General features: G+C 35.8%; 5 protein-coding genes and 1 long non-coding RNA gene across 7 annotated transcripts; 3 read left to right on the top strand and 3 right to left on the bottom strand.

Moving 5' to 3' along the window:
• The first annotated feature begins 7,123 nt into the window (after positions 1-7,123).
• On the top strand, positions 7,124-38,586 carry cdh27 (cadherin 27). The gene is made up of 20 exons (XM_051122685.1): positions 7,124-7,408; positions 23,176-23,325; positions 24,860-25,003; positions 25,670-30,127; positions 30,935-31,051; positions 31,848-31,997; positions 32,081-32,225; positions 33,306-33,469; positions 33,789-33,917; positions 34,183-34,365; positions 34,828-35,123; positions 35,524-35,666; positions 35,874-36,101; positions 36,270-36,491; positions 36,636-36,757; positions 36,868-36,963; positions 37,046-37,132; positions 37,220-37,267; positions 37,375-37,461; positions 37,569-38,586. The coding sequence occupies exons 4-20, from the start codon at positions 30,089-30,091 to the stop codon at positions 37,800-37,802; spliced, it is 2,490 nt and encodes an 829-aa protein (XP_050978642.1). The 5' UTR covers positions 7,124-7,408; positions 23,176-23,325; positions 24,860-25,003; positions 25,670-30,088; the 3' UTR covers positions 37,803-38,586.
• Positions 38,587-39,655: 1,069 nt separating this feature from the next.
• zgc:173548 (uncharacterized protein LOC100126026 homolog) lies at positions 39,656-43,465 on the bottom strand. Its single transcript, XM_051122697.1, has 2 exons — positions 43,216-43,465; positions 39,656-40,928 (listed from the first exon to the last, which is right to left on the bottom strand). Exons 1-2 carry the CDS (start codon positions 43,388-43,390, stop codon positions 40,246-40,248), a joined length of 858 nt encoding a protein of 285 aa, XP_050978654.1. The 5' UTR covers positions 43,391-43,465; the 3' UTR covers positions 39,656-40,245.
• A 1,447-nt stretch (positions 43,466-44,912) lies between these two features.
• si:ch211-253b8.2 (uncharacterized protein LOC562114 homolog) lies at positions 44,913-50,366 on the top strand. The gene is made up of 3 exons (XM_051122694.1): positions 44,913-45,162; positions 48,361-48,924; positions 49,753-50,366. Exons 1-3 carry the CDS (start codon positions 44,997-44,999, stop codon positions 50,178-50,180), a joined length of 1,158 nt encoding a protein of 385 aa, XP_050978651.1. The 5' UTR covers positions 44,913-44,996; the 3' UTR covers positions 50,181-50,366.
• Positions 50,367-53,401: 3,035 nt separating this feature from the next.
• LOC127173067 (psychosine receptor-like) lies at positions 53,402-67,856 on the bottom strand. Of its 2 annotated transcripts, none has more exons than XM_051122696.1 (3): positions 67,840-67,856; positions 55,220-55,321; positions 53,402-54,668 (listed from the first exon to the last, which is right to left on the bottom strand). In XM_051122696.1, the coding sequence occupies exon 3, from the start codon at positions 54,640-54,642 to the stop codon at positions 53,731-53,733; it is 912 nt and encodes a 303-aa protein (XP_050978653.1). In that variant the 5' UTR covers positions 54,643-54,668; positions 55,220-55,321; positions 67,840-67,856; the 3' UTR covers positions 53,402-53,730. The 2 variants fall into 2 exon arrangements, with proteins under 2 accessions (XP_050978653.1, XP_050978652.1); XM_051122695.1 differs by lacking the exon at positions 67,840-67,856 and adding an exon at positions 55,462-55,529.
• A 2,929-nt stretch (positions 67,857-70,785) lies between these two features.
• LOC127173070 (uncharacterized) lies at positions 70,786-71,757 on the top strand. Its single transcript, XR_007828704.1, has 3 exons — positions 70,786-70,880; positions 71,383-71,511; positions 71,665-71,757. It is a non-coding gene; the product is annotated as an uncharacterized LOC127173070 (long non-coding RNA).
• A 10,834-nt stretch (positions 71,758-82,591) lies between these two features.
• On the bottom strand, positions 82,592-202,336 carry cpne5b (copine Vb). Its single transcript, XM_051122691.1, has 20 exons — positions 201,935-202,336; positions 172,132-172,172; positions 170,417-170,463; positions 161,296-161,399; positions 159,819-159,858; positions 159,116-159,192; positions 133,230-133,293; positions 120,934-121,037; positions 120,118-120,222; positions 112,927-112,968; positions 112,757-112,832; positions 109,464-109,517; positions 108,616-108,677; positions 101,178-101,224; positions 98,260-98,441; positions 97,797-97,924; positions 96,208-96,310; positions 86,868-86,925; positions 85,743-85,816; positions 82,592-83,081 (listed from the first exon to the last, which is right to left on the bottom strand). The coding sequence occupies exons 1-20, from the start codon at positions 202,042-202,044 to the stop codon at positions 82,893-82,895; spliced, it is 1,707 nt and encodes a 568-aa protein (XP_050978648.1). The 5' UTR covers positions 202,045-202,336; the 3' UTR covers positions 82,592-82,892.
• Positions 202,337-204,435: the final 2,099 nt, after the last annotated feature.

Genomic DNA, 204,435 nt, shown 5'->3' with positions numbered 1-204,435 from the left:
ATACATAGTACATGTATAATTCATACATTTCTAAACAATTGCCAGGATTTCTGGGTGGTATCTGTGTTGTGTGTGGTTGCCGGGGTATTCATATGCAGTTGCTAGGGTGTTCTGGGTTGTTTCTGTGGTGTTGCTATGCAGTTAATAAGGGGTTCTGGCTGTTTTTAGCATGTTGCAAACTTGCAATGCAAAGGTAGATGCAGAGGATGCTTTTAAATGGTTGGTTGCTAAGGTGTTCTGAGTTTGTATACGGTTGCTAGGGCATTCTGGGTCTTGAAAGGATGTTCCTGTATCACTGGGTATTTACACATGTTGCTAAACAGTTGTTAGGACATTCTAGGTGGCTGCCAATTGCTTTGCAGTTGCTAGGGTGGAAGCCAAGATGTTGTTATAAGGTCACTGTGTTGTTCTGAGTTAATGTAAATGACGTTCTAAACAGTTGCTAGGGTGTCTGAGTGGTAACTAGGGTATTTTGAGTGGTTGGTAGAATGTTGGTTTGTTAACACAATGCTATATGGCTGCTGGAGTGTTGTGGGCGGTTGCCAGGGCAACTGCTACGGTGTTCTGACTGTTTTTACCATGTTTTACCATGTACTAGGGTAGATGCCCAAGGGAGTTTTTAAATGGTTGCTAAGGTGTTCTGGACTTGTATAACAGTTGCTAGGATTTCTAGGTGGTTGACAGGATGTTCCAGTACAGGTGGTGTTCAGTAAGGTGTTCTTTGTGGTTGTTCACATATCACTAAGCAGTTGCTAGGATTTCTGGGTGGTATATGTGTTGTGTGTGGTTGCCTGGCTATTCCCATGCCAGTGCTAGAGTGTCGTTGCTGTGGTGTTGATATGCAGTTAATAAGTATATTAGCATGATGCAAACTTGCAATGCAAGGGTAGACGGAGAGGTGTTATAAAATGGTTGGTTGCTAAAGTATTTTGAGTTTGCATATGGTTGCTAGGGTGTTTTGAGTTGTTGGAAGGATGTTCGCGTTTAGTTAAGTGTTTGTGTGGTTGTTTGCACATTGCTAAGCAGTTGTTAGGGCATTCTAGGTGGCTGAAAGGGCATTGTAATCTGATGTAAAGGTGTTGTATATACAGGTAATAGTTACTGTGTTGCTTTGCAGTTGTTAGGGTAGAAGCAACACCTTGTCATATGGTTGCTATAGTGCTCTGAGTCAATGTTAATGACTTTCTAAACAGTTGGTAGGGTTTCTGGGTGGTATCTAGGTTGTTCTGAGTGGGTGGCAGAATGTTACTTTGTTAACACAGTGCTGTATAGCTGCTAGAGTGTTTTGGGTGGTTGCCAGGGCATCGCTATGCAGCTGCTAAGGTGTTCTGACTCTTTTTAGGTTCTGACTGTTTTCAAGTTGATACAGGGTAGAGGCCCCAGGGTGTTTTGAATGGTTGCTAAAATGTTGACAGGATGTTTCTGTGCAGTTGATAAAGTGTTTGATGTGGTTGTTCACACATTGCTAAGCAGTTGCTAGGATTTTTGTACTTGCTAAGCTGTTATGAATATATAGTATTGTAGTATTGTAGGTTGTTGCCAGGCTATGAAGTTGCTAAGGAGTTCTGAGTGGTATTTGAGGCTTTGCTATGTGGTTGCTAGGGTTTTGTGTCTCTTGCAAGGGTGTTGCTGTAAATTTAATAAGGTGTTGTAAATGCTTGTTTGCAGTTGCTGGGGTGTTCTAGGTTGTTGCTATGTAGTCTTCTGACTGTCTTTATCTTATTGCAGTGCAGTTCACGTTGTTTTATGGTTTCTAAGGTAGTCTGAATTAATTCTAATGCATTTGTACAGTTGCTAGGATTTCTGAGTGTTCTATGGTCTTCTAGACTGTTGGAAGGATGTTACTATGTGGTTGCTGAAGTGTTGTTATATGGTTTTTAAGCTGTTATTAGCACTTTTCTTTGTGGTTACTAGGGTTTTGTGTCTTTTGTGTTGCTATATTTAGTTGCTATGCAGTTGATAAAGTGTTCTGACTTTTTTTACATTTTTTTTGCATGTTACAATGCAGACCCAAGGAAAGATGACGAGGTGTTGCTATATGGTTGCTAAAGTGTTCCAAATGGTTAATACCACTTTGCTATGTGGTTGCAGGTACAATGATAAAGTGTTGTGAGTGCTTGTTATTACATTCATATGCAGTTTATGGGGTTTTCCAGGATGTTGAAGTATGGTTGTGAATGTGTTCTCTGGAGTTGTTGGATATGTTGCTATGCTGTTATTAAAGTGTTCTGAACAATTTCTAGCATGCTGGTATGTAAAGAGTGTTCTGGGTGGTTGTTAGGGTGTTCTTGTTGGTTACTAGTATGTTGATATTGGGTAATAGGGTGTTTTGAGTGGTTGTTGGGGGTTCTGGGTGATTGTTAGGGTGTTGTTATTGGTTACTAGTGTGTTTGGGTGGTAGTTAGGGTGGTCTTGTTGGTTACTAGTATGTTGATATTGGGTAATAGGGTGTTTTGAGTGATTGTTGGGGTTCTGGGTGGTTGTTAGAGTGTTGTTATTGGTTACTAGTGTGTTTGGGTGGTTGTTAGGGTGGTCTTGTTGGTTACTAGTATGTTGATATTGGGTAATAGGGTGTTTTGAGTGATTGTTAGGGTTCTGGGTGGTTGTTATGGTGTTGTTATTGGCTACTAGTGTGTTTGGGTGGTTGTTAGGGTGGTCTTGTTGGTTACTAGTATGTTGATATTGGGTAATAGGGTGTTTTGAGTGATTGTTAGGGTTCTGGGTGGTTGTTATGGTGTTGTTATTGGCTACTAGTGTGTTTGGGTGGTTGTTAGGGTGGTCTTGTTGGTTACTAGTATGTTGATATTGGGTAATAGGGTGTTTTGAGTGGTTGTTGGGGGTTCTGGGTGATTGTTAGGGTGTTGTTATTGGTTACTAGTGTGTTTGGGTGGTAGTTAGGGTGGACTTGTTGGTTACTAGTATGTTGATATTGGGTAATAGGGTGTTTTGAGTGATTGTTGGGGTTCTGGGTGGTTGTTAGAGTGTTGTTATTGGTTACTAGTGTGTTTGGGTGGTTGTTAGGGTGGTCTTGTTGGTTACTAGTATGTTGATATTGGGTAATAGGGTGTTTTGAGTGATTGTTAGGGTTCTGGGTGGTTGTTATGGTGTTGTTATTGGCTACTAGTGTGTTTGGGTGGTTGTTAGGGTGGTCTTGTTGGTTACTAGTATGTTGATATTGGGTAATAGGGTGTTTTGAGTGGTTGTTGGGGGTTCTGGGTGATTGTTAGGGTGTTGTTATTGGTTACTAGTGTGTTTGGGTGGTAGTTAGGGTGGTCTTGTTGGTTACTAGTATGTTGGTATTGGGTAATAGGGTGTTTTGAGTGATTGTTAGGGTTCTGGGTGGTTGTTAGAGTGTTGTTATTGGTTACTAGTGTGTTTGGGTGGTTGTTAGGGTGGTCTTGTTGGTTACTAGTATGTTGATATTGGGTAATAGGGTGTTTTGAGTGATTGTTAGGGTTCTGGGTGGTTGTTATTGTGTTGTTACTGGCTACTAGTGTGTTTGGGTGGTTGTTAGGGTGGTCTTGTTGGTTACTAGTGTGTTGATATTGGGCAATAAGGTGTATTGAGTGGTTGTTGGGTGTTTTGGGTGGTAGTTAGGGTGTTGTTATTAGTTACTAGTGTGTCTGGGTGGTTGTTAGAGTGTTCTTGTTTGTCACTAGTGTGTTGATATTGAGTAATAAGGTGTTCTGAGTGGTTGTTATGGGGTTCTGAGTGGTAGTAGGGTGTTCTTATTAGTTACTAGTGTGTCTGGGTGATTGTTAGGGTGTTTTAAGTCATTGTTAGGTGGTAGTTAGGGTGTTTTTATTGGTTACTAGCATGTTGATATGGGATAATAAGGTGTATTGAGTGGTTGTTAGGTGTTCTGAGTGGTTGTAAAGGTGTTCTGAGTGGTTGTTAGGGTGTTCTGGTTGGTTGTTAGGGTGCTATTATTGGTTACTAGTGTGCTAATATGGGATAACAAGGTGTACTGAGTGGTTGTTAGGTGTTCTGGATGGTTGTCAGGGTGTTCTGGGTGGTTGTTAGGGTGCTATTATTGGTTACTAGTGTGTTGATATGGGGTAACACAGTGTTCTGAGTGATTGTCAGGGTGTTCTGGGTGGTTGTTAGGGTGTTCTGAGTGGTTGTCAGGGTGTTCTAGGTGGTTGTTAGGGTGCTATTATTGGTTACTAGTGTGTTGATATGGGGTAACACGGTGTTCTGAGTGATTGTCAGGGTGTTCTGGGTGGTTGTTAGGGTGCTATTATTGTTATTATCGCGTTGATATGGGGTAACAAGGTGTACTGAATGGTTATTAGGGGTTCTGGGTGGTTGTTAGGGTGTTCTGAGTGGTTGTCAGGGAGCTTTTATTGGTTACTAGTGTGTTGATATGGGATAACAAGGTGTTCTGAGTGGTTGCTAGGTGTTCTGGATGGTTGTTAAAGTGTGCTGGATGTTGTTAAGTTGTTCCTATTGGTTACTAGTGTATGTGGTTGCTAAGAAGGTGATTACTGGACCAGTCAACAATTCTCAGGAAACACATGTACTAATGAAAAATACATACATAAAAAAGAGAGCAAAAAAAAAAAAAAAAAAAAAAAAAAAGACAGAAATCGCACATTTCACATTTGATACCATTAATGGGCACCAAGTACATTGCAGATTTGGTCTATCTAATTTTACTGTTAAAATATGATTGTATTTTGTACATAGCAGGCCTTATGAAAGTAGCCTTTCTTTGACTGGTGGGACTTCACATTATTCCATTGTGTGTTTTTTTCCTAACTGGGTTACATTTTACATTGTTTTTCCCCCGTCCAAATCTGAACCAAATAACAGTCAGATGTCTCAATATTATCAGGGTAACCCGTCTGCACTTTTGCTTTATTCTGTTTGCACTTGAAACGTTAGTGACATGCTGCGGCCACAAACACTGAAGTGAAGCCCACACACAGTCGCAAGGATTCTCTGTCTGAGTCATATAAGAGCTCTATAACACCACACAGCCCTCCAAACACACACATTGCATGCATGTCAGTCTGGATTGTAAAGATATATGTGTGTGTGACATTTAGAGAGAACTAATGCTGATACAATCATGTTTTCCACACATCCCACACGCTCTTACAGCTGTGGTAAACTAATCTTTAGACGCAACAGAAGTTCAGCTGCACTTTTGAAGCTGTGTGTCTTCTGAGGACAGTTAAAGTGCAGTTTCAGTACTAAACCGGAGAGAAACACTAACCTCAATTCTGATCCTCTCAGCCTCACATGCACAATATTGTCACTGGTGGTGAGTGAATGCACAGATGAAACAACCGTTATTCAGTCAATAATAAAACAGAGGTGTTTTTGTGTTTTGCTTTGCATTTCGCTACCTAAATGTGTATCTTGTAGATGCTGAAGTGGTTACTTGAGTGATGTCACTGAAAGCGTCAGACATATTCTGAATCTAGTTTGTATGTGAGTCTTCAGTCTAACACACACAAGTGGCACAATTTCTAACTGTAAATGTACCACACTTAATAAGTGTCACAGTATTAAGTGTTGCATTTTACATCTAAAGTGTATATATTTAGGTAGGTCAGTATAAAAGATAACCTTTAAAAAAATATATAAAACTGATCTGATTGATTTCGTTTAATTGCCACTAGATGGCGCTTTGCATATAATCTTAAATCAAGGCTAAGTGCACAAAAAAATTCCCCGAATCTTAAAAAAAAAACTTCTCTGTTGTACTTATAATGATCACTGTGGCTGAAAGATGTACAAAAAATCATTTTCTGCTCATATAATTATTATTATTATTATTATTATTATTATTATTATTATGAGTTTTATATTTTATTACTTAAAAACCCTTTATCTAGTTTACAACAGTTAACAGCATTGAAACTGACATGCATATTACTGACATATGTACTGACTACTATTTCCTGCTACCTAGAGTCTAGAGTTACTGTTAGAAAACACAATTAACACTTTCTTTCTTCTTTCTTTTGTTCTTTGTGCACAATGATTATTTCCGAGTTTATGATGTAAAAACCTTTCATTAAAAGTAAACTCGGAAATAATCATTGTGCACAAAGAACAAAAGAAAGAAGAAAGAAAGTGTTAATTGTGTTTTCTAACAGTAACTCTAGACTCTAGGTAGCAGGAAATAGTAGTCAGTACATATGTCAGTAATATGCATGTCAATAAATTATTAGCATAATAAATTGATATTTAATGATATATTGCTTTGTAATTTTGTAAATTTTTAAAATAGAAACATGATTTGGCTGTGATGTAAAGGCCTTCTAACCATCATTGCCTTTTTGGTCACTTTTAAATGAAAATTTGTACATTTCAAAATCAAAAATCATGGACATAATTTGGATTTTGGAAAAAAAAAGTAACACTTGGTACCTTTGCAGTCAAAAAAACAACTGACATAGGGAATTAATGGATTTTTATCTTTTATTTTTGCTTAACTGGAATGGGATGAAACTTGGTCACATTTGTTGCATTAGTTATGTAAACCTAAAAAAACAAACAAAAAAAACAAACAAACAAAAAAAACACATGGACGTGATTCGGATATGTTAAAGGGTCAAACTATAAAAAAATACCACTGGTAATGACCAACAAATACGACAAATACGACCAACATAGGAAATCAATAAATAAATAAATAAATAAAATGATATAAACATGCCTTATCATAAAATCTCCCCAAAATTCTAAATAATAATCAAAAATATTACTGACAAAACTATATTAGATTGATTTTACATTTCAATTACATTTCAAGGTGTTTGTCATTTTTGACTATGAGGGTACCAAGTGTGACCCCCAACTTAAGAGGCTCAGACTAGTGAGGTCAGCAAGTACACAGAATACACAGAATAAGTTGATTTCATTTAAGATTATTAATTGTTTAGCATTCTTCATCAAATGTTACATATATACATACAGAAAGTTTTAGTTTTCCAGATAGTACAGATAGTTTTCCTTTCAAGGAATGACCTGTAGGACACAGGGAGTGCAAGAAACAGAGCTGGTTTTAGTTTTCTTAGCACCTCCTCTCTTGTTACATAACTCCTCCCTCCTTCCTCTGTCTGATTCCATCTGTAAATTCTACTCCCCTCCTCCCATGAGGGTGGATTTGGTATGATCCACTTGCCCTAGACCTGAGGTCTGGGTCTGAGCAGAGAGACACGGCCACTGGCGCTGCTGCAGAGGAAGTGTACAACTGAATCTACAGCCTAAAGACTCAGGGAGAGAGAGAGGAAGAGAGAGTGTGGGGGAGATGAACTGTGTCCAGTCTTCCTCTGGGACGTTAGACTGACTGAAGCTGCTGGTACAGCACTGAGTTTTACAGCTGTGCATCTCTGTCACTCTGGAGTCATGAGCTCAAAGGGGACGAACCTCCACAACAAACGTCTGCCGTGTGAGTATTTCACCTTTAGTCAGATTATTTTTGGTCTTAAAGATATGATTCCTTTTTAAACTCATCCTCACCAGTTAATAATCAACAGAAGAATCACTGTGTTGTTAAAGAATATGTACAAAAAAAGGCCAGGGCTAACTGTCACATTTTTAGCACAGTGAATATTTTTCATTGCATGTTAATCATTTAAAAATTAAAAAAATATCGTTAAAAGATGCAAACCTTAAAGTCTTGCCTATAATAAAGCTATTAAATATTTTTATCTTCATTGCCCAGTAAGTTTAACTTGTTAATCATGCCCACCTATTATAGTAAAAATATGAAAAATACTGTACAATAGCACATTTTGTACTTACAGTACAAAATTTCAAACCACTATAAATAAATATTTATAAAAAAACATTCAAAAAACACTTGTGACAATGACATTGGAATAATAGAAAAATTCTATTATTTTTTAAATCAGCACACAAAATTACTACCAGATTGTTACTATGGAAAACAAGCATTTGTGAAATTTAACTCTGACTAAAATAAAACGTCAAAATATATTAATTGTTATTTTCACTAGAGTATCACCAGTAACAATGTTAAATATGCCTACCTTATATGGACCCGTCACTTTCTTGGCTGAATAAGGGAAGATTATCTAAAACAGTCTGAGCTGTGGCTCTGTTTTATTTTAGTCTATCATAGTTTCCTGTGTAGACTGCGGGAATTTAATTTATAACCTCTTTGTTTGCTTGGTATTTTCTAATGCTATGTAGAATTGCTATTTTTGAAGGGCTTTGATCACTGTTTTGACCAAACATTTAAAGAGTCAGATTGACTTGATGAACCTGCCAAAGCTTAGAGAGCAAAGGCTTACTCGAGTCTAGATTTGCTGTGTGTGTCCTGACTGAAATCCCTCTAAATGGGATTGTTTTCCTGCCATTTTTAGCAGATGGACTGTGGGTACAATCCAAGTTCCCACACTTACTGCTTACACACACTCACACACACACACATGCTTGGAGGTTAAGACTGGAAATTAGACTGGCCACAGGAGAATTTGCAACACTATCTTTCAATTGTGCTCACATTATGAGTAAATTGTCCATGTCTGTCAAAGAGATTTGGAGATTTGCACCCCAGATGTTTAAGATAATTTGTAATAAGATAATTGTTTTGGCTTGTGTGACTAATGATTATGATAATGTTTCTGATTTGTCATAAGGCCACATGTTAAAATGGAATAACCCACATTTTTTAGCGTGCAACAATAGCATGCTTTACCTGATCCATTTTCCTTGAAATCACACAAAGAATTTAGAGAATGAGAACTATACTTAAAACTTAATCCAGATCCTGGTAAAAAAATATATTTTTGAAGCCTGTTAAATACTAGTCTTTATAAATACAGTTGAGGTCAAAAGTTTACACCCCCCTTTCAGAATATGCAAAATGTTAATTATTTTACCAAAATAAGAGTGACCATACATACAATGCATGTTATTGTTTATTTAGTTCCGACCTGAATAAGATGTTTCACATAAAAGATGTTTACATTTAGTCATATGCAATTATTACAGAAGGTTCAAACACTCACTGATGCTTCAGAAGGAAAAACCACGCACTGAGAGCCGGGGGGTGAAAACTTTTTGAATTTGAAGATCAGGGTAAATTTAACTTATTTTGTCTGCCATACTAACTGAAAAAAAAAAAAAAATATTTAGGCAAAATAAGAAAAATGTACACATCTCCTTTCTGTTCAAAAGTTTTCACCCCCTGGCTCTTAATGCATGGTTTTTCCTTCTGGAGCATCAGTGAGTGTTTGAACCTTCTGCAGTAGTTGCATATGAATTATACAGTCATTGTGAAAAGGGTTCAAATACACAAAAATGCTGGAAAACCAAAAAAATAGTGGGACCTGAAGGATTTTTCTGAAGAACAGGAGGCAGTTTAACTGTTCAGGACACATAAAGGACTCCTGAAGAACTATCACTAATCACTAAAAAAAAAAAAAAAAAAAAAAAAACAGCTTCGGATCATTCAGGTAACAACACAGGATTGAGAATCAAGGAGATTTTAACTTTTTGAACGGGGTAATTTTTATAAATTCAACTATTATTTTCTCTTGTGGACTATATGTAAACATCTTTTATGTGAAATGTCTTATTCAGGTCAGTACTAAATAAACAATAACATGCATTTTGTATGATCCCTCTTATTTTGGTAAAATAATTAACATTTTGCAGATTCTGAAAGGGGGATGTAAACTTTTGACCTCAACTGTACTTCTTCTGTTAATGTTTTCTTAAACCTTTGTATACCGATGAGCCTTTAGAAAGGTGTTGGTGATGTATCACAAACCTGCTTTTAGATTGGGTTCAGGTCAGGTGAATTTGGAGTCTAAGGCATTAACAGAAATTCATCATGTTCCTCGAACCGCTCCTTGACGATTTTGGCAGTGTGGCATGTAATGGCCATCAGCGGATGAATGGGTGCAAATGGTCTTCAACAATGTTCAGATACCTGACAGCTGTCAGGGATTGTGCTATTGGAATGAGAAGGCCTGAAGTGTCCCAAGAACACTGCTGTCTGCCTAACATTGCATCCAGGTGCCATAGCCTCTGTTGGCAATCGGTGTGTCCAAACTCAGCTGTCGGTGTGATGGACCAGGAATTTTAAATCATTAAACCAGGCCACTGTCTTCCAATCATGGGGACCCTGCTGGGTGTTTGGCTAAGCAGACCCATACGCAGAAGACTGTGATGAACTGTGTACTGTGTTTGCTGAAATTGTTGAATGTGGTACAGTTCTACCGAGAAATTCTTCCAAAAGCCGCCACAAAGGCTAACTTTTATCAGTTCATAGATTTTGGAAAAAATCACAATCTTAAGTCTTTAGATGATAGCATTAAAAGTGGGAAGGAATTTCACTGAAGCTACAAGACATCTAAGACATTAATGATATCTAAGAAAAAGATAACATTCTATTCAGTGGACTTGCTATCTAGTTCTCTACTCCCTGTTTCATACTTTCCTCATGACTCATTATCATGTTATTCATCTTGTGGACTCTACTAGAAATCCCTCTGTTTGTTCCACTGACATTGTTCCCCCGTGGTACTTTCCTGTGAATCTTAGTTTTAGTTTCTCTGGAAACAGAACAGCTGAATTAGGGGTGGCCTCTTTAAAGATTCTAAATTAAATGTGTCTAGGAGGTTAGAGTGTGTGAATGACTTCATTGTCAGATAGTAGGAGAGCTTCTGAGTGTCTGCTTCTGTGATTTGTTTCCATTTCTAAAACTTGCATACCCACTCATTCTACGCACACAAAAGCAGCTCCCACTATTAATAATTCAGTTTGTTTAGGAAACCACAGCTATGGGTGTCAATTTGACACATGGCAGGGGATTTCTGGTTTATACAGTAACTATTTATGCTTCTGTTATATTATCAGACTTTCAGAAATACAGCAATACTTAGATGCGTAAATTGAGTTAACTTTATTATTTACACAAGGGTACGGAAATTAGTAGGATGGCAAACAGAATTAAAACAAAGAGCCAAAGTTAACTAATGGTTTCAGCTGAAGTTATTTTTTATTTAAATTGTGACAATATCAACATATTTCTTCTTCTATTTTATTTTACCAATATAATACAATGTTTTAAAGTGAAACAAACTAACAAATACTACAACACATCATAGAATTCCTTAAATCCATTAATGATTCTTATTGATGTTTGTGCTGTTTTTTTGTAACAATGTAACAAAATGTAACAAAAATATGTCACTTGGAGGATGAAGTGGCTTTTTTTTAGTTAAATCTTATGAAAAACAACAACAACAACAACAACAACAAAAAAGCATAAAATGATTACCAAATAAAATAATATTTATATAATTATATATTATAATATTATAAAAAAATTATATATATATAATGTATATGTATATATATATATATATATTTTTTTTTTTTCTTTCATGTTTGAAATTAGTTTAATAGCAAATTTTTATTTATAATGTATAATAAAATATTTATAATTCATCTGTAAGTTCATTTGAATGTAGTCTATTACTGTGAGTAAAGAAAATTAATTAGAATTATTTACAAATTGTGACTTACCAGTGGATATTTTATTTATTATATTAAGTCTGAATGGGAATATGGAAATGTTATGAATTGTAGGATTCACAAGTTTTTATTTAGACATATTCAATCTAAAAACATTAAAGTTTTCTTCTGATAGGTTGTATCTTTTACGTCTCCCATGCTATAATTAAATCAAATGTAATGAGTTATAAGATACTTACGAAAGATACTAAAGCATGACCTCACCTCATATGTAGTTGCTTAAGTCAGAGATGCTTTTTAAAAACTTTTTGCAACGGATATATAAGTAGAGCAGACAAAAAATGTTGATGTTAAGGGCAGGGTGGCAGGATCAGGAAAAAAGTTTAATGTGTAGCTTATTATATGTTAAGAAACATCTTTTGGTACCTTTAACATCACCCTTGACATAATGAGAACTAACTGCACAATGACGACTGTTAATCTGAGCACAGTGTAGCACGCTTCTGTCTGCAGTTTGGTGGATGGCATTGTGAAAGCGCAGCAGATCAGAGATCAGTAAAGCACTAACCAACACTAACCAACAGTGGCAGATGCAAATGACCTGACAGTTCATGACATTGGTAGACATGACATCTTTTATAACAGCGCTGTGACATCATCACATTGTGCTTGAGACTGAGCGTTACATAACTGTGATGACCCAAGGAGTACACGGATGTGATAACAGCCTTAGATCAGCTTGTTTTACTTGTAGGACACATAGGTATAGACAATTAGCCATACTAGTTTTATTATAGTAAAACTGTTGTAACCAATGGATTAATTGTATAACCACAGTTTTACTACAAATTCCATGGTTAAACTGTAGCCCAACGATAGTTAATTTGTGGTTGCCATGGTTTATTTACAATGGTTTTATTTGCCCATGTACAATAACCATGTCTTTTACATATACATCCCAGATATGTACCTTGTGGGGTTTTGTGGCTGTGTTTTTAGCACTGAAGCTAACATACTTATGGTTGTATATTCCTTACAGTCGATAAATAGCTGAAGGGAAATCTGAGGGTGTGTTATAGTGAGTTCACCATGACCAATATGTTCTTAAAACCCATTGAAGAACACATTGAACCAGTTTTAAAAAATGTTAAAATCCACGCCAACAGCTATGACACAAAACACTTGTTCACCATCATCGTGAAGCACCATAGCAGATCTTCATTTTTGTTGCATTGCAATGTTCTGTTATGTCAAGGACGCTAGCAGAGAGATGCCAATCCATTTACACAATTAAATGTTTTAATGAAAATTTGCTTCCTTCATATGTTTAATGTATATTAGAACCATTTCATAAAAGCACAAAGGCAGTCAAGGCCATGCTAAATTATAAATATGGCCATAGAATAAATTGTCAAGACGCACTTTGAGATTCCATTCAGGACATGTGCTTATGTATGTGTTGATCAATGTTTATGTGAAGATTTTTGTGCCTTTTGTGTCTTGGTGGACTGTATTTTCAATAGAGGGACGTCTCTGAGGTTTCATTAAAAAATAAATACAAATATTTTCATTTGTGTTTTGAAGGTGAATAAAGTCTTGGTTAACACTTTACAATAACCTTTCTTAGTTTAGTTTAGATAATACATTAACTAGCATTAACTAACAATTAGCAATACATTTGTTACAGTATTTATTTATTTATTATTATTTTTAATGATAGTTAATAAAAATACATCTCTTCATTGTTAGTTCACGTTAGCTCAGGTTCAGTAGATAATATTAACAGATACAAATTTGTGAGCTGTCTTAAGTAGCACGGCTATATTTGTAGCAAAAGCCAAAAATACATTGTATGGGTCAAAATTATTGAGAAAGTTTTTTTCTATATTTATTTTTTTTTTACACCCTCAGATTCCAGATTATCAAATAGTTGTATCTCTGCTAAATATTGCCCTAACAAACCATACATCAATGAAAAGCTGATTTATTTAGCTTTCAGATGAAAAAAAAAGACCCTTATGACTGGTTTTGTAGTCCAGGGTCACATTTTTCATTCAACATTCAACATTTTTTACTTGTTAGTTCATGGTGACTAATGCAGGATGTTAATGGATTTAAGGAATTCTATGACTGTAATGTGTTACAGAATTTTAATTTTTTTGGGTGAAGTAATCCATTGAAAGTTTGTAATTACAGCCGAACACCATCCTTCATCCAAGATTCCTTTTGGTTTGTGGGTTTGAAATCTCCATTTCTTTCAAAACCCCAAGAATCTGGAGCCATTTTTGCTCCAAAGTTACCATATTTTTGCCAAAAGCAGGTACAATCATTCCTTAATGGCAGAGGCTAGTATCTGCATTTTTAGTCATATTTTTAAGGTATGGTTTCTTAGTTAGTAAATCAGGCTTTTGCACTCTAGTCCCTGAGGTTTAACACATGAACTTATAAATCATTCATCTGGAAAGTTCATTTCCCATGTCCTGTTTTTAAACTGTCCTCAGAGGGATGTGGCGGACCGGTTTTACGTTGCAATAGTCTACAATGCTTCTGAAAGTCCCCTCCTAGAAGAAAAATGTTGGTGTTTTGGGTGAGATGTCTGGAAGAGGTTGATATAAGGCATTCCTGTGGTAAGCAACTGAAAGTGTTGGGAAAGTGTTGGCATGACTCTGAGAGGGCCTGTATGGATGCTGTGCCTTGTCCGGTACCCTGCTGGATCATGTTCCCAGAATGCTTTAGTGCGAGACCCACAGTGACAAAGAAAGCTGGGGGTTGGGTGGGGTGGAAACAGAGCTTTGCCTTGTACGGAGGGAATGACAAATCAGTCCTTACAGACAATCCGCCTTTCTTCTGCTTTGATCCAGCAAGTCTTGCTCACCCCTCCCGGCCTAATGCTGTGTGAATGGACAACATAGTCTGAAAAAGAGGCATGGATGTGAGAAAGAGACGAGGCTGAGAGAGGAAGAGAAAAATAGAGTGATCTCATCCTCATGTGGTTGTTTACTCGCCTTATGAATGATCTTATTGGATGATTTGGGGCAGGGGCAGAAAGCCTCATGATGGAATCATTCACATTGAATCAATCGCTGATTCAGTCCTGTTAGAAAACAGTGGTTGATCAATTGACCTTTCGCAAACAGCTTGATTGACAGGCGATCTGACCAATCATAACGCCAAATCCGCCGTTCTGTCCGACAAACAAATCAGACAGGAGTGTAGACTAACTTCGGTGGATTTAAAGGAGTACTTCACTTCCAGAACAAAAATTTAGAGACGTTCATGTCTTTCTTTCTTTCGTTTTTTTGAGGAAAACATTTCAGGAATGTTTCTGAGAATTTGAGGTTAAAAAGTATATCAATTGTAATTTCTTTTTTTTTTTTTTTTTAGAAAATAACCGGTCGTTTTGCTAGATAAGACCCTTATTCTTCAGCTGGGATCGTTTAGAGCCCTTTGAAGCTGCATTTAACTGCATTTTGGACATTGCATATGAAGAACATTCCTGAAATGTTTTCCTCTAAAAATTTAATTTCTTAATGACTGAAGAAAGAAAGATATGAACATCTTGGATGACAAGGGGGTGAGAAAACTATCTGCAAATTTTTGTTCTGGAAGTGAACTTCTTCTTTAACTTTAATGACTTGTTTCATGCTTTAAAGAAGTACAGTTATTTTACATCCAATCTGTGCAAAGTACTTGATTATATTTTAACTGTAGTGCATTATTTGATACTACATTAAATTTCTTTTAAATGCACTAAGTGCAACTTTTAAGTGCAACTTCATCATTATAAATGAGTAATTACGTGCATGTTTCAGTGGAAATGAGATTGAAGTGTATTTTACTTTACCATAAATGATTGCCAGTACATTGCAGTGCACATTTTTAAATTACGTACTTGAGTCTTACTTATGTGGGTGAAAACTGCACTCTTAAGTTCAGCTATTTGCATTTAATATAAATTTAAACTATGGTAGATTTTTATTTCATAATTTCATAATTCAACATTACATTCATTTGGTACTGAAGTATATTCGTTTAAAGTATAATGTTTCCATAATAAGTACTCTTTGTGTACTTCTTTTTCACTAGAGTTGTCATGACAGAGTATTGAACTTGGACCCAAATTGTAAGTCAGATTGCTTAATAAAGCGACTATATAAAGCATGATTTGAGGTCTTAGAACAGGACAATTTGTGTCTATAGAACTGTGTTTGCCTTAGCACACACCAAAAATAAAATACAGAGAATATGAAATGAACAGAATGTACTTACTGCTGCCTACAAATTGATATGTGACCCACAGGTCAGAAACACTCATGAGCTCAGCCAGTCCTGCCAGCTGACCTGAATAAACACCATGCCCACTGCACTGGCATTTCGCTAAGTGCAACAGTGGGCAGCAAAATTTTGTTTTCTAAGGACAATAGCTCAGTCAAATCGCATTTTCCCCGACTTGCTTCTTTCTCGATCACGTCAGAGAAAATGCAATTTGACTGGAAGGGAATGCCAGAGAATAAAACACACACTGAGCAAAGCACTTAACCCAGCGTTATTTCAGAAGCACCAAGTCATCATTTTATCTTCACACACATGCACACAAGCAAATATGCGCATGGCAGATGTCAAGGACCGAGTCGTAGCACCGTGGTTATGCAATATCCATTCATTGCAAGTCTGTCGAGTTTTAAGTGCCTCAACCTTCTCAACCTTTTATATAAACACGGGTGTATGTTTTTAAATATTAAACTTGGACAAGGTCATGGAAAAATGGAAGAGGAGATGCCTGCAAGGTTCAAAGAGGCAAGTTTACGTGTTGAATGCTTTGACATTTGGAATGCTACTCAAGATAAAGCTTTTATTTGAATCCTGCTGCGTTGCTACAATCTCAGTTTGTCACCCATCCCCTCAGAGGGATGTCTAAGTTTACTTCACTATATTACATTTACATCCTATTCTAATCATGAAAAACTATATATCGTTGGAAAGGTCTAAAACCTCAGAAATCTACATCATAATGGGAGTTCTGACCTTTGTCCCCAAAAGTCTTTTTTCACACATTTTCATAAATTATATATCAATTAAAAGTTATTTTAAAATTGGACATTGCATTACAATGGAAATTGTACTTTAAAATCATATTAGAAAATGTATTTGTTTATGAATTATAACAATTTAGGTTTGGACAGTGCACTTTCACATCTATGTTCAAATATGGGGGTGACAGTTAAAGAATGTTCTTCCTATTCAACACAAAATAGACATGAAATGAAAATTCACAATTTTTATGTTATGCATTTTTTTTTTTTTTTTTTTTTTTTTTCTAGAAATGCATGTTATTGATATTATTGTGGATGTTTCATCCACATGCGTAAAGTGTTTAATTTTTTTTATAACACTTACACACACACACACACACACACACACACAAAACACATTTAAGTTCTGTGAAGCATGGGGAAAACAAATGGAACAGTACTCCAAAATTTCCACTGATTTCACTGAATGTTCACCTTTTTTAACATATGATTCAATAGAGTTAGTTTGGCATTAAATATAATGTGATTTTTAATATTCGATGAATATATATGATGTAAGCTTTATGTTACACCTCAAGTGACAAAGGAATGTCATATTGCTAAAATTTACAGTGTTTTTCAACTGCTTACACACAAAATCTATTCTTGTCACACAATTTCTGAAACCTGAAACTCAAACACCAGAACCACACACCAAATCTGCAAAACCATACGCAAATTTTCGGCGTTTGAATCAATTTTCAATTTCATAAAACTCTTTTTGCAAAACAAAACACATAATTCTCTGTGTAACACACCAAAATCTAACAAAGTATCTTGATTTCCTTTTTCAAACACAACCAATCAAAATGCCACACTAATTCATCAGTGCCTCACACAAACTCTTTAGTTGTGTAACACTCATTGCTTTACTTAACACCAGCCAATCATGGTTTTAGATTAGGCCTTGGAATATGCTTTGGAATAATTAACCTTTTCAAAATTATGTTTGGTTTTGATATACACTACAAGTAAAAAGTATTTTTTTTCTCACCAAACCTGCATGTATGTGATCCAAAATACAGCAAAAGTAATATTGTAAAATATTTTTCTATTTAAAATTACTGCTTTATAGTTGAATATATTTTAACATTTAATATATTGTAATATGTACAAAAAGCTAAATTTTCAGCATCATTACTCCAGCCTTCAGTGTCACATGATCCTTCAGAAATCATTCTAGTATGCTGTTCAAGAAACATTTATTATTATTATAAATATTTATAATTTTTCAGGATTCTTTGATAAATCAAAAGAAAAGATCAGCATTGGTCTGAAATAAAAAGACCAATGGAAATTAATAATTTTATTTAAAGATGCTTTAAATTGATCAAAAGTAAGGATAAAGATATTTCATATGTTACAAAAGATTTCTATTTCAGATAAATGCTGTTCTTCTGAATGTTCTATTCATCAAAGAAACCTGAAAACATTTTTTACTGAGCTGTTTTCAACATAATAATAATAATAATAATAATAATAATAATAATAACAATAATAATAAATGTTTTTTGAGCAGCAAATCAGAATATTAGAATGATTTCTGAAGGATCATGTGGCTGGAGTAGTGATGCTAAAAATTTAGCTTTGAAATCACAGGAATAAATTACATTTTAAAATATAAAACAATTATTTAAAATAGTAAAAATGATACATTTTTACTGTGTTTGCTGTACTTCGGATCAAATAAATGCAGGCCTGGTGAGCAGAAGAGACTTATTTAAAACATATCTTACTGTTCAAAAACTTTTGACTGTATTTCTTTTCTTTCATATTGTGTAATACTTTATTCACAACCACAAATGCTTACAGTAAAAAAAAAAAAACAAATCTTGGTTTCAATCTCTCTGCCAATTACTTTCAATCTTGTACAGAAATGTACACAGGAGCTCATGAAAGAAGATGTTTAGGTTTTGAATAACTGTGTGTATATGATATATCCAAAAATATAATATTATGGCACAGGTGTTAGCAACCTAAGACAAATGTTTGCTTTTGAGATGTGTTTGTGATATTTTGAATGCAGTGCTTCATTTTGCAAGAGATGTAAGGCATTTCTCATTTTGTGTTTGCAATTCTTGAATTTGTGTGTAAAGTTCTGAAAAACAGAGGCAAAGTTTTGAAAATGTGTGTAAGCAGTTGAAAAAAAACTGTAACCAGTCCCCAAACTTTGATATGTATGCATGACTTTGACATTTATTCTTGTTGAATCGATTCACTGAAATTGACAGTTTGCCAATTTTTTAAAGGGTTAGTTCAACCAAAAATGAAAATTAGCCCAAAATTTACTCACCCTCCTGGCATCCTAGGTGTATATGACTTCCTTCATTCAGACAAATCCAATCATATATTAAAAATCATCCTGGCATTTCCAAGCTTTATCATTGCATGGGTGGGTGTTGCTCTGTGGGGTGAATAAAGGCCTGCTGTAGCAAATTGATGTGTTTTTGTAAGAAAAAAATATACATATTTAAAACGTAAGAGTCACTTTAATCTAGCTTGGGCCGGCTGCAGGGTTGCCAGGTTTTCCCAATCGCATTTTGATTGGGGTCCCTTGTTAAAAATCACATTCCAGGGGATAAAATAAATGTTTTTTGGCTGGGAAAACCGGTGGTTCAACATTAGAAGTTCAAAACAAGGTTTTGAAAAGGAAAATGTCAGAGGATTTCGATATAAACCAAAAGGAGACTGGTTTTTCTTTGCTAAAGTAAGGAAATTTTGTTTTTTTGCTTTTATAAACAAACGTCGGTTTTCACGAGACTCACCAGTGCATGCGCAATGCCGACGTCCTATCTAATTTTCAGTTTTGGGTGAACTAACCCTTTAAATTATACATGAGGGTTCCAGGTTCATACGTGTCCAGCTATTTTTCAGCTTTACAAAACAGCTTGTTTTCATATTATTTTAATGTATTATCTTAGTTATGAAGACAATGATTAGCATTTACTGCGTATTGCTATTCTTCTCGTTATTTCACAATAGCGGATAATAAACCGTAAGTCTCACCCAAAGTCTTACTTCTGTGTTGAAGGAAAAGGTAGATAGCAGATAAACCATCTCATATATCAAATATTCAAGATGTTGCCCAATACTAAGACAAACCTGCTTACACACTGTGCTGAGCCACACATGCTGTCAGACAGAAACATAAATGGGGCATCCAGCTTCTCCTTTGCCCTTTCTGGCTGCGTTGGTCAGCTAGAGCAGATCTGATTAGTTATTCAGAGTGGCAGCGCTGTGGCCCCTGGATGCCTCCCATCGTCCTCGCTGCCGCCACCAGGCGAGAAAGAACGACCCCGTCTAAACCTTACACAACTGCATACTGTGGCGGTTTGCCTGTCAAATGTGATGACTCATGAATTATTTAAAAGGAAATAAAAAGGAAACGCAGTCATCACATTCTTGGCCAGGTTCTCCAGAAATGTTTTGCTACCCTATGAGACAAACTTAGATAGTAATCAGATTTTATTTGTGATCTTTCTCAGACATCTGCTCAAACATGGATGGTGGATGATATACACACTGCCTCTAATATAAACAAGATCTGGCAGTTCGTTTTGGAAAGTTAGTTATATATACTGTATGAATGTATATTTTCCATCACCCTATAGATATGGCTCATAAACACTGTACTAAATACCTGGTCTGTTTTAAAGTTAACCTTATAAAGCACATTTTTTATTTTGATTATAAAGACGATCAAAACTTCATATAATTCTAAAAAAAATTCTAAAAATGTCCACCTTTAGGTTGTACATGTGTGTGTGAAATAGTTACTTATTTTTATGAAGTACACATAAAGCAGTCTGATATACTCTATCAGAATTTCTTATTACTTTAAATACCAAACTGGGTATTTTTGCTCTGGGTATTTTTGCTGGATCTGGGTCTCTGATCAAAACTTTATTCCACCTCTAATATGACCACTGTATTCGCTCTTGACCTCTATATTCTATATTCATACAAGCCTGATGTAGGATATTAAATATAATATAAAGCTGTATCATAGAAAACCTACACTGCAAGGTTTTCTAACAATATACACTACTGTTCAAAAGTGTTGGGTCAGTAAATTTTTCTTTTTTCTTTTTTGAAAGAAATTTATACTTATTATTTACCAAGGATGTTACATTAATAAAAAGTGAAATTGTAGATTCACATTGCTAGAAAAGATTTATATTTTGAATAAATGCTGTCCTTTTTAACTTGTTATTCATCAAAGAATCCTGAAAAAAAGAATCACAGATTCCAAAACAGTATTTTGCAGCACAACTGTTTCCAACACTGATCATTCTAATAATAAATCAGCATATTAGAATGATTTCTGAAGGATCATGTGACACTTAAGACTGGAGTAACAGCTAATAAAAATTCAGCTTTGCAGGAATAAATTATATTTTAAAGTACATTAAAACAAAAACTATTATTTTACATTGTAATGACATTTTGCAATATTACTGTTTTTTTCTGTATTTTTGATCAAATAAATGCAGCCTTGATGAGCAAAAGAGACTTCTTTATAAAAAATACAAGTCTTATTGATCCCAAACTTTTAAGCGGCAGTGTATGTGGGCCCCCTTCATCACATGGCCTGAGACAATGTTCACATTTATCCCTCTCGGACAACGTCCCTGTTCTACAGCACGTCTGAAAGCAGCTGAAAATGCAGTCAGCTCTCCAGACACACACCAGATAATCTTTACATTATTCCTATTTTAGACCAGGTTTAAAAGGCAGATCCAATTATTTCAGGCTCAGCCTGTGCCTTCTAATTATGGTCGATTGTGGTACACTGTCTCTGTGAGGCTGGATGTATTAATGACTTGTGAAAGGAAAAGAATGCCATTCTCTAACAGTTTACAGCCGTGGTGCAAGCTTTAGGGCTGTTATTTCAGCTGAGCTGGTGTGTCACTTTTCAAGGACAGTGAAACACAAATGTCAGGCTGAACATGTCATACTGGCAACCCATAATTAGCTTGATTATTGCCTGTGTGTAATGTAAAGAGTTTCTGCTTAATGAAAAAATACACAGTGAATGCGGCCTGCTTATGTACTTACCTCTATTAAGTGATTATGTTACTGCATCTGATGAAATCTAAAATGAAGTCAGCCAACATGGAACTGGTTGTTCATGTTTTTATTGGGCAAGTTCCTGGGGTCAGGGTGACGGATGACTCATATCGTCTATTTGGAGATCCTTGTGCATGAGCTACCACACATTGCGTGTTCTCTGTATATAGACCAGTGACGAACTCCTCTGATTCCAGGCCAAATAAATGACAAACACACAGTCATACACACGTTTGCCTGTTTTCAATTTTTGGCATGTTTTCTAATAAGCATTGGTATTTAAAAAAAAAAAAAAAAACTTGTACTACACATTCAATAAGGTTACCAAGTTACTTCAAAGAATGCTGTCATATTACACATAAAACCATTTTGAAGTTAGTTTATTTACTGTCTTCATCAACCATTGTTGGACCACAAAACCAGTCATAAGGGTCAATTTCTTTAAATTGAGATTTTTACACTATCTGAAAGCTGAATAAATAAGCTTTCCACTGATGTATGGTTTGTCAGGACAATATTTGGCTGAGATACAACTATTTGAAAAAAAAAATGTATATATATATATATATATATATATATATATATAGAAATTTTAAGTTGTTAAGTTCTTAGCAAAGCATATTACTAATCAAAAAGTTTTGATATATATTTACGGTAGGAAATTTACAAAATATCTTCATGGAACATGATCTTTACTTAATTTCCTAATGATTTTTGGCATAAAAGAAAATAATTTTGACTCATACAATGTATTTTTGGCTATTGCTACAAATATGCCTGTGCTACTTAAGACTGGTTTTGTGGTCCTGGATCACATATGTACCAAAAAAGTTCTTTGGGGATAAAATGACAATTTTTACAATTTCTGTCCCTATAGTATTGTAGCTCAGTCAGAAACACACACACAAACACACATGTTTGTATACCGTCCTGCATTTGATCAACTATTTTAAAAGTTTAATACACACATTGCCTATATACAATGATTCTAGATTGTCAAACAAGGCTGAAGAAGGTTTATCAGCTCTCTAACTAATAAGCCATAGAATACTGAACAAACAGATAGAAGAAGTTTTTATCTCTAACACATTCTCCTATATTCCACAAATGTTTATTTTGTCTTAGTCCAGCATAGTACATTTAGTATCGTCACATACACTTTTGGATGAAGTAAACAATGTTCAAAATGTTTAGTTTATTTAGAGAACCAACAAAAACTGTGAAAAACAGGTCTGAATTTGATTTGCATTGATAAGATATGAGGTAATGGACATATGAATAGTGTGAGGGCAAGGGATAGATATTATTTTAAGTGTCACAAACTGTAAACATTCACTGAGTGTGTACAGATTTCAAGTGGTAACTTATGCCCCCTGCTGGTGAAATTTTATTTTATTTTATTTTATTTTATTTTAGGGCTTGTAGTGTGCCTCTTGTCTGTTATTTGACTAGAATTATCTAAGTAACTCTTGTATAAAAGTGTACAAATGTAGTGTGAGCAAATATTCCGGGTGTTGATATAAAATGTGACTGAAGTGACTGTCTTTGTTGTTGCTGGTAGCGGAGACAGAACATGCTCAGAGAGTCCCGGACACAGATTCAGCCCAGCAAATGAGGCTGAGAGAAAGACAACGATTCTTTGAGGAAGTCTTTCAACACGATGTGGATGTCTACCTTTCCTCGGCACACCTGCAGATAGATTATAAGAGACGTGAGTTTGAACACGCACACAAATGGGTGGATCTTTTCATTTTTTTTGACATACATCTATTTTTATATGTGGCCCTGGACCACAAAACCAGTCTTAAATAGCATGGGTATATGTGTAGCAATAGGCAAAAATACATTGGATGGGTCAAAATTATTGATTTTTCGATTTGTAAATTTCCTACTGTAGATATATAAAAACTTAATATTTAAATAGTAACATGCATTGCTAAGAGCTTCATTTGGACAACTTTAAAGGTGATTTTCTCAATATTTAGATTTTTTTTTAAAACTATGACAAATTATTGATACATTTATTACAAAAAACTTTAGGAATATTTATTTTTAGGAGCTTTTTTTGGGAAAATCATTGCTACACATTTCATTTAAAGGAGAAGTCCACTTCCAAAACAAAGATTTACATATAATGTACTCAAACTATGGTCATCCAAGATGTTTATGTCTTTCTTTCTTCAGTTGAAAAAGATAAAGATTATGTTTTTTTTTTTGAGGAAAACATTTCAGCATTTTTCTCCATATAATGGACTGATATGTTGCCCCGATGTTGAACTTCCAAAATGCAGTTTAAATGCTGCTTCAAACGATCACAAATGCGGTTGTAAACGATCCCAGCCGAGGAAGCAGGGTCTTATTAAATGATATACTTTTTAATGTACTTTTTAATAATATACTTTGTATGTCAAACGCTCATCTTGTCTTACTCTGCCTGGATTGTTTTTGTTCCGGTTCATGACAGTTAGTGTATGTCGAAAAACTCCCATCTCATGTTCTCCCTCAACTTCAAAACCGTCCTACATCACTGTTTTACCATTTTTTGTTAAGGGTGTTTGATCTTCTTTGCACATTCACTTTGCAAAGACAGTGTCGGTACTTCTGCAGTGATGATTTTGAAATGATTTTTGAAGTTGAGGGAAAAAATATGATGTTTTTCGACATTACCTAACTGCCTTGAACCAGAATACACAGAGTTCAACGAGAGCAAGACAAGACGAGCGCTTGAGAATAAAAAGTATTTAAATTGTATTTTTTTTGTGAAAATAACCGATCGTTTCGCTAGATAAGACCCTTCTTCCTCAGCTGGGATCGTTTACAACCACATTGGGATCATTTGAAGCCGCATTTAAACTGCATTTTGGAAGTTCAAAATCGGGGCACCATATCAGTCCATTATATGGAGAAAAATGCTAAAATGTTTTCCTCGAAAAACATAATTTCTTTACGACTGAAGAAAGAAAGACACAAACATCTTGGATGACAATGGGGTGAGTACATTATATGTGAACCTTTGTTTTGGAAACTAACTTGCTGTATTAGCTCCGGAATTCCAATCGCACATCATTACCATCAATATTAATAAATCAGTATTACACATAATTATAGCAAAATATTCTAAGTCTTATAATGAGACAGATGAAACAAATAAACAAATGGACGATTATAAGCAGCCAAATACACCATATACAACTCTATTGGTTGTCTTTTTATCTCAAATGCTGTGTCTGACCTTCCTACTGCAGCTCCCTTAGGAAGCATTTCATCAATGGAGGTAAACGTTGATATGCTAGAACAGATGGACCTGATGGACATCTCTGATCAGGAGGCCTTGGATGTCTTCTTCAGTGCCAGCGGAGAGGAAGGATCACTGACATCCCCTCTTCCAGGTACATATTCCACACCAGTCTAAATAGCTGTCAACAAGTTTCTACAGGTTGCTAGTTGGTGCTTCTGCTTGACTGCAGTATAGGCTGCAATATGGGCTCCACTGTCTGCATTCCCACATGGGATTTGCATAAAGCAGTACTCTACTGAACATCATTACATTGCTAACATTCTTTGTTGCTCATGTCATTTTAATGTTGAAACTCACAGAAAGTGTAAAAATGCACATTGTTAACTAACCATGCACATTGTTTCCTGTATACAAAGCAGTTGAATTTATATCCGGAGTTAAAGAATGTGACACAACAAATATAGCAAGCCTTGGATTACAAGACGACTTGTAATTGTGATTGACACAGGTTTCTTTAGAACTGGCTGTGAGGTGGGGTTTTGCATTTAACAGGTTTAGAGAAAAAAAAAACACACACCAGCAATTTAAACACTGTCAGTGTGAAAAGGGCTTAAGGCGTTCACAAAGATAGGTGTGATTTTTCAGTGACATCTGTCAGGTAGTACATTTTCTATGCGCTGTTAATCAAAAAATGGCTTAGAGTACTTTAACTCTGTAGTTAAAGAGAAAAAATAACATTTTATGTTGAAATTTTATGTTGTAGATATAATGTCCTGTAGTCCTGTCCAATTAAATTAAACAGCCATTTGTTCTCCAGCTCTCGGCCACGCTGACACAGAAGAGGATGGATTGCGGAGAAACGACTTGTCCTTGAGAATTTCTGACCCTTGTGAGATCAAATCCCGTATTTTGTCCACTTCCTCCAACTCAACCTGTGACAGTCAGGCCTCCAATGAGGACGGATCAAACACTCCCGTCGTCCAATCAGATGATGAGGACGTCCATGAAGACAGCCTGGTACGAACCGGGTCGCCCACAGCCAGCGAAGCCACAAAAGAGCAGTCTGGACTCTCATTATAACCTGCCTTCTCATTACTGACAGTTTGGGAAGTGTATCCTGTTTAGGTTGAGACTGGTTTTAGTCATAAATCAATCTACCAAAGACCTTTTTGAATGCTTGTGAAATTCAACTCATTCAAGGCCCTCATTACATCACACTAGGAGCGTCACATTTTGACTGCATATTTGGATTGCCACTTGTGACATTTTACTACTATGTTTCACTGTTCTTTGCAAATATGTTTGGAAATACACACCATTATGTTGCGATGCTCTTTACAAAGACTGATGCTTCTCTATAGAAAGACTTAATGCATCACTGTTTTGAATTAAGGTAGTGAGTCTCACAAAAACATTTAAAAAAATAATAATAATAAAATATGAAATTATATTTTGCTTAAAGAAAATGGAGCTTTTTCTGTACATCGGTTCACCCAGACAATGAAAACTGTTATCATTTGTTCCAAACAAGACTTTTATTCATGTTACGAACACAAATGTAGATATTTTAAATGAAATCTAAGATGTTTCTGTCCCTCCCTTGAAGATCCAAAGAGATCATAAAGGTCTTGTAAAACTAAATCATATGAACTGAGTGGTTTATTTAAAGTCACAATTACTTTATATGATAAACTGATTTAATTTAGGTGTCTATGTCATAGAGCACATCAAATATGTTAAACAAAGCTGAAATGTGAAAAAAGAACCTAATTGGAGCTTGCCTGTCAAACGCATGTTTGTTATATTTGATTCGCTTTATGTACACTCTTAAAAATAAAGGTGCTTTAAAAGGTTCTGCACAGCGATGCCATAGAAGAACCATTTTTGGTTCCACAAAGAACCATTCAGTCAAAGGTTCTTTAAAGAACCATCTCTTTCTTACCTTTTTATGATCTGAAGAACCTTCTTTCGCCACTAAGAACCTTTTGGTGAAACAGAAAGGTTCTTTAGATGTTAAAGGTTCTTTATGGAACCATTTAAACAAAAAAGGTTCTTCTATGGCATCATGAAGCACCTTTATTTTTAAAAGTGTATGTGTGTAAGCCACTGTTTACGTAAAAAAGTTTTCATATAAAGTGGTTGCATCCCTTAAAAAAAAAAAAAAAACAACTTGAGGATTTATTGACGAGTAGATGAAGAAAAAACTAACAATTTACGTTTTTTTTTTTTTTTTTTGTATATTATTTTACATACATTTTTGCCAACATAGAAGGCAATACACCAAATACTAGCATGGTGTATAAATAAAGTGTTAAATAAGTTTGTACATTTTTAATAACAGTAATAAGAATGTGATTTTGTTCTTGAGCTTCTGAGAGGAAAAAATGTTTAATTTTGTGAAAATTGTCACAATAAATAAAATAAAATAAAATAAATAAATAAATATTTGCTTTTACTTCTTTGCATTTATTTACAGTACAATAGACAAGGAAGTAGGACTGAGATGATGGGGAATGGGCTTATGACAGCCCAGAATTAAACCTGGTTGCCCCTGAATCTACAGACACGTCTTGACTTGTGGGTTTGCATAACCCACTTTCACAGCAGTAACAGACTTCATTTGCTTTAAGCCAAAAAAAGAAAAAGAAAAAAAAAGAAAAAAGAATTTGACAGTTTTTGTGAGGCTGACCCTAAAACTGGGTGTGTCGGGTTTGTATTTTAAGAATGTCAGAATTGTAATTGTGGTAATTGTGTGTGTATGTGTGTGTGTTTTTTTTTAATCATGCAGTATGTCTCTCCTTCTGATGTCGACAATACCTTATGCTTTGCTATCAAAATAAAGAAACATGCCAGCTAAAAAGCAATGTAAAATGTTCTTTCATCTATCACGAGCAGCGTTGGGGGTAATGCATTACAAGTAACACAAGTTACGTAATAATATTACTTTTTTCAAGTAACTAGTAAAGTAACACATTACTTTTTGAATTTCTAAGAAAATATCTGAGTTACTTTTTCAAATAAGTAACGCCTGTTACTTTTTCCCTATTTATTGATTGACAAGTCTCCTGTCGGGAAATTGGGAGTAAACATGATGTTACTGTATTCTAGACTAAATGTGAACATGCATTAATTCATCTCACTCGCAAAAAACAGATTCAGTATTCCTAAAAATAAATAAAAAAAGTGCAATGCAAATTCAGAATATGACGCAACCCTGCAATAATTAAATATGTTAAATAAAATAAATATCCTTTATATATTTAATCCCTTTTTATTAACCAGTGTCTTTGCTGCTGACCTTCGATGATGCAGCCTGAGGTGAATTCTTTTCACTTTTGGCTTAAAAGGGCTTTTACATTAGAACTGATTTATATTAAAAACAAAGAAGCAAGCCCTGCCCAGATTTAAAAAGTAACGCAAAAGTAACGCAACACATTACTTTCCATAAAAAGTAACTAAGTAACGTAATTGGTTACTTTTTCAGGGAGTAACGCAAAATTGTAATGCATTACTTTTAAAAGTAACTTTCCCCAACACTAATCACGAGTAACAAATTCACTCAGTGGTGTCCAAACATTTAGGATGGCATAGAATGAAATCTTATTGTGACTCTCATGTATGAATTTCTTGAAATGCATTATATTTTTGTAACATGTAGTGTAATGTGTGACGTAGACATTTGCCTGAATCTGTGTAATTTAAATGGCAAACATTACCACATAAACCACAATACTCACCTCAGACTGCACATTTAGACACATAAAAATGACAGGCAAGCAGGTGTACTTGTGAAGAGTGACAAAATGTTCCTGATCAGTCTGTTACTGTGATTGCTCTTTGCTGTCGCGACCAAACCCCTCATAAAAGGAATGTAATGCGGTGTCATTCAAGCAAATGTTATTCAAAGACAAACAAAAGAGAAAAGGCTAAAAATATGACTGAGCTGCCAAAATGGTATTTTGACATGTTATGGTTGATTATAAAAAGGGTTGGGAATATGTATGCGATGATAAGAGGATTTTAATGTCAGTCACACATCTGTTGTTTAAACAGTGACACGCATGGCGGGCTAGGAGTGCCACTCTTTTTTAAAAGATCCAATCAACAATTTATACACTTTATACAACATTACAAATGTGGAATATTAGAAGAGTATATGTTAAAACCTAAATGTGTCAGATTAGGGCAATACCACCTTTTTGTCCAAGCTATGAAATGTCATTTGCATCCATTTTTGGTTTCACAGATTGGGTACTGAACAGGTTTGACATCAATAAACACAACATGCACGTTTGCATGACTTCAGAATATTGGTGCAAAAGCTGTATAGGCTTTTCACGATGCCTTTTTATTTTTATTATTATTATTATTATTATTATTTTATTTTTATTTTTTTGAGATTGCAGGTATGGTCACTTTGCTGCTGTATTTAATTTTTGTGTGAGCTAACTCTTATTGAAGTGAAATAAGGGTGGTCACTTCATGGTTATAGGCACTGGCAAGTAATGCAGATGTTGCAGGTGTGAACGCAGGCATGTGTGACCTACGAACTAGTGATTGACTGACACCTGGTTGGACCTGAATGACAGCTTCTGCAGTTCATGCACTATAATTTGGATTTGGATGTAATCTGAAGCCATGTTAATGGCTAACAATAGATAAATGTGCTACAAAAATCCTTAAACAAAATAACTTTATAACTTTCTAACTTTTTTTTTCACAATAATTTATTCTTATCAATCTACTGCCATGTTAACGAAATGTAGCAATATTTTTTTTTAGGTTTATACTTAAAACGACACTTTTCCAGTGGGATAAGAAATAAAAGCTTTTTGAATTTTTAAAGGAATATTTTCACACAGTGTTACTTAAGCCTTATTTGAGTCTCAAATAATTTCTCAAATTGTAATTTGTTGTAAGAATGTTTAGATGGAATGGAAAACAACTGATTAAAAATAGTGTGTGTTTTTTTTATTTATTTTTTTTTTGTGGTAAAACTCTCCTTTTATCTCTCTTTCTCTCCCTATAGAAACGTGTGTAATGTCTCTTTCTATAATGTCTTAATGTGTACACTGCATACTGGTCCTGTATAACTAACACTGCCCCAGGGTGTAGTTACATGTACTTCTGCACTACACAGGTATGATTGTGCTCTCAGTTCAAAGCAGAGTCTGAGCGTGAGAGTCGATGAGAGTCCGGTGTGAATGCTTTCTGCCTCTCATTATAAACTAAAATTATGATGGCTAAAATGATGTTCCGCTACTTGGTGCTTGTGGTAAGTAGAGTTTATGCTGTTGTCACAGTTATTCAATAGGTTAATTCAAGATTCAGATCAAAATGTCTTTTTTATTCTGTTGCTTGTTTGGTTTAAGTTGCTTTTTACACTGTTTGGAAAGCAATAAAAATGTACTTTTGTTACCATACAGAGTTATTTCTACCTTAACAGCACCTAATTTAGTCATATTGAATATTTCTGAAAAAAATAAATACAATTGTAAAATGTAACTAAATTTAATTTAAACCAATAATTCATTGGTTTCTCAATTGTTATGATATTTTCATTGTTGGGATCTTAATCAATAATCTGTGCAGAAAAAATAAAATGAATAATAGCATTATTGTTATGCTATAACAACAACAACAACAACAATTATTAGACGTTTTATGGAAGTCTGTGCTTTTGTATGTGTAATCCTGTAACATAAGTGCCTGTCGACTTCTTTTCCTGGGGGTCAGTTGAGAAACAGCAACAAAGGAGAGTCTAAATAGCCTTTCCCAAACCTGTTTCACAACTTTGAATTCTCTCAGGTAAACATACAGTACAAGTTCAAAAAGTCTCAAAACGTACGCAAAAATATGTGTCCTTTGACCCTGCCTTCATGACAGAAATGACTAAAAATGATCTGAATGTTAATGATTGAATGGCATTTTCAATGGTAAAACAAAGCTTTTTCACCATGTTCACATTATCTAGGTGAGGTGGTCTAGGTCTTACCTTTAGATTTTTTTTCCCCCCTGCTCTTAATTCATGTAACATGTTTATAGCCATACAGTAAATAACACACACTGTTTCTGTTGAAAGGGAATGATCTGTCTGTGCAGCACGGAGACTCTCAGACGCCATAAAAGATCATGGATCATAGACTCGTTTGACATTGTGGAGGAACACCCAGGACCATTCCCCTATGAACTTGGGCAGGTAAATAACATTTCTCCCAAATAATGTACTGCAGGTATTAATTCAAAGCAATTTTATTGGGGTGGTATGTCATTTTGGTTAAAGATCTGGGTTGGTTACTGCCTTGGTTGGGCAAAATTCTCAATTTGAGATTGTTTTTGAATTAAATTTGCCCAAAAACAATTCAAAGGATTCTAAATTGCAATTTGAATTGGATTAACAGGAAGATAAATTTATATATTCAGTATATATTTATTTTCCTTTTTCTTTTTAGAAACAAATTTATACTTACATTCAGCGAGTATGTCTTTAATTTATCAAAAGTGAGAGTTTAACAGGGTAACACTTTTTTTTTGTTTTTCATGTAAATAAAATAAATTCAAATGAATTATAATTATATAATATAAAATTTAATATTTTAAACCTTCAGAGAATTCTCAAAAAAAAAAAAAGAAAAGATAAAAGAATAAGGCAATAATACCAAATAAAGCAGCAAAACCAATTTAAAACGTTTCTTGAGCACCAAATCAGCATATTAAAATGATTTCCTGTAGGATCATGTGACACTGAAGCCTTTTAAATTAATTTAAATTTTAAAATGTATTACAGTTTTTATTCAAATTGAATTTAAAAATATATTAAAATAGAAAACATTTTAAATTGTAATATTTCATAATATTATTTTTTTCATTGTATTTTTGATCAAATAATGCGGCACAGTAGGCTTAAATGTATTATTAAAAACTACATAAAATTCCTTGCATTAAAAACATCACTTTAACGCCTTCCTGTGAAAATTCCTTTGCCCAAATTCTAGATTAAACTGGACCGTAGCTACTTAGTGGAGTTCAGGCTAAAAGGCAAAGGTGTGGATGAAGACCCAAAGGATGTCCTGTCTATTGATCCGAACACAGGAGTCATTAAAGTCCACCGTAAAGTCGACTATGAGCAGTACAGTGTTCTGATGGTAAGTGGAACCAGATTGTTTTATTAGATGGTATTATAAAAGGAATAAATAGGTTTAAAAATAATTTCATGATCCTTTCAAAGCTGACCTTCCAAGCAAGAAATAAGTCCAACTTGGCCATAGATACTCAACTAGGCATGGAAGTCAAGATACTGGACATCAACGACAACCCGCCGGTATTCCAGAGAAGGGTTTATGACGTCACTATAAATGAAGCAGCAAAACAAGGTCAGTATTATTGCTAAACTCTAGCATTTTCATCAGCTGTAATTATGTGTATTTTGCATACGATTTATTGCAGATGAATATGTAAATGCATACATATGAAACTCCCTTAAAACAGTTTTTTTTTTTTTTTTTTTTACATTATTACTAATTTAATAGGAGTAACAGCATCACTGCTATTCTGCTTTTAACAAATGTTCATGTGTAATTTCTGCCACACCTTACAGATCCATTCATTTAGTGAATGAAAATGGTAACATTTTCACACATTTGACTACTGATTTACTTGTTTTGAAATTGAAAGTCTATATATGAGGAAAGTGTATTCATTAAAGGCATGAGAAAATGAATATGATTAAAATATGGAAAATTTCTAAAATTATAATTATACAAATTATATTAACCTTCATGAAAAATTACTCCTATAGCTGAAGAAACAAAAATATATGTTGCTTTAATGAGATTTAAGAGATTCAAGTTTCAAAAAACAGCATAATGAAAGTAAAATTAAGGTGGTTTTATGACTTGTATGTGTTTAATGTTTTTTTGATGCCTTACAAGCTTTGTGTGACAAAAAATGATATATATTATTAATGAAAAATCATGATGTCCCTATAAGTACCAGTGTCTGATTTGTGAACAAATGTTTATTTTAAGAAACATTAAGATATCCGACCTTTTCAACTGCTCGATCGACTATTTCAATTATTCAGTCACAGCAGTTAATGGCTTTTACCTTTTTTTTTTTTTTTATACATCTTTTTATACTTTTATACATCTGATAAATGCCTTTATCTTATGACTTACAGTTAATGTTTATTTTGTATTCAAAGTAAGCATTTAATTAGTTCTATGACCTTAGCATTGCTTTTACAATGCATTACTGTTTAAGGAGCAGGAAAGTGTTTTTGTGTTATTTTTGAAGCATAATCAGTCCCTTCTCATTGTAATTGTATGGAAAAGAATGACTAGTAATTTTGAAATAAATTATATGGCATTGGAACAACATGAGCAAATAATTACATTTACATAATAATTATTTAAAAAATTAAGTCATGTTTTCTTTATATTATCTGTTTGCAGGTGGTTTTATTGTAGGTGTTTTAGCAATCGATAGGGACGCACCAGGAACTCCGAATTCCACCATTGATTACAAAATCATGTCTGTCACTCCAACAACTAAAAATGTGGAATTCTACATCCAAGAAAGTGGTGCAATATCTTTTAAAGGATGCTTCGATTATGAGGTAACAAGTACAGAAATGTTTAATCGATGCATATGTTATTACTTTGTTGTTACATGTACCGTGCATAACACACTGTATGGCCTATAGCATATGCATGCCTGTAAAACCAGTGTGTCATGCAAAGACTGGGATATTGCAGTAACAAGACATGAGCCATCATGTTTGCACCATGACCAACAGGCATCACAGTCCATTTTCAGTGTTCAAGTAACATGTGAAAACATGTCTTTAAAATATCTTGACAATTGGAAGGTGATTTAAAGTTAACGTGTGAATTTTTTGAGTATGTATATGAGAGTCTAACCGGTTTTCTTTTCAGGTGGCTAATAAATATACTATAACAGTTGAAGCAAAGGATCGTGGAGTTGTAAAACTGTCAAGCACAGCGACCATAATTGTCAGCCTTCAGGATGGAAACAACCATTTGCCAGTTATCACAGGACAAACGGTTGGTGGCCCAAAAAGAAAATTCTGTCATTATTTATACCCCCTCATTTTGTTGCAAACCTGTATGACTTTCTTTCTTTTGTTAAACACAAAAGAAGATAGTTTGAAGAATATTATTAACCAAACAGTCGCTGGTAGCCATTGACTTCCACAGAGTTTCTAGCATATCTTATCTTCTTCTGTGTTCAGTCGTATAGATCTGGAACAAAATGAGGGTGAGTAAAGTTTCATTTTTGGGTGAACTTTTTATTTTCCCACTCATCCAGGGTTCAGGTAGTGTGGTGGAAGGGACAAATGGTAGCTCACCTCTCAAAATACATACAGCTGATGTTGACACGCGTCTCACTCCTGCGTGGAGGGTCAGATACTCTGTACAAGGGGATAATGGTGGTCACTTCTCCATCCACACTGATCCAGAGACCAATGATGGAATCCTCACAGTGATTAAGGTACAGTGGACACATCTGTAAATGTCATGCTGATGTTCACAATCTCATCTTAAAGAAAAAATAAATTATTCTGGGCTACTGAATCATTTAGAGGCCATTAGTAGCTTAAAGGAGAAGTCCACTTCCAGAACAACAATTCACAAATAATTTACTCACCCCCCCTTTTCATCCAAGATGTTCATGTCTTTCTGTCTTCAGTCATAAAGAAATGATGGTTTTTGAGGAAAGCATTTCAGGATTTTTCTCCATATAATGGACTTCATTGGTGCCCTGATTTTGAACTTCCAAAATGTAGTTTAAATGCAGCTTCATGCTTCAAAGGCTCTAAATGATCCCAGTTGAGGAAGAAGGGTCTTATCTTGTTTACTTATTTGTAAATTGTTGTTCTGGAAGTGGACTTTTCCTTTATTTATATGTATTTTATATGCATTTATATGTATTTGTTATGCAATTCTTTGACAGCCTTTAGACTTTGAACAAAAAGCAGAACAAAAGCTCACCATCTTTGTAGAGAACGAAGAGCCTTATTTCTCTTGTGAGGTTAAAGAGAGACCTGCAGCTGGGCTCTGGACAATCATCACAAATCCACCAAAACCGTCCTCTAGGAATATTACCATTACAGTGGAAGATGCCAATGACCCTCCGTTCTTCCCAGACCCAGTAAGAAAAGTAATTGTGGAAGAAAATGGTGCTGTTGGAGCTTATGTGGACAAAGTGACAGCGGTCGATCCTGACACTGGACGTCCCCACAAACTAGAGTATGTGTTCAATCATCAGAATCATTTGGCTCCAAAAATATCTGGACAAAAAAGCTATAATTAAAACGCATCCTGTTGTTGCATTCTATAAAGTATCAAACCATGTGGCATTTATTTAAAATAAATATACAAATGCAGCTTTCATTTGCATATGATAAAACAATAGATATATTGGTATTAATGTAATGGAATAACATGTGGTAACTCTAATAGGGACCCCTGTTTGACATATTTTAAATATCTAACCTTGAAAACAGTTGCTTAAAAGTTATATGCTTGATATTTTGTATCTAATATAATGACATGTTTGAAAGTGTCCAAATACTTTTGGTTCCACTCTAAATGGGGGATCAAGACAACATGCTTGTTAATAATAAAAAAAATTTCCCCCACACATCAGGTATTCTATTGAACAAGATCCTGCAGGCTGGTTCAGAGTAGACAAAACAACCGGGGAAATCTTTGTAAAAGAGTCATTGGATAGAGAGTCGAGTCATGTGACGAACGGGACTTACACAATCACTGTCCTTGTGACAGAGAAGGGTAATACCATTTGATTGTTTTGCATTTGGCTTGTAAATAAACTGATAACAACTACGTACATCCATTTTTCCATCCAAACGGCTTGTCTTATGTAGGGCCTTAGGGATGCTGGAGCCTGTTCCAGCATCTTGAGCTGTAGAAAGGGACTACATAGTTTACTACAACTGTCTTTTTTTTCTCTTTTAAATGACTGAATTGTCTCACCAGATGACCATCCTCCAATGACAAGCACTGCTACGATTCAGGTCTACATTGATGACAAAAATGACAATGTCCCCATTTTAAAGGAGAACATGGTTTCTGTCTGTCAGTCTGATGAAGTGTCAAGTACAGAGATCACGGCCTATGACCCTGATGGAGATCCGTACAGCGGCCCGTTTAGTTTTGAAATAATAGGAGATCATAAGGAAGGATGGAGCTTTGACCCCAGCCATGGTAAATAATATTGGTAAAAACTATATAACATTTAACGATGTTAATAAACATGTTTTATATAGTGCATTATAAAGAGCCTTATATAGTCTTCTCAACATTAGGTCAGACTTTAAGCTGTGATGCAAAACCCATTATCTTTGTCATTATCTTTTTTTCTTTATCTTTTAGGTAACACCGTGCATTTGGTGAAGGATGAAAGCGTTCACGCCAGTCTGTACACACTGATTGTGAAAATCTCTGATAAACAGGGCAGGTTTGTCCTCCAGAACCTCTCTGTTGCTGCGTGCGATTGTGCGGTTTCACCAAACTGTCTGCTGCAGCGCAACACACAGCAAAAAGTGGGAAGTGGTGTGATGGGAATTACCATCCTTGCTGCGCTGATGCTTTTGGGTGAGCACTGGATTTAGTTAATTTAGTTCTCTACAAATTATCTCTATAAATTATAATAAATATATGATTTAATAAACACAGTTCCCAGGAGGATATACTGATATTTTGTGTGCTATTAGGGGATTTTTTTTTTTTTTCTTTTAGCATGTTTGTTGCTGTCTCTCACTTGTTCTTGCGGGACTGTGAAATCTCTGGTGCAAGTAGACAGTGTCTTAGAAGATGCCCTTCTGCCTTATAACATCGAGACACCTGGCACTGATTGTATGGTAATCCTCACATTAAGATTTCTTATGAAAAGCTAAATGGTGCTTTTACAGTGAAATCCAATACAGAGACAACAAATGACTGTTCTACGCTATTATTTACATTCATAAAGGTCCCGAATATTCTACTGAAGCAAACATCTGTTAGTCACTCAAAGGATGCAACTCTTATCAAAAATGAGGTTCAACAGACAGATGATGTTCAGAGGGTATGGTAAACACTGAGAAATTCATATAGGGCCAATGTCATTCTTTACACTACACAGAACTCATTTTATTTGTTGATCACAGGTATCTAGCAAAATTATAGGCGTTCAGAGTCTCCCAGCCCAAATGGATGAGTCCTGGTCTAGAGACAGATCACTCTATTCCAGTGAGGTAATACAACACGCAATCACACAATCAAATATCATTTGAAAGTAAAAGTGGAAGTTCAGTAATTTAATGCACTACCTTCTGAAACAGACATGGATGTGGAAACAATCTGGGTATCAGAGCGACACCTGCTACAAGGTGAATCTTAATTTTTATGTCCCGTCTGAACTTGTTACTGTTTACTGACACTGTGCTCTTGTGAAATCTTAAGTAAGTAATTTACAGTGTTATTCTTTTACCCTTAGGGTTCTTCATTTAGCAGGAGGAGCTCACAAAGAAGACAGGGAACCTATTTCATCAGCCGATCCACTTTACAAAGCTTGCTGTCTCAGGTAAGTTCCAAAGTAGTCGATTCACCTTTAGTTTTCCGTCCAGACAAGAAGATAAATTCAACGTTCATTTGTGCAATGGTTTTTATGTATTTTTTTTTTTTTTTCAGAGGCTGAATTCAATACAGCTCCTAGAAAATGAGTTGCTTGATTACGAACCTGAGCCTTACGCCCTTGAGGACAACTCTGACAGTTTTGTAGACCTGGACCCCATAGACCTGCCTATGAATGAGTTTGATCCTGACCTGCTTTCTGATCTTGGACCAGCATTTAAGCACCTAGCTTCTATTTGTAGCCCAGGGACAATGTCTAAAACAGAAGTGATGAAGAATGGGACCAGATAGTGTAGTGATCAGGTGGGTGAAGATGTTTTACCTTCTTATTCAGGACAGGTCATTTTGAACAGAAATGCTAATTATTGCATAAGAAAAAAAAATCACTGGGGAGATTTTAAAAATGTCCTTCATAGATAAACTGCTCAGTTTATCATTTTGTTCATGATGGATGTTGTTCATGGTATGATAGCATTGTTTCTTTCGGGAATACGCATTTACGCACATTTAGTCAAACAATGAGTGTTACAACCTAAATTTCCCAGTTTGTTCTCTTGCCAGTTTTATTTTCAGATATATTTTCAGGTGCAATTATGCACCTGCAAAGACAAGTTATACTACCTCAATTTGAGAAACTGCAGTGATCGATATTTCATTCATGTTTACATGTCTTAAAATTTATAATGCAGGTAAAACACTGTACTCAGGGTTGCATCTTTATCTTTATACCTTTATTGATCTTTCCTTTGCTGTACTGCCTGGATTGGGTGCCTTAACATTTGACATTTATGCCTTTTCAACCTTACACTTTTAAAATGTGGAAAAAAACAAAACCGTACAAAAACGTGAAGGAAATCATGGAATAGTCCAAAAATTAACGATTTGCCTGTAGAAATGTATTTTTGCCTTTGTCCCAGTGCTTGAAGAGGAAAAAATGGTGCAGGTTTCTTTACTTTATTTTCTTAATTAAAATGTTTGTTTAGTGAATGTTTTCTTTTGAGTTCTCTATAACCACACAACTGTCTGACTTTGACGTTTTGCCATTCCAGCTGTCATGTTTTTTTTTTTTTTTTTTTTTTTTCATTTGTGAAAATTAAGATGATTTTTCATGACCGTAATGAATGTAGAATAGCTCAATGTCCCACATCTAAAATAAAACAGCAGCTTGCACATTTTGCCAAATGAATGTTAACAATGACAGAATTTTCATGTGAAGCATCCTTTTAACATCCTGTCATAAGTTATTCACTTCCCACACTGAAGGAGACATTCTGTTTCCTGTGGTATTATAGCATTTACAGGAAGGATGCAGTAACAGGTAAATAATTTAGTGATTTTGTAATCAGTCCTTTACCTCAATTTTTAATTAGACTCAATATATAATTCCAATGGTAGGTCACTTTATGCTGATTATATGACCTTATGGATAAGAGGGACTAATATGAAAACATTTATGAATTTTACATTTAGTGTATACAGTACAGAAAATGCAGAATGCAACTGGGCTGGTAGAGGTAGACTGCTATCTTGAAAATGTAGATTTTTAGCTGACAACTAAAATAGTGTTTGTTAACGGTAGATAAAGACCTAAACTTACAGTTATATGGGAATGTAGAAAAAGTTATGGCTGTTCCATTGTAGTAGACTATGATTTTTGATTTAAGGTCCACATGGACAGACCATTATGTTGCCTATAACGGGAATAGAGTGTGCTCTGATAGCATCTCTCCCCATTAAAATTTCATTAACTTTCCACAAGGTGGAGAAACCAATTTTAACATATTGCCGCCACCTAGTGGTTCATAATTTATTATATTACCAACATGTGATAGATGCTCGAAAAATTGCCCGAAAATCCATGCACACTACACACATTCAATGTAAGTCTGGTTATGAGGTTACACTTCAGTCAGGATGCTCACTTAAAAGCTAAGGAAGATTACTAGGTTTTTAACAAAGCCGCTATCTGCTTCACATTTATGCATTTGGCAGATGCTTGTATTCAAAGACTTACATTGCATTCAGGGTACACTTTCTTTCTTTCTGTTCTACATTTCCTAATCATAATCATGACTTGGAAGTTGCTAGCACCACAAACTACTAACTGACCTCCAGGAATATTATAATGTGTGCACAAATTAAGATTAAATTAAAATGAGGCAACATTGTGTGTGACTTTAATACCATTTATGTGAATATCAAAACATTGGATTAGTTTAACAAATGTCAACACTAAGAACAGATTTTATACAGTGTTGTTGTGTTTATAATGCAAAAAGTACTGAAACAACCAGAACATCCTTAATATAAGGGTTAGATATCAACTTTTGTTTTCTCATTAACACTGGCAGCAGATCATACAGTATAAACTGCTATGAGGTATAACAGAACACACAACAGAATCAGTTATCATCATTTGAAACTATTATAATGAATGTTTTGAACCTTTTTACCATGGACAGCTATAGAGTACTGGAATACATGTGGTTTTCTAATGCAACAATTTGACCAAGAAATCAGAGAGAGCCAGTGCTTCACAAACAGTTATTTTCCAACAACTGAACTGATGAGACACTTATTTGCCAGACTGAGAGCCTCATCCGGCTGGGATTTGTTTTTAAGGACATCAAAACATTTGTTATGAAAGAGAATCTAAACAAAAATATATTCTTAAATAGTTTAAATCGAATTTCAAATAATAATATGGAATCCTTTCAAAGTAAAGCAGAGTTCTCTATTTTTTGGAGGATGAAGATCGAAAACAGCTAGCCGCCTTAAGATGATTTCTTACATGATTTGTTCGAGAAAAACCCCTTCCACACTTTGGGCAGCTGTAGCGATAATCGCCTTTGTGGATTCTCTCGTGTTCATTTAAGTTGAATTTCATTTTAAAACGACTCCCACACAAGCCACAGCAGAAAGGTCTGTCATTCTGGTGTACTGACACGTGATTCTGCAGATGTCCTGTTTTCCTGAAAGACCTGCTGTGAATCTTGCTTAATGCATTCTGGCATTTTTGCCTTTGCCTTTGCCTTCGTAAGACCTCTTCAAAGGTTTCAAGGTCATGCAGAACAGACGAAGGATCTCGTTCAGGTACTGGAAGTTCAGTGTGACAGTCGCTACCAGACTGCGCTGCAGCTGAGTTTGATTCTCCGGCCTCATTATCACACGGCTCTGACTTAACTGTGATGGATGACTGTGGATCTGTGCCACCACTATCTTCATTTTTCAGCATCACCTCTGGTAAGAGGCACTGAGAGGTTTCCTGCCTTGTGACCTCTTCGGAAAGGGGAGAAATAATGAAAGGAGCTTGAGCCAAAGGCTCATGGGACATCACGGTGGCAACCTCCATTTTTACTTGTATTTCTGAGAGTTCTGAACCCACCGGAACTTGCAGAACTCCAGTTCTCAGAGCATCTGTGTGACAAGAGGCATAACTTTAGTTTTCGACTGCAAAAACAGGGAAGTAAAAAAATGCTGTTAAACATTTAAAACAGAATTTTACATTCTTTCTCTGTAAAAATAAAAAGAAATAAATACATCTGTATATATATATATATAAGAATATAAATTAATATATAAATATAAAAATGAAAATCTAAAACTATTTAATATAAAAATAATATATACAAAATGTATTTATAATGTATTGCTCATATTTTTATAGAATAATTACTTTCAAATATATTGTAATTATGTTAACATTCTCTTCATATGCTTATGCATATACTTAACATTTATGGTGTCTTTAAATAGTAAATCGTTTTTTCCACATTAAAAATATAGCTCTTCAAGTACTCTATGCTAAAAGTACACTTACAGTTAAGTTGTAATTTTTTTATACTCATTTAAACACATTCTAAAATTAGACTTATTGTGTCGTCACTTCATGAAGTTGTTTTTTCCATCATTAATAAATTAACTACTAGAATATTAGAAACAATACATCTGATTTACATAACTGTAAATGTAAACACCTATAGAAAGGATAATTACCCTAGTACCACACAGATATGATAATGCAGCACAGGTATGGTAATTTGTAGAAATGTTCCAGTTTTATTTAGTACAAAGTAAAAGTAAATAAAGTATTTAGTACACTTTATTTTTACCTGGGGTACTTATACCATGGTACATTTATGTGACAAACATAGTAATACTTTCCCCCCCAATAAATATGCCTTTGAATGCAGTCAGTACATATTTCCCATCAGTGTTGGGAAGGTTACTTTGGAAATGTAATAGATTACAGATTACTTGATTTAAAATGTAATAACTATAGTAACTTTTCAATTACTTTATTAAAGTAATGTAACTTATTACTTTTAATTACTTTTCTAAATTTCTAATATTTTCAACTGTTAATGATTTTGAAACATTTAAACCAGGTAGAGTTAACCTTACAGTAGCACTCAACACTGATTACTGTCAGACTTTCAAAATCCTTTATCACTTGAATTAAGATTATAATAAGTAAGGGATAACATACATCTTTATTTTACGATAACAACTGGCTGGATGTTCATTATCCCATTTATTACACAGCTGCTTGATAGATTATTTAGATGTTTTGTGTCAAAATAATTAGACACGCAACACTGATCTGAGCTGAAATATTTCAACGCAAAGCTTCCATGAAGAAATCAGTTGCTAGCAAACGGCAAGTTCAAACTAGACATTTTAGGGACACAGTGCAGTCATACCAGTTTTCTTACACAACATTTCACCACATAAATAATTAAGTAGTAGTACTAGTTTATTAGTTATCTTATAATCCATTACAGTGTACAAAAAAAAAAACAACAACAAAAAACAAAAATGGCAGCAGCTGCATTTGTATGAAACAACAGAGCGAGTCCACGATACCAGGATGACAGAATTAAGAAATTGTCCACATAATATTGAATTAAGCTTTAATATTTTATTAGCTAACCAAACGCAAAGCTTCCGCCAATAAAAACTATCAAGCATACAGCACTGACTTAAGTTCCCCCGAATGAGCCTGAGCTGTGTAATAATTTAATTTAAAGCACAGACACCACAAATTCAGACTTTTTTTATTTGTTTATTTATTTTTTGGGGCTTTTTATGCCTTTTATTGTGATAGGACAGTAGAGAGATGACAGGAAAGAGCTGGGAGGAGAGAGGGGAGCGGGATCGGCAAAGGACCTCGAGGAATCGAACTCGGGTCACCGCGCTAAATGTCATAACAAGATCATAACATAAATAACATCATAACAAGAAATAGTTTAACAGCTTCGATACTGGGTTTGAAATCAAATGTTTGCATAGTTATGACAGAAAACACTAGCATCTAACAATGCCTTGGAAAAAACAATCTTAAAAAATAAAGTTTATGCATAAACCCAAATAGGAAATAAAACAGTTATCGAATAATCACGTGTCCTATTCTGTGTCCCAAACTCCTGAAACATTGGTGTCTCATTTTAGAGCAGTCAATGCAATTTAAAAGAAGTCAATTAAATCTGTAAGTGGGTGTGGGTGTGTGAAATAAATTTATATGTAACCCCCTTTGTAATCACTGGCATTTTTCAAAAGCAACTGTAATTTAATTACACATTTTTTCTCAGTAACTGTAACTAATTACAATTACATGTATTTTGTTATTAAGTTACGTAATTCCGTTACATGTAACTAGTTACTCCCCAACACTGTTTCCCATTAAAACGTAAGAGTTTCTGACCGTGGCGTGTTTCTGTACAGCTGCAGTTTCGGCTCATCAGACTACAGTTCTCCTGCTTCAGACGCTCGATCTCTTTCTCGTATTCAGTTAAACTGTCTTTGACAGTGTCAAATATTTCATCGGCTACTACCATCATGCGCTTTATCAAAAATGAATACAGAAACTCTAGTCTCATCGTAGTCTTTTTTCTCTCTCTCAAACTAATGCGTTATAAACTCCTTTTGCGTCTCTCAACTACTTCTTATGTATAACGGCGATTATCCACCAACATTTGGAGATTTAGCGCCACCTTTCGAAACGGAGTACAGGAGATACTGCAGTACGTATATAGGTGTGCAGGTAGATTTCAAGCGTCTTTGAGATGATGTTGATACAATTCTTGCGGATTTCATTTGTTTTTAAGTTTTTCTGTGTCTTCGTGTAATACCAAATGGACTTGGTCATAGAGAGATTAGGGGCCAGTTGCAGCTGAGTCTTAAAGGAGTCATCGGATGCTAAGTTCACTTTTTCATGTTGTTTAGACATTATTGTGTGTTGTCAGTGTATGTACAAATCTACCTTATAATGATAAATGTAAAAAATAATATCCACTTTTTCAAATCGAGCCGTTCTCAGATGCCTGACGGTGTGCCGTCACACCCACAGAGGCCACTCCCACAATAGTTGATTGACATGAGGTCTTACCTCAGACCAGCTGTCACAGTCCAGTAACTTTCCTTGTTTTGATGCTGGAGCAGGGATGTAAGTTAGACAAGAATATCTCTGAGCGATTGAGGTGTTGTGTTGCTGGATGTAATAATGAACATAGTGGTCGTCATTTACTCCCGACATCTGAGCCACTGAAGATGCAGTAGATTATGCTTGTTTGTCAAGGGAATGCGCCTCCCGATCTACATATATCCGTTTATGTTCACGTGAATCATTCGTGATCCAACTTCACTTACAGCAGAAGTGAGTATAAGCTTTTTTTTATGAATCTTTGCAATCGCCTTTCCTTATAACGTGGTAGTTGGGAAGTTTATCAGCTAAACGCGGCTAATGTAAACAAGCTCGTCACTCCACAGAGAGAAGAGAGGGGGGGTGAGCAGAGCTCATTTGCATTTAAAGGAACAACCTCTTAGAATGAGTCGTAGAATGATTTTTGCAGAGCTGATGTTGGCAAGGTAAAAAGGGTGCTGTTTTACAAAACCACTGAGAATTTTTAATCAAAGTATATTAGAGACTTTTCTTTAAGACCCTAAAGAATCATATCAACTTGTGGAAAATGGGCATCCGATGACCCCTTTAAGAACTAGTTTGACCACCCAGCAGGTAACTGAGGGGTAATCAGTCTAAAAAATAAAAAATAAATAAAATAGATGACTAACTTTTAAGACTAGTCTAAACGTGTTATGCAACCGTCCATACTGAGGATAGTTCACCCCAAAATAAATAAATAAAAATATGAAGAAGAAGAGAAAAGTGTGATACAGCCTTACGTTACATAATTTAATTTGCTCCCTGGGACAAGCAAAACAGGGTAATATTAGACTATTTTAAAACAACCGATTAAACTGAACGATTTAATTGATGAATATTCAAATCGGTGTGTTTTCCTTCTCTCTGTCAAGGCTAACGCTTCACACCCCTGTCCAGTTGGCGGCGGTAATGCAACATTTTAGCTCGTTTGCAACCGCAATAAAACATCAAAAGAAGAAGAACAGCAACAGTAAATAGACGGAAGAGAGGCAGAGTTTGAAATAATAATAATAATAATAATAATAACAATAATAAAAATAAAGATGGGACTTGCGTCTATTCATTCGTTTTTAATGAAGCGTATGACAGCAGTAGCCGAAGAAATATTTAACGCTCTCAAAGACAGTATCATTGAATATGAGCAGGAGATCGAGCGTCTGAAGCGGGAGAACTGCTGTCTGAGGAGCGCACTGACTCAAACATGCCATGGTCAGTCAAACATTTACTATAAACTACTTTTATTTACATGGTCAATGGAAGTAACATGCTTTTTAGACATGAAAACTGGTAGTAGTATGGAATTACTTGAAATTCCACGTAACCATCATGTTGTATGGCCATGGTAATCGGTCGGTCAGCATAAGCTGTATGTTTATCAACACCTAACCGAACCCCGTGAAATAATTATAGTCAGGTGTTTTTGTATTATTATTATTATTATTATTATTATTATTATTATTATTATTTTTTTTATTTATTTTTTGATATAACAATTTTTTGAACCTTCAGACAAAATATAAAATCAAATCTAAAAGACTTTGCCTGTATGATTTATGTTTTGCATCATGTTTGATACATCACGTGTTAATGCAAATATAACGAGCTCACCTCAGCTTTATTCAGCGCCCCAAATTAGTTTGATCTCTGAGTATCTCTTAGTAATTTTTTTTTTAAATGCTTAGTTTTATGATAAAATAAATAAAATAAATGTATTTAATTTTAATTTAAATAAATAAACGTAGATTTACTTTTGTGGGTCAAAACATAATGCATTGGAATGAAGATGCACATTTCTCAAAAACCTGTTGGATGGATCAAATATATATAGTTGTAACTATAGTTTGTGTGTGTGTGTGTGTGTGTGTGTGTGTACTTGTTTTTGCTACATTGTGGGGACATCTGGTCCAGGGATAGTAAAACTTGACATGGCAGTCCCTACAATGTAAAAAAAAAATGGTTAAAAGTAGTAAATGATGTTTATCTGAAAATGTAACAACGCAAACATGTTTTCTGTAAGGGGTAGGTTTAGGGTTAGGGGATAGACAATATCGTTTGGTCAGTATAAAAACTATAGAAGTCTATGGAAAGTCCCCACAATTCACAAAAACAAAGTGTGTGTGTGTGTACATATATATATATATATATATATATATATATATATATATATATACCATTTCGTCAGATGTAAACATACTGGTCCCGATACACTTCCTGTTTCTTTTTTTTTAAACTTTACACAAACATCACAAAAAAATACAACCAACATAACATTTGACTGGATGAAAATGTTACATTAGCACCTTTAAGATGTATTTGTATATGTGAAATAAAATAAAAAATAAAAAACAAAAAAACAGGAAGTGCTTCTGGACCAGTGTTGTTTACATCTAACGAAATGGTCTATACATATACAGGGGTTGGACAATGAAACTGAAACACTGGCCAATATAGTGTTGGAGGTTTCATGGCTATATTTATGCAGCCTGGTGGCCAGTCTTTACTGATCGCACATTCAACCAATAAGAGCAGAGTGTGAAGGTTGACTATGTGCACCCAATAGCTCAAACATTGTACCCTGAAGGTGGTGCCGTGTATTAGGATGATAATGCACCAATACACACAGCAAGACTGGTGACAAGAGTGATTTGATGAACATGAAAGTAAAGTTAAACATCTCCCATGGCCTGCACAGTCACCAGATCTGAATATTATTGAGCCACTTTGGGGTGTTTTGGAGGAGCGAGTCAGGAAATGTTTTCATACACCAACATCACATAGTGACCTGGCCACTGTTCTGCGAAAGGAATGGCTCAAAATCCTTCTGGCTACTGTGCAGGACTTGTATTTGTCATTCCCAAGATGAAATAATGCTGTATTGGCTGCAAAAGGAGGCCAAACTGCATACTAATTGTGGTCTAAACCCAGGTGTTTCAGTTTCACTGTCCAACCCCTGTATATATATATATATATATATATATATAGATAGATAGATAGATAGATATAGATATATAGATATAGATAGATAGATATAGATAGATAGATAGTTTTAAAAAATAAATAAATAAGAATAACATTTAAAAAAGGCTATAGATAATCAAGTAAACTTAAATTGTCTAGCAATAAAACAGTTATTCATTCTTAATATTTTAAACAAGTCGTTAGACGTGTACCTTAAGGTGGACATTTTTATTTATTTATTTATTTATTTATTTTGTCATATTAAAGGGCCTTTTACCTGGTAAAATGTATGAACTGTTAATCAGATGTTAGGGGGTATGGGGTTCCATTTGTGCCAAAAAAGAGGCGACTGCTTTGTACTTTGTACTACACATTTGTCTTTGTCTACAGTTATTGCCTATTTATTCAGGTAAATCAGTATATGTTGATGTGCATGTTGTCTGTTGACGTCGTCTTAATCTGTCGTCCTGTCGTCTGTTTCTCTGATGTTCGTCAGCTTTTTGGCCGCTTCTTGTCTCCGTACCGTAATTCCACTAATAGACCTGCAGCAAATCCACATGGCGGCTGGTGTTCCACGGTGAACAGGACGACAGAACAAAATGACAGTTAGGACAACAGTAAAAAAAACAGAGAAACAGACGACAGGACGACAGATTAAGACGACGTCAACAGACAACATGCACGTCAACATATACTGATTTACCTGAATAAATAGGCAAAAACTGTAGACAAAGACAAATGTGTAGTACAAAGCACAAAGCAGTCGCCTCTTTTTTGGCACAAATGGAACCCCATAAGGGGGCATGTAGAAGATAGTGTACAACAGGTTTTTCAGAATGCTTTGATCTTGTTAATAATTTAGATCAGTGGTTCTCAACTCAAGTCCTCAGGGCCCACTGCTCTGCACATTTTGTATGCCTCGAATCTGACACACTAAGTTCATGGATCTTTCTTCTAACGAGCTGATGATCTGAATTAGGTGCATTAGATGAGGGAGACATACAAAATGTGTAAAGAACCGCTGATTTAGAGATCTTAGAAATTTGTGTATTACATATGCAACACGATGACTTTATAAATGTTTACAGATGAAAACCGGCCATCATACACTAAGTGACTGAGGATCGTACACTGCAAGATTTTCAAGTTGTTTTGAACACCATTAACTCACCTCTGAAGCAAACTCGAGATGCATGACAAATGAAAACAATGTGTTCTCAACTCAGCTAAAAATATCAAACATGTTTGCTCTTCCCATTATATACCTTATAGTTTTCTACAGATTTGCCCCAAATTGCTAATCTGACTGAAAAAGTGTGTGTTATGTATTCCAGCCATAACTAAAATAAAACGGATTGTGAACGGCATTTTGTGTTGACTTTAACATTGATATTTGTTTGCTTCTCTGTTTTACAGTTAAAAGCTAATTTTGTGCTTCATGTCACACAGATACTGCTGGAGCTGAAGTTCTACAAGGTCCAACAGGTTTGGAACTCTCAGAAATACAAGTAAAAATGGAGGTCGCCACTGTGATGTCCCATGAGCCTTTGACTCAAGAAGCTTCTACCATTACTTTGCCCCTTTCTGAAGATTTTAAATGGCAGGAACCTCATCAGTCCCTCTCACCTCTGCCGAATGTGCTGTTAAACAATGACGATAGTGGTGGCACAAATCCACAGTTATCAATAACAGTTAAGTCAGAGCCGTGTGATAATCAGGCCAGCGAATCAAACTCGTCTGCAGTGCAGTCTGGCAGTGACTGTCATGCTGACCTTCAAGACTCTCCATCTCTTCAACTTTATATTGAAACATCCGATGTGGTGTTACAAAAGGCAGTTCAGAATCACCAGAGTACATCAGTATGCAAGTTTTGTAGCAAGTCTTTCAGCACCAAAGGGAGTTTGCAGAGACACATGCTGGTGCACCAGGACATGGCACCTTTCAGCTGTGGTTCATGTGGGAGTCAGTTTAAATCGAAATTCCACTTGAAAGAACATGAAAGACTCCATACAGGTGATTATCGCACTATTTATTATTTTTTTTGTGAAACCTGACAATGACCTTGTATTTATCCACCCATTTGAAACGTTCATGCTCTAAAACGTAAGTGATCGATGTGATTCCAGTAGTTTAAGCCAAATTTAATAAAGCAATTGGGTGTAAAAAAAAAATGCATGTAATTTTTGAGTTTATAAAGTAAAATGAAAGATTTTTTTATTTCAGACAGTTGTTTTTTAATTTATATCACATTTGTAGAATTTATAATCCAGCGTTATGGACGTGACATTTTGCTTTATGGATGTGACATATAAATGCTTAGAGAATGTATGTGTTACCAATATGCAGAACCATCTGTTTATATTTTAATAAACCCTTGTTGATAGAGTCTAAACATCAGAAAAATATCAGTCTATGCACAAGTTTCCTATGTTAAAAAATGGAAATAATCATGTGTTATGGATGTGACAAAAAATGACACCGTTTTTGAGAGTAGGATTTCTGCGAATTAAAATCCACAAACCAGATGCAATAAAACCCAACAAATAGAGAAGCGATGGCTCTTCACAAAACATATAATTGTTACTTTATTTTAATTTTGATGTGTCTATTTATGAGGAATATGTACTGTTATGGATGTGACAAGCCTAATTACCAGACTATGGAATATCGTGCACTAAAAAAAAAAAAAATCCTTTAAAAACTTTAAGAGAGACCTCACATGGATATTTGAACCACCAAATGTTGACATCTGTGCTATCAGTATAGTAAAAACTTTATTTGTTCATGGTAAGGTTGACCTTTGCATGGAATTACCCTACAACAACATTTCTTTCCTTACAGAAAGACGAGGAAAGGATCGAACCGGAGGAGCAGTGAACTCACGGCACTCTCATGTGGAAATAATTCTGCAGCCAGACAGTGTAAATGTGAACACAGACCCACGGCACACTACTAGATTAAGTCTCCCTGCTCAGGGCCCTGGAAAATTTCCTTTCCGATGCAAGGTATGTGACAGGCCGTTCAGACGTCAAAAGAGCTTGAAAAACCACATGCTTTTGCACCAGGGTGACCGAAACTACCCCTGTATATTTTGTGGCAGAAGGTTTTTTAAGAGCTGGCATCTCGCAGAGCATATACGAATTCACACCGGTGAAAAACCGTTTGGATGCAGTAAATGCGGAAAAGCATTCGTTCAGTGGAATCAAGCAAGATCACATATAATTAAGCATCATGAAGGAGATATGTCACTGTTATCAAAAAAAAGCTAAACCTGTACGTTTGTACTTAGAATAGTAATGTTAGTTTTAAATGTCAAACATACATTCCTTATTATACAGAGACTTTTATGTTGTGTTCTGTAGATGTAGAGTTTTCGTAGTGATTTGTGTTTCCAACATTTAATTTGTATTTTTTTATTATGTAGTACATGTATTAAAACAATCTCTGAAATTCAATAGGACATTATTGTGCAGTTCTTTTTAAAGCTTCATGAAACTCTTCTTTAATGTGTTTGTCATTATTTCCTCAGCAAGTTAACCAAAGGCAACTTATAAGCCTTTGTGTGGTATGTGGTAAGTGTGCTTTTGGTGGGTAAGAAGAATTTTTATGGAATCGAGAATATTTCAAAGTGCTTTAATGGCAGGAAAAGCCATTACAGAATATGTGCAGGGGTTTGGGAAATTGATTTATTTGTGTTAAATCTTTAACAATGTAAAATCCTATTATCCTTTTCAATAATGCAAGTAGAGCAATATGTGCCTACAGTATTGGGGGTAATGTGTTACAAGTAACGTGAGTTACGTAATCAGATTTTTGTTCAAGTAACTAGTGAAGTAACACATTACTTTTTAATTTACAAGCAAATATCAGTTAATATCAAATAAGTAATGCCAGTTACTTTGTTTTCACATTTAATGATGACAGATCTTCTGTCCCCATGTTGAGAGAAATCAAAGTGCAAAGTACAGACAACACAATTATAATGAGTCTGATTATTTGAATGGGTTAAGTGTCATGTTAAATTCTGATGCCTGATCTGTTCTACAACAGCAGTAAACAGATTTAATTTTATCAGCCGTTACAAACAAGTACGCTAAACAGTCAGCATATAGGTTCAGGTCCAGGAGACACAAGGAAGTGTAACTGTAAGAACTATTCAGCATAACCTTAAAGGGAATAAAAAAATACTCTTTCCATGCCCATGAGGTTTTCATTCATCTTCAGAACACAAATCTAAATATTTTTAATGAAACCTGAGAAATTTCAGTCCATCCACTGAAACTTCACTATGTAGTTTGTGGTGGTGCTATTGATTAAACAGCAGTGGAGTGGATTGGACATTCTGGATCATAAACAGGTTTTTTTTTTTTTTTTTTTTTTTTTGCAGTCGTTACATGAATTTATCAAAATCCAGATCAGAGGGCGTTTTTTTTTACAAAGTTCAAAGGCAGAAACAAAATTGTCAGACCAGTACCTGATAGGATTATCTTCTGTATTAACATCTAGTTAATACTAGAAATACAACTACCCACCCTAGAAAAGTGGGGCTTTGGACAATATTGGCATGAATCCTTTTTAGTTTATGATAATTTTGCACTGATAAGGGACAACACAAACATAGAAAAAACTTAAATTTTCGATTCATCAAAATATCAGCCATTAGCAGCTATTACAGCTCTGCATAATCTGGACCTAAATTCATTGTATTCTAAACTTAATTGGCAATCAGTTGTTGAAGCTATTAAGGTGTGCTGACCCAAAAATCTTTTAAAAACCTGGGCCAAGTTTAAACCAGTAACCAGGCATCACAGCTGGCAAAGGGGCCATGTCTGACTTTGACATGTATATATTGCCATTATTATGTCATCAAAATAAAAAAATTATTATTGCTGCTCTTCAATGATAATGTCAAGTTACTTTAATGTATTTGCACCAAAAAATGATAAGGATTTATGCTGATGTCATCCAAAACCACACTTTGCCAGGGGTGTTTCCAAACTTTTGGAGGGCAGTGTAAATGGTTACATTTGTCTGACACATGCATCATATATAGCTTCCAAGAACTATTCTCCAAATACACCCTTTGAATGTGACCATCTTTCACAGAAATTTGGAGGATGAAGGTGGGGTATCCTTCATCGGTACAGTACAGATCCTTTTTTTTTTTTTTTTTTTTTTTTTTTTTTTTTTCCTCCATCACTGTGAACAAATCTTGTTTGTTTTAAAACATGATGTGATTGAATTAACTCAAGGTTTAATGACTTCCTGAGAGGCTCTAATATTCTCTCCATTAGTATTTTTCCTTGATATCCCTTGAGTATCATAACTGCACTCTCCCTGACAAAAGGAGGTTTGGTCTCTGTCATTAGAAACCATTTCCCCTAATTAACATGTGAACATTGCGTGTTTTCAAAACCTCTTGAAAGCTTAGATTCAATCCGTATTAGCATCCCACATATGTCCTCTCTCATATAAAGTTTCATCTCTGCACTAGTTTGCTTGAATTTCTCCCAGTTGCAGGCAGACTGTACAGCACTGCATTCACATACAGGTTTGTTTCTTCTTCTCTTTACGAATGGTGAAATACCATTTTGTTGCCCCTGAATGACATTAGAGAAAATGGATGCCACATGAAGGGTTGTTTCAAATGAAAGAGCAAAATGAATTTGTTATCCAGCAAGAAAGAGAGATGGTCTTAAGGGTCCCAAAATTTGTCAGATTACTGTTTATGACCACCACTATGGCCTGGCCTACAGACCATAGGTCCACAGGACATTTAAGTAGTTTATATAAATATGACTTTGATAAAAACCTTACTGGTGTGCATCTTGAGACAAAACAATGAATCTGACATATTTTAAGATCAGTGCAAGTTTCTTTCAGTTGAAACAGCTCAGACTTTCATTTTAGTCTGGGACTGGGCTTAAGCCTTGTCTATGAAACCGGGGGTATAAGCGTACTAAATTTGACAATTTTCCTTTTAGTTCTGTTCATAGGGGTTCAATTGATAGCCACTTAACAGCTGCACTACTGCCATATCACTCTGACACATTCATGTCTGAACCATAACAGATTGCTTCCTAATTGTAATATTGAAAAACATGCGCTTTTTGTGACACTGCTTTAAAACAATACATATTGCGAAACATGCAATAACGAAGTAAATAACTATACTGTAAACAGAACTGTTTATTTATTATTATTATTTTTTATTTTTATTTTGTGTAATAACAAAATTGCATGCAGTGAATATTTAATGTTTAATATACAGCTATGTGGAGTAGAATTTAATATCAATACAGTTTTTCTGTTAACAGTGCTATACTGAGCATGACACAACAGAAAGAGAAACAAAGTGACCGACAAAATGACAGATGATTTTTATTATTATTATTTTTGCATAGTGTTGCCTAGGTTATGGAAATTTGATAGAGACAGACTATACAGCACAGAACAGAAGAGATAATCATACTGTACAAGAGGAATGATATTTAAACTTATCAGTTCATTCATTCATTCTTTTCTTTCTTCTTTTTTTTTGTATAATTAACCATACTTAAAGACAGAGACAGGAGATTTCATAAAGTTTAAAAAATAAAACATTTTTGAGTAAAATAGAGCTTCATTCATTATTTACATATTGCAAACAGTCACTATTTTGTTTAATTAACAACATGTTTTTATATCTGTACACCTACAAATAGTTAAAGAAAGTACACATTGAAAAAATACTGATCTGAGCAAACAGTTCACTTTATAATAATGTAAAATCAAAGATTTCACAACTATATCAGAGTGCTTCAACACATTGGACACCTGTTAGTTCACTGCACTTTGTGTTACATGTTGAGTGTTTGTACTGGACGTGAGTCGTAATGAATTCTGATGTCTGTCAGTTCTACAACAGCAGGGAACAGACTTTATTATGTCTCCAACATCAGCCCTCATGAACAAGTACAATAAACAGTCAGCAAGTGGATTCAGATACAAGAGACACTCTAGAAATCGTTCAGCCTTTTTAAATGTCATGTTCATTGTGTCTATACAGGTAAAATAATCTATAAAATCCAGGATTACAAAGGGGAGAATGAGACATGTGTAAGTCAACAGCACAAGGAACAAACTGCCCAAAATTAATCTGCGTTTAAGGGGAGTAAGTGATATTGAGTGCGAAAGACCCCGACAAGTACCAACAAAACAGAGAATGATTATTGGGTAGGGGATAAAACATGCTATAGTTTGAGGCAAGTCTGAGAAATACAGATGAGGTGGTTTTATGTCTGCAAAGATCAGAGGCACAAACCAGATGATCAAAGAAACAAAACAGGAGAGTTTCAGTGAATGGTGAGATTTGTACCAGTGAGGATGACAAACCAAAAGATATCGTTCAAACGCAACACATGCCATAAAATACAGACCTGCAATCAAAGAATAGTAATACACACCCATCAAGTCATCTGAATCATCTTTGGTTGGGAGTAATGATATACAAATGATCTGTATGAGATCTGAAAAAATCAAATTAATTACGTAAACTGAAGCAATACGATTAGATTTGATAAGAACACACAAAGCAAATAGAGTTAAGAGCGTGATTGGAACCTCAATGACTAAAATAACCCAGATATACAATGATTGTGCCAAGGGATATTTAGCATAAAAATTAATAAGTTTTTTGTAAAATGATCGAGGTCCAGGAATAGATGGGCAACTGCTGCTCTTGTTGGTCATGTCTCACAAAATCTTGACAGGCGGCTCTGAATTAATAACAAACCAGTCATTAGTTTTACTGTAAAGAAACATATTTATATATCAAAATATCAAGCACTTATTTCTTGTTTTAATTTCTACTATTAAAGTTACACATCAGAATCCAACTTTACATTCATTAAAGTAATGTGTATTTTTCCTCCATTAAATAGTCACTGTTATGTGATTTAAGACCTTTGTTGACTTCCTTAAGAGTTTAACACTGTAGCTTTGTTTGTCTTTTCTTATAATACTTTATAAGAATTTTAAGACATTTGAAAAGGTCACACTTTATTCTGATAGTTCACTTTAGAGATTCTACTTGCAAAGTCACTTATAGGTAGAAGGATATAGAAAGTGAACTATTGAAATAAAACCTCTGAAAATCTTACAGTGACTTACAAATTTTAAAAACTAACCGATTGCTGTGCACAACTAACAGAAAACAGTATAAAACTTTACATAAACTTAAAAATGCAACACAGAAGTTAAAGGACTACAAATAATTACAGTTCACAATCACAGCAAACCTAAAATAGGAAAATACCTGGGAGATTACCTGGAATTTGAGTGTGGGTTCACGTGAATTCACAGGAGTGAAAATCAGTAGTCGATGGTGTTTATGTATAGTTCAAAGGACACAACCTTTAAAATGGAGATTCTTTAATAGGGGAAAAATAAAAATTGCATTGTTATACAGGTTTTCTTGCTTAAATATCATATGTACTGCATGTAAAATTACTGGTAAATATCCACAGTGACAAAACAATTTACAGATAGAATGTTATGGCATGATCTTACCTGGAATCAGACTGTGGATCCACTTACAGGACTGGAGATGTTGCTCCTTAGCAGATGATGGTGTTTATGAGCTGCCCACCTATCTTTTATAGTGTGAATTAACTGTGGAAACATCATTTAAAAAGGAGTGGCTCGGTCAGATAATGACCTGAAGAAACAAAGATCCATTGAACATAATTTATCTGAAATGAAGATGAAACCACAAGCAAAACCAGAATGCAATAAGAGATGCAAAAATAAAAAGATTTCAGACGTAATGTACATATAATACTACACTGATACACCAATAACTAATGGAAGAAAGATAAGGAAAAGCTAGTTAAAAGTTAAACATGCAATGTCTAGATATGCATATTCAACAGTCATGTCCAAATGGCTGTGGTCTGGGAAACACAGGGCAGGAAGGTACATATAGCATAGGGCTAACAACCATTAAAACAGGACATGCTGGTGGTGATCGAGGTGGGCCAAGTTCCATGTCCATTGGAACTTGGTGCATGGTGCCCTCACACATTTACATGTACTATGTACAGGCGCTTTTCCCCTTTGTGCCTGTTATCCAGACATTCATCAAGTGCATGTTCCACTAAAATTGAGCAGCATTCGAATTCTGCATTAAGTATGATTTGCTTCTAGTTCCACGATCAGATGCTTTGTTATGCAAGAGCCTGTACTATTCGGCAAGGTTAGACCGCAAGGTCAACTGGATGGTCAGAGGACTCATTCCTTCTTTTATAAATGGCACATCAGCTGTCTACTGTTACCATAACAGCGTAATTACAGTTAAGGAAGACTGTTATAAAAAAAATATATGTAAAATATGTATATTAGATGGGGTTTGTCATATGACTGTCATGTACTAGAATGGTATCTGTATCTTTAAGACCGTGATTTTTGGAAAATGTCATCCAGCATGTGACTGATTTAATTCAGCAGAATGTGATGGAAATGGACTTACAATTAAGGATCTTGGCACTGTAGTTTGTCAGCAATGCAGAGCACTTGCATCACCTGATGTCCAAGACATATTCTCCATAGTAAATATGAGAAAGAGATTTAAACGTCTTTTAAAAATTCCTGAGACAGAGAAGAAATTGTACTCTTACTCATCTGATGTGTATATGTGAGGAAAATGCTCTGTTTTAGTTTTTAGGTGACTTTTTAACATTCTGTCAAGGATCTATGGCTATACTGGCACATTCACTGTCATGTTTATTAATGTGCATTGCCCCTGTAAACAAAAAACTAAAAAAAAAAATAAAAATAATAATTAACCATTGCCATTAAATATAAAAAGCTTTTGTGTGTAAAGCAAGAATAGGCATTCAGATTCAGTGAATGCATAATTACTAGGAACGTTGATATTCTGTTTTTTTTTTTTTTTTTTTTTCCCCAAGCACATTTTACCGATTACAAACCAAATATGACCGCATGACCACTGGACAGCGAAATACTCATTGGGTCAGCACGGTCAGGAAAAAAAAAAAAAAAAACAGATGGAAAAGAAAAGACATGTTAACTGCAAAAGAATTAAGAATTAAGATGAATAATTAGGTGTGAAACAGGTGAGTCTCCAAAAGTGCAATGTGTCAGGTTCTCAGAGACTTTGCTTGGGCAAAGAATCCTAATAAATGCCCATTACTTAAAGGAGAAGTCCACTTCCAAAACAAAGATTCACATATAATGTACTCACCCCCTAGTCATCCAAGACGTTCATGTCTTTTTTTCTTCAGTCGTAAAAAAATTATGTGTTTTGAGAAAAATATTTCTGCATTTTCCTCCATATAATGGACTGATATGGTGCCCTGATTTTGAACTTCCAAAATGCAGTTTAAATGTGGCTTCAAATGATCCCAAATGCGGCTGTAAACGATCCCAGCCGAGGAAGAAGGGTCTTATCTAGTGAAACGATCAGTTATTTTCATTAGAAAGTACAATTTAAATACTTTTTAACCTCAAACGCTTGTCTTGCCTTTCTCTCCCTAAACTCTGACTAAGACAGTTGTATGTTGGGTATGTCGAAAAACTCCAATCATATTTTGTCCCTTAACTTCAAATATCATTTCAAAATCATCCTACATTGCTGCAGAAGTACCGACACAGTCTTTGCAAAGTGAACATGCAAAGAAGATAAAACACCCTTAACAAAAAAGATAAAACTGATATAGGACGATTTTGAAGTTGAGTGAGAACATGAGATGGGAGTTTTTCGACATACCCTAACTGCCTGGACTGTTTTTTTCCAGTTCATTAAGAGACAAGAAGAGTAAGACAAGTAAGACAAGATGAGCGTTTGGCATTAAAAAGTATATAAATTGTATTATTTTTATTAAATAACTGATCGTTATGATAGATAAGACCCTTCTTTCCTGGCTGGGATCGTTTACAACCGCAGTTGGAATCGTTTGAAGCCGTGTTTAAACCGCATTTTGGAAATTCAAAATCAGGGCACCATATCAGTCCATTATATGGAGAAAAATCCTGAAATGTTTTCCTCAAAAAACATAATTTATTTATGACTGAAGAAAGAAAGACATGAACATCTTGAATGACAAGGGGGTGAGTACGTTATATGTGAATATTTGTTTTGGAAGTGGACTTCTCCTTTAATAAGAATAACATGCTGAAGTGTTGTGAAATACCTGAAGACTTTTTTTATAGGTTTTATGGACAAGATAAGTTGAGAGTGATATATAGAAGAACCAGCATCACATGCTCTTGTACCACTCTTTCAAGAATTTATCTTCCAGAATCTGCCAGTAAGTTTTGGGAGTTCATTTTTAGTCTTTTTTTCTATCCTGAAAAGTCTGTCTTGCAGAGATGGACTAAAAATGAACTCACAAAATTTACTACCAGATTCTGGAAGAGAAATTCTTTAAAGAGTGGCTCTAGAGGATGTGATGCTGATCCCTCAAGAGTCACTTCAAAACAATACTTATTGTGAAATCACTGTTTACTATATATATTTGCATTATTTTGTGCAACACATTTCTGTATTCTAGACCAATAGTTATGTTCATCACTAAAGGCAAATTACTGCACTTGGCAACAAAATTGTAAGCAATGCATATGTTTCATATTTAATATACAGCTATGTGGAGTGGAATTTAAGACCAGTGCAGTTTTTCTGTTGGCATAAGAGAGAGAAAAAAAAAGTGATACAAAAATAAACAGAATGACATTTTTGCATAGTGTTGCCTGTCTAGCTCATAGAAACCTGACAGAGACAGATAATAGAGTAGCTCAAACTATAACAGAGAAAGGATAATCACATACTGTACAGAGGAATAACATTTAACATTAATATTTAAACATATCAACTCATTCATTGTCTTTTTTTGTATTACAAAAAATACGCATTAAAAAATTACTGATCTGAACAGACAGTTCAATAGATAAGAATGTACAAACAAACATTTCACAACTAAATCAAAGTGCTTCAACACTTTGAACACCTGCACATTATGTTACATGTTGAGTGTTTGTACTGGACATAAGTCGTAATGAATTCTGATGTCTGTCAATTTTACAACAGCAGGGAACAGACTTCATTATTTCTCCAACATCAGCCCTCATGAACAAGTACAATATACAGTCGGCAAGTGGATTCAGATACAAGAGACACTCTAGAAAGTGGTCAACCTTTTCAAATATTATGTTCATTGTTTCTATAGAGGTAAAATAATTAATAAAATCCATGATTACAAAGGGGAAAATGAGACATGTGTAAGTCAACAGCACAAGGAACAAACTGCCCAAAATTAATCTGCGTTTAAGTGGAGTAAGTGATACTGAGTGCGAAAGACCCCGACAAGTACCAACAAAACAGAGAATGATTATTGGGTAGGGGATAAAACATGCTATAGTTTGAGGCAAGTCTGAGAAATACAGATGAGGTGGTTTTATGTCTGCAAAGATCAGAGGCACAAACCAGATGATCAAAGAAACAAAACAGGAGAGTTTCAGTGAATGGTGAGATTTGAACCAGACAGGATGAGAAACCAAAAGATATCGTTCAAACGCAACACATGCCATAAAATACAGACCTGCAATCAAAGAATAATAATACACACCCATCAGTTCATCTGTGTCGTATTTGGTTGTGAATAATAATATACAAATGATCTGTATGAGATCTGAACAAATCAAATTAATTACATAAACGGAAGCAATACGATTAGATTTGATAAGAACACACAAAGCAAATATAGTTAAGAGCATGACTGGAATCTCAATGACAGAAAGAAGCCAGATGTATAATGATTCCGCCGTGGAGTGTTTTGCATTAAAAGCAAGAAGTTTTTTGTAAAATGACCTGCTAACAGTGCCGTTGTTACTTTCTGTCATGTCTCACAAAATCTTGGCAGGATGCTCTGAAATAATAACAAAGCAGTCATTCGTTATACTATGTAAAGAAACAGTATATATCAAAATATCATGCACTTATTTCTTGTTTTAATCTCTGCAAATAACAGAATCCTCCATTAAAATACTTTCTCTTATGTAATTAAGACATTTGTTGGTTGATTTCCTTAATAGTTTAACACTGTAGCTCTGTTTGTCTTCTTGATACTTAATACTTTGTAATAATTTTAAGACATTTGAAAAGGTCATACTTCATATCAATATTTCACTTTAGAGACTTGCAAAGTCACTTATAGTAAAATATCTATAGTGGACTTTCAAAATAAAGTGCAACCTTTGAAACACTCACAGTGAGAATATTAAACTTTTAATAACTAACTGATTACTGTACACAACTAACAGAAACCAAGACCTAATCTGAGTTTAAGACAACATTACATACAGCTTTACTTTATTGCTTGGTAAACCTAAAAATTGCAACACATACTGTAGTTTCCCATGAATTTACATTTACCCCTAAAGGACTATAAACAATTACAGTTCACAATAACAGTGAACCTAAAATAGAAAGATACCTGGGAGATTACCTGGAATTTGACTGTGGATTCACATGCTCTTGTACCACTCTTTCAAGAATTTATCTTCCAGAATCTGCCAGTAAGTTTTGGGAGTTCATTTTTAGTCTTTTTTTCTATCCTGAAAAGTCTGTCTTGCAGAGATGGACTAAAAATGAACTCACAAAATTTACTACCAGATTCTGGAAGAGAAATTCTTTAAAGAGTGGCTCTAGAGGATGTGATGCTGATCCCTCAAGAGTCACTTCAAAACAATACTTATTGTGAAATCACTGTTTACTATATATATTTGCATTATTTTGTGCAACACATTTCTGTATTCTAGACCAATAGTTATGTTCATCACTAAAGGCAAATTACTGCACTTGGCAACAAAATTGTAAGCAATGCATATGTTTCATATTTAATATACAGCTATGTGGAGTGGAATTTAAGACCAGTGCAGTTTTTCTGTTGGCATAAGAGAGAGAAAAAAAAAAAAGTGATACAAAAATAAACAGAATGACATTTTTGCATAGTGTTGCCTGTCTAGCTCATAGAAACCTGACAGAGACAGATAATAGAGTAGCTCAAACTATAACAGAGAAAGGATAATCACATACTGTACAGAGGAATAACATTTAACATTAATATTTAAACATATCAACTCATTCATTGTCTTTTTTTGTATTACAAAAAATACGCATTAAAAAATTACTGATCTGAACAGACAGTTCAATAGATAAGAATGTACAAACAAACATTTCACAACTAAATCAAAGTGCTTCAACACTTTGAACACCTGCACATTATGTTACATGTTGAGTGTTTGTACTGGACATAAGTCGTAATGAATTCTGATGTCTGTCAATTTTACAACAGCAGGGAACAGACTTCATTATTTCTCCAACATCAGCCCTCATGAACAAGTACAATATACAGTCGGCAAGTGGATTCAGATACAAGAGACACTCTAGAAAGTGGTCAACCTTTTCAAATATTATGTTCATTGTTTCTATAGAGGTAAAATAATTAATAAAATCCATGATTACAAAGGGGAAAATGAGACATGTGTAAGTCAACAGCACAAGGAACAAACTGCCCAAAATTAATCTGCGTTTAAGTGGAGTAAGTGATACTGAGTGCGAAAGACCCCGACAAGTACCAACAAAACAGAGAATGATTATTGGGTAGGGGATAAAACATGCTATAGTTTGAGGCAAGTCTGAGAAATACAGATGAGGTGGTTTTATGTCTGCAAAGATCAGAGGCACAAACCAGATGATCAAAGAAACAAAACAGGAGAGTTTCAGTGAATGGTGAGATTTGAACCAGACAGGATGAGAAACCAAAAGATATCGTTCAAACGCAACACATGCCATAAAATACAGACCTGCAATCAAAGAATAATAATACACACCCATCAGTTCATCTGTGTCGTATTTGGTTGTGAATAATAATATACAAATGATCTGTATGAGATCTGAACAAATCAAATTAATTACATAAACGGAAGCAATACGATTAGATTTGATAAGAACACACAAAGCAAATATAGTTAAGAGCATGACTGGAATCTCAATGACAGAAAGAAGCCAGATGTATAATGATTCCGCCGTGGAGTGTTTTGCATTAAAAGCAAGAAGTTTTTTGTAAAATGACCTGCTAACAGTGCCGTTGTTACTTTCTGTCATGTCTCACAAAATCTTGGCAGGATGCTCTGAAATAATAACAAAGCAGTCATTCGTTATACTATGTAAAGAAACAGTATATATCAAAATATCATGCACTTATTTCTTGTTTTAATCTCTGCAAATAACAGAATCCTCCATTAAAATACTTTCTCTTATGTAATTAAGACATTTGTTGGTTGATTTCCTTAATAGTTTAACACTGTAGCTCTGTTTGTCTTCTTGATACTTAATACTTTGTAATAATTTTAAGACATTTGAAAAGGTCATACTTCATATCAATATTTCACTTTAGAGACTTGCAAAGTCACTTATAGTAAAATATCTATAGTGGACTTTCAAAATAAAGTGCAACCTTTGAAACACTCACAGTGAGAATATTAAACTTTTAATAACTAACTGATTACTGTACACAACTAACAGAAACCAAGACCTAATCTGAGTTTAAGACAACATTACATACAGCTTTACTTTATTGCTTGGTAAACCTAAAAATTGCAACACATACTGTAGTTTCCCATGAATTTACATTTACCCCTAAAGGACTATAAACAATTACAGTTCACAATAACAGTGAACCTAAAATAGAAAGATACCTGGGAGATTACCTGGAATTTGACTGTGGATTCACATACAGGACTGAAAATCAGTAGATGATGGTGTTTATGAACCGTTCAATCCTCTAAATGAAGAACACAACTCTTAACATGGAGATTCATCTGTGGAAAAAATGCCTTGCATTACGTTAAACAATTTTGCTTAAAAAAAAAAAAAAAGGAAGAAAGATGTACCTCAAACAAGCAAACTACAAAGTCAACAAACATCATACAGCTGTACTACATGTTAACCTTTATTGATAAATATCGACAGTGACAAAAAAAAACAATAGAGACAGTTCGCACATGGAATGATATGACATGATCTTACCTGGAATCAAACCGTGAATCCACTTATAGGACTCGAGATGTTGCTCATCAGTAGATGAATGTGTTTATGAGCCATTCACAGTTCTTTTATAGTCCGGATTAACTGTGGAAACATCACTTAAAAAGGAGTGGCTCGGTCAGATAATGACTTGAAGAAAAAAGATCCATTGAACATAATTTATCTGAATGAAGATGAAACCACAAGTAGCATGACAGAAAGAAGCCTTCATCAATCAGCAAACAATACCAAAATGCAAAATTCCTTTTCTATTTTTTAATGAATGATTATATTGAATCAAATACTAGACAATGTTTCTGCATAATTAATGATTCTTATAAATATTCAGTCTTTTATAGGGATAGGTGAAAGTTTAAAAAAAATCTGTCATTATTTACTCACCCTGTTGTTGTTCAAAACCTGTAAGAATTACATTATTCTGCAGAATATAAACAAGTTTTTATATTAAATATTATTTTTTAATTAATTTTATTTATTTATTTATTTATTTATTAATTAATTTATTTTTATTTTTATTTATTTATTTATTTATTTTTGCACAGCTTGGTCAAGTTTTAGGCCATGTTCTAGGTTATTAAATGTGTAAGTTTTAAATAATTTAATTACTCTGTTTTTTAAATTTAGCAGTAGGACGTTACTAGTCATCTAGTTTTTTTGTTTGTTTGTTTGTTTGTTTTTTATATCAGTGATGCGTTCCGTTAGTTTTGTGAATTGGTATCCTGTTTCAGGCAGTGAAGAAATATAGAGCTGAGTATCATCAGCATAACAGTGAAAGCTAATACCATGTTTCCTTATTCCTCTCCCAAGCATAACATAGTCCTAGTATTGAGCCTTGTGGTACTCCATACTGTACTTGTGATGTATATGGTACCTCTTTGTTCACTGTTATGAACTGTTGACCGTTTGGGAACACCTCCTTGGGAATGCGCGACCATGCTCTGAATCACATGTGAAATCAGTCCAGTGGAATGGCGAGACATCATGGGTGTCTATAGTGGAGCAACCAGGAAGCTTAAATGCAGTGGATACAGCAGCAGCTTCTGATAGAGAAGGAAGTGCTTGCAGGGATGCAGGAAGTATGGGAATTAGATGCAGCGTCTTGTTTCCTCTGGGAACCATGGTTACATATGTAACCTAGAGTTTCCCCTTCAGGAACTCACATGCATCGGAAATGCCTTGGGAACAAGAATGCCCACTCTGCCATGCTTATAAAACCCTGCCTAGTGTGGAAGAGCACAGCTAAGGCGAGAGAACTGAAGAGCCAGGAACAGCACCTATGTCAAAGTTATAGAACCTGATAAATGTAAGCGGAGTGGACCAGCTTGCAGCATTGCAGATATTGTGGATGGACACCCTGGAAAGGAATGGCTTGGAGGCCGCCACCTGGTTGAGTGAGCCCTGACCCCCAGAGAAGAAGGGAGATCAGAGGACTCATAAGCTAGGGAAATGGCATCTACAATCCACCGGCTTATTGTCTGCTTGGTTGCAGGGAGACCTTCCTTGGGTGGACCAAAGCAGATGAATAACTGATCTGTTTTCCTCCACAGGACAGCTCTTTGGACATACATGTCCAGTGCTTGCAGTTTTTCCTGGTCTGGATCCCAAAAGGGAGGAGGACAGAAAGCCTGCAGCATGACTGGCCATGGAAGTGAGGAGGGCACCTTCGGAACATACCCTAGCCTAAGATATAAGAAAGCTTTGGCGAACTCAAGGAAACTCGAGGAAAAAAGGAGCCATGGAAAGGGCCTGAAGGTCACTGACTCTCTTCAAGGAAGAGATGGCTAAAAGGAATACTGTCTTGACTGTATGAAACTTCTCTGAAACCTCATCCAAAGGCTCAAAAGGAGGTTTAGAGAGAGCCTCCAGAATCACGGCCAAATCCCAGGATGAGACTCTAGAGCATGCCGGAGGCCTCAGCCTCAGCACACCATGGATGAAACGTGTAACGAGTGGGTTTCTAAGGCTACTAAAGTGTAAGCAGCTAAGGCTGCCACATACACTTTCAGGGTGGAGTGGGAAAGCCCTGTGGAAAACTGTTCCTCCAGGAACTCCAGCACTGAACCAACCGGACAGTTAAGTTTGTCCAGCTAATGCTTGCTGCACCAAGAAGTGTAAAGTTTCCACTTCAAGGCATACAGTTTCCTCTTAGAGGGAGCTCTGGACTAGAGTATGGTCTCAACAACCTCAGCTGAGAGACCGGAAGCTATGAGCTGTACCTCTTCAGGGGCCATACGCAAAGTTTCCATAACTCCGGGCGGGGATGAAAGATGAAGTCCCTTGCCTGAGAGAGGAGGTTCCTCCTGATGGGAATCTCTAATGGAGAGCCATTGAGAAGGGTCACCAGGTCTGAGAACCATACTCGGCCCATCCAGAATGGGGCTACTAGCAAAAGACACTCCCCGTCCCGGCACACTCTCTCCAGAACAGAAAGGAAAGGCATACAGATGAAACCTCAGCCACGTCTGCACAATGGCATCTAGCCCACCCAGAGCTGGATGCATGAGGAAGAATCAGAGCGGACAGTGTGTCTTTTCCTGTGATGCAAAAAGATCTACTTCTGCCTGGCCGAAGACCCTCCAAATCTGGAGCCTCCATTCTCCGGGCCTGAGCCCCTTGCCTCGACAGGATGTCTGCTTCTAGATTGAGGTGCCCAGGGATGTAAATTGTTCTCAAGGAGAGTTATCCTTGGGCCAACAGGACGATCTGGCACGCCAGTGCCAGGGCAGATGGCACTGGTGGTTGATGTAAGATAGCCCACTTCCTCAAGAGTGTCTACTTCAGGGGTGCCCAACCCTGTTCCTGTAGATCGACTTTTCTGCAGAGTTTAGTTCCAACCCTAATCAAACACACCTGCCTGTAATTATCAAGTGCTCCTTGAGATCCTAATTAGCTGGTTCAGGTGTGTTTGGTCAGGGTTGGAGCTGAACTCTGCAGGAAAGTTGATCTCCAGAACCAAACTGGATTCCGTAGCCTCTTTCTACAGTATGCAGGACCCACTGAGACACATTTGGGAGAAGTTTCCATGCTGCCAGATGGTCTACTAAGGGAATCATTCTCTCAAGACTTCTGGTGTGCTTTGGGCTGCTCTGATAACCTTGGAAGATGCAAGCCTTCCAGAGCCGCTACATTTCCAGGCGGACACTGAGAGCTGTGCTTACTGGAGACCGCTGTGCCCTGAAGCAACAGGGGTGGCAGGATCTCCTGACCAATCTCCTGAGGGCACTGAGCAGAGATGATGACACCGTATGATGAGGTGTACACCGCTATACCCCAGAGGGGCCTGCCTCAGAAGTCCTGAGCCACAAGCGTCAGGACTTCTTGGCCAAAGCCTTCTTAGCGAGAATGACGGTCCGCAAATATTTCCCAAAACTGTATCTTGATACAGTTGAATATTGTTTTTAATGGCTTCAATTGCATAACAAATACAGTTTGGAACTGTGTTCATTTTTTGTATAATGAACCTAAATAACCAGATCATGATTAGTAATAATGATATACACAGTTGTATGCGATGAAAGTACATGTAAGGGAGGTATACAGGGGTTGGACAGTGAAACTGAAACACCTGGGTTTAGACCACAATTAGTATGCCGTTTGGCCTCCTTTTGCAGCCAATACAGCATTATTTCATCATGGGAATGACAAATACAAGTCCTGCACAGTAGCCAGAAGGATTTTGAGCCATTCCTTTCGCAGAACAGTGGCCAGGTCACTATGTGATGTTGGTGTATGAAAACATTTCCTGACTCGCTCCTCCAAAACACCCCAAAGTGGCTCAATAATATTCAGATCTGGTGACTGTGCAGGCCATGGGAGATGTTTAACTTTACTTTCATGTTCATCAAATCACTCTTGTCACCAGTCTTGCTGTGTGTATTGGTGCATTATCATCCTAATACACGGCACCACCTTCAGGGTACAATGTTTGAGCTATTGGGTGCACATAGTCAACCTTCACACTCTGCTCTTATTGGTTGAATGTGCGATCAGTAAAGACTGGCCACCAGGCTGCATAAATATAGCCATGAAACCTCCAACACTATATTGGCCAGTGTTTCAGTTTCATTGTCCAACCCCTGTATTTTTGCAAAGAAAAGTGCCACAAACCAGATGATGAGTTAAATAAACAGGAGAGTTTCAGCGAATGGTGAGATTTGTACCACTGAGGATGAGAAACCAACAGATATCTTTCAAAAGCAACACATGCCATAAAACACAGACTGACAATTAAAGAATAATAATATGTACCCAACATTTTAGCTGTCTTTAAGTTCCATTTGGTTGTTAATAACATGCAAATGATCCACATGAGATCTGAAACAATCAAATTTATCACATAAATTGAAGCCGCACAATGAGATTTGATGAGAAAACACAGGGCAAACAGAGTTAAGAGTATGATTGGAATCTTAATGACTGAAAGAATGAAAATAAATAATGATTCTGCCAAATAATGGTTGTTATAAAAAGCAAAGAGATTTCTGTAAAAAGTCCTAAAGACTAAATAGTCAAATTCAACTGAGACGATGCTGTTGTTGTATTGTGTCATCATCATTTTCAAGATTCTGACAGGCCGCTCTGAAATAACAAACCTTTCATTAGTTCAAAGCACTTTCATTTCTGATCCATGCAACATGCAACTTTTCTTTTTATTTGTCTGTTTGCTGCTCTTCAAAATGACAAAAAACACAAACTTAAAACATGTCAGAGTTTCTCATGCATTTACATTTACTCATAAAAGACTACAAAAAATACAACTACACTAGAGCCTGAAATACAAGAATAATTGATAAATACGGACATAGAAGGTAACACGGTCTTACCTGGAATCAGACTGTGGACCCACTTCAAGGACTGGATACGTTGCTCATCAGTGGATGATGGTGTTTATGAGCTGTTCACAGTTCTTTTATTGACTTGTGGAAACATGACTTAAAAAGAAGTGGTTCTGTCAGATATTGAACTGAATAATCCAGTTAAATGAATCATTATATTGATTCAAAACTAAACAATGTTTATGATTCTTATTAATATCCAGTCTTTTCTGAGGATAGTTTATCCAAAAAATCAAATTCTGTCATTATTTACTCACCCTCTTGTTGTTCAACAGTTCACAGTTCTTTTAAAGTCTTTAATGACTCTGGAAACATCACATAAAAAGAAGGTTCTGTCAGATAATGAACAGGAAAAAAAACAGCTGTAATGTAGATGATAGCAATGTACTCTCATCACAAAATGACACTGATAACAAAGATTTAAAAATCAGGGATTCCAGGGTGTTTCCCTACTAATGCCTGAGACATTTGGACAGTGAGATCCAGCATCACTGAGACTCCACAAAGGATAAGAGGTTTGGATAGATTATTTCTGTTGTAGTAGTTTTTAGTTTCATAAGTTATTTAGTGTAGAATATAATGTCATTAACATTTTCACCTTAACAATTTGGTATTGAAAAGCAACAGCAACAACAAGAAATGTTTATGATGACATTGATTTTGATTTAAACATTGTGACGTTATGGCATGTATACAGTACTGAAAAGCTCTAATTATTGCTTGGTTTACATCCCTTGACTAAACCACTTTCTTTTTTTTCTTTCTTTTTTTTTTTTTTTAATTCCCAAAGCTTGGTAATACCACTTTGTACAATGTATCTCATTTAGATTAATGTATTATACATGCCAGTTACCACCTCTAAAATAAAGTGGCACCTAAGAAGACAATACTAGTCACAGTGTTAATAGAGGAAATGGTTTCTAATGGCAGAAACCAAACTTCTTTTAGTCAGGGAGGGTACAGTTATGACACTTAAAGGATGATGAGCAATAACACTCTGTGATGTATATTAGAGATTCCCAGAAAGTTATGAAGACTTGAGTTAAATTGCCAGGCTTGAAGCTGCACAGCTTGATTATCTGGTTCTGGTGTGTTTATTTGGGGTTCGAGCTAAACTCTGCAGGGTACCGGCCCTCCAGGACCGAGTTTAGGCACCCCTGGTGTAGACTATCTGAAATCACATACTTCCTTGCTATATAGTAGGCAAAAAGACAGTAGTATGTGACACAAGAAGTGTCCACAGTACTCATAAAAGAGTAGGTAAAAAGAAATATTTTTGAAAGCAGGAAATCTGTCTGTCTTTGTTGAAAAAATTGGTTGTGATAGTGGTAGGTATATAAGCAGTTCTTAACTGGCATGAGAACTGATGGGATGTTTGTACAGAAAGAGGAAGCTGACAACAACATCTTTAAAAAGATCACAAAAAAGCAAATTGATTGAGGCAGTATTTAATAAATAAATAAATAAATAAATAAAGTTAACTGTTATGACCAATATACAAAATATTATACAAAAGTGAGATTTCCAAAATCAAATACCAACTCAATTCATGCTTAAGTCCATACAAGTCTCAACTCAAACAATCAAGATCAAACATTGTCAGAATACATGCACTGTCCATACATATACTGTCCAGATACTTTCAGTAGGAAAAGTAAAGATACTTGATATTTGAGAGATGTTTTCTGACATGCATAGTAAAAAATAAAAAATAAAAAAGCAGCATCCGAGAAATCCGGAAATGCAACCATTACTAAATCTATCAGTAACAAACGTTCAGTTAATAACCGTTTTGAAAATGTCTAGACGAAGAAAAACTCTAACCCACACGATGGGGGAAGTGGTTTTAAATGACATAAACTAAACCATTTCTAATACTAAATGGATGTGGAGCAACACTCTGTGGTTAAGGGTCCTTTAATCCTGAAACTTTAAAGAATAAGAACAAAATAAAGAAAAAAAAATATTGTTTATTACGTTAGCTATTATAGTCTTTTATAATCATCGATTGTGAAATCCATCATATTCCTGTTTGTGTTTGTTTGTTTTTATAACTATTTCCTTCAAAAGATTCACACTTAAAAAGATTAAATCTTTAAAACTATTTTAAACTTCAAACTTCAACCTATTAAAACTTTTTCTAACTTTCTCATCTGACTTTCTCAAGCTAACTTTACTCATCTAGCTGTTATATTGTTCTATTATTCTTCAGTTGTACAGAAAGTCAAAAGTACACCTAAAAAAAGAATAGGGTTTAGCATATTCAAACATATAAATATGCTAAATATTGAACCATTTCACCAATGTTAATAGATAAAACAACATAGTTTAATATTTCGAAGGTACATTTTGTAATTTGTTAGTTTTTTGGCCAAATGCATTAAATCTGTAAAGCAACACCACATCAAAACACAAAATACTTTTGGCCTTGACTGTACCTGTTTTGTTTATAACAGTACAATTCACTGTAAGCCTAACTAAGCCTAAGAACCTATTTTCTGTGTAATCATAACTTGTATGTACAGTATGACAAAATCTTACTACTATATAATTGTATTTATGGGTTTTCAAATATTTTAATTTCTATAATACTTGGGACTCTTTTCGAGTAGTTTTACGTTTTAATGTTTGCTGATGGCCTGGGTTTGCCATGTTATTTGTGGTTGCACTCACTTTATGAAAACTTCTTTTCAAGTCATCTGACAGAACCACTCTCCACACTCTGACCTTTCCCAAGTGAATTAAGACTATAAAAGAACAACAGCAGCTCATAACATAGTGCAGAGCCACATCTTCAGTCCTGTATGTGGAACCATTTTCGGATCGCAAGTAAGATCATGTCATCTCATATGGGAATTGTATCATATTGTAATCTGTCATTGTGTTTCAGCCAACAAGGACAAACAGTGAAGAATCTTGCTATGAGCAATGAATCTTATCTGCAGGTAGTGAGTCAAGGAAAACACCAGGGAAAAACTCAGGAGGACAACGAGGATCACAGAGACATTGAAGTAACAACGAAAACACAGGTAAGTCCGTGAGCAGAGAGAGTCCAATAACGATTGTTTATGAGACCAGACACAAAGTGAGGGTATATGCTGGATTTAAGTGTAGTGCTGAATGAGCTGGTGACTGATGGTGAAGTGATTGAAGTGTGGATGATTAATCCGTGTAGCAGCAGTGTGATGACGGTGAGGGGAAACTGTGCCACTCTGAAAACATCATGACTAGCTGTGATAGTTCTACTCTGACTGAGAATGTCTGTCAGTTCTATTGTCATCATCAAATATAAGTTACAAATGCTGAATGTCGAGAGTTCTGACTACTTGTTTTAAAATATTTCACACTTGTTTTAAAAAGTTGGCAAGTTTATTTTATTCAAATTTTTTTGTAATCTCAAACATGTTATAGGGTGGCTTCAGGTTGATTAGGACACTTTTTGTCATTGAAATGACTTGGAAAAAGTGTCCCAATCAACCTGAAATCACCCTACATTAGACCAACAACCTTTAAAATGGTGTGTTTTTACAGTGTGGAACCCTTCAGATATAGCAGTGGGAACTAGCAGTGACACCAAAAATTCTGCTTTGACTTCCTTTATTACTGCTTTTCTGGTGGCAAAGAAACAGAGAAACTAACTGGCCAAGTTTTGTCAGAAACGTAAGTTGTTCAATATTTATTGCTTGTCTGTTAAACTATTGTATAAAAGCAATATCTCACTTAATCTTTATATATGTATAAATATAAATATCAATTTTTTTTTTTTTTCCAATTAGATATTAAAATAAATGACTTGTTTGTGATTTACTATAGTGCTGCTTGTCAAGATTTTGTGAAACAATGGCACAACATAATATCAGCATCAACGACTCAACTGAACCAGTTTACGATGATTTAGCGGCTAAGGACTTGTCGATTTCTGATTTTTTTATGAAACAAAGTTTTGCAGAATCATTATGTATCTGGGTCCTTGCAGTCATTGAAATTCCAATCATATTCTTAGCTCTGTTTGCGTTGTTTTTTCTTATCAAATCTCATCGTGCTGCTTCGGTTTTTGTCAGTCATTTGATTCTTTCGGATTTTATACAGATCATTTGTATGTTAATAACAACAGTCAGTTGGTCATATGATGTGCACAATGCATATTTTTATTGTTTAATCGTGGGTCTGTATTTTATGGCATGTGTTGCGTTTGAGCGATATCTCTTGGTTTCTCATCCTCACTGGTACAAATCTCACCATTCAATGAAACTCTCCTGTTTTATTTCTTTGATCATCTGGTTCGTACCTCTAATCTTTGCAGACATAGATTTCACTCTGCTGCTTTTCGGAGACCTTTATATATGTATAGCATGTTTAACTCCCTTCCCAGTAATCATTCTCTGTTTTGTTGGTACTTGTCGGGGTCTTTCACACTCAGTATCACTTACTACCCTTAAACGCAGATTAATTTTGGGCAGTTTGTTTCTAGTTCTGTTAACTTACACATGTGTAATTCTCCCCTATTTCACTCTGAATTTCATTAGAGAGATTTTTCACATTAAGTTCAGTTTATTATATTTTAAAGTTGACTGTTTTCTAAGATACCTTCTGTATCTGAACCCACTTGCTGACTGTTTATTGTACTTGTTCATGAGGAGTGACGTTGGAGATATTATGAAGATTGTTCACTGCTGTTGTAGAACTGACAGACGTCAGAATTCAAAACACAACCAGGACTCTGTGGTAAATTCACATAACAGTTGTGCCACTTCTGTGTGCTGTTTTGCAGTGCAAATGCCTGCATCTCATTCACTAACCACCCACAATTCAGAATAATTCAGGCGTTAAATAAGCTGAAGTAGTGCTGCACTGTATTTAAATTAAGTCAATGTCATTCTCTTCATTGCAAACACACTTCCTTTCTATGAAATTGAGATTTACTATAGATTGCTCTTTATTCATAAAATTTAAATTCCATTGCACTGTTTGCTTGATGCAAGTGCTGACCACAAAACAGTAAACGGTAAACTGAATTTTATTTTAAAAGATATATTGATGTACACAAACTATACTGTCCACAGGCACAGTACCTGTAGTTTAAGTGAATTACCCAGATTAACAGATATATAACAAAGTAATGTGATTGTGATATTCTTGCTTGTCAGCTAATTTTGCCTATGCATGTACATTTTTCATATTCATTAAAAAAAAGTTCTGAAAATTGACTGTTTAATTACTCTCATGTTATCTCATCTAAACCCATATAAATCATTTTTTTTTATGTTGTTGGTTTGTTGGTTTATTTGTTTATACAATTGAACTCAGAGGACATTCTTCAAAATATATTCTTTTGTGTAAAAAGAGCTGATTTAAAGTGTGTGGAGTATATTACAAGTATACTAAGTTCATATTACATCATAACCAGTACTGAAGAATTATATGGAAGTAAAAAGAAGACTAGAAAAATTGATAGCTAGATAAATGACATATTTTTGTGTGTATTTGTAAAAGTATTTCATACAGGTTACATGCACATTCATATCTCGTTCACCGTCTCTTTTTTGTATCTTTAAAGAGCTCATAGTTCTCTACTATATGCTTCTGTCTGTGCTCATTTGACAAATAACAGCTGATTTGACAAACTGTAAGAGATGTTGTCATACAAATAGGTGAATCAAAAATTTGTTTTTGGTTCAGAATGAATAAATAAATGTCAGTTGGAAACCAATTTTTTTTCATATTTCAATCTCAAGTAAAAAACAGTTCAACGCCATGATATAACACATTCACCCATGCCGCCTGGAAAATAAAGTGCAGCTGGAAGAAAACAAAACTACAGGTATTTCATATTGCATGGAATGATAATGTTTTATCTACAGAAACACATTAAAACTGTTGTATCTGCTCTCGAACACAATCCTATTTTGATAAAGTGTGTAAGTGGTGTTTTGATAAAGTGGCTAAACTGCCAAAAAATAAAGTTTCAGCAGTTTCAGTTTCATCACCCTATAGCACATCAGTAATAATTTCTGAATTTCTTTACTTAAAAGTAGGGATGACCCTACTTTTTTTACTGATGGGTATCGGCTTTTCTAAGCCCAATTCTAATTTTCATTGAGGTCTGTTCAAGCGCCTTACACACATTTGAGCTTCTGCGTTTAACATATTTAATATACACTTCAGTAACAAATCACTCAAAGTCATTTATTTACAGTTTACTTTTATCTGCCTTCAGACTATCTGAGACATTGTTGTCATAACACGTCACTGTGGATTGCATCTTGCTTCAGACTTGACTGACAGATTGGGATTGCTTATTTACACTTTTATTCTGCTTACTGTACATATAAAATGCAAGTTTGTATCAGCAGTCCTGTATTCATAATGATGACCACACAGTCTGTTTACAGTGTCTACCACTGTAACATGTTTACACCTAGCATTGGTCTCTCTCTCTCTGTCTCTCTCTTCATATATATATATATATATATATATGTTTACATTTGAGTCCGTGTTCCTAAGAAACTCTCAGCACATCCCTGTATGAGCTGGATTGATTTTAAAACTTTGTAACTTTAATGTACTTGAAGTGTGAACCAAGCAATAGGAAAATACAAGTTATAGGATCTGACCAGGGCATCCCTACTTAAAAGGTTGATACTACTTGCTACACATTTAGCTCAGTTTATGTGAATCTAATCTAGGAAGAAACGTAGAATTTATTTATTTATTTTTATTTTTTTCTGAATGAACATATAGGCCTAGTTCATTTTTGTTCTTATATTCTTTCTTTATAAATACGTTCTGCTCTTCTATTAGTACTAGCTCATGGTATGTTTTCCTTTTCATACGAAAATAATTTAAAAGTGTTTTTGCTAGATGTACTAATTGAAGCAACATAGGCCTTGTTGGTCAATACACAAGGACAGTGTGTTAACATCCAATATCCACTAGGGGGCGCCAGACCAACGTGCATGTGGTGATACCCAAAATGTTGCTCCTTGGTTAACTTGTGTTTGTTCAAATATATAATACTTTGTAGTTCTAATGAGTATCAAAGATATTAGCAACTTTTACTCTCTACTTTACTACATTTTTTTAGTATCTGTACTCTTTACTCCTCTACATTTGAAATGAGTGTCGCAGTTAAACGTTACATTTTGCATGGCAACTAGCTTGTTCTGCAGCAGTTTGTTTCTTCTACAAAAGCTGTGGTACTTCCTACTACAGGGCACTGAAAGTACTGCATCTTACGAGTTTTGACCTTTTGCTCTTGATGAGGACATGACTGCAGCCAACGATAAGGACGAAACTAGGACGAAAGGCTTTGACTTTTTAATTTCACTTAACATTATTTGATCTATACTTTATGCAGAACAAACCTTTTTGAAGGATATTGTTGTTGTTGTTGTTGTTTTTGCAATTTTGAGGTGCTCCGTTTTATTTTGGTTTTAGAAAATAAATGTGATTGCTCTGCTCACAAATCAGCTTTTTGTTGTTTTTCTCTGTGCCTTATCTTGAACTTTTATGTTACTTCCTTTCTCCCGTGGTGTTTGTAGTCAGTTTGTAGTCCGCTTGTTAATTGGCCCCCCTTGATTAGTCTCCCTAGGTGTGTCTTGTTAACTTAAGCTTGTTAGCCCCCTCTATCCACCTTATTTTTCCCATAAGAGTGGGTGCAGCCATTTGTAAATTTTTTTGTGTCTGACTTCCGGTCTCATCCACTTCCAGCTATTTTTATCTGCACAAAAAGCTCATTTTGCTGCTTGATATTGCAAACTGGTGTGTCTTACCATATTATTTTAACGTATTATCTTAATTATGAACACACTGGTTTGTAGTGCAAAGTGTTTTACCGTTTACTGCACTTCGATATTCGTCTTGTTATTTCCCTATGGTGGATTATGAACCGGACAACTAACACATTACCAGAAAACAGCTTACTTCCGCATTGAAAAATTAGGTGGATATATAGCCCCAGTGTTTCTTTACTTCCTTGTGAGTTTTTGAATGCAGTGGGTGTCTGTTCTCTTGTGCCCTGTGGTTTTTGGTTTATTTTTTGTTCTGGTTTTATCACTAAATACCTGCACATAGATTTTTGCCTCTGCCTGTTTTCCCCAGCTTTTCCACAATGTGTGGACTTGTAACGTGTAGTGGAGTAATTTTCACTGTACGGTGTCTCTACTTTTACTCAAGTATGGTTTTCAGGTACTCTTTACACCCTTGATGTATCATAAACATGGCCCAAATTGTGTGAAATATTAACCATGGAAACCAACTGAATCATGGGGTCGAACTTAATCAGATCAAATAATTGTGAATGGATCATTCAGATCGGTTTTGTGAACTGGATTAGCTGATTAAAGGAACTATTCGTTCATGAATCAGACTTCACTGCTTATATTTTGAGACCGGAATGATTTTGATAATATAAAATGCAGTTATAATTTTCTTCAGTGCACCTCCTTTCAAAATTTTTGGAAAGTTTAAAATGATGCAAAAATGTTCAAATGAAGCAGTCATTTAATTTTTTTTTTTTTTTTTTTTTTTCATTTCGTTCCTAGGCATATGCAAAATATGACTGCAGATAATTTATTGCAGGAAAAATTCTCAGTTCATATTTCAGTACCTTTCTTTTCCATCATAAATAATTCCCCCGGGATGCCCTGCTCGAGGCAAAAGAGTGTTATGTATAGGCCTAATCACAACCCTGAAATAATAACCGGATGACTAAAAGGTTTTTTAAAAAATCTGCAATAAGTATCATAAATACATCAATGTGGCCCCTGTCATCCCTCAAGGCATTGGTCTGGATTCATCTGTCAGCTACGACACAGTTCACGTAGAGTCCTTATGAGAATGTGTTTCTAATTGTGTGGGTGCAGAGGAGGCCGGCAGGTGCCTGGTCTCAGATCAGATCTGAGGCTCTGACAGCTGCTCGAGTCCCCCAGATGGCACAGAGGCAGAGCCTCTCATTAAGGAAAGTAACTGCGTGTGTGCATAAGAGCGAGAAAGAGAGCAAGAAAAAAAGTGACAACGTGTTCATTGAGAGTCTCATTGATTCAGGTGTCAATTAGAAATCGTCTGCAAGGACGAGTCATGGTTTGTATTAGCAGGCTGATGGCTGTGATACTCACACGGCTCTAAACAGTTCAATTCCTCTTTCAAATTGAGAAATAATGAAAAGTTACAAGTAGTGTAAAGGCAAAAAGCAACAGGTCAGATCAGGCCCTTTAATTTGAAAAGCCAATTCTTTTACAATTTACTTCTTTTACACACATTACTGTGGACAACAACATTTGTGAGTGAAAATCTATCTATCTATCCAAATTCCATTTTTTCACTCTGTTTGGTTCTCTTTATACTATACTATATAACCTATCCCTTGTGCATCAATAAAAAAGTTACAAATAGGTCCATAGTGGACAAAAAAGACCCATGGCAGATTACTGATGAAGTAGAAAAAGTGAAGGAAAAAGTTATATATGTTTAAGTTTATGAAAATGCTTTTATATAAAGCATGTTTTATATTGTATATAAAATATATATTTTATGAAACGTGTTGAGCTCTAAACCTGCTAGAAAATCAAAGCCATAAATCTAAACAAGTTGTGTTCCAAATTTGAGGTTGATATCTCAAATATGAGCTTTCAGTACCAAATTTTCTCCATAAGATGCCAGTAAAACTCTGCTGGTGTACACGGTTGGATTTATGATTTGCAGTAGAGTTTTTCTCTCTCAAATGTAACAAGAACGCACACGCACATTTTTTTTTTTTTTTCTTATGACACGCGTACAAACCACACTCTGACACCAACACACCCACACAATTATAGCTGCATTTTTTATCCAATTGGCTCTATATTACACAGAAGCAAAAAACAGGAATAAAGCGAGTATTTGCTTTATAGGCCAAACCTGAAAAAATGGCACCATCTAGGAAAAAAATAGTAAAAAAAACAAAAAACAAAAAAAAAACATTTTAAAGCCTTGCCAACAGAATGAAAGCCTCCTAACAAAAATTGCATCATTTTACAGTTAAATAGTACTGCGATTAAAATTAGCAGTTTTAATGGGTTTCAGTGGGGACATTTTTGTCCAAAAGGTGCTGAGTGTAACAATTTTTTGTACCTACTGCATATCAATTTTAAGCTTGGGAGCACAGAGTTCAGTTTGGTCTCATTTTAAAGAAGATCCATGGCAGATTATTGTTGAAGTAAAAAAAAGTTTAAAACTTGAAACAAACAAACAAAAAAGTTATAGAGTTTTAAGTTTATGAAAATGCTTTATGAACAATATTTTATCTAACATATATATTTTATGAAATATGTTGAACTCTAAACCTGCTAGAAAATAAAAAAAAATGTTGTACTTAGTGCAAAATAGATTTATTAAAGGAAATGAATGTGAAATAGTAAAATTCCAATAAAAATACACACCTGTGCCAAAATGTTTGCAGCTGGCAATAACACGGGCAAAATGATCACAAAAACAAGACTGAAAAGGACAAAAATGACCAAAAGGTTGCACAAGGGCTATATATAGCTTGATTTGTGGGACAAAACAGGACTGAAAATAACCTGTTACTTCTAAATTACTTTTCTAAAATCTTGATAACATTATAAGTGGACCTCAGAGAACAGTAAGATACAATGAAAAAGGCAGTTCATTACCCCTTTAAGGTTAACGCTTTTGCTCACTTTAGTATGGTAAACATCTTTGGCTTTCATGTCCAATGCAAAATGAGGTTCATGAAGCAAACCCAGCTGAGAACCACTGGCATCAATTTGCTTCTGTGGAACGCAACGTAATTTTTTGTTGATTATTTCAGAAATTATCTACAGTATTTTCGTTATTGCCTCCATATTTTCTTTTTCTCTTTCCTCCACGTTTTCTTTTTAGTCAATGACATTTTTGTTAATTAAACCGAACTAAAAGTACCTTGAAAATATTACTCACTGGTTGCCTCAAAATAGTCTTATGTGTTTCTTTTCTGAATGTGACTCTTGTCGTCTCCTGAAGCTCTAATTTATCTGGTACTCTTCATTATCTGTGACGAACTGTTGAACGTGTCACAGGTTTCCTGCATGACTCAACAGGAGCGGAGAACGGCATTAAGGGCCACAGTCTCGCAGTGAACATGATAATAGTGGAAACCTTTCAACATACAGTCCAACGGTGGCTATAAATACATTTTGGAGAAAATCTGTGAATGCATGGACACGAGTTTGTAAAAGACTTCTTTTTTTTATTCTTATTTAGTTAAGGCATTTCAATACAAAGCATTTCACAACCCACCGTATGACAAAGATCATGTACAATAGAATTTTGTTGGGAGCAAACATGCAAAAGAAATAATAATAACAATAAAATGTGAAAAATGTCTATTGTATGTGTCTATTGTATGTTGCATTAATAAAAAGAAAAAGTTAAAGAACATGATTTTTGGTGATTTCAATGTATATTACAAGTTGTATTTTAATGAATTAATAATAATAATGGTCATGATATGCTGGTTGGCTGCCAATGCCTCAGGTGAAAATAAATAATGATTACTAAAATATATTGTAATATATATATATATATATATATATAAAATATCCCAACGTAACTACAGAAATAGCAAGAGAAAACAATCCCAATCAGTCCACTAAAGTTCAGGCCATACATGCACAAGTATTCCAATGAAAACAGTCTCTACAGTATGTTACATGTGAACAGCACTCAATGTATGCGTTACAGGTCCTGCAATACAGGTGTACATACATCCTCTTATCCGTCTTATGAAGCAATTCAATCCTCATAGACGCTGGTCATTTTCTTTGCTGAGGACTGTATTTAATGGCTTATCATACATTCCAGGCAGGAACAAAAATAAATCGATCTTCTTACAACATCATCTCAAGAAAGGAAAACAAACAGATGCTTATTTAAAGCAGGCCTATGACATTGCAATAAAGTGCTCCCATAATGTTTCAGAGAAATGAGAATTGCTCATGAAAAAAGTAGACTGTAAACTTTTGTAGGTCCATGCTGGAAAACAAAACATCACACCAGTATACTCTCAAATGCCATTCAGCACTGCGCTTTTGAGTGTATTCTTGCTTTAAACATACTGCTTTGTAATTTTTATCAATGTAAACATGCACTGGTTGGACATATTTGACCATTGCGCCATGTTTTTTAAAAAAATCTTGTTCAGCTTTTAAAAACGTGCTGCAAGACCCTGCGTTTTTTGCCATGTTGTGTGTCATGTAACGTGTATGTGTGTGTTTGCTAATTCAACACTGATCACAAAGCTGCTGAGTTTTGTACAAGCAATTGCTCAAGGATTTTTAGTTCTTATAAGCCACATTAAGTGCAGCAAACATTTTTGCATATAGTGCAGAAATGATATATTTGGATTTATACTTAAATGTTATGGAGAAACATTTATAAGAAATGACAATAATAATTAAATGGACAGTAATGCAATCACCAAAATGCATGACATGTACCGGAAATAGGCCTTAGTTCTACAGAAATATTAGCTTTGGACAGCAGAGATGATGTTTGCATCACTGTCAGATTTCTCACTAGGCTTGAACCTCCTTTGTGTGCTTTTCTAGATAATCACACAGAGCAAATCTCCTCTGTGCTAATTCAGTAGATCCAAGCTTTTGATCAGATATTGCATGCACAATGGCATCCCTGCCTGGTTGATGTCACTGACTTCGCAAACGACAAAGAACTGATGAACAGATGAACAGTTTGAATAACATGGGGTTGCTACTGAAAAAAGGTCATTAATTTGAAGGCATTGAAATGGACGAATACAATTACTGTCGCAACCGGTGCCTGCTTTAGAGAAACATCCTATTCATCTGACATCAATGGCTACCGAGACGATCTATGGACCCTCTTTGGGGAAACTGCAGCAGTGTAAACATTTACGCTTTTGTTTGTGAGTAATTCCGGTTGTAACGTTTTGTCCTTTTTCCAAACCAAAATGAGGCAGTTAGACTCTGTGTTAAGTATGAAACAGTTTTTTAATACAAAGTGTTAGTGTTGCATTAAAATATCCTAAAACGCTAGATTTAGAAAACGCTCCCCACATTGGATTGATTTTGCAATGAAAATCTACCAAGTCTCTGCGTATTAAAATTATCTGATGTTATGCATAGTTCAACTGTTTTCAGTGATCTCACTGGCATTTTTATGGTATTATTTGGGATAAAGGTTTATCAGCTGGTTTTTGACTTTCTGTAAAAGTAACAATCTTTCCAATGATTATCTTGAGGGTAGGATATTTATTAACGTGGCATATGGTGTGTAAAAAATCTAGAATTTATTGTATAATTTACTCAAACCGTGAAAGCAGAATTTAAAAAACCAATATACCTTGTGCAATAAATACAAATCAGTTCAAACCAAAAGAAAATTAACTGATTTAAATAATAATAAAAAAAAATGGGTGGATAAACATGCATAAATAGTAGAATAAAATGCATTAATGAATTAATCTAGGGGGGAAAGGAAAGGAAAAGTGAATTATTATTAATGTGGTATATGGCATGTAAAAATTCAATAATTTATTCAAACCAAAGGAAAAAAAGTGAAAATGCGGAAATAAATAAACCAGTTATAATGTGTGAAATACAAATTGATTAAACTGAAGAAAGTCAACAGTTGAACTTGGGAAGAAAAAAAAAACACAAATATACAGAATAAAATGCATTAATGACATGAAAAAGAAGAGTGTAGTACATTAACTACATTATTAATAGTAGTATATGGTGTGAAAAAATCTGATCATTTATTTAAAAAATAAATAGAATAATTAACCTAAATTGTGAAAACATCAAATAAAAAAAGCAGTAATATTATGTGCAATAAATACAAATCGATCAATCCACTAACTTAAACTGGGGGAAAAAAAATATTTTGAATTTTAAAATAGACTAAGTAAAATACATTAATGATATCTGGGGAATAAAAAGCCTGTGATACTTTGATGCTCTGTCAAAGCCTTATGCGTTGGCAGAAATACATCTGGAGAACGCCCCATGCACAGTCACAGGGCTAAATGCTCATGGTTATTATACCCAGACAGGACTGTAATGTGCTCAATTACACAAGCTCCTCCATTCAGGCCTGTACTGGCAGAGTACAGATACATCAGGCACTCTTATTTGATTAAAAGCCTCTTGACAAAATTGAATTGGTGAATGAACTACGCTTGAGTGGGTGACACCATTCTGAACACACTCCAGGCCTCATTTCTGCCCGAGAGGGAGAGAGGACCCATATCGGCTGTGCTGCACTTACATAGGGTCAACCAAAATGCCCCCTCTGATTCCCACAAGAGCACATGAGCGAGAATAATGCTGATTATTGATGAAGTTGTGCTTTTACAATAACTTTAGATAGGTGCCGTGTGTGGAATTGTGGGAAAATAGCAACAAAATTATTCATTTCGCCTCTCCTCACACATGCATGCTTTCCTAAACCATAATGGATGTGGACGGAGAATCAAAAAACATTTTTTTGCACAAGCAATGCTTAACATAATAAACCCAAACTGACACAGGCCTGACCTGATACGAAATGAAAGCGTTACGAATCTAAAAACGTCACCGGAAAGCACACACTCTAGTATACTGATGTGGAGTAAGGTCAAATGTCAGAATAGGGCACACTTGTCCTGGTACACTGAGACAGTCACAGACAGGCACAAGTTGAAACCACAAACACCGTCTTTCTCCTCTTCCTCTTCATCTGCTTGTCAACTGATCCACAAAATAAGAAACAGTCACAGGCCAAGATAGAGATATTTTTAAACAAAACAAACAAAAAAGCTGCCCTTAGGTCAGATTCTTGAACACACTGTCTTTTCGAGGAAAAAAAAAAACGGGCAGAAAATTAAAATGGCACAAACAAAAAACGCCACTGTACCTCAGAGTGTCTCGGAGAGTTCAAACACATGGTGACACTGGGAGCTAAACCCTAAAAGCTCCGGTACAGCTACCCCGTGACTCCAGGGAGAGGATCTGTTGTGTTAAAGCAGGTTTGGGAGAGCGAGCTCAGATCTGTGTGTGGTGTGTGTGTCCTGGCGGTGTGTACGGAGGTGGTGCCGGATTGGGTTTGATTCCCCGGCTCTTCATGTAAGAAATGAACTGGTCGGGAATCTCAGCCAGAACGTCCTTGGCCAGTCGCGCCATACTCAACACGTGGTTTCCCGTCCGGTCCATGTAATCCCGGAATGGCACAAACTGTTAGGAGCAGGAAGCATCAACATTTATTCATTTATATAGGGGATCTCAACATTTTGACTCAAAGGCCTCACATTGTCCAAAACAATATTCAGAAGTCCCCCAGTATACGGTAAGATTTTTGTAGTCAGTGTCACATGATCCTTCAGAAATCATTTTGATATGCTGATCTGTTCTTGGTTTTTGTTGGTGCTCAATTATTAATAAAAATATTATGATTTTTCTTATTATTATAACTGAGTGTCTATTTACACTAAGTGCGAATAGCCTGCCTTGTTGGCAGAGGCTATTTACACTAACTCCACCCATCAACGTGTGATTGGGGTAGTCAAGAATACTGTACAAAAGACAGTTGTCAAATACTAGCTTCAGTGATGTGGATGGTAAAGTGTGTGTCATAGTCCTTTTGACGCAATCGACCCGAGTTCGAATCCACCTTTTGGCAATTTTTTTCCCCTCCCTTTTCAAATACCATATCACATCAGAAAGTTTTTTTTTTTTTTTTTTTTTTATAAAATGAAGGAAATAATCAAAAAGTTGAAAAAGTATTGGGTCGGGTTAGGGTAAGTGTTTTCCCAATAATGTGGCATCCATTTAATAATTTGAAGTAAAATGATTATTTACACTCAGTACATTATTATTGCTTACACTGCCAAATATGCTTCTCTTAGTTAGATTTTTTTTCCTAAAAATTCTTAAATCAAGAAGGAGTAAAAATCAAGTAAAATTATTGCCTTGTTTTCAGATAAAAGAAGTCAAAATTAAGTGAGTTTTTGCTTGAAACAAGCAAAATAATCTGCCAGTGGGGTAAGCAAAATAATCTTATTTCAAGCAGAAAACACAATTATTTTGCTTACCCCATTGGCAGATTATTTTGCTTGTTTCATTTTTTCTGGAAACAAGACAATATTTTTTCTTGTCTAGAAAATCCTTCTTGATTTAGGAATTTTTAGATATTTTGGCTGGAAAAAAAGACAAAACATCTAAGAAAAGCCTTTTTTACAGTGCATGTTTATTATGTTCTACAATACTGAGGTGCAGATAATTGCCACTATTTACAATCAATAGTATAAATAGCAAAAATGTTATTTTAACACAGTGTAAATAGAATCTATAGCTATGTGCACTTAGTGTAAATAGCCTCTATTGCTATGTACACTTATGTGCAAATAGCTGCTGCCTGATTGTAAATATTGAAAACGGTTTTTGCTTTTTGCTGCTCAGTCTTTTTGTGGAAACCATTATACACTAAATCAGCTCTAAATCATATGTGTGTGTGTGTGTGTGTGTGTGTGTGTGTGTGTTTTTTTATGGATCATGTGACACTGAATACTTGAGTAATGGTTGTTGAAAATTCAGCTTGGCCATCACAGGAATAAATTGCTTTGTAAAATATAATATAAAACTTTAAATTGCAATACTATTTCAAATAATACTACTTTTGCTGTGTTGATCAGCTTTTGGTGAGCATAAGAGGCTTTAAAAAAAACCTTACTTATTCGAAACTTTTTAACCAGTATTGTATATTTGCATGTGTACATGCTTGCAGTACATTAATATATAAATTTAAGCCATAAATTAATATGCTACACTATTTATTAACATATTTATTTTAAGTCATCTTGCGGTCTACCTGTCCAACTTTCATTCCACAGTTATTCATCCATTCCATAGTTTTTGCCTCTATTTGTTCATCCCTCCATTTATCCATTTTTTAAATTATTTTCAAACCAACCATGAGGAAGGAAGTTGCATTAATTAAATATGAATGATAATCATTGATATTTATATCATCAGTGCACCTTCCTTCCCCTTTTCAATAATCTATTCATTCATCCCTTAATTCTTGGCTATTCATCAATCCAGCCATCTACCCACCCAATGCATTTTTCCATCCATCCCTCCAATGATACATTCTGTTCATATCAATTCATCCATCTATTTTAAAGGTGTCCTGCAGAGTTTAGCTCCAACCCCAATTAGACCCACCTAAAGCAGCTAATCTAGCTCTTACTAGTCATACTAGAAACTTCCCAGCAGCTGTGTTGAGGCAAATTGGAGATAAACTCTGCAGGACACCGGTCCTCCAGGACCGAGTTTGAGCACCCCTGGATCTATCATCTACATATTAAATCAGCTATACTGATTCAGTTTTTAAACATCTGTACAAACATTCATCCTTCTCCCATTCATGCATGCACAAATCTATTCATTTATGGGAAAGACAGCAGCATCCCAAAATATTCTTATCCTTTCTTCCTGAATAAAACAAATTAAACAGTGCCACAAGAGTGAATTCTCTTCACTTTGCTCACTGTCTGTGACTCAGTAGCCTGAGATGTTCTTATTACTACTAATGACAGGTTGCATTCATAGGGGACCTGCATAATGAACTGCTTTATAATAATGTGGGTTATGGTGTGGAGCTGTTACAAGAGAGCTTGATTCTACAGTGACTGAATTAGTAATTAAAATTCTCATGCTTAATGGATTTGATTGCTGAAAGAAAGAAAGTCACAGCTATTTAAAACCTGAAAGTTAACATAATATACTTGTGGTTTAAACAAGCTATGAAAAAGCATTGCTTGTTTTTATATTTGTTTGTTTGTTTTTTTTTTTGTTTTTTGTTTTTTAAAAAAAAAACACTACTACTGGTGTCACCTGGACAATATCTCGCTCTGCTAATTTTCCTCTTGAGGAAATCCTGATGTCATCACCATCCAACTCGACCATAGCTGTGGGAAAAGACAAGAAGTACAAGTAAATCACTGGACTTGTGCGTTTAATTTATTTGAATCATAATTAAATATTACACATTTTTATTTTCATGAACACAGGTTTGAAATGACGGTGTGTAGATAACGACAACATCTTTTGAACTACTTTTATTGTATGCATAATGATAAACTCAGCTGAAAAAAGTAATTTTGGGGGTCTCAAAACTACTAGGGCTATCATTTCCTTCATCGTCATGCACTGCTTTGACACCAGCTGAACGTAATTGGTGTCTGTAACAAGAATGCACAGACAGAATTCCATTACAGACTTCTCAAACAACAGGCCCTCTCCACATGACCCGCTCACCTCATCTGACAAGAGCTCATCTTCCACCTCTGTGTGCGTGAGCTATGCTGTTATTGTAGGAGGAAGCTCTATTTCAATATTGGTCAAAGTCTCTCTTGACTTCCCAAGTGGTCTGACAGATCACTACATGCCCTGACATTAAGTATGGGCTTAATACCCACGCAATATAGCGGATAATTACATATCACTTTGTGATTAGCCCAAGCCAGGTGTCTTTAAAGGATCTCTAGATTACTTGTACTACACACACAGCTCTGACCAAGAAAAACAACCTTGTTAACTGCTATTGGAGCACTTGTTTGACGAATTGCTATCGGGGTCAGCGATTGTATTAAAAAACTTTTTTTTTGTCTTTGCATTTTTGAAAAGTTTTGCATACAGACATCAACATTGTCAAAACAACTGCCGTTCACACGGATCTGTGAGCATTACTAAAAATGCTGTATTATGCATGCAAAGTCATTAAATGTCACTTCGTAAAGAAAAATGCAGTTGTCACATAAATTGTCGTATTGTGTAAAAAAAAAAAATTAAAACGTTTAATAAATTACATGATGGTAATTACATGGTGTAACCAGATTAACTGAAATAAAAAAAAATAATGCAAAGATATCATTTTATTGTGGTAGATAAGTAAAATTACATCAATATATTAATGTTTATATTTAATATATTAAATAGACAGCCCTTAAAAACACTTACCATCAAATTCAGCCTGTCCAACTCCAACAATAATGATGGACATGGGCAGCTTGGCAGCCTGATTGCAAAACGACAACATTTATGTTCTCACTGCACACATTTACATGTTTTACATGAAAATTACACATTTACAAGATACAGTGGGCTTATTTATAAAACATAGGTAGAATTAATGATTTAGAAGTAAACAAAACAAAACAAAAACATTATTTTAAAGATAAACATATAATAATGGTCTATATATCTCATGTGTCTGGCGCTGAGGTGTTTAGCTATTTAAAGCGATAGAACAGAACACTCTTGAGGATTCTAGAGGGTGAGCAGAGGGAGAGGGAGGCGGGGCCAGTATGATTGCCACGACACCCACTTCTTTAGCTGCCCCTCCCTCCGACTCCCCCTCCAGACACTTCACACTGGATATTTGAGAAAATTACAACCAAACATATATACTCTCATATACAGCACACTCATTCACCACAAACATCAATTTGCATCATTTTATGTGCCCTGTTTGAGGCTAGTAGTTTTATTGTGATTATTTTGGCCACATGGCACTTGAAAAAACTGAAAAAATTTTACTCTAAAATCTATAGTAAATCCTATTTACTTAATTTTAAGGCAACAGGTTTCCTCAACTTCAACCTATTACTTTTTACAATGTGGTAATTACAGGCTCTAGTTAGATGGAAGTTTGCAAACATGGCCTAGCATAGTTATTAGCTTTGTAAAAGACTTGACTGTCACTTTTGATTAATTTAATGCATCCTCCCTCAATAAAATTTTTTTTTTTTTTTTTTTTTTATCTCACCAACCCCAAACTTTTGAAAGGTAGACAAATGTGTTAAAAAAATTTTTATGTAAACATACTGTTAATGTAATTATAATGTAATGTACTATAATATAAACAAACACTCACTGGCCACTTTATTAGGTTCACCTGTTCAACTGCTCCTTAATCTAATCAGCCAATCACATGGCACCAACGTAATGCATTTAGGCATATAGACATGGTCAAGATTATCTGCTAAAGTTCAAACGGAGCATTAGAATGGGGAAGGAATGTAATTTAAGTGACTTTAAACATGTTGGTACCAGATGGGCTGGTCTGAGTATTTCAGAAACTGTTAATCTGCTTTGATTTTCACTCACAACCATTTCTAGGCTTTACAGAGAATGGTCCGAAAAAAGAGAAAATATCCATTGAGCATCAGTTCTATGAACAAAAATGCCTTGATGACGCCAGAAGTCAGAGGAGAATAACCAGACTGGTTGATCTGATATAGGGTGACCATACGTGCTATTTTCCCCAGACATGTCCTCTTTTTGGACCTAAAAAAATGTGTCTGGCAGGGATTTCTAAATCGCCCAAAACGTCCGGGATTTGGCTTTTGCTTTCTACAGTCACTATTCACTGTGTGCATTTTTGTATTAAAGCCCTACGCAAGACTGTTTTCTTGATCCCGCTCCCACTGAATTTCAGGCCATTACCACCTGCTCACGCAATCATTCCATTATTGAATGTAATTTTTCGCACATCAGCAAGCCGTTATCGTGCACGGAGTATTTTTTGAATGACCGGCTATTTACTTTCACTTTCAATTTCACGATCACACATCAGATATGAGCACATTATCTGCTAAGCAGCAATTCCTCCAGCATGATTTGTCAGTCATCTCTCCTTACTCTTCTTGTATTGACCCCATGATCACTTAAATCTGATTCCTGCAGCTTGTGTTGGATGCAGGGTTGCCAAATCTGGATTTTTTTGGATGGAATTAGGCTGATTTAAAAATGTTGCGAAGACTGATTTTCTCCCGTGGGTTAAATGTTTGAAATATTGCATTAATTACATTTGACTGAAATGCTTGTATTGAAACATTTTGTATTCTACAAGTGATAAAACTATGTGTTTATGATCAGTCTGCACAAGGGTGAATGTAAAATACAGGTACAGGTACAGTTTTGATATGGGATATGGTCATTGTGCTAGTTTGGGGGCTTTTTAACCCCTTTTTTGCAAACTAAAATATGGTCACCCTATCTGATAGAAAGGCAACAGTAACTTAAATAATCATTTGTTACACATCTGAGGTATGCAGAAGACCATTGTTGAATGTACAACACGTCAAATCTTAAAGCAGCGGAAGACACACCAGACCACTCCTGTTATCTAGGAACACTGTTAACAGGAAACTGATGCTACAATTCGCACTGACTCACCAAAAGGGGACAACAGCATTTTGGAAAAGGTTGCCTAGTCTGATGAGCCTCAATTTCTATTGCGACCTTCGGATGGTAGGGTCAGAATGTGGCATAAACAACATGAAAGCATGGATCCATCCTCCTTATATCAACAGGTCATGATTCTGCTGGTGATGTAAAGGTGTGGAGGATATTTGATGGTATTTAATACCAACTGAACATCATTCAAACACCTTAGCCCACCTGAGTATTGTTGCTAACCATGTGCATCTCTTTATGACCACAGTGCACCCATCTTGTGACAGTTAATTCCAACACAATAACATGCCATGTTGCAAAGCTCAGATCATCTCAAACTGGTTTCTTGAACATGATGGTGAGTTCACAAATCTCAAATGACAACTACAGTCACCAGATCTCAAACCAATAGAGCACATTTGGGATGTGAAACGAGAGATTCACATAATGGATGTACAGCAGCAACTGTGTGAGGCTGTGTCAGCACCTTGAATCTATGCCTTAAAGAATTCAGTCAGTTCTGAAGGCAAAAAGGGGTCTAACCTGGTATTAGCAAGGTGTACCTATAAAGTGGCCAGTGATTGTGTATACTTATATATTGGTAATATCGGTGTTGGAATTGACAGTACTATGCAACGTGTATTTGGCAGGTCAACTGAGAAAAACTCCATCATAAATATTTCTTACAGGCCATTAAACTGTATTATGCATGTGCATTTACTTTTATGTGCATGCATATGTATGCATATATAAATATGTTCAAAACATTTAAACGTCTGTTGATAAATTAAAATAAATATGTGCAGTTGAAAAGCTGTTGGAAGACTTGTAAGTTCTGACTAATGTTTCTTTAGTAATTGTTAGTAGAATGTGTTTGAAACATTTTACAGTTCATTTTACAGATCAACTGGCAAGTAAGTTTTCCAAACTACATTTTTACTTGTGGCACTTGCAAAGTATTTGATTGTTATGTGTAAGTATAAATGAATAAAACCTCACAAAAGCATCAATTTCAAGCTCTACTTCCTGTGATAGCAGCCCAAAATAATAATACCATTTCCCCTTTGAGATGTTCTGTAATAAAAACTTTCCTGTTGCTCTTCTGACAGGTTTAGAGACCAAATCTTCATTTTTCGCTCCAGGACCATAACAACAAATAGACTGTTACTGACAGGGAGTGTAAGGTGTTTCCTATTTCCACAATCTTAAAATTATCAGTGCAGAGCTTATGACAGTCCTGTCATGCCTGCATGTCATAAAAGAGAGGCAGGGCACTATGAATAATTGAAGTCGGTTGCCCCATTTGTGCCATCATCTTCTGTCATGACTGACAGGACAGATTTGAAGAAATGAGAAAACAAAACAGACTGTTAGTTCACCATAGTTTCCTTGACAACAGCTCTTCGACGTCACGCGCGCAGCCCCAAACCCCCACGCCGACATATATGAACACAGAAACACGCAAGCATTAGGAACGGAAAATCTCAATTCGGCAACCTGCAAATTACCTGCACCGTGTGTCTTTATAACAAAAGCTGCACATGCTGACAGCGTTATTATTTGGTCTGGGGAGAATGCTAATGTAATGTCATCAGTACCCAGCTGCTGTAGGAAATTACCATTATGTTGGTAAAGGAAAGACATGGTTTGGAGAATTAAATTGGTTTTTGGACACTAAAGGAACAGTTTGGCCAAAAATGACAATTCTGTCATTATTTACTAACTCTCTTGTTGATTTAAAACCATATGCTGTTTACTGTTGTTGCTGTTTTCCTTTGGAACTCAAAAGGAGAAATTTTTGAAGATCTATCTTCTTGTTTTTTTTTTTTTTTTTTTTACAAACAAAGAGGAATTTGATTATTTTTTTCTTGTGATTTCACAAACTTGATTAATGTAGGCACTAACCCTTATAACTGCCTTGAATGACCTCTTTCAACAATATGTCCATAGTTTCTTTAATAATAGCATAATAATGTAACAATCAACATTCTGTACAAAGTTGGTCATACAGAAAGGAAAACCTGTTAACATATTTGAAACATGTGAGTTTAATCTTGTTATCTGGCTACTGCATATTATTATTATTATTTATCTAAGAAATTAAAAGACCAAAAGACTATTTTAAGTCCTTGTGTTAAATGAGAAAAGCATTGAACAGACATTACAAAATCTGTAGCTGTAGAAAGAAATGTTTTTAATTATGTTAATGTATGTATATATATATATATATATATATATATATAAAATGTGTTTTTTGAAATGATGAGTTCCTTAATGATTGAGTCATTCTTTTAAAAGATTTGTTCAAACAGATTCATTTAGAAATGGTTAACCATTAAATGCATTAAAAATGTAAACCTTTTCTTTCAGAAGTAATCACACAATTAACATGTCAAAATTGTCATATTATATGTAAAATTATTATATATTTGTACACATTACATGTAATTACTGGCACTTTTTTTGGAGCTCTATATTCTCTTTGAGCTGTTGTTCTGGCCCAACTATTCCTTTAAGCAGAGCTTCCAGGTGCACTTTTCTGACTTACAATATGTGCTCATACAGAATACGAGCACGTACTGTAAGTGAGGAAACTGGTGATTTCTACTTGGAGCCGTGACAGACAGTTTGGGGCAAAACTAATGACACCCGTGCTGTAACGAAGGGTAGAAAAAGCAGGATGGAGTCAGAAATGGCATGAAATACTGTCAGGGTGTGACTGAGGACAGGAACTTCTATTAAACCTATCATCAGTCACACAGCGAGCGGGCGGTTCAGTCTGACAAAGAGCTGTCTAATTGATTAATCCCGCCGTCCTTCATGTTGCACGTCATATCTGATTGGCGGATGATGTACCTCTGCTAGCGCTCGAGCATCCTGACTGGCTTATCATTGCAGGCCTGCCCACGTCCAACATGACAAATGAATGCGCTTCTAATGTTGTTGTTTCTCATTATCATCCTCCGATTAGCCCTCACCCGTGCCTATTGTTATTCGTAATTACCATGTCAAATAAAAAAAAAAGGCTGCATGTCTTCAGCTGACGGATGGGAGGATTCCAGCTTTCAATGCTAATTATCTAAGAAAATGAATATGTGCGGCTCATTAAAGTCTGCCAGATCCCAACACAGAACCACAGCATTTTATAAGACTTAAAGGAATAATTCATTCAAAATAAACCCTCCTTTGTTTTCAAACTTGTATGGTACTTTTTTTTTTTTTTTTTTTTTTTTGCTTTTTTTGCATGCTGTAACCAAATGCAATGTGCATGTTTATATATTTTTGCAAGGTTTATTTTGAGAACAAGATCACATGACTTGAAATGTAGTGCACATTTTGTTTGCTTTGTCCTTTTTTGGAGATTGTAAGATGTGTTTACTACAGATTTAAATTGAAAAGAGCTCCATGAACTTTTTTTAAATTCTTCTTTTGTGTTGCAGGATAAAAATACCAACAAATAAATGAAGTAAAGAATGTAGAAAATCATTGTCACTTTTGGTGAACAGTTTCTTTAAAAGACTGCATGGAAACTGTTTCAGCACTGAATTTTTCAATGCATGCACGGTTTGAGCAACATTATAGACATCTGCAGAGGAAGCCATATTGCGAAACCCTAAATATAGTCGACGTTTGACGCGTAACTGACAAATAAAAAGTGAAAACAATGTACTTTTTGCCTCAAACCCTTCTTTGTAAATATATTGCTATATACGCATATGCCACACCACATGTCTGCATTCGCGTCTCTGCTGAAACTGTAATGAGACAGCTTAGCGGCAAGATGTTGTCAGCTGTTGTGGGAAGTGACGGGATGTTGTCGAAACACCCTTAGATCAAAAAAGCCTTCCGTGGGCGAATGTCCATTTCTCTACGACCTGTTTTTAAATGAACAAAGAGGATGAGATGCAAACAGCTGCTTAGAGTAACAGCTTTTCTCATGAATGATACATGCATCTGTCCTACTGAATCACAGCAGAGGAGAGAAGTAGGTCAGTGTTCCTCTAAGGTTTTCTGTGATAACTTCACACGCTGTTAGGAAACGGTATCCCAACATATGCGTGCCACTCAGGACCACCCAACAATGAATAGGACACCTGGTCCACCTGGACGTTAACAGACCTCCTACGCTGAATTTCCAAGCAGCATTATGATGAGATTTAGAGATGATTTAGCACTTAAGAACATTGTTCACCATCACACTGTGCTTGAGAGCAGAACGCAGATTGTATTAGCACTTCAGATACAGCTTTCATTTCTCACACAGTTCCCTCAACACGGCGCAGCTGGAAAAAAAAGATTACTTCAAAACGTACCATTCACAGAGACCTCTTATGATTCATTGTGAATGACAATTTCTTTTAAATTCTGCTAAAAGGGATAGTTCACCCAAAAATGTCACCATTTACTCATTCTCATGCCAATCCAGATAAGAACATCTTTCTTTTGTGGTATACAAAAGGAGGTTTTAGGTAGAATGTCCATTGTGCTTTTTTTTTTTTCAAAACGGAGCACTTTAAACTCCAAAAATGACAAAAAACCCTATAAAAATAATAATGCCACCCAGTAGGCTGAAAGCATACTACCTTTATGAAAAAGACGTTTATTCAAGTGTGCTATCGGTATACTTCTTTTAAACTAAAAATAGGAAAGTGTACTTTTAGTCTACATTTTATGCACTTCTCAGAAATGGGCTTTAGGTACTTCTCAGAAATATACTTAAAATTACATTTAAGTATACTTAGAAAAAGTCTAAATATATTTAAGCTATACTTGTGCTCATGTTTTCATTGTTAGGGGCACTATACACATCTTCTATACATTTAAAAAAAGAAAAAAAAGAAAAAAGAAAACACAAGTGAAGAAGAAACCGAAACAACAGGTGCTTCCACATGTAATCTAACACAATCATCAGACATAAAACAGCATCAAAACTGTGTAACGTTGTGGAATAAAATTTCAACCAATGAAGAGGTAATGTTGTTTATTTCTTTAGTTTTTATTTATGAAACTTACCCACATTCAAGTGTTTAAAAAAAAATGTATGAAGCTAGAATAAAATGTTTTTGTTTACAAGCAGACACCCTGTTCTTTCTTCTGATGTTTTGTATGTTCAGATATTCATATAACAAAATGTATACAAATTAATACCTAGATAGGGACATAGTAATATACTTCAAGTATGATGTAAATTTCACTTAAAGAAAACTTACGAGCATACTTGCAGTATAAAACTACTAAACTAGTAGTTTACTGAGACTATACTTCAAAGTATACTAAAAATGCTACTACAAGTATTTAATTAGTAAACTATCAGTATACCTATAAGTTCACTTTTACTATAGTTGCAGTACAAGCTAAAAACATTGATGTGAAGTAGTTGCGTACTCAACGTTTACTACTGTTATACTTAAAGTGTACTTAAAAGTATACTTTTATGTACCAGAAAGTGGGCCAATTTAGTCCCAAGGAGTATTGGAATAGTACACTTACAAGTATACCAATACACTGATATTAGTATACTTACTACATAACGCATACTAAAAAATATACTTGAACTTTACTTAAGTATACTTAAAATAAACTTGAAGTATACTACTTTTTTTTGGTACTACTTAAAGGAATGGCTGAAACTGATATACATTTAAGAAGGTGAATATGACACGTTTTTTATTTGGGTGAACTTTCCCTTTAAAGATCACAAAGGATTAAACAGTTAACATTTTCCATATTTCAGTACAGTAATTGTTGGTTTGATGCACATGTGTCTAATCACATACCAAGACCACATGACCTTTTCATTTGATTAAGCGATGCAGCCCCTTTCTTGATTAGATTAGTCTCCTGTTTCTGATTCAACACCTCCTGAAATCATTAATCAGATTTGCACTGCAATGTAACATTCATTATCTTTAATTCTTTCATTATCTTTTGATGAAAATGTCTGTTTTAAATTCAAACACCCAAATTTAGATTTGAGAAATGCAAACCTTTTTTGAACACACAAATGAAAACCATAGGTTTCGGGCAGTTCTACCTCGTGTTCAGGTCTTAAATGTCACACGGGGGTTGAAATGTGAGTCTTCTTGGCAGATGCAGGCCGCTGGGGAAAGAGCAGCAGGCAAGATCTTAAAAGGAAGGTGTGGCTGTTCTACAAATCTGAGTAACAGTCGCAAATTCCCTTTAAATCCAGTCTGCTGGGAAATCGGGCCTGTTCACAGGCTAGATGAATGACATGCACCGCTGGAGACGAGATCGACCTTTTAAGCGTAAATTACAACCTCAATACACTGTGAGCCATCCATTTTGCATGTATCATGCAGCCTAAATAGATATATAACAATATATCATCTATAATAAGATCATAAAAACCCATATCAACCACAGAAGATGCTTTAGTGCTCAAGGGTATTATAGATCAAAACAGGATGGAGATGAAGACCAGGGACTTTACACAAAATGTGACCCTGGCCCACAAAACCAGTTATAAGTAGCAAGCACAGGTATATTTGTAGCAATAGTCAAAAATACATTGTATGGGTCAAAATGATTGATTTTTCTTTTATGCCAAAAACCATTAGGACATTAAGTAAAGATCCTGTTTCATGAAGATATTTTGTACATTTCCTACCGTAAATATATCAAAACTTATTTTTTGATTAGTAATATGCATTGCTAAGAACTTCATTTGGACAAATTAAAAATTTTCTCAATATTTTGATATTTTGTTTTTTGTTTTCTTGCACCCTCAGATTCCAGATTGTATCTCAGCCAAATATTGTCCTATCATAACAAACCATACATTAATGAAAAACTTATTTATTTGACTTTCAGTTGATGTATAAATCTTAATTTCAAAAAACTGACCCTTATGACTGGTTTTGTGGTCCCGGGTCACAAATATAAACCTAGCTAGGTGCCTTAGTAGGGCAACATTTTAAGGCATTACAGGATACAGATCTACTTTCCGTGATGGTTGTGAAGGTACAGCCACTTCATTTATAAGGTTTCATTTCAGTTAGGATACAGCCTGAAAGCAAGGAAAGTGGAACAGAGCGGCAATCTGGACCCTCTCCATCCTGTCCTGTTGGGACGCTTATCCTGTTTTAGTGGTCATACTCACATTTACGATGGCCTCTTTGGTCTGTGACATATCTGATATAACCCCATCTGTGATGATAAGGAGCACAAAATACTGCGAGCCATCCTGGACAGCAGCTGCGTACCTTCAGAGACAAGAAAAAAACAAAAACAGTACATACTTCAGGACAGCTGATTTTTCTTTACATTAGCCGTTTTACTCTCTACAATCTTCTTTTCCTGGTTTTTAAACATCTCAGATTCATTTCGCCATGTTAACCTAAGCCATGTTCTGCTTTGTTTGTTTAAATAAATCTTTGGCTCCGCCAACTCTGAGCAATAGCTGGAGGAGGTGTATCATGCTTCAATTTCGAAAGTCTAATTCAAATCTGCCGAAGATGGCATTTTTAATTACCGCAGTGGATGCAGTGTAATCAGATGGAAAATGATTTGGTTGTGTGATGCTGTGACATGAGAGAGGGGGTGGAGATGTCTTCAGACAATTACTTTGTCTCCTTTTTCTGGAAACACTCCCACTAACCTATTCAAATGACGATTAAAAAATAGCTGCAGTCAGTACTGAGTCAGTCTGTTATGACACCTCTGATGTGAGCTTTACAATCGGATAAAAACCTCGCTCCATGTCAGCAACTTTTTTTTTTTATCAGTTCTTGGAATAACACAAACAGTGTATGGGTTCAAAAGTCAAGCGTTTGGCTTTCGTTGACAGATATGACAGACTGACATCTGTGATGAGTCATACAGTTTGAAGCCAAGAAAATCATCTCAAGTGTCTACAACAAAATGGCTTTAATGGAGAATATAGATAAGGCGCTTAGCCAAGAAGTTTTTAAAATCCCAGGTTTATTCTGATTCATGATGTGTCTGTTGTTCATATATGCCAAGCACTCAAAAATCTAAACAAAGATCAATTTCACTATTCATGCAGAAAATAACATTTGCATTGCATTCCACTAAATCTGGGCAATCTATCATTTGCATGCAAAGTGCGAATAGGCTGACATTTTACATGGAAACAAAAACAGCCAAATCACTTTAAATGGCAATTTAACGGAGTAAATTTTGAAATGATGCAAGAGTGGTCAAAGCAAGGTTAGACAGAGGAGGAGTGCTAAATAAATATCAATTTATGCTGTGTTTAGATGCTTTTACTCATAACTGTGAGTACATATTCAGGACTGGAGAATACCAAAAGTAATAGTTCATCAATCTGTCAGTAAAAAACCCATATTGTCAGGGTTATAGCCATATGTGTAGCAGACTACACACTTTTCCTGATTCTGTTCCCCTCTTTTCTCTTCATTTACTTCCTGTCTAAACTTTAGTGTTGTTATTATTAAGCTAAAACTATTAAAAATCATTTTAGATATTGAAACAAACTTCAAATCAAATAAATAAAAAATATTAGATAAAAAAGCACATAACAACATTAACTTAAAAATTTAAGTGAAAACAAAAAAAAAATTCAAAATTCAAAATAAGAAAAAAAAATATTGGTGTTTCAACTTGCCATCAAACCAGTAATCACTTCCTTTTAATTACCAAACACAAATATATAAATAAAAACATACAGTGTCAATATAAGTTGATTTTAAAACTGATTTGCCCTACCTGGCCACATGATTTACGACAGGGGCAAAGTTGGTAGGTCCGTATAGTTGGACGGTCTTTAGACTCTGATGGTACGCCTCTAATATCCCCTCTATACCATTACAGTAGGGATTTTCAATATTGCCGTTCTGAAAGACAGGAATCAATGGTTCACATGTGTCTTCATTTAAGCCAACCAAAGTTCAACAGAAAACCAATGCCGAAGAGAGAAAACATGGATGGTATCAATCAATAAGACAGCAGAGGTTGCCAATTATAGATGTCTCCCATACAGTCTCATCTCAGAATCACGGAACCGTTTCCAGAGCACCAAAGACTAGCACAACAGCATCTCACACTCTCAAGTTTACGACTGAGAAAGTGAGAAAAACAGAAGGACATTGAAACTTTTGGCATCAACAAACTCTTTTGGACCAGTTTCAGGGATTTTCAGGAACAGGAAGCTGAACATCAGCTCACTCACTAGGGGGAACTCATGAGACACCCGTCCATCGGGGGGCAGCTTGGCTCCAAATCCCAGTGCAGGGAACATCTTGTCACTGTCATAGTCCTGGATGATTTCCCCCACAGCCTTCAGTGCCAGGGCGTAGGCGTTCATCTGGTAGGGGTTCATGTAATGGAGAGACGTGGACTGGGATGGGTTTCCTGAAAATTTAACAGAAAGCGCAAATTATCTAGTAATACAAACATACTGCATTAGAACACCAAGTGCAACAGCTGGGAGCATTTCTCAAGGGAAAGCTTACCTTAAATAATGAATGTTTTAGCATATTAATTGATATTAGTAGGTCAGTGGACTAGATTTGCTACGTGCGCTGCTGCTGCTGAGCAAGTATGAGCTTGCTACTGACTGTAGATACACAGACATACTTGTGTGAGCATGTAAGACGTGCTGCTGCATGAATACATAAATCCCATAAGAGATCTAGACAGGTGGAGCTGATGGAGGTAGAGGGTATCAGAGGAACTCTGATAGTGTGCTGCAGGGTTAGCTTACAGCGAACACAGACACTTTAAATATTGAGTAAGCAAGCTCATTAGCTGCAGGGGCACGAGAGCCAATCAGCTTGTGCCATGTAGTAAATAATGTGATTGCTAACAGAATCCACACCATCTTTCATGACAAAGCTGGATGTATCAGTGTAATTAAAACTGTATTATTTTATCCAATATTGGCATGCTTTCTGTGTTTTTATGCTCATTAGAATATCACACTCTTAGTTTAACAACGTGCTAATGTCAAACTCTACAAAGCAATCAATTCTGAATTGTATCTGATTTACAGAATTCTATTTGCGTGCTGCAGAGTCGTTGCCTATGTAAGGCACTACAAATTGGTCACTTATAAGGGTTGGTGATGATTCAGACACTGCCTTAAGGCTCGTTCACAACAAGAGCGATAAAGATAACTATGAATGCAGCGATAACTATATTTGCGTTCACACCAGTAAACAATAACTGTCTGTTTTTGTTGTTTTTGTTGCATTTACACAACTTCAGCCAGTAAATGTCCTCAGCATGCACGTTTCAAGCGCATTTAAACAGTGAATCTAGCATAAACTACACTGTAAAAAAAAATCCATAAAATTTATAGTAAAAAACAGCAGTTGTGGTTGCCAGAATATTACCGTAAAAATACAGTAGCAATGTTTTAGGTTTTACAATTTTAATTTAAATTTACATTTTAATACTGTAAATCCATTAACTGAAATGATTTTGTACCTTTGTCACATGATGAACCAAAGCCCATCACAAGCAGCTTTTAAATATTAACATATATAGAAGATGCACAGGCTCATTTACACAAACACTAAACACCATCATGGCAACACGCATGAAACTGAAATAATGCAATAAAAATTAAACAACATTAGATGTAGCATACAGCCTTTTACATGTACAAAACTGATAAGAAAAACTAAGAAGAAACATAGTTATTCAACAAAAAAATATCTCATTTAAAAAATATAATGAAGGGAATTCTGGAAATGTCAATTTATGGTTATTCACTGTAAAGTTTACATTCTTTTTCACTTCCGAAAACAGTATACTACCGTAAAAATACATGGAATGTCCAATAGAGTTTTTCACCTTGTATAGTAGGGGAACTTACCATTAACCATTTCACAGGTTTTTACTGTAGCATTTTTACAGTCTTTTACCGTTAAAATTACAGTCATTTTTTTACTGTGTATCTGATCTCTAACACAGTCAGTGTAGTGGAATAAAAGCAATACACACACTTTTCTACTCCAAAGGAGGCAAGTTCATTGTCGAAACTAGCGCTGAATACCTGAGGAACTTTATGTTTCTGTTTGCTGTGCAATGTCTGTCTGCTTCTCCTCAATGTCGCCTGCTATTTCAAATGTGCAAGCCCTTTAAATCTGAATAAAGTCTGATTAGAAGTCAGTGTTTTATCATTCATCAGCTATAAAAAATGTTCCGAAAGTGGTCCCAAAAATATCATTCCTCTGTTTCGTTATTAATGTAGTTGTGGTGTGAACTCTGCTGTTCTCCTAACATTTTAACCCACAGATGCGTCAAAGCAAATATTCCAAATCCATTTGTCCTCTTTCCTGCACCCCCTGTACACGATATTGCATTGGTTACCCTCAGTAGAAATCTCGTCCCCTTTGTAGACACCATCACTGATTACAACAGTTTTTGCTTTTGATGCACGGTACTGCTCTCGCCTGGTGTTGACATGGTGTTAAAAGGCAGAGCCTACACACTCAGTAGGCATCAATGCAGTTCATTAGGTTTTTCAGCAGAGCCACTTTGTCTGCCAGAGCAATGCGAGAAGTATATTTAAGAAACACAAACGAGCACTCCAAGGCTGGTGTCAAGCTATTGATGTTGTTCTGGGCCTGGAACCGTCGGGATCCAAACAGTTCTTGAGCTATGGTTGCATTGTTACTAAAAGAACTCTGTAATTCAGCTCTCTTAACACAACAGGCAGCCACCTTCAGTAAATCTCTCAGAAGCAAAAGCCCATGATGCCTTCTATTTCCATCCTCTCGCTACCCTGTTCTGAACAAATCTCGTTAATTTGCTGAATAATTCAAAGATGTTTGGAAGCAGTTACTTGTGAAAGAACAGTAATTATTTGAACACTTGCAGCAAGCGCGGTGTCGAAAGCGACGGGGAGTAGCCTTCCCTGCCGGGTGGTGTAGCTGGGCCATTTTAGACTCTTTTATTCAACCGGTTCACCTCTCAGCATGCCTTAAACCCTTACACGACTCACCGCTCAGCCCCGCAGCACAGCAACGACTAATAGTAGTGTATTGAGCGACACAAGCAGTAGAGAAAGGCCAACGATTGGGTTTGGATTCCCCAACCTTCTAAGAGGTCACACACCGTTCCCCCCACTTAATTGCTTACCGTTAGAGGCGGTGAAATCAATGGCCACAGTGAAATTGATCTGGGTCCTGGGAAAAGAGGAATGAGAAATGAGAAAACAAAAGAGTAAGCAAAAACGCTCTCTGCAGTGATTTAATATCTTCCGTAGAGACGGGTACATATGTCTGTGCATGAACACGAACACGGCTAAATGATGGCAAATGCATGTAGTCAATCCCAGCTGCATGGTCTAATTGGGATAAACAGGAAGAGCCATTACAGTGAGCTCACATTACTAGTTTTACTGTGCTCAAAGAGCAGGGTACTTCAGCCTCCGCAGGTTCATCTGCATCTGAATCATCTTTAGCAATTCCTACTGCTCTGGTTCCCATTGGCCACAAAACCATCATGTGCAACATGTTAGTGATACCTGCTAAATGAGTCCCACGGGCACCTTAAAGGATGACATGTTTTCTGGCAGAAGATGAAATGAATTGAATGAGTTTGACTATGAGTGATGCTAATTAGCTGAGGCTAATATGTTTATCATTTAATAAAAATATGTCCAGCTGACCAGACATAAGCTATTATTGTCAAATTAGTGTACCCTTTTGTAAATTAACATAATGCATCATTAGCATTAAACACATACACATAAAACAAAGCAGTTAAAATGATGGAGCACATAAAAAGGAAATAAGAATTTAATTTTCAAGATTAAAAATGTGTCACAAACAGGAAGTGACAGCATTCAACTCCTCTCCCCAAAGTCAAACACAGAACCCATTAGGGATTTAGCAAGTTACAAGAAAAAATGAAGAGGAAAAATCGATAAAACCATAATGAAAAGCAGAGAAAATTACATTAACCTTTAGAATCCCAGGCTAATGCATGACTCATGCCCCTATGTAGCACAGAGAGTAATTATCCTCTTTATTAATTCATTAAAAGCCATTTACTCTCGGGTCCCGGCGTATGTATCTCTGCGTCAAAAAACAATTCTCTCATTTTGGGAATCTAGGTGACCGAAGCCATGATTAGAAAATAAGACCTTATAAACCAAAGTAATTCCCGAGGATCACATTATCACATTTATCTTTGATTATTACTGTTTAATTATGCATTTATGAGAGGGAAAATGAAACTGTGGAATATTCTTTTTGATTTTCTCTTGTCTGAATGTGCCATTCCACATTAGAGCAAATCCTGAGCTACTTTCAGCATCGCTGTTGTTCTGCCAGCCGTTTTAGCCTGTGGCACTAGGGCATTTCCACGGCCTAGAAACTTAATAGGCTGTAAAAGGATCCCTTGCATTATGGGTTAGTATAGTACAACAGAGGTCTCCTGGGATGGGGTAAACAGAAGGACAAGAAGAATCGATTTTCGGAGATGCGCATGTCACTATGTGTCTCCCTCTCATTTGTCAGATGCGGTGTTCTCTGCAGTGCTGTTGAAGGCAGGAAAGCCCTGCATAGTGATGGAAAACCCACCTGCATTTAATGGAATGAGCTAGACAGCACAGCACACATTATGCTTTATGTAGTATGATCCATTATGATTCATTATGTCCCGGTGACATCATTAACGGCTTCCAAAGGCAGTCACACAAATGTAACACTACTTTATGTAGCATAGTTGTCATGGGCTCCCAACAGCCGGAGGCCACTAGAATCATCAACACTTTCCTCCATTGAAATGCCACCACATGCAGTCACATATGTGCAGCAATGTGACATGTTGATCACACTTTTAATAAATTCACCTCTTTTTCTTTGACTTTTTATTGGACAATAGACTCTTACCCCGGCCGGCACAATCTCATCTCCCTTAATAGAAATGTCAAAACCAGTCCTGCGTGGGATGCACAGGCTATCCAGAGACTCGGAGCACATTATAACAGGTTATCTGCCACTCAGGCATGAGCACTTCCAATGCAGGTAAAGGTCAGCGCTTAATCATTACACACACACTCACAGCTATAAGGGCGGAGCTCAGGACAGCGGATACATTCTTCATTGGCAAGGGCCAAAAGATCCTCAGCTTTCACATGATTAATAGGTTAAAGTTGTTGTAACCTATTGTAAAAAGTCATTCTGAATAAAACAATCATGACACTCTAAACAAAATAACAAAACTGGATGTGATATTGAGGCAAGTTTAGATGTTTTTCTTAACTCACTGGCAAACTGTTTTCTTTTGTTTTAAGATTTAAAACTTTAAATTAATACTTTTATTCAGCAAGGATGAGTCAAACTGATCAAAAATGTCAGATATTTATAATGTTACAAAACAAAATCTATTTCAAATAAATGCTGTTTTAAACTTCATATTAATCAAAGAATCCTGAAGAAGAAAAAAATCTTTTTCACAAAAATATGAATACAACGGTAACACTTTACAATACGGGTGCACAAATATGCATTAATTCATGCTTAACTAATGCAGAGATAATCAAGAGTTAATATATAACTCATGAAGAACTAAACCATTTATTAATAATTACTTCATCAGCAACAATGGACATTCTATATGATTCATAGATTAAGTAATCAATAAATTGTTATTAGTGAAATGTGCTGAATAAATAAGCTTTCCATTGATGCATGGCTTATTAGGATAGGACAACATTTGGCTGAGATACAACTATTTGAAAATCTGGAATCTGAGGGTGAATTTTTTTTTTTAAGTTGTCCAAATGAAATTTTTAGCACTGCATATTACTAATCAAGGTAACACTTTATTTTGATAGTCCACTTTAGACATTCTGCTAACAGTAAGTAACTTTGCAACTGCATGTCAACTAGTTATTAGAGTATTAGTAAACTGTCTGCTGAATATCTTCTAACACTCTTCTAAACTTTGCAAGTATATGTCAACTTATTCTGCTAACCCTAAACCTAACCTAACAGTCTGCTCTGAGAGTTAGTACACATGTAGTTGCAAATTAATGAGAATTAGTTGACATGTAGTTGCAAAGTTACTTATAGTTAGAAGAATGTCTAAAGTGGACTATCAAAATAAAGTGTAACCCTAATCAAAAAAAGTTTAGATATATTTACAGTAGGAAATTTACAAAATATCTTCATGGAACATATTCTTTACTTAATATCCTAATGATTTTTGGCATAAAAGAAAAAAATTGACCCATACAATGTATTTTTGGCTATTGCTACAAATATTTCCTGAAAACACACAACACAAATGTTTCCTAGGCACCAAATAAGCATATTAGAATCATTTCTGAAGGATCATGTGACACTGAAGACCCTAAAATTCAGTGTTTCCATCACAGGAAAAAAATGTTAAAATATGGTTAAATACAAAACAACAGTTTTAAGTTGTAATAATATTTAAACATGTAACTGTTTTTGCTGTATTTTTGACCAAACGTTTGAATGCCAGCATATATAATTTTTAACATTTATCATTTTCCTTTATAAAAAGATATTTTTATTTGAAAACAGTGCAGAAATACTGATGTAGTGTGCAGTGTGCAGAATATGTCATCTGAGCCACAAATGATTTCTCTCGGTAGACACAATGCTGTTCATCAAGCTTTGGCCAGGTCTTAGATTTGACTGGCTCTCTTCATGGCTGATCTAATTCCAAACTGGAGGACCTCGGGTTTGATGCGCTCCAATTCCCTCTGTCTTCTACCCATCATCTCTATTGCTGTTCCCAACTCAGTTACTTAGGGAGTAATATTTGTCAATAATGCAGAGGGTGCTACTTCTAAGTGGCAATTTCCTGTTTTCATTTAGATGAGGACTTAATCAATTTATGGTCTGTCAGACCACTAAACAATCCCACATGCTGTGTGCGCTCTGAAACACAATGTTGCAGCTCCATGAATACACATGCGCACACCAACGCGCCCACGCACGCTGTTGTTTTCTCCACATTTCATTGTGTTGTCTCCATGTGAGCATGAACCTGCAGGCAGTCGCCTGATGTTTACACAACCCAACGGCAATAAACCCTCTAACCCTATCAGGGCTGCCCGTGCTGGGGCAGTCAGTCGAAAATGACAGGGATTCACCTAAATGTCACTTTGCATTAGGCTCAAAACTTCCGTCCCACTCTCTATATCAGCTCATGGTCGTATTTCACTATTTGTCTTTGACCGCAGTGGCTTATATTAAACCCCAATAGGAAATCTATGGTTTTCACTGTTCTTGGAGGTTAATAAAAGGAACGTCAATGCCTAGACTGTGGCAACGTGTGTGAAATGAGAACATTATAAAGTGCATTCAAAATGGATGATTTACATTGATGAGAGTGATTGTGTTCCACAACGTTACATATAAGGCATAATTATTTAAAAGGATATTTTATACCAAATGGAAAATCTGTCACATCGTTCTAATCTTGTAAGACTCTTTCTTTTACAGAATGAAAGGTATTTTTTGAGAAATTGACAAAACATTGCAATACAGGTTTGAATTGACATTTAAGTGGAAAAATGAAGACAGTAAATGAAGACAGAATATTCTTTTTTGGGTGAACTAACTAATCAAGTTGACACATCAATTTATGAATAAACGATTAAGCATGTTTGTTAAGAAGGACACGTTCTTTACAGGACCTATCGTATTTGTTGGGTACAGAGGTATGTTTGACATTTTTTCATGAATGACTTTTGGGATCGTCCAACAAAGATGTTTACTGTAAGCTGCTCTTACAAAATGCTCTCAAAAAATGCTAGTCAACCGTTGGAATCCTCCTCACACAATGGACAGACGAACCTGGACTGTGTATTTGTTGGACATTATATTGATGGAACTCTCAACTTCTCGTATACATGGATCTAATGTGAAAACTGTACATTTACGGCATTTAGTTTGTAATGTTGTGTCATCTTTTTTAAAATCTTTGTAAAAATCTTATTGTTATTTATGTATCTATTATTAATATTTTATTTATTATTGTTATTGTTACTATTATTTTATTTTTTGTTATTTGTTATTTTAAGGTCTACATTTTATTTATTTTAAAATTTTATTTTTATTTTTATTTTTTATTTTGTTTATTTTTACGTCTACCAGGGGTGGGATGGGTTGGGTTCTAAATTTGCACTGTTGCTTTTTGTTTTATATCACTGTTCAAAAAAACAAAATAATAATAATAAATAAATAAATTAACAGTTGTTAACAAAAAAAAGAAAAAAGAAGGACGTGTTCTCAGTCAATCATATTTTAGGGGTAGTGTAAGATTTAGATTAGATTACAATTAGAATTAGAATTCATCTGGGTTTAGGCCTTGAACTACATATATATCCATAAGAATTAATCCGTATTTGTTTTTGTTTTTTTTGTAAAAAAAAAAAAAGTCATTCTGATTAAAAATATCATGACATTCTAAACAAAATAACCAAACTGAATGAGATATTGAGGCTAGTTTACAAGAAGCAAGGATGGAACCCTAAAAAAAAAGCAACATGTTATTCAGCAAGGATGAGTCAAATTGATCAAAAATTGATCAAATTCATCTGGGTTTAGGCCTTGAACTACATTGTTATCAAGTTATCCCCACATCATCCTATTGGAAAACTTGTGTTTACATACATTTTTGCTAAAAACTCCAAAAATAAACCTATAAATACAATTCACTGCAGCTTCCAGATGAATGAACACTACTGGCAGTAAAACACCAACATCTTTTATTCCTTTTCACACAAATTATGATTACAAGAGCAGATTATATACTACTATGTTATGACCTCATTTCTAAACTTAATTTTGACATTTGCATAACATTACTAGCTCCACACGTCTAGCTTTTCTGATGTAGTAAACTTGCTTGGTAGCACACCTGGTACAGCATTGTACTTCGGTATGAGTCCTCCTGAAATATGGGTAAAAGAGTTCAAAGACTTAAATGATAAAATGGTATGGCTGCTTCAGCAAATGTGTTTTTTAACTCACATTTGCCTTTGTTAACACTACCATGTGTTTAGGGTAGGGTTGAGTATAGGTGGTATGTTATTAACGTGATAGAGCATTAATAGAAAAGTTCACCCAAAAATGAAACACTTGCTAGTAGCCATTGCTATTATGTATCAATGAAAAATAAATACATTAAATATGAAATAAATACCATTGAAGTACACGGACAGCAGCAACTGTTTGGTTCTTTTGTGTTCAACAGAAGAAAGAAATTCATTCAGGTTTGGAACAGCATGAGGGTGAATAAACAATGACAAAAACAACAAAGAACCAACAAAATATTGATGAGGGAGCACATCCTCCCCAACAAAATCATGGTTAACATATAAATTAGCTGCACTAATCCACATGCAAAAACACAATGTATACAGTACATAATTGCTGTCTAGAGCTATTATACATGTGCTTTATGTGATGGAACAGTTATGCTAAAATCAGTCTATTGCTGAAACACTTTCTTCAAGGGTAAAAGTTGAAAAAGGGTGAGAATTCAGGCTGTGTGAAATGACTAGAAAAACTCACTGCAATCTCAAATATATTCACCACACAATCTCCAAGGTCGAGAGGTAGATCTATAAATCTGATTTTGATGGAATGTATGGCGTTCAGTCAAACAGCCTTGGAGAGCTTCAAGCAGATGGATGCAAAGAGATGGCTCTGACCGTTTCATAAAATGACAGATAGTTTAAAAGAACAGCCAATCACTGCACACTCCAGTGCAGAAATCACAGTGCTGATTGTCAGATCAACAAGCCCTTCGGATGTTGCTTTCTAAGATGATGTTTATCCCAACACCACAAAACAAGGGTAAGAGGGTCATGTTGGTCTGTGGATCTTGTCGAATTTTTATGTTAAACTTGAAGCATTAAATTGTTGTGAAAATGAGTGGCTGGCATGCCCACAGACATCAAGACCTTAGGTTAAATTTATACCGTATACACTGGGAAAATGTATGATTCACACTATTTTTTTTATTATTGCATGCATAAGAATTAAAAATATTTACATAAAAATATTTACATTTTATATTAAACTAAACTATTATTACTATTATTAAATATATTTTAAATAACTATTTACCTCAATTCACTAAGATTTCTGTGCCAGTTTAAGAATTTTTACTTGTTATTGTCATTGTCAGTGTTGCTATTGTAAAACTAAAAACTTTCAATTCATTTTGGTTAATTATAAATAAAACTGAAATAAAATAAAATATAAATTAGATTTAAAAAAAAAAAAAAACTAAAATGAATAAAAAATTAGAAATGTTGCTTTGCAACTGACTGAAATAAGTATAAAGTAAAACACTAAAATGGCTACAACCAAAACTGAAATATAATGTGAAACTGAAACTAAAACAAATAAAATAAAATAACACTGGTTACTGTAACAGTAAGAAATCAGTTTGTGTGAAAATGCAAATATAGAAGTCATGTGACCCACCCTGCTACTGTCAGAGCATCAATGCACAGTAATATGTGTGATTCACAGCACATGAACAGCGCCTGTGCAAGAGCGTTTGTCTCTCTACTCACCCTCCTTTGATGTAATCGAGGAAAGTCGACTCTGATTCCACTGAGAACGACAGCAGTGTCACCTGCGTCAAAAACAGATCAAAAGAGACAGCTGAATCTACAACAAAGACAAAAATATGACGCCACATTATGTGCCTCAGTCATGTTAGAAATTGTCCTAATACAGCTTGTTTCAGATGAGGCAGTGAATGATGCGGGCGAAGTGTCGGACCCTCTGGGAAGCGACGTTCTCACAGGCTGATCTTGTAATGTAGAGCAATAAGGCGACTTTGGCACAGCCATCAATCAAAGCATGATGCTCATATCAAATTATCTCTGCTGTGCTACAAATTCCTGCTTTCATATTCACTTCCATGATCCCTATCCACCCACATTCCCTTTCTCTTACACACACTCACATACAAATGTTCACAGTGGCGCGACATTTGGTTTAATGTGTTTGTCTTGGTTGGGCTATTTTCCCTATTTAAGCGTCAGCTTCCACTATTTGTTGATTACAACGAGCCACACGCACAAGCGCTTAAACAGAATGCTTTATGAGGACCCGTCAAAGGGAAACTACGTTTCTGTGCAGCTACGAAGCAAAGCTCTTTCTTGTTTTTAGCACTTGTTTTAATTAGCACGGGTGTAAAAGGGATACTCATTAATGCGGGAAGACATTTGAAAGCTACTGTGCATGTCGTTCCCTTTCCCATCACATAATTGAACACAGGAAACGGCTGTAATTAAAGGCTTTGTCTGTGTGCGCATACATGCGTGTTTGAGCGTATGCTCTGATACACACATGCACATGCACACTCACATTGGTGGAATTTGTTTCATACGTTAATCTCTGAGCCACCACTCACCGTGCCTGAATTTACATATTTCTTCTTCTTCATCTTCTTCTTTGGATTCACCACCTAAGAGCCATTGGAAAACAAATCAGAAATCAAAATAAGTTCAGACAGACGAGAATGGGTGGAAGTGAGATTTAGATTCATTAAACAGATAACAAACAGCCTTTCCTCCCACAGGATGGTGCCTCAAAAACAAATCAATTATATTTCCTTGGAATATGCCACCACCTGCTGAAGATGTGGGAAACGCTGAAAATGAAAGTGTTGCTCTGAATTAAATGCGATTTCACATTGAATTCTCCACTTTTCACCCCTAAAATCTATCACAGTTGGATGAACACTTTTGAAGAAATATCACTGTTATTTGTCTGTGTGTGTGTGTGTGTATATATATTTACATATACATATATATATATATATATATATATATATATATATATATATATATATATATATTACACCAACCTAAAATATTGCACCAAGAAAAGTCATTTCAAAAGGGGATATTTTGGAAAGATGTTGTTGTGGACCCCACTGAATCGACACTTTATTGACAAAACAGATATATCTTTGTGTGTGTTGTTCATAGAAGGTTTAAAACAACATGAGTAAATTATTACTTTTTTTTTTTGTGAATATTTCTTTAAGAACAAATGGTGCCACCAAAGTAAGAATATGAAGAGTTATATGTAATGTAATATGATATATGTGACCCTGGACAACAAAACCAGTCATAAGTAGCACTCTCCATCATAACAATGTATGGATCAAAATGATCAATCTTTCTTTCATGCCTAAAATCATTAGGATATTAAGTAAAGATCATGTTCCCTGAAGATATTTTGTAAATTTCCTAACATAAATATATCAAAACGTAACTTTTGATTAGTAATATGCATTGCTAAGAACTTCATTTGGATAGCTTTAGAGGCAAATTTTCTCAATATTTATTTATTTATTTTTGGCACCCTTAGATTCCAGATTTTCAAATAGTTATATCTCGGACAAATATTGTCCTTTATTCAGCTTTCAGATGATGTATACATTTTTAAAAAATTGTGACTGGTTTTGTGGTCCAGGGTCACATATAAGAGTTGGGTGGATTACTTAGAAATTGCAGTCCATTACTGATTCCAAATAGCATGATAAAAATTGTAACATAATCCATTACATTACATATTTTGGGTACAGACTACTTTTTAATTATTTTTAGATTACTTTTTACCAAAGTCGCTTATCACATTAATTTTAAATAGGATCTAATACCATATTGATATAACAATACAAAAAGTAAGAAAATATATTCCATTTGTTTAAATTAATAATATGAAGTACATTAAACACTATGTTACTTCAAGGTTTCCCAAGCTGGGATTTGTAAATAAACCGCAGGGGCTTCATAAATGAGTAAATGAGTAATTTTAGGATAACATCAATCAAAATAAAACATTTGTTTACTTGCATGTCATGTGACCATTAAACAACAGAGAATGGTGAACATGCAAATGTGATCCTTAATTATTAAAATATTTATTTTAAAATCTCAGGTTACTTCAAGTAAATATATTAGGTGAAAGATGTTCAGATGACAGAAAAATTTGGAAATGTCTGCATTACATGTAAATAAAAAATAATGTAAATGTGTGTATTTTAAAATTGTGCATTTTTATGTGGAAGACTTTCTGAACATAAATAAGCAGTAGACTATTTTAGAAAGGATGAAAAAGAGGAATTAGGGAGAATCAACAAATTATGAATAATATATTGCTATTGTGTGAATAATAAGTAATCATTTAATCAATAAATCAGTAATTTAATCTAATTACATTAAATTAAAAATTAAATTTAATTTAATTTTTGGAATCTGATTATGTAATCCAGATTACATACATCAGCTACTACCCAGCTCTGAATACAAATTGGGAGTTCTGTCCGCAGCATTAGTTGTGTAAGTAACAGTAATAGTGTTGCTTGCCTTCTTAACTTTATATGGTACTTTCATTTCCGAGTACCATCATGCAGTGACTCTTTACTGTATATTACACCACACTTATATATTGATAGGAAACATGAAGGAATGCTGGACAGGCTATCCATTTTTTGACAAATTGATGCTGAGAAGATAGATTTGGTCAAGATTATTGTTTCTAGAAGAAAGAAAAAAAGACAAAGGCAGCACGAGAAAGAATAAGACAGATAATGATGCTGAAAAGCACACAAATGGAAGTGGAACCATCCAGGTGACCTCTTAGCTGTAAGGGGTGAAGTAAAGAAGAAAAGACTGGCAACCCCTGGTCGTCCCCCATTCATCTCCAAACACAAGGTAATCAATAGCTCAAATAGACTCTTTGTGCTCAGATGAATGCAAGCATTGGGACATGAAAAGAGGTTTTAAACATGTTCGCTGCAGACTCGTGACCCATCACCCCTTCAGAGTCACAAAAACCTGAGATGTGAGATTGCAGAGTGAGATGTAAATCTAAAGTGTCATTAATGTATAAAAAGGTCATGTACTGTAATAAAATGTTTATTACACAGTAATAACTATGTTATTACACTGTAATTACATAATTTCCCACACATGCTCCAGGCAATACAACCTCTTATGTCCAGGAATATCTGTACCCTAAATAATACAACAGAACTCATTCCAAGGTCAATAAACCAACTTGACGGGTTTGTTTAAAGCCTCAACCACATACCGCTAGCTCCCAAAGAGACACTATGAATGTTTTATCAGCTCTGATTGCACAGCTCCCAACAACATTTTCACAGGCCACCTGAATCACTGCTTCTTCTGCCATGAGATATTTTATAATGTGTCGGTGATGTGTTGGCATCAACACATTACAAGGTAGGAGTGCTGGGAATGCTTGCAGTATCAGATACCATCCTTTGAAGAGGGGATGGTAATTCACTGTAATAATGCAGAATCCCAGGAACGCTCTTATAGTAATCCCCATTTGCATGCTTCCCAAGGGCTTTGATGACTGTACCAACCAATTACCAGAGAAAAACAAAGAAGAGACATTTAGATACCTGCGACACTGAATGTGGATGGGGGTGGCTGAAGAAGGAGTGTGAAATATCCATAAAAAGAATCTTAATTTAGAGTTAGAAACTCATGCATAGAACATTTTTACTGTGTTTCTTGGATTTGAGGAAACAGTTTGAAGAAAAAAAAAAGCATTTGTATGGCTTGGACTATTTGACTTGCTACATTATTTTGAGTCGTATTTATCCAGTAACACATCTGAAGTTTTATGCACTGAATAAAATATTCTGTGTGGTCGACATCTCACCTCATATACGTTGAACTGGCTCTGACCTCGGGCTAACTCTCTGTAGCTGGTGGTGAATTCACCGATGAAATCATGGCTAAAAACATGAAAAGATTCACAGATTCACTATAGCGAAATATAACGTCAACTCTTTCTTTGTTATTCACATCAAAAGCCAGTCATCAGCTTACCTGCCATCACGATCCCAGTCATACACTTCCACTTTGATTGTTCTGGAAACAGAAAAAGCCAAGGTGTGTTTGACAAATCAATACACTCTGAGGGGGGAATTCACTGGAAATTTGCATGCACTGTCTACGTTTTTTTAACACATGATTTACTAAAGGAATTATGCATATTAGGTAATGGTGCCAACACTGCTGAAAATCAAGAGAATGCAATTTGAATACTGCGATGTTTAGGAATCTTTCGACCAAACACCTTAATCAGTTTTTTAAAATGGTTAAAGTGCAGTTGACTTGACTGGGTTTGCCCAGTTATAATGTGCTTCCTCTTATGTAATAAATTACTGCTCTTACAGTCAAAAGAAAATGTAAGAATACATGCAAGAACAGTTTGCCACCTGCTTTTTGTGCAAGGAAAGCAGCATTAATTGCATCAGCTAAACTGTGGTGGGTTTCGTTTTTACTGTATAATGAGCTTAACTGACATGAAATTATAACCAATCAATTAACATATTTAGAGATCAGATTAGCATGTACAGGGTGATGATGCATCATCCAATATTGAAAAGATCATTCAAGCTCAAAACTGTTGGAATAAATCTCACAAATGTAACTAAATGTCATCCTAACACATTTGTTCATGTCTATGCTCAAAAGAAAATTAGAGGTTATTAAGAGTTAAAATAGGTAATCGTACCGGATATGTAACATTTTCAAGTACAACAGATAATAGTGACAACATCAAACTTTTCCAGGAAAATAATGAACATTATGTTGTGCTGATTTAGGGGGATTCCACAGCTAATCAATTCAGAAACTTGTGCAAGACTTGGATTGAACATATTTCACCGTGCTTTGATTGGTCTCTCGCTGTTAAGGCCTAAATTGAGTCATCAGTCACAATTAAACAAAAGCAGCACAGGTCTGCAAATGCATCCTGTGGCAGGTGTTCGCTCAACGGCTTACATCAACAAGATTTACTGAAAAAACAGAGCTTGCTACTACCCATAATAATGAGGACGAAACGCAGCCTCTTAAAGCTTGCTCATTAGCACGACAGAGAGGTATTTCAGAAAACTCTATAGACTGGCAAAAAAAATCTGTTCCTGTTTACTTCCTGTCTGCAAACAGTCCAGAACTCCCACACAAATCATTACAGCCGTTTATGGAGAAAGTGAATAATTCTTATGATTACACTGAGTCAATGCCCAGAGGGCACAGTGTTTCTGGAATAAAAGCACAAATGAATGTCATGGGGTGCCTCGCTCAGTTCTGCTGAGCTGTCTTGATGTTTACTTTGGGGCAAACAAATGAGTTGGCTAATATCTCCCTCGATGTCCATAAATTCGAAAAAGCATACCGTGAGCAGTTAATATCTTTCATGTTGTTCCAAACCTGCATGACTTTTGTTTCTTTTGTGAAACATAAACAGGGTCCAACGCAGCTTTAGACCCTATTGACTTTCATTGTACACTCTCAGAAAAAAAGGTACAAAAGCTGCCACTGGGGTGGTACCTTTTTAAATGGTACAGCTTTACAGTGTTGGGGAAAGTTACTTTTTAAAGTAACATGATTACAATATTGTATTAAAGCTGCAACCAGAGTTAAAAGGCCCTTGCAAAATTTGCTGAGAAAATGAAAAATAACCGACTTCCTGTTGGGTTTCAGATTTTGCTCCAAGATACTTTTTCGTAGGTATTGTTGTGTTACATGTGTGTACCGATTTTCATACATGTACGTGAAACGTGGCGGAATGGCCACTTTATTGAACGAGAATAAGTTTGCCACACCCACTTTTGAAACCTATATCAGATGTAAATGTTCACCAGTTCTGATGCGTGTGTAAAGTTTCATGACTTTTCAAGCATGTTTAGGCCCTAAAAATGTGATTCATTTTGGAGAAGAAAAAGAAGAAGAAGAAGAAACTGAGCAACTGAGATGTTCCCCACCGGTGCTCGGACCCTAATTACTCCATAAAAAAAGTAACTAACTGTGTTATTTAGTTACTTTTATGGGAAGTATTGCAATACATTACTTTTGCTTTACTTTTTGTCACCTGGGTTGTGCTTGCTTATTTATTTTTAATAACAAAAAACAAAAACAAAAAAAAAGAGTTATATATTTTTGGGAACCATACAGGCCCTTTCACACCAAAAGTCAAATAAATAAGCTTCAGCCTGAAGGAAGTGCCACTGTATCTGCACCTCACTCCCACTTTATCTCAACACAGGGACAGGAGAGGTGTCAGTGAATAGAAAGTAACTTGTAATGTTACACCCTGTGTTACCCCCCCAACACTGCACCTTTGCACCTTAAAGGTACATATTAATACCTAAAGTGTACATATTAGTACTTAAATGGCACATATTAGTACCTTTCGAAAGGGTACTGCTCCAGTCACAGCTTTTGTTTTTGTTTTTTTGTTTTTTTGGAGAATGTATGGACAAAAATCTACCTGGTCTCATTACAAAAATGCATAACGATAAGCACATATCACTGCAGTTTCCAACAGAAATGGCGCTAAAAGAGTGTATTTTTTTGGTTGTTTGTTTTCAGATGAACTATATGGTACGTTTTATGGTAAAGGCTGGATGGTATACTGTACAATAATCAATAATTACAACTATAGGTGTACACGTTACTAAAACACAAAGAGGTAGAAATTTTTATTTATCTGACATTTAAAAATGTTAAAACTGCACTACACCCAAACATACCTGATAGTATGAATAAAAGCGAATGTGATGTAAAAATGCAATCGCAAGCATGCCGTTATAGCTTGTTTTTCAATCTCTCATCTTTCAGTGTGAGTCATGTTTTCACAGGATTCGTACCCAAGGATTCCACATCCTAAGTCCAATTTCGTTCCGCCTGAGCTACCGAGCAAGCTCGTTATGTTTAGTGTTGTGTCCATTTGTACTACCCTGTCATGTACACCCACCCCAACCTTAAACCTACCCTTACTGTATTAAAAATACAGTGTTGCTGTAAACATAACTGTGTACGAAAACAATTCAAAGTGCTTGCTGTTTGACCATCTCTAGTGTTCATTTCTTTTGGAAACTGTAGTGTTATGTACCTATTGGTAAGGGTTTTTTTTACAACTTGCGAAAAAGTTCACACAGGTAAGTTTCTGTCATGAGACCAGGTTGACAAAAACATTGTTTAAAATGTCTACTTTCGTGTTTGGAATGTGTTTAGAAGCCATGCAGGTTTGGAACATGAAGATAGATTCTCATGAGTAGATGATAACAGATTTTCATTTTCGAGAACATCCAACAAGGGAACTATCCCTTTAAAAGGGTAACCGCTATACTGCCAAAGTAAAACTCTATCTGAAAAACTTTTCACCTCAACATTGCCGTTTGACTTGTAGGCAAAACTTTTGCACACCTCACCGGTAAGGCAAAGTGAATGCAATACATCAGAAAATCTCCTGTAGTCGAGGAAGCAACAAAACACGCTACCTCCGCGGATTTGTGGGCGGTAGCGTCCTTTGACGTTCGTTATCTTCAAAGTAGTGAGTCAGCACCTCTCTGAGCATCTGTCACCTGGGCGTCATGTTCCCTGACAGTAAGAGAGTGCAGCCGTCGAGACGGCTCCCTAGGCAGCTGTCTATCAAGCCTCACAACAGAGGAGAAGAAAATAGATTGCGCTCTGAGCCCAAACAGTGAGGACGGGAAACTGGGAAGGAGCTGTGCAGAAGACATTGAAGGCTGAAGGTACAATCCAGAGCTGCTTTTAATTCCCAAGCACTGACCTCAAACCAAAACGCCGATCTGAGTTTCTCATCGCTTCGGGCGTTGCGTGAAAAATGCGTTGTGTGGGATTGGAAAGCCACGTCGAATGTCAACACCAGCATTTACTGCAAAACTGTGGTAGTCTCTTGATAAAACATTCATATGTTTTGAGTTGCATTTTCAAACTCTGTTTGACAGTTGCCGTTTTCTAGCGAAAATCTGATTCCACTGGAAATTTCAAAAAAACTTTAGCTTAAGGGTTTCAGAGATAAAACGAGGCATATATCCTCCCTGAGGTTGATTACGAGTCTAAAGTAGAGCATCTGTGATTCATTTCATTGCCGTCTCAAATTAATTGAGATCAGAATAAAACCATGGAGACGTGTGGGGGATGCTTCGCATCTACTCTTTTGAAGCTCGGAATAGAATGGATGCACACTGACATCTATTTTAATGGGCTCTGGAGCTATAATTTGTTACCGTCTACATAAATGGCATGGGTGATGTATTGACATCGTCCTCTTTGGGAACTTCATTCACACAGATCGGCATAGTTCCCCAGGAGACAACCGCCTGTGGTGGCTCTGCAACATCATGTAATTTATGTTCCATATATACTCACTGTCCTGGTTTATTTCCCCACTGTTAACGCTCTTTCATGATGTGTATGGCCTGTCAAAGATATGGCCGTGCCTGATAGGTGGAGTGCCAGGGCTCTGCAGTTTGATAAGCCAGAGCAGACAGTTGGATACAAAAAGAGATGTGCTGAAAGCATTTTTATATTTATAAACGAAACAGTCTCAGGATCTCCGAATTTGTAACACAGAGCGACAGTTCACACAAAAATGAGAACTCTGTCAACATTTACTCAATGGGGTCCAGTACAATAATATGTATAGACAAAAAAAGATATTTCAAACAGACATTTTTCAAAATGCCTTTTTTATAATGATGTAGGCCAACCCTGAAGTTCACATCACTAAGGTTCAAAAAACCCAAACCACCTTTTTCCAAATGAGCCTACTGCATTTTTAATTATGAGAAGCATTTATGTGGAATTTCTATTTTAAAAAGACTTCAACAAATCATTTCAAACCATAAGGTTGTACTACAAATAATCTTTATCCATCAGTTTGACTGAATGAGCCATCTTGAGGTTGTATAGACTTTAGATCAGTGTTTGCCAACCACTGTTGGGCGCCAAGATGTCAGGTGTCCCATGGAAAATTATCAAAACATTATATCTCTATTATATTTTGTTATTATTATTTTAAATCTGTGCTATTGGTGATCATTATGTGTATTTTACAAATATTTAACCAATGAAATGCATTCAAAAAAGCTGGATCCTCAAATTGTCAGTCAAACCTCGTAACTTTGCTCAGCCTCCATTTAGAACGAAGTGCCACGACGCGCAGTTTGAAAGCATCTACTTCTTCACAGTGCAAGGGTAAATAAAGAACTGATGTCTGAATATGCATAGCGTGTTTTTTATTCATGAAACAGTGTCTATAAAGGCTAATGTTTTGTTTGTTTCAAGAGCAGAGAAGAGTCAGCATTTGTCGTCTAGTTGTAGCCAATACTCTTTTGTATGTTTTAAATATCCTGTGCGTAGCGGTTCATCTTTTTTGTCATGAGATTTTGTCCAAATATTAAACATCAAGAAAAACTGAGTGCCCGTATAGCTACAATAAACCTTATAACCTGTAAACTGATAAAAACGTAATGCGATCAATTTACTGCCTCAGATAGGGCACTTCTAATGACAGACAAATAGAGCCAAAATACCAGCTCTGATGACGCATTTTTTATTTACTGGACAAAAATCTTTCCCCCGGCCCTTTCTAGCTTTTTTTTTTTTTTTTAGTGCTTCGTGGTGTGCTGTGGGATTTTTTACTTATCAAAACTGTGTTGTGTCAGAGAAAAGGTAAGGTTGAGAAACAATGCCTTAGACCATAGACCATAAACCTTATCTGAGCCACTTGGCAGAAGAAAAAAAAATAATAATAATACTGGATGATTCTGGACGATGGAACCTAAAGTGCCTAAATGCTAACCCATTTCTGGGGTTTAGTCTATAAAAAAACACCAATGCTACTGCACTCTATTATGACCGTTTTTATTTCCCTAGTTGCAGAAAATGAAATTTCAAAAATAATGACTATTACAAACATGTTTCTATTGCTATTGGTTGAAAAACAGGCAGCCCAACGCTAAACCTTTACCACTGACCAATGTTGAAGATATTAGACCTTCTTTTTTGAATAAAAACACTATGAAATGTTGTCAAAATGCCTCACTTTCTGATTTGGCGTAGCATGCAGCACATTTCAGCACTGTGCTGCAGCGTTGTGGCTGTCATGAAAGATTAACCCTGGGTAAGCAGCTAAAGCACACACAGGCAAGAACATAATTTTTTGACACACAGTTTTGGTTCCTCAAGCTGATTGGTCGGGACAGGGTGGTGACCCTCGCTCTGTCAAATGTGTGAGGAGGTGGGCAGAGCATGTACTACTGTAGCGACTGTAGCGTTCTCTCTACAGTATCTCTATTTTTGAAATGATATATAATTCATTTCTAATGCTTATAGCATTTTCATGGAAATACGTAGACACAAAGGTCAAGTTCATGACTGACATTCAATAATTCCTTTGAGGTTTATGTAGTAACCATGGAGACAATCTGCTGGCATCCCTATAACAGTTTTGTAAAAGCTTATTATGAGTTAATTTGACATATTGTATGTATTTTAGTTTTGTTATACATCATTATATCTGTTTTTCAGTCATCTTTGTATACAAATACTCTTGAATAAGCTTTTTAAAAGGCACATATTGGCTGTTCTATTCTTCACATCATTTATGAGATTAAAAAATACATTTTGAGCTTGACGGGACTTGTACTAAAGTGCTTTGCATTGCACGTGCAATGCTGTACCAGGTGAGCTTCCGAGCAAGTTCACTACAACAGAAAGCCATATAGAGCTGGTTAAATGATGCAAACATCAAAATGTTTTAGTTTACAAATCATGCACTATGGTAAAACCTCCTATGTGTTTCAGTTTTACTGCCACTAGTGTTTATTTCAACTAGAAAATTTCAGTGAATTGTACAGTATAGCTACATAGGTAAAAGTATGTTTTTTCCAATGAGCCTATGTTGCACACATCACATGTCTCATATTTCATCTCAAGCTCTACTTCTGCTGTGTCCTTGGTAACCAACTACATTTATCTTTGAAAAAAAAAAAAAATATATATATATATATATATATATATATAGTGGCATATATAGTGGCAAAAATGTTGTTGATGTTGGAGTTTTCACATAAAGAGGGCATAAAAGCTACTACATTTATTAAAACATCATGTTGTTGAAGAGTTACCCGTACAAAAATCGCTTGCTGAGAGACCTAATGGTGTTATATAAGAAAGCTAGTGCTGGTCTGGGTACCTTACCTGTCATAGTCTCCATTACAGAGAGCTCTGACGGGAATGGTGAACGGCTGCCAAACAGGGTTGAGGGTGTTCTTCACCACCTCAGTCTTATGGCAGATCGTAAACCTTCGTGTTGAGTGAATGAACAGAAACACAAAGAAGTGAAGGCACTGCGAAACTTCTGAGGAAACTTGAATACAATTGACATCAGCCACCTGCTCTGTTTATCTGATAATGGTCAAAGCTGACAAACCATATGGACTACAGTATCAGCTAGCAAAACGTTACTAAGTCTATAAAAATCGGACTTTAGAAATGACATAATTCATGTAAATGATATAGTCTCCACAGGTATTTGAAATTTTAGCCTAATTATTAAACTAGCATTGTTAAATAGATTATTTAACAATTAATAATTAGCCCCTTCATCAGCACCCAAGAGCATCATTGAAACACCCCCTAAAACTGATAAAGCACAATCTGACTCATCTGAGCCTCAGCTTTTTTAGTTGCTCTGTTGAGTATTTTTGGTCTGAAAGACAAAATGGGCAAACTACATCATGGCTTTTGAAAACACGAAACCACGGTCACTTAAGTAAAGAGGCTTTGATGGAGAACTCTGGGTAACACCAGGACAGAAGGCCTTTTCCTCTGTACACACACACACAGAGTCATTTTCAGCCCATAAATTTCCCACAGAGCAGTGAAATGTTTCGCCGGTCTCACACCACGACGGTGAGGGTGGGCGTTGGGTATCATAGGAGATACACATTTCACAGGACCTATAGCTAACACATACTGTAGTTGTAATGTTTTAAATCAATGTGGGACACTTACGTGCCATCTTCGTTGCTTCTGTAAAAGACCATGAAGGGATCCGATTTCCCGAAAAAGTCCTTCTTGTCCAATTTGTTGGCACAGAACTGCATGGTTGCACTGTCCTATAAAGAGAGAAAGAAAAAAAAATTGTAGGGAAATATTTTTAGATTCTTTCTAAAACATCATTTTAATTAGATTCATAATTTTTTTACATCTCAAAAAGCTCAAATTTTAATGTTTAACTTTCCCAAAAATGTTTTAGGTAAATGCAATATATAGGTAGACATTTTTTGATTACACATAAATCATATATGTGACATAAGGGTCAATTTTTTGAAATTGAGATTTATACATCATCTGAAAGCTAGTGTAGTATATTAATATGTGACCATGGACCACAAAACCAGTTGTAAGGGTTAATTTATTTAGATATATACCATACATTATCTGAAAGCTGAATAAATAAGCTTTCCATTGATGTATGGTTTGTTAGGATAGGACAATATGTGGCCGCGACACAACCGTTTAAAAATCCGGAATCTGAGGGTACAAATCAAAATATTTAGAGAACCGTGTTTAAAGTTGTCCAAATGAAGTTCTTTTGCATATTACTTGCATATCAGAAATTAAGTTTTGGTATATTTACAGTAGGAAATTTACAAAATATCTTCATGGAACATGATCTTCACTTAATATCTTTATGATTTTTGGCATAAAAGAAAAATGGATCATTTTGACCCACAGAATGTATTGTTGGCTATTGCTACAAATATACCTGTGCCACATATGACTGGTTTGTGGTCCAGGTCCACATACAAAAAATTTAAAGATATCTGAAATATATTTTGCCCAGAATTCTTTTTTCTCCTATGGGGTGTGCAGAAATGACAGCAACAACATGAAATCTTCACTAATTACAAAGCAGAGAGAATAGAACCAAAACACTTTCATCTAATTCGTCTGGGAAAACGGGAGGCTCATTACAGCTAGATCAGTGATCTTGTTGAAGCGAACACAGAAACGAATGAAGCCTGTTAAGCTTTGGGATTTGAGCTCTATTCAGTGATGAAGAGTGCTGGTCTGTGATCAGCTTCTGCTTCACCTGTCATTATGAATATGACTGTGACTGCCATGTAGAAACAACTCTGGATCAGCAGTTTCACGCAACAGTAATTCTGGATGCGAATCAACTCATGCTTGTAATTTTTGGATTGGCCCTTGAGATCAAAGGTAAAGCACATTCAGTGCGGAAGATGTGTCTACTTCAACTAGAGTGAGGCCATTTGAGAAATTGCTCTATCCTGTTATTAAATTAAACTGCAAGTTCTGAAGCTCTGAAAGTTTCATAGACATTACATAAAGACATTTAGTTGCAAAATCACTGGCTGAATGGTCGTGTTTGCAGGGGCGTTTTCTCAGAGGAGACGTAAGAGACAGTCCTTCCTCAAAAAACCTGGATGAGAAAATAATCAACAGTACAAAAATAAAACAACAGAAAAATGACACAATACAAAATCTAATTGTGTTCATAATGCTCTCGTTTCTAAAGAGGCAGTATCTTTTTTAATAATGCCCATCTCTCATCCTTGCAAAAATCTGCTTAATATTTTCATGAAAAATGGGAAGCATTGTTTTTTTTAAGATTCTTTGTTGAAAACGGTTCAAAAGATCAGCATTTATTTTAAACATAAATCTTTGTAACATTATACATGTCTTAACACTAACATTTGATCAATGCAGTGCTTCCTTGAAAAATACAAATATCAATTTATTTTATAATAAATAAATAAAATCTTACTAAATCCAAACTTTTGAACTTTTTGATAGTTTACATCACCACTTTTAATCATTTCCAAGTCAAAATGAAAAAAAATATGCATGTAACAATTATACCTGCAGAAGTTTAGTGATAAAAAAAATATTGATTACTGACACAAAAAGTGACTACAAGTCTTCAAGTTCAAAAATGTCATTACAGCAGTTACGCATTATTGTACTAGCTATAATTTGGAAAAAAATGAAAATGTTTAAAAATGCGTAAATGAGAGTTGAATGTGATGTAACATAAAACACATTAGAATGTAAACATTTTAGTATTAAATACTACAGCATTAGTTGCTTGCTTATAGTGCAAGGTTCTGTGTAAACGTCAAATTAAAGATTTTACACGCATACACACACACAAAACAGAGAGAGGACATTGCCTTCTCATTTCAGAAGCCTGCAACACGCCACTGGCTGTTTGGTCTTGGCAGTAAGGCGCTTGCAAAACATTTTACAGTTTAAATGCCCCCCCTGTGTATAACACCTCTCTGACATAAATTGCAGCACTTTCTCCCCACCACAGCGCTGCTGCTGCTTATTCTGACCTAGAGGTGTGGCACTGCGGTTAGACGCACTACTGAGTGTGAATGCCATGTGACTTTATGCTAAATCCAATACGCAATATCTCCAAGAGAGCATTTGACCGTTATAAAACGCATCAAGATGTCAAATGTATTTCTTCTGAAATCAAATAAACAGCGTTTTCCTTTGATATCTCGGTGTGGATGCTCTAATGTGTTCATTTTCTCCTCATCGACCCCAGACAAAGAACTCAACACGTCTGACACCTCAAGAAAGCTTCTCTTGTTTTCTTGTTTGTTATAGCAAATGAGCCTTGCCGTTGTTGTAGGCAAACAACAGTGTCTTTAATTGAGTCATACTTTCGTTTCCCGTTCATTTAAAATATCTGACTGAAGCCTTTCCGTTTGACAGCAGCGGTCAGAGTCTCTGTGCTGTTTTTGATGACTGACACTGTTCAAATGAAAACGTCTGGATTGTCTCATTCTCAGCTCTGCGCTCACAGAGCTCCCTGGGAATCAATTTTCACTTTCCCTGGTAGTCTCGCTCAGAAAAAGTCTTACTATTTTCCCTGAGTTTTAAAGAAACTTCATCGTGTGGATTTAAGATTGTAATTTGTTGTTGTTGTTTCTTGCATAGGAACACTATTATTAAACATTGTGTCAATTAGCTCCAGACATTTCCACAGCTGAGAGACTTTCCAGCATTTTATCTGAGCTTCAGTGCACGCTCACAAATGAGTCAAAGAGAAGAAAGACTACTAGACTTCTGCAGTTAAGTGGACTCGAGAGTAACAGCGGTCAATAAAACAACACCCGCAACAGAGAAAGTAAAACAAGAAACACAAAGTGTTTAAAATGCCATTCATAGCTAATTTGGATGTTTTTCTCCAGGTTTATATATATACTCTAATGGTGGTTAAAATAAAAGTACTACACAGCACAAGCTGATTAACTCTGCTGATTCTGCAGCTAATGAGCTGTTGGCTCAACGATTAAATAGTGTGGTTCAGTGTTCGCTGTAAGCCAATCATGAAGTGTATTATCAAAGTTCCTCTTAAACCCTCCACCTCCCCCAACTCCACCTGTCTAGATCTGTTATGGGATTTATGTATGCCTATTCATGCAGCATATCTTACAAGCTCGCAGCAGAGCGTCTGTGTATCTGTTGGCAGTAGCAAGTCCATAATTGCTCAGCAATAGCAACAGCTTGCAATAAAACCAAATACATTAAAATTGTCATGTCCATTAATATGCTAGAACTATTCCAACAGTTGTCATGGCTGAATTATATACAGAATGTCAGCCTTCATAATTCAGAAAGGAGGTCCCTCGCAAAAGGATCATCATTTTAGAGCTTTTTTTTTTTCTAAATATCTTTTCACAGAGGATTTATGAGGTCCAGAATAATTCTGTATGCTCACAGGATAATGACTGTAGCATGTTGAATTTATTGTTTTGAAGAATTTGAAAATAAACATCTCCTTTTCTTTAAAACAGCATGCATTAAAGGCACAATATGCAAGTTTTCGCCACTAGAGGGTGCATATTCAAAACAAACAAAGAACAAAAGGAAATCATAGGAGTTGTTGTCCGATGCAATCCGTCGGGACTCGGGCTAATGGATTAAAGACTTTTTAAGGTCACTGTAGTATGAAGCATGGTGGGGATGAAAGTCGTGGAAGCAAAACGAGGACGCTGGAGCTATTGCTAATGAAGGACGAGTGCGATACATGGCTTGAAAGCAGCAAGCTTTAATTATAACACAGTCAAGTGATTCATCCGGCCATGCGTATGTAGGTAAAAGCAGCGCTGTTTTATCATACTAGATACATTTGAATGTGTTGAAAGTTCTGTTATAATGCTACTCTGTGTGTTCGTCACCTGTCTAATAAAATGCAAAACAAGTGTCTTTGGGGTTTCCATGTTTTCTGCAAAATAAAAACAGAAAATCAAGTATGTGTGGCGTCATTGGCAGGCGTCGCAATGACATGGCGCCCGTTAAACTAGCTAAAATTGCTTATTTCTCTGGTTTTAAACATTCTTGGAAACATTTGGGATAACCTAAGTATGCAAGTCAGCAAAATATATAACACTATTCTAGTGTTTTTTCGATTTTTTAATCCTTTAATGATTCTTGCACAATAAGAGACATTAGTAAGCTTCATTCATTCTGCTTTCATAGTCATTAAATCAAACACCTAGGCTGCATTTACATTACATGGTTCAAGTGACCCAATTCCCAATTGTTTTACCCCTCCATGCAGCACAGATCGAACATGACCTATTGAAAAAACGGCATAAAAAATTACATGTATTCCGATATTCTCAGATTGGTGTTAGGCCTTATTCAAATAAATCACATGAATCAAAAGTGTGCATTTGTGTCTGCCGTGTAAGCAGACGAATTGGATATTCCCCTGTCAATGCAAGTCATATAGGTCATTGAAAAAGCAATACTGGAAAATGACAGCAACTCAGATGGATGCTTTTCTGGTTCATTCGTCTATCTTGGGTTGTTTCGTCAAGTGTATGGTGTATATAGGATATACAGCATATAGTCGTCCATAAAATCAGATATTATTGACAAATCAAAATTGGGCATCAAGAGCTGCAGTGTAAGAACTGATTCTGACTATTAACAGTCTTAAAAGGACAGATCACCTCCAAAAAACATAAAAAGAAAAGCATAAAAGAAAGCTTTAGTTTCCACAAAAATAAAATGGAAGTCAATGACCACTTAATCTATTGACATTGTTTAAATTATCTTCTGTTGTGTTCTGCAGATGGAAGAAAGTCATACAGATTTGGAACATCATGAGGGTGAATAAATGATTACAGAATTTTCATTTTTGGGTGAACTATCCCTTTAACAGTCAGGCAACATGTTTTACAAGTGGATAACAACAAATCAAGCCCAAGCTCTTAAAAGCACACCGTGTTTTGCAAACTACATGCTCTTGCGTGAATGTGAAGGGCTGAACTAATGGCTAATCTAGAAGCAGATGCTGAACAGCCCTGTTATCTGCACAGCTCTGGTGTCGGAGCACTAGATTGCTCTTAGTAAACAAACTTTGTTGTTGCGAGCTCCACGACCTGCAGAATACTGATGACATGCTAATAGACATTTACTGCTGATGAGTGCACTTTCACGTTTATCATACACGAAGACGCTCTGCTTCGAGAGCAATTAAACGTGCGGTTGCTCTAAAGGCTAATTCCTGGACTGCTATATCAACATATTCCGAGGCTGTTTTGAAAGCACTTTCTTCCCTCCCCTCTCTAATCGCTTGTTAGTGTCCTCCAAAGTCACTCGCCCTTGTTACAACACCCCAACCCTTGTGTTTCCAGCTGTCCAGATAGCGTGGCATGGCAGATGAGAGCTATCACGTCCCTTCTATCGCCTTCCCATAAAAAGCCCAGTGGCAAATGATGCCTTGGTGCCTTTTCACATGACAACCTTCAGGAATCTGCCAGCTGTAGAGGGACATAACACTTTAAGAGCAGCTTTAGGGTTCTCACTAGAAATCATCAATGACACCCGCTGAAATGAGGCGGTATGAATATCCGCCTCAAGCGTAGACACCCTAAATAGGGCAGTTTATGAGAGGGAGGCAAGGGTGGAAAGTTCAGGATGCACTTGGATTAAAATGCAATCTCATCCCACACACCTCTTTGTGGCTACAAAATAATGCCACTCCATCTTTGTAATGCTTCAAAGCTTCATAAATATGTTCTGCCTTCCTGCATATGAGCACTATAAAGGGGGAAAGAAGCCTAACATTCTCGCTCTGCCCGCTTACAGCAGCCTAAACATATTCAGATCACATCACTGCTCTGCTTCAGGACCCAAATTTCAAATTAGATATCAAGAAATGAAAAAAAAATGGTTTAAAATAACAGTGATACTAAATAAATCACAAAATAATACTAATAAAACAATGCAAATGAACCTGTTTTTAAAAGTAGTCAGTGCCATATACTCTGTAGTGTTGCAAATTGATTATAAAAATTCACAGTTGTGATTATGTTGGGTGCGATTAATCACAATAATTCGCACCAACGTTACAGTTTGTAATCATAAATTATAGTTAGTCATTCAGGTGCTCTTATTATGGTTATTTAGAAGTGTATAATTATGTTTTTGCTGTCTGCCAAAATATTTACATGATATTTTACATAATAAATACATAATAAAGTATGTGATTTTTCTCTCTTATGTTCTTTTATTCTTCTTTTCATTAATATTATTGTTGTTGTTGTTGTTGTTATATAAAGATAATTTACTACTGTTTACAGCGTAAACAAAATGATCCATCTTTTATTTTGAATAAAAAATGTATTGCCTAAACTAAACCATTATTTGTTAAGACTGAACAATTATGATTATATTATGATTATTATTATTATTATTATTATCATCATCATCAATTTATTGTCAATACTATCAATAATAATAATAATAATGTCAGGATTGTGTTCAGTTTTGTTTTGTTTTTCCTAGAGTTTTTCCCTTCTGTTTCTAGTGTATTTGGTTTAGTCCGTGTTTCCCCCCCTTAGGTTTTGTTTCATTTGGTTTAGTCTTGCCCCTATTTGTACTTCCCCTCGTTTGCTTGTTTGTGACCACTCCCCTGTTTCTGTATATTTAAGGTTTGTTTGTTCCACTAGTCATTGTCGGTGATTATATTGTCTTCACGTTTATTGGTCGTCGTGGTTGCTGGTTCCCTGTGTTTCCCTAAGTTTGTTCTCTGTGGATTATATAAATAAACTGCACTTATTGGACCTCCGCTCTCCTCCTGCGTTATTCCCCGCACACGACGACATACCCGTGACAAATAATCAATAATATTGTCAATGTCAATATATTGTCAATATATTGTCAATATTATCAATAATAATTAAATGTAATTTTCAAACTTAATAGAAAAAAATCACTTCATATCAACACATTTCAATAAAATTTAAGTAACAATATTTTCTGTGTTTTTAATTTTCAATCTATCTAAATAAATTCACTAGTTAAAATGTATCAAATCAATATTTTTATGATGAATTTTACAAATAAATAAAATGTAAATAAATAAAATGCAACTTAACTGTTATTATACATGATTACATATAATATGATTAAGTATTATGATCATATAAATGAAGAAGTGGGCACACTTTGTTTTAAGGTCCAATTCTTGCTATTAACAAACCATTAACTATGACTTTTGCCTCAATAAACTACTAATTTGCTGCTTATTAGTAGTTAGCAAGGTAGTTGTTAAGTTTAGGTTTTGGATTAAGGATGTAGAATATGGTGATGCAGAATATGTGCCTTATACTGTAAGTACTAATAAATAGCCAATATATTATGAAAAGGCATGCTAATAAGCAACTAGTTAATAGTGAGCATTCATAATAATAGTTTAGTGTAGGCAATGAATTGTTATAAGTTCCCTATACTAGTGGGCCAAGAATAGGAAGGGTTCCTGGACAATAATTTGGACAATAATGTTATTGTCCTACTCCTCAACCACACACTTCCTTAATAATTAGATACAATTTAGCTGAGAAGAATATAGTTCAAGCCTTAAACCAAACCTAAGCCTTTGTTCAACCCTAAAATCTCACTGGTTGGTCCAGAAACGCTAAGCCCAATTTAGTGTGGGGTAGATGTACTTGTGTCTGTAGAACATGAGGTCTCACAGTACAGAACAAGCCTGTGAAATAGCCCGTGGTTTTAGTGTCTAAAATTTTGACGGCCAGAATAGAACTGGGAAGTGTGCCTGAATAATATCTCCAAAAGAAGAGATTTCTCTGGCTCAAAATGAAACTGACATACATTCTGCTCTTGAGAAGCAGTCAAATCAAATTTAGAGCTAAAACAAGGAGTCAATTTGGTGTGAAAGTGAGGATAATTCATAAGCAAATTATGTATGTGTGAAGTCAGCTATCAACCCTCGGCAGTCTGCTTTTAGGGGTCAGTCTGAAAGAGAGGTTATCTGCTAATATTGTCAATCATCTTTGGTGCTTTTATGTGCTGAATTCTCAATAAAGACAGACTAAGATAATCCCTGTATACCTGAGGGTGTTAAAAGAAGATCAATATTGTCAGTGTCTAATTCTATTCTGTATTCAACACAGATAATACTGTGTGATACTGCTGAAAGACAAACATGGGTCCTTGAACCTGGACAAAGTTTTACATTTTTCACTTCAGACCCTCAGATACCACATGAACAGATGCTGCAGATGTTCATTCTGGTATTTCTGGTGATACTGTCTAACTGAATAAAGTAATGCTACTTACTTACACCCATAACACCCAAATTACATTTGTATTTTCATTTACCTATCATTGTAAACTTAAATAGCTTTCTTTCATTTGTGGAACCATATGTTGCTTGAAGCTTTAACTACATTTCTCAATAGTGATATTAGCTAAGCTATTTTTTATTGGATTGGATCATTTTGACTTGTTTTCTTTAAATTAGCACAGGTTTTGCATTTATATTTGAACGGACTGATCGTATGCTTCACTGATCTAAATTTATCTAACTCTAATGATTGCCAAATACAGTTTCAAAGTAGCTTGCTAACACAGCTAAACTCATCATGCTGGACTGAATTCAAGTTTAAATCCCTAAATGAATGCAAATAATATTTGCATAATATTTTAAGTAATATTGTTTGCACATTTTAGGAAATCAGCCTATGAATAGCTTACTTAAAGCTGTCTCTTCAGATTACATTAGGACTGAAAGACATTTTTTTAACACTGAACACTGAAAACTGCTTTACACTTTAATGAGGAAGGGAAAACCCTTTATTGAGCTGGATACTGATATCCTGCACTTAAAGCACAGAGGAGGGATCTGGGACCGATGTGTAACAAGAGTCCACTCCATCGGATTCACGTTACCTTGAGTTCAAATTAAAGCTTTTGGTGTGTAAAATTCAGGCAGCAAAGCAAAAAGATCTACAAATGAACTCTGCCATTGATCCAGAGAGCAGGGAAGCAGTAGAAAATCCTTTTGAAATTGTAATGAAGGTGCTTCACAGGAGCATTGTCCAGTCACAGTCCTAACAAGAGTGCAGTACACATGATGCGGAACACTACTGTATCACAAATGCTTCACAATGAACCCACAGCCATATCGCTGTACATTTGCACCCTCAAATTTACATTACAATGAAGGTGACATACACTTTTTCTTGTTTCTAGTTGACAGATGTCTAAAATCATAAGATAAAGTTAATTTATCACTGTAAAATAGGGATTTTCTAACTTTTTTGCCCTTGACATCAAATATTTTCTTAAAGTACAGAAATCTCAGAGATTTAGGTTAAGATTTCAATAATTTAACAGCATAATCGAGAAGGAACTTTTGAGAGCTGTGTCCACTGTGGATGGTATGAGGAATGCCTCTGCATGACTGCATCTGAGGCATGTGAACTACTCCAATCCATTAAGAGTGATGCTGTGAGTATGTTTACGTCTCTTTGTCCTTAGTTATATTACAGACACACAAGGATCCGGAAGCCCGCTCAAGGTCTTTTTCCGCCCTGAGTGAGAGCCCAATGTTGACTTTATCCAACTCTGAGGAATAGGTGTTGTCTCCATCAAAACAGGAGATATTGAGGACTTGCCACTCATATCCCCTGTATATGCCCCTTTAAGCACCAAATTTCGGTCCGGTCTAGGTGACTGTGCCCTCGTAATGCTATTTATCCCCTGCCCCTCTGGAGGACTGTGCACGCCTCTGCTCTGAGGAGAGACAGGTTCAAAATGCTGACCATTGCTGTTATCGTGAGTCAGGTCACAAACCTTCTCGTCACAATTGATCTGAAGGATGCACACTTTCACATATCCATCCTTCCTCAACACAGGATATTCCTAAGGTTCATTTTCGGTGGCAAAGCATACCAATATCGGGTTCTTCCTTTCGGCCTAACATTATCCCCTTGCACCTTCATGAAGTGCATGGATGTAACACTGGCTCCGATCCATCTACTCAGCTACATCGATGACTGGCTGATTGTAGCTCAGTCTCAGGAGATGGTGGTTTGGCATCAAGATGCCCTCGGGCACATAAACCGGTTGAGGTTGAGATTAAACTTAAAGTATGCTTTTTCCAGTACAGAGGACAACAATCAAACTAGTATCATCACTGTGAAACTGTTTAGGTCTGATGGCAGCAGTGTCCAATGTGGTTCCTTTTGGCCTGATGTACATGAGACCATTGCACTGGTGGCTCTGGTTTTCCATCACACATCCAACTCTTCTTGGACTGGATGTCATGGTGCAGATGTGGCCGAGGCTAAATCAGTGCACCTTTCCCCTGATTTTTCTAGAGAGAGTACGCCTGAATGGGATCAGACTACTCCTTGAACTCCCAGTCTGGTTTTCAGAACTCATAGCCCTCCTAGACAGCCCCCGAAAGAGTTTCCCATTAGAAGGGACTTTCTATCGCAAGCTGGGGGCACAAAATATCACCCACAGACAGAGATGTGGAAACTGTGGGTCTGGCCTACTAGGGAGATCAGCTCCTCAACCCTGGTCTTTTATCGGAGGTGATAGAGACGATATTAAACTCTCTTTAAACTCTCGCCACAAGGAAATCCTTCAAATGGAACCTGAAACCGGGCTACATGCCAAAAGTACCATCTAACACCCCGCGGTCTATGATCATGCAGGCCTATGAGGTGTCTGGTATGCTTTCGCCTCTAGAGGTAAGGGCTCACTCCACGATGAGTGTGGCGACTTCAAGAGCTTTACTGTAGGGGGTACCCCTCCAAGATAATCGTGATGCTGTGGGATGGTCCTCCCCACACACATTTATAAGATTTTATAGCCTTTACTTGCCTTATACACCAGGCTCCCGAGTGCTCTCATTGTGCTATACTTCCTGCATGCCTCTTTTGTGCACCAGTCAGGATTGCAGTAGTTGCATACATGCTTCAGACGCAGTCACACAGAGGCATTCCTCATAACGTCAGCAGTAGATGCAGTGTCCCGTTCCCTCTCTCAAGGAACCTTAGTTTTTAATCATGAATACTCACAGAATACATTACAATAATACATTAGTAGAAATATTATTTAGAAATATGTTTTAAAATACCCTTTTTATCAAAACAGACCTAAGATAACATCAACTGACAATGAACATGTATTTTTTATAGCAAACATTAATAAAAGTTAATAATAAATACTGTAACAAATGTATTGCTCACTGTTGGTTAATATTAGTTAATACATTGACTAATGTTAACTACTGGGACCGTACTGTAAACTGCTACCAAAAATAACCAGTGAAGAAAAACAATGAAGATGCAACACTTCAGTGAGGTTGACTGTGACTTCTGAGAAGTAAAGTTTGTAAAACCAGTGTGTAAAACTGGCTTGTGTTGATGTATGCTGTAATGCCATTTAGCTCCATAATACTGTACTGCATACAAAAGCTTTTATACTTTGACTGAATTGACCTTTTCCAACGAGGCTGATGCTCTAAATTGGCAGCCTATGCCTTGATGAGGTCTCTGTTTATTACATGTTGGACAATGATGATGTGTCCTTTCCTCCATCTGTGTACCACTTTGACTGGGCCCATTGCCCACTACGCTGACCTGACGGCACTCAAAAAAATTATCGATTGTTTTTTTTTCCCTTGCAGTTTGTCATGGTGTGTGTTGACAAATGCTCACATGCCTCCATGACCTTTTAAATCAAATTATATTTTTCTGTTTTAAAGACCCCTACTGTCAAGACAAGAGTCACTAATTTTTGTTTTGCACAGATGAATTTATAAACTAGGAAGCAGTTTTCTATCTGCACAGCAGCACTCTGAGCTTTAATGAGACAGAGTGTTTTTAATTGAAGGTCACAGAGTAAATTGCAGGCATCTGCTTAAAACACATTTCTGCCTGTCCTTGAAGAGAGAAAACACAAATGCTGAAGAAAATGCCATTGCCTGATAGACTCACCCTGCAGTTTCCCAGTTCTTCGGCAGATAAGACGATAGTGCCGCAGTTCTTGCCCGGTATGCCCCTGAAATAGACAATAAAGCTGACATCAAACCATCAGATGTTAAACTCAGTGATTACAAAACAGCAGTAATGAAGTAAAACTGAAGTAAAAGCACCTTCAGGAGGTCAAGGTCAATGAATTCTATTAGACATGAGCCATTCTATGCTAGTTTCAGGCGTAAGAATTCCCAGAGCTAGTGAATGAACTAAGATGGTTATGTGCAAGTACACTTTATCTAATGTGGGCAACGAATTTCACATCACAGTCATAAAAATAGGAAAATAAAAAGAATAACGATGAAGCACTTTTGTTAATATATTATGAAGAAATTAAATTTCTTCACAAACTTGTGAAGTCATGTGGTGCAACCAACATGTGAGGAAAAAAAAAAACGAAACTGGAAATGATATCTTTTAGAGATTCAAGATCAACAACTATCATTATATTCAGATAATTTGACCTATTGACAAGGTTTGGTTAGTTCATGTTGTAAAATGTCATGTGGTGCGACTTATACAGACTTATTAAAAGTAATGTGTGTGTGTGTCTGTGTGTACATGTATTTTTAAAAGCATTAGAAATCAATATGAACACAATTCTAAGAACTGAAACAAATCAATTTATAAATCAATAAATCAATCAATTTTGGACACAATTATTTATCACTGGCCCAGGGAACAAAGCAAACACTTGTCATACCTTTTTACTGATAATGGCAGGATTGACAACACTTTCTAACATAATTGCTAGGCATGTGATATTTATAGGTGCACAAGTAAAATTTATGGCCTGTGAATAAATCTCACTCCAAGCAGCTGATGGCAGTTGGCAACTACAGAATGCAGAAGGGGGTTGTGGAATTGGGCTTTAAAAGATCCATCATCTGCACATCCCTACATTCAGATTCTGGACACTTTTCTCAGCCTCCCATTAATAAAGAAATCACAAACACAGTCTCTGAAATGTATAAACAGTTTCAGTACTGATGTTGCCCATATGGCTAAGCTCTCCTTCAGGATTCTTCATTTGCAATAGAGACAGATGCATGCAGTCTGTGTTAGCGCTTTAGCCATGTGTTCACAACTGAAAACCATTTTGCTAGACATCTTTTTCTCTAGCTGAAAACCATAATGGCTCCACATGACTACAGTCCGCAAGCATCCTGCTCTCTAGGATAACATCTCCATAAAACAAAGTTACACCGGCACCAGATGGACAGCCTGCATTTGTGTCAAAGCCTGTGAATTGTGCCAAAAAAAAAATATTAATAATAATAATTCACCAAAACAACTGGTTTCATAAAACGCATTTTTACCAAGTTTGTTATAACATCACACTTGCTAAAAAAGGTTGAGCTGGTCAAATTTACTTTCACACAGTGTCACCATGGAAAGGCACAATGGGAGTATTACAGGTAAAATTTCCCTGAAAGAACCTGTGATTAACTTTTACGGTTAACAGTCCAAAACTGGTTTGAAATCCTATTCAAATTACATTACTGGAAATTTGTTTTGGTCTGACCGCTTATATCGGAATCTTTTTTTTTTTTTTTTTTTCGCAAATTTCACTCTCTCATGCCATGCAAAATGTAAACATGTAAGATGTTGTTTGTACTTAAATGTTGAATGTCTTTGCAGAAACAAGGTTGCTTTGTTGTGAAGGTAAAGTCAAATGGAAAATGACAATATACAGCTGGTCCACAAATAAAACCTCTGTATTGCAAACTATATTGCTGTTATTATTGTTTTTAACGTAGGCAAAAGTATGTAAACATCATTACCATAGAAACCAATGCCAATATTCAGTAAAACGAAAGAGCGACACGGACACACAAATTGGGTCTGAACAGATGCAATAAACAGTGTGAACAGTCAATCAATAAAATCAGATTCAAATCAGATATTCCCGAAAAGAAAAAAAAGGCTAAAATGTCCCAGCAAAAGTAGTGATGCTTCAAATGATTCAACAAGTTTTTGTTGATGAATCATCCACATAAACTGGCTTGAAAAAAACAAATCATATTTCCTAACAGATTTCACGTTGAACATCATGTATAAGTATTTAAAAAAATTATTTAAATATATTAAAATGTATTCATATCACAATGCATTGCATAGACTCACTGTGTATATTTATTGTACACAATAGTTGTGTTTTATTTATATGTAGACTTTCATTATCCTTTGTAGGTAGCATAATTTCACAGTTTTTTGTTTAACAAAGATTAACAATGTCTGCACTAATAAAAAAATAAAAAAATAAAATACTCCAGTCTCCAATACCTCCATGACTTAATGTGCATTTGTTAAATACTGCAATGTATCTCAAAATCTAATATCCCAATAATCTTCTATAAAGGCATGCTGTGTCAAGTGTGCAAACTGCACTGTGTTTATTATGGTTTTAAACTCTATGCTGTATGAGTAATTGAATGGCATTTCATCTCCACTGTTTGGATTAAGATTCCACAAGTGCTTGCTCACACTCCAGTTTTTGCTAATTGGTTCATTACTCGTTTTTACAATCCCCCTTGAACAACAGGAGTCCTAGTTTCTGTTGTTTATAATGTAATTTTATTATTATTATTAAGTCTTATCTAGAGAAATAAACAGGACAGGATTATTTTAATAATACATTTTATTTTATATTTATATTTATATATTTTATCTAACCACTTGAAACTCCCCATATATATATGCAAATTACAAAGACCACACACCATGTTTTCTGTTTGTTTCTTTTTTAATTACTATTATTATTTTACAGAAATTATTCCAAAATGATCCAGGTAGAACCAATTTAAGGTCCAGACGTGGACTGCGATCCATTATTTGTGACATCCAAAACAGGCCGATGCTTACTGAACACAATAAATCAATAAATAAAACTAAAAAAACACCTTCTTAGGGTAAAGTGGTTTAATTAACATGTATCTGAAATGCCGAAAACATCTTTCAAGAGCAGAGAAGCCAATCTGTGTAGCAGTGCGGTTCTGAATGCAGATATTATTCATAATTATGCCACCCAGAGTCTAAAGAAGGGATGAGAGGATAATATATATGAGCCAGTTTGACTGTGTTTGCCCAATTAAAGTTTGCAGATAAATAACAAAGCCACATCAAAGTTTCATTCCTTTATCCAAGGTTTGTGTGTAGCTGAAAGCACTTTGTTTGTATGTGGTGTTAACCTTATTTGACAGTTCACAATGAATGACAAATGATTTCATGATACATGGCAAGACACTATGAGCTCTTCTGTATGTGAAGCTAGTTTTCAACAATCTGTTCATATTAATAAGTCATGCTCTGAAATGCCAGAGGAGTCTTTGATTGCTTTGTTTAACCCAAAGGGCATTACAAATTTCGTTTGCCTTTAGTTCTCTAGTATGCATTTACACCTACACCCTGATCTCTAGTAGCTCCTGGATCATTTGGAACTCTAGATTTATTTCTGCTCACGAGTATAAATCTACCATTACTTCAGGGTGTGTTACCATTAGTAACCCACCAGTTGAGTACATCTGCATTAATAAAATACATCATTCATTGCAAAGTCATCACCGTGTGACTTGGGCTTCGCACATAAACCTCATGAGACCCGGAAGGGCTGAGATGCTTTGTGCACCCCATCCATATTAAAATCCGAGCTTGACTTATATATTCACTAAGCTCTACTTTGGGACTTGGACCGAGTTCTAATCAAACGCATGTGGACTTCTGTACTTCCTCGAAACCCCAGAGCGTTCACTCACTGCCTGGATCATGACTCCCTGCTTTACTGCTTTTGTTCTCTGCAGCAACTAGAGCTCATAATTACAAACCCAACAGAGAGAAAACTAACAAAAGGAGAAATGTAATAATGGAGGCGGCACTTTACATATTCATCTCATATTTGCCTTGGGAACTGGGGAGATTTGTGTGGGGGTGCGAGCACTGTGTAGAAACTTTCTTCTGGCGGTGCATAAAGATATCATTTGAGATTCCTGTTGTTATCTGAGCTTTTCATCAGATTTTTACTGGATATACATATGGTGTAATGTAGAATATGGCAGTTGATGGTGTAGGGAAGACAGTTAGCTTAGTCGTACGCTTGTCTTGACTGATAGTAATTACAAGCAGGAATATGGAAGCGGCAGTGAGATACTGCCTGAGCTTCATGAAAATTGTGAAAAACAACAACTGGGTCAATGATTAATGCTGTAAGAGCACACAAGATAAAGAAAAGGTTTTGGAAAACTTTGTACCGAACATCAGAATGGGGAATAAAGGTGATTTAAGTGTCTTTAAACATGGCATGGTTGTCCATACCAGATGGGCTGGTATGAGTATTTCAGAAACTTCTGATCTGCTGGGATTTTCACACACACAACCATCTCTAGGCTTTAATGGTCTAAAAAAGAAAATATCCAGTGAGTGTCAGTTCTGTGAATAAAAATACCTTGTTGATGCCAAAGATCAGAGAAGAATGACCAGACCTGTTTGAGCTGATAGAAAGGCAACAGTAAAGCAAAAAACCACTCGTTACAACCGAGGTTTGCAAAAAAGCAACACATCTTGAAGCAGAGGGACTACAGCAACAGACGTCATCTAACAACAGGTAACTGAGGCTACAATTCGCACTGACTTACCAAAATTGGACAACAGAAGTTCAGAAAAAAGGTTGCCTGGTCTGATGAGCTTCAATTTCTGTGGTGACATTCGGATGGTAGGGTCAGAATGTGGCATAAACAACATGAAAGCATGGATCCATCCCGCCTTGTATGAACAGTTCAGGATTCTGCTGGTTTAGTAATGGTGTGAGGGATATTTTCTTGCCACACTTTGAGCCCTTTGGTACCAACTGAGCATTATTTAAAGGAGAAGTTCACTTTGTTTCGAAATGACTGATCGTTTTGCTAGATAAGACCCTTCTTCCTCGGCTAGGATCGTTAAGAGCTCTTTGAAGCTGCATTTAAACTGCATTTTGGAAGTTCAAACTTGCAGGTACCATAGAAGTCCACTGAATGAAGAGAAATCCTGAAATGTTTTCCTGAAGAAACATAATTTCTTATCGACTAAAGAAAGAAAGTCATAAACATCTTGGATGACAATGAGGTGAGTAAACTGACCATGTCCATCCCACGTCCATGTCCACAGTGTACCTATCTTGTGACAGCTAATTCCAGTAGGATAACGTGTCATGTCGCAAAGCTCAAATCATCTCAAACTGGTTTCGTAAACATTGCAGTGAGTTCACTAAACTCAAATCACCCCCATAGTCACCAGATCTCAGTCAAACAGAGCACATTTAGTATGCGCAATGAGAGATTCACATAATGGATATGTAGCCAACAAATCTTTATGTTAATATGGACCAAAATCTCTGAGAAATGTTTCCAGCACCTTGCTGAATCTATGCCATGAAGAGTTAAGTAAGCTTGACTAAATATTTAAATAAATGTTTACTTTATGCCAGAAAAATAGCTAAATTAACTCCGAAATTAGAAGCATGTTCATCACAGAAGGGGTGTTGTTTTAATGTTTTCGTAATTATGGAATTAATCAATACAGGAGGGAAAAATGCATGTTTGTCACTAACCCAACTGACTGTTGCATAAAAGCTCTTCAGGCATTGTATTTTCACTTTCTCCCTGCAGAAAGTCTTGAGCATTGTTGTACGAGCAGCTGTCTTCTCTTTGCCAGTTAGTACTTCACAGCAGCGACTACAGCCTCTCAAGGCATTAAAACGTGCAATAAGTCACAGTAATGGGTTTCTAATGTTGTGCTGCGCCTGCTCTGTTGGCTAGCTCGCCGCATAACGAATAACGCCGAAGGCTACTTCTGTTGGCAGTTACGCGGTGAAGTTATCAGCTGTAATCTAAGCCTTAAGAAAGGCTTCTGCAGTCTTCAGGCAGAGGGCCTTGACATCTTAGCAGACGGCACCCTGGCGGTTGTGCATCTACACAGCAGGCCTGCATCCATCTGAAAGGCTCGAGAGCAGCTTTCTCAAACTCGCAGGAGTAGGTGATACATCACTCTTGGAAACGGCAAAAAGAAACAGCAGAGGTCTGGAAACAGCTGTTATAAATTTATGGATTTAAAGATGGATGAATCTCTAAACAGCAGGTACTGCATCCCCTTTGAGTTGGACACTAATGTTCCCAAAGAATGATAAAAGAGCACCGTAACATTTCCTCACAGTGATATCCGAGAAGGATACTGTGATGCATTTTGGAAAGTCGCTCTTGCGCACCTGTGCAAAACAAGCATATTTGTGTGGGTACGAACACAATGGACAACAGGAAAGTGGTTCACTGAGTGGTACTTTCCACACAAATAGTGTCATGCAGATTATCGACCCATGATTCCAGCTACAAATGCAGCCTGAGGCAATTAAGTCAGCATGACTTGTCGCTGCCATACCGAGAATGTGACCTCTGCATTATTCTGAATACAAAAGCTGTATGGAAGAGGGCGTGACACAAGTAGCGAGACATCCAATCAGGTGGGCAATCGGAAAAAGGTGATTATCATACACCATGTTCCTGAGGCCAAAAAGGAAACCTGTTTGCGAGCACCTCATTTCACGGGTATCTGCGGAATAATTTGCATCGATGCACAGTGGCACTGACATGATTGGATTAGCCAGTACATTTAATGAGATGTCTTGGCAGTGGCCGTAGAGTCAGCAGTCATTTCTATTGATGGGCATTGAGCAGTGACGACTGTCCCTCTTTTCAAAACGCATTAGCCCGATAACCTGCAGCATTCACAGCAGATTGCAAGGTTAAAAACTTGCGTCAGGCATTGTCTCTACCACCTACTGACTGAGTTTCATTGTCACATTTATTTACAGAGTAAATTTGTTCAGTAAATGGTAAGGTAAACACTCACAAAAAGAGCTCATTGTGACTTACTGATGGGTTGCAGCTGTTTCCTTATTTTGTTTCTCTGTACCACATCCTCCTCGCTCAAATAACTCAGCCTAAGCTTACGGTATAACGGTCTAAACTGGTCTTCTAGAATGGTTAGGCTAGTCTGTAGGCTGGTTTAAAACGTGCAGTGTTTTCAGTAAAGAAACACTTAAACACCTAAGGAAACAAACCAGCCTTTCTTGTCTCCTAAAATATCAGGTAAGTTGATTTTTATGACAAGACAATATTCTTATTCTTCCATTTTTCTACAAAAAAAAAAAAAAAAAAGTTCAAAAAAATCCATAAAGATTTCACAGCAGAAAGACGTGAACATTTCAGACACATACCCAGATAGCACACGTATGTCTGCAAGATGTCTGTTAAAGATCACCTGATCTGGAAAGCATCTGCTGTGTACAGACATCTGACAAACGTCTGGAAGATGTCAGTTTTACATCCATTCTAAATCATAAACATTTAAAGACATCTAATAGACGTCCACTTGACATCTTATAGGAAACGTCCTATAAACGTATTGCAGATGAGCAAACACTCTAAAAAACACTTCTTCCAGATGTAAATGCAGACGTCAAATAGACGTCTCCATGATGTATGTGTGCTATCAAGGTTAAGGCTGATCATCAAAGTTTATCATTTAGTGCATTATAAATTTCCATATCAAATTTGATACAGTAGGCTCTTTTTATTTTTTATTTATTTTATTTTTTTTATGGTGGGCAGTCTTAGTTTTCATTCACCCTTAAATCACATTCAGCCACACCTTCTGAGTTTAAAACCTTTTTCTTTTAAAAAAAAAAAGTAATTTGCTAACAAGTCACTATATAGGGACTTCAAAGAAAATAACGTGAAGCTGTTCAAGCACCCCCTGGGTTACAAGTACCACTGGTTGAGAATCACCGGTGTCACTTAAGTGATTAATCTCCTAATGAAGCTGAAAAGAAAGAAGTTTACTTTTCCAATTAGCGGGTTTGAGGAGCAGGTTTTTGTGCAGTCATCTATAATGGAGACAGCAGGTCTCAGAGCTGCAGTGGCATCGTTCAGATGCTGGGATTAATGGGTTGCTGTTGAATTAGGCTGCCGAGAAAATCTGCTAAAAACCTGTTCTTAAAAGAGCCAAGCAGCAAAGGAAATACCTTCACAGCTCACCAGGACATCCAACCCACGCTTTATTTACACACATACATGGGCACGACTGCTCAGTCTTTGAGGGGTACAGTATCAGCAAAGTTGGCGCCCACCAACAAGTTACTCATATGAAGTAAATCTGGGATTAAAAAGCTTCCACAAACTGTTTTTGCTGAAGACGTGGCACGAAAAGCTAGCATCAAAACCAAAACTGAGAAAAAGGGGCCTTTGAAAGAAGGCTTTCCATAGTCTGATGTGCATTGTACAATTAATGACTACTTTTATTTGCAGAGTGGTTTTAATTTTTGTTTAGAAGCATGTTGTATCTGTGCTTTTGTTTAAATCTTTCAAGTGAATGAATCGCTTTAGTATTTCTCGTTCACTAAAACAAGTCAATACTATTTAAATGTAAAAGAACATTTGGTCACACTTTAGTTTGAAGACCACTTCTCACTATTAACTAACTCTTAACTATGAATTTTGCCTCAATAAAATCATAATTTGCTGCTTATTAATAGTTTAAAAGATAGTTGTTAAGTTTAGGTATGGGGGTAGGATTAAAGGATCTAAAATACTGTCATGCAGATTAAGGCATTAATATGTGCTTCATAAGCACTAATAAACAGCAAATGTGCTAGTAAAATCCATATTAATAGGCAACTAGTTAATTAGGACTTACAGAATGAATATGCTCAGCTTCACTGAATTAATTTGCCTTGCACTTTGCATTCATAAAATTCTACTGCTGATTAGCAATAATGCAAATGCTTTGAATGCTTTAAAATACTGGTCATGCAAATAAAGCAATCATATTCATCATAATCATTATCAATATAGTAGTTGTCATGGCATTATATCATTTAATGGGGAGCCATGTCATATAATGGTTTAATTTGTATCCAATGTATCAGCGTGAGCCAATAGCACTCGTAAGCAGGATGTGCAAATAACTGAACAAGTGTGTTTGTGAATTATGAACCATAATGGATGAATTATAAATGCGTAAATGTGGCTGATATTCCAGACAATACATTCCAATGGCAAAGACGTTACTGAATGGTATTTGAGGCTATTATTGTTTTTTTTTTTGTTTTTTTTTTGTATAGCTTGATCAAAGTCATGCTCAGCAGTTCACACAATGGAGGAAAAATATCTCTACCTGTACTTTACTGCCATATGTAAGGGAAATGCTTGGCAAACTTTAATAAAGGATGATAAGGCTTGTTGGAATGACTCTCTTATGACACACAAAAGATGCTCATTTGTTGCTACCTGCTGTCATAAATATGTAACATCAATTGCTAAATCAGTAAATTAATCTGAATGATTCATTGGAGGGATGGATCGATGGATGGATAGATGGATTTGAAGGATGAATGGATGGATGGATGGATAGATTGGATGGACTGGATAGATGAATGGATGAATGAACGAATGGACGGACAGATGGATGGAAGGAAGGAAGGATGAATGTATGAATGGATGGATGGATGGATGGATGGATGGATGGATGGATGGATTGGATAAATTGTATGGACGGACGGATGGATGGATGGATGGATGGATGGATGGATGGATGGATGGATTGGATGAATGGATGGATGGATTTGGTGAAATGGATGGAATGAATGGATGGAGGATGGATGGATTTGATGATGGATGGATGGATGGATTGGATAAATTGGATGGACGGACGGATGGATGGATGGATGGATGGATGGATGGATGGATGGATTGGATGAATGGATGGATGGATTTGGTGAAATGGATGGAATGGATGGAGGATGGATGGATTTGATGATGGATGGATGGATGGATGGATAGATTGGATGGACTGGATAGATGAATGGATGAATGAATGAATGGACAGACGGACAGATGGATGAAAGGAAGGAAGGATGAATGGATGGATGGATGGATTTTGGCAAATCATGTTGTATGGCTTATATTGCAATCTTCTTTTCACCTCTGCACAACCATAAAAAATGGGAATAGACTTGTTTCAACCTCAGTGAATTCTCCATAAAAGCTTTACTAAACATAATTGAATTCTCCTGTGAGTTACGTTAAATAATGTGAGTGATGGTTGGAATGATTGGTTGGCTTGCTTTAAGTTCCTAAATACATGTTTAGGAGTTAAAAGTTAAAAAAAAAAATTACACACTCGGTTACATTTCTCTGAGTGTGTGATAGAAATAGATAAAGTGGTGTCAGTGCACAATATAAATATTTTGATGAAACTATTCTTGCAGCAACACTCCCGTGGCAAGCTGACTCATTGGCACAGCTGCAGGGAAAACACTTTCATCTTCTGCGTTTCATCTTCCTTGATTATCCTTTCCTTCTTTTCCCCAAAAAAAAAAAAAAAAAAAAAAAAAAAAAAAGCCTTGTGAATTCTTACTGCCAAAGGTTTAATATTTATCCACACAATGTACAACAACAATGAGATATTATTAGCAGATTTTTTTGTTTTGTTTTGTTTTCAAATTTAAATAGTTGTAGTTGAAGATGGAAGATGGATGTTTTGTGATAGAGCAGATGAGGGTGTTCTACATCTAAAATTAGCAGCATGTATTTACAGTTCTTGAGATTTAATCACTTCGCTTCTGTATATTAGAAAGACGACTACCATATGGACTGAGAGAAAATAATCAAATAAAAGGCTTCCTGAGAGCCTTCTGTTGTGAGATTTAGCTGACAAACACTTAAGATACGAGCTGCGTTTTAGGATAAAGCATTAAAAATCACATCAAACTGTTACTACTGCATGCATACTCTCACAGGACTGCTTTCACTAGAAAAACTTTTCAGAATGTCACGTTTTCAATATAAAAAAGAAAGAAAAACTGCATTTATTTCATTCAAGCTTTTCTTTAGAAACTGTACCATTTTATGGGGAAACAGGCAACAACACAATATGCTTTAAACTCCATAGTGAAAAATAAATATACTAAAATGTATTTAAAATGAACAACAAATACATTTGCATATTGTGTACTTAATAAAAAATACCCTGCAATTGTAATTTTAATATATTAAACTGGTATATTTAAAGTCAACAAACAACTCATTTTGTACTTAATGCACTTTAATTGTCCAGCAGTAGTGCTGAAGTCCAACTAAAGTTATGCTTAAGTATATCAGATTGTGCTAAAGTGGTACTATTGCAAGTATACTATACACTTTAAAATATTTTGAATTTAAAGACAGATATTATTTAAAAGATCATACAATCCTCATCAATAGTGATTATATAGATATATATATAGTCTCAAGCGATATGTCAGTAAATATGTTAGTAGACTTGAACTCTACTTAGTTAATATATATATATATATATATATATACACACACACACACACGTTATTTGCAAAAACGGATAACTCTGTTTTTTTGTTTTAATTTTCAAAAATCAGCTTTTTTAAAAATTATATTATCATGTTGTTATTGTGTTAGTTGGCTGGGTTTTTAACGTGTTTCTTTTATTGTTATTTTTAAAATATTCAAAATAACCCAAGCACCCTGCAGTTTGATTGAGATTAATTGGAATGCACAATGGGAAAAAATAAATAAATTATATATATATATATATATAATTTAATTTTATTTAATTTTATTTAATTTAATTTTATTATATTTTATTTTGTTTTTGTGAACCATAACATCCAAAATGTAATATACTATTTGGAGGGCATAACCAGTGGTATATATATATATCAAAATTAATTTTAATTAAGACATGAAAATGGTCGTGCTGATCATAGAAGATGCGTATTCAAGGTTTTTGTTGTTGTTGTTATTATTGTTGTTTAATGAATGTTAACGAATTTTACGAAAAATGAACGTGTATTGAGTAAACTTGCAACAACGGGTATGTATGTATAGGAACCCTGTTGTTGCAAGTTTTATGACGGTGCTCTTGACCACTATTTTAACACTGCGGGTCGTACGGTATCATTACTAATCATCAGAAAAATCTTGCTCGCTGCTTAACAATTCAGCAGCTCTGCAATTTAAGAGGCACCAGCTGCATTAATCAACAGAAAAAAAATGGCAACAACAACATCCAGCACCTCACAAGTGGATAGAATGGCAGCGTTTAGCTTCTCAACAGACAAGATTTCCTTCAAAGTGCAAACAAATTCATTGGCCCACGCTTATGAACGGGACAACAAGCAGCCATTCATCACAAAGGCATTTAGAAGAAGAGAAAAAGAGCAAGAAAAAAGTGTGTTAAAAGAAGAAAAAGAGCCCCAAAGAACTAATTACATAGACGGTCATTACTCTTCCTCTGCACTATGCAGCAACAGGACATTACAGTTCCGTCTCTGGCACAACGGGCCTGTCATCATACCTGCGGCAAGGCCATCATGAATCCGTGAGTGATGGAAATCATATCTTTCATCACACTACAGAGAATCGCTCAGCACTCGCTCCCTGAGCACTGCTGCAAGTGCTAAGACAGAAGAGTATGTGATGTCTTCATCAAGACATGCTCAAGCAGGTCACATGACCACCGTCTCAGCTGTTTACAGTCAAAGGCCAGCAGGGGGGATGTCCACTATCTATAGGGGGGCATCATCACTTCTGCAGGTGTGCAGGAACCCCCCGCCACTTCTGCTGTTGTTTCTGTCTCCCCTATAGTTCCAAGGCTTTTATATGGAAAAATAACTGTCACATTAAACAACGGATGAAAGCACTGAGAGAAATCATAGTCATTTTTTAGTAGCTGTGTTTCCAGTGGAGAAAAATATGATTGCTCTTTTATAGCTTAAGAGATTTTGTCAGCACTGTTTCATTTAGCTCATCGTATTCTATTGTGTTGATTTTAAACAGAATATTCAAGCTGCTCTTTTACGTACAATGAAAGAGGGTGGTGATACGAATAAGCTCTGAAGTCTTCAAAACATTCAAACAAATACATTTGTACTTCTTTTACTGAGCAGGGATGTATTAAAGGGATACAAAAATAAAAATAAAAATCGGTCATTATTTACTCATCCTATCGTTTTTCCACCCTTATGAAAAAGAAGTTTATTTAAGTGCTATTATACTTCTTTTAAACTAAAAATATTAAAGTATACTTTCACTCTATTTTTCCAGCACTTCTCAGAAATTTGTTTTATGTACTTCTCAGAATTATACTAAAAATGACATTTAAGCATACTTGACTTATACTTGACTAAAGTCAAAATATATTTGAGCTATACTTATGCTCCAAGAATGCACGTTTGTATTGTTATATGGTAGGGGGCGCTATTACACATCTTCTGTACAGAATTCCAAAACACAAGTAAAGAAGAAACCAAAACAACAGATGCTTTCACACGTAATCTAACACGATTATCAGACATAAAACAAAATCAAATCTATGTAACGCTGTGGAATAAAATGTCGAACCATGAAGAGTTAGTAATGACAAGAATGTCAAGCTTTGGGGTGCTGATCAACATCTACGTTTTCATTATCACTCTGAATCCAATTCTTTCAAATTTTTGTTCAAAATATTGTTTATTTATTTATTTATTTTCCTTATTTATGAAGCTTACCCACATTCAAGTGTTTACAAAAAAGAATGCATGAAGCTAGAATAAAATGTTTTTGTTTACAAGCAGATATTCTGAGCTTTCTTTTGATGCGTTGTATGGTCAGATATCTATATAACAAAATATATGCAAATTAATATCTAAATAGAAACATAGTAGTATACTTAAAGCATAAAGTTCACTTAAAGAAAACTTACAAGTATACTTGCAGTATAAAACTACTAAACTAGTAGTTTACTGAGACTATACTTCAAAGTGTACTAAAAATGCTATTTCATTTGTAAACTATCAGTATACCTATAAGTTCACTTTTAGTGTAGTTGCAGTACAAAATAAAAACATAGATGTAAATTAGTTGTGTACTCCAAGTTTACTACTGTTATACTTAAAGTATACTTAAAAGTATACTTTTATATACTAGAAAGTGAGCCAATTTAGTCCCAAGGAGTACTGAAATAGTACACTTACAAGTATATTACTAGTACACTGATATTTGTATACTTGCTACATTAAGTATACCTGAAAATATACTTGAACTTTAATTAAGTATACTTAATAAAACAAACTTTAAGTATACTTCTTTTTGGTAAGGGCAAACTTGTATGAGTTTCTTTCTACTGTTGAACACAAAAGAATAATGCTGGCAACCTAAGAGTTTCTGGTAGCCACTGAGTATAAAAATACTATGGAAGTCAATGGCTACCAGCAAGTATTTGGTTACCAGCATTCTTCAAAATATCATGTTTAACGGAAAAGGGAAACTCAGGTTTGAAATAATCACATTAACATATTTGTTTAGAACACTTTTGGACTGTTTTAACTGCATATTTCTCTCCTGATTCAGACAAGATATGCAAGCAATATGGATAGAAATCTTGTATTTTAACAAGTTAAACATGTCTGAATGATGGATTTGTTTGTTTCAAACATGCAGCTTTTTTTTTTGCTTAATTGATAGACTGCAGTGTTGTGGATTACTTGTGAATTATTGTGATGATTCAGACGGCACCCATTCCCTACAAAGGATCCATCCATTTTCTCTATTCCTTTAATCTTACAGCTGTCTAGGCGAAACAACTGAGATACTGAGAAGAAGATTTTTCATACAAGTAGATCATATGAGTACAATACTGTTAACTCACAGGCTATATATATATATGCATAAACACAGCTTTAATTTCTTTCCACATTTAAACAGCTGAATTGAGAGTGTGTAATTACACACAGAGCACATCATGGATCTCCCAGATCAAGAGCAAAAGAAATGAGGTGCAAACAAAATGCCACGTCTTTCCCAGAGATAAAAATACTCTCCTTATCAAACCCAAACGGCAGGCTATAAAGGGCTGTTTGGAAAGGCAGCGAGGGTAACTTATTATGCAGTTGCTTTTATACACATCTGCATATTGGAGATACACAATAACAAACCTCAAAGGACCCGCCACTATTTAGGTGAGCTTCTAAAATAGCTGGTCGTCATACCAACAACAAGGTGTAGCGTTTGTGACAGCGAGATGAGCTGTGCGATGTCTCCTGTGAAAGTATCAAACTTGGTGTGATGCTGGGAGACATGAGAAATGTAAAATCTCGCCTATTACACACACAAAATTGATCATCTATTGTGTTTTGGAGCAAATAAATAGCTTGTTTGACGATGCATGCTTCTAAAAGACAATCAATAGAAGTGCAGTTTTGCATTCTGATCAAAAGGAAGAAGATACGGGATTGATGTTGACACATGAACCAGAGAAAAGATCATTTAAAGTCCTCAGGCTTTCATTTGAGCAGCTTGGAAAATGCAGAGCACAAATGAAGGAGGCTCGTGCCGATATTACCACAGCCTCATGAAACCCAAATCAGTCGGCTAATTTCAGATAAAGGTCTTTATTTATTTCCGTCTCACTGAAATCTCGCACAGCACGCCTGGACTGTTTTGGTTCAGTTCATTATTGAGAAATACGTTGTAGAAATGGCTGTTTAAATAGGCTGCTAATAATACTTTATGATGGGCTGGGAATTTACAGGAACAAGACATTAAGGTCTGATATCATAAGGAAGCATGGTCATAAACTGTTTGGTATAGAAACTCTGCATATGGCACAGTGAACACTAATACTTTATACATAATTGTCCCTTTAAAGAGGCAATCAGTGCATTTACAATAATGCACTTACAATGCAGCCAGGCATCCCAAAGGGCTTAAATGCAGATAATTAAGGCAGAAGAAATCTGTATTTTTGATAAAGTGCTTACATTAAATCCTCTGTAAAAATATGTTTAAGGGTACACATTTATCTAAAGTGAGTAGGACACAATTTATCAAAAAAATCGATATCATGATATGCCTTAGTGCGACTATATTTGCAAAAGCTGCAAAAGTGTTTAGTGCAGCAGATATTTATTTGTCAGTAAATCAGGGTTACTACAGTTACCTACAAAAAAAGTGATTCTTGAAATAAAATAAAAATGTTAAATTTACAAATAAATTTACTTAGGTTTCCAAGGCAACATTTCTCATTTTCATTTAGTTTAAATTGATGTACTAAAATACTGAAGTTAAACAAAAACAAAAAAACATTATAGACAAAGAAAAAACACAACAAACATAAACTAAAACTGAAATTAAATAAAACCTAATCCAATATATTAACAACAACTATGTAATACTTTAATGATACTAAAATTGAGGTTTCTTTGTTAATAGTCATATTGAATGGGTTAAAAACTTGCCTATGAAAACTACACATGTATATATGTTTTGCATATGTGTCAGCAAATGTGTCAGTTTTTTCCAATATTGTGCAGCCCTACCCTAGTAAAAAAGTAGTAGATTTAAAATGCATTTATTTTATACTAAGTATAGTTCAAGTCTATTAACATATTTACTGACATATTGCTCAAGACTTACTTATGTGCACAATGCACATTTCTTAATTTTAAGCCTAAAATATGTTTTAATGTTACTATTGATGAGGACTGTATGATCTTTAAATAATATCGGCCTTTAAATGCAAAAGATTTAAAGTGTACCTAAAGTATACTTGCAATAGTTCCAATTTGGCACAATCAAATATACTGAAGTATATCTTTAGTTGGACTACTTCTGCACAATTAAAGTGCATTAAGTACAAAATTAGTTGTTCCAATTTACCAGACTTTTAATATAGCAGTTTAGTATACTAAAAGTACAATTGCAGGGAATTTTTATTAAGTACAGAATATGTAAATGTATTTGTAGTATACTTAGCATGAAATGCTAAATAAATGTATTTTAAATACATTTTTCACTAGGGTCACTAGGGTACTTTGATGTGATGCATTAGGGTTTATAATTTCTGAGTGGAGTTTTGAAAGTAACTAGGTTAACTGAATCTGCATGGTCACGACATAGACACAAAAACTGGCACAGACAAGATTTTGTAAACACAAGGTTTAAGTGACATGGTCATATTTCAAAACAGTGTAATATTTGCATATAGTCCTTGTAAAACTGAGGTACAAGCTGAAATTTGTTTTTGTGGTAATCACCAGCAGGTCACAGGTGGCATTTGACCAAAGATCCTCTTTCTCATATTTACATAAAATATAAATCTGGTCCTGTGGTAGTAGTACATTTACATAGATTTGAAGGAATAACTAAACTCAAAGCTGAATACAAAGTGATCTTGGGGCAAAAGCTTGCATTTTCAATGAGCTTTATTCATGGAGCAGAGAAAAGGTATAAAGGGAATTCACACATTTCCGAGACCAACAGGAAATGAGGAATTATATTCAACAAAAAGAACACGTGCACTCACAACTCACTGCAGCCATATACAACAATTCAGGCCGCTCTGTATTTAGCACTATTCATCTAATTTGATATTCCAAAGAGAAACAAAAAGTCAAAACTCTCATCCCACCGCAGTGTACTAATTTGAACTTTGTGTGTGTAACAGGTTGGCGCTTGAACTAAGAAAACTTCAGGTCGAGAGATGTTAATTGCTCTCATTTAGCTCTTCGAATTTCAATTAATGTGTCGTTTTGTATTTGTGCTTAATTACAGGTCATCATTAGCCACATAATGGCTACAAATCCATCTTGATTATGTTAGGCAACATCTGGTTTATAAATAATATAGATAGGTAGATTGATAGATCTAGTCCGTTTGTTCACTGGTTAGTCTATGGCACAGCCAGTCATTATGAGAAACAAACACCACCACTTTTAAAGCTAACAGTCTAAAACCTAAAAAAAAAAATGTTTGATTTAACAAACAAAGAAACAAAGTAGAAACTACATTAACAAAACTAAAATTCTTGTTTCTCACTACAGCTCCTATTCATTAATATGTTTACCAATGGTATTCATTCATTTATACTGCAGTCAAACATTTGGTAAGGTCAAGGCTGCATTTATCTGGAAAAAAAGTATTTTTTTTTTTATTTTTATGTTTCTATTTGAATATATTGTAAAATATAATTTATTCCTGTGATCAAAGCTGATTTTTTTATCATCCTTTAGAAATCACTCTAATATGCTAATTTGATGCTCAGAATTTTTTTGATGAATAGAAAGTTCAAAAGAACAGCATTTATTTGAAATAGAAATCTATTATAATATTATAAATGCATTACTTTTGTATCCTTGATGAATAAAATCTTTTATTATTATTATTATTATTATTACTGACCTCAAACTTTTGAATGGTATCGTACATCTCTCTTACTTTCTCCTGGCTCCTGAACAGTTTCTTAATCTGCTAAACAGCGAAAAAATCATTAACAATGCCTTTCAAGAATAGATTGGAGATTGGGTTCTTAATATTTCTATATATGTCTCAAACTCTTTTTATCACAGGAGCCTTTGATCATTCTCACATTAGAATGCATCATGTACATCAACACACTTCGGCTTCTCTGTATTGAAGATACTTCATTCATGCACACCTCTCAAGTGCAAGGTTCTTTCTAAAAAAGGTCAGTTCACACACGCTTTTGCTGTTAATCGCTGAAGCTAACTGGAACAAAATGATCTCTGATCTTCCTATATGAATTTACATGTACAAATAGAAGAAGAATAAACAGTCCATTGGCTTAATATTACACAGAAAATCTTGGAAATGCTCAAGTTGTTTTCCACTACATTTAAGTAACTGTTGGCTGACCAAAAACAAGGACACAAGGATTGGCTAGTTTGCATGGGCCCATTAACCCCTGCTGGTAGATGTCATAATTACACCATCTGGCTGCAAAAAGCGTCTTTCTCAACTGGCTGACATTCAAAAGTAGCTGTTTATTCTAACAAAGCAAAACTTTTTACAAGCAACATATAAATCCTGACTTAGCATGCATTAGCCGCTGGCTGCCATTGAGATAAATAGGAAAGCCAATGTAAAGCTCTCTCCTTAAAAAAAGGTGAAATTCTAATTTTATCTTCAAATACAATTCAGTCTCACGAGGCTCTTTGTTTCTGTACTTGCCCAGAATTGGCTCTTTCCTATTGCTTGTTACCTTCTAGCCCATTATTCATCTGCCATTCAAGCACACACACTTGATCTGTTGCGTTTTTTGCGCTGAATATGCTCAGTGTTTTCCTCGCCTTTTTTCTCTCACGTCTCTCTTTCATCATCAAAACCCGACCTGCGACTCATAATTAATGTGAGGTCCAATTTCCTGAAGATTAAAGGCAAAAACAATTAAAAGCAGCAGAGAAAGGAGGTAGAAATGGAGGAAGAATTGCAGATAGAAGCTTTTGTTTGCTTGTTTGGAGAACCGCACTGAGGTTGTTTTGAAATGTATTATGCTGCCCAAAGAGCCATTCACCACAAGAAATGAGAACGAATCCAAGACCAGAGGAAGAACAAGACGGTTTATGGTTGGAAAGATGTTTACTTTTGTTAACTCCACCAACCCAGTTTTTGACATACAGAAAAGCAGCACTTTGAAATGAATGTGTTATTGGCACAATATTTGGTTGAAATTATATTAGTTTCCCCAGTTTTGTTTTATTTTATTTTATTTTAATTTTAGTTTAGTGTATTTTTTGTTTTTTTGAAATGTCCCTATAAAACATAGAAGCCTATGTGTGTGTGTGGAAATTAAGACTTCATTATTTCTTTTAATATAAGACATAACTTTTGGAGGAAAAATATGTTTGTGATTTTTGGCCAAACAGACACTGCAGATTGCAATTCTAATGTTGTCTTCAGAAATTATAAAGTATTTCCATACAGCTGAAATGATTGTTCTTTTCCTTTTCTTTTGGTTACTTTTAGATTACTTTAGACTTATCTAGTTTATCACATTGATTAAATATGATATTCTTGTACCCACTTGACATAAAAATAGAAAGAGTAAGAAAACATATTACATTTGTTGTTATTAACACCATGAACTGCATTAAACATTATATCATGTCAAGTTTTCCCAAAGGAACTGCTGAACTGCAAAAAAGATTGCATTTGTTTACCTGCATGTCATGAAACCAACATCAGAAAACCAATGAACATACAAATGTGATGCTTAAATATTAAAATATTTATTTTAAAATCTACTTTAAGTACTGTAAATAGATTTGGTGAAAAAAGGATCAGATGACAAAAAAAAAAATGTTTGTGAATTTGTGCTTTTCAATGTGTCTGAAAGACAAGCCTTTAAGGACATAGAAATACATGATTAAATAACCTATAGAGTGATAATTCAAATAAAAAGCAATGTGTTCATCAGTAGCTGAAGCAATGTTGAAACACTTATTAAACTTTTTTTAAACAAAATTTTTGTAAATTAGTGGTCAAATGCATTGTCATCACCTGACTAATGTCTGATCTTTGTGTGAAACAAGATAAAAAGATAAAAAGAGGAATTAGGGAGAATCAATAAATCACAAATAATTTATTGCTATTGTGTAAGTAATATGTAATCAAGTAATCCATAAATATTTTAAAATGTAACATAATCTAAAAACAAATACTTTTGAAGTATTAATTAAGACCAAAAACCATAAGGCTAATCGCTTTAAAAAAGTAACAACACACCTATCAACAAGCTGCATAAATGAATGTATTATTAACGTCCGAATTACAAACAATGTGGGACAAGTTACATGCAACTTTAATGCTGATGTTTGTTCAAATCCCTGACTCAAGCATGAGCCGTTGTAATAGCCAAAGACTTAGAGGTAGAGAAAAAATGTGCATGTGTGCACGGAGTGTCTTGTGGACAGAAGGGTTGCCTCTTGTAAAGACGCTGCATAAATGTGCTTTAGGAAAGCTTATTAAACCGTTGAAAACAGATTGGTGTCCGGGCTGGAGCTCTCCCCCCTGAGACTCAGACATATGTGTGCTGAGAGTGCTGGGATTGTCTGGGACCACGATGGTGGGAAATGAACACAGAAACCTCAAATACATTCACTTGTGCTGTGTCTCCGTTTAATTATACACTGACATTTACATCCACTGCAACATGTAATAGACCTCATTATGGTGGGGGGTCGTCCAGTACTTAAAGTTAGCTTCCTGCCATCTGCAGATGGTGCTCATACAAGGAGAGTCAAAGTACACTAATTGCAAAACTTGCGGGATGTTTGGCAGCCCACTGCTGGGCTGAGCTTATATCAAAACTTTTAAGACTATATTGCTGAATATTTGAGGCACTTTCCATGAATATGATATATAAAAAAGGCTAGAAATATACATATATTTTAAAAAGTCTAATTTTTGTTCTTTTTCAACAAAGTATCAGAAGATAAAGTGCCTAACCTAAAATGTTGTTTATCAACCTAAGGGTCAAATTTAATATTGTGTCTGTATGGAATACTCCTTTACTTTATGGTGAAAAACTAACAGATGAAATAGTCATTTGCTGATGTCTGTTGTTACTGTGTTGTTACCTTGATGGTGTTTTGTATTTGTGTGTATGACACTGTGCACTGTTCTTCTGATGAGCCTTAATTCATCACATGGTCTTAATTTTACCACCTGTTTTACAATGCTAGTGATTTTTTGTTTGTTATTTTGTTTGTTTTACTATGTCACAGTCTCCATTAATTTTTGTTGCCTATTGGTTTTCCATGTTCCTGTTTGCCTGTTTCCCTGCTAGTTGGTTTCCTTGGTTGTAAAAGCGTTAGTTCACCCAAAAGTTAAAATTACCCCATTATTTTCTGACCCCTGGGCATCCTAGGTGTATATGACTTCCTTCTTTCAGACGAATCCAGTCGGAGTTCTATATGGCTCTCCCAAGCTCTATCATGGCAATGGGCAGGTGTTTCTTTTTATCAGTCCAAAACAAGTCAAATAAAGTGCATCCATCCATAATAAAAATTGCCTCACATGGCTCTGAGGGGTAAATAAAGGCCTCCTGTAGTGAATCGATGCGTTTGGCGTTGCATATGCGCCCTTGCACTTTACTGGACTTGTTTTGGACTGATGAAGAGAAACACTTAGAACTATCTCTTTAATTAGTTCTACACACTTCTGTTAAGTTCTGTTTCTGTTAATCACCTATGTAAACACTGAGATTATTATTATGAAACTTTTTTGGTAACACTTTATGTTCCAGTTTTTTAACTGGTTTCTTATTAGTATGCATATTACTAGAATATTAGCCATTTATTAGTACTAATTAAGCATGTATTAATGCCTTATACTACATGACCTTATTTTACATCCCTAATCCTACCCAATACCTAAACTTATTAACTACCTTACTAACTATTAATAAGCAGCAAATTAGGAATTTATTGAGGGAAAAGTCGTAGTTAATAGTGAATAAGTCCCTATTCTAAAGTGTTACTGATTTCTGTTGTTGTTGTTACTGTAAGTGAATTTAATAAACAAACCAAAAAAAAATTAAATGTTGAGAAACATTACAATTTATTTATTTTATTTATTTATTTATTTATTTTTCCTGTATTTTACAGAATGATTCTTGCAAGCACAGTTGCAAGCTGTTGTTGTTTTGTTGTTATTGTTGTTGTTCCTCTAAAGTTTTTACACTTTTTTTACACTGTATCTAATAGTCACCACTCCAATGAAAAAGGAACTGCTGTTATAACAAAAAAGGAACACTTTATTTTAAGGTCCAGTTCTCACTATTAACAAACCATAACTATGATTTCTGCCTCAATAAACTCCTAATTTGCTGCTTGTTAATAGTAAGGTAGTTGTTAAGTTTAGGTATTGGGTAGGATTAGGGATGTAGAATATGGTCATGCAGAATATGTGCTTTATAAGTACTAATGAACAGCCAATATGCTAGTAATATGCATGCTGGTAGCTAGTTAATAGTGTGAACTGGTCCCTATACTAAAGGTAAAATAATAATAATTATAATAACAGAACACCAAATTATGCCCTATGGAAAGTGGCATATAAGATCTCTGAAAATTTGTATCAATCTTCCGTACCTTTATGAGCGTCTCAGATCTTCAAACCCTTGACACGTCCAAGGCAGGCTAGGCAGACATTAAACTTTCAGGTTTACTGATTTTAGATCTTTTTCATCAATGTCACGAAAGCCTCCTGTGGTCAGCATCTCTTCAGATGCCTTCAGGGGGATGCAGGCTTAACGCAGCCTGCGCACGACACCAGCAGCAGAGCAAAACTGAATTTCTCGTGATTGTGAGAGAAACACACATGCTGACACTGAATATCCTCAGACTTCCTCACATCGCCTCAAAAGCGTACTGCGTTATCCCTTTCAGTTTATTAGACCGTCTACAAGCCTGAAGGAGGCAATTTAGTGTGTGTTTGCTGGACTTTATGATTCCAGTTATTCCCTCAAGGATGGTTTCCTTGAGTTAATCAATGGAAAACATGTTAACGTTCTCCACACGCACACATACTTTGAGCTTTGAACACAGCTTGGTGATTTAGAGAGCGTTCAGGGGAATACATGGGTTGTGCACTTCGCGTATGAAGGCCTAATACCGAGGTAATTTTCCGAACAATGTAGTTATTTGCATTATTGTAGAGCTTGAGTAACTGCCTTTTCCAGCTCACAAATGATTTCAATACTAAACAACAACATGGGTTACATGAGTGCATTATTTTCCAGCTAATTCCAGCTCTCATTAAAAACTGCCTCTGCCTTGGGACTTTCTGAATGCGTGATTCTGCTTTTGTAAGTCATAGAACAAAAACTTACGGAGAAAAGGGAAAAAATGCATGTCTCAACATTTTTACACCAAGGAAACTATCCTCTGACAAGTTTACCCACAATGCACGGTTACGGCTAATGAGGATCGCTAGCTAAGCCTTGAAATCTGTTGATCTCACACATCAGGGTACCTCTCTAATTAAAGAGTTTCTCAGCCAGAAATATTGCGCTCCACGATCAGACTCCATCTGGATGGACCTGCTCTACCAGGGCCAATGACGGGGAAACAAAAAGACTAACAATGCTTTTGAAAAAATGGGCCACAGACGACTGCTTTTGCTAATGTGTCCTCTGCCAACACTGAAACAGCCAACAGAAACAAGCAGGGTGCAAAATTAACACTCGCCAAGCGCCAAATGCGAGTAAAAATTGGTTTTGGCGTGTAAATAAAACAGAGTTAACTTGCCAGTAACCTGATTACAAAATTCAACATTATACATGATTTAAATCAATACAATAAATCAAATTAAACAATCTGACCTTAGCTGATGTAAGCTATCATGTATAAATAATATAAACATATAAAATATATAAAAGCATTGTTATATTACACTTTAGTTTGTTTACATTGTTATATTACACTTCAGTCTATTACTCCTTTTATATTTATGAATAATATTATATAAAACATTTTACCATTCAAAAGTTTGGGGTCAATAGGATTTTTGGGTTACACTTTATTTTAAGCTGTCATTGAGTAATGAGTACTGAGTACTAATAATTAACTACATGTATATAGTTAGGATTAGGGTTTGGCTTAGGGTTACTTGCATCTAATTATGCATAATTAATTGTTATTATAATAGTTAGTGCATGTAACGTGTAACAAAGACACTTTAAAATAAAATGTTACCAATTTTTGTAATGTGTATGAAAGAAGTCTCTTATGCTCAGCAAAGCTGCATTTATTTGATTAAAAAAATACATTAATATTGAGAAAAAACATTACAATTTAAAAAAAGTTTTCTATTTAAAAATGTAATTTATTTTTAGTCTTTAGTGTCATGTGATCCTTCAGTAATCATTTTGATATGCTGATTTTCTGCTTAAGAAATATTTTTAAATATTATCAATACTATTTTATGGAATATTTTCTGGAACAAGTAATCCACTTTTTTTTTTTTTTTTTTTTTTTTTCAAAAGAACAGCATTTATTTGAAATAGAAATTTTTGTAACAATGTAAAAGTCATTTGATTGCATCCTTGGTGAATGAAAGTATTAATTTATTTTTAAAAAATGACCAAATATTCATATATATATATATATATATATATATATATATATACATTTCTAGATTTATTTATAAAACATTTATTTAATTGCTTTTTCATTTAATTAATGTATTATTATTAAATACTTGTAATATTATATTTGTTATATATTTAATAACACTTTACAGTGACCTTGTTAAACTTTACATGTACTTACTGTAGTAATAACAGTAAATTATGCATAATTACATGCAATTAACCAAACCCTTTTCCTAAATCTAACCATACAGTAAGTTGTAAAATAATATAACTTGGTAATTAAATGTATAATTACACATTAACAAGGGCACCTTAAAAATGAGTCACATATGTGACCCTGGACCACAAAACCATTTGTAGCAATAGCCAACAAAACATTCAATGGGTCAAAATGATATATTTTTCTTTTATGCTAAAAATCATTAGGCTATTATGTTCCATAAAGATATTTTGTAAATTTCCTACCATAAATATATAAACTTACATTTTAATTAGTAATATGCATTGCTAAGAACTTCATTTAAACAACCTAAAGGCAATTTAGATTTTTTGCACCTTCAGATTCCAGATTTTCAAATAGTTGTATCTCAGCCAAATATTGTCCTATCCTAACAAACCATACATCAGTAGAAACCATAAAGCAATAGAAAGCCAATTTCAAAAAAAAATAACCCTTATGGTTTTGTGGTCCAGGGTCACATATTATTCTAATAATCTAAAAATTAATAGCATAAAACATAATGGTAAGAAAGAGAAAATAAATAAATCATGGCAGCTAGATGCACCGGCAGGTTGGACTAATACTAGACCCTGGAAGCAAGCCAGCACACACACACTTCTGAAAACACAGCTGTGATTTGAATTCTACTCACCCAAGAGGTTTTTCTAGTCGGCTGGCCGGCGACCCCACGATTTCGCCCAGCGTGCAGAACATCTGGCCAAGAAAGTCCTAGATGCAGTGGGCAGGATCAAGCAGAAGAGGAGGTAAGAGCTTATCAAATTCAACAAAAAGCATTCGACTCTGCCCTCGTGTTAAAGTAGTGAATTGAAAGGCAAAGACGTACGTATAGTTCAAGGGGCTTCTGGGAAGGAGCACGGCCATTTTTACAACAGAGCACAGCATGTAACAGAAAGCACAAGACACAAATACAATACCAGCCACACAGACAACATTACACACAGTTTGGGGGGGATGATCAGACCAGAGAAGAAAGTGACGATTAGTCGATCTACATGATCGCTTTGCATGCATTAAATGAGATGTGATGAGGATCACAGGAATGGAGAGGAATGTGGATAAAGAATATCCAAATATATTGTATCGTCACGTAATCATTTTTGATGATTTACATCTCTTTTTTTGACTCTGCATAAGTAAACATGCCAGTGGAGTCAGACAAACACTGTATTTAATTTTTACATAATAATAGATTATGTTTGTTGAAAAATAAACTGAATCTCATTTCAAATTAAAAGTCTCAATGACTTTCTCTTTAAAGGTGAGTGAATTCCAAAATATATTGGGATATTTTTTCAAAAGAAACTGATTTGCATTTAAATGTTTTTATTACTTACGTGTTTGGAAAGATCAGGACTTTTAGAGTCAACATCATATCTGAAATAAGTAGAAAATAGCATGCAAAAAAACATTGTCAACCAAAGTCTTCATACACATTGAGTAGCTAATTAAAAGCCATAAAAGACAGACTTTAAAAGAAAACAATTTCTTTAATGGTTATAAAAATGCTCAAATACACATAAAAATGTTTCAAGTGAGCGTGCATAACAACAAATGGGTCAAACATGCTTGCCACTGACAGACAAGTTTCATAAAGTGCATAAAGTAAAAACCATTACGTTTTATCGTTTGCTATTAAAGCAATGAATTTACAACTTCATAAACCATTCCTCTCAGCTGATTTTCTACCCTAAGAATAAAGTTAAGAATATTTTGTATTTCCAGAAAAATTGGGAAACTTAAGAATGTCCATATCTTATGTTTCTTAAGAATGATCTAAAATAAGAGAGAGTGTTTTTAAAAATCATTGTCGTAAAGTTAGGATAACCTCCAACTTGTCTTAAATCCATAAAGGTGAGATGTTTAATGAATTTATTGGGTTGTTTTAAATATTTTGCATTACATGTAAACAATGCTCCTCATGATTATACAACATGTTTTTCTAAATCAAAAATTGTACAACTCTACAAAAACAAGACAAAGAGCCTGTTTAGCATTTTATAACTATGACATAATTTTCATCAAGACTGCTTGACAAAAATAGTAGGCAGATACGAAAATATTTAGAAAATATTTGATCACTTCCAAGAAGAATTTTCAAGAATTGCTACGTTCTTACAGATGTCCTAAATTTCTTAACCTCTTAAGATCTTCGTGAAACCTTGGATTACACACTTCAGCTTTAAACAAGTCTTTCGAGGAATTTACTAATGGTTATTCTTCTGAATGCCCTCCAAATACAAAAAGCTTTTCTTCTAATGGACAGTAGCTGAATTTTGAATCCAATACTCTAGATCAGTGCAGCGAAACAATATAATCAAAATAACTTTAGAACAAGTTTTTCAGCTGATGAACAATAAAAAGATTAACAGCCAATCAAAATTCTGACGATTTTAAAGAGCTTGAAAATGTAAAGTGTCAGAAAACATAACTGCATCATGTCCTTATAATAAAGAGAGCATTATAGATGCTAATATTGTTACTGTTTTCATTATTGGTGTGGTTAAATCCAAGTAAGTAACAAATTATAAGAAAACACTACTAAAACATTTGCAAACTACACATGCCACAAAACAGCCATGCATGCTTATTTAAAAAGTTAACTCGGTGTGGATTATGTAAGTAAGAGGGTCAAAGTAAATCATTAAAAAAAATGGAAAATCAGATTCATGTCATGCATTGGAATATTCCTGTTGGTTCCATCAAAGACCAACGACAGAAGAAACAGGAAGTGGGAGGAGGTGAGAAGGTTTTCCAAAGGAATGGAGGTGTGGATGTGGCCCTCTAGGACAGGGATCAAAAGAAAAAACTCACAAATCAAACCGTAGGTTCTGCTTCTCCTCAAAGAAGTAGTCCAGGATGTACTTCCTGACAAAGTCCGGATTTAGCGTGTTGTCAATCACCTCTGTTCTTCCGAACTAGAAAGAGTATTAGGGACAAAAGGAAAGAAGATGAGAAAATGAAATTGGATATATAATGTAACTGAGTAATAGAGGACCAAAAACTAGAATTGGAAACGTTTGGTACAAAACACGGCAGAGATGAGAATTAAAGCTGAAATTGCAACTTTTCTCTAATAAAAAATTGTGTAATCCCACTGATTTTGCTCTCTTTCTCCGTTGTTACTGTCTTTTTCTTTTACTCTCCTACTGTCCTCTAGAGACTCATCTAAAGCCTGAGGGTTGGTTTGCTGAGGTGTGTGCTCTTGTGCGAAGACTGGAAAGGTTTAGTGAAACTTTAAGTCCTCGGTGGCAGCGCTAATTACAGCAGTGTGGCTACTCGACAGCTCTTAAGATCGGTGACAATTATGTCTGCTTAATTAGAGGGGGACTTCAGCCAAACAGTGTGCTATATTCCTCTGAAGCTCAGCTAGGGGCACCTCACTCCATCATTAACCCCTTTTTCAAAAAAAAAAAGACTAAATAATTGGACAGGTTCCCTCCCCTCTTTCTAAGGCTAAATGTGCTACAGACGAATTGAGTCCACCTTTTGACATGTAACCGATCTGAGCCAATGTTTGTTTAGTGGCCTGCATTTCACCTGGGGCATGGGGACTTTTCATACGATATATGTCAACCATAAATTATTCAGTGTCAGAAAAGTTTACATAAATGAATAAATAGCCTGCAAACAGAGTATGTTTCCATTAACTTATATTGATATGATAACAAAAAACGACTGTTGTTGATCGACTGAGTGTTTACATTGCTCTATGGATTACAAAGTGTTTCTCACACTTTACACGGTGGTTCTCAACCAGGAGACAAAAAAATCAAAAAATGAAATAAATCTTTCCAGATTTTATTTTTAAGCATTGAAAACATTGTTATTTCAAAAAAATGTATAGTCACATACTTGTCTATATGAATTACATTCATGTATTTTTAAATCATATATCTCTAAAGAAAATATGATCATCACATCGATGGGCATAAATAGTAGTAGTTTCTGTACAGAAAATGCACTGTAAAAAATAAAAAAACAATTTGTTGAGTCAGCTTAAAATAATTTGTTACCCTGCTGCCTCAAACTTTTAAGTTCAGTCAACTAAAATAAGCTTAGTCAACTTGAAATGTTAAGTTGTACTAAGTAACAACTTAGATATTTGCTAAACTTAACAGATGGGTAAGTAACCCAGCTGCCTTAAAATTTTAAGTTGATTCAACTCAAATATCTAAGTTGTCATTTAGTATAATTTTACATTTCAAGTTGAATAAACTTTTTTGAGTTGACTGAACTTAAAATTTTAGGGCAGCCAGGTTACAAATTATTCTAAGTTGACTCAACAAATTGTTTTTTACAGTGTGGGGGGAAAGATGTTTAAGATAAATGCTCCCCAAAAAAAAATACTAGAGTTCAAGCCAAATGCGAAACCTTGTGAAGGTCAGGAGTTCAAATTACTTATGCAACAATTAAGTAACAACTTTAATTGCAGTATCCACAAAGAGCTTTCAACCATCTAATGAATAAAACCTAATTAGAAAACAAGCAGCGTGCTGCTGTGCTGGTAGAAATGAACCTTTCAGACTGTTCTGTTAATTTCAAATCAACAAGCTAAATGCTATATAAAGAGAGCCCTAATTATTAGCAATTATTGACAAATGTGTGCAATTGCTATAATCAGTCCTTTTTTAAAACAGAGAGATGGCAGTTCTCTCTGTAGACTAAATATGAATGCACTGTGTGTTCCGTTTTGCAAAGAGAAAGAACCAAAAGGTCTATGTAGCTTTGCAATTACGGCGGCAATGGAGGCTCACAGTTAAAATGTTTGTTGATAGAATATGCTAAGCTGTTTCTGCCATCACTGTGCTTATGATTTCCAAACATTGTGAATTTTATTTCAGCTTGTTAAAACCGAAATGAAGCAAGTAAGGACTTGATGAATGATACCTACACTAAGTTCAGCCCCCTTGATAACTGTAACTAGCTTAGATAAGTATTACAGAACATCTCGTAGGAGCAAGTTTAGCTTTTAATATGACCTGAGTTCCACATTAGTGACATTAATTAAGCTTGAAGCATGTATTGATGCAAGTACTTATTGATGCTACATCAACTGGGAATAAAGACAAACACAGCGTGCAAGGCTTAGAAAACGGGGGAAAGGATACTGCTTAATAGAATAGTTCACTTCATGGATTTGGATCCTCTACAATGAATGGGTGCCGTCAGAGTGAGAGTCCAAACAGCTGATAAAAACATCACAATAATCCACAAGTAATCCACACCACTACAGCCCATCAATTAACATCTTGAGAAGTGAAAAGCTGCATGTTTAAAAAAACAAATCCATCAATAAGACATAAATTCAAACCTGCATCAAGCTAAAATGTGAGTCCTCCATTCATAATATTGTTTTGTCCAATGAAATATCATCTTGTCTGAATTAGAAATTATGAGAAATACACACAGCACTGTTTACAATTGAAAACTGTCCAAAACAGTTCTAAACAAATGAAGGGTTCAGATGCAAAAGCCTGTAAATCCATCTGATGTATTTCTTTAAAATTAGCATTTTTTTCTGGCTACTTTGTATAGGTTTCTATGTATGTACTGGTAATTCTGATTGGGCTGAGGCTGGAATTTTGTGAGTTTGAAGTAAAAGTATTTGATGGATGTATACTATCTGTATATCTAGGAGCATTCACTCAGTATCATTTTCTCATTTTTTTTACCAAGACGGCTTTGCTGGTTTTGCATCTGAACTCTTCAAATATGTTGGTAGATTTTTTCACGTGTGAGTACAAGACAAGAAGTGTTATTCTGGATTATGGATTTGGATTTTGGCCAAAAGCCTATGGTTTAGAGCTAAAACGCCGTAATGATGGATTTGTTTATTTTTGTTGTTCACTTCACAAAATGTTGATGCATTGGAGTGGTGTAGATGATTTTTTTTTTTTTTTTTTTTTTTTTTTTTTTTTGATAGGTTATTGTGATGTTTTTTTTTTTATCGTGATTGGCACAGTGATCCATTTGTGAGTAAATTATATAATGCCAAATTCCTCCAAATCTGTTCTCATGAAGAAACAACACATCTACATCTTGGACAGCCTGAGGGTGCAGACATTTTCAACACTTTTTCATTTTTAGGTGAACTATTGCTGTGAGTCCTCCTTATTATTATAAATAACCCAGCAACAATGTTGCATTATATTTTTAGACAGTTTTAAATAAAAGTTATCTAAAACACAAATTGTCAGTAGATTTACATTATAAAATAGCAAAAGCATGACTAATAAAATAGGAATTTCACCAGTTCTAAAAGCGGGACTAGTCTATAACATTGTAAGGCGAGGAGTAAATTGGATTTTCAAGTTAAAAATAGAACATTTATTAAACAATTAGCCATGTTGTTATTGTTATACATTATTTTTGGTCCATATGAAGCTCTTTGGCCTCAAAATGTAAGAAAAACATTTGGCTTATACTTCATTCAGTATGGAAAGGTTATACAAAACCACTGGCCCACGGGTTTATCAGACAAACAACACAAGCCAAGGTTCACCCACTGACTTGCCAGTGATAACACGCACACACACACCACACATGCCACACACACACACACCTGCCAGTGAAAGGCAGTCACCCGTACTGGTCAGGGCTGTCATATCTTCAGACTGCACACAAAAGCCACTGTGGGCTTAAGACAGTACGTCAGCACCAAGGGATCACTTTAATTATTATTTTGCATGGTAATAATGTAAAAATTAGGCTGACCACGACAGTGGTTGTGGTTAGTACTGTAAATTACACTTGTGCTGCTGGTAATAAAATAAAATAAAATAAAAGGTTTTGTTATTTAATTTACAGTATGTCATGTTACTCATGTGCAGTTTTTGCTAATATTAATAAAACGCAATGGCTGATTTTAAGCATATTTTTTGGAAACTGCTGGGTGTAAAATCTAAAACTGTAAAATCTGTGTCTGTGTGTGTGTGGGTGCACGTATAAGGTTTAGCATTAACATGGTTCAAAAAAATCAAAATTTAGAAATGCTTTGCAAGTTTTTTTTTTTCTTTTCTTTTTTGTATCATGACTACAACAGCTAAAATCTTTGGCATTCACACTACTGTTGTGAAATCCACACATTTCAAACAGTAAATTCTCTTCCAGAACTTGACAACCTGAGGTGACGGTTCTGTCAGAAAGCAAGCTCTTGCGCAGAGATTGCATGGACAGTGGGCAGGATGTCATGAAAGCAGTGAAGCCTATATAATAAAAAGGCTCAAAACCCCCTTTCAGTACAGGAAACCAGTCAAGACCCTCACAGAAATGAGTTGAGGTTACCACGCTTGACAGATCTGAAACGTGCTATAGTGTATTACGGTGTAATATAGTGAGAGATACAGTGACAGTGAACAGAACCAACACTAATTGTTGTTGTTCAGATGTGTTTGTATTATTGTATTCCTCAATACAATAACATGGGCAGATGGACGTAGGTTTTGTCCTTAATGTTATTTCTGCATGTATTATCTGACTCTGAAGTGATCTCGGATCCCTTAACATTCTATAAGCAATAAATGAAAGCTCCCAAACACAATCCAAAATAATTCCAAATAATAATCTTTCATTCAGATCGCTTAACTTCTTCAATGACAGTCTCTTGTGTTATTCACACTGAATACGAGCAGAGTGCTTATAAAAATAGACAGCTGAGAAATGAAGCATGCCAGGATTTATTGCTATGGTGAGCTGTCATCGCCTACACAAAAACCTACAAATATTCTGCAGGTGTATGAGCCAGCCCTCAGCTCTCAGTTTTATACGTAACAGTCAGGGGATAGGGCAAAATCATCTGCCACTGGATAAGAAAATTATTTTTTTTAATACAAAGACCTTTGTGGCTGTATCTGACATTTTGTGAGATGTGTGCTTGTTTTTATTTCATATCAGATCTGAAATTCAGAATTTCTTTATCAGTTGTGGTTACATTGAAGTTCATACAGTAGTTTTGATTATGACTCCAAAATGTCACTCTCTATTGCAGTAAATACTACTAAGTCTCTAACCTTAAAAGAAAAGCATTTTGTAATTTTTGCACACTTAATATGGTTCGAGACCTTTACTGACTTACATTCTTCTGTGGAACACAAACTGATATAACATAAACCATGGGTATACATTCCTGATCCTCGAGCCACTGTCCTGTCCTGAGTTCAGCTCCAACCCTAATTAAACACACTTGAGCCAGCTAATCAAGATTTTCAGACTCACAAGAAACTTCCAGGCAAGTGTGTTGAAGCTGGTTGGAGCTAAAATCTGCAGGACATTGGCCCTCCAGGAGTGGGTTTGGATACCCCTGATGTTTTGTAATACGTTATATTTCAGTTAGAAGACTTTAAAGTCTGAAGTTGAAAATCGTACCCACTCAGTAGCTCAGTGATTCATTCATTCACAGTTTGTCACATAGTGAAAAGACATGTGAGGACTAATGGCATTTGGCATTATTGACATGTATTGACAAAATCCACACAGAAAGGCATCCTAGCTCAGCCAGGACTCAAACCAGGGACCTTTTTGCTGTGAGGCAACAGTGCTACCCACCGAGCCACCATGCCGCCTCACCAGAGACACTTTCAAAATGTACAGTGAGTGTGGCTATTAAGATTTATCTGAAACAGATGAACGTTAATTTGGCAATGTTTTATTATGACGGTTGTTGAACATGTGGTTTGAAAAAGAATTGCCACTAAAAGCTTAATGCTCTAGTGTTAACAAAAGCAAATGTGATGTAAAAAGCACTTTCTGAAGCAATCATGCCATTTTATCTTGCTTTTACAATTCTGAGCTCTTTAAATGTGACTCGTGTTTCATGGAATTCATAGCCGAGCACTTTGGATCGCAAGTATAGTGCTGTACCGGGTGGGTTACCGAGCAAGTTTACTACAGCAGAAAATCCATACATATAGGGTGTGAGTCACTGTTATGGACTTTTTATTTGTGTTTCTTTCTGTTTCTGTTCTCCTGCCTTAAGATGGCCGCACACAGATTTTTTGCCCGATTTGCATCCCTGAACGATCAGGGGCTGTGGCCCGATTCACAGTCCTCTATTGTGTGGTGTAATTACGATTATTTACCTGCTCCAGACTGAGACGGAGCATCCCCAAACTCAAATCGTAAATATCAAACATGTTGACATTTTCGATTCTTGATCTGGCTGCCTCTGACGTGATACCCCCAATAGCCAATGAGAGTGAGCAAACGTCACCTACCAAATGTTGCGTGCTTCTATAGCTGAAACTTGCCAGCCATAAAAAAGCCTTGAAAGCAGAAAACTTCGCCCATATTCTTTTTTATACTCAGTTTATCATTGTGAAACAGACTGCGTGTCGGGAGAGCCAGCTGACAGCATTGATTGTCTTCCATTCGGTTTTCTTCTCTAGTCATGTTTGATCTTGCGAGTCTCTGTGAGATCTCATGTCAATAAGAAAATGTCCCTACAATCGACAAGTGTGTGGTCTCACGGTCTGGTTGAATCGTCTAGTGTGCGCGTTCAGAGGATTATAAGGTTAAAAATCAGCTGAAACAGTCTTCATGTCTGTGGTCTCCCATGGTTTCAAAATCAATTAAGATTTGAAAATCTTCTAGTGTGCCAACCTTAGTTAGTTCAATTACCTAGTTTCCCGTGTTGTCCTGACTAGTTCATTCTGTTCACCTGCATTCAGTTATTTGTCATTAACCCCTCACTTGTGTTGGTATATATACAGTTCTCTCATTTGCCGGTTATTGTTGTTGGATATGCTTTGCCATTTTGGTCTGTTTGTGGATTCCTTGTTTGTTCTCCCGTGGATTTAAGATTAAAGACTGTGTATTGGATTACCCCTGCTTTGTGTGCTTGAACTCAGCTAAGCAACCGTGACAGAATAACCGACATTTGTGCAACGTTTTTGGTTCCTTTTTGGGGTAATTTTTTTTGTCATGAACCCCAAAATCTAACTCCTCTTGCTCGAGCAGGAGGATCACATAGGAGACTTCATAGAACTGGCCAACTTCACCACCTGCCGGACCACTTGCTGTTTGGTTTCTATTAAACCAGCCTCAGCGAGCTAGCCTGCTCATGGATGGTCCTCAAGGGAGTTTGGCTGCCTTTGTGGAGTGGATGCCCCATTGAGGAGGACATCTCCAACCACACTCCCAACCCAGAGACCATTGCCTTCAGGAACAACAGAGCTGAGGATCACACTGGAGCCAGAGCCTCAACAGACGCATCAACGCACGCAACAGTGGAGTTAACAGATCTTCTTCCGTCATTGTCTTAACTGTCTGCTTGTCCTGTTATGGCCAAGGAGGCTGTTTATGAACTCCCTGTCTGTCCTGTCACAGCCACGGGTTCAATCCCCTGTCCATAGCATACACCATCCCAGAACCCCCCAATTGTCATAAAATCCCACCCAGGCTCCCTCTCCCATCTCCACTCCTCTGTCACATTGGCTCCTCAGTCCCACCTTTGCAGGTTCCTGTCAGTCCCTCAGCTCATCCTCTGCTTGCTATTTGTAAAGAGTGGATTCACCTAAAGACTTCCAGTGTCCAGCTCTGCCTAGTCGTGAGGATCCCCTGTCTCCCCTGTCCTGCCTCCACCCTTCGAGTCCTGGACACCACCTCACTCCTCTGACCTTCTCTTCCTCATCATTCCATTATCTCCACCGAGCTTCCTCATCCCTCCGGCTCCACCTTGGTCAGTCGTCGACCATCTGCCGCCTCAGGACTACACTCCTCCGGCTTTGCTTCGTCACTCCTTCCCTCTGGCTTCGCCTTGGTACTTACTCCCGCTCTGCCGTGATCTTCCGGGTCCCTGTCTCCACCTCGGTCACCTGAGCCATTTGCTCTGCATTGGCCCTCCGGACCTCAGGTGTCGTCCTGGCCTTCCTGGCCTGGTCTTCCTCTATCCTCGCTGGGCTCTAGAACAACACCTTGCTCCTCCTGCTCTGGGCTCCTCCCTGGATCCTCCACCATGGTTCATCCCACCATAACCTTCTACCAGTCCTTGCCCTTCTCCAGCTTCACACCCTCCTCTAGAGCCCCAGCTTGTTGAACTCAGCTAAGCAACCATGACAATGTGATGCAAATATCAAAATGTATTAGTTTACAACTGAAACACTATGGTAATAGTGTTTTGAGGTCATATCATGGTAGAACTTAATCTGACCAGGCAATAATTTGGTGTTGGTGTTTTACTGCCACTATTGTTTATTTCAGCTAAATTTGTAGTGAATTACATTTATAGGTACTTTTTGGACACATTTTCCAATGGGCCTATGTTGAAAAATTGCACACTGAGTTAAAGTATAGAATTATACTATTCTTGGTTGTGTCATTGGGAGAAAACAAGTCTATAGAGGATAGACAGAGGACATAGTGGCACAGAATTAGTCTGAGGAAAATAACAGTTGCACCACTTTGTCATTTACTTATTTAAATCTTTTTTTAATGCTATTAAAGATAATATCTATCATGCTTCTAATAACATTTAGAGGGTAAAATGACTAACCATGCATCAGATTTTATTACTAAGAAATGAGAAAAACAAACATGTTCAAAACACCAAAGCTTAATCAGCACTGCCCAGCAGGACAATCCTCTTCTGATTCATAACCTCAAATTGGAAACTACGGAAACTGACTCATCGTTATAAAGACACCGTTGGAAAAACAACACTTGCTCAGTACAGCAGGTTGAGACAGTACACAGAGCTGTTGTACAGGCACTGAACTATGTGTTGCTTGTTAGTAATAAGATGCTGGATGTGTTTTGATGGTGTACAGAAGAGGAAGAACAGACAGCGGTTTGACTGCATGCTGCTGCAGGGAGAGCCGACACGCCTGATTGGACAACAACAGCAGAGATGAAACCATAGCAATGTAAGCTGGGAACATTCATGGTGTGGGTGTGTGTGTATGTGTGTGTGTGTGTGTATGTGTGTGTGCCCACTCACCTCTCTCCACTGCTTGGTCTCCACACCCTGAGTGTACAAGACACACACTGTGAAAAGGGACAAAAATAGCAAGAATTAGTGCTACACTCTCAAAAGAAAAAAGAAAAAAAAAGTGAAGCTGTGATTTGGGCGATACCCTTTCAAACAGTCATGCACCGAAAGAAAAAATTTGGGGCTGAAACCAAAAATTGAAAAGTGAAAAATAAATTTTAGTTGTACAAACATTTAAATTGCACATGTGGCACTTTTTAATGTCATTTTTAACAACAAAATTATGTTTCTACTTCAATTTGCTACTGAAATATAACATTTAAACCATGGCTGTAATAAAAACATTTTCATGACAAATGTATTCAAACATAAATTAAATAATTAAGACAATGGATTAAGTAAATTATAATTAATATGTAATACAGTGCAAATGTTTAGCAAAATGTTTCTTTCTAAATGTCTTTCTGATGTCTTTCTGTGGTTGAAACACGGATAGAGCAATAATAAAAAACATGACACATTTAAGTAAGTTGTACTGTTTTTTTTTCCAACAAATTCTGATGTTCATTAATGCTTTTTTCTTACTATAACTAGTAATAAAGAGAAAGAGATGATAGATTCACATACTGCTTAAACTGAGGCACTACAGCAATCTGTCAAGTCACATTTAAATAGCATCAAAACCTCATTTATTGTTTGTATTTTGTGTCAATGTTTCGGTCAATGATTGTGGCCTACCGAAACTATTGTATCTGAAACCAAAAAAATCACAGTTTCGTCAGAATATATTTGGTTTCTTAAAATTTTGGTGCATCCCTACTTTCAAACAATACTAATTTGTACATTTTAGGTGATATTAGGAGCATTTTTTAAATAATAATATGTGCATTTTTTTAATAATAATATGTGCTATTAGGGGCTAATATGGTACAAAGATGTACCTTTTAGCTTTTGTATCTTAGTGTCGTTCCCCACTGATGGCGTTATATATATATATATATTATAAACAACAATTTAACACTAAAATAGTGAACTTCTCAAAAGGAACATTCCAAATCAGAATCATTCCAAATCAGAATCATTCCAAATCCAGAGTTCATTCAAAAATGTTGCCAAATGCAGGGATCATTTCAAAAATGTAAAACAATAAAGATTAAATATATGTGGTTACAAATTACATTACATTCTTTTTTTTCTATCCATTCCTATATAATACCTCAGAAAAAAATATGGTGAACCATATTTTCATTATCTATGAAAATCATTATCATTACCTATGTTCATTATCTAGCCATTATGATTTCAATACATTCTTAATCATTTCTCTTTTGTGTTTCACCGAAGAAATAAAACCATACTGGTTTAAAAAATGACATGAGGGTGAGCTGAATTTACATTTTTGGATCAACTATTTCTTTATTATAACTCCCTCCACCCCTTTCTTTTCTGCCTCTCTCTTTTTCAGCTCATCTGCCTGTTCTCTTCAAAGGGTCTCTACGAAACTTGCTGCCATTGCGCATTTGAGTTCATGTTTCATTCAGGTTCGTTGGAGTCATGCAGAGCGTTGTAGATGAGAAGAACTCATCAGAATCACGCTGATGTTTGATGAGAGGCGAAAGACAAGAGATTACGGAGAAAACGAGTGGGGGTCGCTAATTAATGCAGAAAGAGTATAAAATGAAGAGACACAAAGCTCAGTTTCATCTTCCATTGGATGTACTCACGTGGATCAGATTTGGAGAACGTGTCTCTGTCTAAAAGATTCCTGGGGAGAAAGAAAAAAAAAAAGATCAGTATAATTCTGACAGCGATTAAACGCTATCAGTGACACATTGACATTTGAAGCTTTATTGAAGAGGCTTTTTGACAATTTCATTAAACTGGCTTATTAGAATTCCACAAAAGCAGATACCAGGATAAAGGTTCAAGATGACATCCAGAAATGTTGACTGTAGGCTTCCTGAAAAATACTAAGTGGCTTCTCACGTGTAAACCCAAGTTTATTAACCTCGTAAGCATGCAAATAAGATTAGGCTTTTACATGTGTTTTAAATTTTTTAAAACACTTTAGAAACCAGATAAACAGATCTGCAGTAAATTAACATAGTGCTATATGTTTTTTTTACTAGCTGGATTGTTTTTTCTGTTTTTCAAATGCAGCAGATCTTGGTGTGCATCCTACCTAAACCAGTTTTAACCTACAATGATAATTAGGCAACACATTGTTTTGTTGCCAAGGTGTTTGCTCTCTGTCAGTTTTTTTTTTTTTTTTTTTTTTCAAAATAAACATTATATTCTCTGTGGTGCTTGTTGTAAAAGTGAAAAGTATAGTAAATCCAAAAAAAAAGTACTTTCATTGTTTAACCACACTTGTGTCATTCTGAATAACTATTTTCTGTGAAACGAAAAAGTAGATATTTTAAAAAACGTTCCTGCTGCTCTTTTCCAGCACTGCACTGATCAGGCTAGTAATCTCAACACATGATAAAATCATTATAAAGTCAGTCCATACTCTATAATTCAAATCTTCTAAAAATTATGTTATATCAACAGAAGTGAAACACTAGTGCTGGAATCAATATCTGTGTTCAGAGTTTACCGCAGCTGATCAAGTGTCCTCATGTCTGGAGAGCAGTGAATGCTTTCAGATCACTCTAAAATAAAAGATATTTACTTTTAAGGAATAGTTTACTTAAAAAATTTTGTCAGCATATGATTTGGATCATAAAGGCAATTGAAACATTTTTAAGCTAATTTATGGTCTGTTCCTCACAAATTAGCTTAAAAATGTTCCAATTTCCTTTATGATCCAAATCATATGCTGACAAAATTGTTTAAGTAAACTATTCCAGACATGAGGACACTTGATCAGCTGCGGTAAACTCTGAACACAGATATTGATTCCAGCACTAGTGTTTTACTCCTGTTGATATGAGCTGTGTGCCTCACTCCCGGCGGCACGACTGTCATTACATCTCAACATCTAAATCTGAAATGGCATTTCTATTATGAGCATTACACACACTTTCCCACAGACACACGCATTCAGGATGGACTCAGGCAGAATAGATGATCAGAGGGAAATGTGCGGATTTGCTCTCACTAACAAAGCAGCTGTGATTATAGGTTCTCCCAGCAGCCTTCTGGAAAGGGCCTCACCCTACATGTTTCTGCTTCACTTCATCTTCAGGTCTACAGGAATCTGCTTGTAATCCTCTCATTTACCTTAATCAACCGTGTTTATGCCCACCGCAGATGATAATTACCATGTTGACCTGAGCCATCAGGAATACAGAAACTGACAGGAGACAGAGAATGGGAAAAAAAGTTCCCTCCTGCTGCTGTTCAATACTTTGGGTGTTTCACTTATGTTTACTTTTTCCAATTGATCTTTTTATAGTACAATGTTTGTAGTAACTGAAATGTGATCTTGATTGTACTGGTCTAAAGTGGCAAGATTGTGCACCAATCACATTTCTACCCAAATTTTGCAAAAGTGACTACTATATAAGCAAGCTGTCAAAAGCCAGATGGACGTGACAAACATGACGAGCATGAAGAATGTTGGTGCTGTGGAAATGTTCTATTTGGCCGGTGAATTTCACCGTGTCACAGGCCAGACAGGTGACATTTTTGTTGTAGATTAGCTGAATGGCGCTGTGGTGTAATGAACCGCTGTCAGTAACATCACTTACAGAAGCAAAAATTTTGCTTGTAAAATAAAAGATGCTTTGAAAAATAGCAAAGACCACAGCGCAAACCAGACTGAGAAAATGGGCATAACCTAATTTGTCTTGAACTTTAACAGGTCTTATATTCATAAAATTTAATTTAAGCTAGTTAATAATAACCATTGACTTTCCACAACCAAAATTAGCAACCATGTTGGTGCTTAGTCTATATGTCCATAGCTAAAACAAAACAAGACAAGCTAGTATAGCGCAGCCAAATTGGTCAATTTGAGTATGATGTTGACCCTAAGCCAACTGATAGAATTGCTTCCTCTGCAAAGAAGCAGAAATCTCTATATTTTTAACAGATTGTTCATTCCCCTGTACATTCCCCTTCATATTAGCTGGAAGCAAAATTTCTTAGCAGAAACTCTGATAAACTGGTACTTTGCTAAACGCCTTAAGCAAGGGCTTTTCAATTTAATTGGAAGGACTTTACAGCATCCTACGATTGTAAGAGTGTGGAAAATTATGGGAATAAATTTTGTGTAGTAGTCATTTTATGTGTTGATTTTTGTGCACAACCTAAAAAAAGGAAAGAAAAAGAAAGAAAGAAAAAAGGAAATAGCATAATTAATGCAGCATTTCATTTACACAGAACCATACCCAAACCTAATCTCAACAAAAACTTTAACATGATTTTTTTGCAGTTTTGCAAGCAGTGCATTATCCTTCAGGAAATGCCAAACTATTTTTCCCTCTTTCATTCATTCTGGATTTCTAACATGGAAATGAATCCGCCCTGCTCTTTCATAAACGGTTGCTCAGAGGCCAAATGTCAGCGACATTATTACTTTTCTCGCACACGGAATAAATGCAGATGACAGATAAGGTTTAGTGAAACATTTAGAGATCTGTGTGACTAAATTTATTCTGAACTCATCATCATCCATAACACTCATCCCTGTTTATGCTCTGTATTTTCACTATGAAAATAAGAAATGCTCATGGCATTCTCATTAACGGGTGTATATAGCTGCTACAAAGTTACCAGAAATCTATTATGTTCAACGAGAGTTGACAATTTGAGGCAAGATGAGCAACAGCAACCACTGCCAATGAAACAAAGTTGAGCAGAGTTCAAATTTATGCAAATGAGCTTTTGATTACCAACACCAATGCAGAAAGTGATGTTCATGTGATCCGCTGGTAAATCAGAGTGATTACAACAAAGACAAAGAACAAATACTCTTAAAACAGAAATATACTTAAAATGACATTTAAGTATACTTGACATACTTGCAAAAAGTCTAAATATATTTGAGCAATATTGTTCTCTGAGAATCCATATTTTCATTGTTATACGGTAGGGGGCGCTATTACACATCTTCTGTACAGAATTCCCAAAACACAAGCGAAGAAGAAACCAAAACAACAGATGCTTCCACGCATTTCTGACACTATCAGTAGTCATTAAACAGCATGAAAACTGTAGCTTTGTGGAATAAAATGTGACCCATAAAGAGGTAATAATGACTCTCAAGCTTTGGGGTGTTGATCGACTCTACATCTACATTTTGATTATCACCCTGAATCCTATTCATATCCATTCTTTTTTTTAGTTTTTTGTTGAAAATGTTGTTCATTTATTTCTTTTTTATAATTATTAACGAATCTTACCCAGTGTTTATAAAAAAAGAATGCATGAAGCTAGAATAAAATGTTTTTGTTTACAAGCAGATACCCAGTTTTTTCTTTTGATGTTTTGTATGTTCAGATATTCATATAACAAAATATATACAAAATAATACCTAAAAGTGAGTATACATAGTAGTATACTTAAAGTATGATGTAAAGTTTACTTACGAGTATACTTGCAGTATAAAACAACTAAACTAGTAGTTTACTGAGACTATACAGTACTTCAAAGTGTACTAAAATGCTACAAGTATTTAATTAGTAAACTATTAGTATACTTACAAGTTCACTTTTAGTGTAGTTGCAGTATAAACTAAAACAGATATAAACTTAAAGTTTACTACTGTTATACTTTAAAGTTGGCCAATTTAGTGCCAAGGAGTATTGAAATAGCACACTTACAAGTATACTACTAGTACACTGACATTTGTATACTTACGACATAAAGTATACCTAATAATATACTTGAACTTACTTAAGTATACTTAATGAAATAAACTTGAAGTATACTTCTCTTTGGTAAGGGTGTACTCTTTGTGTTTAAGTCAGTATAACATATACCAGTTTTGAGAAAAGTTTCAATCAAACGACTCTAAATACGTCATGTGGTGTAACCAGATTTTGAGCATTCACTTACGCATTCATTCACTTTGGGGCCTTAAAACTTTTGAAAACGGGTTTCAGAGTTTAAGTTTTTGAAAACTATACTGTTATCGTCTCTGTGTAAACTACAAAAACATGAATTTGTGAAAACGGGGGTGTTATGCACATATGTATTACATGTTCAGTCTATAGACATTACGTAGACCCGCCCCTTTTCAGCACTGCGCTCATTGTCTACTGTCTTCCTGCTTCCTGCTTCGAACATTACAGTGCTCATGATAACTTAACTCATGTTAACTCTACAGTAAGTAAATCCACTTCACTGGCTAATTCAGTGAACTCTTCGAATTTTGATGTAAGCTTACCCTTATTCTCCTAACCGTAACCCCAACCTAACAATCTACTAATACTCTAATGAGCATTAGTTATTTACAGTTATGGGAGAAACGCTACTTAAAGTTACTTATAGTCACTAGAATGTCCACACTAAAGTGGATTATTTAAAAAATGTGTAACCTAACTGTTTTTGTTTTTTTACAAATGTCATGTAATGTTAATTTATAAACACCATAACATTTTAGGGGAGTCACACCAAAATACATTTTAGAAGCTGATCTAACCATGCCATAAAAAGAACAAATTATTTGCTATTTTAAGAAACGTATTTTCACACAGTCATGAGGCTCCGCAGGAGTCTTTTCTATAATTTCATCAAGTGTTTATTAAAACATGTCACCATCTCCAATTTCAATAATTTGAGAAATGAAGAGATTTCAAAAGAGAATTAAAAAAATGTTGATGATAACATGTGAAATGTTGTGCGTGTGTCCAAAGAGCCTGTTGATAAAAGCATGAAGCAGGTGTGTATGATTATGCTCGTAAATGACGCTCTTTGCTTGGTGAGTTTAATTTCAATTACTCATCCACTTTTCAACAGCCCAAAATGTAATTAACTTTAAGTATTGTCCTCTGCATATCAAAGAGCAAATAATCAGCCTGATCTTCTCCGTCACGCTTGTTGAAAGACATTGCGAGGGCTCTCAGAGCAGGAGGTTTTTAGAAAACAACCAACAACCCAACAAACCCTTCTTCTTGCTTTGTTGAAACTGTAAACCTTTTGCTAAACGTACCTAGCATCGTTCCAGCACTCAAGACCATATAAAATACATTTTTAAGTAACAACCCCCGCCTCCCCCAAGGGTGAACAGCTATACTATATGATAGTGATGGCTCAGCATGAGTACCTGCCATTCTTTATTAATTACTAACTCTACGACAGCAAGTGCCATCATTAAACTCTATTCATGTCCTTGTCATCACACCTATTGAAAATCAGAATATCTTGTCCAAAGCTCAGCAAAGGTTCCTTTCTTTCTCTCCAGGCTGGGAGGGATCCTACTGGAGGTTTAATTATAGCCTTTAAGAGCTGCGAGATGAAGCTGAATCCGTTATGAGTATCGCTCTGAACCCCCTGTGTCTCGAGAGCAGGAACCGGTCCACCTTGTTCCTTCTTTCCGTGTCTATCTGTCTTTCTCCAGTGAAATTTATATATCCTAGTTCGATACTCTGTGACCCTGAGAAATGTGCTGTTGAGGTCAACAGAGAATTCATTAAAGATTAATCGAAAATGTTGTTTCATTTCGGAAAGGTTATCTGAGAGCTGTGCGGATGGGCACGGGATACTTGGACACGTCTGGAGTAGCAGGATTATGAGTTCCTGTCGCAGTGGAAACGATTGTATTGTTGAGTGTGACATGGTGTGATTATATCACAGTGGAGGAAAGGTTAAGCAGGTTCTTGTGACTTTAAAGATCAATGAATGCTTTCCTTTCTGTGGTAATGTGAAGAAAATCAACAGAGAATACTGTAGATCCCTGTATTGAACTGACACGCTGTGTTATTGTTGCATGCACTCTAGGTTCACAACAATACACTTACAATGTTGGACATTTTTCTCTAAAAATGGCTGGGTTAAAAATAACTCAACTGCTAACACCACTCTGAGCAAATATTGGACAGAGCACGATGGGTGATACATTTTATCCAAAGTGTGGGCTGAGGCTGAGGCTGAGTATATATATATGTACAGATATAGATATTTATTTATATTTGGGGTGTAACAGAACACAAAAATTGTAAATTGTTTTTGAAGTCACATTTTGTTTTGTTTTGTTTTGTTTTATTTTAACTGTGGTAAAACAATATAGATCATAACATTATTAGGGCTCCATGATTTCAGTAATGTACAAAACATGTATGGAACATAAATTGAATTGTTTGCCAAAAAAAAAGGTATTGTTATTTACTTTTTTAATATATTTTTTATTATTGTAATTTTATGAATTAAATTGATTAGATGTGCATTTTGATTATTAAAATTAAATAAATGACATTCAATCAGTAAAACAGAATCTATACAAATTAATGTTAAACTTTCAATAAATTGTTGGAAAACTGTATAAGCTTCATAGTTTCAATTAATTAGACATGATTTGTTTAATAAAATTTAATTTAACCATTAAAATTGAATCCAGAAAAATAAAAAATAAAAAATAGAGAGAATAAAAGAGAGAATATTGAGAATTAAACTAATTTATTATTATTATTATTATTATTATTATTATTATTATTATTATTATTATTATTATTATTATTATTATTAAACTGTGTTAAAACAATATAGATCATAACATTATTAGGGCTCCATGATTTCAGTGATGTGCAAAACATGTATGAAACATAAATGGAATTGTTTGCCAAAAAAGGTATCATTTCATTTGATTACATTTAAAAAAAATGTATTAGTTTGTTAATATTCTAGGTCATCATTTGAATACTACTGCTTTTGATAATACATTTGTATTCAGTCATAAATCCAGAGAAAATTAAAACAGAATTTCTGAAAAATAAAACTGGAGGAAGCTGTTACTGTACAATTTTAATAAATTATTAAACTGTTAAAAGTTTTATGAATTAAATAGATTAGATGTGCATTTTGATTATTAGAATTGAATTCAATCAGTAAAACAGAATCTATATCAATTAAAATAGGAAAAACAAGAATTTAATGCAAAACTTTCAAAAAATTGTTGGTAAACTGTTTACGTTTTGTAGTTTCAAATAATTAGTCACTTGTTATTAATAACATTTTATATAACCATTAAAGAAAAATTAATATATATATATATATATATATATATATAAAGGGATTAAATGGATTTCATATGGCCTTAAAAATGTAATGTTAAACTGTTAATTAATTGTTACTAAAAATAGATAAATAATAATCAAATAAATAAATAAATGGAATTTGGGAAGGGGTGGTGATCATTGGTTCCTATGTTATTTTAATCTACATGCTTCTGTTATATGTGTATTCACTGTAACTAATTTCTAAAATTAAATAAAATACTGACCTCTGTAACTGATAGCATGCAACAGCTGTGGTCCACAGACATTAGATTGAAAATAATTTTGAATATTGAATATTTCTTTAACACAAAATCACATATTTGTTATTTGTGCTTCAAGACAATGAAAAGATTCCTGACATTAGGGAATGTCGAAGTGGCAATGTGATGCAAACATGTGAGCTGGCATTTGAAACAGACGGATGGCTGTTTTCGAATCCTGAGAGGGTTTGTACATGAGAGTAGAGGAGTGTTGTGAGGTGGCAGTTTTGCTTTGCCACCAGAACCGTCAGGCACTGCAGAAAGACTATAAAGGAAGCGGTCTACAGGCTTCTTCCCACAAGAGAGAACATACTGACTGCTCTGGAGAAGACGCCAGCTCTATTTTCTGCAACCTTCTGCTTGATTTCACATATTTTATCTCATCAGTCTTCTCCTTCCCTATTTTTCTCTCTCTCTCTTTCTCGCTGTCTATGTCACTTTCTCTCCCTCTCTGGCATCAAACTCCCATCACTATGAGCTCGAAGGCTTTGATCGCTAAAACACAGCGCTCGCCACTCAGTGAATCAATGCCCTGGAGTCACAGTCCTCTGTGTGTGTGTGTGTGTGTGTGTGTAAGCAGGCACTGAAACTTGAAATAAGACAGTAAAGCAGTCAAAAAAGCAAAAGCACCAACTCTGTAGTCCAGTGATTTCTTACCAGTACATGAACACTAAGAGCTACTTAAACTGGGTCCAGGACTAATATTTCCATTTTGCTTTGTTAAACACAGAAAAACAAATGCAAACTCAATATGTCCCCTTAATGTCAACTGACCAAACCAGAAAACAGGTCAACCTAGTTATTTGGTTTTATTTGATATTTAATGTATTGTTTTTAACATAAATGCAATGTAAATGTAATGCTAAAATATTTATACTTAACTAAATGTGTATTAATACTATTTAATAACTTAACAATTATTAATATTTACTAATGTATTAATATATATTTATTAATTAGCAATTATTTAGTAATATTTATATTTTATAAAATGTAACAGCTTGGATGCTCTACTTTCAAATTGACTAATTAATAGATATATTAAAACTGTTATTTATTTTTTATTTAATATTTATTTGACTTGTATATTTTTTATGTAATATAAATGTAATTATAATTATTTTTTAATTAAATGGTTAAAAATACAAGCATTTATTGGTCAGATTAATCTTGGAATCAATATATAATCAATAATATTTAATAGTCAATAGTAAATAATTCTATGATTTATTTATTTATTTTTTTTTTAGCTTCTGTTTTTTTTTAAGAAAATGAAATAGTTTGTGTTAGCTTTGTCAGTTTGTACGAATGACAGTCGCTCTGTGTGTGATCTTTCAAGATAATTAAAAGTTAATTAAATTCCACCGCACCAAGATTGATTGACATTACCCTGCATTAAATGTACCACATGGATTTCATGTATTAGTAAATTTGCTATCCAGTGACATCCAGTATAATAGGAGTTAAGAGAAATACAGCTCAGGTTTGATGTTGATGATGAGGCAACTGGGTACATACTGTTCAATGGGATTCACTGCTCTAATCCACTTTTTAACTAAACCTCATGGAGATCTAATTAAATCTCTGCATCTCAAAACCAATAAACAAAAGAGTTGTACGATAATGAAAACATCCCAAAATAAGACCGCATTTTCTGTCACCATCCCAAATCGGTCTTCTGCATCTTCAAGCAACAAAGCTTTGATGTCATCTAGATTGAGCTGCAGGCGAGCCCATTTCCTCAAGCTGGATCAGAGGAGATGATGTAATACGTTTCACAATATCATGAATGATGTATCAATTTGACAGCAGGATCTTTGAAAAAAGAAAACCTTCAGGGGGAGCTGACACATGATGTGTTTGAGGGGTGTGAATTACTATCTAGGGACCACCTAAAATTATCTCTGTTTAGATGATGGTGCAGACTAGGCTTCTAGAATCACCAGACGACAGATTAATTCATGTCAGATTAAGCTCATCGATCGTTTCACAGTAAATACTCGAAACAGCCCCTAAGCATCAAAGCTACAAAAGACAATCCAAAAAGATAGCTGCAAGCAGCAATTATTGGGGTTAAAGCGCTTTAAGGCATATGAAAAAAGACATTATTTAGCAAGCCTGTAACCACCTAAATCAATTATTTAAAAAAGCGTTTTTGGCAAATCCTGGTAATTTATCATAGAAATATGATGTCTTTTAGTGTTTATGACTGTTATAGCACCAGCTGTGGTCCAATCTCCTTAAAACTTTGCATGCTTGTTTAGAATCACCTGTTGCATGTACTCAGCATGTTTTGTGAAGTTTTGAGTTTTCCTTTAGGCTTTATAGGATTTGGGGTAAATTTGACAAGGCCTCTTTTCTAAACGACCCTGTTATAGCTTCCCAAACGACAACATTCAACATTTTTTGATAATTATTGACAGTAGAGAGCCCAGAGAATCGTACTGCAGTGTGTTTTCCAGATTGAGGAAAAAAACCTAGCACTAGCTTGCAAAAGTAGGTTTTTTTACACCTTCTCAATAACTTAACAAACGATTTCTTTGACAGCAGCGATTCTACAGGCAAAGTTGTCCAGAATGAGAGGTTCAATCATATGATATGAATATTGTGTGTATGTGCAAAAAAACGTGCAATGTACAATCATTTAGGAGCCATGAGTCAACCAAGCCCACCGAGTTTCATTCCAATCGGCCTCCGTTAACCTTGTCTAATAGGTGCTTAAAAATTCTTCAGCCAGTGGCACCCTTTTTTTTTTTTTTTGAGATACGCAAATGTCCTTGTAGACACCAATGGCACGTTGGACCAAAACCGCGCACAGCGATTTTCATGTTGATAGGACAAATGGTTGCACAGTTATAGCCATTTTTGTTTTTCTCCTCTAATAGCGCCACCAAGTGGCCAAGCTCCACGATTTTTGTCCTGTGACCTCAGATTGAACTCTTACATAAGTGTTCTGAGTTTGGCGGAGATATCTTATTCTGTTCAGGAGTTTAAGGCATTTTACTAAAAGTTTCCTTTCAAACATTTTGGCGTCCCTTTGTGACAGTGAATCGAAAGTTTTTTTTGATATTCATTCTCCAGAGAATCTTTCTACACTGGTTTGGTTCCGTTTAGGCGAAAAACTTAGTACTAGTTTTTAAAGTAGGTTTTAAAAAATTCAAAAAAAACCCAAAATTTTACCAGGCTCACAACTGAATCCATGCATTTTTTATGCGGCGTGAGCCAAGGATTGCAACGACAAGACACTTGAGCCTGCCACTGACAGTTTAGGAGTTCTGAGCAATTTAATACTTTTGATCGCTATAGTGCCCCCGTCAGGCCGACTGGGGTGACTATTGGTGAAGTTGTTGCCGGTGTGAGTCCTACCATCCCTCCAAGTTTCAAGTCTCTACGTCTTACGGTTTGGTCTGCACAATCAGTTTTACGTGGAGATTGCTGATCCTTGGCCATTCTAACAATTACCATAGGGTTTCAGCACTACATTGGAATTGTTTGAATAAATGATTTGTTTATTTAAAAAGTCAGCTGTCACCACATACTGGTGTAAAAATGTAACTTGCAGAAAGGGTTACAGAAAATACTTAGTAATATACCGCCTGCCAGTCCGTCTGGAACATTCACGCACAGATGAATTGACTGTTATAAACCGGCAATGAATGAAGGTAACAGTGATGGGAATTATATTTTATATATGCATATATATGCATTCACTTATAAAAGCCATCTCATATTATTTCCATCACCAGTTTTGTGACCAAACAAACTATAGTGCATAAGATCCAAAAGAAGTCTTTATAGAATCATTCGGAGAACAATGTTTTGCTGGTGAATGAATATATGTCAGTACAAACTGACATTTGTTTTTGAGAATAGGCCTACTTTGCATACAAGAGCTACTGACAACTGCTGATTTCACTGGAGGAAATGTGTTATTAAAATGTTCTACACGTTGACCTCAGTGTAAATGTGACAGATTAGCTGCAGAGTATGTAACTAATAGTTGACAGCAAACACACCCACCATCTCTGGACATCACGTCTTTCGTTCTGTTTCTGTGGAGTTCTGTATATATAAGTGTGAATGCGGAGGCTAGGTGTGATAATATTTGCGATATAGACAGTTGAAACAATCTGTGGGAGGCCATGTTTTGCTCCCACTGTTTACTTCCTCTTTAGAATTGTATTTTTCTGCTGCTTTTTGTCTCAGCAAAGTTCCCTTCAGGGAGCGAGTCGTGCAATTAGCCATGATTAACTAGATGTCTAATGTGCATGTAATGGCACAAAACAACCAAAAAATGACATTGAAATATTATGTGCTTAATGGGCTCCTGAAGATCGTTAAACACCATCAGAAATGTATACTCATTATGGTATTTTGCAAGCTTTTTAGATTTACTAATCAAATCCTACTCGCCAGGATTCACTCACATCATAAACTCAATTAAAAATCACCCATGAGAATACTTCTACCTTAAGGCCATTTTGTGTCAGCTGATTTTTGCAGCTACTCCAGCAGTCCGGCTACATTAGTGAGTCAGTGTCAGAGCTGTAACCGCAATAGACGTTGAGGGGGCTATTCATTTTGTGTTGATTACTTGAGAATTATTGTGATGTTTTTATCAGCTTTTTGGACTCTCATTTTTAAAGCAACCATTCACTGCAGAGGATCCATCTCTGAGCAAATAATGTAAAAAAACGAACAAATAAAAAAAAACGTTACATTTCTCCAAATCTCTTTTGATGAAAAGTTTTCATTTCTGGGTATACTATTATTTTAACGATGTTGATGATGATCCACTACAAGAAGTAAAAACCCCCATACTTGACTACGCTTATTCCACTCATTCCCTGACTGAAGCCGCCTACCCTCATCTACTTTCTAGGAAAGGCATTTGGCATCTCAAATCAGCCAATGGATACAGCCTTTATCAGCGTACATGCTGGACTCTCTTGTGTATTTCCGGCACTAAGCTAACAGCATGTGTCATCTGCACTCAGGGGACGATATACAATATAAAACATGCCTTTTTCCTGCTGCAACCTCTTTTTTTCTCTCCAACTGAGGCCTCCTGTGCAGCTCCCCTGGAGTTTTAACACACACACACCCCACAGAGAGCACACACACTGGAGATACGGTGCCCGTTCCTGCCCTTAAAGTGCCTCCAATCACCACTGTCAGCCCCCTGCTCAACACCACCTGAGCAGCGAAGTTAGAGAGGACAAAGTGAGGTGAGCTCCATTTGCTCCATTAGAGGACTATTTTAGTCCCTGAGCTGGAGATAATGTCCACTGTTCAGGCCAGCTGGCTGAAAGAGAAGCTGTTGAGGGAAAGACCGGTGATACCTCAGAGATGGAGCTCCATTTAAGGGGCGGGGGCAGTGATTTGACCCTGAGTGGGGTGGTGGAGGGTTGTAATATAGTGCTGATTATAATGTCTTCTGAATAACGGTCACCTACAGCCCCCTGTGTGTTGGGTTGCCAAGTCCTTCTCTGCATCCACTACCCTGTTTCTTTCCATTCCTGGGTTTTATTTCCACGTGGCAATGCATGTACTAGTAATGTCTAATTCACAAATGGAACACAATTTCCAGCTGATTCTTTTTTGTAAACTGGAGTGACTCAATCAAAACTTACTTTCGGACATGATAGTGACTCCGACTCGAAATTAGCCAAAATCTCAGAGTATTTGATCCTATGATGCCATTTTTACCACTCATTCTGTGCTCCAGTACACTGAACTGAGAACAGTACAGACATGTCCAACAGGCTGAACGGTCTGCTGAGGGTTTCAAGAGGGCAAATGTATGATTCTGATGTCTTTTCCAAAAAAGTCTAAAGTTCAACAATTAAAACATATTGGAAATATCCCTGATGAAAAAAACAACATATGCTGGTTAAGTATGTTTTGAAGCATGGCAGCCGGTTTGAGCTGGTTTAAGCTGGTTCTTAGATGGTCCTGAGCAGAAACTAGTTGCTTAAAACCAGCCTAGGACCAGCACATGACTAGCTTAAACCAGCTCATAACCAGCGTATAACCAGCTCAAACCTGCTGCCATGCTTCAAAACATACCTAACCAGCATATGCCGTTTTCTTCAACAGGGTTAACACTGATAACAGTTCTCTCTCCAATCAAGAGTCAGTTAATGGTCACAGTAGTTCTCAGGTCTTCAGTACACTGAACAGTCCAAACCTTGCGTGATTACATCCAACCCAGGAATATCAGCTGTAGGTATACCACTGTTCTACCAGCATGTTTGACAAAATATCCAAGGAATTAAAAAAAACCTTATTTTGTGGAAAACACAGAGCTCAGAATTAGAGAACAGTAACCACTGTAGCACGAAAAAAGATTTTGGAGGGTTACAGCTGTCAGGAATTTGTAGGACTGCTTTCATCACTAAAGTAAACTTGTACCAGTTTTCCTTTCTCCACACAACATGCTCCTCAGCAAAGGTAAGATTAGCCTTTTGATTCTTTCTGCTAAAAAGAGGCTTGGTCATTGCAAAATGCACTTTCAGTCCGACTTCTCTTAAACATAGCGAGACAGATCCTTGCCCTTTTCCGCACTGAACTGGTAAGCAATTCCAGCTGCAGCGCTGAACCGATTCCCCATTGAGAGCTTTTCAAATAGCTTGTGAAACATTTTTATACTGTGCTTCAGAATACAATTAATTTATGAAATAAATAATTCAAAAACATAATATTGTGCAAAGAATTGTGTGAAAATTAGCCTTTTGTAATCGAAACTCTGGCCCTGCAAATCATAATCTTTGTAAAAAAAAAAAAAAGGAATAAAAGAAGTTCTCAACTCTGGCCTCAAGGTCCACTTTCCTGCAGGGTTTTTCTTCAACCCTAATCAAACACAGCTAAACAAACTAATCAAGGTCTTCAGGATCGCGAGAAAGTTACAGGCAGGTAAGTGGATCAGCTACACTCTGCAGAAAAGTGGATTGAGAACCTCTACTCTAGTGTGTTTAGAGTTTAGAGTTTTGCAGAAACCCACACAGAGGCATGATTTTCCTATAAGCCTGGGTTGGGTAAATCAGTGGGTTTTTTTAACCAGTTCATTGAAACATTGAAAGAACCAGTTTGCGGAAAAGAATTAGACTTCCCATCACTAGTGTTCTATACGTATGCTTTTGCATGCAATATATTTGCTCCTGTCCAGTGCACTGAGGTTTTGTTAAAACATTTAACAATACACGCCTTTTCCAAAACTGGCTGCAGCTGTCACAATGTTCGAGAAATGTCAGATAGGAGAAATTAAAGCACTCTAAAAGTGTTCCGAGCTTGTTACAGCCCAAACCCGGGAACGTGCTGTACCAGCGCTCAGTAGAAACACAGGATAATTTGACATGGGTCCTGACACGCATTATGAGAGAGTTCTGCAACAGCTGGAAAATCAGTTGTCGGAACAAACGGAATTGTTAAGCAGCATGAGACAGGAAGACAAGACTGTGAAACATCGACAACAATATACTGAAGCTACAAACACCAGAACCTAACGCTGTGACTGAACCAGGAGGGATGTAACATGCCCACACTGACAGAGATAATGCTGCAGGGTATAACACAATCACAGCCCATCAGAATATATTTACATTCTTACATTTAAAGTACATTTTAAACCATATTTGCAACCTATTTTACTTGGCAACAGAACTAAGTGTCCACGAGCTGATGGCATATTTCAAACTGCATTCTTCCAAGGCTTACTGCAATGCTGTTGACATGTATAGGAACGCTAATGGAGATGAACAGAATGCTAATGCTACAAGATATAAAACTCCTTGGTCTAAAGTGGCTTTCCTCCTTTGAAACACCTACTTTTAGAGCATTTTTGCGGGATGTGGAGGTTGAATATCAAGTTTTTTTTTTTGTCAAATCTATTGTTAAGAGTATTCTCTATTATTGTTAAAAATAACAAATTACTACAATAATTGTCAGCAAGGTTTCAGAAAACCATGCCTGTATAGCTTTTTGTCTCTCAGCCAAAAATGCATTAGCTAAAACATTAGACATTTGTTGTATAATTGGACATTTTGGCCTGGTTGCATAGAACTACATAAAAAGTTGCCTGCAAAGTAACATTGTTTTAGTGATTGTGTCTTTTGGTTTTTGGCTCCACTATTCTGCAAGATGGATATCCGAAAAATTTACATAGTGAAGCTTTAAAAAGTAACTTTTCTTTTCAGAACGATGTATATTAATGAAACATTCACAGTACATTCATGATGTCTTACTGTATATTAACAAGGAAAACAGGGTCCATTTTAAAGGAGAACTCCACTTCCAGAACAACAATTCACAAATAATTTACTCACCCCCTTGTTGAGTAAATTGTTTCAGCTAGATAAGACCCTTCTTCCTTGGCTGGGATCGTTTAGAGCCGTTATGAAGCCGCATTTAAACTGCATTTTGGAAGTTCAAAATCGCGGCACCAATGAAGTCCATTATATGGAGAAAAATCCTGAAATGCTTTCCTCAAAAACCATAATTTCTTTACGACTGAAGTGGACTTCTCCTTTAATGTCATGTTGACTTGCAATACAGCTCTATGGAAAGGGATTTTACATCAATGAGATTTCATTGTAACCAGGGCTACTCAGCACATTGCCACCAAAATGGAAAACAATTCAAAGTCAAAACAGTCATTATGCCAGGTTAAAATAGTGTTGATTATACCTCATAGCAGCATCTCATGCAAGATCTTTCTATTGCCGTAAATCGCACTCAATCTTAAAACGCTGAATACACTGAAAAAAAAAATCTGCAAAAATTCCCATCCTCTGTAAGCACCGGTTCACTCACATCAAACATCTCTCTGAGTGGTTCAACGGGTCGCCATGACAACTCCGAAACTGATGTTATCACAGGACTGTTGGATTTGTCAGAAGGATGTCAGAGCCCAAATTGAGAGGTAGAGTATGAAATCTGAGTCAAGAGAGGAAGATTCAGAAAGTGCAACAACAGAAGGGACCGACTGAGTCTTCTCCTCATCAGACAAATGAAACATCAAAGGACTGGGGACATTATTAAAAGTGAGCGCCACAGAAGAGAGCTGCAAACAGCCTGTCCGAAGAGGCGCCATCAGCGCAGTTATTGCTGTCAACACCCTGTTTGTCAGCACAGATCGAAATCAATGTAAATAAAGCCTGACTGCATCATAACACAATGCACTTTCATTGCAACACTTTCAGATGAACTCGCTGAGCCGCTACACCCACACAAGCTAAAGTTCTCGAGTTTCATCTTGGATGCAAACCACAATAGACGGCCTCCTTATAGCAGCCTTTGAGATCTAAAATGCAAATGATGTGCGTACGTAGCGGAGCGTTGCATCTGACAAGAAATACAGCAGCATATGGCGATGTTTGCTTATTGATATCGCTCGAATGATCTCTTTATTAACGTACAGATTAGAACTGATATCTGAGGCCATAGTGCATGACTGATTATGTGTCCCAAGAACAGGCGTTTTGTCGGGGCAGCCTCTTATAATGGATATTGGATAGATACAATTTGCTACAACAACAACAACAACAACTAAACCTCTCCAATCCCAGAAGCAATTATGTCCCGGCTCTCAAGAGAGACCAGCACAGTTATATGCCGTATTTCACAATATTTCAGCTAAAATGATTTTTCTTGAAGTGACCCAACTTCTTGTGAGTGTAGACAATCTTCAAGTCCAGTCATGTCCCCGCCGTTCTGGAAAACCTCTGGAGTCTCTCTCCTCTTCTCTGCATGCTAATGCTGAGTTTTCTTTCTAAGTAATCCAGATCAGAATGAGTCAATCCCATGGCGCAGTCTGTGGCGGTTGGGGCCGGGCTGCCGTGAGGCCTAATTGGCTTTCATCCCTTTAATAAAAAACTCTACATGTGTCCGGCAATGCGATGCAAACAGAGCCTGGACTTTCTGGATCGATCTGGATGCCCACGCAGTATGCTTTTCCCACCATCTATTTAATTATTCACTCCGGCCAGCTGCCCCTCCGGGGCTTTCCATGCAGTGTGTGGAATGTCAGAGGTATAGATGCAGAGGCAGGCCTGCCTTTTGCAGAATGTATCAATGCAGCACTGTGGCGGTACAACTCTCTAGAGGAGGAAAGTGACACCACATCACGTACACAGCTAACGGGCAACAACGTTAACTGGATAGTTCACACAAAATGAAACATCTGTCATTATTCACTCACCCATGTCGTTCTCTTTCATCCATGGAACACAAAATGTACATTTTTGACAGTTTTTTTCCACATGATAAAAGTGAATGAAAATTGGACTGTCGAGACGATTCGGTCATTGAATGAAGCCTTAATATGAGTTGCACCTGAATCACATTAAAAAGTATGTTTAACATACAGTAGTATAAATATGTGTACTATGAATGAAATTTGGACGTACAGTCTTTATGTTGTCATGTGACCTACGGCATCAGCTGAATGGCTTCGCTGCCATTCCCAAATCCTCTCCCGTGGCCTCATGGGATAATAAAGTGCCCATCAGATGCACACTTTAGAATCTCACCAGAAATAGTAGGTCATCTGGGTATTTCTGGGACACTGCTTTGAGAATACTGTTAATTTGTACACACTACTCTTTTCGTACACTGTTTTTCACCTACTATATAGTAGCCGGTAGGAATATTTGCATGCTGGGTTGGATTTTTAAATTAAATAGTTTGTTCCAGTTTACATATATTTCACTTGTGAATCACTGGTTTAATTATAAAGCCACTGAATGAATCAATCTTTTGAGTTGGATCTTTTCGATGAATTGATTCAGTTTACAAAATGGATCTAAATGATTCACTCAGGACTTACTGACTGATTGATTACTTAAGTTTCGTGATCACTGGAATGCAGCACAGAATTCATATGAGCTACTTTCATAATACTTTTAATACTTTTTTTCCATTAGGTTTCTATAACAGCAAAAAGGAGGGCACTTTGCAGGATGCATTAAAACCAGGATAAAAACTGAAAAATAATCCCAAACCTATTAGCAATGATAGAAACTTTTCTAGAACTTTTCCATTGAGGGGTGATATTTAAAATGATTTCCAGGGGCTTTTTTTAAGATAAAGGCAACTTTTCTAACCTTTTTAAATGCATGTGTCCACTTTCATTAAAATTTTTTATTTATTCTTAAAATTCAGGCTTTTGCCAATCAAATGAAATTAGACCAAATCCATCTTTGCACTACAAAGGCACAGAAGCTGCATTTAAAGTGGCATTGGTATTTACACTCTTTACAGCTGAATAAATAATGTTATACGATTTAAGTTTTAAATGTAAAATATACTGAATATAAAAATATGAAATGTTGTGAAAAAATAAATGATACTTTAAAAATTAAACTAAACTGAGTGAGTCATTGTTTCATTAATTTAACAGATGCATTTAAAATGGCTAATTCACTCAGGAACTAAGCATCTTTATGAATGGGTCACTGAATCATTGGCTCAAGCAATTCATTAAAAAAACACTATACACGTCTATTTTGTAGCTGAATGAATCATTATAATTGCATGAAAAAGAGCAACAAGGACATTCTTTAAAAATATCCTCTTTTTTACTCTACAGAAGACAGGAGGTCATTTTGATGGTTCTTGTCCTCAAATCCATTGATGCAGAGCTGGTTGAACCTGTACAGCCTTATGGGTCACCTCAGCACTGCAGCTTTGTATGCTTAAAGAACGAGGCATGGGTCAGAACAGGAGAAGTGCAGTAAAGCGTGTGGCGGAAACATCTCTACAACACCTGCCAAGTGTCTTCAAAGTGAGCTCCAGCTCTCTGTAGAATGCTTGTCTTGTCCTCCAAGCTTTTCTTTCCATGAATCTGTTTTAAGGGTCTGGCTTGGGCTCTCTGAGTTTTTTTTTTTTTTTTTTTATAGCCCCTGCCCCCAGCTACTGTTACAACTCTTATCTCGGCTCTCCAACCCCCTCTTTCCCCATTTTTGCTGTCCTTGTCTTTCTGTCTCCCTCTTTCTCACTTACTCTCTCGTAAATCTATGTCACATATCTCCAGCCCACGAGTCTCATTTATAAAACATTCTTGTAAACTGAAACTTCATCTTATATAAAACTCAACAGAAAAAAAAGTGCTCTACACAAATGCTTTTATCTGAACAATCTTTAGAGTGTGTGAACTACGCCGCTACGCTTTGGAGGATTGTTGGAGGCTTTTTGTTCTGACCATGACACTGCTGAATCACATTCAATGCAAGTGATTGCCAGTGTAATCCTCAGCAAATAGATCAGATCTAGCCTCAAATTTAAAGCCAAAGCCACACACCAAACCCACACACTTGTTCTCTAAAGCAAAATGTGACATTTGGTTTTGATGATCATTTTTTCACACCAGCTTTAACCTATTTTAAGACTGGTACGGAGGCTTTTTGGATGTTTTGGATGTTTTTCAGTAATGCACGCTATATAGAAGACTATAGGGCAAGGACACTCTTGCTTTAAAGGTGCTTTAAAAGGTTCTTCACATCGATGCCATAGAAGAACCATTTTTGGTTCTACAAAGAACCATTCAGTCCAAGGTTCTATAAAGAATAGTGTCATACTGTTTTGAATACAAACAGTAATAAGCTTTGCATTTCTGCTTGTACACCCATCAGGATTTATACTGTAAACGTACATTCTAAAAGGACAACTCCTAAGCAATTTTTACTTATTTTTATAAAATGAGAGACGAGGCCAAATTATTATCAGTGGTAATGAACAGCATTTTGCAAATGCTGTTGATTGTTTTTTAAATTGATTAAAGCAAGAACATTTGTTTAAATCATTCATGGAGAGTTTTAAGACATGTCTGATCTATATTTTGCACATTCATACCTCCTAATATATTTATTACACCATTTATTTATGTGTCTCTAGACTCCTACATCACAGAATGAAATTTCTTCTAGTGAGAAGGCCAAAGTTACTCCTACATACTGTGCGCAATACTTCTCTCATCTTGGTAAGATGTTAAATACATGTCTAAATACATTAAATTTAGAATAAAGAGTGGCACTTGAGGCTTCAGAAATCTTTCACCCAAAATCCCAGTGCTGCTGATACAGACCTGAGGCTTCAGGCACATTATTCTTCTTTATTGGCCTCCATGGTTCTATGAAGAATATTTAACATTCACAAACTCTTTCCATTGCACTAATATTTCCTTATAGCACAAAATTATTCTGAACTGTTCACCAAAAGGTTCTTTGGAGAACCCAAAAATGGTTCTTATGGCATTGCTGCCAAAACCCTGTTTTGGAAACTTTATAGTATTTTTATAAGTGAGGGACTAACTCTCACAGCAATAAGAGCCAGATATATCTGGCTGATGCAGAGTCACAAATCTAATCTCAAACTGCATGCAATAGACAGAACAGAAACGCAGTGGTACAAACATGAGAAAGTCTAACCATTAAAACTTCTACAGCATCCGAAATGGCCACAATGCAAATCCAAGCAATTGACTCAATAGGAAAATAAAAGAAGACATTTTTCATGTTCCTAAACTCACTGGTGTTTAACAGCTGTACCCAGCATGCTCTGCCTTGGCAAGCGCATTCGTTCTAATAAAGCAAAACCTAATGTTGTTAATTCATCATCAAGCTAGGGGGAACACGGCGACGGCTCACGTGATGAGCCCGTCAGGAAACATATGTTGCACAAAATGAAAACGACCATTGGTGAACGCAGTTTTGCCAGCCAAAATGACATGTTTCAACAAGCAGATTGGTTGAGACATCCAAAACCAGCTTTTTCAGCCTCAACCACAAAATAATTAATCATTCCAACACTCAATGCTAATGAAGCATTACACATTTGCTTCAATACCACTTTAGCCCTGTTTCATTAGTATATAACATCTGGATTAGTCATTATGTAATTTTAATTGGATTAATATTAATGACACTAAATGAGCAACAGGACATTGTTACGACACTTATTTTGTTATATAGTGAATGAGACATTTTAATTTGCCCTACTTCAAATATTCATATATTTTTGAATGCCGTATTGCATTATTTAGAACAGTAAAATAGGCACTGGATATAAAGTGGTTTTAGCAGTCCATTGTTTTTTATACATATAATTTAGGTAGCACTTGATTAGCTCTGATAGTATAGTATAAAAAATTCTAGTTCTAATAATAAAGAATAAATAAATAATTTGTTACAATAATTTGTACTATATATATATATATATATATATATATATACTGTATATATATATATATATATATATAGATATATATATATTGTACAAAGGTCTCTAACATTGGTTACCAACATTTTTTAAAGTATTTTCTTTTGTGTTCCACAAGTTGACTTTTTTTTTTTTTTCCCCCAACAAGTTTAAATTAGCTGAACCACATCACTGGTTTCAAGCCCAATGGTGTCAAACTCCTTTCATCCACCAGTAATTTAATTATAACTTCTGAGACTCATTATGAGACCATCTTTCTTGTATTCCAGATCAGACCTGTCTCTTTGGTGGTCTTGAGGCAGTCTGCATTTATAACCAGGTCCCACTATGCTCCACTAGCTCTCAGTCAGGTGTGTGTCTGTCTGTGTGTGTGTGTGTGTGTGTGTGTGACTGTGATGAGACAGACAGAAGCGTAGGGGCGTCCCACTGTCCCACACACATCCAATTCTGCCACCACAGTCGGCATTCCTTTCAGTTTCACGGTCTTCTCGCTCGGCCCGGAGCATTTATCAGCTCGCGAAAGAGTCCACGCGGCCAGTCGCGTCTGGTCAATTTAGCCACAAAGAACAGGAGGCAGATCCTTTTTTGACAGAGAAAGGAAGAGATTCTGCACGAGTCAAAGCCAGATGGAACGGAGGAAGTGCATTAAGAGCCAATTGGATAGCAGAGAAATAGAAAGAAGATTGAAAGAGGAACTCATGTTTGTCACAAATTAAGGATGTACATCAAAGAGTCATTAGTGATTAAGAGTGATTTGCACAGACTATGTCTAGAAGTTCACAAGTCATTAAAACTATAGTCTCTGGCACAAGTTCTGGTCCACATTGCCATTTATTTTAGCCAAAAACCACGACAGCAAGTAAAAGCCAACACCAATCACAATCCTAGGGTTTGCAGTGGATGAATCTGAAACTGATGATACCACTATAGGTACTTACAGAACACATACTTATAGAAGTTTTACAATAGCAGTCTCCACTTAAAGGGATAGTTCACCCAAAAATGAACATTCTGACATCATTAAGTGACCCTCATGTTGTTTCAAACCTGTATACCAGAACCAGTCCAAAATGTGACCCTGGACCACAAAACCAATCTTAAGTAGCACGAGTATATTTGTAGCAATAGCCAACAAATACATTGTATGTGTCAAAATGATCCGATTTTTCTTTTATGCCAAAAATCATTAGGATATTAAGTAAAGATCATATTCCATGAAGATATTTTGTAAATTTCCTACTGTAAATAAATCGAAACTTAACTTTTCATTAGTAATATGCATTGCTAAGAATTTCATTTGGACAACTTTAAAGATGATTTTCTCAGTATTTAGATTTTTTTTTGCACTCTCAGATTCCAGATTTTCAAATAGTTGCATCTCGGCCATATATTGTCCTATCCTAACAAACCATCCATCAGTGGAAAGCTTGTTTATTCAGACATATGTCAATTTGAAAAAAAATCCAGGGTCACAAATAGTCAGAATATAAAAACTTCTTATAGTTGTACTGTAATGATTCAGGATAAGCCAAAAACACAGTTTGGAAAATGGATTCATGATATGATCACTTATTATATATATATTTTTTAATTGCAAACACAAAAATTTGCAGCTTTAACTTCCTTATTTGCGGGTTTGAGCTGTTTTGTCGAACTGTAGTTTCACAGGATAAGTACAACATAAGTTGTAAGCTGATTGATTCACTAAAATAACCATTTATAAGAGTCATTTGTTCAGGAATCAGGCTATACTGGTCACATAGTATATTTTTGATTTACCAAAGAACCAGTTTACAAGATTTACTCATTACGAATTGGATTACACAAGAATGTACTTGTGTCCCAATCCTAGAAGCCAGCCAATCAGATTTGTTCATTTCAGCCAGTTCTTGGCATTTTTTTGCAGGCATGCCATCTGTGGGAACAATGACTACTTATGTCAGGGACATAACTACCATAGACACTCAGGGGAACAAATTCCATCCAATAATTAGAAATGGCCAAACTGTCCCTCAATATTTGAAATTCTTAACTGCTCTGCTGCACTCCATTAAGCAGCGCTTTGTTTATAAGTTGACAAAAAGGTTTAAAAGTGACATTTTTAGCCTCAACGGTCTAACAGTGCTCATCAATGTCAAAATGATTGAGATGGCCAATCAGATTAAAGTAGGCGGGGTTTGTTCCACCATGAAGTGTCAGTCTAAAGCTGAAAGAGAGTAAAGTAAGATTGAAGTAGTAAAATGTTAAATATTCGACAACAATTTTACATCAGAGATGTTAAACAACAGTGTGCAAACTACTCACTGTTTTATTTGAACTGATTCATGCCTAACTGAATGTGATAAGACAAGAAATGTTTTTTGTTTTTGACATTAGGCATACAAATAAGAGTGAATGTGTGCATATTTTAAAATATTATTTGCAAATAGTTCAAAGTGATTACTTCCTAACTAGAATTTCCTAGAATTTCCTTAAACGTTCTGTTTGTTTATACTTTTTACAACAAATGTGACGTGCTCAAGACATGATTACGGCCTTGACTTGCCACAGTAATTACCTTGAATTAGGACTTAAAAACTTGGTGAATCAATACTAATATGGTCGAGCTGTATCTGTGCAAAAGGCACTAAGCTTTCTTCAACTTAATGGAATATAGAAAGCCATTGCAAGGTCACACCTAGAGTACAGCATGACTTTTGCAATAAACAAAGGATTTTAGCTCCCAACTTGACATGGATTTGTAGAGAATGCTTTCCAAAATCACTTACATGAGAAAACAATCAGTAGAGATGAGTGGTTCATGAACACACTCGCTAAAATGATTCACAAGAGAGAGGCTCTTCTGCTTCAAATCAAAATGAAGAAAACTCTGCCGGCATGGCAACCATGACCAAGAAAATGAACAATTGGACAAAGTTATTTACGGCATCTCTGCCACGTCCATCAGAAAAACCAATAAAAAGCACCAGTCAGCCATACTGAACAGCTATTTGTGAGAGACCGAGTCAAGATTGACAATTGCCATGTGCCTGCACATGTTAGAATACAGGGAACAAGGGTCAGATCTCTGAGGATCAGAAAAATCAATGTTTCTTGTGATCATAACAGCTCAGGCTGGACTAGATCTCCGCTGGGGTTTCTGAGGTTGTCACCGCCTCCGCTTTGAACATCAATCGCTCTGTGATCCTTATCGGCGACAATGACAAAAATTCAAGAAATGCATTTTGTTCCGTTGGTTTGAGTTTTTTCTTGTTTACTTCCTCGGTGCTTCAGTGGACTGCATCTTCATGGCGGATTGTCTGTTGAATATGTTTTTGTCATTAAAGTGACTGCAGAATGTGGGCAGGCTGTCGACATTGCTCACCTCAAAGACGTCCACTTTGCTTCTCTCTCCATTCCTCCTTTTTCTTATAAAGAGAGTTTTTTTTTTTTTAACGGCCCCTCGCAGACTGCAGAGAGGCTTAAAAGTTTGAAAGCCACCCACTCAGTTCAGTATTTAGCAGAGGGCAGCGTGAACCGAAGGAGATATTAAGGGTTACAAATGGGAGAAGTGGAGCACAAGCGATGCCACCTGCCCGCAAAACTGCCCAGCGTAGCAACCTGGAGAGAAACTGTTTAATGCGGAGAAAATAAAGCCAGAGGTCAGGATACTCTCAGGGGACCTTGAACCACATGGCAGAAGCTTTCAGAAACTCTTGCGTAATATGAGATTTCTGCGAGATGTGAGAATGAAGCATCGGTGCTCAATGGATCACTTGTAGTGGTTACAACCCTGGATGATATCCAAAAAGTTGTGGTTGCTACAAAACCCACAAGGTGCGATCCATAAATCACTACCTTTCGTGCAAGACAATTAAACAAGGTTTCTCCAGAGGGAATAAATAGTCTAAATCACCTCATTTGCAGATGAGCTATTTAAAAAAAAACTAGCTAAGCTACAAATTATTCTATTCAAAATTTAGCTAAATAATAGCTACATTCTTAAAAATAAAGGTTTTTTTATTGGCATCAATGGTTCTGTGAAGAACCTTGAACATCTATGGAACCTTTCAAATGCAGAAAAGGTTCTTTAGATTTTTTAAATGTTCTTCAAAACGGTTCTTTTAGGATCTGTTCACTGAAAGGTTCTTTGGGGAACCAAAAATGGTTCATCTGTGGCATCACTGCAAAAACACCCTTTTGGAACATTTATTTCTAATAGTGTACTTCATGTGTTTTTCAAGTTTCAGACTTTGAAAATAACAGACAGTCGGGCAAACCAGAGCAGAATGAAGACAAGGGAACTATATTTTCAACTTCATGGACTTCAAGTGAAGGCCATTAAAGCAGTTTGGTGTTGCTTTTGATGGCAGCATATCTCTGTGATCAGACAGCAATGCATCTGATAAAGAAAACAGATGTTTGACGTTCCCATTGTCGATAGCACTTGAAAAGTCTCAAACTGCATGTGGTGTAATCTGGCTTCCGCTTTATCCAGCTACAGTAATCCCAGCCTTATCTCACCCACCCCGAGCAAAATCATCATGAGGGTCTTTCTCTGACAGTTTTTTGATGCCTTTTCATTGTGACAGGGATTTTAATGAGGCAACCAGCAATTGCTCTAAAATCACTGTAATTACACACAAAAGACAGGTCGTAATTTTTATTTTCTCCAGGATCCAGAACTGTGAATCATCATATCTGGGTGGTTTGAACAGCCGCAAGGAGAGGGAAATGGCTCTGAGAGATCTGTCCCCAGGTACACGCTGACATTTCACACTCGCGATTATCTGCATTGTGATTGGCTGCTAGAAGCAATCAATCATCAAACATCACGCCTCCCACAATGCACAGAGAATATGAAAGCAGAGGGGATTCTTTGCACAGTGAACCATATCGCAGGTATGTTTGCGTTTAGCTGGGGTAATAAAACTGGTACGGTCTCTGGTGGCAAATACAGACTGTGCGTTTGTGAATCTTACACTTTACAGATAAAGTATTTATCACAAAAGAACAAAGCGAGAGGGGCCACACCCCAGCGTGCACCTGAAAAACATCACAGCATTCCCCTCGTCTCTCTAAAGTCTCTCAAAAGCACAAATACAAATCAACACAAGTTTGATCTTTGCGCCACAACCCTTTCAAGCTTTTTTTTGAAAAGACATTGAATAATTTAACGCTTGCATTTAAAACCAGGACATGTCTAGTTACAGTAAGTAAAAAAATAAATAAATAAGAAACACTCTTCACAAGCAAGCAATGCTCTGATCACACTGATCAGCTCAAAACATTTCTTGGTGCCAAACAGCCACCAGTTAGAGATTCTGGATGTGCTATATAAACAGAAAGAGGTGGGTTGGGCATTTTAGATTAAGGGGAACTATAATATTTACATTTATAGCATGAATGTTGAATGAACAAAAATGGTTGGCATTCTGGTAACGGTCTCTTATTTGTAGAGGAATCGCTGCCATGTTAAGCTTAAAGTCGTGCACTGAAAGAACACATCTCATTGATAATAAAAGAGGTTAAACTGAAAGACCACCATGCGATCCAAACTGCCACACTGGGATTTCATTTAGCTTCAAATCGCATAACCGTCACACGACCGGTCGGATGTAATGGAGTCTTTTGGCTGGACCTTTGAATGCAAACTTGGTGAAATCCATTATAGATTTAATCTGCTGATCCTTCTGTTTGTCACTCTATGACAACAGCTCTCAGCTCCATATGTGACGGGAATGCCAATCGAGGTCTCTAGGGTAAATGAAGCTCCTGTTTCATGAAACCAGTGGAATCGTGTTGATGCCTCGTTCTCCTGTTCAGGCTGATATAAGTATGTCAATCCCCACACCCTCTTTACTTCATAATGTGCTGTATTAAGTATATTGTAAAAGTGAAATAGCATTATTTTCTTGCCATTCATTATAGCTCCAGGCTCTCAAAGAAAATAAAATGCTGCTTTTGTATGACTCATATAATAGAAGAGTACTGGAGATTAGCCAAAGGATTTCACACTTATTATTCATTGGTGTTTTCACTCACAGTTTATCCTCAAAGGGTCCTGCAAATCAATATCGTCCACTATTTATCAATGACATGTTAGCAATACATGCTGAAGTAGACAGGAAAAGGACAAATGGTCCACAGGTGCAGGCAGTTATAAATCACGGTGCACAAATGACTTCTCGCGCTTCCTTTATCTGCAAGTAACTCCAAATCAAGACAAATCATCCTGGCACAAAATAATTGCACTTATCCACAGAGATTCATTTTCATTTAAATCCAATTAATCATCTCTCAGGAATCTGCTTCATGTATCATCACTTTTGTACAATGGAATTCCGGAATTTCATTTTTAAATTATGTCTTTATGCTTGTATTTAACCAGTGAACCAAAGACTGCCACTTCCAGCATGCCATTTTGATTATACAAATAAATATTCATATGAGTGAAATTTTCGGTTGAATCAGGCACCATTACATAGACCAGTTTTCTTTTATAATGCATGCTGCAACAACATCTTCATACTGGACTTATAAATCAAGAAACTGGAAAGAAATATTACTGCTCTGCATTGAGATTACTTAAACATCTCAAAGATTTGCACTTAAAATCGTATATCTCAAATGTAGCATACAACTGATTACACATTATTACACAAATTGAAACTGTAAAATAGCTAGATTATGTTTTTTATTAGATATTGCAACTTTTTCCATTGCATTAAAAAAATTTAAATCTTGAATAGCAAATTCTAGTTAGACTGCTATACTAGGTACATATATTTTGGGCATTTTTGCAAAGCAAGGACTGCATTTCAGTGATATTTTCCATGTGTCTTCTTGAAAGTTATTTCTGTATGTGGTCAAATGGGGAACGAGACAGCTCTATCTTCAAAGTAGCTGCTGGGATCATGTCTGTCTGCTACCCTTTCAAAAACCTCATGAAGGTCTACCAAACTTATTTCAACCTCTGGCTCAGGCAGCTCTTTTAAAATTTAGGGACACAATCAGAAAAATCCAAATTTAAATAACCAGCTTGACGTTTGTAGTCTGATTACATAATCCAGATACATTAAGTCCATTACTCTCCAGCGCAATATTACAACAAAAATGCATCAAAAGCAATTAAAGCAGAAGTAATACATATGTGACCCAGTGCTTCTAATCTAAATTCAGTTCAGTTATGAAAGAGTGTTTACACAGGCAATCAATCAATGAGTGCAGCTACTCAATAAGTCTGTTTAGCCTGTGACAATAGCTAGACAGGAATATAAGAGCAGAGCATATTGTGCATGCATTCACCACAGATGTTCTAGCATCTCAACACAGAAAAACACGTGCGTTTATACATATAATTGAACGAACTCACAACTTTTGCATTAATAAATTAATAACAGTCGGGTGTTTGTGAGGCAAATGAGATGCTGAATGCATATTCTCTGTATGCAGTACAGTCATGAGAAATTCTTCAACAGTTTTAACACTTTAAACAAGCAGCATTATATATTATTCATGCATACATTGGTTGCCAATAGTGGCAACTGTCCCCACCCATAACCAAAACTTCCTAATTCACAAAAATCCCCTCAACTGTCGGTACAAACAAGCACAAATATACACGAATGTAAAAAATCTCTCGTAGATTAGACAGTGTTACAAACGCACGCTTTTCATGCTCTATTGTAACGCAACATTTGAAGATTCTATTCATCACAGAGCCATTCCCGACAGATTTATAAGTTTTCTGGATAACTTATTTTCGTTAAATTACACTATAAACGAGGCTAGCGTATTCAGAATGAGGTTTTATTCTAACAGAGGCGTAAACGTACGCGCATTTTTTTCTCCAGCTGTGCGTGCTGTCACACCGGACGCCGTTTTTTATTTATTTATTTTTTTCTTACCTGCACGAAACTGTGATCTCCACTTTGGTGGCGGGGATGTTCCCCGTCAGCGGGTCGAACTCGTAGACCGAAGCCATGTCCTCGAGTTTGTCCATGATGTCTCCCTCCATGAGCGCCCGCGGCTCGGGGCAGTTCCACGGCTCGCGCAGCCTGGCCCCGCGGAGGCTTTCACGGTCCCTCTCGGACCAACCCGGAGTTAGCAAGGCCAGGGTATTAACGAAGAGCCCCCCCTACAACTCAAGAAACTTTAATGGGGGTAAGTCGGGAGAAAGTCGCTTACAACTGGGCTGGAGAATCTGGTGGTCAGCTGCGGTTCATCACCAGAGAGAGAAAGATCTCCTCTGCACATCAAGTGCTCTACATGTGCGCTCGTTAAGAGCATCCAGCGCTCTCCAGCCCTTCCCTACTATCTTCAACACGCCCATGCGTACTACCGCGCTCTCCACTACACTAAACATACGCGATCTTCTTATAGCGCTGCATAGGGGCTGATTTACAAGTAAATAATTCCGAATCAAAAATCTGTTGTGCCAAAAGACAACGTTATATATCATAAGCTGATTTTATCGTGGGTAAGGAGTGTTTTTGGCCACTGATGGTAAAACTGGTTTTATAACAACTTCATCATTATAACAATCTTTCATTATTTAAAAATAAATAAATAATGGAAATAAATAAATATTTTCTTTCTGTCCTATAGTTGCTATAAGGTTGCCATAGCAACTTGGCACATTAACACAGAATTCAACTGATGTTTGGTCACAGGTGTATGTGCGTTTGTGTGTCCATCAGCTCATCCATTCAGAATTTAGAGTTCTATCTATCCAGAATTGTCTCAAACCTGGTTATATTGTTCCTATAATGTTTGCCTCAGTGTCTTCTATATGTGTTCCTGGACAACAAAACTGAAATTGAGATTTATACTTTATCTGAAAGCTGAATAAGCTTTCCATTAATGAATGGTTTGTTAGGACAGGACAAAAAAAATAATAATAATAATAATAAAAATACTGAAAATCACCTTTAAAGTTGGCCAAATGAAGTTCTTAGCAATGCATATTAATAATCAAAAATTAAGTTAAGTTTTGATACATTTACGGTAGGAAATGTACAAAATATCTTCATGGAACATGATCTTTACTTAATTTTTAGCTATTGCTATAAGTATACCTCTGCTTCTTAAGACTGGTTTTGTGGTCCAGAGTCACATATTATTCTGTGTTTACATTATAATCCAATGCAGATTAACCATCTGATGCAAACCCTCCACTAATGAGGCTGATTCTGTGTTAAAGCTGATGAAAGTAGCATTCGCCACTTTTCTCTATTGCAGAAGACAGATGTGTAATTCTAAAAATACATCCATAATTTTAATAAAGAGAGAGAGAGAAGAGAGAGAGAGAGAGAGAGAGAGAGAGAGAGTAAGGGAAAGTAGGAATGATTAAATTCTTGTTCTGAACTAAAATGAAATTTTCTTTTTTTTTTTTTTTCATAATCAATGCATCAGGAAATTGTGTAGCACTATCTATTGCATTAGTAATCAAAACTGTCTTGTCCAAGAAGACATTAGTCCAACAAATATCAAAAGCTCCATTGTGAATTCACACTATTTTAGTGTAAAAAACAAAAAAAAAAAATGCAAATGTTTGACCTAAAATAGTTAGGAAGTGTATAAATTCAGCACCACCACCAGTGGACAGCTCCCAAGAGCCAGTGTGTTTCCTAAATGGCAAACTTGTTGAATAACAGCTCAACCACATAAAAGCAAGCCATTATTTGCAAACACTCTTCCTATTGCCTAAAAGCCTAATGTTCAGTGTTCTCTATTGCAGAGTACAGATGCGTAATCCTAAAAATACATCAATAATTTTGAGAAGAGAGAGAGAAATAGATATTGGGAAATGTTATATTCTTGTTTCGAAGTTAAAGAAGAAAAAAAAACAATTCATAATTAATGCATCAGAAAATCTATTGCATTAGTAATCAAAAGCATCAAGACACTTGTCCAACAAATATCAAAAGCTCCATTGCAAATTCACACTATTTTAGTGTAAAAAAGCAAAGCTCTGACCTAGAATTGTTGGATAGTGTTTGAATTCAGCACCACCACACGTGGACAGCTCCCACGAGCCAAAGTGAACAAGTTCAGTGTGTTTTCCAAGCGGCAAACTTGTTGAATAGCAGCTCAACCACATAAAAGCAAGCCATTATTTTCAAACACTCTTCCTATTGCCTAAAAGCTCAATGTTCAGTGTTCGGTGTTCCATTCTCTATTGCAGAGGAAAGATGTGTAATTCTAAAAATACATCAATAATTTTGTGAGAGAGAAATAGAGATTGGGAATGAGTATACTCTTGTTTTGAATTAAAAAAAAAAATACACTTTTTTAATTTAATAATTAATGCATCAGGAAATTGCATAGCACCATCTATTGCATTAGTACTCAAAAGCGTCTTTTCAAGAAGACACTAGTCCAACAAATATCAAAAGCTCCATTGTGA

The sequence above is a fragment of the Labeo rohita genome, chromosome 11, assembly GCF_022985175.1.
Source record: "Labeo rohita strain BAU-BD-2019 chromosome 11, IGBB_LRoh.1.0, whole genome shotgun sequence".
Taxonomy (NCBI): domain Eukaryota; kingdom Metazoa; phylum Chordata; class Actinopteri; order Cypriniformes; family Cyprinidae; genus Labeo; species Labeo rohita.
Note: the sequence above shows the minus strand (reverse complement) of the source record. Positions and strands in the feature narration are given on the sequence as shown.

Excerpts from the sequence above, each read along its gene's own strand:
- zgc:173548 (XM_051122697.1), bottom strand. The coding sequence starts at position 43,390 with ATGAGACTAGAGTTTCTGTATTCATTTTTGATAAAGCGCATGATGGTA. Across the intron at positions 40,929-43,215 it reads CTGTACAGAAACACGCCACG|ATGCTCTGAGAACTGGAGTT; the intron begins GTCAGAAACTCT and ends CTTGTCACACAG.
- cdh27 (XM_051122685.1), top strand. The coding sequence starts at position 30,089 with ATGATGGCTAAAATGATGTTCCGCTACTTGGTGCTTGTG. Across the intron at positions 33,918-34,182 it reads CAGTTATCACAGGACAAACG|GGTTCAGGTAGTGTGGTGGA; the intron begins GTTGGTGGCCCA and ends CCACTCATCCAG. Across the intron at positions 34,366-34,827 it reads GAATCCTCACAGTGATTAAG|CCTTTAGACTTTGAACAAAA; the intron begins GTACAGTGGACA and ends ATTCTTTGACAG.
- si:ch211-253b8.2 (XM_051122694.1), top strand. The coding sequence starts at position 44,997 with ATGGGACTTGCGTCTATTCATTCGTTTTTAATGAAGCGTATGACAGCA. Across the intron at positions 45,163-48,360 it reads ACTGACTCAAACATGCCATG|ATACTGCTGGAGCTGAAGTT; the intron begins GTCAGTCAAACA and ends CATGTCACACAG. Across the intron at positions 48,925-49,752 it reads ACATGAAAGACTCCATACAG|AAAGACGAGGAAAGGATCGA; the intron begins GTGATTATCGCA and ends CTTTCCTTACAG.
- LOC127173067 (XM_051122696.1), bottom strand. The coding sequence starts at position 54,642 with ATGACCAACAAGAGCAGCAGTTGCCCATCTATTCCTGGACCTCGATCA.
- cpne5b (XM_051122691.1), bottom strand. The coding sequence starts at position 202,044 with ATGGAGGGAGACATCATGGACAAACTCGAGGACATGGCTTCGGTCTAC. Across the intron at positions 108,678-109,463 it reads AATATGTAAATTCAGGCACG|GTGACACTGCTGTCGTTCTC; the intron begins GTGAGTGGTGGC and ends TTTTTGACGCAG. Across the intron at positions 96,311-97,796 it reads GTCGTAAATCATGTGGCCAG|GTACGCAGCTGCTGTCCAGG; the intron begins GTAGGGCAAATC and ends TTGTCTCTGAAG.